Genomic DNA, 277,516 nt, shown 5'->3' on the forward strand with positions numbered 1-277,516 from the left:
TCATCATAAAAGCGTAAAATGAGGCCATTCGCTCCTTGATGCTTATGTCGACTCTTTGAAAGAGTGGTCCAATTAGTCTCAGCAACATCCCCCCCTCCCCCCCCCAACGCCCCCTTCCCCACAACCCATAGTCCCGTAAATTAGATACATGCCCTCTGGCGAACAAGCCTGCTGTCGCTTGAAATGGTTATCTCCTTACCTATTCTTTTAACTCCTGTCATGAATTTAAATACCTCTACTAAACTTCCCCTTAACCTTTCCCTGCGCTAAGGAGAACCAGCAGAGATTGTGGACTGCGGCAGTATGTATGAAATTCCTTATCTTCAAAATATGGCCAAGGATTGGGCTCTCCTTTCCTCTCAGTTGTGTCAGGGGTCAAGCCTGAAGTTGTAAGGCCAGAGGTCAGAGGGCATTTTTTTGTGCGACCATAGCGCTGACATTCCTCAGGGCTGAAAGCAGCAGAGTTTGGAGAGGATGGGAAGGGGGGTGTTTGTGGGCAGAGTCAGGTGCCTGCGTAGTTGGGCCCAGGTGAGGAGCAAAAAACAGTTCAAATAGGAGCGAGAAAGGTTTAGCCTTTTCCACAGGCAAGGAATCACTGGAAGTCAGTTGTCGTTTTGGGAGCATTCCTCTTTATTCATAGGGGCGTGACCTACCAAGGACCAGGCAGTCAACAGTTGACGAAGCAATTCAGGGAATCAGGAATGGTGGATGGAATTTTTGCGAATTCCCATGGCACCCGCCTAACAACTTGTCCGGGCTCCTCAGCTTCCAGACCCGCGATCTCCGTTGTCTAGAAGGACATATTGGACTCACTGCCATCTGCCAGTTCCCCTCTGAGCACCTGCATGGTGGCGCAGTGGTTAGTACTGCTGCCTCTCGGTGCCGAGGACCCTGGTTTGATCCGTGGCCCGGATCACTGTCTGTGTGGAGTTTGTGCATTCTCCCCGTGTCTGCGTGGGCCTCACCCCCATAACCAAAAAGATGTGCAGGGTAGTTGGATTGGCCATGCTAAATTGCCCCTTAATTGGAAAAAAAAAAGAAATGGGTACTCTAAATTTATTTAAAATAAATAAATATATCGGTCGCTCCTTCATTATCGCTGGGTCAAAATCCTGGAAACCCCCCTCCCACACAGCACAGTGGTTGTACCCGCGCTGGATGGGCTGCAGCGGCTCAAGAAGGCGGCTCACCGCCACTACCTTCTCAGGGGTAATTGTGGATGCACTTAAGACCATGTGGCTCTCGGAGTTGGTTTTACTTTTGCTTTGAGTTTGAACTGGTTTTGTTCTGCACAGATTGAACGAATTTTTTTTCTCTATCTGCATTTTAAAAGCTGTTTCCAGACTGCTTGATAACTTCAAAAGAAATAATTGCTTTCTGGAAGAAATTCAAACCTGCTGTTTTGGAAAGGAAACAGGAGCATCCATACCAGGTCTTGAGTGCTATGTGCTGGGCCACCCCTTTGCAAAGGGTTTTCTGATCGCTTCTCGGCCTTCTGGCTAAGATCAAGTGTAGTATCTGCTCTGCCTTTTGGCTCAGATATCTCTCTTGTGGGGACCATGAATTGGATTCATTTTGAATTTGAATTGGTTTTTGGAGCAGGCAAGGAGCTGGATTAGGGGTTTGCCCCTGTCCACACTCTGAGCCCCGGCTTTGTAACTCAGAAAAAGTAATTTAAAAAAAAGAAAAGGCTTTTCTGGTTTATGGGATCTTGTTATTAAATTGGAACAGCTGAAGAGGAATTTATTAAGGGTTATACATAGAGTACTGTAGCTGTGTGGGGTATTTATGTTGGTAATTGATAAAAATGCTGACTGTGTGTGTTCTTAAAAATGATAACTAAATTTGTAGAATAAACTTTGTTTTTGATGAAAAGTGCTCAAGGCCTCTGTTGAATAACACTTGAAAGGCCAGGCCCTCGTGCTCCCCGTAACCAATATCAATAAACAGTTGTAGGTCAGGTGAACTCCATGATATACTTTGGAGTTTTCTAAACCCTGGCCCATAACACCCATGCACACACTGGTGGGATTTCTTCACCCCAAAGGTGACGGCCAGCCTTTCTTACTCAAACTGGGTATAGTTACACTCCACAGCAGCTGAGGTGCGTGAAGAATAGGCTGTCAGTCTCTGCTGTCCTTCATCCATGCAGTGGAATAACACCGCCCCAATTCCATATGGAGGGGCATCACAGGTGACCAAAAGGGGCTTTGAGGGTCCTAATAGGTAAATAACCCTGATGACGACAACCACTGCTTTTTGTTGCCTTCTCCATGCCCATTCTTGAAGTTACTGTGAAAAGCCCCTAGTCGCCACATTCCAGTGCCTGTTCGGGGAGGCTGATATGGGAATCGAACTGTGCTGCTGGACTGCCTTGGTCTGCTTTCAAAACCAGCGATTTAGCCCTGTGCTAAACAGCCCCTGCTCCATGCCCATTCTTGATGTTTCTTCAGTAGTGCATGCAGTGGTACGAGAACAGTCACCAGATTAGGGATAAACTTCCCGTAGTAATTCACAAGGCCTACGAATGACTGAAACTTGGTTGCGTTTCTCTGCTGTGGGGGCTTGTTTGATTACTCACACCTTCTCCTCTACTGGGTGCAGGCAATCTCAATCGGCACGATACCCTAGGTACGTGACCTCTTTGCTGTAGAAAATGCATTTCCTCTCTTGAGGCAGACGCCTGTCTCGGAAAACTGGGGAAGGACTTCCTCCAGGTTGCTCAGGTGTTCCTTTTCTTTGGCTCTGGTGACCACCACAATGTTATCCAAGTAGACCGCCATCTGCGGGAGCTCTTGGAGGATGTTCTCCATGACTCTCTGAAAAATAGCACAAGCCGATGACACTCTGAATGGCAACCTTGTACATTCATAGAGGCTTCTATGGGCGTTAATGGTCACAAAGTTTCTGGAATCTGCTCCTAGCTCCAATTGGAGGTATGCGTGACTCATATCGAGTTTCAAAAAAGAGTTTCCTCCAGTCAACTTTGTGTAGAGATCATCCATTTGCAGCATCAGGTATCTATCTAAATGAGAGGCCTTGTTTACAGTTAGTTTGTAATGCCTGCACAAATGGACGGTTTTGTCTGGTTTCAGTACAGGGCCTACAGGCGCTGCCCAATCAGCAAATTCGGCTGGCCAAATGATTCCTGAGCTTTCCAAGTGGTTGGGTTCATCCTTTACCTTTGTCAGCAGGATGCCGGGAACTGGGCGGGCCCTGAAATACTTTGTTTGGGCCTCAGAGGTGACCACTGCACCTCTGACTTTACCGGGGTCCTCCTGGAAAACTTCCATGTACCTCCCCCAGGGTTTCGTATAATCCCCCGGAACCCATCCAAAAATCCATTGCCAGTCCAAAAGGAGCCTCAGTAGACAATCACGGCACAGCATACCCGAGCCGGGCCCCACACTGCTGTCTGCAGGCAATTGGGGCCATTATTGTACCCATGGTGGCTAGGAGTTCCCCCATCTTACCTCGCCTCGCTGTCCTGCAGCTGATTCCTGTCCTGATCTTTCGAACATCTGGCATCGTATCACTGAGGCAGCGGCTTGTGTGTCCCGCTCCATTGCTAGCGGGTGACCATTCACCTGGACAGTGATTTTAATGGGAGCAACCCACGGTGCGGTGATGCAATTCAATTGCATGCACTCGTCCTCATTGGGCTGCTCTATGTAGAGGGTCCTGAGTCTAGGCGGGTGCCTCCCTTGACCAGGGCAATGCACTTGCTGTCTGACCTGGCAGTTTCCGCAGTTTCTCCGGCCACAGGTGCCACACCTCCTTGAATCATCCTCCATTGATTCTTGGGCAGTGACTCCCCTGGTTGCAGCTGCCCTCGGCTAGCGGGCCCAGTCCCAATGGTATTCGTGCAAGGGCTGTGTCCCAGATGTCTCACCCTTAGGTGGCGCTGCTTGTCTGAAATATGTGTTGGGGGGAGGCGGGCGCTGTCCTACGCTATTCATCTCCATCTTGACATTCCCTGGAACTCCTGGACTCCTTTCTCCACAAACTCCCATGACAGGCAGATCTCAACTGCCTTTTTTAGGTCCAGCAATGTCTGTCAGCAATTTCCGCTGGGTTGCCATGCTGCATACAAGGCGATTTTGAAGCATCTTCGGTAGGAATACCCATAGTCGCAATGTTCCACCAGTTTGCGTAACCATGCTAAAACCTCCGTAATAGACACCCCAGCGTTCTCTCGGCTGTGTTAAATTGGTACTGTTGGGACAATGACTGATGGCCTAGGGTCGTAGCGATTTGTCACGAGCGCCACTAATTCCTCGAACGTCTTGTAGTCTGGGGCCTCAGGGTAGGTTAGATTTTTTATGACATTGAAATTGGGGACACCATAGGCGGTCAAAAGAATCACCTTCTGCCGATCTGCCCCAGTAACTGCTTTTGCCCTGAAGAAATAGTGTACTGAGCCCAGTCTTCCACACTTGTATCAAACATGTTGGGTCGGCCAAAGAGCAGCATTTTTGAAACAGTGCAAACCTTACTCCTTTGCATTGAGTAGCCCTAGCCTGAGTGGCCAGCAGCACCGTCTGTAGTTCTGTTTTACCCTCGTCGCCAATATTACAGTCAATAATGCGTCCAGAAAAGGAGAGTCAAAAATAGTTTATTTCCGAAAGGTAGTCACTATAGTCCCAGATGACCATAGGCTGCTTTCCCACTTGAGGGGGAGAGCTGACTGGTGGCAATTTAACCTGAGGTTTGCCACACCTCAGGCAAGGGGCAAGGTTGAGAAGGCAGGGCCTTCATGGGTAACCCTGTTCTGCGTCCGCTGTCCAGCTCCCAAAACAACCGTGCCCAACATGGGCATGAGAGCATAAGATGCTTAATCTGAAGATCGTGAGCTGTTTATTTCCTACTCACGATAGGAAATACAATAACAAAGTAACAGTCCAAGTCCCAGACGGGACCAGCCTGCGTTGCCGGCTCCTTCCTGGGCCGGCTTTTATCTCAGAGAATTAACGAGCCCACTGCTGGGCCCAGACCCTCAGCGGGGGAGCTCCTCCTCCACCGGCCTATGGAGAGATCAATCAGATTATCCCCGTGAGTCTCATGGGGGTTTTAACAGTCCGGGGTCTCTCACAGTCCGAAGATGTGCAGGTTAGAACAAAGAGTAAAGAAAGGTACAACACAGGAACAGGCCCTTCGGCCCTCCAAGCCTGTGCTGACGATGCTGCCCGTCTAATCCAAAACCTTCTACACTTCTGGGGTCCGTCTCCCTCTATTCACATGCTAGTCACATATTTGTCAAGATGCATCTTAAACGTCACTATCGTCCCTGCTTCCACCACCTCCTCTGGCAGCGAGTTCCAGGCACGCACTACCCTCTGTGTAAAAAACTTCCCTCACACATCTCCTCTAAACTTTGCCACTTGCGCCTGAAACCTATGTCCCCTAGTAATTGACTCTTCGACCCTGGGAAAAAGCATCTGATTATCCTCTCTGTCCATGCCATTCATCATTTTGTAGACTTCTATCAGGTGGATTGACCATGCTAACTTGCCCTTAGTGAACGGATGAGGTTACAGGGTTACGTAGATGGGACGGGGTAGTGGGCCGAGGTGGGGGTGCTATTTCAGGGGGTTAGTGTAGACTCGATGGGCCAAGTGGCCTCCTTCTGCATTGTAGAATTCTATGATTTTATGATTAATCAGTGCAATAAACCACACTGGGTCTGATTAATCAGTCTAATAAATCACACTGCGGCTTGTTAATTAGTCCAGGGAATCACACTGGGTCTGAGTAATCAGTGTAACAGATTACACTGGGTCTGACTAATCAGTCCAATAGATCACACTAAGCCTGATTAATCAGTCCAGTTGATCACATTGGGTCTGATTAATCAGTCTAATAGATCACTAAGCCTGATTAATCAGTCCAGTAAATCACACTGGGTCTGATTAATCAGTCTAATCAATCACATTGAATAGATCACCAGATCTGATTTAAAAGCCAATAGATCACACTGGATCTGATTAAGCAGTCCAAAATATCACACTGGATCTGATTAATCAGTCCAACAGATCACACTAGATCTGATTAATCAGTTCATTAGATCATACTGGGACTGATTCATCAGTCCAACTGATCACACTGGGTCTGATTAATCAGTCCAATAGGTCACACTGGGTCTGATTAATCAGTCCGATAGGTCACACTGGGTTGGATTAATCAATCCAATAGATCACACTGGATCTGATTAATCTGCCCAATAGGTCACACTGGGTCTGATTAATCAGTCCGATAGGTCACACTGGGTTGGATTAATCAATCCAATAGATCACACTGGATCTGATTAATCTGCCCAATAGGTCACACTGGGTCTGATTAATCAGTCCGATAGGTCACACTGGGTTGGATTAATCAATCCAATAGATCACACTGGATCTGATTAATCTGCCCAATAGATCACACTGGATCTGATTAATCTGCCCAATAGATCACACTGGATCTGATTAATCTGCCCAATAGATCACACTGGATTTGATTAACATATCCAATAGATCACACTGGATCTGATTAACCTGTCTAATATATCACTTTGGATTTGTTTAACCAGTCCAGAAGATAAAACTGAATTTGTTAATTCAGTCCAGATCTAACTTGGTCTTGAGTGAGAATTACACTCCTCTTATATATAACGTGGGGCGTTCGCTGTCCCAGATTAGAAACAACTCCCACTCTGCTTCGAAGGAATCCAGTTAACTTTCACCCTTCTTATGAGTCTACAACCTCTTCCCAGGTTCACTATTCCCTTCGGAGTGACGATTCACTCACCATCTAACCTTGCTCTGACTTTTGCGTCACTGGAATTTGGGACCTGAACGCTTCCCCCGCTCCCCACGAGTCCCAGACATCCCTAACTTTTTTAGCAGAAGGAAGAGTTGCGTTTGATACGGTCAAGGGTCTCTCAAACATGCCTACTCTCCTTGAGTGCGTTCGTTGGCTGTCATCTGGGCAGCCATCCCAGACTATTTTAAGTTTGCTAATTCTATTTAAGGCTGATCTATTTTAATATGTACAATCTTTTTCTGTTAACACTGCAACTTCCTGTTGCCGGATGTTTATCAGAAGATCACACAGCACGGCAGGAGGCCATTTTCCCCATAATGCCTCTGATGGCACCTTGAAAGACCCATTCCATGTTCCGCCCCCATTACTATGCCAAGTTTGCCACACCTCAGGCGAGGGGCAAGGTTGAGAAGGCAGGGCCTTCATGGGTATCCCTGTTCTGCATCCAATATCCAGCTGTCCAGCTCCCAAAACAACAGTGCCCAACATGGGCATGAGTTTTAGACAAAGGTTTAGAAATTTAAGGAAAGAACCTGGTCAAAGATACACGGAGTTTGAAAGGATCAACAGAGTAATTTCGATAGGTGGATAAGGGCTTTGAAAATAGACCAAACGTATGAAGCTCTCAGGGAAATTATACTTTTGAAGGAGTTTAAAAATTCAATTTCTGATGAAGTGAAAACTCATGTGGAAGAGCAGAGGGTTAGAACTGCGAGATTAGCAGCAGAAATGGCAGACAATTATGAATTAGTTCATAAATGAAGCTTGGCTTCCAACATCAGTTTCAGCCTGTGAGGGATAGAAACTGTGGACATGAGACATACTCAAGTAGTAAAGGTAAAGATGATCTGATGGGAGATAATAAGGAGAGTGTACCTCAGAATAAAAAGGAAATCCAGGACGGTGAAAAAGAGATGAAAAGTTTCAAATGTTTTCACTGTAATAAACTAGGCCATGTAAAGTCACAGTGTTGGTGGTTGAAGAAAAGCACTGGGAAGGCCGATGTGGCAAAACAGGGCAAGACAGTGGGTTTGTTAAAGTGGGAAGGAGGAGCAAAAGATTGTACAGCCTGATTAAGAGGTGATTGATCAGACGGTGCCAGATGTCTTTAAAGAATTTACTTGTGTGGGTAAATTTTACTCATGTGTATCAGGAGGAGCAGGTAAAGAAGTCACAATTTTAAGAGATATGGGAGCTAGTCAATCTTTAAGGGTAAGAGATAAGGAGTTGTGTACTTTGGGAAGAATGTTGCCAGAAAAGGTGGTAATATATGGAATTCAGGGTGAGAGGAGTAGTGTTCCATTATATAAGGTAAGGTTGGAAAGTCCAGTGAAGAGTGGTGAAGTGGTAGTAGGAGTAATAGAGAAACTATCTTGTCCAGGAATACAGTATATCTTGGGTAATGATACAGCTGGATCGCAGGTGGGAGTGATGCCTACTGTGGTTGATAAGGCAGTGGAAAATCAGATAATTGACGTTTTGAAGGACGAATAACCTGTTATCTTTCCGGATTGTGTAGTAACAAGACCAAAGTCACAAGTTAAGTCAAGAGGAGAAATCAAAGAGTGAACAGATCAAGTTGAAGTTCTATTATTAGAAACGATTTTTGATCAGATTGTTGAAAAAGAACAGGTGAAGGATGAGGCGGATAATTTTAGTTCAGGAAAATTGGCAGAGTTACAACAGAAAGATGTAGAAATGAAACAGATGTATCAGAAAGCATGTACGGAAGAGGAATCTGAGTGTATACCAGAGTGTTATTACAGAGAGTAAAAATGATGTCTTGATGAGAAAATGGAGACCTTTACATATGCAGGCAGATGAAAAGTGGGCAGAAGTTCACCAAGTAGTATTGCTGGTAGGGTATAGAAAGGAGGTGTTGCGAGTTGCACATGAGGTACCAGTGGGAGGTCATTTGGGAGTCGGGAAACCTCAAGCAGCGATAAAACCAGTGCCCTTAATACCCATTCCAGCATTTGAGGAACATTTTACAAGCGTCCTAATTGATTGCGTAGGACCGCTTCCTAAAACGAAAAGTGGAATCAATATCTTTTGACTATAATGGATGTGTCTACTAGGTTTCCAGAGGCCATTCCAGTACGTAATATTACAGCTGAAAGGATTGTGGAGGAGTTACGTAAATTCTTTACTAGATATGGACTACCCACAGAAATACAATCGGATCAAGGATCAAATTTTACCTCAAGGTTATTCAAAGAAGTTATGGATAGCTTTGGAATAAAACAATTTAAACCATCTGCGTACCATCCAGAATCGTAGGGAGCGTGGGTGGCATCAGACATTAAAGACAATGTTGAGGGCTTATTGTCAAGATTATCCAGAGGATTGGGATAAAGGAATTCCATTCATATTGTTTGCAATTAGGGATGCACCTCATGAGTTAACTAAATTTAGTCCTTTTGAATTAATTTTTGTTCGTGACTTAAATTGATTAAGGAAAAATTGGTGAGTGAGAAATCGGAAATTACATAATTGGATTACGTGTCAAATTTTAGGGAACGATTAAATAGAGCAGCTGAATTGGCTGGACAGCATTTAAAAGTTGCACAAAATGTGATGAAACGGGTGGCCGACAAGAAATCCAAAATTAGTAGTTTTGCCAGGGGAGATAAAGTTTTATTATTGTTACCAGTGGTAGGTGAACCTTTAAAAGTGAAGTTTTGTGGCCCTTATCAGATTGAAAGGAAATTAAGTCAGGTGAATTATGTGGTAAGAATGCCAGATAGAAGGAAAACTCACCGAGTGTGTCATGTGAATATGCTTAAAAGGTACTTTGAAAGTGAAGGAGAGAAAAAGGAGGAGGTTTTAATGATTCTAACTCAAAGTAACGAACCAAATCCAGATGACTTGGAATTTGACAATCAGCTTTTATTTCCAAACTGGATTTAATTAAAGGTTACTGGCAGGTACCTTTATCCGAAAGGGTGAAGGAGATTTCAGTTTTTGTGACTCCAGATGGTATATACCAATTCAAAGTCATGTCATTTGGCATGAAAAACACCCCAACCACATTTCAACGGTTAACTAACAAAGTCGTTTCAGGATTACCCAATTGTGCGGTATACATCGACGATCTGGTAATTTTCAGCCAGACATGGATAGAACATTTAAAACATCTGATGGAGTTATTTGATCAATTTCAGGAGGTGGGTTTGGTGGTAAACCTAGCCAAAAGTGAATTTGGAAAAGCCCAAGTCACTTTCCTTCTCTATACAATTGGACAGGGTCGAATGGTCCCATGGGATGTGAAACCAAAAATTATTGGGGAGTTTCCAATACCCTCGGCACATCGGGAAATAATGTGATTTCTTGGCATGAGTGGATTTTATTAAACATTTGTGCAAAATCTTTGTGGCGTGGTTGCTCCACTGATGGACTTGCTGAAGACACGTCGAAAATTTCAGTGGACAGCGGAGTTTCAACAGGCATTTGACTGCCTGAAAGCTGTGATAACCAATGCTCCTGTGTTGGAGAATTACAAGGGACTCTGTGATCAGATTGAACTAAATTATCTGACTTTAAAGAGAAATGCTGTGGTAAAGAGAAATGGATGGATCGTGCACAGACCTCCTTGTTCAAAGAGACTGTCAATCGAGACGGATTCCAGTTGGAGGAAGAAGAACAAAAAAAAGGACTATATTATTATACCTGTTTGCGTGTATTGTTTTAAAAAAAAAAGTATATTTACTGTGTCCATTTCTTAAATGATAGTGAAAAGGTGAAAAATGAAACCATCTTGAAGTTGATGGTTTATTTTTTTTTCTTGGGGGGAGGTGTCATGAGAATGTCACTTGAAGAAGTGCTTCTCTGCTCAAGTTACTGCAGTGATGTCAGAGTGTGGGTGGAGCTGAGCACTGGCCCTGCTTTTTAGTTTCACTTTGAGAAAAGCTTGGGTGTCTGTGTTTTTTGGTTCCATTTCAGTGTTGGAGCTGCAGCCAGCCAAAGAAGGTGTAATGTTGTTCTCTCTGCCACCTGAAGACTTCGGGAGGGATTCTCCCGTAGCCGGCGGGGCGGGCGGTCCCGGCGGGATGGAGTGGCGTGAATTACTCTGGCGTCGGGCCGCCACAAAGGTGCAAATTCCTCCGCACCTTCAGGGGCTAGGCCCGCCCCGGAGTGGTTTGCGCCCTGCCGGCCGACGGGAAAGGGACTTGGCGCCATACCAGCCGGCACCGAAGGGCCTCCCCGGGCCATGTGCAGGAGCGGCAGCGTGTGCTGATATCAACCCTGCACATGCGCAGAGGGCTTCGTTTCCGCACCGGCAACGGCGGACTGCTGCAGCCGTCGGTGCAGAACAATAGAGTACCCCCATGGCACAGGCCCGCCGACGGATCGGTGGGCCCCAATCGCAGGCCAGGCCACTGTGGGGGCACCTCCTGGGGCCAGATCCCCCCGTGCCCCCCCAATAATCCCGGAGGCCGCCCGCGCCGCCAGGTCCCGCAGGTAAGGGACCTACTCCAATTTATGCCGGTGGGTCTGGTAAAAACGGGCGGGACTTTGGCCCATTGCCGGCTGGAGAATTCGGGCAGCCCCGGGGCCCATTGAGTCACGCCAGTCCCCGCCATTCTCCGAGGCAGGCGGCGCGATTCACTCCGGGCCGATTTTTGGGGGACCGGAGAATTCGGAGGACGGCAGTGGCGGGATTCACGCTGACCCCCCGGTGATTCTCCGACCCGGCGGAGGGTTTGAGAATCCCGCCCTATCTCTTGATCATTTGGTGAATTCAGAGTGATAACTGTTCTCAGTAGTGAATCTAAACCTGATGTGCTCCTGTTAAGAGGTTATTTTTAAAATCTCTTATGGATGTTAAAAGGAAAGTTTAAGGATTACTTAGTGTTGTATTCTTTGGGGGTTGTATTTGAATTGATGGTTGCTAAGATGTTCACTGCATGTTTTAAAAAGGTTAACTTGAGTTCATAGAATAAACATTGTTCTGTTTTAAAAAATACTTTTCCATTTCTGCTGTTGCACAACTATAGTGTGGGCCGTGTGCGCCCCACACCACAATCTAGTAAAGGCCGTGGGTCAGATGAACTCCATGATACACTTTGGGGTTCTCTAAACCCCAAACTTTGGCAAGGAAACTATGAACAAGCAAGAAGAAATTGTGTTCAGCAAATCGATTAGAATTTTAAAATTCTTTTGTGGGATGTGAGGCATCAACGGCAGGGCCAGCCTTTGTTGCCCATCCCTGATTGCCCTTGAACTGAGTGGATTCCTTGGGCCATTTGAAAGGACAATTAAGAGTCAACCGCATTGCTGTGGGTCTGGAGTCACAAGTAAGCCAGACCAGATAAAGGCATCAGATTTCCTTTCCATGTGGGTTTTTATAACATTCAGCAATGGCTTGACAGTCACTATTATCATAGAATCCCTTTAGTGCAAAAGGAGGACATTCAGCCCATCGAGTCTGCACCGACCCTCTGTAAGAGCACCTCACTCCACCACCTGATTTCTGTAACTCAATAACCCCACCACCCTTTGAACACTAAATGGCAGTTTAACATGGCCAATCCACTTAACCTCTTTGGACTGTGAATAGTTTTATATTTCAGATATTATGATGTGAATTCATGCTGAAATGGGATTTGAACCCATGTGTCCAGAGTTTTTGAGACTGTTACACATATCAGGAGAGGGAGTGGCGTTATGGACTAGTAATCCAGAGACCCAGGATAATGTTCTGGGGACCAGGTTTCAAAACTCACCACGGTAGCTGGTGAAATCTGAATTCAATTAAAATCTGGAAATTAAAAGTCTATCGGTGGCCATAAAACCGTTGTCGATTGTTGCAAAAAAAACCCCATCTGGTTCTCTAATGTCCTTTCGGGAAGGAAATCTGCCGTCTTTACCCAGTCTGGCCTACATACTACTCCAGATCCACAGCAATGTGGTTGACTCGACTGCGCCTCTCTGAAATGCCCTGAGCATGAGGGACAGGCAGCAAATTCTGGCACAGGTGGCAATGCCCCACACCCCTTGAAAGAATTAAAAACAACAAAAGCAGGGCGGGCAAAGGGGACTAAGTAGATGTATTTAGATTTCTAAAAGGTATTTGATAAGCTACCACACAAAAGGTTATTGCGCAAGCTAAGGGAACGTGCAGTTGGCTGATATATTCACGTGAATAGCGGATTGGCTAATTAACAGGAGACAGAGAGTTGCGATTAATGGCAAACTGTAACTCAGGGCCTAACACAGGGGTCAGCGCATGAAAGGATGGACTGTATTTCAATCAAACTTGCTGGCGATACAAACATAGGTAGTGAAGCAAGTTATGAGGAGGATAAGGAGAGTCTGCAAAGGGGTATAGCTCAGTTAAGCAGATGGAATATAATGTGGGAAAATAAGAAGCTCTCCCTTTTGATGGCATAAAAACAGGATTTTGCTGGCACATTCCAAGGTCCTGGACTACGTGCTGAGGGACACACTCAAGCTTGGGGCAGCTGCCGCCAAGCGCAATGGGGAAAGACCACTGTGTAAGGTCTTACCAGCAAATGTACACCGAGGGCTGGGTAACAGTGCAAAACCCCTCGGTCTGGGTCTTCAACACTCCCATGTATAAAAGAAACATGACGATGTAAATATTTAAGAAATAATTGTAATGTAAAGAGGGATATGTGTGTAATGTCATCCCAATAGAATGGAAGAAAGGCAAGTGAATGTGTAACTTGGATGGGAATGTACAGTCAAGACAATTCGAAATGTTCTGTAATGTTTATTAGAGATTTTATGAATAAAGTATATTTTTTGAAAAAAAAAAGAAAATAGGATTTTGTTTAAGTGGAGAGAGAATGCTGCAGGACAGAGGAATCAGGGTGCCCATGTTCGCAGGTAAGGGCTGATTCAAGCAAAATGGTCTGAAATTGCGCATAGTGAGATGGGGGGCAAAATGTGTGGTGGGGGCGGGATTGTAAAATCTGGTCTGCCGTTCAAAATTTGAATTACTTTGGCTGGATTGGAAATCATGGTGGCGGGAATGGAAAATCCTGCTGGCGGGAGTGGAATGTCCTGCTGGCAGGAATGGAAAACCTACAGGCAGGAGTGGCTGTGCAAATTCTGCTCTACAGGACCGAGGTCTGCAGAGAGAAACTAGAAGGTGGGTCAAACTTCAACACAGACTGAGCAGAAGAAAGCTGACCGTATTTGTCCAATCGAGCCAGCCGAGATGGAATTGGTTTCTCACTTGAAAGGAAGGCAGGGAGGAGGTGGGGGAATTGGTAAATTGCTCCTTTCGAGAGCCGGCACCAACACGACGGGCCAGCCCACTTAAGCGCTGTAACAATTCTGCCATTCTGTGAAACAGTTTATGCTCATTGTCAACTCTAGACGTTGTGGATTTCAGAAACTAGGAAACACACAAAGGCCGCAAGATAGTGGGAGCTCTCTTTCACAAACTGTACTTGATGTTTGACGGATCGTTCATTTTATGAACCTGTGACTGATAAGGTTTTTGTTAACCGCAATGGACAGCACAGTGGCGCAGTGCTTAGTTCGGCTGCCTCATAGAGACAGGGACCCAGACACAATTCTAAACTCGGGTGGCTCTGTGTAGAGTTTGGGCCTTCTCCCCGTTCCTCCAGGTGCTCCGCTCCCCCCTCCCCCCCCACCGACCAAAGGTTAGGTGGATTGGCCGTGCTAAATATCCCCTTAGTCCAAAAGGTTGGGTGGGGTTATGACGTTACGGGAAGAGAGCATGGGTCTAGGTGGGGTGCTCTTTTGGAGGTTTGGTACAGACTCAATGGGCTGAATGACCTTCTTCTGCACTGCAGTGACTTTATGATTCTATGAAGCATTCAGGGTATGGGGCAAAGACTATGGAGTCATGACCAAAGATTGGCTGCCATCTCATTGAATGGTGAATGGGACAGGCTGGAGGGGAAGGCGGGGACACTCGGTGAGTGTTGGGACAGAGAGCAGGAGCATCTGGCCAGAGAGTAGAAGCTATAGGGATGTAGAAGTCAGGTATTTTAAATACACTTAATATAGGTAAAAAAGCTGTTTAAAGCATAAATATTAATTTCCAGTTTTAAAATGAAAGAAACATACAATTTCCAAACTCAGACATGAGTTTGGAAAACACAGAACCACTGATAAAAACATCACATTTTTCCAAGGGCAAGGGCTGAATCCCATGGCAATAAGGTGGAAGCATTAAAGGCTCCATTGTTCTGATTTCAGGCCACTTGTGATAACAGCCTGAACCACATTCCATAACGTATGCAAGCCGAAACATTTTAGACTGTGTTAAGACAGTTTCAATTATATTTTTGGAATTATAGTATGATGAGATGACATAACGTCTCCATTGTTGCAGATAAGCAACAATTGGAAGTAACGTTACATCGTGAAGATGGACGGCTTGTTATCAAATCAAATGTGTTTTGAATATAACTTAAACCAATTAGGATTATATTGGGGTGTGATCGGATCGCTTAAGACAGATATGAAATAGTATATCCATGGATGATTTGGCCACCATTTAAGAAGGGAAGGAAAGAGACAGAGAAAGGGAAGAAAGAGACAGAGAAAGAGACAGAAAGAGACAAAGAGAGAGAGAGAGAGAGACAAGGAGAAGAAAGAGAAAGAGAGAGAAAGTAAAGGAAGAGAATTAGAAAAGAGTTCTGTATTCTTATTTCATTTTCATACTTTGACTTTAGACTTTGACTTTTAAAGTTGTGTTCAGGCTATTGTCTCAGAAGATAATTCCTGTGATTCTTTGAAGAAAATCAAATTGTCTACAAACTACCTTTTAAATGAAATTCAAGTTGTAACCAATGAACTTCAAATAAAACAATTCTTATTTGCACCTCACAAGTTTTTAACTTGAATTTCTACTGAGTTTCAACAATGTCTCAAGAACAACCGGTAACCATAAATTGAATAAACTTCACAAATCCGAAGATCCCCTACAAGGGAGCATCTGATGGAGAGGGGAAACATCATAGAGGCTCTGGAAGGAGAGGATGAGTGTCAAAGGGGGGGGTGTCTGCATTTTTCCTCCTGCTCCTCTATTCCTTAAGCAGTGAATAAATGTAGTTTTAATAAAAATTGATGAAAAGAAAAGAGACTTCTTTTGAAATGGAGTTGCCAGCATTGCTGTTTGATTAACGTAATCGTTTTGACATGGGAAAAGAGGGGGCTATGTTTGATAATTTACTGAGATGTTTGGTGGAATGGGTCGATGACGTGGCGCTGTCAGCTGCTTGCTGCACTCTCAGTCCGAGAAGTTCCCTCCGCACATCCAAAGTTGTTGGCGACTTGCTCCCCTCGCCACACGGGCACAGGAGGCTGTTGTACTCAATGCCATACAGGCTGCTGTTAGTTGCTGAACAGACTGCTCCAGTAACAGCTGGGTCTCCCCAGCCATCGCCAACTGGTCCCGGCCCTTCAAAAATAAAAAAGCGCTGCAACGCTCGAATCTCCCGGCGGCAGCTGTTGCGGATTACAGGCCCAGATGCACAGAGAGAAAGAGATGGAGAGAGAGAGGGGCCTACTTTTCAAACTCTAGGTTTGCCTGTACTGGGATGAGAGACAAACAGCGACCATCCCATCAATTTTAACCTCAGCTGCTGTAACGTTTCTCTCCTCTCCGTTGAAGTCAATAGGTGTGAAAATAGAAAGTGCTGGAAAAACCCAGCAGGCCTGGCAGCATCTGTGGAGTGAGAAAGAGAGTGTTTTTTTTTATTTTAGAGTGCCCAATTCATTTTTTACCCCCCCCCCCCCCCCAATTACTGGGAAATTTAGCATGGCCAATCTACCTAGCCTGCACATCCTTTGGTTTGTGGGGGCGAAACCCACGCAAACACGGGGAGAATGTGCAAACTCCACACGCACAGTGACCCAGAGCCGGGATTGAACCTGGTGTCATAATATCCACTCATGTATATCATGAGATGCAGACAGGCAGTGATTGACACCCAGGATAACCAATGAACACACACGACACAGAGCAACCAATCACCAGACGGGACACCACCACTATAAAGCCCACAGGGTATTAAGGCTCTCTCTCTCTCTCACACAACACGGCTAGGGAGATAGTCACAGTGCACAGGCCAATGAACATCATCACCATGTGGTAGAGAGCTAGTCTGGTCGAGCCAGTAGGAGGTTATCAGTTAGGTTAATAGAGTGTCAACCCACAGCAGATTATGTACAGCAATCAACAGGTTCAATAAAACAGTGTTGGACCATCTCCTGTGTCGGAAGACTGTTCCACGTTTTACTGCATCCAGTTGCAGTCGATGTTAGACAAATACAGATAACATATCACCTGGGACCTCGGCAGGCTGCAGGGCTAACCCACTGTGCCACCGTGCTGCCCTTGAGAAAGAGAGTTAATGTATTGCGTCCGGTATGGGTCTGCTGATGAACTCCGAAACAGGGTAAAGGATCGGGCTGCCAACCCCGCCCCAGGATTGGCCTGGTCACTAGGAATTAAAGATCATTCCCCAATACACTGCCGTGGGCAACCCTTGAAAAAGGTCATCGGGACATTTGAAAAATGTTTTCCATTTTCTCATTTTCTTTCAACTTTCTCTTCAACTTCATAGAATCATAGGATTTACAGTACAGGAGGCCATTCGGTCAATCGAGTCTGCACCTTTCCTTGGGGTGACGCGGTGGCACGCTGGTTAGCACTGCTGCCTCACAGTGCCTGGGACCCTGGTTCAATTCTGGCCTCAGGTGACTGTGTGGAGTTTGCACTTTCTCCCCGTGTCTGCTCCGGTTTCCTCCCGCAGTCCAAAGATGTGCAGGTTAGGTGGATTGTCCGTGCTAAATTGCCTCTCAGTGTCCTCAGGTTAGGTGCGGTTACAGGGACAGAGTGGGGAAGTGGGCCTACTAGGGTGTTCTTTCGGAGGGTCAGTGCAGACTTGGTGGGCTGATTGGCCTCCTCATAGGGGTTCTATGAATCTATGGACTCATCTCTTTCACAGAAATAAAACAATTGAAAATGCAGGGGGCGGGGGAGAAGATTCGGCTGACCATCAGGCACCATCCAGTTAGCCAATGAGCTAATGAGTCTTTTTGCTTTCCAACTGGCGGCCGGAAGGCAATCTGTTACGAGGTTGGGTGTGTCGGATGACTGAGGGTTGGACTGTTTGGTATCGGATGACTGAGGGTTGGACTGTTTGGTATCGGATGACTGAGGGTTGGACTGCTTGGTATCGGATGACTGAGGGTTGGACTGTTTGGTACTGGCAGCCTTGTGGACATGACCACCACAGGTTTTGTAGCGGTAGAGGCGACTCATCATTGGCCGTTGGCTGGGTCTTTCGGTCCCGCCGAATGACCGGTCACATTCTGTGGACATCCATCCCGGCAAGCTGGGCGAAGATTGTTGCCCAGCTCCTCTGGATTTTTGGGATAATGGGATGAACTCTCCCACTGTCGTCCCAATCTCTCGCTACACTGAGGAGTTCTGGCGAGCGGAGCTCCTCGGTGTAGAAAATTGGGCTATGTGAGACCTTGGCCGTGCGTTCTCCACTGAGGCCCCTTATTTAATGCGAGTGGCGTTGTATGCTCATGTGTTTCTTGGCACTGCGAGCGCTGGGAAACACACGGCTAAGCGCGCTCGCTATAGGACTTTGTTCCCATTTAGTTGAATCGCGCCCACTGTGCTATTTTGTTTCTCCATCTTAAGTGGATAACTTTGCATTTACCCCCATTACAATGCATCGTGATGTTGATTGAGGGATAAACATTTAATGACACCAGGGCAAGTAACCACCCCCCCCCCCCCCCCCCCCCACCCTCCCACCCACCCCCCCCGCCCCACCGTCCCCCCAGTCTCCTTTAAAATAATAAAATAATATCAGGGATCCTCTACGCATCTCACCCAGAAGACAGCACCTTTGAAATCAGAACAGTCCCTCAATAGTGCACTGAAGTATCGGTCTAGATTTTCACGTCCGTGTGAGAATTGAACCCCTGAATCCTCAGGGATAAAGATACTTCCAACTGAGCCACAGAAAGTTTCTATAAGCCTTACAACATAACTGGCTACAGCCCAAATCACAGTACAGTCATAGAATGATACAGCCCTGAAAGAGGCCATTCAGCCCACCATACCTCTGCTTTCCATCCCTATTTTCCCTTCCGTAGCTCTGCTAATTTTTCCTTTTTTCAAATAAAATAAATGTTTTGCCCAATTCCCTTTTGATAGTCGTTGTCAAATTTGCTTCCACCGGACAGAAATGGAGGGTTTTACAACATTGAGACGAGGAGTCCCTTTTTGCCTACCGTATTTGTGCCAGCCATCAAGCACCTATCTACTTGAATCGAATTTTCCAGCACTTGGTCTGTAGCCTTGTGTGCTCTGGCATTTCAAACGCTCATCAAAATGTTGTGAAGGTTCCCGCCTCTACCATCCTTGCAAGCAAGTGAGTCCCATATTCCCCCCACCCTCTCAGGTGAAAATGTTTCTCCACAAATCCCCTCTAAATCTCCTGCCCCTTACCTTAAATCCATGTCCCCTTGGTTATGTAAAAGATTCTTCCTGCCTGCCCTATTTCTGTCCCTCATCATTTTTTACGCTGAATCAAAAAATCCCTGCAGGGCAGAAGGAGGACATTCAGCCAATGGAGTCTGCACCAATTCTCCTAACGAGCAACCTACCTAGGCTCACACCCCTCCCTATTCCTGTATCCCCACCAAACCTTTTGGACATAAGTGGCAGGATTCTCCCATACCCGGCGGGGCGGGGGGTCCCGGCGGGACGGAGTGGCGTGAACTACTCTGGCATCTGCCCGCCCCAACGGTGCGGAATCCTCCGGTGGCGGAGTGGTTTGTGCCCCGCCGGCTGGCGTGGAAGGCCTTTGGCGCCACTCCACCTGGGGCCGAAGGGACTTTGCCGGCCGGCGCGAGTCTGCGCATGCGCGGGAGCGTCAGTGGCTGCTGATGTCAACCCCGTGCATGTGCAGGGGTGGGGTTCACCTATCCGTCAGCCATTGCAGAGGCTGACATGGCCGACACGTAGGAAAAGAGTGCCCCCACGGCACAGGCCCACCTGCGGATCGCCCCCCCCCCCCCAGGACCCCAGAGCCCGCCCGCGCCACCAGGTCCTGACGGTAAGGGACCTAATCTAATCTACGCCGGCTGGACTGGCATAGAACCAGCGGGACTTCGGCCCATCGCGGGTCGGAGAATCGCTGGGGGGCTGCTGCGAGCGGCCACCGACCGGCGCGGCATGATTCCCGCCCCCGCCGAATCTCCAGTGCCGGGGAATTCGGCGGACGGCGGGGGCGGGATTCACGCCGCCCCTCCGCCGATTCTCCGACCTGGCAGAGGGTCGGAGAATTCCGCCCAAGGGGCAATTTATCATAGCCAATCCTCCTAATCTGTCCATCTTTGGACTGTGGGAAGAAACCGGAGCACCCGGAGGAAACACACGCAGCCACGGGGAGATCTTGCAAACTCCACCCAGTCACCTGAGTCCTGGAACTGTGAGGCAGCCGTGCTAACCACTGTGCCACAATGCCGCCCGATCAGGTTTCACCTCAGCCTTCTCTGTTCTAAGGAGAGCAACCCCAGCCCGAACCAGCCTCTCTTTCTGGCAGTGCAATTCCGGCTCATTCTCTCCTCCGAGCAAAGCAAAGTCTTTCTATTTCTTAAATTTAAAAAAAATATTAATTTAGAGTACCCAATTCATTTGCTTTCCAATTGAGGGGCAATTTAGCGTGGCCAATCCACCTAACCTGCACTTCTTTGGGATGTGGGGATGAGACCCACACAGACACGGGGCGAATGTGCAAACTCCACGCGGACAGTGACCCGGGGCCGGGATCGAACCCGGGTGTTCAGCGCCTCAGGCAGCAGTGCTAACCACTGTGCCGCCGGCAAAGCAAATTCTTAGGGCTTTTGCTTTGTGTCACAGGACGGGCCTTCAGCATTCAGCGAGTGCCTTCCTGCACGCGCTCTGCAAACCTTCAGCTTGGCAGCAATCTACATCGCAGGCACAAAATGAATAGGTTACAAGACTGATTTCATCCCACAGCATTCAATCAGCTTGTCATATTAAACGCGATATCATTTCTGTTCAATTACTGGTCAATTTAGGCTGTGTGCTTCTGGCCGCCAGCCAAGGTGACCTGGAAAATGTTCTTTTTAGTGACCACAGCTCCTGCCTGCGGAATCATTCTACTACCCTGTTCCGGACGTGACATTACACTATGGCTCCACCTGACCATTCCCCCCACCCCCCTCCCCATGTGAAAGTAAAAGAACTCATCACACTATTTTGAAGGAGAGCAGGGGAGTTCCCCCAATAGTGCCCCGAACAATATTTATCCCTCAATCAACATCACGCGGGGGAAGAAAGCAGATTATCTAGGCACTACGGGATCTTGCTGTGCGCACATCATTTCTGCATCATGGCAACTCAAAAGCCCTACGGGACCACCTGAGGTCTCCAAATGCAAGCCTTTCATCCTCATTTAAATTTGATTTTAGCCAGTCGTGTGGTGCTGTGGGTAGAGACCCTGCCTCCTGAGCTAGCAGTCCAGATTCGAGTGCCATCCCAGGACTTAATGGCTAAAGGAAGGTCAGTTCACAAGGTAGAATAGAACCCCTACAGTGCAGAAGGAGGCCATTTAACCGATCGAGTCTGCACCGACCCTCTGAAAGGGTACCCTACCTCTGCCCACTCCCCCACCCTAGCCCTGTAACCCCTTAACTCCACCTGAAACTGCACATCCTTGGACACTAAGGGGCGACATTTAGCATGGCCAATCCACCTAACCTGCACATCTTTGGACTGTGGGGGGAAACCGGAGCACCCGGACGAAATCCACGCAACACGGGGAGAAATTGCAAACTTCACACAGACAGTCACCCAAGGCTGGAATTGAACCCGTTTTTCTGGCTCTGTGAGGTAGCTGTGCCAGCCACTGTGCCACTGAGTAAACACGTGTCAATGGTAGACAGTAAGAGTGGGAGAGATCCCTGGTCTGCTATGCTTGATGCGGACCATCGACAGAATCTTCCAGTCCTGCTGCTTTACTATGCCTGATCCAGCCCCACCCCGCAACTGCCGCTGGGGAACCCGCTGCAAGGGGTGGACTTCGTGGAGACTGGAAGATGCCACAGGTGGGGCGGAGCTGGAAAACCGCACTCTACGAGCAAATTAGAAATAGCCTGTAGTTAAATTGTTCCTTCCAACTATTTATTGACATCCAGAGCTTCCCTCATGGTAATTATGTTATTCTCTGGTCACAGACCATTCTGTGTCTTGCACCCTTGGTCACCTCCCTCAGTCATCATGCTTACATCATCATTAACATCACGGTTTAATTGATGTTGCCGTTAACCCTTTATGTAGGAATGGTAACAGCCAATTTGCTCACAGCAAACTCTCAACATACAGTGATGTGTTAATGAGTAGAGATAATCCATTTTCTTTTGGTGATGTTGACTGAGGGAGAACGTCACACTGATTTTAGGGTCAGAGAGTCATAGGGCCATAGAGTTTTACAGCACAGAAAGAGGCTCTTTGGCCCATCGAGCCTGCGCCAGCCATCAAGCATCTATCTGTTCTAATCCCATTTTCCAGCAATTGGTTATTAGCCTTGTCTGCTGTGACGTTTCAAGTGTTCATCTAAATTCTTCTTAAATGTTGTGAGGGTTCCCGCCCCTACCACCCTTTCAGGCAGTGAGTTCCAGACTCCCACCACCCTCTGGGTGAAAGGTTCTCCTCAATTCCCCTCTAAATCTCCTGCCTCTCATCTTAAATCTATGCCCCCTGGTATTGACCCCTCTCTGAAGGGGAAATGTTTCTTCCTATTCACCCTATCTATGCTCCTCATTATTTTGTACACATCAATCAGGTCCCCCCTCAGCCGTCTCTGCTCTAAGAAAAACAACCACAGCCTAACCAGCCTCTGTTCATAGCTGAAACACCCCAGCCTAGGCAACATCCTGGTGAATCTCCTCTGCACCCTCTCCAGGGCAATCACATCCTTCCTATAGTGTGGCAACCAGAACGGCACACAGTACTCCAGCTGTGACCTAACCAGAGTTTTATACACTCCATCATAACCTCCCTGCTGTTATACGCTCTGTCTTGGGGCTTTTCACAGTAACCTCATTGCAGTGTTAATGTAAGCCTACTTGTGACAATAAAGATTATTATTATTCCAACTCCCTTATCTACCTGTCCTGCTGCCTTCAGGGATCTATGGACATTCATCCCAAAGTCCCCCTGGTCCTGTGTACTTCCTAATGCCCTATCGGTCATTGTGGATTCCCTTGCCTTATCAGTCCTTCCAAAATACATCACCTCCTACTTTTCAGGCTAAAATTCCATTTGTCACTGTTCTACCTATCTGACCAGCCCAATTTACAGGATAACGCTAGACCTGGATAGAGTGGACGTGGAGAGAATGTTTCCGCTAGTAGGGAAAACTAGAACCCGAGGTCACGGCCTCAGACTGAAGGAACGATCCTTTAATACTGACATGAGGAGGAATTCCTTCAGCCAGAGGGTGGTGAATCTGTGGAACTCTTTGCCGCAGAAGGCTTTGGAGGCCAAATCACTGAGTGTCTTTAAGACAGAGATAGATAGGTTCTTGATTAATAAGGGGATCAGGGGTTATGGGGAGAAGGCAGGAGAATGGGGGTAAAATATTAGCCATGATTGAATGGTGGAGCAGACTCGATGGGCTGAATGGCCTAATTCTGCTCCTATGTCTTATGGTCTTAATCGTCCTGTGATCTAAGGGTTTACTCCTCACTGTTTACCGCATCACCAATTTTTGTTTCTGCAGGATAGTGTTGTGGGATCTCTTGCATCCACCCAAGTAGACTTAAAACCTCGATTTAATGTTTCATTCTGAAAAGTAACACATCCGACAGTGCAGTCCTCCCTCAGTGCAGCTCCTTCTGGGCAGCACGGTAGCATTGTGGATAGCACAATCGCTTCACAGCTCCAGGGTCCCAGGTTCGATTCCGGCTTGGGTCACTGTCTGTGCACTGTTAGCCTCAGAAGCTGGCAGTCCCGCTCGCTCCAGAGTCTGAAGCACAGAATCCCAGGCCGACACTCCAGCACAGTACCGAGGGAGCACTGCACTGTCTGAGATGCCGTCTCTCAGATGACCTTCTTCATCAAGGCGCAACCTTCTGACCCCTCAGATGGACGACGCAAATCTCCCCGCCCCGATTTGAAGACACACAAACATAGTTGCTGAGGTGGGTCATTCAGCCCCTCGAGCCTGCTCTGCCATTTGACTAGATCATGGAAATAGGGGCCGAATAGGGGCACACGGTAGCATTGTGGATAGCACAATTGCTTCACAGCTCCAGGGTCCCAGGTTCGATTCCGGCTTGGGTCACTGTCTGTGCAGAGTCTGCACATCCTCCCCGTGTCTGCGTGGGTTTCCTCCGGGTGCTCCGGTTTCCTCCCACAGTCCAAAGATGTGCAGGTTAAGCGGATTGGCCATGCTAAATTGCCCTTAGTGTCCAAAATTGCCCTTAGTGTTGGGTGGTTACTGGGTTATGGGGATAGGGTGGAGGTGTGGACCTTGGATAGGGTGCTCTTTCCAAGAGCCGGCACAGACTTGATGGGCCGAATGGCCTCCTTCTGCACTGTAAATTCTATGATCTATGAAACATAGAAACTAGGAGCAGGAGTAGACCATTTGGCCCTTCCAGTCTGGTCTGCAATTCAGTACGATCATGGCTGATCCTCCAACTCACTTACTCCACACAGCTCTCCCCAGACCCCTTGACATCTCTAAAGTCTAGCAGTCTGTTTTCTTCTTGAATATATTCAGTGACTTGGCCTCCACAGTGGCTGTTCACCTCCCCCAACTCCCCACCCTCCCCAGCCAGAGGAAACAACATAGGTGATGTAGTGGCGTGTTTGTATTGTTGCTGGACTAGGAATTCAGAGACCCAGGGTCTGGGGACCAGGATTTGAATCCCACACCAGCAGATGGTAAAATTTGAATTCAACAAAACCTTGCAATTAAAAATCTAGTGATGCCCAGGGACCCATTGTCGATTGCCCTAAACCATCTGGTTCACGAATGTCTTTTGGGGAAGAAAATCTGCCCTCTTTACCCGGTCTGGCCGATATGTGACTCCAGACCCACAGCAATGTGGTTGACTCTTAAATGCCCTCAGGGATGGGCAATAAATGCTGACCCAGCCAGTGATGCCTACATGAACGAATAAAGGAAAATACCCTGCTGATCATGGTTGATGTTCTTCCTCAATGCCTGCATCCTCCAGCACTATTCCCGTATCCCTTAATTCCCTTTGAGGGCAGCATTGTGGATAGCACAACTGCTTCACAGCTCCAGGATCCCAGGTTCGATTCCAGCTTGAGTCACTGTCTGTGCGGAGTCTGCAGATCCTCCCCGTATGTGCGTGGGTTTCCTCCGGGTGCTCCGGTTTCCTCCCATAGTCCAAAGATGTGCAGGTTAGGTGAATTGGCCATGATAGTGTCCAAAATTGCCCTTAGTGTTGGGTGGGGTTGCTGGGTTATGGGGATAGGGTGGAGGTGTTGACCTTGGGTAGGATGCTCTTTCTAAGAGCCGGTGCAGACTCAATGGGCCGAATGGCCTCATTCTGCACTGTAAATTCTATGATTCTAATAGGGCGCGATTCTCCGCCCCCCCACGCCGGGTGGGAGAATAGCGGGAGGGTCTCCCGACATTTTTCACACCCTCCCGCTATTCTCCCACCCCCCACGCCCGACCCACGCCACGAATCGCCGCTCGCCGTAAAAAACGGCGAGCGGCGATTCTCCGAGGCTGATGTGCCGAGCCTTCACGCCCGTTTCAACACGGCAGCAAACACACCTGCTCGCTGCCGTCTTGAAACGGGTGCCAGATGCCCGTTTGGGGCATCTAGAGACCCGATTGGCACGGGAGCACCACGACTGTGCTCGAGAGGGGACATGCCCGCGATCGGTGCCCACCGATCGTCGGGCCAGTGTCCAAAACAGACGCACTCTTTCCCCTCCGCCGCCTGGCAAGATCAAGCCGCCACATCTTGCTAGGCGGCTGAGGAGAAAGACACCAACTGCGCATGCGCGGGTTGGCGTTGTCCAACCTGCGCATGCGCGGCTGACGTCATCGGCCGTGTCAGCCGGCGTGATGCTTGACGTGCGGCCTTGACGACCGTCATCAAGGCTGCGCCGCCGTGACGCACGGGGCCGCGTTCCTAGCCCCGCCCAGGGGGAGAATCGGCCCCGGAAGTGGGCGTGAAGGCTGCCGTGGGTCATGGCCTATCCCACGGCAGCCTTTACGATTCTCTGCATTTGCGGAGAATCTCGCCCTATGACTCTATGTCATTGGTGTCCAGAAATCCAGCGACCTCTGCTTCGAACATACATGCAAACATAGAACCATGAGTTGGGAATTCAGGCCCCTCGAGCTGCTCCGCCATTAAATATGATCTTGGCTAATCTCCTCTCGGCCGCAACGCCACCTTCCTGCCCATTCTCTGGTACTGGGTCACCTCATTCTGGACCCTCCCCTCGCCCAGCCACGAGAAACATCCTTCCTGCATCTACCCTACTGAGCTCCGGGAGAGGTTTGTACCCTTCAATGGCACCGCTTTCCATTCTTCTAATCTCTGGAGAATACAGGCCCAGTCGCCCAATCTTTCCTCATACGACAATCCCCGGGGAGTTAGCCCAGAGAACCTTTGTCGCCGTCCCCTCTTTGGCCAGTGCATCCTTCCTCAGTTAAGGAAGAGGAGCGTTATCGCTTTGCAGTTTGTGGCATCTTCCTGTGCACAAATTGACTGCCCTGTTTCCCTAGAGTGGCTTCAGAAAAAAAGTGCTTTGTTGGCTATCAAATGCTCTGGGGCGCTTACAATCATGAAAGATGCCTTTGAAATTAAAATATTCCTTTCTCTCCGAGAATGAATGTGGAACAGGCTTGGAAGCGACACAATGGTTCAGGACCTAGAGGCTTGGTGGCTGGTTAATGGGCAGGTTGAGATTTTGAATTGGGATCCAGCAGGGGTCGTGGGGGGTGTGTTGAATGTAGCTACCGATGGACCCCATGGGTGGTCTGAACTTCTACAGATCACAGAAAGCCCAGGATTGATGTTGGGCGAAATAATCGCAGTCAGAGAATGTTGTGGAATGGGGCTGGAGGGAGGGGGAGAGGAAGGGGCACTGCAATTATTCAGCAGCTCCCGATTGCCATCTGCCACTTGGTATGCAGCCCCATCTGCTTGAATGGCCTCTGGTGTGAAGCTTGCAGACCGGTTCAGAGCAGGGCTCACAAGCACACGACCTCCATCACCGAGAAAATAGCGACGGCAGAGGCACGGCGACAGCAGCTGGTTTGCAGAATCATTACAGCACAGAAGAAGGCCATTCAGCCCATTGTGTCTGAGCCGGCTGTCTTAATGAGCAATAGCACCAATCCCCCGCCCTTTTCTCTTCACACAGTGCTATTGTCGGTAGCCCTCGTGACCCACAGACCCAGTGTAGCGCTCTAGGACCTGGGTTGGTGTGAGTGGCAGGGTGGCACAGTGGTTAGCACTCCTGCCTCCCAGCACCAGGGACCTGGGTTCTATTCCGGCCTTGGGTGACTGTTTGTGTGGAGTTTGCACTTTCTCCCTGTGTCTATTTCCTCCGGGTTTTCTGTGTTTCCTCCCACAGTCCAAAGATGTGCAGCTTAGGTGGATTAGCCACACTAAATTTACCCTTTGTGCCCAAGATATGTAGGTTAGGTGGGGTACGTGGTTACAGGGATAGAGCGGGTGAGTGGGCCTAGATGGGGTTCTCTTTCGGAGGTTTCGGTGCAGATTTAATGGGCACTGCAGGGATTCTATGATTCTATAAAATCCCACCCTAACAGATGGTAGAATGTGAATTAAATTTGGAATTAAAACCCTCATGAAGACCATGAACACATTCAGAGCCTTATCTGGGCTGCTACATGCAAGTCCAGAGGTTGACTCTTAAATGGTCAGGAAGCCACTCAGACGAAGGGCAATTAGGGCTGGGCAATAAAAGGCTGGCACACCCAGCAAGACCCACATCTCTTAAATAAATCTTTTCAGATCCAATTCCCTCTTGAAACCCTTAGTTGAACTTACCACACTCTCAGGCCACACATTCCAGACCCTAATCATTCGCTGTGTGAAAAGGTTTAGAACATAGAACATAGAACGATACAGCGCAGTACAGGCCCTTCGGCCCTCGATGTTGCACCGACATGGAAAAAAAAACTAAAGGCCATCTAACCTACACTATGCCCTTATCATCCATATGCTTATCCAATAAACTTTTAAATGCCCTCAATGTTGGCGAGTTCACTACTGTTGCAGGTAGGGCATTCCACGGCCTCACCACTCTTTGCGTAAAAAACCCACCTCTGTCCTATATCTATTACCCCTCAATTTAAGGCTTCTCCATTGCTTCATTTTTCTTTAGTCGTTTGTGGGATGTGGGCACCATTTGTTACCCATCCCTAATTGCCCTTGAACTGAGTGCCTTGCCAGGGCCATTTCAGAGGGGCATTTATGAGTCGACCACATTGCTGGGGGCTCTGGAGTCACATGTAGGCCAGAGCGGGTGAGGACGGCAGATTTCCTTCCCTAAGAGGTTTCATGGTCATTATTAGACTTTTATTGAATTCAAATTTTACCATCTGCCGTGGTGGGATTCGAACCCGGGACCTCAGAGCACTACCCAGTGTGTCTGGGTCACTAGTCCAGTGACAATGCTACGACTCCAAAGCCTCCCCCATCTAATGGCAATTACCTATGATCTGCACCCTCTCGTTCGCAATCCTCCGACCGGTGGGAACGGTCGTTCCCTAGCGACTCTGTCCTCGTGATTTTGAATAACTATCAAATCCAGCAAACCCACCTGGAAGTTCCTCTCCACATCACTCATCATCCTGACTTGGAAATATATCAGCCGATCCTTCACTGTCTCTGGATCAAAATCCTGGAGTCCCGCTCGAAGAGCACCGTGGGTGCACCTGCATCACAGGGACTGCAGCGGTTCAAGCAGTTGGCTTATCACCCACCATTCGGGTTTGGAAATGCAATCATTGCTACCTCACTGCCCTTTCGGCACGGTAGCACAGTGGTTAGCACTGTTGCTTCACAGCGCCAGGGTCCCAGGTCCAGATTCCCGGCTTGGATCACTGTCTGTGCCGAGTCTGCAAGTTCTCCCCGTCTGCGTGGGTTTCCTCCCGGTGCTCCGGTTTCCTCCCACAAGTCCTGAAAGACGTGCTGTTAGGCGATTTGGACATTCTGAATTCTCCCTATGTGTACCCGAACAGGTGCCGGAATGTGGCGACTAGGGGCATTTCGCAGTAACTTCATTGCAGTGTTAATGGAAGCCTACTTGTGACAATAAAGATTATTATTAGATTATTATTGTCTGGCTTGCCACAGTCATGTGACCTCTGCCATGCGGGTATATCTGGGAGGCAGCCCCCCCCACCCCCTGACCCGGTTCAATAAAGATACCACACAAGGGGCTGGATTCTCTGTTCCCCCAGCTGTGTTTTCCTCGGCAGCACGCTGTTCGCTGGCAATGGGATTCGCTACTCCCGCCGCTTGTCAATGGGATTTCTCCATTGAAGCCACCCCACGGGAAACATGTACGGGCGCGGGTGCATTGCCGGCGGGAAAATTAAATCTCAATGGCCGGAAAATTCTGGCTAAGAGCTCATAAGGACCGTATTTTAAAGGGCAACTCAGGATGAGCAATAAATGCTGGCTTTGCACACGCTTTCAGAATATAGTCAAAGAAAATTTCCAAACGATGTAACATGTGGAAGACGATTGAGAGAGGCAGTGATGGAGGGCGAGGAGCTGAAATGAAGCTTTAATTCAGCCCCCCCCCCCCCCACCTCCACACCCACCCGCAACCCCACACACTTTTAAATCTCAGCCTGTGGGAGAATTAGGAAAGAACAGACTGTGTGTCTCCAACGACAGTCACTCTGCCAAACAGCTGCTGTGCCCTTGCTGCCAGTGTTGCTGCCAAGGTTCAGCAGCTGGCAGGGGTCCAGAGGGGATCATGTTACGCTGACTCTGATGGGGTGAGAGGCAGGGGTATGTGGGGGGGGGGGGGGGGGGGAGAGAACGACAGCGAGGCAGGACTGCCAGGAGCAGCTGTTCCCCCCCTCCCATCGCCACCCCCTGACACATTCCAGTGCTAACAGCTCACACGGCAACGCTCTGCATTTTAAACCATCCAGATTCCTCCTTCAGTCACGGCTGAACCGCTTCTCATGTCAGCTGTGTTCTTGCCCCAGCTCTCTCTCTCTCTCTCCCACCTTACTCTGTGCCGCTCCCTCCTCACCCTTTCCCTCCTGTGTCGTTGCCCCTCCCCTCCTCATCCCTCTGCTCCTTTCCCTGCCCCCCCCCTCGCCTCCTCCACTCTGCTGCACCTCCTCTCCTACCTCCTCCCCCCCACCCACCCCATCCCTCCTCTGCAATTATACGGGCAACAGGAGTGATGGGAAGGGGGTGGGACCACCCATGGCCCAGTTGAGACTCTTAAGTAGGCAGTTAATGCCCAGTGAAGGGTCTCACCGGCACGGTAGCACAGTGGTTAGCACTGTTGCTTCACAGTGCCCGGGTTCCAGGTTCGATTCCCGGCTTGGGTCACCGTCAGTGGTGGAGGGAGTGAATATTTTCAGTTGGTGAGTGGGGTGCCAATCAAGCAGGCTGTTCATCCTGGACGTTGTTGAGTTTCTTGAGTCGTTGGAGCTGCACTCATCCAGGCAAATGGGGAGTATTCCATCACACTCCTGACTTGTGCATTGTTGATGGTGGACAGGCTTTGGGGAGTCAGGTAGTGAGTTACTTCGAACATACAACATAGAACAGTCCAGCACATTACAGGCCCTTTGGCTCACAATGTTGTGCCGACAATTTCTCCTAATCTAAGATCAACCTAACTTACACCCCTTCAATTTACTGCTGTCCGTGTGCCTGTCCAAGAGTCGCTTAAATCCAAATAACTCTGACTCCACCACCTCCATTGGCAGTGCATTCCACGTACCCACCACTCTCTGTGACATCTCCCCCATACCTTCCTCTATTTACCTTAAAATGATGTCCCCTCATGACAGCCATTTCTGCCCTGGGAAAAAGTCTCTGGCTATCCACTCTATCCATTTCTCTCATCACCTTGTACACCTCTGTCAAGTCACCTCTCTTCCTTCTTCGCTCCAGTGAGAAAAGCCCTAGCTCCCTCAACCTTTCTTAATAAGACATGCCCTCCAGTCCAGGCAGCATCCTGGTAAATCTCCTCTGCACCCTCTCCAAAGCATCCGCATCCTTCCTATAATGAGGCGACCAGAACGGGACACAATATTCCAAGTGTGGTCTAACCAGGGTTCATAAAACTGCAGCAAAACCTCGCGGCTCTTAAACTCAATCCCCGTGTTAATGAAAGCCAACACATTATACACCTTTTTAAAAAAAAATTTAGAGTACCCAATTAATTTTTTCAATTAAGGGCCAATTTAGCGCGGCCAATCCACCTAGCCTGCACATCTTTTGGGTTGTGGGGGCGAAACCCACACAAACACGGGGAGAATGTGCAAACTCCAATTATACACCTTCTTAACAATCCTATCAATCTGGGTGGCAACTTTGAGGGATCTATGTACATGGACCCCAAGATCCCTCTGTTCCTCCACACTTCCAAGAATCCTGCCTTTTAACCCTGTATTCAGCATTCAAATTCAACCTTCCAAAAGGAATCATTTCACATTTATCTAGGTTGAACTCCATCTGCCACTTCTAAGTCCAGATCTGCATCCTGTCAATGTCCTGTTGTAACCTGCAACAGCCCTCGACACTATCTACAACTCCACCAACCTTCGTGTCATCGGCAAACTTACTAACCCACCCTTCCACTTCCTCATCCAAGTAATTTATAATAACCACAAAGAGTAGAGGTCCCAGAACAGATCCCTGCGGGACGCCACTGGTCACCGACCTCGGAGGCGGAATATTTTCCATCCACTACCACTCGCTGTCTTCTTTAGGCCAGCCAATTCTGTATCCAGACAGCCAAATTTCCCCGTATCCCATGCCCCCTAACTTTCTGAATGAGCCAACCATGGGGCACCTTATCAAATGCCTTACTGAGGCCATATGAATCCATATACACTACATCCAGTGTCCGACCTTCATTAATGTGTCTCGTCACATCCACAAAGAATTCAATAAGGCTTGTGAGGCATGATCTGCCCCTCACAAAGTCATGCTGACTATCTTTAATCAAATTTTGTTTTTCGAAATAATCATAAATGCTGGGCGAAATTCTCCCATTGGGAGACTAAGTGCCGACGCTGGAGTGAAAACCGGAGTGTTTCACTCCGGCGTCGGAGGCCGCTCCTCGCCCCTACTCTCCCACCCCCAGGGGGCTAGGAGCGGCACCGCGTCAATTACGCACGCCGGGCCTTGGCGGCGCGTGAAAGCGGCGCCGTGTAAATTACGCGGCCGGCACCACTGAAATGACGTCACCCACGCATGCGCAGGTTGGCCGGCGCGAACCCGCGCATGTGCGGTTGCCGTCCTCCCCGCGGGCAAGACATGGAGGATTGATCTTGCGGGGCGGCGGAGAAAAAGAGTGCGTCCTTTAGAGATGCCGGCCCGCCGATCGGTGGGCACCGATCACAGGCCAGACCCCTACTGACCGCCTCCCTGGTGTTCGATCCTCCCTCACCCCCCACAGGCCGCACACGCAACGTTCGCGCGCTGTTCACGCCGGCAGCGACCAGGTGTGGTTGGCGCCAGCGTGAACCCATCGGATTGCGCAGGCCGCTTGGCCCATCCGGGCGGGAGAATCGCCGCTCGCCTGCTTCAAACGGCGAGCGGTGATTCTTCGAGCGGCCTGTCGTGAAACGCGGCACGCCGTTTTGGGGGGGTGGGAGAATCGCCTGCGGGTTCCAGGGCCGCGTGGCGAGAATCGCCCGGCACTCCCGCAATTCTCCCACCCGGGGTGGTGGGCCGGAGAATTGCGCCCCCTATCTCTCAGAATCCTTTCCAGTATTTTGCTCACCACAGACGTAAGACTGACTGACTGGTCAGTAATTCCCAGTTTGCAACAAACTTGAAGGACTTTAACCTGGTGTTGTAAGACTTCTTACTGCGCTTTGCCCACCACACGGCTGCTTCACCACTGGGAAGACCCCTCCCTTCCCCCACCACCCTGACCTTGTGGTCTGTACAGGCCTGGCTCCACTGACAGAGGCTCTCAGCCCTGGGTTACTGACAGGGCTCCAGCTGCTCGCCAGGCGGAGAGGAGGCACAGCTGTTTGCTGGAATGTTCCGATTTCAGACCAATCAGTGCTTTCACGTGTGGTGAGGTTAAAGCAGCTGCACATGTGTGTGTCAGTGTACCTCCAGATAGTATACATCAGTCGCCTTGGATCTTGCATCCGTTTCCCGTAAGGCTGTGCCAGCTCAGCATGCATTACAATCAAAACAGAGATGTCACTTTGAAACTGTTTCTGCGACAATGACAGCTGTGTAGCTCTCTCTCTCTCTCTCTCATGCTTGAGTCAGAAGTTTGTGACTTCGAGTCTTCAAAAATTTAACCCAGATTTGAAGTTTGACAACAGGCGAGTAACAAAAGAGAAAACACCTCTCTCAATCTAGATTCTGGGGAAATGTGAATTGGCCGAAATTTTCAGGCTGTTCCTACCGCCGGTGAGCACCCGTCTCCCCATCCTCCCTCAGCCCGCGCCTGCCGCAGGGTGTGATCACTGGGGAACTCCGGCGGGCAAGATGTCTTAATTTTATCAGATATTTTGATTAGGTGTCATGCTTTTCCCACGAAATATTTCTTATCCCAAAGCGTCCTGCATCTAACACGCGTTGTAGGCGCTGCAATGCCGTAAACGAAACGGAAACGATAGGTCACGTATACCTGGACTTTGACCCAATGTCAAAAATGCTCAAATTAATTTTAATTTGCCGATTTGCCAGAACTCAGAATTGCGTTCCTTCCCACCGCCCCTCCCATCCCATTGATTATGTCCAAGGTAACCTGGTCACATGATCATTTACTGGAAGCCACGTTCTTTACCAGAAATCACGTTCTAGTGAAATCCAGTTGTTAAAGGGACCGTGGCCTTAACACACAACCCCAACACGTCTCCATGACAATGCCCGAACAGAGGAAAACAGGGTGGCAGAGTTTTGGATGACCTCAAGCTGACAGAGGGTAGAATGTGAGAGACCAGCTGGGGTGCAGTGGAATAGTCAACTCGAGATGTAACAAAGGCATGAACGAGTGAAACCTTGCAGCAGCAGCGATGGGGTAAGCATTCTGCCTCACATCTGGACTTGGGTGACTGAGTGGAGTTTGCACATTCTCCTGTGTCTGCTTGGGGTTCCTCCGAGTGCTCTGGTTTCCTCCCACATTCCAAAGATGCATAGGTTAGGTGGATTGGCCATGATAAATTGTCCCTTAGTCTCCAAACATGTGCAGGTTAGGTGGGGTTACAGGGATAGGGTAGGGGAGTGTGCCTGGGTAGGGTGCTCTTTCAGAGGGTTGGAGCAGGCTCGGTGGGCTGAATGGCTGTCTTCTGCACTGTAGGAGTTCTATGGAGGATGTAGTTGGTTGATATTACAGATGTGGAAATCGGCTGCCTTAGTGATGGTAGGAATGTGAAACCGAAGACTCCTCTTGGGGTCAAATGTGACATCAAAGTGGAAAATGCACTGGCTTAATCTCACACTGTTTCCAGGAAGGGGGATAGTCTGTAGCCAGGGAACGGAGTTTGGAGTGGGGGCTTAAATCAGTGGGGTGAATTCTCCGCTGGTGGATTCTCCGTTCCACCAGAAGCCTGGCCCCTCCCCTATCCCCCTGCAACACGATGCAGACCCCTCCGGAGATTTTCTGCCTCCCCTGCCCCAGGCAGAAATCGGCACTGATCCATTTCATGGAATTGATATGGTGCAGAAGGAGGCCATTTGGCCCATCGTGTCTGTACCAGCTCTCCCAATACGTATTATGGCTCAGTCACATTCTCCTGCCTTTCCCTCTGAACCCATGCACGTTGTTTCTATTCAGTAATCATCGAATGCCTCGACTGAACCTGCCTCCATCACACTTCTGGGCCGTGCATTCCAGACCTGACCCACTCTCTGTGCGGAAACATTTTCTCACATCACATTTGCTTCCTTCGTAAATCACTTTAAATCTGTGCCCTCTCGTTGTCGATCCTTTTGTGGAGTGGGAACAGTTTCTCTCCGTCCACTCTGTCCAGTGTCCTCATGATTTTGAATATCTCTATCAAATATCTTTTTCGACTTCACTCCAAGGAGAACAAATCCAACCTCTCCAATCTACTCTCATAAGTGAAGTTTCTCATCCCTGGACAATGCTCGAAAACTGTGACAGGATAGGTGAGGTGACCAAACACACAGCCGCTCAAAACAGTAACTGGCCCCACTGAGGCACAAGTAACCTGGTGCTTTTGTGCGAGGGGAAGGAGTTACCTGAAGATCTCGGCCTTCAAAGGTCCAAGTGGTATGTTGGCACTTTACCTTAATTGGGCAGGAAGAGAAAGGGTTGGAGGTTGTCCCAACAGTTGTGCAAAACTCTGGGTTGATCGCATCCAGAGTACTGAATTCTGTTCCGGGCAGGATATAATGACAGGAGCAACAGCTCAGATTCACGAGAATGATCCCAGGGCTTAATGGGTGAAGTTTGGTTCCTGGGGACAGAGTTGATGGAGCTGATTGAACGGCACCAACAAAGGGCTGGCAAAAGCTCGACGGGCTGAAAGGCTTTTTTTTGTGTCCTTCTCTGATGTTTAGTTGGGAGTATCGCACCGGAGGACTGTCAGTGGGCAGACTAAACAAGTCTTAATAGGGAAGCACTGACATCTGGTGCTTGAAACCATTCATTACATGGGGCAAAGATGAGGGGAGTTTAGGAATCATTGCTGATGATATTAGCGGACTTTGTGCACTTACATTACATTTTCCCAGCCACCATTTTGGTACTTTTGATGCATTAAAATGTCCTCTCGGGCTTCACAGGGGCATTATTAAAATCTGACCCCGTGCCAACGGTAATCGGACAAATAACCAAAAAACAGGCCAAAGATGTTCAGTGGAATTCCCCGTCGACGGGACCCTCCGGTCCATCGGAAGTGCACCCATTCCCACGGGTTTCCTGACGGCATGGGGTGGCCACAATGGGAAATCCCATTGGCCGGCTATGGGAATGGAGACTCCGTCTGCCGGCCGGGATGCGCTGCGCAGAAAAACATGGCTGGCGGACTGGAGAATCCCAAGTCTTAACAAAAGCAAAATACTGCGAATGCTGGAGATCTGAAATGAAAACAAAGTGCTGGAAAAACTCAGCAGGCCTGGCAGTATCTGGGGAGAGAGAGAAAAGCAGAGTTACCGTTTTGGGTCCGATGTAACTCTTCTTCAGAACTCCGAAGTTGGTGATCTTTTCTGTGAGATATTGAGTTCTGATCTTCTCGTGCAATATAAATTGTTGTTCCCTTTACATTCCAGCATTTTCTGTCTTTGTCAACCAAAGGTCAGTTGGGGGAGGGGGGTCCCAGGGGTTGGAGGGGGCACATAGATCATAGAATTTACAGTGCAGAAGGAGGCCATTCGGCCCATCGAGTCTGCACTGGCTCTTGGAAAGAGCACCCTACCCAAGGTCAACACCTCCACCCTACCCCATAACCCAGTAACCCCACCCAACAATAAGGGCAATTTTGGACACTAAGGGCAATTTATCATGGCCAATCCACCTAACCTGCACATCTTTTTGACAGTGGGAGGAAACCGGAGCACCCGGAGGAAACCCACGCACACACGGGGAGGATGTGCAGACTCCGCACAGACAGTGACCCAAGCCGGAATCGAACCTGGGACCCTGGAGCTGTGAAGCGATTGTGCTATCCACAATGCTACCGTGCTGCCACATGCGGCTCATTAGGCTTCTGAGAGCGCCCCACGAGCCATTCTGTTCACCGTTACCCGTGCACCCGGATGCCACATTCTGCTGTTTTCTTTCTGTAGTATTTTTTCCTACAGATTTGACTGAAGTGATTCGCACGTAAAGCGAGGGCGAGCGAAGTGAGGTGTGTGCTAATTGATCACAACATTGACTGTGAGAGCCGTGCGCTTCCTCTGTGTCCAAAGTGTAAAATATTTATTTTGCTTTAACTTTTGAAGTCTATGACAGTTCGATTAATATATGAATGAATAAGCATTTTTTCTAACTTTTTATGAAATATTCAATGTGTATTAAATATAATTAATCTCATTCATGGGGTCACAGGCGGTTAATAAGCTCTACTTCAATCTAGCTGCTCACTGAGATGAAGGAGGGCCACTCATGCTGCCCACTCACCAGCCTAGGATGTCCATCAATACCATAGACTCTTGCATGTCCTGTGTTTGGGGACTTGTGCACTGTTTTTGTCAAAAGTTTGATTCTTGCCTTGATGTTGAGTTTTCTAGAGTTGAGTATAACCTGATTTGATAACTGTCCTGTTTCCTTGTTCCTTTCATATTGAATTATTATTTGTTGTAAGTTATGATACTGATTTTTAAAATTTAATTGACGGGATACGGACATCTCTGACGAGGTCACCATTTAATGATCATCCCTAATTGCTCTTCAGAAAGTGGTGGTGAGCTTTTTTTCTTGAACTGCTGTAGCCCCTGAGGTATGGGCACACCCACCGTGCTATTGGGGAGGGAGTTCCAGGATATTGACCCAGCGAAGGAACAGGCGACACATTTCCAAGTGAGGATGGTGAGTGACTGGAAGGGGAACGTCCAGATGTTGGTTTTCCCAGGTATCTGCTGTCCCAGTCCTTCTAGATGGTAGTGGTTGTGGATTCGTAAGGTACTGCAGAAGGAATCTTGGTGGGTTCCTGCAGTGCATCTTGTAGATGGTACACATGGCTGCTACCATGCGTCATTGGTGGAGTGAGTTAATATTTTCAGTCGGTGAGTGGGTGCCAATCAAGCAGGCTGCTTTGTCCTGGGTAATGTTGAGCTTCTTGAGTATTGTTGGAGCTGCACTCATCCAGGCAAATGGGGAGTATTCCTTCACACTCCTGACTTCTGGCCTTGTCGATTTTGGACAGGCTTTGGGGAGTCAGGTAGTGAGTTACCTCCTGCAGGATCCCTAGCCCCTGACCTACTGTTGAAGCCACAGTATTTATATGGCTGGTCCAGTTATGCTTCTGGTCAGTGGTACCCCCCCAGGATGTTGATAGTGGGGATTCAATGATGGTAATGCCATTGAATGTCAAAGAGAGATGGTTGTATCCTCACTTGTTGGAGATGGTCATTGCCTGGCACTTGGCAGAGGCTGAGATTCCCCGACGCAAGTCTAACCTGCTCCCTCTGCCAGTGATGAGCAGCACGGTAGCATAGTGGTTAGCACTATGGCTTTACAGCGCCCGGTTCGATTCCCGGCTTGGGTCACTGTCTCTGCGGAGTCTGCACGTTCTCCCTGTGTCTGCGTGTGTTTACTCCAGGTACTCCTGTTTCCTCCCACAAGTCCTGAAAGACGTGCTGTTAGGTAATTTGGACATTCTGAATTCTCCCTCTGTGACCCGAACAGGCGCCGGAATGTGGTGACCAGGGGTTTTCACAGTAACCTCATTGCAGTGTTAATGTAAGCCTACTCGTGATATTAAAGATTATTATTAAGAGCAGAGAAACAGGTGTTCAGCCAAATCTCCATTCATTGCAGTGGGATCAGAGAAGCTCACTGGCATGGAAAGGAGAATTCTACACCGAAACAGACCCTTCGGCCCACCATGTCTATGCCGACCATAAGATACCAATCTATACTATTCCAATTTACCAGCACTTGCTCTATAGCCCATCGTGCCTTTGCGATTTTAAGTGCTTGTCCAGATGCTTCTTTTTTTAAAGAATTGGGTTTTACTCATGGTATGTTTACAGATGTGTCCACAAAAGAAACAAAAAAGAAATAACAAGAACATTACAAAAGGGGGCAGCATGGTAGCATGGTGGTTAGCATAAATGCTTCACAACTCCAGGGTCCCAGGTTCGGTTCCCGGCTGGGTCACTGTCTGTGCGGAGTCTGCACGTCCTCCCCGTGTGTGCGTGGGTTTCCTCCGGGTGCTCCGGTTTCCTCCCACAGTCCAAAGATGTGCGGGTTAGGTGGATTGGCCATGCTAAATTGCCCGTAGTGTCCTAAAAAGTAAGGTTAAGGGGGGGGGGGTTGTTGGGTTATGGGTATAGGGTGGATACGTGGGTTTGAGTTGGGTGATCATTGCTCGGCACAACATCGAGGGCCGAAGGGCCTGTTCTGTGCTGTACTGTTCTATTCTAAAACTAAAATCCCAAGGGGTGATAAAATAACAACAGGGGGAGTGTATGCACAGAGAAGCAAAGAGGAGAGAGTTTCATTACACAGGCTATTGGGGGGGGAGAGAGAGAGAGCTTCCTCCCCCCACCTTCCCCCCCGTCTCTTTTCTGTTTTTCTTCGTTAGATACAAGGCAAGCAAAAACAAAATCGGGTGGGGGGGCACTGGGGCTTACTCTCTTTTGCCTTGCTGTGATTGCTGTGGTCGTTGTCGTTTCCTGTGCTGTCCCTCCAGTCCGTGCTCCTTCCTTTTTCCTCCCCTCTGCTGTTCTCCTCTCCTCCTTCCTCCCTCCCAGTACATAGGGCATAGAAGATAGAACAGTACAGCACAGAACAGGCCCTTCGGCCCTCGATGTTGTGCCGAGCATTGTCCGAAACCAAGATCAAGCTATCCCACTCCCTGTCATCCTGGTGTGCTGCATGTGCCTATTTAATAACCGCTTGAAAGTTTCTAGTGTCCGACTCCACTATCACAGCAAGCAGTCCATTCCACACCCTAACCACTCCCTGAATAAAGAACCTACCTCGGACATCCCTCCTATATCTCCCACCCTGAACCTTATAGTTATGCCCCCTTATAACAGCTACATCCACCCAAGGAAATAGTCTCTGAACGTCCACTCTATCTATTCCCCTCATCATCTTATAAACCTCTGTTAAGTCACCTCTCATCCTCCTCCGCTCCAAAGAGAAAAGCCCTAGCTCCCTCTACCTTTCCTCATAAGACTTACCCGCCAAACTAGGCAGCATCCTGGTAAATCTCCTTTGTACCCTTTCCAATGCTTCCACACCTTCCTATAGTGAGGTGAACATAACTGCACACAATACTCGAAATGTGGTCTCACCAGGGTCATGTATAGTTGCAACATAACCCCGCGGCTCTTAAACTCAAGCCCCCTGTTAATAAACGCTAACACACTATAGGCCTTCTTCACAGCTCTATCTACTTGAGTGCCAACCTTCAGAGATCTGTGGACATGAACCCCAAGATCTCTCTGTTCCTCCACATTCCTCAGAACCCTGCCTTTGACCCTGTAATCCGCATTCAATTTTTTTCTACCAAAATGAATCACCTCGCACTTAACAGGGTTAAACTCCATCTGCCATTTTTCGGCCTAGCTCTGCATCCTATCAATGTCTCTTTGCAGCCTACAACAGCCCTCCACCTCATCCACTACTCCGCCAATCTTGGTGTCATCAGCAAATTTACTGACCCACCCTTCAGCCCCCTCCTCCAAGTCGTTGATAAAAATCACATAGCAGGGGACCCAGCACTGATCCCTGTACCCCCCTCCCTCACCCTTCCCCTCCCCTTTCTTTTCAGCTGTGTTTGGCTATACCCTCTTCCACTGCCCCCCCCCCCCCCCCCCCCCCCCCCTCCAGTCCTCCCTTCCTTCCTTCTCTTCCATCATGCCTTGGCTTCTTTCCCCTGGCTCTTGGCTACTTATCTATTTGTTTGTTTGTTGGCCACAAACAAGGCCCGGAACAGTTGGGTGAATGGCTCCCATGTTCTGAGGAAGCCATCTTCCGACCCCTGGACGAAAAATGTTAATTTTCTCCATTTGGGAGAAATTCCGATCGGTCGGACAGCCAGTCTGCAGCTTTAGCTGGTGCTGCTGACCGCCAGCCGAGCAGGATTCTGTGGCAGGCGATCAGGGAGGTAAAGGCAAGGGGTCCGCCTTCCTCCCCAGACCGCCACTTTCGGGCATGGCTCCACCCTCACTTCGGACATTGCCTCAAAGAAGGCTGTCCAGTAGCCAGCAAGTCTGGGGCAAGACCAGAACATGTGGGCGTGGTTGGCTGGGCCTCCCTGGCACCGTTCACATCTGTCCTCCACCTCCAGGAAGAACCTAATCATTCGGGTTCTTGTTAAGTGGGCTCTATGTGCCACCTTTAGTTGCGTTAGGTTGAGTCTTGCACACGTGGAGGTAGAGTTGACCCAATGTAGTGCTTCGCTCCAGAGTCCCCACACAATTTTGATCGCCAAATCTTCCGCCCATTTCCTCCGTCGCGTCCACAGTGTCGGCCCTCTCTTTCAGTTGTTCGTACGTGTCGCTACAGTTTCCTCTACGTAGAATGTTTGTGTCCAGTAGTTCCTCTAGTAGTGTTTGTCGCGGTGGTTGTGGGTACGTCCTTGTCTCCTTCCATAGGCAGTTTTTAAGCTGCAGGTATCTGAGTTTGTTGCCCTTAGCTAGCTGGAATCTCTCCATCAGTTCGTCTAGTGTTGTGACCCTGCTGTCGGTGTATAGGTCCCTCACTGTCAGTGTCCCTTCCCAAATGTCTACACCTTTAAAAGGTGTAGACAGGACGGGGGGGGGGGGGGGGGGGGGGGGGGGGGGGGAGACACTGACAGGGGCTCTGTCGGACATTCCGGTCAGGCCGAATTGCTACCGTAACTGGTTCCACGTCTGGAGGGTGGTTACCACCACTGGGTTGCTGGAGTGTTTTTTTAAATTTAGTGAACCCAATTCATTTTTTTATCCAATTAAGGGGCAATTTAGCGTGTTCAGTCCACCACCCTTTGCACATCTTTGGGTTGTGGGGGCGAAACCCACGCAAACACGGGGAGAATGTGCAAACTCCACATGGACAGTGACCAGAGCCAGGATCGAACCTGGAACCTCGGCGCCGTGAGGCAACAGGGCTAACCCACTGCGCCACCGTGCTGCCCTTGCTGGAGTGTTTTTTGGGTGGGGATGGGAGTCCGCCGTGGCAAGGGTCCGGAGCGAGGTCCTCCTGCATGATTAACTTGTCCAATGAGTTGAAAAAGGTCTTGGGGATATAGATCGGGATGGCTCTAAGTAGGAAGAGGTACCTGGGCAGCACGTTCATTTTGATCGTCTGCACTCTCCCCACGATGGAGAGTGGGAGTGTGTTCCATCTCTGCAGGTCCTTTTTGACTTTCTCTGTCAGACTGGTCAGGTTTCATTTGTGGACCCCAGACCCGTCATGAGAGATTTGGATCCTGAGGTAGCGGAATTTGTGTTGGGCTTATTTAAACGGCAGCCCCACCTGTGCTGCCCCTCGCCCTTGCGGATTCACCGGGAAGATTTCACTTTTGTTCATGTTGAGTTTGTAGCCCGAGAAGGCACTAATCTCTTTCAGGAGAGCGATGATTCCGTCATTCTGCTTTGTGGGTCCGAGATGTAGAGGAGCAGGTCATCCTCATAGAGCGAGACTCTGTGATCTCTGCCTCCTCTGGATCCCCCTCCAATTTTTGCTGTTCTGAGAGCGATCGCCAGTGGTTCGATCGCTAGGGCGAACAGCAGTGGACAACCTTGTGTGGTGCCCCTGTGCAGCTGGAAGTACTGGGAGCTGGTGGTGTTTGTCCGTACGCTCATTGCGTTGTACAGGAGGTTCACCCTGGAGGTGAACCTTGTTCCAAGCCCAAACCGCTCCAGTACATCATGAGGTAATTCCACTCGACTCTGTCGAAGGCCTTTTCTGCATCCAGGTCGACGATCACCTCGGGTGTTCTCTCGCCAGAGGGGGTCATGATCACATCCAGCAGGGGTGCAGCTTTAGTTGGCGGCAAAATCACCCACCCCACATAAGTAGGTGACTGCCTGCGGGGGGGGGGGGGGGGGGGGGGGGGGGGGGGGGGGGGGGCAAGCACACCTTTGGGTGCCGGGGAGAAAATCACAGCGTACGATATTTGGCTGTGCTGTGTGTTGCTGTCGCCCGGCCTTCCCGGACGGGTCTTGCTGCCGTCCCACGCTCTCCCCCGCTTCTGCCACTCCTCCCGTCCTCCATCTCCAGTTTCCTCATTCCCCGCTCCTGGAGATGTCTCTTCCCCCCCGTGGTTCGCCCCTCCCTCCTCAGGTTTAGGCCCCCCCCCCCCCCCCCCCCCCCCCAAGTCCATCTCTCCCCTCCATGTCCCGGCTACCTTCTCCCGACCATTTTCCCCTGATTCTTGGCCACCCGGCTATTCTTCCTCTTGTTCGATGGCCACAAACAGGTCCCAAAACAGTTGCATGAATGGCTCCCACGTTCTGTGGAAGCCGTCGTCTGACCCTCGGATGGCGAATTTGATTTTCTCCATTTGGAGAGATTCCCAGAGGTCGGACAGCCAGTCTGCAGCTCTGGGTGGTGCTGCTGACCGCCAGCCAAACAGGATTCTACGGCGGGCGATCAGGGAGGCAAAGGCAAGGGCGTCCGCCCTCCTCCCCAGGAATAGATCTGGCTGGTCTGAAACCCCGAAGACCGCCACTATCGGGCATGGCTCCACCCTCACCCCCACCACTTTGGACATAGCCTCGAAGAAGGCTGTCCAGTACTCCACAAGTCTGGGGCAAGACCAGAACATGTGGGCGTGGTTGGCCGGGCCTCTTTATAGAACATAGAACAGTACAGCACAGAACAGGCCCTTCGGCCCTCGATGTTGTGCCGAGCAACTATCACCCTACTCAAACCCACGTATCCACCCTCTACCCGTAACCCAACAACCCCCCCCTTAACCTTACTTATTTGGACACTACGGGCAATTTAGCATGGCCAATCCACCTAACCCACACATCTTTGGACTGTGGGAGGAAACCGGAGCACCCGGAGGAAATTCACGCACACACGGGGAGGATGTGCAGACTCCGCACAGACAGTGACCCAGCCAGGAATCGAACCTGGGACCCTGGAGCTGTGAAGCATTTATGCTAACCACCATGCTACCGTGCTGCCCGTTTAGCACTTTGGCACCGTTCTGATTCTGAAATATTGAGGGAATATTCACCAGGGAGATGGATATGACAGATGTTGAGGTCAGGGATAGGTGTGTGAACTCTGTTTTGAATGTCAATATATCAAAGGAAGAAGTATTATGTATCCTAAATTGCATTAATGTAGACAAGTCCCCGGGGCTGGATGGGATCTATCCCAGGTTACTGCAGGAGGCAAGAGGAGAAATTGCTGGCCTTAACGGATCACATCCTCTTTGACCACAGGTGAGGTTCCAGAGGACTGGGGAATAGCCAATGTTGCTCCCTTGTTCAAGAAAGGAAGAAGGACAATCCAGCAAATTAAGGGCTGGTGAGCCTGACATACGTGTTGGGGAAGCTTTTGGAAAAGATACTGAGGGATAGGATGTATGCACATTTGGAGGAAAGTGGACTAGTAAGTGACAGCCAGCATGGTTTTATCTGGGTCTCACCAACTTGATTGAGTTTTTTTGAAGAGGTGCCAAAGAATTTTGATGAGGGAAGGGCTGTGGATGTAGTTTATATGGACTTTAATAAGGCTTTTGACAAGGTCCCACATGGCAGATGGCACAAAAACTAAAATCCCATGGAATTTGGAGGTGAGCTGGCTAGATGGATACAGAACAGGCTTGGTTATAGTAGACAGAGTAGAGGTGGAAGGGCTTTTCTGAATGGAGATTTGTAGCTAGTGGCGTCCCGCAGGGATCAGTGCTGGGACTTCTGTTGTTTGTAGTATATATAAATGATATGGAGGAAAATGTGGGTGCTGATTTGTAAATTTGCAGGTGACATGAAGATTGTTAGAGTTTCTGTTATGCTGAGGATTGTCAGAGCATTCAACAGGATATAGATTGGTTGGAGATGGAGTTTAATCTGGACAAATGTGAGGTGATGCATTTTAGAGGATCAAATCTAGGTATGAATTATACTGTAAATGACAGAACCCTGAGGAATATTACTATACAGAAGAATCTGGGGGTGCAGGTCCACAGCACCCTAAATGTGGAAACACAAGTGGCTAAGGTGATTAAGAAGGCATATGGCAAACTTGCAATCATCAGCCAGGGTATTGAGTACAGGAGTTGGGAAATCATGTTGCAGCTATACAAAACCTTGGTTAGGCTTCATTTGGCGTATCGCGTACAGTTCTGGTCATCACATAATCAGAAGGACGTAGAAGCTTTGGAGAGAGTGCAAAGAAGGTTCACTAGGATGTCTCCTGGTCTCGAGGATGTTGGTTATGAGGATAGGTTGAATAAACTAGGATTGTTTTCACTGAAAAGACAGAGGCTGAGGGGAGACCTGATAGAGGTCTACCAAATTGAAAGGCATAAACTGGGTCGATAGTGGGAGGTTTTTCCCAAGGGTCGAAGTGTCAATTACAAGGTGGCACAGGTTCAAGGTGAGAGGTTTGCAGGAGATGTGAGGGGTAAGTTTTTCACGCAGAGAGTGGTGGGTGCCTGGAACGTGCTGCCAGAGGATGTGGTGGGGGGCAGCACGGTGGCACAGTGGTTATCATTGCTGCCTCATGGTACCGAGGTCCCAGGTTCGATCCCGGTTCTGGGTCACTGTCCGTGTGGAGTTTGCACATTCTCCTCGTGTTTGCGTGGGTTTCACCCCCACAACCCAAAGATGTGCAGAGTAGGTTCATTGGCCACACTAAAGTGCCCCTTAATTGGGAAAAAATGAATTGGGCACTCTAAATTTAAAAAAAAAAAGAGGATGTGGTGGAAGCTGGCACATTAGCAACATTTATTTGGCCCATCGCATCTGCTCTGACCCGACAAAAGAACACCCTATCTAGGCCCAGGCCCCCATCACCTAACGTCACCTAACGCCTGGGTCCCAGGTTCGATTCCCCGCTAGGTTACAGTCTGTGCGGAGTCTGCACATTTTCCCCGTGTCTGCATGGGTTTCCTCCGGGTGCTCCGGTTTCCTCCCACAGTCCAAGACGTCCAGGTTAGGCGGATTGGCCGTGCTAAATTGCCCTTAGTGTCCAATTTGCCAAAGGCGTCCAGGTTAGGTGGATTGGCCGTGCTAAATTGCCCTTAGTGTACATTTAAGAGGCATCTGGATGGATACATGAATAGGGAGAAATAGAGGGATATGGACCGAGTAAGGGCAGAAGGTTTTTGTTTTAGTTAGGGCTGAAGGGCCTGCTCCTGTGCTGTACTTTTCTTTGTTCTACCTGCCTCCACCACCCTCTTAGGCAGCACTTTCCTGGGTGGCATGGTAGCACAATTGGCTAGCACTGTGGCTTCACAGCGCCTGGGTCCCAGGTTCGATTCCCCGCTAGGTTACAGTCTGTGCGGAGTCTGCACATTTTCCCCGTGTCTGCATGGGTTTCCTCCGGGTGCTCCGGTTTCCTCCCACAGTCCAAAGACGTCCAGGTTAGGTGGATTGGCCGTGCTAAATTGCCCTTAGTGTCCAAACGTTAGGTGATGGGGGCCTGGGCCTAGATAGGGTGTTCTTTTGTCGGGTCAGAGCAGATGCGATGGGCCAAATAGCCTCCTTCAGCACTGTAGGGACTCTGTAACTCTGAATTCATGAGGTGTGGGTGCCACTGGCTTTGCCAGCATTTGATGCCCTAATTGACCTTGAACTGTGTAGCTTGCTGGACCATTTCAGAAGGGCAGTTGAGAGTCAACCATATTGCTGTGGGTCTGGAGTCACATGCAGCTCAGATCAGGTAAGGCCTACAGATTTCCTTCCCTGAAGGACATTAGTAATTCAATGGTTTTTTGCAATAATCAATGGTCAACAATACTGAGACTAGATTTCAATTAATTGAATTTAAATTCTGCCTGCGGCCATGGTGGGATTTGAACCTCTGAACGGAGAGCATTAGCCTCTGGATTACCAATCCAGTGAAGTTGCCACTATGCCACCATCTCCCCTTTCACAACGCCTACTTTCCGTTTGAGGTTCTTGATGAGGTGTAGAAATGGACCAGTAAAGAAAGACTTGTATTTATCGAGCACCTTTCGTGACCTCAGCGTGCACACAGCAGACCCACACAGACGTTGATGAGATAAGGTTTCGGGCTGTCGCTGGAGGGATGAATGTTGGCCAGGAGGCCGGGGAGAATTCCCACGCTCGTCTTCAAAATCGCACCATCCCACCCAAGCGAGGTGGTAGACAGGGTTTCAGCTGTAGCTTGGCATCGGAACCACGTCACCTCTGGCAGTGCATGCTCCTGGAGTACTGCACCGGATGTCTTGCCGATTTTGTGCCGATGCAATTTGGTATTTTCACCCACAACCTCCCGACCCCAAGACAAGTGTGTCAGCTGCTACCACTTCGGCCTTAACTGCCACTGTGGCCCCCGAGGGGCAGGGGAGGGCGATGGGGTGGTGGGTCAGCCATAATCTTATTTGTTAAATACGGTCACGATATGAGCTGTGTAGCAAAGGAGTCACTGTGTTTGAAAACAGGGGTTGTTCATTTTAAGACTGAGATGAAGAGACTTTTTTTTCTGTCTGGAGGGCCATGAGCCTTTGGAACTCTCTTCCTCAAAAACCAGGGAAAATAGAGCGTTTGAATATGTTTAAGGCAGAGCTTGTTTGACTCTTGATTCACAAAGTGAAAGGGGGCGGTGGTGAAAGTTTATCGGAGGGTAGGTTGAAGTTACAATCAGATCAGCCATGGTCTTATTGAATGGTGGGGCAGGACCGAGTGGCCTCCTGCCATTCCTAATTCGTCTGTAGATATGTTCGCCTGTCTTCCCTGTCCAACGCGATTCGGCGTGACAACCAGACTAGACTGTCGGGGGCCCATATGTTAGGGTTGGTCCCTGAACCAGTCTTGAGAAATGTCCCACATATTCCAGTACAGTTTGAAACACAGTTGATGTCCTGACACAGTTTCTTACTTCATGTTTCCCTCAGCAAAGGACAACAAGACATCCGCAGAAGAAAGTGTCAAATTAAATCCAGATATTTTCAGGGAATGGCTGAATTGTATCAATGGCGAGCAGAAACTGTACCCGCTTGTGAAAGGGTCGAGGATGTGAGATTTAAAGTGATTTGCAAAGGAATTCAATGCGATGAGAGAAAAAAGGTTTTTCATTCAGCCAGTGGTTGGGGTCGGGAATGCACTGCCCGGTAAGTGTGGTGGAGGTAGGATCAATTGAGAGTTCGAGAGGGCTTTAAATAATTACTTGAATGGACCAGTGTGCATTGGGTCGGGGGGCGGGGGGCGGGGAGTGAATACAAGAAAATGGCACTAAGTCACGATGCATGTTGGGAGAGCCGGTGAGGACGTGATAGGCTGAATGACCTCCTTCTGCGCCACAACAATTCCGTGATTCTGGAGCAACCCAATGCTGGGGTTTTATCAGTTAGGACGGTATAATGGCCCTGGGAATGGACCGTAGATAGATGACCTTGATCATGAATGCCGGAGAAACCTTTGTTTTGTTATGCTCTTGACGTAGCATAAGCTGCTTCCTTGATATGTACTCTGATAAAGGAAGGTTCAGACTTGGAGATGGCTTTAACATATTTATTAAACTGTTAACAATTCTCCCACTTGGATTCGACTCTCCTGTTAATCCTGCTATAGCTACTCAGACTGACGAACTAGTCTGCTACAATCCACGTGGTGGGTGTGATGTGTTCCAAATCAACCCTGTGTACTCAGAGTGTCTCCACTGGAAAGAGGAAGATCATGTGTGCTGCGTCCTTTTATATGGGTTGGTGTAATGCCCCCCTGTGGTAGTGTCACCTCTGTGTGTATCTTGAATGCCCATTGGTCGTGTCCTATCTTACTGGCCTATTGGTTGAATGTCTGTGTGTCATATCTCTGGTGCTCCCTCTAGTGTCTAGCTAGGTGTAGTGTGTTCACATTAACCCCTTGTGTATTTACAGTTATGCATATCACCACAACCTTAGCTGCGAGTGCTGAGAAACACACAGCTAAATATAATAATAATCTTTATTGTCACAAGTAGGCTTACATTAACACTGCAATGAAATTACAGTGAAAAGCCCCTAGTCGCCACACTCCGGCGCCTGTTCGGGTACACAGAGGGAGAATTCAGAATGTCCAATTCCCCGAACAGCACGTCTTTCAGAACTTGTGGGAGGAAACTGGAGCATCCAGAGGAAACCCACCTGGACACAGGGAAAAGGTACAGACTCGACACAGACCGTGACCCAAGCCAGGAATCGAACCTGGCACCCTGGCTCTGTGAAGCAACAGTGCTAACCATGTGCTAAACTCACTCGCTATGCAACTCCGTTTCCATTTAGTTTTTTTTTAAATATAATTTTTATTGGAATTTTTTACAGAAAATATAAAACATAACGACAAACAATGAAATGCAACAAAATAACCCATAATAACCGTACCACCCCCAGACCGTATCGACGCATGTATCCCATCCCCCACCCCCCCAACCCCAATGAACAACAAAAGAACTTCAAAATAAATTTAAATTAAATAAACAAACATAGTCATCGTCCGCCCCCCCCCCCCACCTTTTCCCTCCCCCTTCATCCCCTCCCCCCCCCCCCCCCCGGTTGCTGCTGCTACTGTCCCCGTACCCTATCGTTGAGCCAGAAAGTCGAGAAAAGGTTGCCACCGCCTGAAGAACCCTTGTACCGACCCGCTCAGGGCGAATTTGACCTTCTCTAGTTTAATGAAACCCGCCTCTCCCCCCACTCTTTGTCCCAACTCCGTTTATGGCATGCTTTCAGCTGCCTGGGTCTTAGAAGCTTTGGAATGCTTTTCCAAAACCTCTCCACCTCTTTATCCACCTTTGTGACACTCCCTAAAAGCTATCTCTTTGACCTTTCGCTATTCTTCCCTAATATATTGGGCCTGATCTAACTAAATGGAAACGGGATAAGGACCCCTTGCAGTGTGGATCATACAGGCCTATCTCGCTCCTCAATGTTGACGCTAAGTTGCTGGCGAAGATCCTGGCCACCAGGATAGAGGACTGTGTGCCAGGGGTGATACACGAGGATCGACCGATCAGGTTTAATGCAGGAAGAGAGGCGTAGCCCACTCTGAAAACTGAACTGGCTTGATTATCCCTAGCTCTTCCAATCTCTTGAGCTCTGCTTCAACCTTCTGATGCAATGCATGTGGCACTGGCCTGGACTTAAAAACTTGGGTGTCAAATCTGGATTGACATATATCTTGGCTTTTACACCCTTAATTTGGCCCAATTTTATTTTTTTATAAATTTAAGAGTTCCCAATTCTTTAAAAAAATAAATTTAGAGTATGCAATTTTTTTCCAATTAAGGGGCAATTAAGCTTCGCCAGTCCACCTATCCTGCATATCTTGGGGGTGAGACACTGGGAGGAATGCGCAAACTCCATATGGACAGTGTCCCGGAGCCGGGATCGAACCCGGGTCCTCGGCATTGTGAGGCAGCAATGCTAACCACTGCACGACCATGCCGCCCCTATTCGGCCCAACTCTTCGTGGCAGATGACTTCATATCTCCTCCAGACATCTTGGAGGATGCCATCTGGGCAGCACAGACTATTCATGGTGCCTCACTGCAGAGTTGAACTTATAACATTGCAGGATTAATGAGGGCCTTTGGTTTTAATCTTCTTTAACCCAGTGTTTTTCAAACCTTTTTGCCCAGGGCCAATTTTTACCAACCAGTCATCCTTCGGGACCCATGCCGACCGACCTTCATGACCGTCGCCAGCCGACCTTCACGACCCATGCAGGACAAACTTCGCAAGCCGGCCAACCTACACCGCCCGAACTTCGCGACACGCCAGTTTTGCTTACCTTTAATGTGACAGGTGAGCTTGGTCCTCGAGGATCTCGCTTGCTTTGTCATTTAATATTACATTTCTGCTAAGGACTTCAGATGATGATTTAAGATCTCACTGCATCCTTTGAAAAAAATCAAGACATTTGTCCACAAAATGTTTAGAGTTGAAATACCTTTGATGTTTTGAGGGTTTTAATCTTTCATTTGCCAGTACTTCCCTACATATTTTTAAAAAAAATTACAGTACCCCATTTTTTTTTTCCAATTAAGGGCAATTTAGCGTGTGCCAATCCACCTAACCTGTGCAGACACTGGAGAATGTGCAAACTCCACATGGACGGTGATCCGGGGCCGGGATCGAACCCGGGTCCTCAGCACTGGAAGCTTCCAGTAGTTAACAAGGGGATTTATTGATAAAAAGCAAAGGCAAATAGATAAGGCTCAGAACACCAACAGAACTTTACACTTCATTTCCCAAGTCCACAATGCCCGGGGTCCTGCTCCCTGGGCCCTGTGGAAATTCCCCATTGGCCAGGGTTCACGCGCTCCCCCACGATTGGCCCTGAGCCAGTCACGTGGCTCAAGGAGCCCCCCCCCCCCCCACCCCCTCCCCCCCCATCTTCCCTGAAAGGGGCCATGCTACCACAGGTGGGTTGTCTTATGAGGAAAAGTTGGACAGGCTAGGCTTGTATTCACTGCAGTTTAGAAGTGTAAGAGACGACTTGATTAAAATCTTTAAGATCCTGGGTGGTCTTGACAGGGGAGGCAGTGGTGTTGCCACTGGACGAGTAATCCAGAGACCCAAAGTAATCTGGGACCTGGGTTCAAATCCCCCCCCCCCCCCCCCCCGAGCAGATATTGGAATTTGAATGAGAAAACTGGAATCAGATGTCTAATGATGACCATTAAACTATTGTTGATTGCCATTGAAAAACCATCTGGAATGTCCCTTGAGGGGGAGAATCTACCGCCCTTACCCTGGTCTGGTCTACATGGGACTGCAGACAAACAGCAATGTGGTTGACTCTTAAATGGCCCAGCAAGCCACTCAGTTCACGAGTGATGGGCAACAAATGCTGGCTCAGTCACATCCCAGACAAGAATAAAGAAAAAAAATGTGAAGAAGATGTTTCCTCTTGTGGGAGAATCTAAAACTGGAACACTTTAAAAATAAGGGGTCACCCATTTAATGCAGAGGGGAGAAATTATTTCTCTCATAGGGTCCTGATTCTTTGAAACACTCCTCCTCAAAAGGCAGTGGGTCCTTGAATATTTTTTCGGCAGAGCTGTATACATTTTTGTATAGCAAGGAGGTGAAAGGTTATCGGGGGGTAATTCAAATTACAGTGGAGGTTATGACGGAGCTGTATAAAATGCTCATTAGGCCATTGCTCGAATACTGTGTGCAGTTCTGGTCATCACACTGTAGGAAGGATGTGATTACACTAGAGAGGGTGCAGAGGAGATTCACCAGGATGTTGCTTGGGACAACAAAGAACAAAGAAAATTACAGCACAGGAACAGGCCCTTCGGCCCTCCCAGCCTGCGCCCATCCAGATCCTTTATCTAAATCTGTCTCCTATTTTCCAAGGTCTACTTCCCTCTGTTCCCCGCCCGTTCATATATCTGTCCAGATGCATCTTAAATGATGTTATCGTACCCGCCTCTACCACCTCCACTGGCAAAGCGTTCCAGGCACCCACCACCCTCTGCGTAAAAAAATTTCCACGCACATCTCCCTTAAACTTTCCCCCTCTCACCTTGAAATCGTGACCCCTTGTAATTGACACCCCAACTCTTGAAAAAAGCTTGTTGCTATCCACCCTGTCCATACCTCTCATAATTTTGTAGACCTCAATCAGGTCCCCCCTCAACCTCCATCTTTCCAACGAAAACAATCCTAATCTACTCAACCTTTCTTCATAGCTAGCACCCTCCATACCAGGCAACATCCTGGTGAACCTCCTCTGCACCCTCTCCAAAGCATCCACATCCTTCTGGTAATGTGGCGATCAGAACTGAACACAGTATTCCAAATATGGCCTAACCAAAGTACTATACAACTGTAACATGACCTGCCAACTCTTGTACTCAATACCCCGTCCGATGAAGGTAAGCAGGCTGTATGCCTTCTTGACCACTCTATCAACCTGCGTTGCCACCTTCAGGGTACAATGGACCTGAACTCCCAGATCTCTCTGTACATCAATTTTCCCCAGGAATCTTTCATTGACCATCTAGTCTGCTCTTGGATTAGATCTTCCAAAATACATCACCTCGCATTTGCCTGGATTGAACTCCATCTGCCATTTCTCTGCCCAACTCTCTAATCTATCTATATTTTGCTGTATTCTCTGACAGTCCTCCTCGCTATCTACAACTCCACCAATCTTGGTATCATCTGCAAACTTGCTCATCAGACCACCTATACCTTCGTCCAGATCATTTATGTATATCACAAACAACAGTGGTCCGAGCATTTCAGGCTGGTTAGGCAGTGGTTGTGTTCCTTTACGCAGGGAGGGCCGATGAAGGACATGATCGAGGTTTACAAAATTATGAGTGACAAAGAGTAGATAGGAAGAAATCCTTCCCATTGGATCTCTCCACCATAGAGCATAGATTTATTTTTTTAAATTTAGAGTACCTACCCAATTCATTTTTTCCAATTAAGGAGCAAATAAGCGTGGCCAATCCACCTAGCCTACACATCTTTGGGTTGTGGGGGTGAAACCCACGCAACACAGGGAGAATGTGCAAACTCCACACAGGCAGTGACCCAGAGCCGGGATCGAACCTTGGCGCTGTGAGGCCACAGTGCTAACCCACTGTGCCACCGTGCTGCCCTCATAGGGCATAGATTTAAGGTGAGGGGCAGGAGATTTAGAGGGAATTTGCGGAGAACCCTTTTCACCCAGAGGGTGGTGGGAGTCTGGAACTCACTCCCTGAAAAGGGTGTTCGAGGTGGGAACCCTCACAACATTTAAGAAGCGTTTAGATGAGCTCTTGAAACTCACTAACATATTAGGCCATGGACCAAATGCTGGAAAGGATTAGAATAGATGTGTGCTTGATGGCTGGCACAGACACGATGGGCTGAAGGGCCTCTTTCTCGGCTTGTAAAAGTCTAGGACGCCATGACAGTCAAATCAGCCATGATCTTATTGAATGGCAAAGCAGGGTCGAGTAGCCTACTCCTAATTAATATGCTTTTACATTTGAATGCAGTGAGTATGGTAAGTAAAAGATCCCGAAGATGGAAATACCCTCCATTTAACTTTTTAAATTTTAACTTCTTAAAAAAAACCCACTGCAGCTGGGTGACCGCTAGAAAAACAACAGTTGCAGCTGAAGCCAGTCAGGCAGGGAGAGCCTCAGAACCTGCCCGAAGTATTGGCACTGCCCCATATCTGCCAAAAGTGCATTGCACCCAACTCTCACACCTGGACTGTTCAGTGCTGAATGACTTTTTTAAAAATTCATTTATGGGATGTGGGTGGTGCTGGCTGGGCCCAGCATTTATTGCCCGTCTCAAATTTCCCCTTGATAAGGTGGTGGTGAGCCACCTTTAGAATTAGAATTAGAACAGTACAGCACAGAACAGGCCCTTCGGCCCTCGATGTTGTGCCGAGCAATGATCACCCTACTCAAACTCACGTATCCACCCTATACCCGCAACCCAACAACTCCCCCTTAGCCTTACTTTTTAGAACACTACGGGCAATTTAGCATGGCCAATCCACCTAACCCGCACATCTTTGGACTGTGGGAGGAAACCGGAGCACCCGGAGGAAACCCACGCACACACGGGGAGGACGTGCAGACTCCGCACAGACAGTGACCCAGCCGGGAACCGAACCTGGGACCCTGGAGCTGTGAAGCATTGATGCTAACCACTATGCTACCGTGCTGCCCCTTAACCTTCTTGAACCTTTGCTGTCTCTGTGGTGTAGGTGCACCCACATTGTTGTCAGTGAGGGAGTTCGGGATTCTGACCCAGTGACGGTGAAGGAACGGCCGATATATTTCCACGTCAGTGTGGTGAGTGACTTGGAGGGGAACGTCCAGGTGGTGGGGTTCCCATGGATCTGCTGCCCTTGTCCTAGATGGTAGTGGTGGTGTGTTTAGAAGGTGCTGCCTCAGGAGCCTTGGTTAGTTCCTGCAGTGCATCTTGTAGAGGGTACACTAAAATATGTGGACAAAAAGTTTGCTTCTCCCTCTCTCTCTCTTTCTGAAATACTTGCAAGTTTTGGATGGGCAACAAATGTTGGCCTAGCCAGCGACACCCATAGCACATAAATGAATGAAACAAAAGTTTCTTCCTATCCTTCCTGTTTCGCAGCTGGCTGCTCTTGGAGCCCGGACACTATCAAGAGGGAATTGTAACTTATTGGGTGCAGAGTGTTCTGTTCTTGTCTTTGTATACGTGTGGGCTGTGAGTAACACAATGTGCCTGGACATTGTTGACACAGTGTTTTTTTCAAAATTGCAAGGCAGCCCTGAGCTGGCTGTTATGTCAAAATATTTTTTGCGGCTTGTTTACTGCTTGTTCTTCCTCCCATGTAGGGACGGAGTAGCAGGTTCCCCCTGGAAGGGGGCCGAGTCTCGCTCCATCCTCACCAAGCCGGGTTCGGAGATCCCCTCTGAGCGAGTTGGGGGTTGGGTTGGAGGGGGTGCGGCACAGGTGATCGCAAAAATAGAGGTGGTCTGGCCCCGTGAAGGGGGTTCCTGATCTACCTCTGGCTGCAGGAGTGTCGTTTCGCCGCCTGCTGACATCCACCGCCGCTTCATCACTGCTGACCCCGTGGATTCTGATCAACGCTTATTGAGACGTCCCGCTGTCAGTTCGGGAGAGCTTCTTAGTGAATATTTAATTCCCAGCCTCTGAAACAACTAAATGCTGAATTGAAGATACCTCCTCAAAGGCGAGTCTTTAAAAAGTATAATGTCACGTTCAGTCATGATTATTCATACCTGTACATCGATTGAGTGTACTTTGGTTGTAAATAAGCTAGGGGTTTTTTTAGTCTTCAGTTTGAAGGGAACTAGTTAGCTCACTTGGCTCGGTGACCAGCTTGTGGAGGATTGTATGAACAGCTAGCATTCAATTTCCACTGTCGCTGAGGTTGACTTGGGGACCTGCTTCGTTATAAGCTGCATCTTTGATGTGGAGCGATGCAGCTGACGCCACCTGACCAATTGTCTCTCCGCAGTAGAGAGAGAGATGTCTGCAGACCCTCGTAGGCCCATTACCTGCCTGAGGGTTTGTTCTGGGTAATAAAAGCAAAATGCTGTAAATCTGAAACGGAAACTGAAAATGCAGGGAAAAACCCAGCAGGTCTGGTGGCATCTGCAGAGAGAGAGAGGGAGAGGAAAATACCTGTTAATGTTACCAGTCTGCTTCAAAGCTTTGACTGCACTGGTGAGACCACATCTGGAGTAATGTGAACAATTTTGTTCCCCTTATTTGAGGAAGGGTTTTGTTACACTGGAAGCGGTTCAGAGAAGGTTCACTGGGATGAGCTTGGTATGGAGGGAATGTCTTGTGGGCATAGGTTAAACAGGTCGGGACTTATTGGAATTTAGAAGAATGAGAGGTGATTTCTTTGAACCATACAGGATTCTCAAGGTGTTTGACAGGGTAAATATTGAGAGGCTGTTTCCCCTCATGGGGGAGTCTAGGACCAGAGGGCATAGTCTCAGAATAAACGGGTACCAATTTGAGACTGAGGTGAGGGGGAATTTCTTCTCTCAGGGGTTGACTCTTTGGAACTCCTTGCCACAGAGAGCTGTGGGGCCGAGCCCTTATGTGTATTTAAGGCTGAGATAGATAGAGTCGTTATCATTTAGGGAATCAAAGGTTATGGGGAAAGGGCAGGAAGGTGGACGCGAGGAATGTCAGATCAGCCATGATACAAATGAATGTGGAGCAGGCGACGAGGGGCCGAACGGCCGACTCCTGTTCTTATTTCCTTATGGTCTGAGGAAGAGTCACATGGACTTGAAACGTTAAGTTTGCTTGAACAGGCCGTATCAGGTCAACCACTGGCATCTGGTAACCCATTCGATTGAACATGAGAACTAGGGGCAGTAATAGGCAATTCAGCCCCTCGAGCCCATTCTGCCATTCAACACGATCATGGCCGATCTCACCTCAGCCTCATCCCCACCATCCCCCCCACTCCCATAGCCCTTCATTCCCCTAAGAATTAAAAACGCATCTATCTCTTCCTGAAATTTGTTTAGTGTTCCGGCATCCACTGCACTGAAAATTCCACAGATTCATGACTTTGAATGAAGTAATTCCTTCTCATTTCTGTTTTAAATCTGCCCCCCCCCCCCCCCTCCCAGCCTAAAACTATGGCCTCTTATTTTAGAAAATGTCCAGCAGGGGAAATATCTGCTCTACGTCTACCCTGTCAATCCCATTTAGCACCTTATGTACCTTAATTAGATCTCCTCTCATTCTTCTAAACTCCAGCGAGTATGGACCTACGCTACTCAATCTCTTCAGAAGACAAGTCCTTCATCCCTAGAATCAATCCAGTGGTTCTTCTCTGAAACGTCTCTGATGCATTTACGTATTTCCTTAAATAAGGGGACCAAAACTGTGCTCGGTACTCTGGATGCAGTCACACCAACTCCCTACGTAGTTGCAACAGCACTTCCCTACTCTATTTCATCAGCAATGATAGTCAATATCCCACTTCCAATTCGAGTCAATTTCTACCCTGTGAAGAAAGCTGAAAGAGATGAATAATACAGTTCTTGCAGATGGAATAAAACACAATCCCAGCAATATTCCTGGAGTTAATCCATTCAATCCGAAGATGCAATAGCCACAGCAGCGAAGGGTGAGAGGCCCCAAAGTGTTTAGGCTGTCCAGGAAGCCGATAGAAAAAAATTGAATTCCTTGATTTTGTTTTTTCTTTTCCAATTACTGGCCCTTAGCAATCTCAGACAGAAGTGGGATGGGCTGGTGACTAGGGAACAGCTCGGGGATTCACTGTGGCACAACGTTTAGCACTGCTGCCTCACTGCGCCAGTGACCCGGGTTGATTCTGGCCTCGGGTGACTGTGTGGAGTTCGCACGTTCTCCCCCTGTCTGTGTGGGTTTCCTCCGGGTGCTCTGGTTCCCTCCAACAATCCAAAGATGTTCAGGTTAGGTGAATTGGACATGATAAATCGCCCCCTTCCGTGTTCAAGGATTTGTAGATTAGATGGGGTTATGGGAATAGGGTGGGCTAGGTAGCTGTGCTCTTGCAGAGGATCGGTGCAGACATGACAGGCTGATTGGCCTCTTTCTGCACTGTAGGTTTTCTACGGTTCTATGGTGTTATAGTGGAGACTGAAACTAATGGCATTGATTTTTTTCCAGCATTTCATCGCAGGATATTTCTACTCATCCAATACCGAATGTCAGGCGTGCAACCCGATATCGCTCGAAAACATTTACGTTTTCATCCATTGTTCAGACACTGGCAGCTATTCTGTTTTGGGTTTCCTATGGGGTGTGGGTGGGCAGGGGAAGTGGTAACATTGTGAATGGAATAGTAATCCAGAAGGCCCAGGCTAACCCTCCAGGGTACACGGGTTCAAATCCCACCACGGTTGGTGGAGGGGGTCAATGAGCATTTTCGAATCGCGCAGATGTGATGGGCCGAAGGGCCTTTTCTGTGCTGTGTGACTCTATAACTTATGATGTGGAGATGCCGGCATTGGGGTGAGCACAGTAAGAAGTCTTACAAAACCAGGTTAAAGTCCGACAGGTTTGTTTCAAACACTAGCTTTCGGAGCACTGCTCCTTCCTCAGGCGGAAGGAGGAAGTGGAAGGAAGGAGCTGTGCACCGAAAGCTACTGTTTGAAACAAACCTGTCGGACTTTAACCTGGTGCCTATAACTTTTGACAGCTGGTGGAATTTAAATCCCATGAATAAATCTGGAATTGGGAAGGCAGTCTCCGTGATGGTGAGCATGAAACTATCATCCAATTGTCGTGAAAGAAACCCCGTATTTGGTTCACGAGTGCCCTCTGAGGGAAGAATATCTGTCGTCCTTACCTACACGTGACTCCAGACGCACAGCAATGTGGTTGAATGCCCTGCAAAATAGTTAAGCGAGCAGCTCAGTTCAAGGGCAATTAGGAATGGGTAGAAAATGCTGGCCTTGGCAGCAACTCCCACATTACATGGAAGAATAAATAAATTATGTTAAAGTGACTCATTTCAGATTGTTCCTTGGGTATGTTCCAGACTGATCTTTTTCTCATTCGTTCCTGGGATGCAAGTATTACTGGCAAGGCCAGCGTTTGTTGCCCATTGCTAATTGTCCTTGTAGATGTTGTAATTATTAACTTAGCCCAACACTTTGCTTCTGCTAGTAAGGGATGTTGCCTTGGGACAGTCCCCTCGGATATCTGCAATTGTCTCATTTTGTTTTTCAGTTGCTGTTGTACGCCTCTGAATATCTGGGATATTAATAGCCGGTGAAAGCATGTACAGAGTGTTGATGTTCCTCCTCCTCATCCTGGCTCAAGGTGAGTTCGCTCGCTAGTTTACCGTCTGCCTTTCGGTAAACCCTGGAAAGACTAAAGACATGGGTAAAATGGCGATGCGGAATTGAACTCTGCTACAGTCTCAGCCGGGGTCCGAGTTTTCATTCCCACATCGGGAGCTCGGAATCGGGACAAATCCTGGCTCCGCAAACTCGACCTTGGAGAAAGTGACCAGGAAGTTGGGATTTTCGCTCAAATGGGGGGGGGGAGGGGGGAGGGGGCGGGCGGTAAATTATTTGTCATTCCACTTCGAGGTGTCAATAACCACCCGGGGATGTCAATCAAACTGTGAAATGGCAGGCACTCCACTGTGAACATGGAAGGTTGTGAAACAGTCATGCATTCTTAATCCAATAATGGGGATGGATTCTCTGTTTGGGAGGCGAAGGGCTGGATTCCCTGTAGCCTGATGGTGGCAAAGGGAATTGCGATCGGGCGGTGAAAAGTGGGCGAAACAAAAATCGGAATTTTTGCCCAGCGCCGGATCTGACGCGATGCCCTGGTCCTCCACTGCCACCGTTAGTAAGGTTTGCGTCGGCGGGCCCATATAAATCTATTATTTTCATGTCATTAGTGGGTTGGACACCACATGCTCAACCCTTCCGCTATGCTCACATGGGTGCGAATTGTTGCAAGCATTTACAAGTGGGGCCTGTTGACGGGGAGTGAGAGGGTAAGGAAAGTCTCTAGATTTGTTGGGCTTGCTGGGGGGTGGGGGGGGGGGGGTGGATGTCAGGGTCACAGGGAGTAGCGGGGGAAGACTCCCCTCTGGAAACCCACAGATTCCAGCAGCATTATCAACGGGATGGGCGTGGCTATGTTCAATCACCGGCCCACCAGGTGTTGGCACGCTTCAGTTACCCAATTGATGAAATGCTCCCCCTGTTGAACCGGTCCTCGGAAGGGGACATGGTTTGCATTGATCATTTCTTGGACCTGGGGATTGCCAATGATGGTGATGAATCCTGCTGCTTGGCCATCCTGGTGGGTCTGGTCCAGATTGAAGGTAATATAGTCCGATGCCCGAGAGCAAAGGGCATCCGTAACAGCGCAGATGCATCTGTGCGCGGATATTTCTGAGATCACACACAGGTCGCCACTAGAGCCTTGGAAGTATCCAGAGGTTAAAGCTTAGGGCGACCATCACCTTGACAGTCACCGTAGTAGGTGCCCTCCTCTATACCCCTGCGGTGCCAAGTGCACCTGGCACAGGTGACACACAATGTTTCTGGTTAATCAAAGTTGCCGTCGCACAGGCGGTCCGGCAACTCTTCAAAGGACAGGCACCAATAGTATATATGTGCGCTGATGTGGCACCTCCTTTGCATCACCTTCTTAGCCTCTTGAATGGCCGGCACCTGAGCTCATCTTCTGGGGCAGACTCCTCTTGTGCAGGGTCCTCCCTGATCCCCCAGCATCCATGCATCCGCTGCGCCGCCAGTGGCCAGGTAGATAGTGAATTTAGCTGGCTGGACTCCAAAAATCCATTCTCTGCAGAGGGGGGAAATGAGGCAGACAATGTTAGCAAGATGAGTATTCTCTTGATCATCCAAAGCCACCAGATTACATGGTCACTCTGAGTTGTACTGCTCCGCCACCCTCAACACGTCCCCACACCCCAGCCCTCATCCAGCCCCCCATCAAAATATAGAACATAGAACATACAGTGCAGAAGGAGGCCATTCGGCCTATCGAGTCTGCACCGGCCCCCTTAAACCCTCACCTCCACCCTATGACCCGTAACCCAATAACCCGTAACCCAATAACCCCTCCTAATCTTTTTGGACACTAAGGGCAATTTATCACGGCCAATCTACCTAACCTGAGCATCTTTGGACTGTGGGAGGAAACCGGAGCACCCGGAGGAACCCACGCAGACACGGGGAGAACGTGCAGACTCTGCACAGATAGTGACCCAGCGGGGAATCGAACCTGGGATCCTGACGCTGTGAAGCCACAGTGCTATCCACTTGTGCTACCGTGCCGTCTGCACTGCACCCCCGTCCCCATGAGTGATTGGCACTTTTCCTGTGATTTCGGGAGCCTCAACCCTCACTACCAGTCCCTGTCAACAGGGGTAACAATGACTGCCGCACCCCGTGTTAGTGATAGGTTCTATGGCTCCTGTTCTGTTTCCCAGTGGGTCCACTATGGGTCTCCTCGCCGCGTGGGCGGCAACTGGTTATGTGGTGGAGATGGTCAATGTGTCCTCCGTCCCCTCCATACTTAGAGGCTTGTGTGCAGGCAGGTCCTACAGATGGGGATGAGTGAGAGAAGTGTGCGTTTGCTGTGACCTTAGCTGTGCTGTGATGTGGGGGCTGGGTGTGACACACGGGTTGTGACAGAGAGCTGGTCAGGTTTCCTGGCCGGGGGCAGGGCGGATGTGTTATTGGTGATGCACTGAGAGGGGCTGTCTGTCAGGTAGGTTGCCAAAGGCCACAGTGCAAGTGTCCTTTGTTTGGGGTGATTTCTGCTATTCCCCTGCTTCCTCTGCTGTGTGGTTGTGCTTCTGAAATTGCACTGAGGAATACCAACGCCTGGTGGGCCAATGATTGAGTATGGCCACGCCCAGGACAGGAGATACGCGGAGGCACCGGAGGAGGGGTTGCTGGGGGAACGGCGTAGTTTGCAGGCCAAATTTGACTTGTTGACCACCAGAAAGGCGGAGACACAGTGGAGGAGGTCGCAGGGCACGGTATATGAGTATGGGGAGAAGGCGAGCAGGATGTTGGCGCATCAGCTCCGCAGGCAAGATGCGGCTAGGGAAATTGGTGGAGTGACGGATAGGGGTGGGAATGTAGTGCAGAAGGGGACAGAAGTAAATGGGGTCTTTAGGGACTTCTACGAGGAACTGTACCGGTCAGAACCTCCGATGGGGAGAGGGGGGATGGAGAGCTTCATGAACAGGCTACGGTTCCCAAGGGTTCAAGAGGAGCTGGTAGAGGGGCTGGGGGCGCCAATAGAGTTGGAGGAGCTAGTCAGGGGGATTGGACAAATGCAGTCAGGTAAGTCGCCGGGGCCGGACGGGTTCCCGGTGGAATTTTATAAAAAGTATGTGGATCTGGTGGGCCCCATGTTGGTGCGAGCCTTCAATGAGGCATGGGAGGGGGGGGCTTTGCCCCCGACGATGTCGCGGGCACTGATCTCTCTGATCCTAAAGCGGGATAAGGACCCCTTGCAGTGTGGATAATGCAGGCCTATCTCGCTCCTCAATGTTGACGCTAAGTTGCTGGCGAAGATCCTGGCCACCAGGATAGAGGACTGTGTGCCAGGGGTGATACACGAGGATCAGACAGGATTTGTCAAGGGACGGCAGCTCAACACGAATGTGCGGAGACTGCTAATGTTATTATGATGCCGGCAGTGGAGGGGGAGGCGGAGATAGTGGTGGCGCTGGATGCGGAGAAAGCGTTTGATAGAGTTGAGTGGGGGTACCTGTGGGAGGTGCTGGAGCGGTTCGGATTCGGGGAGGGATTCATCAAATGGGTGAGGCTGCTCTACGCTGCTCCGATGGCAAGTGTAGTTACCAATCGAAGGAGATCGGAGTACTTTAGGCTCTACCGTGGGACCAGGCAGGGGTGCCCCCTGTCCCCCTTGCTCTTTGCACTGGCGATTGAACCTTTGGCTATGGCGTTGAGGGAGTCAGGGAGATGGAGGGGTCTGGTGCGGGGTGGGGAGGAACATCGTGTATCGCTGTATGCGGACGACCTGCTGTTGTATGTGGCGGATCCAGAAGGGGGAATGCCGGGGGTGATGGAGCTGTTAGCGGAATTTGGGGGCTTCTCGGGCTATAAGTTAAATTTAGGCAAGAGTGAGGTATTTGTAGTACACCCGGGTGATCAGGAGGAGGGAATTGGGAGACTCCCATTTAAGAGGGCAGTGAAGAGTTTCAGATACCTGGGGGTGCAGGTGGCCAGGAGTTGGGGGACTGTCCATAAGCTTAATTTTACCAGGCTGGTGGAGCAGATGGAAGAGGAATTTAAAAGGTGGGACATGGTGCCGCTATCGTTGGCGGGTAGAGTGCAGTCCGTCAAAATGACGGTTCTCCCGAGGTTCTTGTTCCTTTTTCAGTGTTTGCCCATCTTTATCCCTAGGGCCTTTTTTAGAAGGGTTACGAGCAGCATCATGAGCTTTGTTTGGGCGCATGGGACCCCGAGGGTGAAGAGGGTCTTCTTGGAGCGGGGTAGAGATGGGGGGGGGGGCTGGCGTTACCCAATCTCTCGGGGTATTATTGGGCGGCCAATGTGTCGATGGTGCGCAAGTGGGTAATGGAGGGGGAGGGGGCAGCATGGAAACGGATGGAGAGGGCGTCCTGTGGAGATACAAGCCTGGGGGCCCTGATAACGGCGCCGTGGCCACTCCCTCCTACGAGGTATACCACGAGTCCGGTGGTGGCGGCTACCCTCAAGATTTGGGGGCAGTGGAGGCGACATAGGGGAGAAGTGGGGGGCTCGATGGAGGCTCCGTTGAGGGGGAACCATAGGTTCGTCCCCGGGAACATTGATGGGGGATTTCAGGGTTGGTACAGAGCGGGCATCAGACAGCTGAGGGACCTGTTTATTGATGGGAGGTTTGCGAGCCTGGGGGAGTTGGAGGAGAAATTTGGGCTCCCCCCGGGGAACATGTTCAGGTATCTGCAGGTAAAGGCATTTGCTAGGCGGCAGGTGGAGGGATTCCGCTTCCCGCGAGGGGGGTGAGCGACAGGGTGCTTTCGGGGGTCTGGGTCGGAGAGGGGAAGATATCTGATATCTACAAGGTTATGCAGGAGGCGGAGGAGGCGTCAGTCGAGGAGCTGAAAGCTAAGTGGGAGGGGAACTGGGGGAACAGATCGAAGACGGGACATGGGCTGATGCCCTGGAGAGGGTTAATTCTTCCTCCTCGTGTGCGCGGCTTAGCCTCATCCAATTCAAGGTGCTGCACCGGGCCCACATGACTGGGACAAGGATGAGTAGGTTCTTTGGGGGTGAAGACAGGTGTGTCAGGTGCTCGGGGAGTCCAGCGAACCATGCCCATATGTTCTGGGCATGCCCGGCGCTGGAGGAGTTCTGGAAGGGGGGTGGCGAGGCACAGTGTCGAGGGTGGTGGGATCCAGGGTTCAAGCCAGGATGGGACTCGCGATTTTTGTGGTTGGGGTGGAGGCGGGGAGTGCAGGAGGCGAAAGAGGCCGGTGTGTGGCCTTTGCATCCCTAGTAGCCCGGCGAAGGATCTTGCTACAATGGAAGGATGCGAGGCGCCCAAGCGTGGAGACCTGGATCAATGACATGGGCGGGTTTCACTTAAGCTAGAGAAGGTCAAATTCGCCCTGAGAGGGTCGGTACAAGGGTCTTTTAGGCGGGTGGCAACCTTTTCTCGACTTTCTGGCTCAACGATAGGGTACGGGGACAGTAGCAGCAGCACCCGGGGGGGGGGGGGGGGGGAGGGAAAAGGTGGGGGAAGGGGGATGAAAAGGTGGGGGGAAGGGGAGGGAAAAGGTGGGGGGAAGGGGGAGGGAAAAGGTGGGGGGAAGGGGGAGGGAAAAGTTGGGGGGGGCGGACGATGACTATGTTTGTTTATTTAATTTAAATTTACTTTGAAGTTCTTTTGTTGTTCATTGGGGTTGGAGGGGTGGGGATGGGATACATGCGTCGATACGGTCTGGGGGTGGTACGGTTATTATGGGTTATTTTGTTGCATTTCATTGTTTGTCGTTATGTTTTATATTTTCTGTAAAAAATTCCAATAAAAATTATATTTAAAAAAAAATTATGGCTACGCCCATCCCGTTAATGATATCACTGGGATATGAGGATTTCAAGAGGGGAGTCTGGGTGCGGTGCGTTCGCCCAGGACCAGAGACTCTCTGGCCATTTACAGGATGCAGTGTAAAGTCAGCAGTGTGAGCATCCAGGAACCAGTAAGTTACACCAAAGGGGTGTGGTTAAATAACACACTGCATAATTGGCGGTCTGCGTCAGTCCAAGGGGGGGGCACCCTGAGTGCATGGACTTGGCACAAAGTCATTCACCACTACTCCCTGCGGCCCAAGTTGCTACCCCCCCAGCAAGCACGGCAAGTTAAGAGTTTTCTTAATCTTCTCGTTCCCCCTTCAACAGCCACGCTGCCCAGGCTCGGCTTGTAAATACTTGATGGACTCTGCCTGAGAGGGGCGGAGCATAACTGAGGGGTGGAGCATGCGGTGTCCAACACACTAATGACATTCAAATCCATCCAAATGGCTGATTTGCATGGGGCCGTCGGTGCGGGGCGCAATCCTCACTAACACAGCCAGCCGGGGCCGGAGCATCGCGGCGGACTCAACACTGGGCGCAAATTCTGAATTTTGCTTCACCCAGTATTCTCCGTCTGATCGTGATTCTCACTGCGAGCGTATGATCTCCCTCGGACGTATGTCAACCGACAGAGTGCAATAACAAGAAACGTATTTTTTCTAACGTTCCACACCGTTTTTTCAAAGATTTCAAGGGCGTGGTTGTGAATGCCTGGACAGTTTGGCAGTTGTTTTCTGCTGCTGCTTTTGACTATTCCTTTTGGCAGTTGCTTTTGACGGCTCTCTTGACAGTTTCAATGAGTTTGTGCACTTGCTATGCACATTCATGTCCACTTTTAACAATTCCTCAAGTTAATTGACATGGCCAGCTGCTTTCATGAGATGAGTATGTGCGAAACGTGGCCTGCCCCCATTGCCGCCCCCAAAGAAATGGTAGGTTTGTGCTCGGGGTGGGGGGGTGGGGGTGGTGGTGGGGGTGAGGAGGGGGGGGGTGGTGGGGGGGTGAGGGCGGGGGGGGGAGATGACGACTTTGGATTTCAGCCTTCCGTGCTCTTTCCGCAATGGCGGTGAGACTCTCGCTCATCGGGGAAAATCCAGGCCGAGGTTCCTGGAGGTTTCCGACAGAAAATAGATGGGTGGGGGTGGGGGGGGGGGGGGGGGGGGGGGGAGTCTCCAAACCTGTGGAGACAAGTGGTTTTGAAGATTAGGGAGGAAAGGCTTTGGAGAAAGAATGTGAAAAACGCATAGCGAGAGGAAAATTAGTTATACAATGTGCTTTATTCTACATTGAAAGAGAAGGAGGCCATTCAGCCCCTTGAGTCTGTTCTGCTATTCAGCTAGAACATGGCTGATCGCAATCTTCTATCTGCTTTGGTTCCACATTCACCTTATCTAACAAAGCTCAAGGCAATCTCATTTGGCCCCCAGTATCCGTAGCCTTTTGAGGAGAGGGTTCAATATTTCCATTCCTATTTGTGTGAAGATGTGCTTCCTGTCATCATTCCTGAATGGCCCAGCTCTAATGTTAACGTCAAGTCCCTCTCCATCACCATATACTCCCACCACCTCGACCCTGACAAACCCTTACAGATTTCTTCTCATCGCTGATTCTAATTTTAGGATTTGGCCCATGTTTCAAGGTCAGCTGCAAAGCAAAGGTGCCCACTGTTGCTACCGAAGAAAGCTGCCCACAAAGATTCAGTCATCTTCATGGCATGGATTTCTCCTTTCCCCCACATCAAATTGAATCTGATCACAAATCCAGGACGTTGCCAAGCCTCTGGCGGCACTCATGTCACCAAGCAGCCAATCACATCACAGTATCTTCACAGACAGCAAACCAGGAAGTCAAATGCACTGAGTTTTTTTTTACTTCTAATTAAATTATTTTACAAATTATTTTACCGAGAGTGAAATAAATGACTGGGACTTGCATGTGGGATTCAGGTGGAAGCTGAAAGATAGTTAAATTACTAAACAATCTTTTAAAAAATGTGATTTTTAGAAATCCCAGTGAAGGAAATTGATATTGAACAGATTAATTTTTCAGGAACAATGAGTTTGTCCAGCAATAATTATGAAGTTAGTAAATTTTAAAAGTACAGTTGTGTCTCCTTCAACTAGGTGGAACTTTACCATTTTAGCATAAAAATAAGCTTTCATCTGTTCAGTGGTTTCTACTTGATTGTAGTTGTGGGGGAAGGTGGGTACTTCAACAGCGCTAAGTGTCGGGAAATGCGGGATCATTGACAGCAGCTTCTGGATTGCCACTGTTATGATATGGCAGGTGGCAAGTGCCAGTCTGTCCAAATCTGTTTATGATCTCCCACTTGTATATGTTCCTTCAGAAATACAACAATTAACTTGAAACCACTTCCCTTATCTGCCTAATGTGAATTCTGATCCATGCTGCCCCCCTGGCACTCCACCTTAACTCTGTTCATTTCCACTTCAACTACTTGTCCTCACACCTACACCTTATTGATCATATGATCCTTGCAGTTTAACTGGTTTCAGTTTAACCAAAGCAGCCACACCCATACTCACGTGCTCAAGCCTGTTTCACAGTATGTGACAGTGATATTGAAAAAATATGGAGAAATCTCGGGCTGGATTCTTTGCATCCCGACGCTCGAATTGTGGCTGCTGCCAGGCGGGCGGGGCGGGGGGGGGGGGGGGGGGGGGTGCTGCGGAGAATCCAGTTTCCCGCATGGAATCGGGGCTGGCAGCGGTTCACTGTTTCTCCGGGTCCTGCGTTAATCTAACATGGTCCTGCCGGACGGAATACTAGCATGGCGGCTGACTCAGTCCGTGGTCGCCATGGTAGGGGCAAGCTGATCGGAGGGCAGGGGGTTCTTACACGGCAACGGGGTAATTTTGGGCGGGTGGTCCGTCGGGGGCGCTTTTTGGAGGGTCCAACTCCGCGGTCTGAGTCCGACACGGAGCACGGTGGGGCCGCTGGAGGCCGCTGCCGTCTGCATGCACGGCCTCTGACCCGGAAGTGCGGTGGCCCATATCTGCAGCAAAAGCTGCGAGATTCTCGATGGTTCACTGCTAGCCCACTGCAGGACTGTGAATCTGTCTAGCCTGGAAGGCCAAGTTTTTACGATGGCCTGGGGACATAGTCCCAAAAACAGAGAATCCAGCCCCAGATTCTTGCTCACACCATGTTTAACTGCATGTGCGGGCTCCAAAGTTTGCTGTCAATTTCGGGGGAGGAAATGATGGCAAACTCCAGCAATTTCATCATACCTTCCAAGGCAAATACCAAGCCAATTCCCTCAAGGGTAGAAGTTCAACCAATTGCATTTGTTAAATCTTCTTTCCAGGTCAGTCGGAGTCCACACTCTCGGAGAGAGAATATTACTTGATCCAAGAGATGAGAAACTGGACCGAAGCTCGCGACTATTGCCAGAGTCAATACTTTGATCTCGTCAGCGTACTGAGTCCAGAGGAGACAGCGGTCATCGCTAACCTGTCAGCACAAGGGGACAGAGCATGGATCGGACTTTATAATGACGACCAATCCTCCAATGGGTGGAAGTGGACGACGGGGGAGACGTTCAATTATACCAACTGGACACCTTCGTACCCACGGGAATTCAACACCACCTCTCCCGCCTGTGTTTATACAAACAAGGATCAATGGTTGGACACGCAGTGCGGAATCCTACTGCCCTTCATTTGTTACACAGGTATGGTGATTTTTCGAGTTAATGCCAGGAAGTGTTATTTTTCAACTGTTGGGAAAAATCATGATAACTTTATATCATTTCCATCAAGAATGCCAATGCGTTTGATGAGGATGTCCTGCTCTTGGATCCCATTCTGTATGTGTGCAATTATACAGAGTCATAGAGACCTTGGTCAGAGTTTCGGGGCTGGCAAGGCATTGAAATCTCTGTTCACATCAGCGTGGCCAGAAGAGCCCATCGGTGTGAAGGGCTGGAAAAGCCCAGCAAAGAAAGGCCATTTGGCTCATCATTCCTGTGCTGGGTCTTTGAAAGATGCATCGTGCTTATATCCAGGCACCCACCCATGTCCACAACCTTGATTTCCTCAACTTCTGGTACCCTGTCTATATCCCTGGGTAAAAGTGTTTGATAGGAATCGGACTTAAATATTGCCAAAAAGAGTTGCAAGTTGCCGAGCTTTATATCTTCCATTGATCAGGGAAAGAATGCCCAGTTTCAAACAATCATAACAATTTATACAACAAGAGAAAAGGGTGTTGAAAGGTTGGCAAGTTGACTTTGTTTGGGCATGGTCAGTTGCCAAGGAGAAAGTACCAGGCTCGTCAAAGCTTGAACATTTGTATTTTGTTTGTAGAAAACGAGTTCCTGTGCATGTACTTTTGTCACTGATTAGCCGACTGTTTGGTTGTTAGTGTTGGCGTGAGTACACTCCAGGATGTTCAGTAAGGGTTGCCCGATCACTGTATCACATCCAAAAGTAGGTTCTGGGTTTTGCAAGCGTGGGCTGATTGGGTATGGTCCGTACTGTATCTACTACAGACAATTGAAGGAACTTGTTGTTCATTCGATCAACAAGTGGGCAGGACATACAGCCTACATATCTGATGTTGCACAGTCACTGAATTCATTCACGACAATTGCTTAATTGTGTAGTAGACAGAATGTCATTTTGGACTGATTACAGAATCTTGTTTGTGGAAAATACAACTCACATTGTCAGTGTATAATAACGGCCTGAAATAGAAACGGGTAGCAGGGGCAGCCTGTTTAGCCCTTCAAGCCTGCTCCACCATTTAATGAGACCATGGTTCATCTGATCATAATCTTAAAATCTGCATCTCATCTACCACTCTATAACCTATCACCCCCCCCCAGTTAGTAAAAGGCAGCCCGCGAAGATATAATTCCCATTTTTTCCCTATCCTTTGAGGAGATTATTTTTAAATCGTCACATACCAGGGGAAGGAACACTATTTTAACACTTTTTATGAGAGCATACGACCTGGAAAGAGACCAAACTCTGCAGCTGTGAAGACGTGCCGGAGAAGGACTGAGTGGGAAAGAAAAGCTGAGACCAGAGACGACTGCGTAGTGTGTTTGCATGGGACTATACTGCCTCGTTTTGAGCAAAGATTCGGAATACAGAGAGAAGGAAGCTGGGACAGGGAAAGCAGGTCAGGGGGGCAGTGAAGGGAACGTAGGCAGTCAGATAGCACAGATCTAGGCAGAAGCAGCCCTGGTAGGGGAGCCACCGTAGTAGCAGGGAAGTTAGCCCGAGAAGGCAGGTAGGAATGGGGAAGGGGGGGGGGGGGGGTGCCGTGGCGCACCTCTCGGGGAATAGGGAGTGTCTGGCCAAGCGGGGGTGGGGGGGGCACAGCATAAGGGAGGGGGAACACTGGGAGGGGCAGCGAGGGGCGGGGAGGGACGGTGTGGGGGGCTACACAGGGCAGTCAAGGGACAAAATAGGGGAGAAGGGTTGGCAGCAAGACCAGTATGGCTTTGACAGGCAGGGAACAGGCCGAGGAATCAAGATGGCGCCACGAGCAGCCACTTTGGAGGGTCCCGAAACAAAGAGAAACCCCGAAGCGCAGGGGCACACCCACGTGGCGTACACACAGTTGGCGGCCATGTTGGGTGTCCCTAGAAAGGGAAACCCTGGAGCGGAGGGGCCTGACCTCATGGCGAGGATGGCAACCGTGGCCATTTTGGACTGCCCCCTAAGAAAGGGAAGCCCCGGAGTGCAGGGGCACGTTCAACAGGTAAGTATGGTTAATCCTGCAGGCACAAGGTGGTCAGAAACTCCCCACCAGGATAGTCAACTGGAACGTAAGGGGACTTAATGGGCCGGTGAAAAGATGCAGTCTTCACCCACTTGAGAAGCCTGAAGGTTGATATAATCTACTTACAGGTGACACACCTGAGGGAGAAGGACAGTCTGCTGGTAAGGAAGGGCTGGGTGGGACAGATGTACCATTCATGCGACGGGAAGCAGGCTAGGGGAGTAGCCATACTGATCAGCAAAAGTACGGGATTTATGGAGACTAGGATTGTTACGGACCCAGGGGACGGGACATCATGGTCAGCGGTGTCCTAGACAGGGCACCAGTAGTTCTGGTAAATGTGTACGCGCCCAACTGGGACGACATAGACCTCATAAAAAGGATCATGGTGGAAATCCCCGACATCGACACACAGGCACTGCTAAAAGGGGCCACAATTATCTGTGCAGGACCCGTTGACCGACCGATCAAACCCCAGAATGGGAAAAAAGGCAGGCATGGCCTGGGAACTGAGGACATTAGAGTTGTATATTTTTACAGCATGGAAACAGGCCCTTTGGCCTAGCTTGTCCATTCCACCCAGTTTCTGTCACTAAGCTAGTCCCACTTGCTCATATTTAGCCCATATCCCTCTATACCCACCCTCCCCATGTAACTGTCTAACTGTTTTTTTAAATGAAAAAATCATACCAGCCTCTACCACTGCCTCTGGCAGCTCGCTCCAGATACTCACCACCCTCTGTGTGAAAAGATTTCCCCTCTGGTATCTTTTGTATCTCTCCCCTCTTGCCTTAAACCTATGCCCTCTATTCTAGACTCCTCTACCTTTGGGAAAAGGTGTTGACTATCTACCTTATCTATGCTCCTCATTATTTTATAGATCTCTATAAGATTACCCCTCAGCCTTCTATGCACCAGGGAAAAAAGTCCCAGCTTCTCCTTATAACCCAGACCCTCAAGTTCAGGTAGCATTCTCATAAATCTCTTCTGCACTCTTTCTAGTTTAACAATATCCTTCCAGTGACCAGAACTGAACACGGTATTCCATGTGTGGTCTTACCAATGTCTTGCACAACTTCAACAAGACGGCCCAATTCCTGTATTCAATATTCTGACCAATAAAACCTACCATGCTGAATGCCTTCTTCACCACCCTGCCCACCTGCGACTCCGCCTTCTCGGAGCTATGAACTAGATCTCTTTGTTCTGTAACTCTCCCTAACTCCCTACCATTAACTGAGTAGGTCCTGTCTTGATTTGATCTACCAAAATACATCACCTCGCATTTATCCAAATTAAACTCCATCTGCCATTCATCGGCCCACTGGCCCAATTGGTCAAGATCCTGTTGCAATCTTATATAACCTTCTTCACTATCCACTCTGCCACCAATCTTGGTGTCATCTGCAAACTTACTAACCATGCCTCCTGCATTCTCATCCAAATCATTAATATATATAACAAATAACAGTGGACCCAGTACCGATCCCTGAGGCACACCACTGGCCACAGGCCTCCAGTTTGGAAAACAACCCTCCACAACCACCCTTTGGCTTCGGTAGCCAAGCCAATTGTGTATCTAATTGGTTACCTCATCCTGGATTGCAACAACCTACCGTGTGGTGCCTTGTCGAAGGCCTTGTTGACGTCCATGTGGACAATGTCGACTGCACTGCCCTCATCTACTTTTTTGGTTTTCCCTTCAAAAAACCTCAATCAAATTTGTGAGACATGACTTTCCCGTTACAAAACCATGCTGACTTTCCCTAATTAGACCGTGCCTGTCCAAATGCCTGTAGATCCTGTTTCTCAGAATATCTTCTAACAACATATCCGCTACAGAAGTAAGGATCACCGGCCTGTACTTCCCAGGCTTATCCCTACACCTTCTTAAAGAAGGGCACAGCATTCGCTACCCTCAGGCACCTCTCCTGTGACTGTCAATGATTCGAATATCTCAGCTAGGGGGCCGGCAATTTCCTCCCCAGCCTCCCACAACGTCCTAGGATACATTTAATCAGGTCCCGGGGATTTATCTTTCTTGATGCGCTTTAATACCACCAGCACCTCTTTCTCTGTAATATGTACACTCCTCAAGACATCACTTTTATTTCCACAATTTCCCTAACATTTGTGCCTTTTCCCTAACATTTACGGAACCGATGGGGGTGGTGGAGTCATGGAGGTTCCTGCACCCGGGAGAAAAGGAATACTCGTTCTTTTCGCCGGTACATGTATACACCCAAATCGATTTCATTGCAGTGGGGAAATTGGTGCTTCCAGGAATTGTAGGAACGGAATACTCCGTGATTGTCATCTCTGACCACGCTCCGCACTGCGTGGATGTGCGGTTGGAGACGGGCCATGCCCAGCGTCCCACGTGGAGGTTGGACATGAGCCTTCTGGCCGACTAGGCCTTCTGCCAGAAAACATCACAGGCCATAAGCGACTGCATGACTAACAACCGGAATGGGGAAGTCTCACCTTTCATGTTCTGGGAGGCACTAAAGGCTGTGATCAGAGGGGAAATTATAGCGTATAAGGCGCGCAGAGACAGGGAAGAGAGGGCGGCCAGGTAACAGCTGATCGACTCCATCTTGAAAGTCGACAGAAAATACTCCGAGGTTCCAACCGTAGAGCTGCTGGCGGAGAGGAAAACGTTACAAATGGACTTTAACTTGGTATCCATGAGGAAAGCAGTGCACCAACTCTGCCAGACACAGGGGACTTTCTACGAATACGGAGAAAAAGCTAGTGCCTCCTGGCTCACCAGCCGAGGGAGCAGGCAGCAATGAGGGACATAGCACGGGTAAAGAATAGCAGAAGCAGATTGGTAGCGGAATCGAAAGAGGTTAATCGAGCATTTGAGACCTTTTACCGAGGCTGTACACCTCTGAGCCTCGCCCGACGGGGATGTGGAGATTAAACAATTCCTCGATGGATTGGAGATGCCAGTGTTGGGGGAGGACAGGTAGGGGGAACTGGAAGCACCAATAGATCTGTGAGAAATCATGGAGCATGAGCTCCATGCAGGCGGGGAAGGCGCCTGGACCGGACAGTTTCCTGGCGGACTTCTATAAAAAGTTTGCGCCGAACCTGGCCCCACATCTAAGGGACATGTTCGCAGACTCGCTAGTGAGGGACACCCTGCCTCCTACACTAGCACAGGCCATGATCTCATTGATACCCAAGAAAGACAAATACCCGATGGAATTTGGCTCGTATAGACCTATTTCACTGCTAAATCTAGACACTCGCAAAGATACTCATGAAGGTCCTGGCCAAAAGGTTGGGGAACTGCGTACCAGAGGTGGTTGCAGAAGACCTGACAGGCTTTGTCAAGGGTAGGCAACTCACTGCGAAGATCAGACGGCAATTGAATAATGACCTACCCTACCCCCAGGGAGAGAAAACCAGAGGTGATCTTCACCCTGGATGCAGAAAAGGCCTCTGACAGAGTCACGTGGAAGGACCTCCTTGAGGTACTGGAGCGGTTTGGGCTAGGAGCAGGATTTATTGTCTGGGTGAAACTCCTGTACAATGCCCCCAAGGCGAGCATTAGAACCAACACCACCAGCCCTGAATGCTGCCAGCTGCACAGAGGAACAAGGCAGGGATGCCCACTGTCCCTGCTCCGGTTTGCCCTAGCAATTGAACCTTGGGCGATCGCCCTGCGGGACGCGAAAAGCTAGAAGGCATCCAAAGGGGAGACAGAGAGCACAGACTATGCGGATGATCTGCTCCTATACGTCTCAAAACCACAGGAAGGACTGAGAGCAATCATGCAGATCCTGAAAGAGTTTGGAAGCTTCTCTGGTTACAAACGGAACCCTGGGCAAGAGCGCGGCATTCCCGGTGAACCGAAATGGGGGAGGGTCAGAGCTGGATGGGCTCCCATTCAAACTAGCCCAAAACAGATTCCGCTACCTGGGGATCCAAATAGTCAGAAACTGGACACAGATCCACAAGTGGAATCTGACGAGCCTGGTGGAGGAAGTCAAAAAGGACCTGTGAAGGTGGGACACACTCATACATAGGAAAAAGACGAGCGACACAAAACAAATTGATCGAGGAATGGGAACTACTGACACGATAGGAACTTAGGCACCTACAAATAAAACACTTCCTCCGCAATGAGACAGTTGGATACCCCTGGGCCCCGCAGACCACACCATCAGAGGACCTGATAAATATGGACAGTAAGGAAGGGAGAAATTGTGAGAAAATGTACGGACAGCTGCTGGACAGGGCCTGAAACCAGACTGAAATAGGGAGACAAACTGGGGACAGAGGTAGGTTGGGGACTCTGGAGCGAAGCACTGAGCAGGGCCAACTCTACCTCCACCTACGCAAGGCTAAGCCTAATGCAGCTCAAAGTGGTGCACAGAGCACATCTGACCAGAACCCGAATGAACAGTTTCTTCCTGGAGGTGGAAGAAAAGTGGGGCCCGGCCAACCACACCCACATGTTCTAGGCCTGCCCAAACTTGCGGGGTTCTGGACAGCCTTCTCCGAGGCAGTGTCCAAGGTTGTGGGGGCGAGGGTGAAGCCATACTCAAATGTGGCAATCTTTGGGATATCAGAGCAGCCAGAGTTACACATGGGGAAGGGGGCTGATGCCCCTGCTTTCGCTTTCTTAATCGCAATCCGGAGAATCCTGCTTGGCTGGCGATCGGCACCACCCACAGCTACAGACTGGCTCGCTGACAAAGAACAAAGAAGAACAAAGAAAATTACAGCACAGGAACAGGCCCTTCGGCCCTCCCAGCCTGCGCCGATCCAGATCCTTTATCTAAACCTGTCTCCTATTTTCCAAGGTCTACTTCCCTCTGTTCCCACCCATTCACATACCTGTCTAGATGCATCTTAAATGATGCTATCGTGCCCGCCTCTACCACCTCCGCTGGTAAAGCGTTCCAGGCACCCACCACCCTCTGTGTAAAAAACTTTCCATGCACGTCTCCCTTAAACTTTCCCCCTCTCACCTTGAAATCGTGACCCCTTGTAACTGACACCCCCATTCTTGGGAAAAGCTTGTTGCTATCCACCCTGTCCATACCTCTCATAATTTTGTAGACCTCAATCAGGTCCCCCCTCAACCTCCGTCTTTCCAATGAAAACAATCCTAATCTACTCAACCTTTCTTCATAGCTAGCACCCTCCATACCAGGCAACATCCTGGTGAACCTCCTCTGCACCCTCTCGGAATTTCTCCAAATGGAGAAGATCACCATCAGAGGGTCAGAAGAAGGCTTCCTCAAAGCATGGGGTCACTTTGTCGGCAGCTTCCAAGCCTGTTTGAAACCAAAAACAACTAGACTGAGGAAAAGACTGACAAGAATACACAACCCTGGGAGAGGGCGGTGGGGGGGGGGGGGGGGGGTGGATGTGGAGGGTGGATGTGGAGGGTGGAGAAAGAGGAGGGAACCTGAGGGAAATGAAGGGAGCACCACAGAGGGAAGGGGAGGGGCCAGAAGACCCACACACATTGCAGACACAGCAGAAAACAAAGGAAAGAAGGGGGTGAAGGGAGAGAGTAGAAGCAAACAGGGAGGATATTAAGGGGTGGACTGTCTCCACCAAATGAAATCAATCCCCTCTCCCTGAGCATGAGAAATCTCTCCTGATTTGTTTCATTGCTGGTCTACACCAGTTGATGAAAGTGGAGCGGAATGTGGAGCAAGCAATTAGTAGGGCAAATAGAACCATAGAATCTCACCAGTGCAGAAGGAGGCCATTTGGTCCATCTCATCGACCCTCTGAAAGAGCACTCTGCCAAAGCCCACTTCCCTGCCCCATCCCAGTAACCCCTTAACCTAACCTACACATCTTTGGACACAAAGGGGCAGTTTAGCATGGCCAATCCACCTAACCTGCACATCTTTGGACTGGGAGGAAATTGGGAGCATCCGGAAGAAACCCACGCAGACACGAAGAGACAGTGCAAATTCCACAGGCCGGGTCCCTGGCACTGTGAGGCAGCAGGACTAACCACTGTGCCTCCGTGTCTTCATTGCAAGAGGACTTGAGTACAGGAGCAAGGATGTTTTACTGCAGTTATACAGAGCCTTGGTGAGACTGCACCTGGAGTATTGTGTGCAGTTTTGGACTCCCTACCCAAGAAAGGACATAGTTGCCTTTGAGGGATTGCAGCAAACATTCGCTAGGCTGATGCTGGAGTTCACGGGACTCCCCTGTGAGGAGAGATTGGTTCGACTGGGCTTGTATTCATTCGCATTTAGAAGGATGAGAGGAGATCTGATTGAAACGGATAAAATTCTAACCGGGCCGGACAGATCAGATGTAGTGAGGACGCTTTCCCTGCTGGGGGTGTCTAGAACCAGGGAAACAGTTTCAAGAATACCGGGTAAGCCATTTAGGACTGATGAGGAAACAATTCTTCTCTGTGGAATTCCTACCAAGAACACTGTGGAGGCCAAGTCACTAAATGTATTCAAGAAAGACATAGATTTTTTTTTAAGGTTTTAATGGCACCAAGGGGTATGTTGGGAGTGTGGTGTTGAGATAAAGGATCGGCCGTGATCCTATAACATGGTGGAGAAGGCTGGAAGAACCGAATGGTGACTCCTGTTCCTATTTCTGTGCTTACAGGTCAAATCTTAAGTCGTTGTTCTTTGGATGGAACGTTAACTGATTTCTCTTTTTTTTTTGTAAAGTGATCTTTCAAACTTGGCTGGATATCGGACCCTCGGAGAAAGAATATCACTTGATCCAAGAGATGAGAAACTGGACAAAAGCTCGGGACTATTGCCAGAGTCAGTACACCGATCTCGTCAGCGTACTGAGTCCAGAGGAGACAGTGGTCATCGCTAACCTGTCAGCAGAAGGGGACAGGACATGGATCGGACTTTATAATGACGAACAATCCTCCAATGGATGGAAGTGGACGACGGGGGAGACGTTCAATTATACCAACTGGACACCTTCGTACCCACGGGAATTCAACACCACCTCTCCCGCCTGTGTTTATACAAACAAGGATCAATGGTTGGACACGCAGTGCGGAATCCTACTGCCCTTCGTTTGTTACACAGGTATGCTGATTTTATTATTCATTCATTCACGGGGGCGAGCATCTCTACTTGAGAAGCTGGTGGTGAGCGCCTTTCCTGAAACATTGAAGTTCATGTTGCAGGTCCACCCATGACTCCACAGTTCCATAGAACCATAGAATTCCTACAGTGCAGAAGAAGGCAATTCAGCCCATCGAGTCTGCGCCGGCCCTCCGAAAGAACACTCTACCCAGGCCCACTCCCCCCCCGCCCTATCCCCTGTAACCTGTTAAGTCATTATAGTTCCAGATGACCATCGACTGCTTTCCCCTTTGAGGGGGAGAGCTTGCTGACTGGTGGTGATTTAACCTGAGGATCACCAAACCACAGGCGAGGGGCAAGGCTTGGAAGTCGAGCATTCATGAATAACCTCAGCCTGGTACGGGAAATGAACCCCCGCTGCTGACCTTGCTCTGCACCGTGAACCAGCTGTCTCGCCAAATGAGCTAAACTGACCCCCTACCCTGTACCTCTTCCTAACCTCTGCATCCCAGGACACTAAGGGGTAATTCAGCTTGGCCAGTCCACCTAACCTGCACATCTTCGGACTGTAGGAGGGAACCGGAGGAAACCCACGCAGATATGGGGAGAAAGTGCAAAACCCTGTCATTGAAGGCCAGAATTGAACCCGATTCCCTGGCGCTGTGAAGCAGCAGTGCTCACGACTGTACCACCATGTACTGCACTGTTTGAAGTGCGGTGAGTTCTCGGACTTTGACCCAGTGACCGTGTAGCGCGGTAACGACGATATATTTCCAAGTCAGGAACTTGTAGATGGTGGAGTTCTCACGCATCTGCTACTCTTGTCCTTCTAGATCAGGGGTGGGCAAACTTTTCCGTGCAAGGGCCACATTCAGAAATTCACAATTTTAAAGGGCCGCATAGTATATTAATTAATAGTCCCGGTTGTAACCAATTAGCGTGCGGCATATACCTCAGCGCTTCCCCCGGCGGCATCCTGCCTTTAGCCCTCTTTTTCTCTACTTTTCAAAAATGGCACTTCACCCGGTTATGATTCTGGGCGCCTCATATAGAAAATAGAACAGTACAGCACAGAACAGGCCCTTCAGCCCTCGATGTTGTGGCGAGCAATGATCACCCTACTCAAGTCAACGTATCCACCCTATACCAGTAACCCAACAGCCCCCCCCCCCCCATTAACCTTATAAAAAAAAAAAAAATTTTTTTTAAATTTAAAATGGGCAGACTGGCAGAAGGCAGAGAGTGGGGATAAAGGGGTCTTTTTCAGGATGGCAGCCGGTGCCTAGTGGTGTGCCTCAGGGGTCTGTGCTGGGACCATAACTTTTCACAATATACATTAATGATCTGGAAGAAGGAATTGAAGGCACTGTTGCTAAGTTTGCAGATGATACAAAGTTCTGTGGAGGGACAGGTAGTATTGAGGAAGCAGGGGGGCTGCAGAAGGACTTGGATAGGCCAGGGGAATGGGCAAAGAAGTGGCAGATGGAATACAATGTGGAAAAGTGTGAGGTTATGCACTTTGGAAGGAGGAATGAAGGCATAGACTATTTTTCTAAATGCGGAAGTGCTTAGGAAATCAAAAGCACAAAGTGATTTTGGAGTCCTTGTTCATAATTCTCTTCAGGTTAACGTGCAGGTTCAGTTGGCCTTTAGGAAGGCAAATGCAATGTTAGCATTTATGTCGAGAGGGCTAGAATACAAGACCAGGGAGGTACTTCTGAGGCTGTATAAGGCTCTGGTCAAACCCCATTTGGAGTATTGTGAGCAGTTTTGGGCCCCATATCTAAGGAAAGATGTGCTGGCCTTGGAAAGGGTTCAGAGGAGGTTCACAAGAGTGATTCCTGGAATGAAGAGCTTGTCGTATGAGGAAATGTTGAGGACTCAGGGTCTGTACTCCTTGGAGTTTAGAAGGATGAGGGGGGATCTTATTGAAACTTGCAGGATACTGAGAGGCCTGGATATAGTGGACAGGGAGAGAATGTTTCCACTTGTAGAAAAAAACTAGAAGCAGAGGACAGAATCTCAGACTAAAGTGGACTCGGTGAGTGTGCTTGTGTGGGGTGTAAACAGCAGTAAGGACCAATTGGGCCAAATGGCCTGTTTCTTTGTCGTACCTTCCGAGTAGTGGGGAGATTGCAGCAGAGTGGCAATGTCGCCAAACTAATAATGAAGATATCACCCCCCGATCTCTCCTCCCCTACACCAAAAGCTCTGGCGGCATGGGTTCAACTCCTACCGTGGAAGACAATGGGACAGAAAGAAAGACAAGGACAAATGTTCTCAGTTTCAGGCCATGAGAGTATTGTGAGCAGTTTTGGGCCCCGTATCGAAGGAAAGATGTACTGGCCTTGGAGACGGTCCAGAGGAGGTTCACAAGAATGATCGCTGGAATGAAGAACTTGTCATATGAGGACCCTGGGTCTGTCCTTGTTGGAGTTTAGAAGGATGAAGGTGAATATTATCAAAACAGAGGATACTGCGAGGCCTGGATAGAGTGGATGTTGAGAGGATGTTTCCAGTTGTAGCAAAAACTAGAATATGAGGGCACAACTTCAGACTACAGGAATGAATCTTTAAAACGGAGACAAGGAGAATTTTCTTCAGTGAGAGGGTGGTGAACTGCTCCTCTGTCTTATGGTCTAGACACTTAGAAAATATCAACGAAGGGCGGCACGGTGGCACGTGGTGAGCCCTGCTGCCTCAATGCGCCGAGGACCCGTGTTCGATCCCGGCCCTGGGTCACTGTCCGTGTGGAGTTGCACATTCTCCCCTTGTCTGCATGGGTCTCACCCTGACAACCCAAAGATGTGCAGGCTAGGTAGATTGGCCACTCTAAATTTCCCCTTAATTCGAAAAGATCGAAAAAATCGATGGCGCATGCCCTTGGTGACGGTTCCCAATCTTGGATACCTTGGATACCTCGATTCAATTTATGTGAAGTTTTGATATCAATTAAGAAGAAATGATGTTGGTGTGTAGGAGGGTCCGGGCAAGTATTGAGCGGTACCTCGAGGTGAATGATACGGGGGAGGTCCAGGTGGGGATGGTCTGGAGAGCCCTGAAGGCAGTGATTCGTGGGGAGCTGATATCCATCCGGGCACACAGGGAGAGGAGCGAGAGGAGTGAGAGGGATAGACTGGTGGGGAAGATGCTGGAGGTAGATAGGAGGTATGCAGAGGCACCAGAGGAGGGACTGTTGGGGGAGAGGCGCAGCCTGCAGGCTAAATTTGATTTGCTGACCACTAGAAAGGCGGAGGCACAGTGGAGGAAGGCACAAGGGGCAGTGTATGAACATGGTGAAAAGGCGAGTAGGATGCTGGCTCATCAGCTCCGCAAGCGGGATGCGGCTAGGGAAATTGCTGGAGTGAGAGACAAGAGTGGGAATGTGGTGCGGAAGGGGGTAGAGGTGAATGAGGTCTTCAAGGACTTTTATGGGGAACTGTACCGGTCGGAGCCAACAGTGGAGAGGAGGGGAATGGAGAGGTTTCTCGACGGGCTATCTTTCCCGAAGGTGCAGGAGGAGCAGGTGGAGGGGTTGGGTGCGCCGATTGAGCTGGAGGAGCTGGTTAAGGGGATCGGGCAGATTCAGTCAGGGAAGGAGCTGGGGCCCGGTGGAGTTTTATAAAATGTTTGTGGACCTAGTGGGCCCCTTGCTGGTGCGGACACATAATGAGGCGTGGGAAGGGGGGACTTTGCCCCCGACGATGTCGCGGGCGCTGATTTCTTTAATCTTAAAGAGGGACAAGGACCCCCAGCAGTGTGGTTCATACAGGACCATATCTCTCCTTAATGTGGATGCCAAGGTGCTGGCAAAAATCCTGGCCACCAGGATAGAGGACTGTGTGCCAGGGGTTGTACACGAGGACCGGACAGGTTTTGTTAAGGGAAGGCAGCTGAACACGAATGTGCGGAGGTTGTTGAATGTCATCATGATGCCGGCGATTGAGGGGGAAGCTGAGATAGTGGTGGCGCTGGATGCGGAGAAGGCCTTCGATAGAGTGGAGTGGGGGTACTTATGGGAGGTGTTGGGGAGGTTTGGATTTGGTGAAGGGTTTATTAGATGGGTGAGGCTGCTATATGAGGCCCCGATGGCGCGTGTGGCCACGAATGGGAGGAGGTCGGAGTACTTCCGGCTTTACCAAGGGACCAGGCAGGGTTGCCCCCTGTCCCCCTTGTTGTTTGCATTGGCAATCGAGCCGTTGGCGATGGCGTTGAGGGATTCAGGGAGGTGGAGGGTTTGGTGCGGGATGGGGAGGAACATAGGGTGTCGTTGTATGCCGATGACCTGTATGTGGCGGACCCGGTGGGAGGGATGCCGGGGGTGATGGAGCTGCTAGCTGAGTTTGGGACCTTTTCCGGCTATAAACTAAATCTAGGCAAGAGTGAGGTGTTTGTGATGCACCCTGGGGACCAGGAGGAAGGAATTGGTAGGCTCCCGCTTAGGAGGGCAGGGGAGAGTTTTAGGTACCTGGGGGTGCAGGTGGCCAGGGACTGGGGGACTCTTCACTAGCATAATTTCACCAGGCTTGTAGATCAAATGGAGGAGGAGTTCAAGAGGTGGGACATGCTACCATTGTCGTTGGCGGGGAGGGTGCAGCCGTCAAAATGACGGTGCTTCCGAAGTTCTTGTTCCTCTTTCAGTGCCTGCCCACCTTCATCCCCAGGGCCTTCTTTAGGAGGGTGACTAGCAGTATTTTGAGCTTTGTGTGGGCGCATGGGACTCAGAGTGAAGAGGGTTTTCCTGGAGCGAGGGAGCGATAGAGGCGGGCTGGCGCTGCCCAACCTTTTGGGGTACTATTGGGCGGCCAATGTGTCAATGGTGCGTAAATGGGTGATGGAGGGGTGGGGGGTCAACGTGGAAAAGAATGGAGATGGCGTCTTGCAGAGGTACGAGCCTGGGTGCCTTGGTAATGGCGCCGTTGCCGCTTTCACCTAAGAGGTATACCACGAGCCCGGTGGTGGCAGCAACCCTAAGAATCTGGGGACAGTGGAGACGGCATGGGGGGAAACAGGGGGCTCGATGGAGGCTCCATTAGGTGGAAATCATCGGTTCATCCCGGGGAACACTGATGGGGGATTTAGGGGGTGGCATAGGGCGGGCATCAGTAAACTGAGGGACCTGTTTATTGGCGGGAGGTTTGCGGGCCTGGGGGAACTGGAAGATAAATTTGGGCTCCCTCAAGGGAACATGTTCAGGTACTTGCAGGTAAAGGGGTTTGCTAGGCGACAGGTAGAGGAGTTCCCTTTGCTGCCCTCGCGGGGGGCGATGGACAGAGCGCTTTCGGGGGTGTGGGTCGGAGAGGGGAAGGTGTCTGACATTTATAAGGTAATGCAGGAGGTGGAGGAGCCGTCAGTGGAGGAGCTGAAGGCGAAATGGGAGGGGGAACTTGGGGAGCAGATAGAGGACGGGACTTGGGCGGATGCCTTGGAGAGAGTCAACTCCTCCTCTTCATGTGCGAGGCTTAGTCTCATCCAATTCAAGGTGCTGCACCGGGCCCACATGTCCGGGACTAGGATGAGTAGGATCTTTGGGGGTGAGGACAGGTGCACCAGGTGTTCGGGGAGTCCAGCGAATCATGCCCATATGTTCTGGGCATGCCCGGCACTGGAAGAATTCTGGAAGGGGGTGGCGGGGACGGTGTTGAGGGTGGTTGGATCCAGGGTGAAACCAGGATGGGGACTCGCGATTTTTGGAGTTGCGGCGGAGCCGGGAGTGCAGGAGGCGAAAGAGGCCGGTGTCCTGGCCTTTGCGTCCCTAGTAGCCCGGCGGAGGATCTTGATGCAGTGGAAAGATGCGAGGTCTCCGAGTGTGGAGACCTGGATCAGTGACATGGTGGGATTTATAAAATTGGAGAGGGTCAAAAGGTGGCAGCCTTTTCTGGACTTCCTGGCTCAAAGATAGGTATCTTGGTCAATAGCAGCAACCAAGGGGGGGGGGGGAGAGAAGGGGGGGGGGGGAGAGAAGGGGGGGGGGGGGGGAGAGAAAGGGGAGGGAGAGAAAGGGGAGGGAGAGAAAGGGGAGGGAGAGAAGGGGGGGAGAAGGAGGGGGGGAGAAGGAGGGGGGGAGAGAGGAGGGGGGGGAGGAGGGGGGGGAGGAGGAGGGGGGGGAGGAGGAGGGGGGGAGGAGGAGGGGGGGGAGGAGGAGGGGGGGGAGACGAGGGGGGAGAGAGGAGGAGGGGAGGATGAGGAGGGGGGAGGGGAGGAGGGCGGGAGAGGGGGAGGAGGGGAGGAGAGGGAGAGGGGGAGGAGGGGGGGAGAGGGAGAGGGGGGGGAGAGGAGGGGGGGAGAGAGGAGGGGGGGAGAGAGGAGGGGGGGAGAGAGGAGGGGGAGAGAGAGGAGGGGGAGAGAGGAGGAGGGGGGAGAGAGGAGGAGGGGGAGAGGGGAGAGGGGGAGGTGGAGAGGGGGAGAGGAGAGGGGGGAGGAGAGAGGAGGGGGGAGAGGGAGGAGAGGGGGAGGAGGGAGGGGGAGGGGGGAGAAGAGAGGGGGAGGAGGGGGGAGAGGGGAGGAGGGGGGAGAGGGGAGAGGGGAGGAGGAGGGGGAGAGGAGGAGGGGGAGAGGAGGAGGGGAGAGGGGGGAGAGGAGGGGGGAGAGGAGGGGGGAGGTGGGGGGGAGAGGTGGGGGGAGAGGGCGAGGGGATGGGGGGGGAGAGGTGGGGGGGAGAGGGCGAGGGGGGGAGGCGGGGAGGGGAGGGGAGAGGAGGGGGAGGGTCGAGGGGAGGAGGGGGGGAGGGGGGGAGAGGAGAGGAGGGGGAGGGGAGAGGAGGGGGCGAGGAGGGGGGAGAGGAGGAGGGGGAGAGGAGGGGGGAGATGGGGAGGAGGGAGGGGGGAGAGGAGGGGGAGGGGGGAGGAGAGGGGGAGGAGGGGAGGAGGAGGGGGAGGGGGAGAGAGGAGGGAGGGAGAGGAGGGGTGGGGAGAAGGGAGGGGGGAGAAAGAAGGAGGGGGAGGGGGAGAGGGGGAGAAGGGAGGGGGGAGAGGGGGGGAGGGGGAGTAGGAGGGGGAGGAGGGAGAGGGGAGGGAGGGAGAAGGGAGGGGGAGAGGGGGGAGAAGGAGGGGAGGGGGAGAAGGAAGGAGGGGGAGGGGGGTTAAGGAGAGGGGGGAGAAGGAGGGGGGAAGGAGGGGGGAGAAGGGAGGGGGAGGGGGGGAGAAGGAAGGAGGGGGAGGGGAGAAGGAAGGAGGGGGAGGGGGGAAAAGGAAGGAGGGGAGGGGGGGAGAAGGAAGGAGGGGAGGGGGGAGAAGGAAGGAGGGGGAGGGGGGGAGAAGGAAGGAGGGGGAGGGGGGAGAAGGAAGGAGGGGGAGGGGGGAGAAGGAAGGAGGGGGAGTAGGAAGGAGGGGGGAGAAGGAAGGGGGAGAAGGAAGGGGGAGGGGGGGAGAAGGAAGGGAGGGGGAAGGGAGGGGGAGAAGGGAGGGGGAAGGGAGGGGGAGAAGGGAGGGGGGAGAAGGGAGGGGGGAGAAAGGAGGGGGGAGAAGGAAGGGGGGAGGGGGAGAAGGAAGGGGGAGAAGGAAGGGGGGGAGAAGGAGGGGGAGGGGGGAGAAGGAGAAGGGGGGCGAAGAGGGGGGGGGGGAAGGGAGGGGGGAGAAGGGTGGGCGAAGGAGGAGGGGGAAGAGAGGAGGGGGGAAGAGAGATGGGGGGTGTTCCTTATTATTGTTTCTATTTTTTCTATGGTTATGTAACTTAACATTGTGTTAATTTAAGTTGTTAATATGTTTTGTTCATTGAGGATGGGCGAATGTTTATGATTGCTATCATTATTGTTATTGTTGGTATTTTATTGCGGTTCGTTGTTGTTATATAAATTCAAAATTTTTCAATAAAAATTATTTTAAAAAATAAGAAGAAATGATGTTTGAATCATCTTGACCTGCAATGCTTGTACTTTGATAGACATGCAATACTTTACCGACACTGTTCCTGTGGAAACCAACAGGCCCGTTTACCAAGCAAGCAGTCAGCTGGGTGCAAGCCCTTTTGATACCATATCGAGAAGGAACCTCAGTCCAAGTAAGCAGTGCTTCAAATCAGTACTGAAATGTATGCTTCGCTTTGGATCACTTGTATGTTTCTTTCTTGTTTTCTTTTGAATTCATAAAGTCATACAGTCAGAGATATTTACAGCATGGAAATAGGCCTTTCGGCCCAGCTTGTCCATGCCACCCAGTTTCTATCAATAAGCTAGTCCCACTTGCCTGTATTTGGCCCATATCCCTCTATACCCACCCAGCCCATGTAACTGTCTAACTGCTTTTTAAAGGACAAAATTGGCCCAGCGCACTGTAATCTCACTTGAATGGGGACTGGTCCTTTCCCTGAGATTCTGGTCCAGTTTCCAACCAGCAGATTCAAAACTGCTTCAAGAAAGCAACTCTACCTTTAAGCTTACCAAGGCAGATCGCCACATCCAATGCTTTCAGCGCACTGGAACAGCTTTTAAAAGAAAACCGGGAAACGTCCTGCAGTCCAAACGAACAAACCAAAAATGTAACCAAAAAACTAAGCCATCTCTCACCTGACAGCCACTGCCCATCTTCACCCACAAATAACATCACTGAAGCCGTGCTACAAGCCATGTGGTAAAACAAAACCTTTTCTAAAGGGGGACTCACATGATACCTCCCCCCCAAGAAAAAAAACCCCATCAACTTCAAAGAATTTCACTTATCAAACCTTATCACTGCCACATTACTTGTTTAAAAAATGTTTTTCTCATTTTTAACCGCTAGGTATAAAAAAAACAGTGAACAACACACACCCAACCAACAACCAAACCCAGCTAACCTGGCTTACATACACATTTCCCCAATACCAAATTCCCCACTAAGCCACCTCACCCAACCCCCATGCCTCTCCCTATACTCCCCCCACTGCTGACAGCTTAATTTTTCCCAAAGTAGTCGACAAATGACTGCCACCTCTGGGCTAACCCTAGCATCGAACCCCACAGGGCAAAATTAATCTGCTGAAGCCTGAGAAACCCAGTCATGTCGCTGACCTATACACCAGATATCGGGGGTTCCAAGTCCCTGCACGCCAACAAGATTCATCTCCGGGCTACCAGGGAGTCAAAGGCCAAAACATCGGCCTCTCTCACCCCCTGGACTCCTGGGTCTCCCGACACATCAAAATCGCCACCTTTGGACTTGGGACCACCCTTGCCTTCAGTCCCTCTGACATGATGTCAGCAAACCCTTGCCAGAATCCCCTAAGCCTTCGACATGCCCAAAACATATGGACATGATTCGTAGGCCCTCCTGCACACTGCCCACACCTATCCTCCAACCCTTCAAAAAACCTGCTCATCCGGGCCACAGTCATGTGCACCCTGTGAACCACCTTAAATTGTATCATCCAAGTCTGGCACACGACGAGGATGCATTAACTCGCCTCGGGGCATCTTCCCACAGCCCAGCCTCGAACCCCCTACCCAGCTGTTCCTCTCCCTTTCACTTCACTCCCACTCCATGAGCTCTTCATAAATTTGTGATACCTTCCCCTCCCCCAATTCTGTTTTCGACACCACCTTATGCTGTAACCCTTGGGGTGGTAAGTACAGAAAGGTCGAAACCTGCCTCCGCACAAAGTCCCTCGCCTGCAAGTAGCGGAACCTATTCCCACCAGGCAGCTCGAACTCCTCCTCCAATAACTCCAAACACGAAAAGCCCCATCTGTAAACAAATCCCTGAACCGCTCGATTCCAACCCAACCCCAAAGCAAAACCGGTGGTTTCCACAAATTAGTGCTCACACCGGCGAACCCCCCAAACCCATGTGCTTCTGCCACTGTCGCCACACCCTCGGGGCAGCCACTGCTACCGGGCTTGTGGAGTACCGAGCTGGCGAGAATGGCAGAGGCACCAGATTGGCAGTGCCCCTCAACTTGTGCCCCTGCATGTGGCCGCCTCCACCTACTCCCACACCGACTCCTCCCCCCACTACCCACTTCCCGACCATCACCATGTTCGCTTCCCCATAATAATTTATAATGTTCGGAAGAGCCAGCCGAATTCCTCTAGGATCCCCATAATCCCTTCAATCCCTCCCAGTGGGTCCAAAATGTACAGAAGCAGGTCGTTCGCATAAAGCGAGACCCCGTGCTCCATCCACCCCGTACTATCCCTGCCAGTCTTCTGATGTTCTCAGCTCCATCGGCAACGGTTCTATAGCCAGAGCAAAAAACAGTGGGGAGAGTGGACATCCCTGCCTCGTCCCCCGGTGCAGCCTAAAATAGTCCAAACTCATCTGGTTTGTCTGCACACTTGCCACTGGTGCCTGATACAGCAACTGGACCCAATCCACTCATATAACCTGCTGTAGAAATCTCTAAACACCCCATTCACCCCCACAGGGACCGTGTTTTCCCCCCCCTTGTCCTTCACTTTCCCGATCTCCCTCGCTGCCTCCTGCTTCCTCAACTGGTACGCCAGCATCCTGCTCGCCTTCTCACCATTTGGTGCACTGCCCCTTTCGCCCTTCTCTGCTGTCCCACCATCTTCCCCGTGGATAGCAACCCAAACTCCATCTGCAGCTTCTGCCGCTCCTTCAACAGCCCCACCTCTGTGGCTTCCGACTTCCTCCTGCAGGATCTCCTCCACTAGCCTTTCCACCTCCGCCCGCTCTTCCTTCTCCCTGTGTGCCAGTATCGGTATGAACTCCCCTCTCACCTCAAAGCCTCCCATACCGTAGCCGCCGAAACCTCTCCCATGTCATTTATCTCCACATACCTTCAAATGGCCTTCCTCACCCGCTCACACACTTCTTCCTCCTCCAGCAGCCCCACATCTAACCTCCATTACGGGCGCTGACCTCCCCCCGCCATTACTCACCGAATCCACCAATGCGGGGCGTGGATGACACCACTATCGCTGAGTATTCCACGTCCACCACTCCTGCCAGCAATGTCTTATCCATAATAAAAAAGTCAATTTGGTCGTACATCTTGTGCACATGGGAAAAGAATGGAAATTACTTCACCTTCGGCCTCCCAAACCTCCACCACACCCCCCGCCCAAGTGCTCCATGAGCCCCCTTAGCTCCTTCGCTGCTGCCGATACCCTCCCTGACTTGGAGCTGGACCGATCCAACCTTGGATCTAGAACCGTATTAAAATCCCCAACCCATCACCAGCCGGTGCGAGTCCACATCGAGGATCTTCCCCAACACCTGCATCATAAACTCTATATCGTCCCAGTTCGGGGCATAAATATTCTCCAATACCACCTCATCCCCTCCAATTTCCCATTCACCAGAACATATCTCCCCCCCCCCGAGTCTGCCACTATAGTTCCCACTTCGAACGCCACCAGCTTATTAATCAAAATTTTCATCCCCTCATTTTGGTATCTAACCCCAAATGAAAAACATGGCTTACCCACCCCTTCCTCAGCCTAGTCTGGCCTACCACCCTCAGGTGTGTCTCCTGTATCATTGCCACGTCCGCCTTCAAGCTTTTCCAATGCGTGACACATAGGCCCTCTTGACTTGCCCATTCAACCCTCTCACGTTCCATGTGATCAGCCTGGTCGGGGTGGGGGGGGGGGGGGGGGGGGCGCCCTTTCTGCCGATCAATCATAGCCTGTCCTGGGCCAGCCTCCAGCCCGCATCCAGGACCTCCTCAGGCATGCTCTCGGACGCCAACCGTCATCGACCCTCCCCGTACCACCTTTTAGAAACCTTTTCCCTATCAGCAGTTCACCCTCCCCTTCCCCCATCACAAAACAACAACCGCATCCACACACTAACTACCTGCTCACCCCCACTGCGCTTCTGTGAACTAGCCTGCCCAGCTAGCCATGCAGACCCTGCCCATTGCACCTAGTATCCTACCCCCCACTGATTCCACTCTTTCCCCTCCTCCCCCCCCCCACTCCCCACAGATATCACTCTTTCCCCCCCCTCCCCCCACCGCTCCCTCTATCCTCCTAGTGCAAACTGAACAATCCCCACCAAACACAAAGAAAAGAGCAACCCACCATCTCCCATTCCCATCCAAAAGAAACAAACCCAAACAGAAAACAAAACGATGGCCCCAAACACAGTGCAAAACAAACCCCACAGGGCTGGAGCAGGAAACTCTCCTCCAAAGATCAATGTCCTCCTCCCATCAGTTCATTGTCTCGGACGAGCTCCACCACCTCCTCCGGCATCCCAAAGTAGAGTTCCCGACCTTTATATGTACCCACAGGCACGCCGGGTACAACATTCCAAACTTCAGTCCCAATAACTTTTGTTTTCATCCCGTAGGATCATTTGTCCATATCCAATTGTATGGTCAAGGAATGTGACTTGAGCTTTGCTAAACTCACTTTTGGCTAGGTTTACCACCAAACCCACACCCTGAAGTCGGTTGAATAACTCCATGAGATGCTTCAAATGTTCTTTCCATGTCTGACTAAAAATCACCAGATCGTTTATGTATACCGAACAATTGGGTAATCCTGAAATGACTTTGTTAGTTAACCGTTGAAATGTGGCTGGGACGTTTTTCATGCCAAATTGAATTGGTATATACCATCTGGAGTCACAAAAGCTGAAATCTCCTTCACCCTTTTGGATAAAGATACCTGCCAGTAACCTTTAAGTAAACCCAGTTTGGAGATAAAAGTTGATTGTCCCACCTTTTCAATACAGACCTCCAGCCGTGGAATACGATAAGAGTCTGTTTTTGTAACTGCATTATCTTTTCTATAGTCCACACACAATCAGTGGATACCGTCCAGTTTTGGTATCATCACTACAGTTGAGCTTCACTTGCTACAACCCACAAGCATACTTTAAATTTCCTTTTGAACCTGTGCCAATTTTAAAGGGTTAAGTCCATATGGATGCTGTTTAATTGGAACAGCATTTCCGACATCTACATCATGTATAACCATTTTAGTACTTTCCAACTTATTTCCACAAACTTGCCCATGTGATAGTAATAACCCTTTCAAGTCAGTTTGTTTTTCCTCTGGAAGGTAACTCCATAATTTATCCAAATTTTATGAACATCCTCGTTATCCAATTTATTTTGTGGAATGCTAAATTCAGAGTCATCTGGATTCGGTTCTTCACTTCATAATCACTAAAACCTCTTCCTTTTGCCCTCCTTTCCTTTCAAAATACCTTTTAAGCATATTCACATGACACACTTGGTGAGTTTTCCTTCTATTTGGCATTCTTCCCAAATAATTCACCTCACTCAATTCACCTTGCTGTTAAACGTTCACCTACCACTGGTAACAATACTAAAACGTTATCTCCACTAGCAAAACTATGAACTTTTGATTTCTTGTCCGCTTCTTTCATCACATGCTGTGCAACTTTTAAATGTTGTCTAGCCAATTCCCTTTAACCATTCCCTAAAATTTGACACTGAATCCAATAATGTAGTTTCAGACTGCTCACTCACCAATTTCTCCTTAATCAATTTAAATGGTCCTCTCATCTCAATGACCAAAATCAGTTCAAAGGGACTGAATTTGGTTGACTCATTAGTTGCATCCCTGTTTCCTTTAAATTTAGAGTACCCAATTATTTATTTTTCCAATTAAAGGGCAATTTAGTGTGGCCAATCCACCTAACCTGCACATCTGGTTGGGGCTGGTTTAGCACACTGGGCTAAATCGCTGGCTTTTCAAGCAGGCCAGCAGCATGGTTTGATTCCCGTACCAGCCTCCCCGGACAGGCGCTGGAATGTGGCGACTAGGGGCTTTTCACAGTAACTTCATTGAAGCCTACTCTGACAATAAGTGATTTTAATTTCATCTTTGGGTTTTGGGGGTGAAACCCACATAGGCATGGGGAGAAGTGAAAACTCCATATGGACAGTGACCTAGGGCCGGGATTCGAACCCGGGTCCTCAGCGCCATAGTCCCAGTGCTATCCATTTGCGCCACAGGCCACCCTGAGTGCATCCCAAAGTACAAACAGTACGAATGGAATTCCTTTATCCCAATCCTCTGGATGATATTGACAACAAGCCCTTAACATTGTCTTTAACGTTTGATACCACTGTTCTAACACTCCCTGCGATTCTGGAAGATACGCAGTGATTTAAATTGTTTTACTCCTATGCTATCCATAACCTCCTTGATTAACTCTGATCCAATTGTATTTGTGTGGATAGCCCAAATCTAGTAAAAAATTTAGGTAACTCCTCCACAATCTTTTTAGCTATAATATTGCATAATGGAATCATAGAATTTACAGTGCAGGAGGCCATTCAGCCCATCGAGTCTGCACCGGCTCTTGGAAAGAGCACCCTACACAAGGTCAACACCTCCACCCTATCCCCATAACCCAGTAACCCCACTCAACACTAAGGGCAATTTTGGCCTCTGGAAAGCTAGTAGACGCATCCATTATAGTCAAAAGATATTGATTCCCACTTTTTATTTTAGGAAGCGGTCCTACACAATCAATTAAGACTCTTGTCAACGGTTCCTCAAATGCTGGAATGGGTATTAACAGCGCTGGTTTTATCACCGTTTGAGGTTTCCCTATCACTTAACATGTGTGACATGATCGACAAAATTTAACTGCACCTTTATGTAGTGCAGGCCAATAAAAGAGTCTTTGTATTTTAGTGTGAGTTTTCCTTATTCCCAAATGACCTCTTACTGGTACCTCATGTGCTACTCTCAACAACTCCTTTCTATACCCTATCGGCAATACTACTTGAAGAATGTCTGTCCACTTTCCTCTGCCTCCATATGTAAAGGTCTCCATTTTCTCATCAAGACATAATTTTTAAGGTAATAACAGTCTGGTATACACTCAGATTCCTCTTCTACGTATGCGTTCTGATATGTCCGTTTTCTTTCTCTATCTTTCTGTTGCAACTCTGGCAACTTTCTGAACTAAAAATATCACCTCATCCTCCACCTGTTCTTGTTCTTTTCCAACTATCTGATCAAAAATCGTTTCTGATAATTGAACTTCAACTTTAGCTTCACTCTTTGATTTCTCCTCTTGCGACCGTGTTACTACACAATCAGAAAATCCCAGGATATTTGTCCTTCAACAATTCAGTTGTTTGATTTTCTACTGGCTTATCCACCACAGTAGGCATCACTCCCACCTACGATCCAGCTATAACATTACCCAAGATAAACTGTATTCCTGGACAAGATAATTTCTCCATTACTCCTACTACCACTTCATCACTCTTCACTGGACTCCAACCTCACCTTGTATATCCAAACATTACTCTTCCCACCCAGAATTCTACATATTACCACCTTTTCTGGTAAAACTAAATAACTCCGTATCTCTTACCATCAAAGATTGACTTGCTCCCATATCTCTTTAAAATTTTGACTTCTTTACCCACTCCTCCTGGTGCATATGAGTAAATTTTACCCACACAAGTAAATTCTTGATCTGGCACCTTCTTGTCAATCATCCCTTGATCAGGCTGTACATTCTTTTGCACTTCCTTCACTTTATTTGGGCTTTCTTTTGCCATTTTCACAAACCCTACTGGATCAATCTGTTTTACCACATTAGCCTTTGCAGTGCTTTTCTTAAACCCCGAACATAAGAACATAAGAACATAAGAACTAGGAGCAGGAGTAGGCCATCTGGCCCCTCGCGCCTGCTCCGCCATTCAATGAGATCATGGCTGATCTTTTGTGGACTCAGCTCCACTTTCCTGCCCGAACACCATAACCCTTAATCCCTTTATTCTTCAACACTGTGACTTTACATGGCTCAGTGTATTACAGTAAAAACATCTGAAACTTTTCATTTCTCTACCACCTCCTGGATTTATTTTTTAATCTGAGATACACGATCCTTATTATCCCTCATTAGATCCCCTTTGCCTTTACCACCCGAGTATTTCTCTTTTTCCCCAGTTTCTATCCCTCACAGGCTGAAACTAATGTTGGAAAGTAAACTTTGACTTATGAACTAATTTATAATCATCTGCCATTTCTGCTGCTAATCCTGCAGTTTTAACCCTCTTCTCTTCCACATGAGTTCTCACTAAATCAGGAATTGAATTTTTAAACTCCTCCAAAATTATAATTTCTCTAAGAGCTTCATACGTTTGGTCTATTTTCAAAGCCCTCATCCACCTATCAAAATTACTCTGTTTGATCTTTTCAAACTCCATATATGTTTGACCAAGTTCATGCCTTAAAATTTTAAACCTTTGTCTGTAGGCTTCAGGCACCAGTTCATATGTACCTAAGATGGATTTTTTTCACCTCCTCACACTTCCCAGATCCCTCCTCTGATAGTGATGCAATCGCTTCATGAGCTCCACCTACCAACTTTGTTGAATCAGTAATACCCACATGTCTTGTGGCCATTTCATTTGTTTAGCCTTCTCAAATGAAATGAAAAAGGCTTCTACATCCTTCTCATAAAACCTTGGCAATGCTTGGACATATTTAAATAGATCCCCACCAAGCTGACTATGAAGCTCTTACACTTTCTCACTATCTTCATCACTATCCTTGGACTATATTTTTCTGTTTACCTCCACCAATTTTAATTGATGTTCACTTTAAAAAAAAAAAAATCTTTATTGTCACAAGTAGGCTTACATTAACACTGCATTGAAGTTACTGTGAAGTTACTCTGGTCGCCACGCTCTGGCCCCTGTTCGGGTACACTGAGGAAGAATTCAGAATGCCCAAATTACCAAACAGCATGTCTTTCGGGACTTGTGGAAGGAAACCGTGGAAGGAAACCAGACCATCCAGAGGAAATCTCTGCAGGCACTGGGAGAATGTGCAATCTCCGCATGGACAGTGACCCAAGCCGGGATTTGAACTTGGGACACTGGCACTGTTGAGCAACAGTGCTAACCACTCTGCTACCCTTTCACGGCCAATTTCCGAAGTTCAAAGTTTCTTTCTTTTTCCTTTTCCTCTCTCTCCTTTTCTTTTTCCTTGATCTGTAATTCAAGCAGCTTTAATTCTTTTTCATGTTCAAGCTGTTTCATATTTAATTGAATTCTTGACATTTCCAATAATTTGGATGATGTCTCAGGCAATTGTAAATGCTCAACTACCGCTGCAATTAGTCTCCTTTTTGTACTCAGTCAGGCAATGTTAACTGTAATGTTTTTGCCAATTCTAAAAGCTTTGTTCAAATGTCTCAGCTAGGGGCATCACAACAGTACAGAGAGAGGAATTATCCAAGGGTTCGCCCACTGAGTCTATATGGGTAGAACTGAAAAATAAGGGTGAGATCACTTTGGTAGGACTGTACTAGAGGTCCCCAATTAGTCTCCCACAAGTCCAGGAATACATTTCATCAGGTCCCGGGGATTTATCTGTCTTGATGCGCTTTAATACCTCCAGCACCTCCTTCTCTGTAATATGTACACCCCTCAAGACATCACTTTTTATTTCTCCAAATTCCCTAACATTCGTGCCTTTGTCAACAGTATATACTGATGAGAAATATTCATTTAGGGCCTCTCCCATCCCTTGTGGATCTGCACATAGATGACCTTGTAGAGGCCCTACCCTCTCCCTAGTCACCCTTTTACGCTTTATGTTTCTGTAAAGGCTCTTTGGATTTTCCTATGCCTTATCTGCCAAGAGAGTCTCATGTCCCCTTTTTTCCTCCTGGTTTCTCTTTTTTTTTTTTTTAGAACAGTACAGCACAGAACAGGCCCTTTGGCCCTCGATGTTGTGCCAAGCAATGATCACCCTACTTAAACCCACGTAACCCGTATACCCGTAACCCAACAATCCCCCCATTAACCTTACACTACGGGCAATTTAGCATGGCCAATCCACCTAACCCGCACATCTTTGGACTGTGGGAGGAAACCGGAGCACCCGGAGGAAACCCACGCACACACGGGGAGGACGTGCAGACTCCACACAGACAGTGACCCAGCCGGGAATCGAACCTGGGACCCTGGAGCTGTGAAGCATTGATGCTAACCACCATGCTACCGTGAGGCCCCACTCTACTCCGACAAACCTATACTCTTCAAGGGATCCACTTGATCCCAGCTGCCTATGTATTTCATTAGCCTCCTTCCTTTTGACCATTGCCTCAATATCCCAAGTCATCCAGGGTTCCCTACTTCCACCAGCCTTGTCCTTCACTCTATTCGGAATGTGCTCACCCTGAACCCCAGTTGACACCTTTTGGAAAGACTCCGACTTCCCAGCTGTCCCCTTACCTGTAAACAGGCTCCCCCAATCAACTTTTGAAAGTTACCACCTAATAACCTCGAAATTACCTTACTTGAGAAAGGACGTACTGGCGCTGGAGGGTGTGCAGAGGAGATTCACTAGGTTAATCCCAGAGCTGAAGGGGTTGGATTATGAGGAGAGGTTGAGTAGACTGGGACTGTACTCGTTGGAATTTAGAAGGATGAGGGGGGATCTTATAGAAATATTTAAAATTATGAAGGGAATAGATAGGATAGATGCGGGCAGGTTGTTTCCACTGGCGGGTGACAGCAGAACTAGGGGGCATAGCCTCAAATAAGGGGAAGTAGATTTAGGACTGAGTTTAGGAGGAACTTCTTCACCCAAAGGGTTGTGAATCTATGGAATTCCTTGCCCAGTGAAGCAGTTGAGGCTCCTTCATTACATGTTTTTAAGGTAAAGATAGATAGTTTTTTGAAGAATAAAGGGATTAAGGGTTATGGTGTTCGGGCCGGAAAGTGGAGCTGAGTCCACAAAAGATCAGCCATGATCTAATTGAATGGCGGAGCAGGCTCGAGGGGCCAGATGGCCTACTCCTGGTCCTAGTTCTTATGTTCTTATGTAAATTGGCCTTGACCCAATTTAGAATATTAACTTTTGGGCCAGGACTATCATTCTCCATAGCTATCTTAAAACTAATGGAATTATGGTCACTGGTCCCAAAGTGATACCTCACTAACACGTCCATCACCTGTCCTTCCTTGGGCGCGATTCTCCGCTGCCCAGGCCGGGTGGGAGAATCGCAGGAGGGCTGCTCTGGCACCCCCCGCGATTCTCTCTTTTCCCCCCCCCCCTCCAAAAATGGCGTGTCGCATTTTGCGACAGGCAGCTCGGAGAATTGCGGGTCGCCGTTTTTCACGGCGACCCGCGATTCTCCGGCCCAGATGGGCCGAGCGGCCTGCCGTTCCCGACCTGTTCACGCCGGCGGCAACCACACCTGGTTGCTGCTGGCGTGAACAGGGCGCCAAAGGTGAGTTTGTTGCTTGTGGGGGTGGAGAGGGGAGTGAGCACCACGGCCGTGCTCGGGAGGGGACTGGCCCGCGATTGGTGCCCACCGATCGTCGGGCCGGCGTCTCCAAAAGACGCACTCTTTCCCCTCCGCCGCCCCGCAAGACCAAGCCGTCACATCTTGCGGGGCAGCGGAGGGGAAGACGGCAACCGCGCATGGCACCGGCCAACCTACGCATGCACGGGTTGGCACCGGCCAACCTATGCATGCGCGATTGATGTCATTGGGCGCCGCCGGCCGCGTCATTCACGGCGCGCCGGGCCTTGACGCCAGCGACAAGGCTCGGTGGCCGAGGTTTACAGAACGCCGCTCCTAGCCCCCCGGGGGGAAGAATAGGGGGTGAGGAGCGGCCTCCGACGCCGTCGTGAAACACTCCGGGTTTCACGACGGCGTTGGGCGTCGCGGAGAATTCCGGCCCTTATTCCCCAAGAGGATGTCAAGTTGTGCCCCCTCTCTAGTCGGGCCATCCACATATTGAATGAGGAATTCTTCCTGAATACACTCCACAAATTTCTCTCCATCCAAACCCCTCGTGCTACGGCTGTCCCAGTTAATGTTGGGAAAGTTAAAATCCCCTACTATTACCACCCTATTTTTCCGGCAGCTATCTGTAACCTCCTTACATATCTGCTTCTCGATTTCCCACTGACTATTTGGGGGCCTATAGTACAGTCCTATCAAAATGATCTCACTATTCTTATTTTTCAATTCTACCCATGTAGACTTAGTGGGCGAACCCTTGGATAAATCCTCTCTCTGTACTGTTGTGACGTCCCTAATCAAAAACCCAACTCCCCCACCTCTCCTCTCTCCTGTTCTATCTTTCCTTTAGCATCTGTTCCCCGGAACATTGAGCTGCCAGTCCTGCCCTTCCTTTAGCCATGTTTCAGTAATAGCTTTAATATCCCAGTCCCATGTACCTATCCATGCCCTGAGTTCATCTGCCTTGCGAGTTAGGCCTCTTGCATTGAAATAAATGCAGTTCAATCTGTTTCTCTGCCTTCCACTTTTCTCCTTCCTGACTTTTTACTACCCTCTGAATTCCTGCATTGGTTCCCATCCCCCTGCCACATTAGTTTAAACTGTCCCCAACAGCGCTAGCAAACAACCCCCCCAAGATCATTGGTTCCAGTCCTGCCCACATGTAGACCGTCTGATTTGTAAAGTTCCCACCTCTTCCAGAACCGGTTTCATTGTTCAAAAATCTGAATCCCTCCCTCCTGCACCATTTGTGAAGCCACACATTTGTCCTGTCTATCCTGACATTCCTACTCTGCCTAGCACGTAGCACTGGTAGCAATCCCGAGATTACTACATTTTGAGGTCCTACTTTTTAGTTTAGCTCCTAACTCCCTAAATTCAGCATGTAGGAACTCTTCCTGTTTTTTTACCTACATCGTTGCTGCCTATACGCACCACAACAGCTGGCTGTTCACTCTTCCCCTTTAGAATGACCTGCAGCCGCTCTGAGATATCCAGGACCCTTGCACCCAGGAGGCAACATACCTTTCTGGAGTCTTGTTTGCGTCCGCAGAAACACCTGTCTACTCCCCTTACAATTGAATCCCCTATCACTATAACTCTACCACTGATTTTCCTGCCCTCCTGCTTTGGGCAGGTATACCTGTTTTGGAGGGGGGGGGGGGGGGGTGACCGCAGAGGTCCCTGTACTGCCTTCCTACATTCCCCACTCAGTACACTTTATCTGCGGTGTGACCAACTCGCTAAACGTACTATCCAAGACTTCCTCAGCATTGTGGATACTCCAAAGTGAGTCCATCCACAGCTCCAGAGCCACCAAGCGGTTTCACTCCTTGCACGTGAAGGAGCCAGGGTCAGTGGACGAGTCCCTGAACTCCCACATCGCACAAGAGGAGCATGACACGGGTCTGGGATCTCCTTCCATGTCTTAACCCTGAGGTTAACTTATACAACTTACAATACAAAAAGAAAAGATAAATGAAAAGAAAAGAAAAACTGCTTACCAGATAGATTCAAATTTAGCAGGTCTCCTCTTGTCTGATCAAATCAAGCCCTCCTGTGACGTCACTCTTCAGTTTCTCCCCAGTCTAAACCTCAGATCCACCGTTTACCCGCTTCCGTTCCCAAAATGCCGTCGGTCCAACCGCTCACCTCATCTCAGCTCCGCTCCTGAAAATTGCTGATCAGGAAAGCTAGAAAGGCTTCAGAGAGGGTGCAGGGGATGTTGACAAGGAATTTACCAGGGAGGAGGGACTTCGCTGGCACAAAAGAACACGAGCATTAGGGACAGGAGTCGGCCATTCGGCCCCTTGGGACCATTCTGCCGTTGGACAAGATGGGATGGTCTGATTGTGGCATCATCTGCTTTCCTGTCAGCCCCTCCACCACCTTCTCTCCAATAACCCTTCCCCTTAATTGGAAAAAATTAATTGGGTACTCTAAATTTTTTTAAAAACCAGAAAAAATAAAATCATTGGACTTCTGAAGTCAAATTTCACCAACGGCTGTGGTGGTATTTGAACCAGTGCTCCCCCTTTGAATTACTAGTCCAATGACAGGACCATTATGCCACTGCCTCTTGTCTTGGTGAGTAGTTCAAAATTAGAGTTTCAAAGACTAAAAATCATTGCCAAATGACCTGAAGCGGAAACGAGGAGAACCTTTTTTGAATAGTTAGGAGCTGAGACGCTCAACCTGAAAAGGTGGTGAACGCTAATACCATGAATAGTCATTGAAGAGAGTTGGGCAGGTGACTACTTTTTCAACAAGCCAGCACAAGGTTTGATCGGCCAAAATGGCTTCCACCATCGTGCCATGATTCAATGACAGTATTAAATGACAGCACAGCACAGAGTGTGAGATTTATGGTTTCAATTTGCACAAATTATTGCAACTGGACTGCAGAGTCAGAGGGGAGATGAGTATTTTTTTCATGCTTGAACGTTCTGCCCATAAAGGCTGCTTGAAGGAGATTCAATAATAGTTTTCAAAAAGGTGTTTGGTGTATACTGGAATATGAAAGAAAGTGTCAGACTACGTGGAAAGAACAGAGGTTGGATGGTTGGGGAGGGCGCTGTAGAACCGCGGAACCAGTTTATTGGCTGTAACCTGTATTGATACATGTTTGTAATAAAATACATTAAAAAAAAAGAACCTTAGCACCAAAAGGCAGTTACGATGCAGAAAGAGGCCATTCAGCCCATCGTGTCTGCGCCGGCCAAAAGAAAAAGGAAAAAAAAGAAACAAGTCACCACTTTATCCCACTTTGCAGCCTTGCACGGTACAGCGCTTCAGGTGCACGTTTTGGGTACCTTTGGACTGAGTTGAGCATTTAAACCACAGCCATCTATTCAGGCAGGGATTCTTTGGTGCCCATCACCCTCTGGGTGGAAAAAAAACCTTTCCCTATGTTCTCTCTAATCTTTCTGCTAATCACCGTAACTCCACTCACCCCATCTCTCTGGTAATTGACCCCTCAGCCAAGGGAAACATGCCTTTCCTGTCTACCATGTCTAGGCCCCTTCCAATTTTGTACAGGAATGGGATTAGGTTGGATTAGTCGGATGATCCTTTGAAAGAGCCGGCAGAGGCGCAATGAGCCGAATGGCCTCGGTCGGGTTTCTGAGGCCCTCCGAACCCGACTGGACCCGAGGCAAAGCTGTCAAAATCTTTCTTTCAGATCAGCCCCAGTCCGTTAAGAGGGGAGACAGGGCTTATTTCCTGATAGTGAATAAAAAGTCTTGGATTAAAGCCTGGAACCACTGTCGCAACCAGTACACCAACCTGGCCAGCATGAGGAACATGGAGGAGGCCAAGATTATCTCCTCTCTGCTGCACGAGCCCTGCTGGATCGGGCTGTACAACGACGGGCTGTCCGGATGGATGTGGACCAACGGAGACAAATTCACCTACGCCAAGTGGGCCCTTTGGCACCCGTACAGCTTCAGTGGCTCCCTGCCTATGTGCGGGGCCATACTTGAGAGTGAGTGGCACGAAGCAGACTGCGATTTCCCATTTGCCTTCGTTTGCTACAAAGGTAATCGCCTACGTTGAATGAAATGTCCAACTGGTGCCCGCTAGTGTTTATGCTCCACACGGGCCTCCTCCCACCCTATGTCACCTCACCCCGTCAGCATATCCGTCTATTCCTTTCTCCCTCATGCACCTCTCTGGCTTAGTCTTAAGTGCATCGCTACTATTCCTCTCAACTATTCCTTATGGGAGCAAGCTCCACACTCTGACTGCTCTCTGGGTAAAGTAGTTTAGTTTTTTTCCTGAATTCTGCATTGGATTTGTTACTCACTGTTATATTGAGCATCGATGGAAAAAAAAGAGGCTTTTTTCTCATCGAAACATTTCATCTGGAAAGCATCAGGATAATTCAGAAGAATAAAAGTAAAGTTGCCATAGTCCCAGCTGACCACAGACGGCTTTTCCCTTGTGAGGGAGGAGAGCTGAATGGTGGTGATTTATCCTGAGGATCACTACGCCTCAGGCAAGGGCCAAGGTTGAGAAGGTCGGGGCCGACATGCAAGTATACCAATGTCAGGGAAATCATAACAATTTGTACTGCATGGGAAGAGAGTGCTGGTTTATTGACAAGTGGACTCTTTTTTTAAAAAAAATATGAATTTAGAATACCCAATTACTTTTTTCCACTTAAAGGGCAATTTAACGTGACCAAGGGCAGCACGGTAGCATGGTGGTTAGCATAAATGCTTCACAGCTCCAGGGTCCCAGGTTCGATTCCCGGCTGGGTCACTGTCTGTGCGGAGTCTGCACGTCCTCCCCGTGTGTGCGTGGGTTTCCTCCGGGTGCTCTGGTTTCCTCCCACAGTCCAAAGATGTGCGGGTTAGGTGGATTGGCCATGCTAAATTGCCCGTAGTGTCCTAAAAAGTAAGGTTAAGGGGTGGGGGGTTGTTGGGTTACGGGTATAGGGTGGATACGTGGGTTTGAGTAGGGTGATCATGGCTCAGCACAACATCGAGGGCCGAAGGGCCTGTTCTGTGCTGTACTGTTCTATGTTCTAATTCACCTACCCTGCACATCTTTGGGTTGTGGGGGTGAGACCCACGCAGACATGGGCAGAATGTGCAAACTCCACACGGAATAGTAACCCGGGACCTGGATCGAACCCGGGTCCGCAGCGCCACCGTGTCGCCCCCATTGACAAGTGGATTCTAATTGGCCGAGGCAATGCATTGGTAGAGATGGAAATAAGTTCACTTGCCCATCAATCAGCACTTGCTACTCGTACAGATAAGTTTTATGATTTCCCTGACATTGGCATTCTTGAAAATTGTCCTGATGAGTGCCAAGTGAAAAGCTTCGACAAAAAAATGTCTCCTCCTTCAGTCGCACTCCGGTTCTGTACTACCGAACTGCTATTTATTTTATATTTGTGGTGCCTGGTTTTAGACTCCCCATCAGTGGAAACATCTGCAAGTCACATCCTATTAAACCCTTTAATTTTATAGACCTAAAGTTTCCTAGCCTTTCTTTTGTTGGGCATCACTGGCTATGCCAGATTTTATTGCCCAACCATAAATTGCCACTCGAGAAGGTGGTGGTGAGCTGCCTTCTTGAACCGCTGAAGCTGTGAAGTGTAGTTACACCCACAGTACCATTAGGGTGGGAGTTCCAGGATTTTGACCTAGTGACAGTGAAGGAATGGACGATATGTTTCCAAGTCAGGGTGGTGAGTGACTTGGAAGGGAACTTCCAGGTGGTGGGGGTTCCCATGTCTCTGCTGCCCTTGTCCTTCTAGATAGTGGTAGTCCTGGGTTTGGGAGGTGCTGCCTAAGGAGCCTTGCTGAGTTCCTGCAGTACTTGGATAGTTCCTAGCCACCTTGAAGTTATGATGTGGAGATGCCGGCGTTGGACTGGGGTGAGCACAGTAAGAAGTCTTACAACACCAGGTTAAAGTCCAACAGGTTTGTTTCAAACACGAGCTTTCGGAGCACGGCTCCTTCTTCAGGTGAATGGAAAGGCTTGTTCCAGAAATGTTTATATAGACACAGTCAGAGATGCCCCGGAATGCGAGCACCTGCAGGCAATCAAATCATCAAAGATGCAGAGAGAGAGGTAACTCCAGGTTAAAGAGGTGTGAATTGTCCCAAGCCAGTTCAGTCGGTAGGCCTCTGCAAGTCCAGGCTTGTTGGTGGGGGCCGAATGTAATGCGACATGAATCCCAGATCCCGGTTGAGTCCGCATTCATGCGTGCGGAACTTAGCTATAAGTTTTTGCTCAGCAATTTTGCGTTGTCGCGTCTCCTGAAGGCCTCCTTGTAGAATGCTGACCCGGAGATCAGAGGCTGAATGTCCTTGACTGCTGAAGTGTTCCCCAACTGGAAGGGAACAGTCCTGCCTGTTGATAGTCGGACGATGCCCGTTTATTCGTTGTCGCAGTGTCTGCATGGTCTCGCCAATGTACCACGCTTCGGGACATCCTTTCCTGCAGCGTATGAGGTAGACTACATTGGTCGAGTCGCACGAGTATGCGCCGCGTACCTGGTGGGTGGTGTTTCCACGTGTAATGGTGGTGTCCATGTCGATGATCTGGCATGTCTTGCAGAGATTACCCTGGCAGGGTTTTGTGGTGTTGTGGTTGCTGTTCTGAAGGCTGGGTAATTTGCTGCAAACAATGGTTTGTTTGAGGTTGCGCGGTTGTTTGAAGGCCAGTAGTGGGGGTGTGGGGATGACCTTGGCAAGATGTCCATCCTCGCTGATGATGTGTTGGAGGCTGCGAAGAAGATGTCGTAGTTTCTCCGCCCCAGGAAAGTACTGGACGACGAAGGGTACTCTGTCAGTGGTGTCCCGTGTTTGTCTTCTGAGGAGGTCGGTGCGGTTTTTTGCTGTGGCGCGGTGGAACTGTCGATCAATGAGTCGAGCGCCATATCCCGTTCGTACGAGGGCATCTTTCAGCATCTGTAGGTGTCTGTTGCGCTCCTCCTTGTCTGAGCAGATCCTGTGTATACGGAGGGCTTGTCCATAGGGGATGGCTTCTTTAATGTGTTTCGGGTGAAAGCTGGAGAAGTGGAGCATCGTGAGATTATCTGTGGGCTTGCGGTAAAGCGAGGTGCTGAGGTGACCGTCCTTGATGGAGACGAGTGTGTCCAAGAATGGAACTGAATTTGGAGAATAGTCCATGGTGAGTTTGATGGTGGGATGGAACTTATTGATGTCATCGTGTAGTCGTTTCAGTGATGTCTCGCCGTGGGTCCAAAGGAAACAAATGTCATCGATGTATCTGGTGTATAGCATCAGTTGAAAGTCCTGTGTGGTGAGGAAGTCCTGTTCAAACTTGTGCATGAAGATGTTGGCATATTGAGGTGCAAATTTGGTCCCCATGGCTGTTCCGTGCGTCTGGATGAAGAATTTGTTGTCGAAGGTGAAGACGTTGTGGTCTAGAATGAAACGGATGAGTTGCAGAATTGCGTCTGGAGATTGGCAGTTGTCGGTGTTGAGGACTGAGGCTGTTGCAGCAATGCCGTCGTCATGGGGGATGCTGGTCATCCCCACACCCCCACTACTGGCCTTCAAACAACCGCGCAACCTCAAACAAACCATTGTTTGCAGCAAATTACCCAGCCTTCAGAACAGCAACCACAACACCACAAAACCCTGCCAGGGTAATCTCTGCAAGACATGCCAGATCATCGACATGGACACCACCATTACACGTGGAAACACCACCCACCAGGTACGCGGCGCATACTCGTGCGACTCGACCAATGTAGTCTACCTCATACGCTGCAGGAAAGGATGTCCCGAAGCGTGGTACATTGGCGAGACCATGCAGACACTGCGACAACGAATAAACGGGCATCGTGCGACTATCAACAGGCAGGACTGTTCCCTTCCAGTTGGGGAACACTTCAGCAGTCAAGGACATTCAGCCTCTGATCTCCGGGTCAGCATTCTACAAGGAGGCCTTCAGGAGACGCGACAACGCAAAATTGCTGAGCAAAAACTTATAGCTAAGTTCCGCACGCATGAATGCGGACTCAACCGGGATCTGGGATTCATGTCGCATTACATTCGGCCCCCACCAACAAGCCTGGACTTGCAGAGGCCTACCGACTGAACTGGCTTGGGACAATTCACACCTCTTTAACCTGGAGTTACCTCTCTCTCTGCATCTTTGATGATTTGATTGCCTGCAGGTGCTCGCATTCCGGGGCATCTCTGACTGTGTCTATATAAACATTTCTGGAACAAGCCTTTCCATTCACCTGAAGAAGGAGCCGTGCTCCGAAAGCTCGTGTTTGAAACAAACCTGTTGGACTTTAACCTGGTGTTGTAAGACTTCTTACAGTGCTCACCTTGAAGTTAGCCACTGTGTGTTGGTGGTGGAGGGAGTGAGTGTTTGTGGAAGGAGGAGCAATCAAGTGCGCTGCTTTGTCCTGCATGGTGTTGAGCTTCATGAGTGTTTGGAGCTCTCTCATTCAGGCAACTGGGGAGTGTTCCATCACACACCTGACATTTGCCTTGTAAGTGGGGGACAGGATTTGGAGAGTCAGGCAGTGAATTACTCATTGCAGGATTCCCTCGTCCAGTTCAGTTTCTGGTCATTAGTAACCTCTCGAGTGTTGATTCAGTGAAGGTAATGGCATTGAATGTCAAGGGGCGATGGTTAGATTCTTTCTTGTTGGAAGTGGTCATTGCTTATTACTTGTGTGGTGCAAATGTTACTTGCCACTTATCAGGCCAAGCCTAGATATTCTCCAGGACTTGCTGCATTTGGATTTGGGCTGTTTCAGTATCTGAAGAGTCACAAATTGTGCTGAACATTGTGCAGTCATCAGCGAACATCCCCACACCTGACCAGACAAATGAAGCAGCTGAAGGTGGCTGGATCAAAGAAACTCTCCTGATGAATTCCTGCAGGATGTCCTGGAACCTCTAAAACCACACCATCTTCCTTTTGTGGTTCCTTGATGCCAGAATCTGTCAAATGCTGCCTCGCTAGCAAGGGCAGTCATTCTCACCTCACTTCTGGAGTTCAGCTCTCTTGACAATATTTAAGCCAAGGTTGTAATGAGGTCAGGGGTTGAGTGACATCGGTGGAACCCAAACTGAGTGTCTATGGGCATGATATTGCTAAGCAATTGCCATTTGATTGCACTGTTAATGACCCCTCCCATCACTTTGCCAGCGAGCCCTGGCCTGTTTAATCCTTCCTGATAGATATAATCTTGCTAGTTTGTGCGTTTTATTTGACTGGGTATTCAAGAGAAGGAGAACTGAATTTTGAGCCTGACCTACAAAATGTGAAAACGGACATGGGCTCGGGCGAAACAGATGATACCACGTCAGTTGCCCGATATATACGCAACTTCATATTCAGTTCTGCTCACTTCAAAAGCACCAAATTTTGAGCAATGCACAACGGACGGTTATAAATTATTCCACAAGGCGACATGGTGGTGCAGTGGTTAGCACTGCTGCCTCACCGCGCCGAGGTCCCAGGTTCGATCCCGGCCCTGGGTCACTGTCCGTGTGGAGTTTGCACATTCTCCCCGTGTCTGCATGGGTCTCGCCCTACAACCCAAAGATGTGCAGGGTAGGTGGATTGGCCACGCTAAATTGCCCCTTAATTGGAAATAAAAAAAATTGAGTACTCTAAATTTATTTTTACAAAAGTGATTCCACAGTCCATGCCCAATCCCATCCCTAAGCATCTCTCACATTAGCGTTTCTTGTGTTAGAATATACAGAATATAGGGATAGAAAAAGGCCATGCCAGTTCTGGGTATTGAGACCATTGAAACTTCCGCTGACATCGGGAGGGAATTTCTGGTCTCACGGCGTCCTTGAATCGAAAGCCCTGCCCATAGTCACCAATAAATCCCAAAGGGAATTTAAGAGAAGGCCAGGGGTGAGAACGTGGGACTCGCTACCAGGAGGAGCATTGAGGTGATTGGCACAGATATATTTAGAAGCCAGATTAGTCTATAGTATGGAATGGATATGATGTTGATAGGGTGGGGTAAAGGGGGATGGGGGAGGACGTCTGCTCCTCCTGCCACCACAGCACAGTGGCAGAAGTCAGCCCGCCAAGGCTCCTTCGCCAGCATCAACCTCTACCACTGAGCAACAGATACATGGGACCACCAGCACCTGCACGTCTCCCCCCTGAGCTACACTCACCTTACTGGAACTATATCGGCCCTTGACTATCGCTGGGTCAAAATCCTGAAACACCCTGCCTAACAGTACTATGGGTGTACCTACACCCTGTGGGCAGCAGCTCAAGAAGGCAGCTCACCACCGCGTTCTCAAGGAGGCAATTAAGGATGGGAAAGACATGCGGCCTAGTCGGGGTCGCTCACATGCCGCAAACGGATTGTTGAGAACATAAACTGCCGTTGAGCTGATGTGCGGTTTCCCCGCTACCGGTTTCACGTGATCCTCTGTGAGGCACATGCACCAGGATGAGGTGAAACGAGCTTTTGGAGTTTTAACTGTGCAGGAAATTTGATATCAGGTTTGTTTAAAAGAGCACTGGAACAGTGTGTAACATTACTGACTCCGCAGAACTGAAGACAAAGTCAGAACCCAAGATTACAAAATCAAAACAACTGCCAAAAGTTGAACATTATTTCCCTTCCAAAAAAGTTGAAGAGGACCTCACCAAACGGAGTGCAGGTAGGAGCTGCACAGAATTTCGGGACTGCCTGTGCGTGGGGAAAATTGTGGTGGCGGCCGTTAAATAGGAAATAGGAACTGAGTGATGGACGAAGGCCACTTGGGCTCATCATGGCGGATCAGCGCCCTAACTCTCCTTTTCCGCATGTACCTCAATACCAAGATGGGTTTCCCACCGCAGGTTTTGCACTGTCGTTAAAGACCTCCTATTTCCACATAGAGCCATAGATAGATGTTTACAGCATGGAAACAGGCGCTTCAGCCCAGCTTGTCCATGCCGCTCAGTTTCTATCACTAAACCAGTCCCACTTGCCCACATTTGGCCCATATCCCTTTGTACCCACCCTGCCCATGTAACTGCCTAACTTTTTTTAAAGGAAAAAATTGTGTCTGCCCCTGGCAGCCCGTTCCAGATGCTCACCATGTTCTGTGAGAAGAAATTTCCCCTTGGTCTTTTTGTATCTCTCCCCTCTCACCTCAAGTCTATGCCCTCGAGTTCTAGATTCGTAGCTTTGGGAAAAGGTGTTGACTATCTACCTTATCTATGCTCTTCATTATTTTATAGACCTCTATAAGATCACCCCTCAGCCTTCTACGCTCCAGGGAAAAAAGAGAGCCTATCCAGCCTCTCCATCCTCGTAAATCTCTTCTGCACTTTTTCTAGTTTAACAATATCCTTCCTAGAATATGGGGACCAGAACTGAACACAGTTTTCCATGTGTGGTCTTACCAATGTCTTGCACAACTTCAACAAGACGTCCCAACTCCTGTATTCAATATTCTGACCAATAAAACCTACCATGCTGAATGCCTTCTTCACCACCCTGCCCACCTGTGACACCACCTTTAAGGAACTATGAACCTGTACCCCTAGATCCGTTTGTTCCGTAACTCTCCCCAATTACCTACCATTAACTGAGTAGGTCCTGCCCTGATCTGATCTACCAAAATGCATCACCTCGCATTTATCCTTTTTTAAAAAAAATTTAGAGTACTCAATTATTTTTTCCAATTAAGGGGCAATTTAGCATGGCCAATCCACCTATCCTGCACATCTTTGGGTTGTGGGGGTGAAACCCACGCAAACACGGGGAGAATGTGCAAACTCCACAGACAGTGACCCAGGGCCGGGATTCGAACCCGGGTCCTCAGCGCCGTAGGCAGCAATGCTAACCACTGTGCCACCGTGCTGCCCTCCTCGCATTTATCCTAATTAAACTCCATCTGCCATTCATCGGCCCACTGGCCCAATTGGTGAAGATCCTGTTGCAATCTTATATAACCTTCTTCACTATCCACTCTGCCATCAATCTCGGTGCCATCTTAAAACTTACTAACCATGCTTCCTGCATTCTCATCCAAATCATTAATATAAAACAAATAACAGTGAACCCAGCACCGATCCCTGAGGCTCACCGCTGGTCACAAGTCTCCATTTTGAAAAACAACCCTCCACAACCACCCTTTGGCTTTGGTTGGCAAGCCAATTTTGTATCCAATTAACTATTCGCCCTGGATTCCATCGATTTAACCTTTTGCAACAACCTACCATGTGGTACATTGTCAAAGGCCTTGCTAAAGTCCATGGGAGACAACGTCGACTGCACGGCCTTCATCTACCTTCTTGGTTCCTCCTTCAAAAACCTCAATCTAATTGGTGAGACATGACTTTCCCCTTACAAAGCCATGCAGACTTTCCCTAATTAGCCCTTGCCTGTCGAATGCCTGTAGATCCTGTCGCTCAGAATACCTTCCAACAATTTACCCACTATAGGAGTAAGGCTCACCGATCTGTCTTTCCCAGGCTTATCCCTACAGCCCTTCTTAAACAAGGGCCCAACATTCGCTACCCTCCAATCTTCAGGCACCTCTCCTGTGGCTGTCGATGTTTCAAATATCTCAGCCCGCGGGCCGGCAATATCCTCCCGAGCCTCCCACAACTTCCTGGGATACGTTTAATCAGGTCCCGGAGATTAAAAAAAATTTTTTTTTTGTAAAATATTTCATTTGTGATTTTATAACAGTAACAGTAAACTATATACAAACAATTATAAACATAGTGCAAAGGCCATCTACCTCCCTCACAGGTCCCAACTTCCTAAAACAGTAATCTAGACTAACCCCCGCCGCCACCCCCACCCCCCTCCTTCCCCCTTCCCTCTGCTGACAGTTAATTTTCTCTAACAAAGTCGCCAAACGGCTGCCACCTCCAGACGAACCCTAGCATTGACCCTCTCAGGGCGAACTTGATTTTCTCAAGACTGAGAAACCCAGGCATGTCACTGACCCAGGTCTCTGATTTTGGGGGCTTTGGGTCCCTCCATGCTAACAGTATCTGTTTCCGGGCTACCAAGGAGGCAAAGGCCAAGACGTCGGCCTCTCTCGCTCCATGGACTCCCGGGTCCTCCGACACTCCGAAAATTGCCACCTCTGAACTCGGTGCCACCCTTGTTTTTAACACGGTGGACATGACATCTGCAAACCCCTGCCAGAATCCCCTAAGCTTCAAACATGCCCAAACCACGTGGGTATGGTTCGCTGGCTCTCCCGCGCACCTTGCACGCCTGTCTTCTATCCCAAAAAACTTGCTCAACCGGGCCGCCATCTTGTGTGCCTTGTGAGCGACCTTAAATTGTATCAGGCTGAGCCTGGCGCATGATGTGAACGTGTTGACCCTACTTGACGCATCCTCTGTATGCGTTTCCTCTGACTCTGAGTTCTCTATAGATCTCTGAGACCTTCCCCTCTCCCACCCATACTCTAGAAATGACCATAGCTTGTATCCCCCGTGGTGGTAGGAGCGGAAAGGTTGGAACCTGCCTTCGCAAGAAGTCCCGAATCACCTTCTCCACTCGCGGGGTTTTACCCGCCCAAACAAAACCGAAGATTGCTTTATTTACCTGCTTGAAAAAGGCCTTTGGGGTAAAGATGGGGAGGCACTGAAAAGCAAACATGAATCTCAGGAGGACGGTCATTTTCACTGTCTATACCCTCCCCGCTAGTGATAACGGGAGCATATCCCACCTTCGGAAGTCCTCTTTCATTTGTTCCACTAACCGGGTCAAGTTTAGTTTATGGAACAGCCCCCAGTCTCTTGCCACCTGGGTCCCTAATAACGGAAGCTACCTCCCACCACTCTGAACGGCAGCTCTCCCAGTCTCCTCTCCTCCCCCCTTGCCTGGATCGCAAACATCTCTCTTTTCCCCATGTTAAATTTGTACCCTGAAAAATGGCCAAATTCCCCTAAAATCCTCATGATCTTTCCCATCCCCTCTAACGGGTTGGAAACATACAGGAGCAGGTCGTCGGCATATAGCGAGACCCTGTATTCCACCCCACCCCGGACCAGCCCCTGGAGGCTCTTAACGCCACAGCCAGTGGGTCAATGGCCAGAGCGAACAGCAACGGAGAGAGGGGGCATCGCTGCCTAGTCTCCCGGTGCAATCTAAAATAGCTCGACGTCAGCCGGTTCGTTTGAACATTCACCTCTGGTGCCTGGTACAGCAGCCTGACCCAGTCGATGAAACCCCGACCAAACCCGAACCATCCCAACACCTCCCACAGATAGTTCCATTCCACCCAGTCAAAGGCCTTCTCTGCGTCCATTGCGACCACTACCTCCACCTCCTTTCCCTCTGGGGGCATCATGATACATTCAAGAGCCTTCTAACGTTAGCTGTTAGCTGTCTACCCTTAACCAACCCTGTCTGGTCTTCCCATTCCTCCAGGACGCAGTCTTCGATCCTTGAGGACAAGATTTTAGCTAACGGTTTGGCATCAACATTCAACATGGAGATCGGCCTGTAAGACCCGCATAACTCAGGGTCCTTCTCCCGCTTCAGGATCAGTGAGATTGAGACCTGTGACACTGTCGTGGGAAGAACACCGTGCTCCCTTGCCTCATTAAACGCCCTCACCAACAGTGGGCCCAGCATCTTGGAGAACATTTTATAAAATTTCACTGGGTAACCATCTCGTCCTGGTGCTTTGCCTGACTGTATGGCTTCCAGTCCATCTGCTATTTCTTCAATCTCTACCGGGGCTCCCAGCCCTTTTACCAACCCTTCGTCCACCTTCGGGAACTCTAGCCCTCCAGAAATTGCCTCATTCCTTCCACTCCAGCTGCGGGTTCCAACTCGTATAGCCTTCTGTAAAACTCCTTAAATACCCCGTTGACCCCTGCTGAGTCCAAGATTGTGTTCCCTCCTCTGTCCTTCACTCTCCCTATTTTCCTGAGCTGGTGCGCAAGCATTCTACTGGCCTTCTCTCCATGCTTATATATCACCCCCCTCACCTTCCTCAACTTCTCCACCGCCTTCCCTGTAGATAACAAGCCAAATTCCACCTGTCTCCTCCGTTGTTTCTTCAGTAATCCTGCCTCCCGGGGCCTCCGCATAACTCCTGTCCATCTGAGCTATTTTCCCGACCAACCTATCCGCCTCTGCCCTCTCTTCCTTCTCTCTATGGGCCTGAATTGTAATCAGCACCCCTCTGACTACTGCCTTCAGTGCGTCCCAAACCATTGCTGCTGAGACCTCTCCCGTATCGTTAATCTCCAGGTTGTTCTGGATGGATTCCCTTACCCACCCGCACACCCCTCTTCCACTAACAATCCTACATCCAATCTTCATTGCGGGTGCTGACCACCCTCCTCGCTCACCTGTAGGTCCACCCAATGTGGGGCATGGTCCGATACAGCAATCGCCGAATACTCGGTGTCGGTCACACCCACCAGTAAAGCCCTGTTCAAAATAAAAAAAGTCGATCTGGGAGTATGCTTTATGTACATGTGAGAAGAAGGAGAACTCCTTCGCTCTTGGCCGTCCAAACCTCCATGGGTCTGCCCCACCCATCTTCTCCATGAACCCCTTTAGTTCCTTCGCCATTGCCGGCTAACCTGCCTGTCCTTGAACTCGACCGGCCCAGCCTTGGGTCAATTACCATATTGAAGTCCCCCCCCCATGATCAGCTTGTGTGAATCCAGATCCGGGATCTTCCCGAACATCCATCTTACAAACTCCACAGCATCCCAGTTTGGTGCGTAGATATTCACAAGCACCACCGGCAACCCTTCCAGCTTCCCGCTAACCATGATATACCTACCCCCTACATCCGCAACTATTCTCCCCACCTCAAATGACACTCGCTTATTAATCAGGATCGTGACCCCTCTAGTCTCAGAATCCAGCCCCGAGTTAAATACCTGACTGACCCATCCCTTCCTCAGACTGGTCTGATCAATTGCCCTCAGGTGTGTCTCCTGTAGCATTATCACGTCTGCCTTCAATTCTCTCAAATGTGCGACCGCGCGAGCCCTCTAAACCGGACTGGCCCATTCAGCCCTGTGACGTTCCACGTGATCAGCCTGGTCAGGAGGCTTCTCACCCCCCCCCCCCCCCCCCCCCCCTCCCCTTCTCTCTCTCTCTCTCTCCTGACCATCAGCCATCCCCCTTCTAAGGCCAGCCTCCAGTTTGTGCCCACGCTCCCTCCGGCCCGCCCTCAGGTAGTCTCCGTCCCCGACCACCCATTTATCTCCAAGCAACAATCCCTCCCCTGTCAGCAGAGCAATTTCTCTCCCCCGGTAACATCACAATAAATGCAACCCCCTTCAATAAACAAAACACCTGCTCATCCCTCCCCCACTGCGCTTCCATGTGCCAACCCCCTTCAACAAACAAAACACCTGCTCATCCCTTCCCCACTGCGCTTCCATGTGCCAACCCGTCCAGTTGGTGACTCCTCCCCCCATGCCGTCAGACATCTTACTTTGTATTTTTTCCTTCCCTTCTCCCCGCTCGGGCACCTATTCGAAAGGCACATATCCACCCAAACAGACCCAAAGGAAAAAAAAATCAAAGATTCACCCACCCTCCCCCCACCAGTATAAATTTAACTCACAAAACATCGCAACAGCCCAAACAAATGATACAAAAGGCCTTTCTCATGCAGTGCAAGAGTAAGAACCATTTTAGCAGAGTCCCTACAGTAAAGATCAGTCACCTCAGTCTCTATCTAGACCTTTGCTTTTCACAAAGTCCATTGCTTCATCCGGCAACTCGAAGTAAAATTGCCGCTCTTCAGAGGTGACCCATAAAGCTGGATAAAGTAGACCAAACATCACCTTCCTTCTGAAAAGGATCGATTTCACTTGGTTGAATCCCGCTCTTCTCTTGACCAGGTCCGCACCCAGATCTTGGTAGATGCACAGATTGTTATTCTCCCACTTACAGCTCCATGTCTGCTTGGCCCAACGCAAAATCTGTTCCTTATCCAGGAATCTGCATTCGTACCACCATCGCCCTCGGTGGCTCATTCGCCCGTGGTGACTTCGCAAGTGTTCTGTGCGCTCTGTCCACTTCCAGGGGTCTAGAAAACGACCCCTCTCTAATTAACGTCTCAAGCATATTCGCCACATAAGTCCCTTCCGTCCATTCCCTCACGTCCCTCAGGGAGGCCAACGATCCTCAAGTTCTGCCGGTGGGACCTATTCTCTAGGTCCTCCACCTTGTCTTACAGCCTTTTCTGTTGCTCTTTCAGCAGCCCCACCTGTGCCTCCAGCACAGTTAGGTGTTCCTCATGCTCAGCCACTGTTTCCTCCACCTTCTGGACTGCCCGATCTTGGGTTTCCAGTCTGTGCTCCACCCAAGTGATCGACTCCTTGATCGGGTCCAGGCATTCCATTTTTTGCTTGGCAAAGTCTCCCGAATAAACTCCACCAGCTGGTTCGGTGTCCACTGGGCCGCCGAGCCAGTACCCTGCAGATCTGCCATGCTTTCATTTACTGTAGAATCTACACATGTCTGCTCGATTCGGTTCTTCCATCCCTACGTCCACTTCTGTACCGTGTGTCCATATATTGGGTGGGATTCCTCGTCACAGTCTCATCCACCACCGACCCCTCAAACAAATTCCGAAAAAAATCAAGGGAAATCAGGTCCACAAAGTCCGTCACGAGAGGGAGCCACCAAATGTGCGACCTACTCCCTCACGGCTGCCACTGGAAGTCGGGATTTATCTATCTTAATGCCCATTAATACCTCCAGCACCTCCTCCTCTGTAATATGTACACTCCACAAGACATCACTTTTTATTTCCCCAATTTCCCTAACATTCGTGCCTTTCTCAACAATAAATACTGACGAGAAATATTAATTTAGGACCTCTCCCATCCCTTGTGGATCTGCACATAGATTACCTTATTTATCCTTAAGAGGCCCTACCCTCTCCCTAATCACTCCCTTTATGCATCTGTAAAGGCTCTTTGGATTTTCCTTTGCCTTATCTGCCAAGACAATCTCATGTCCCTTTTTTGTCCTGCTGATTTCTCTCTTACCTCTACTCCGACAAGCCCTATACTCTTGATCCCAGTTGCCTATGTATTTCAGATGTCTCCTGCTTAATTTTGACCATGGCCTTGATATCCTGAGTCATCCAGGGTTCCCTACTTCTACCAGCCTTACCCTTCACTCGAAGAGGAATGTGCTCACCCTGAAACCTAATTAGCACCCATTTGAGATTCCCACTTCCCAGCTGTCCCCTTGCCTGTAAACAGGCACTCCCAATCAAATTTTGAAAGTTCCCGCCAAATAACATCGAAATTGGCCTTGCCCTGATTTAGAATTTGGGCAGAACTATCATTCTCCAAGCAACCTTAAAACTAATGGAATTATGGTCACTGGTCCTAAAGTGAACACTCATTAACACTTCCGTCACCTGCTCTTCCTTATTCCCCAAGAGGAGATCAAGTTGTGCCCCCTCCCTAGTCGGGCCATCCAAATTCATATTGAATGAGGAATTCTTCCTGAATACACTCGACAAATTTCTCTCCATCCAAACCCCAAGTACTATGTAGCAGTTAATGTTGGGAAAGTTAAAATCCCCTACTATTACCACACTTTTTCAAGCAGAATCATAGAATGTACAGCGCAGAAGGGGGCTATTCAGCCCATCGAGTCTGCACCGGCCCTTGGAAAGAGCACCCTACCCAAGCCTACACCTCCACCCTCTCCCCATAACCCAGTAACCCCACCCAACACTAAGAGCAATTTTGGACACTAATGGCAATTTTGCGTGGCCAATCCACCTAACCTGCACATCTTTGGACTGTGGGAGGAAACCGGAGCACCCGGCGGAAACCCACACGCACACATGGGGAGGACGTGCAGACTCCACACAGACAGTGACCCAAGCCGGGAATCGAACCTGGGACCCTGGAGCTGTGAAGCAATTGTGCTAACCACTATGCTACCGTGCTATCTGTAATCTCCTTACATAAGAACTAGGAGCAGGAGAGGGATGGAGTTTAGGGAGACTAGGGAGGTTATGCTGCAATTGTATAGGTGTTAGTGAGGCCACATCTGGAGTATTGTGTTCAGTTTTGAACATAAGAACATAAGAACTAGGAGCAGGAGTAGGCCATCTGGCCCCTCGAGCCTGCTCCGCCATTCAATTAGATCATGGCTGATCTTTTGTGGACTCAGCTCCACTTTCCGGCCCGAACACCATAACCCTTAATCCCTTTATTCTTCAAAAAACTATCGATCTCTATCTTAAAAACATTTAATGAAGGAGCCTCAACTGCTTCACTGGGCAAGGAATTCCATAGATTTACAACCCTTTGGGTGAAGAAGTTCCTCCTAAACTCAGTCCAAAATCTACTTCCCCTTATTTTGAGGCTATGCCCCCTGGTTTTGCTTTCACCCGCCAGTGGAAGCAACCTGTCCGCATATATCCTATCTATTCCCTTCATAATTTTATATGTTTCTCTAAGATCCCCCCCCTCCCCCCGCATCCTTCTCAATTCCAACGAGTGCAGTCCCAGTCTACTCAACCTCTCCTCGTAATCCAATCCCCTCAACTCTGGGATTAACCTAGTGAATCTCCTCCGCACGCCCTCTAGCACCAGTACGTCCTTTTCTCAGGTAAGGAGACCAAAACTGAACACAATACTCCAGGTGTGGCCTCACTAACACCTTACATATTTGCTTCTCGATTTCCCGCTGACTATTTGGGGGCCGATAGTGCAGTCCAATCAAATTGATCTCACCCCTCTTATTTTTCAGTTCGACCCATATAAACTCAGTGGGAGAACCCTCGGATATATGCTCTCTATGTGCTGCCATGGTGTTGTCCCTAATCAAAAACGCAACTCCCCCTCTCCTCCTGTCTCCTGATCTATCTTTCTGACAGCATCTGTACCCTGGAACATTGATCTGCCAGTACTGCCCCTCTTTCAGCCATGTTTCAGTATTCGTTATAATATCCCACTCCCATGTACCTATCCATGCCCTGAGTTTATCTGCTATCTTGCCCGTTAGGCCTCTTGCATTGAAATAAATGCAGTTCAATCTGTTTCTCTGCCTTCCACTTTTCTCCTTCCTGACTTTTTACTACCCTCTGATCTCCTGCATTGGTTCCCACCCCCAGGCCAAATTAGTTTAAACCCTCCCCAACAGCGCTAGCAAACAACCCCCTAGGACATTGGTTCAAGTCCTGCCCACATGTAGACCGTCTGATTTGTAATGGTCCCACCTTTCCCAGAACCGGTTCCAATGTCCGAAAAATCTGAATCCCCCCCATCCCTCCGTACCATCTCTCAAGCCACGCATTCATCTTGTCTAAGCTGTCATTCCTTTTTTTAAAAACGTATTGTATTACAAATATGCATCAAAACAGGTTACAGCTCATAAACACCTTGGGAAACATGATTCAATCAACTATACAGTCTGTACAGATTTTTCCCCTTTTCACCCCCCGCCCCCTACGAACAGCAGCTCCTCAAACATGGTCACAAACATTCCCCACCTTTTCTCAAACCCCACTGAAGAAACCCTTAACTCATACTTTATCTTCCCCAACCACAGGAAGTTGTACAGATCACCCAACCATGCTGCTAACCCCGGTGCCTATGCAGCTGGTGCATCAGCATGCGGCTCACCTTCTCCCCTTACTCGTATTGCACCGCTATGCAGTTGTTCAACTGCCCACCCCGTTGTCAGCCTGTCAAACTGCCTCCGCAACATTTTCCTCCTTGCCAATCCTTCCACGGTGGGCACCCTCGAATATTCCCTGTCCAGCTCCACTATCTTGCTCACTAGATGGTCATGTTCCTCTATCCTGTTGTGTCTACTCTGTCTAGCACGTCTGTATGCACCACGACAGCTGCCTGTTCATCCTTCCCCTTTAGAATGTCCTGCTGCCGCTCTGAGACATCCAGGACCCTTGCACCTAACAATTTAATAATAATAATCGCTTATTGTCACAAGTAGGCTTCAATGAAGTTACTGAGAAAAGCCCCTAGTCGCCACATTCCAGCGCCTGTTCGGGGAGGCTGGTGCGGGAATTGAACCCCGCTGCTGGTATTGTTCTGTATTACAAGCCAGCGATTTAGCCCACTGTGCTAAACCATCTGGGAGGCAACACTCCTGGAGCTCATTTGTGTTCGCAGAAACGCCTGTCTGCTCCCTTCACAATCAGATCCCCTATCTCTATACCTCTACCATTCTTTTTCATGCCCTTCTGCGCAGCAGAGCCAGCCACAGTGCCATGAACGTGGCTACAGTATCCAAAGAGGTATACCTGTTTTGGAGGGGGATGACCACAGGGGACCCCTGCACTACCTTCCTACTCTTCCTCTGCCTTTTGGTCACCCATTCCCTATCTCCCTCAGTATTCCTTATCTGTGGTGTGACCAACTCGGTAAACGTGCTATCCACAACTTCCTCAGCATTGTGGATGCTCCAAAGTGAGTCCGTTCGCAGCTCCAGAGCCATCAAGCGGTCTAACAGGAGCTGCAGTTGGCACACTTTGTGCATGTGAAGGAGCCAGGGACATTGGATGTGTGTCTAAACTCCCACATTGCACAAGACAAGCATGACGCGGGTCTGGGATCTTCTGCAATGTCTTTTTTTTTAATTTAGAGTACTGAATTAGTTTTTAGTTCCAATTAAAGGACAAATTAGCGTGGCTAATCCACCTAACCTCCACATCTTTGGGTTGTGGGGGTGAAGCCCACGCAGACATGGGGAGAATGGGCAAAGTCCACATTGACAGTGACCCAGGGGTGGGATTCAAACACGGGTCCTCAGCGCTGCAGTCCAATTGCTAACCATTGTACCACATGCCGCCCTCTCCTGCCATATATTAACCCTTAGGTTAACTTATACAAGTGCAATGCCAAAAAACAAAAACTATACAAATGAAAATAAAATAAAAAATACTTACCAGTCACAACTACTTACCAGATAGATACAAATTTAGCAGGTCCCCTCTTTGGCCAATCTAATGAAATGAAATGAAAATGAAAATTGCTTATTGTCACGAGTAGGCTTCAATGAAGTTACTGTGAAAAGCCCCTAGTCACCACATTCCGGCGCCTGTCCGGGGAGGCTGGTACGGGAATCGAACAGTGCTGCTGGCCTGCCTTGGTCTGCTTTAAAAGCCAGCGATTTAGCCCAGTGAGCTAAACCAGCCCCGCCTGTAACGTCACTCTTCAGTTTCTCCCCAGTCTAAATCTAAGATTCACCGCCTTCCCGCTTCCCTTCCCAAGATCCCGTCGGTCCAACCGCTTGTCTCCGCTCCGCTCCTGAAAAGCCAGAAGAAAGAGAACAAAACACAAGGGAAAAAGCACCTCCTTCCACTCTGCACCGAATTACCACCCAGCTCCAAATAACCGAGTTTCAATTCTCATTCAGGCTCTCTCACTCACTCAGGCTGTCTCTACTTCACGTGCGCAAAGCTTACTGAATGTGCGCTTTATGCCTCTCTCTTTTATGTAGATCCCAGCTAAACTGAGATGACTCGCACTGGTTAAGCTTCAAACAGAAGAATGCGACATTGCCCCACTCCCCGCCCCCATCTCATCTCATCTGCTACTGAAGTCCCCTCATCCATGCCTTCATTAACTGTAGGCCCGGCTACTTGAACACCCACCTGGCTGATCTGCCTTCTGTAAACTTGAGGTCCACGGCCCATGTTTTATCACCGCTGCCCCCCAAATCCAGTACACCTCTTGCCTTTCTGCTCATTGTCCTATATCGTCCCCCCATCAAAAATGGCATCTTGATTTGAAAACTCTCATTTTGGTTTTCAAATTCCACCCTGGTCTCACCCACACCACCCCCTTCTCCTCCAACCCCTACCTCTGTGATCACCTTCAGCCCCACAACCATCCCCTGATCCTGGCCTCCTGAGCAGCTCTGATTTTAGTTCAATAGAAGAATCATAGAACCACCAGCATGCAGAAGGAGGCCATTTGGCCCATCGTATCTGTACTGACCCTCCAAAAAAAGCACTCTATCTGTTGTGTTCCGTGATCTTGTCTGGCAATAAATCTACAAAACTGCTGGTGACTTAGCCAGAATGAGGATTTATTAATGCACACATGGTAAGGTAATGCTCAAATACAGACCGTTATCAGAGAGTTACATTAGACTGTCCTGGAACCACCCTTATGCACGACTGTCCTCATGTATGCCTTACACCTTTTGTTGGTGGCCGGATGTCACCTGATTTATATCTGTCTCCACCTGCTGGTGGGAGGTCATACTGCTGAGTACATGCAGTATTATCTACAGGCAAATCACCACATCCTTAAGAGATATTGAGGTTTTGTACAATCATGATTACTATCTTTACTTTATACATTTTAAAAATGCATAACAATATAAACCGATTTAATTGTGGTGTCCATGGATATGATATGCCTGGTCAGTGTCTGTTCCTTTCGCACAGCTCATTGTGCCTCCCTCATGGGATCGCCCCTGGGATCACTTGGGCTGTTGCCAGCCTTTTCGAAGACTGGTTAGTGTGACGGTCTCTTGCTTTGTACCCTTTGAACACTGTGCCTTTTGAAAGCATGTCTCCTTAACGGCCATACGTGCGTCACCAGCTTCTTCTTTTTCCATTTCTTCCCACGACGTTGTTTGTTCCTTCGCTGTATGTTCTATTTCTTCTTGTCAATCGCAACATCAACATCTTCTCTTTTGTTTTTGTTAGTGGGATGCGCTAGCTCTGCCACTCTTCTCCTCTTTATCTTTTTCATTTTAACAATCATCTGACGAGTTCTTTTCCTTTTTATGTTTGGGTTTGGCAACCCGCGGTTCAGTGCTGGTCTGCACCCTGTGCATAGAAGTGTGCAGATCCACTGTTGGGACCAGTGGCGCCGGCGTGTTTCCGAGGGATTGTGTTACCATGCCCAATTCTGCACCCTCATCTGAAAGTTGGAAAGCCTTGCTCTCTGGTGGCTGGGTGGTAGTAACATCTATAACATCAGATGTTGTCCCTTCTTCGCTTGTTGGAACACCAAGTAATGGCTCCCCATCACTAGAAATGATGATACAAATGCTCTTTGGCCCTGACAATCCAGGCGATGGATCATCCTGATCTTGCCCGAGTATATATTTGTGATCCGGTGACCTACATAGCAATATAGTCATCAGCTCTTCCAACTCATTTTCCAGTGGAGTAGCTTCGAGGATCAGGGAGTTGACTACCGGAACCAGTTCACAGGCCTGAAACGATTCATCAAGTGCCTCTGGAGCAAGCTTCTTGAAGATTGGAACGATGTCTTCTGTGACTAGTTTGTTTGAGTCTGGATCATCTTCTATGTCTTTACTTTCTGCATCATCTTCATATTCTTCGTACATGTCCTCATCATCAGAGTTTGCACCCTTATACTCATCATCTCTATTTTCCTGCTCATCATCAATGTCACCGTACTCATCATCAATATCCCCGTATTCATCACCATCATCATCTTCGTACTCATCATCAATATCCTCGTACTCATCATCATCATCTTCCGTCAGGTATAACACTGCTCGTGGAAGTATGTTCTCCTGCAGAAATTGACCATTTTTATATCTGTAACGAGTCTTGCTGCAGAGCTTCCATCTGACACTCCATGCTTCAGAACCTCAGGAGGAGTGAAGAAATTGATAAAGAGTTATTTAGCACAGTTTTCGTTATACTTGACGAACAGCCCGAGCCTCATGCGACTGTTTGAGTCTCATGATTTTCATTGTGACATTTTTTCGGTTCTGCTAGTCAATGTGGCAGCGTTTGCACCCCGTAATTGTAAACGTGAAGAAGCCTGCCCCACCAGGCCTTGACTCCATTGCTATGTTTTTATGAGCAAATCATTCGCGAACTACACATTCGATTCAAACTTGAATTCCAGAGTGAAATTCATTGGCTGAAAGTTTATTGCAACATGCTGTAGATGCTTTAAAATTGGGCTCATCATGCTTCTGTATCATACGGCTGAGCCTGTCCTCATTTTTGAAGACCGATAACCAGAACTCTGCAGTGTCTTTTGGAATTTTGCTTTCAGTCCCTGGCTGATATTCCTCCACTATGGCTCGTATCTGATCGGATAATTTTGCCACTGTGTCTGGTTGCAAACCGGTGTAACCTTTCGTCAGCTCGCTGACTGGAATGCACAGCCGCTCTACCCGGTTCAGGGTCTTCCACACATCCAGTCCTCGGATGGATTCATGTTTCATGTCCACAATGAAGAACGACACGATATGCCTTCTATGCACGGTGGCACAGTGGTTAACACTGCTGCCTATGGCGCTGAGGACCCGGGTTGGATCCAGGCCCTGGGTCACTGTCCGTGTGGTGTTTGCACATTCTCCCCGTGTTTGCGTGGGTTTTACCCCCACAACCCAAAGATGTGCAGGGTAGGTGGATTGGCCACGCTAAATTGCCCCTTAATTGGAAATAATAATTGGGTACTCTAAATTTATTAAAGAAACGAAAACGTCGTCTATTGTGTACCCAAGTTTCTAGGACACATTCCCCCAATGTCTCAAACTGATTTCTACTGTAGTCGACCAACATTCTTGGCAGGGATACGACTTTCGGCTGCACTCGCAGGCTGTGCAGATCACCCAAATTGAGGAGGTTTGCATTCATTCCCGTGTCAAGTTTGTACTTTATCAGCGTGTCATTTATCATCACTGGAATGGTCCATCTGCTTTCAACGATATCAGCTTGGTCATTAATTGGTTACTAAGATTTCTTCCTCTTTTGATTTTGGATTCATCGTGTCCTTGGTTGAGATCAGATCCACGAAAAATAATGCAACAAGGGTCATCTCAATAACTGCATTGATCGATTCCATCTGGCCCACTGTTTTGCAAAATGGCCAACACGGCCACACCTGGAACAGACTTTTCCAAAGGCCGGACATGTCAATTGCCACATTTCTGGCACAAAATGCGGCTTCTGTCGGCTGCTTAAAATGGCCACCCGCAGTGCGACCATGTTTCTTTACGATATACGTCACAGCGCTAATGGCGCTGGCATCTTCCTCTATATTGGTGCCAAAATGCTTCAAGCTGAGTGTGCTGATTTGCTGTGCAGCTAACTCACTCCCATGGCAAATTTTTTGTTCCAATACCCAAATCTTCCCGCAGCAATCTCTCATGTAGCTTACCATTCGATATACCAAACACAATTTGGTTGAGAATCATAAAATATTTCAGGCTACTAAAATTGAAGAATTGGGTCTTCAGCCTCAAGTCAGTGACAAAACTGTCAAAAGATTAGCCAAATTTCTTGGTACGCATACGGATCATGTAACATATTTCAATTGCTTGTGCACCCGCCACAGTGAGCAGCAACGCAATTCACCTTTCGCAGTCTGTGTCTGCAGGCCAAGGGCCGATACATAAGAGCTTAAACTGCTGTTTGAAGACACACCAATATTCATAGACGTTCCCCGATACTTGAAGCTGGTGGGGTGCCTTTAAATCGTTCATTTCAAACTTCAGTGACTTGTACTGCGTTGAGTCACCAATGGTTGCAGTTCACCAGGTCGGTTCTTCAGCCGAATTTAACTTCGCCTTTTCCAATGTTACCCTCAAACCTTCAGCACGTCTGGTGCCATATTGTGTTCCGTGATCTTGTCTAACAATGAATCTGCAAAACTGCTGAGGACGTGGCGAGAACTAGGATTTATTATTGTACATGTGGTAAGGTAACGCTCAGATTCAGACCAAGTTATCAGAGAGTTACATTAGACTTTCCTGGAACTATCATTATGCACGACTTTCCTTGTGTACGCCTTACACCGTCTGTTGGTAGCCGGATGTTACCTCACTTATATCTTATGGGAGGTCACGCTGCTGAGTACATGGCCACCAGCTGGTGGCAGGTCACACTGCTCAGTACATGTAATATTATCTACAGGCATATCACCACATTACCTAGACCTCCACAACTACCCTATCCCCGTAGCCCAGTAACCCCACCTGACCTTTTGGGCACGAAGGGGTAATTTAGCATGCCCAATCCACCTAACCTGTCACCTTTTTGCCATCTCTGGTGGCCGTGCCTTCAGCTCCTGGACCCCAAGTTCTGGAATCTCCTCCCTAAACCTTTGTACTTCCCTACCTCACTTTACAAACATTCCTTAAAACCAGCCTCTTTGATCTAGATTTCAGTTGTCTCCTATAATATTGCCTTATGCCAAATCCTGCCCTACAACACTCCCGTGAAGCTTTGTGGGTCATTTTACTAAAGGCACGATCTAAAAGCAGATAGTCGTCATTGATTAAAATTTGGAAGCCTCAAATTTAAAATGAGAAACTTACCCAACATCAGTTTCATTTTTACGATATTCGTTCATTGGAGTGTGGGGATCACCAGCAAGGTCAGCATTTCTTACCCATCCCTAGTTGCCCTTAAGTCGCTTGCTTGATCATTTCGGAGGGCAGTTAAGAGTCAACCACATTGCTGTGGGGTCTGGAGTCACATGGAGGTCAGAAACGATAAGGGTGGCAGATTTCCTTCCCTAACAGGCCATTAATGAATCAGATGTTTTTTTTTTACGAGAAACGGTGAAAGGTTCATTATTAAATACCCTGCCAATCTTTGTGCCATCCGCAAACTTACTTTTCGTCCCCCCCACCCCCCCCATATTGTTTATATACAATCACGGTGACAAGTAGAACTAGGGGATACAGTTTAAAAATGTGGTTTTTCAAGCCTGAGATGAGGAGAATTAATTTCTCCCAGATGATGATCTTGTTAAAAAGAGGGCAGCATGGTGGCACAGTGGTGCGCACTGCTGCTTCACAGCAACAGGGACCCGGGTTTAATTATGGCCTTCGGTGACTTGTGTGGAGTTTGCACATTCTCCTTGTGTCTGCTTGGGTTTTCCTCCGGGTGCTCCGATTTCCAGCCGGTTTCCTGCCACAGTCCAAAGATGCGCAGGTCATGTGGATTAGCCATGTGGAATTTCCCCTTAGTGTCCAGTGCTGTGCAGGTTAGGTGGGGTTACAGGATAGGACGGAAGGGTGGGCGTTTCGGGGATAGGGCAGGGGAGTGGGAGTTTACGGAAATAGGGCGGGGGAGTGGGGTTACGGAGATGGGTGGGGGAGTGGGTTTACGGGATTGGGCGGGGAATGGGGTTCCGGTGGGGTTTACAGAGACAGGGCGGGGTAGTGGGGGTTTGCGGGGATAGGGAGGGGGTGTGGGGTTACGGAGATAGGGCAGGGGAGTGGGGTTACGGAGATAGGGCGGGGGATTGGGTTTACGTGGATAGGGTGGGAGAGTGGGGTTACGGGGATAGGGTGGGGGAGTTGGTACAGGTAGAGTGCTCTTTCAGAGGGTCGGTTCAGACTTCATGGGCCGAATTGCCTCTTTCTGCACTGTAGGAATTCTAATTCTATAAACAATAAGTGATCTTGCACTGATTCCTGTGGACATTGGACACCAGTGTGATTGGACACTGGCTTACAGTCACACAAATAGCGTTCTACCTCTTGTCTCCAACCATAGAGCCAGTTTTGGATCCAATGACAAGTTATCCTGGATCCCTTGTACTTTTACCTTTTTTACCAGACTACCATATGGAACCTTCCCAAACGTTCTGCTGAAATCTGTATAAACTACATCAACTGCACAACCCTCATGTAAACGCCCGATCACCTCCTCAAGAACACAAATCAGATTTGTTTGGCATGACCGCCCTCTGACAAAGGCATTCTGACTACCCCAATCAAACTGTCTCTCCCAAGTGGAAATTAATTTTCTCCTTCAAAGTTTTCTCCAATACTTTCCCTAGCACTGATGCAAGACTCACTGGTCTGTAATTTCCTGGTTTATCTCTGCTGTGCTTCTTGAAAAGTGGAACCACATTGGCCATCCTCCAGTCCTCTGGCATCTTTCCTGTGGCCAGTGAGGAAACAAGATTGGGTCTGAGCCCCTGTAATTTCCTCCCTTGCCTCCCTGGGATATAACTCATCTGGGCCTGGGGATTTGTCCACTTTTAAGTCCTCAAAGCCTCCATAATCCCCTCACACCCTATGCCAAACTGTTCAATCCCTCTCCCGAATTATGTACCCACATCCTCCTCCTCCCAATTCAAGTACTTATTTAACACCCGCCCAATGTTCTTCAACTCCTCACACATAGATTGGTCCCTAATGGGACCCTACTCTTAACGTGGTTATCCTCTTCCCCTTAATATACATGTGGAATATGTTGGGATTCTCCCTGATCTTACGAGCCACTCTTTTTTCATGCCCCTCTTTGCTCCCCTAATTGCTTTCTTAAGTTGCCCCCTCACTTTCCATACACCGCTAAGGCCTCTGTTGATTTGCTCCCTATGTAGCTGCTAAAAACTCCTATTTTCTTTCTTACCCTATCCTGAACATTCCTAAACCAGGAATCTCTGGGCTTGTTGCTCCTGCATTTTACCCTGAAAGGGAACATATTGGGCCTGTACTCTTCCCATGTCCTTTTTGACCACCCCCCCCCCCCTCCCACCCCTCCACTGCTCTGCTGTGGATTTTTCCACAAGCTTCTCCCAGTCTCCTTTGACTAGAGCCTGCCTTTTTTGTAATAAAACCTGCCTTCCCTCAATCAAAAAACGTTTTTTGTAGATCATCTTTTTCCTTTTCCATAACAAACTTAAGTTGTACCGTGTTCTGGTCGCTATCGCCAAAATGCTCCCCCAGTGCTACCTTGAACACCCGTCTGGCTTCATTGCTCAGAATTAGATCCATCTGCACCATCCCTTGTTGGGCCTTCTACATATTGACATGAAAAGCTCTCCTGAGAACTTTTCAAGAAATCCACCCCACTAGATCTTTACACTATGACTATCCCAATTAATGTTGGGGAAGTTGAAAGCCCCAAATATAATTTGCCTATTATTATTATTTTAACATACCTCAGTGAATTGTTTACATAGCTGCTCCTCCAATACCTGTTGACTGTTTGGGGGTTTACCCAGCAATGTGACTGCTCCCTTTTTATTCCTAAAGTCTACCTATAAAGCTTCATTTGAAGACCCTTCAAAGATATTGTCCCTCCTTACCAGGGGCTGGTTTAGCACACTGGGCTAAGTCGCTGGCTTTGAAAGCAGACCAAGGCAGGCCAGCAGCACGGTTCAATTCCCGTACCAGCCTCCCCAAACAGGCGCTGAAATGTGGCGACTAGGGGCTTTTCACAGTAACTTCATTGAAGCCTACTCGTGACAATAAGCAATTTTCATTTCATTTCATTAACTAATAATGCAACATCTCCTCCTCTTTTACCCCCTCCCCTGTCTGACCTGAAGATCCTATACCCCAGAATGTTGAGTTGCCAGTCCTGCCCCTCCCTCAACCACGTCTCTGTGATGGCAACAATATCACAATTCCATGTGCCAATCCATGCCCTTAACTCAACAGTCTTGCCTATACTACTGAATATTAAAGTAGAGTCCATCCAGCCTCGCCTTACTCCCTTTGCACTCAAAATGGCTGAACTCCCTCTACCTTGGTCCCTTTACGATATTAAAGGGCGGCATGATAGCATGGTGGTTAGCAATATAATTTCCCAGCTCCAGGGTCCCAGTTCGATTACCGGCTTGGGTCACTGTCTGTGCGAAGAGTTCACTTTTTCCCCGTGCCTGCGTGGGTTTTCTCCAGGTGCTCCGGTTTCCTCCCACAGTCTGAAGATGCGCAGGTTAGGTGAATTGGCCATGCAAAATTGCCCTTGGTGTCCAAAAAGGTTAGTTGGGGTTACTAGGTGACAGGGATAGGGAGGCTTGGGCTTAAGTAGGGTGCTCTTTCCAAGGGCCGGTGCAGACTCAATGGGCTAAACGGCCTCCTTCTGCATGGTAAATTCTATGATTCTATGGGTATATTGCGTCCCTATTGTACTCGCGCTCTGTGTCTCCCCCCCGCCGTACTTGATTAAACTCCTCCCAACAGCACCAGCAATCCCACCCGGAAGGCCTTTGCCCTCATTCTTCTAAACTCTAATGCGTATAAGCCCAACTTTCTCAACCTTTCCTCATTAGCCAAGTCCCTCAGTGAAGGAATCAAGTTTCGTGAAACGTCTCTGAACTGCTTCCAGTGCAGTTATTTCCCTTCGTAAGTATGATGACAAAGCAGTACATAGTACTCTGGGTGCAGTCTTACCAATTCCCACTACCGATATAGCAAGACTTGCCTGCTTTCCCTGGCATTAAAGGCCAACACCCTATTTGCGTTCCCAATGGCTTGCTGTACACACATGCCGACATTTTGTCATTAATGCATAATGTCCCTGTGAGGAAAGATTAAACAGGTTGGGTCCGTACGCCTTGGAGTTCAGAAGAATTAGAGGTGATATGATTGAAACAGATCAGGTTCTTAGGGAGTTAGACAGGGTAAATGTGGGAGGTTCTGTCCACTCAAAGGGAGAGCGTAGGACCAGAGGACATAGTTGCAGAATAATGCGATGATAATTCCATACAAATTTGAGGAAGAATTTCTTCTCTCAAAGAGCGGTGAACCTTTGGAATTTTTTACTCTAGGAAGGCTGAATCCTTGGATATTTTTAAGGCTGAGATGGATAGGTTTTAAATCAGTGGGGGAATTAAGGGTGATGGGTGGAAGGCAGGAAAGTGGACTTGGTGCGTATTAGATCAGCCACAATCTTATTAAATGCCAGAACAGCCTCGAGGGGACAGAATCATGGAATCCCTACAATGCAGTAGGAGGCTATTCGGCCCATCGAGTCTGCACCCACCCTCCGAAAGAGCACCCCACCTAAGCCTACTCTCCTGCTTTATCCCTGTAACCCGTCTAACCTTTGGACATTAAGGGCCAATTTTAGCATGGCCAATCTACCTAACCCGCACATCTTTGGCCTGAGAGGGGAAACTGGGCCACCCGAAGGAAACCCACGCAGGCACTGGGAGAATGTGTAAACTTCACACAGACAGTCACCTGAGGTCGGAATCAGACCTGGGTCCCTGCCGTTGTGAGATAGCAGTGCTAACCACTGAGCCACCATGCGGCCTGGGATGAATGGCCTATTCCTGTTCCTATTTCTTATGGTCGGGCATTAACCTTGCCTTTTTGTTTTGCAACTTGATGAGTTGCAGTCTTTTCCCTTTGGGTGGGTGGGTGTAGTGGGATGTTACGGGATGCGAGGGTTGGTAGAATGTGTAGTTGGTCGGTGGGGGGGGCGGGGGGGGGGGGGGGGGGGGGGGGGTGGGTGGAGGATGCATGGAAAAAGGAATTTAAAGACAAATATAAACCGAAGTTTGTGTAACTTGCCTCTCCAAGGTCGCAGCTCCTCAAGAACATACCATAAGGTCATTGTGGAGAAGACCTGGTTGGAAGCCCGTGATTACTGCCAGGTCCACCACACCGATCTGCTGAGCATCCGGAACAAGCAGGAGAATGTGCAAACCAGCAAAATCTTTGACCAGATCACGCTGGGATGGTGCGGTCTGTACAATGACCAACAGTCAGTCACAGGCTGGAAGTGGGTGAACGGTGACCGTGTTAGCTATACCAACTGGAAGCCAGGCAACCCCTACCGCTACAAGATGATGACTCCAGTCTGCGTTTACATCCAGAATGGCAAATGGAGTGACGCCCCCTGCCGCTTCTTGTTTCCCTTTGTTTGCTACACGGGTAAGGTAATCTATGCATGGAACAGAAATCATAGGCTCGGATGGCACAGTGGCACAATGGTGAGCCTTGCTGCCTCACAGCGCCAGAGACCTGGCCTAATTTCGACCTTGGGTGACTGTTTGTCTGCAGTTTGCATGTTTTCCCCTATGTGCGTGGGTTTCCTCCGGGTGCTCCTTCGTAAGAAGTTCACGTTAGGTGGATTGGCCATGCTAAATTGTCTGTTAGTGTCCAAAGATGCAGACTCAATGGGCCGATTGGCCTCCTTCTGCATTGTGGGGATCCCATGGTGCTTTGCCAATTTTCAGGCTCTTTTATCCTCCTTCCCCTTCCTGCCTTTTCACTCTTTCCCCTCGCCTCTTCCCAGGAACATTGTCACAGTTGCCGGGAGGGGGCAGACTCCTTATGTAGGTTTGGCAAAATGCCTCTGTTTATAAAGACCATTGAAAGTGCAGGTTTCAATGTGGTACACTTTTCAACTGTGGCTTTTGTTACTCGCAATTTGAATTTTCATATTGTGCGGCCAACCCTGTTTCTTTGAACCTGCCTCGATGCAATATCCGGGCAGCAACATTGAAAAAACTTGAACCTCACAAGCACCGCAAACAACAGTCCTGTGGACAAATGAGAATATCTGGAATCAGCAGTGACACATGCACCAGGTTTTGCTTCTCATATTGCCCACAATAATGTATTATTTCTATCCAGACAAGTGGGTTTTGTTCACAGAAAAATTACATGTTGCATTGAGTGAGCAACAGTTTCCCATTTCAAATTGAAACAAATCACACTTGCAAATGCCTAACGTGGAGCGGAAAATACAGATGCTGGAAATCTGAAATTTGCACAGGAAAGGCTGGAAGCACTCAGTAGGCCAGGCAGCATTTGTGGAGAGAGCAACAAGAGTCAATGCTTCAGCTCTATAATCTACACCTGATCTGACGAAGGGTCACTGACCTCCGTTTCTCCCTGCACAGATACCACCAACAAGAACGACCAGGAAAAAAACCCATTTATTCAATATAAAGGCTGGAATTCTCTGGCCGTTTGCTGGCGGCGGGATTGTCCAATTCCACCAGCAGTTCACCCCACCTATGGGTTTCCTCAATGGGAAAATCCATTGACAGCAACGGAAACAAAGAATCCCGCCCCCAGCAAAAGCCGTGCTGCCGGGAAGCGGATGCACCCTGCTGGAAGGCTGGAGAATCCTGCCCATAAAATTTGATTATGATGCAATACTCCTTTATTCCCCCCACCCTTAGCTTCACAAATGTAAACAGCTTTCATAAATATCACCCCACTCTGAAACCAAATGGCCAATGCCACTCAATCGATCTTCCATGGAATTCCCTCACGATCCCCCCGCGGCAGATGATTGTCATAGGAGGGTTTCCCAAATTCTACTCCCAAAAAAGACTCGCTTTTAAGTATACCTTTCACGCAATGCTGTCCATCAGCTGTTTGCACTAAGAATCCACTTCAGGTTTTCCAACTACCTTTTTAAACCAAGTTTCTGCTCTACTTTTTCACAAGGAATCCAGCACCAGACTTTCCACCTCCTTTTAGGCTTTCTTTATCTTGAATTGCAACATGCAAGCAAAATTCAACAAACGCAGGTACTCTGTTCCCAACACAATACTATTGCTTCAAAAACTGGACATAAGGCCACAAACCTTACAGTTGTTTCAGATATGTGGCTTGTCTGCAGCCAATGCTATGAGCTCTTTCTTCACAATTCTGACTTTAACTTCCGTGAACAGTATCCTGTTCTAAAGGCATTTCCTCCTTGCTCCTTTAACTTCAGACTCCTTGGACACTTCACTACTCTAGTTTCCTTAACTAATTGTTCATTAAGTTGTGTGCACTTCTTTTCTTAACCATTACTCAATGGTATGGCTTTTCTTCCAGCAAAGCTGAGAGACGTTTCCCTCCTCGGCTTCCTAAAACCAACTGTTATATTTCAGCTAAAACTACACTCAAAAAGTCTTCCTACCCTAAAGGAGATACTGGTTGCCAAGCAATGACTTTTACTTCTCCCAGCTTGTTTACTTTTCACGCCATAACACAATAGAAGCACAGTTTGAGCTGGATCCAAACGCCCCCTCCCCCCCCCCCCCGCCAAATGCAAACACCTTTGTCTAACATGAATCTAACTATAGGTTTACCTCACTTAGGCAGAAATGCTCAAATAAACCCCCATAAAAATCTGTTATTTCTAATATTTAACAATACAATGTAGCTCATTGAAAACTACCTTGGTTTTTCTGACGATTCATTATGAAAGGGTTTTAACATTTTAACATTATGAAAAGGTTTATTACAGGCCTGACGACCCTTTTAGCTGCGAGGGGACTGGGGGTGGGGCCATATTTATATCACTTGGGGGCTAATTTCAGAAAGATAAGCTTTGGCACAAAAATAGACTGAATCTCAAAACAAAAGCTGAGGTTTTAAGTGAATAAGTAATTGCTGAGCAAAAGTACAGCAATATCATGCCAACAAATTTGAAGTAAAATAGCCACAGCGTGAGAGGGTCAGTGTATGTGAGTGAGTGTGAGTGGCTGTGTGCGTATGCATTGGTGTGTGGCGCTAAGAGTGTGTGTGAAACCTGAGACTGGGCGTAAGTCAATCTCTTGCACTCACCCCTTCACTCACTCACTCACTTAGCCTCTCGTCACCATCCTTGCTCCCTAACTACCAGCCACACACTTGCTCCCATACACACACAGACACGCTCAAACTCATCCTCCCCGGGCTCCGGGTCAGATGTATCTGGTTGCCCGAGCTACAGCCTCACCATTGCTTCGCTTCCCTCATTCCGGCAGTCCATCTGGGCACTCACTCACCAATGCTGTGTTTGCTTCTCCTCCAATCAAGGACTGTTTCACTTCTTCATTTGCTGCTGATAGGCACACCCAAGGTGGGCCTATGTGGAGTCTGTGTGGAGTCTGCACGTTCTACCTGTATCTGCGTGGGTTTCCTCCCACAAGTCCTGGAAGACATGCTGTTAGGAAATTTGGGTATTCTGAATTCTCCCTCTGCGTACCCGAATAGGCACTTCATTGCAGTGTTAATGTAAGCTTATTTGTGACAATGATAAAGATTATTATTATTACTTTTTAAAAAATATTTTAATTCTCCTTTTTCACATTTTCTCCCAAATTTACACCCAACAATAAACGATAATCAGTAACTAATGTAATGTCAATCCACATATTGATACAACGATTCCATCCTCCCACCAAACACCAGACATTATCCCGCATGTTAACATAAACAAATGACAAAAAGGAATCAGGAATCACCCATAATCACCAGTGACATATACAGTCCCCCTCCCCACAATTCTCCCAGCCCCCAACCCCCTCCCTAATGTTTGATGTGATCCAATTCTCAAAAGTGCGTAATGAATAACGCCCATGAATTGTAGAACCTCTCCATCCTTCCCCTCAGTTCAAATTTGACCTTTTCAAGTGTTAGGAATTCCAGCAGGTCCCTCCACCACGCCAGGGCACAGGGTGGAGAGGTTGATCTCCACCCTAACAGGATCCGTCTTCGGGCGATCAACGAGGCGAAGGCGACATCATCTGCCTCTGCGCCTGTTTCCAACTACGGCTGGTCCAACACCCCGAATATGGCCCCCCGAGGGCCCGGGTCCGGTTTCACGTGCACCCATTCAGAGATTACCGTAAATATCTCCTTCCAGTTATCCTCCAGCTTTGGGCAGGACCAAAACATACGAACGTGGTTTGCGGAATCTCCCCCGCAACATTCACACACATCTTCTACCCCCTCAAAGAGCCGGTTCACCCTCGCCCTTGTAAGGTGCAGTCTATACACCACCTTCAGCTGTATCAGCCCCAACCTTGCGCACGAGCTGGAGGCGTTCACTCTCTGCAGCACCTCACACCAGAACCCCTCCCCCATATCCTCTCCAAACTCTTCCTCCCACTTTGCCTTGATCCCTCCTAGCGGCGCCTTCTCCTCCTCCAAAATAGCCCCATAAAACGCCGATACTACCCCTTTCTCCAGTCCCCCTGCCGTCAGCACCTCTTCCAGCAATGTGGAAGCCGGCTCTACTGGGAAGCTCTGTATCTCCTTTCTGGCAAAGTCCCGAACCTGCATGTATCTAAATATTTCCCCCTGCTCCAATTCACTCCCTGCACCTTAAATCCTGCAAAATGACCCCCAAGAAATAAATCTTTGTGTTCGAATTCCTTTCTCCTCCAAACATCCCACATCCCTGGATCAAATCTATGGTTCCTCCGAATCGGCATTTCCCTTGACCCTGCCCCCAACCCGAATTGCTGTCGAAACTACCTCAAATTCTCAACAAAGCTATTACTACTGGACTCCCCAAGTATCTCCCCGGGACCGTCGGGAGCAGCGTTGTCACTAGCACCTTCAATCTTGACCCCCTACCCAAACCCTCCTCCATTCTGACGCACGGTAGCATGGTGGTTAGCATAAATGCTTCACAGCTCCAGGGTCCCAGGTTCAGTTCCCGGCTGGGTCACTGTCTGTGCGGAGTCTGCACGTCCTCTCCGTGTGTGCGTGGGTTTCCTCCGGGTGCTCCGGTTTCCTCCCACAGTCCAAAGATGTGCGGGTTAGGTGGATTGGCCATGCTAAATTGCCCTTAGTGTCCTAAAAATAATAAGGTTAATGGGGGGGGGGGCTGTTGGGTTACTTACTAGTATAGGGTGGATACGTTGGCTTCAGTAGGGTGATCATTGCTCGGCACAACATCGAGGGCCGAAGGGCCTGTTCTGTGCTGTACTGTTCTAAATTCTAAACCTCTGACCCAGCTCCGTACCTTCTCCACATTCGCTGCCCAGTAATAATACAACAGGTTCGGAAGACCCAAACCCCCTGCCTGTTTTCCTCTCTGTAGTAGCACCTTTTTAATTCTGGCCTCCTTCCCTCCCCATATGAACGAGGTAATCATCCCTTCAATCTCTCTAAAAAATGCCTTTGGCTAGAAAATTGGCAGGCATTCAAAAATAAACAGGAATCGCGACAGCACATTCATTTTAACCGCCCGTACCCAACCTGCCACTGACAGAGGGAGACCATCCCACCTTGCCACATCAGCTAAGATAATGATGATTATCAGAAACAAAAGCCAGTGAGAAATGACCGGTGATTGGAAGAGTCGCTCCAAATGTAGCCTTCCATTGAAAATCATGTGATTGACCGTGGTTTTGAAAGCTGGTGCCGTGGGCTAAATAGAGGGGACCCCATTCCGATGCCTTTCCGCCGATATGCGGCTACCGTTTGGGAGGGGTGGGAGGGAGGGGGAAAGGTGGCCGTTTGTTGGCTTTGCAGCTGGTGGTTTGTTTGCAGGAACTGTTTTGGGTTGAAGTGTTCCTCCACTTGGGAGGGAAGGGTGTGTTTTCTCTTTTTCACACACAGTGCCCTGCCCTAAAGGCAGGTGTGCCCGTTTCCGGTAGTCTGTGCTGCTCATTTGGGGCGCCTTTCCGGGTTTGGGGCAGGGTTTTGGGGGGGGGGGGGGGGGAGCTGTTGGTGGTGGTGGTGGTTATGTGCTGGCTTCAGAGCTAGTGATTTTGTATTCTTTTTGGTGTCTGTAAATGCTTTTCGCAAATTACTGATTTTCGTGACTTTTTAGCATGTTGCTGATTCTTTTGTATTCCCCAGTGGTCAATAAACTTAAAATATCTGCATAGAGGGGACCCACGGACCAGGATGAGCCTGGTTTATTATTAACAAATATGTTGAAATATAAGAGAGATGAACAGTAGAGGTTCTGTTTCTAAAATCTCTTCTATTTTCACAGACCTGTTGAGAACCCCCAAAAAGTCAGTTCCAAAGTTAGGATCCGATGCAGCGCCTGCGATTGATTCTGTGCTGAAACCACATAAGCTCCCTGAAAAGAATTTACTTTCCGGTAAGAATTAATGTTGGTTCAGTGCAAGTCTTCCCGGTCTTGTGGGCAGGAACCAGACCAAAGTCCTCAAGGGGGTATTTGCTTTGTGTCTTGTTGCGCAAGCATTCATAATAAAGTAGATGAATAAACAGCGTAGATAGATATAAATGGTTATGCTATAGTTGTAATCGCAGAGACATGGCTGAAGGATTACCAAGGATGGGAATTTAACACCTCGGGGTATTCATTATTTAGGAAGGTGAAGTAGCATTGTTAGTAACAGGAAATAAATGCAATAATGAGGAAGCATATTGTCTCGGAAAATCATAATGTGGAACAATATATGGATGGAGATAGGAACAACAAGGGGCAGAAAACGTGGCTGGGGGTTGTCTATAACTCCCCAAAATGGTAGTAGAGATGTGAGGGAAGAAGTAAGGGAAGAGTGGTGAATGGGTGGAATTCATGACCACAGAAAGCCAAAACATTGTGTAATTTCAAGAAGGAATTAGGTGTAATTCTTGGGACTAAAGGGATCAAGGGATGTGGGGGAGAAGGCAGGATAAGGGTATTGAACATGATGATCTGTCACGACCACAATGAATGGTGGAGCAGGCTCGAAGGCCGAATGGCCTCCTCCTGCTTCTATTTTCTATGTATGTTTCTATGTATTAAACAAGAAATCAGAAATGTATGCATAAGGGTACAACTGTAATTGTGGGTGACTTTAATTTATATGTAGATTGGACAAACCAGACTATCAATGGTATAACGGAAGAGTTCCTATAGTGTGTATATGATAGTTTTTAGACCAATACCTTGAGGAACCAACCAGTGAACAGGCTATTCTAGATTGGGTACAGTGCAATGAGAAAGGATTAATCAACAATCTTATTGTACAAGATCCCTTTGGGAAGAGCGACCATAATATGATAGAATTCTTCATTAAAATGGAGATTAAATTGTTGAATCCAAACTAGGGTGCAGAAAAGAAAAAAGGGAACTAAGAGGGTGTAAGGCGCAAATTGACAATGATAGGTTGGGGAACCTTTCTGAAGGGGTTGGCGGTGGATAGGTGATGACTCATATTTAAAGAACGTGTGCATGAATTACAACAATTATTCATTCCTGTCTGGTACAAAAATAAAAGAGAAAAGGTGGTTCAGCCATGGCTTACAAAATAAATTAGGGATAATATTAAATCCAAAGAGGAGACATAAAAAATTGCCAGAAATGGCAATAAGCCTGAGGACTGGGCAGGTGCCACGGTTGGCACAGTGGTTACCACTGCTGCCTCGCAGTGCCAGGGACCCACGTTTCATTCTGGCCAATGGTTATTGTCTGTGTGGAGTTTGCACGTTCTCCCGTGTCTGCCTGGTTTCCCTTCTGGTTCTCTTGTTTCCTCCCACAGTCCAAAGGTGCAGGTTAGGTGGATTGGACATGCTAACTTTCCCCTTAGTGTGCAAAGATGTGCAGGTCATCTGGGGTTACAAGGATGGGGCGGGAGAATGGGATAGGTGGGGTGATCTTTTGGAGGGTCGGTGCAGATGCGGTGGTCTGAATGGCCTCCTTCTGCACGGTAGGGGTTCTGTGGTTCTACTTTAGAATTCTGCCAAAAAGGTTAAAAAAAATTGACCAAGAGGGGTATGAGAGTAGAATTGAAGGCAACATAGAAACTGACCATAAATTATTCTGTAAAGACGTGAATAGAAAAAGACCAATAAAGACAAATGTAGGTCCTTACAGTCAGATGCCATGGAAATTAGAATAGGGCTTAAAGAAATGTCAGAAGAACTGAACATGTGCTTTGGTTCTCTTTCACAAATAATCTGTTTGGGAACCAAGGATCTGTGGTGAGAATTAAAGGAAATCAGTGTTAGTAAGAAAATAGTGCTGGGGAAATTAACGGGGTTAAAGGCTGACAAATTACCAGACCTGATCATGCATACCTCGGAGTATTAAAGGGATATTTTAATACTGTGGAAAGTTTGGAAGTATTGGTAGTCATCGTTCAAAGATATAAAGACTTGGAAGCAGTTGCTACAGATTGGAGAGTGGCAAATGTAGCCCCCCTTTTTAAATGGGAGGGCGGGAGTGTAACAGACCAGTTGGACTGACATTAGTAGTGCGGAAGTTGCTCGAGCCTATTATAAAAAAAGATGTGATAACAGAACATTTGGAAAGCACGGATAAGATTGGACAAAGCCAGCATGGGTTTATGAAACAGAAATCAGGCGTAGCAAATTTACCAGAGTTTTTTGAGTATGTTACTAGTAGAATAGATAAGGGAGAAGCAGTGGCTGTGGTGTACTTGGACTTTCAGAAGGCTTTTGATAAGGTCCCTCATCAGAGGTTAGTTGGCAAACTAATGCACCCCGGATATATAGTGATATGGATCGAGAAATGACTGGCAGACAGGAAACAGAGAGTGGGAATAAATGGGTCTTTTCTGATTGGCAATCAGTGACTAATGGGGACCTACAGAGATCAGTGCTTAAGCCCCATCTATTCATTACATAAATTCCCTGGATGATGGAACTAAATGTAACATTTCGAAGATGACACAACACTGGATGGAATTGTGAGTGGTGAGGAGAATGCAGGGAGGCTTCAAGGTGATTGAGACATGTTGAGTGAGTGGGCAAACACATGGCAGATTCAGTGCAACGTTGCTAATTGTGAAGTTATCCACTTGGGTGTGAAAAACAGAAAGGTAGAGTTTTATTTAAATGCTGACTTATTGGGAAGTGTCGATGTACAAAGGGATCTGGGTGCCCCTGTACACCAGTCAATAAGTGGAGAGGCAGGTGCAGCAAGCAATTAGGAAGAAAACAGATATGTTGACTTTCACAAGAGGATTTGAGTTCAGAAGTAGAGATGTGTTACTATGGTTATACAGGACCCTGGTGAGACCACACCTGCAGTATTGTGTCCAGTATTTGTCTCCCTACCTGAGAAAGGATATCCTTGCCACAGAGGGAGTGCGGCTGAGGTTCACGGCTGACATTGAGGTTGGCAGGACTGTCCTATGAGGAGAGATTGGTTCAACTGGGCCTGAATTCACTGGAGTTTAGAAGGATGAGAGGAGATCTGATTGAAATGTATAAAATTCTAACAGGGCTTGACAGAATAGATGCAGGGAGCATGTTTTCCCTGGCTGGGGGCTCCAGAACCAGGAGACACAGTCTCAGGATAAGGGGTGGACCATTGAGGACTGAGGAAAGATTTGTTCACTCAAAGAGTAATTAACCTGTGGAATTCTTTATCACAGAAGGTCCTGGAGACCAAGCTGTTGAATATATTTAAGATAGAGATAGATTTTTTGAAGATTTTAATGGCATCAAGGGATAAAGGGGTAATATGACACTGATATACAGGATCAGCTGTGATCATATTGAATGACGGAGCAGACTCGAAGGGACAAATGGACTGCTCCTGCTCCTTGTTTCTATGTTTTCATCTCTTTGGCCAATGAAGACAAATTTAAAATACTCAGTGTGCTCCCCTTCCTAGATGAGCTCCTGATCCCAAAAAGTTCCAGCCGGGAGTACTTCCTCGTCACGAAAGAGGAGACCTGGAGTGATGCCCAAGATCGGTGCAGGGCACAGTACACCGACCTGCTCATTGTGCAGAGCAAGGAAGAGAACAACATGGCCTCAAAGCTACTCAAGCTGGATGAACCGACCTGGATCGGACTCTTCAATGAGCACCAAGCTGATTACAGCTGGATGTGGACCACAGGAGAGGCAGCCTCATTTTTCAACTGGGACACTTACTACCCAATGGATTTCGCCACAATGTCTGTTTGTGTCATTATGGTGAATGGGAAATGGAAGGACGTGCCTTGTGACTTCAAGTTCTCCTTCATTTGTTACAAAGGTAAGCAGTGATTACACAGCTATTCGAGCACGTGGCTTATATTGTCTTAGTGCTGGGTTCATGGTGTCGGTTTTCTCTTTGCCGATCATCACTAACAAGTTCGACTCACTCAGTGTCTTCAGTCATAGTCACACTAGGAAATGAGCATTATTACCCACGGTGACTCTGGATAGAAAGGTAAACTTCAGCAATCTTTTATAGGACTCCAATCACGCAATCTAACCCTTGTAATCTTAATGATTCCAATCGGAATCGCAATAGGAACTATTTATCAATTGTCTTTTTTTGCTGATTCTCTAATCATCTCTTGACTCCTATCTTGCCTGTTTTATAAGCTATCTAGTTGCAAGACAGCTAATCATTATACAACATTCCTTCCGAACAAGGCATGCTCTCCTTGCTTGAGAGAGTTTTTTCTTGCTTAAATGTCAGCCATGACCTGCCTGATGAATTCTGGGAGGAAGAACATAGACCATTACACTATTTCGAGAAACTCTGTAAGCTATGCATTAGGGGAAAAAAAGGGGGAAAAACCTGATCATCCTATGTGATCAAACCAAATTCTCTGTGCACATGTTTGCATACCCAGGGTATCTTACAGATGGTTGAAGGAAAAAGATCTAGAAATGTTCCATTTTTCTAAACCCCATTTATAAGCTAGACTCAAGGTTGGGCGGAGGGGTGCAAATTCCTCCTCAGTCCCCGATGATTGTGTACTCGTGTTTTAGTGTCTGCCCTATCATGCCCCTTCAGCATTTTGTATAATCAAATTAGATCACGTCTAATTCTTCGAATCTCCAGAGTGTATATTTACTCAGCCTCTCATCACAGGACAACTCCTTCATCCCAGGAATGAATTTAGTGGACTTTCATTGTGCCACCTCCAATGCAAGTATATCCTTACTTAAATATGGAGACCAAAGCTGTATTCCAGATTGCGGTCTCCCCAAAACACTCTATAATTATATCCAGGAGGCAGTGGCGTAGTAGTATTGCCACTGGACTCGTAATCCAGAGACGTACATTAATATTCTGGGAACCCGGGTTGATTGTTGTGAAAACCCATCTTGTTCACTAATGACTTGGGGAAGTAAATCTGTCATCCTTACCTGGTCCGGCCTCCAAGTGACTCCAGACAACAATGTAGTTGACTCATAAATGCCGTCAGGGGTGGGCCATAAATGCTGACCCAGCCAGTGATGCTCACCTCCCATGAGCAAATAAAGAAACAATAATCTACCTGCAATAAAAGCCACTATGTTGTTTGTTTTGCTAATTGCTTGCTCCATCTGTCATTAACTTTGTGTACCAGTACACATCCTTTCCTTTGGACATCAACATTTACAAGTTTTGCACCTTTAGAAAAAATTCTGCTTTACTATTCTTCCCACCAAAGTGAGTAACCTCATGCTTCCCTGAGTTATACTCATCGGCCACCTTGTTTCCCGCTCTCTTAACTTGCTCAAATCTCTTTGCAGCTCCTTTGTGTCCTTCTCATAGCTTACACTGCTACGTGTATCGTCAAGCAAACTTAGGCATATTTCTCTTGGCACCCTCGCCCAAGTCATTAATATAGATTGTAACTAGCTAAGGCCCAAGCATTGTTCTTTGTAGCACTCCACTTCAGGTTACAGCCTGTCAACCTGAAAATATCCCTTTCATCCTTACCATGCGTTTACTCTCCGTTAATCAATCCTCTACTCATGCTAACATATAACGGCCAACTCCATGAGTCTTTATCCAGAGAATCCCTACAGTGCGGAAGGAGGCCATTCGGCCTATTGAGTGCGCCGACTCTTCAAAAGCGGATTCAACCTAGGCCTATTCCGCTACCCTATCCCCGTAGCCCCATAACCTAACCTGCACACCTTTGGACTGTGGGAAGAAACCAAAGCACCCCGAGGAAACCCACGTGAAGCACGCACAAACTCCACACAATCATCCCAGGCTGGAATCAAACTCTGGTTCCCTTGTGCTATAAGGCTGCAGTGCTAACCTCTGTTCCACCATGCCTACCTTGATCTTGTTAAATGTCTTTTGGAAATCTCAGAACACCGCATCGACTGGTTCATCTGTAATTATCCTATGAGTTACAAGATCAAAAAAAACTGGAATATACTTGACAACAATAGCTTCCTTTTTGAATAAAGCATTTTAGCTTTTTCTGGTCATCACATGATTTTCTAAGTCCATTGCTAAGACTTCCAGCACTTTCCCAATGACTGATATTAGGATAACTGACCTGCCATTCGCTGATTTCTGTCTCCCTCCTTTCATGCATTTCATGATGTGACATTTATCAACTTTCAGTTCATTGGGACCATTCGAGAATTGAGAGAATTTTGAAGAGCATTAGCTCAGAGCTTAGAGCATTCACAATCTATGAAACTGCGTGGATTTTCACGCCATTCACGATGGCAGTATCTTGTCCTGCTGATGGCACACCCAGGCAAGGGGTGTGTTCAATGTGTTATGGGCCAGGGTTTAGAAACTTCAATGTATATCATGAAGCTCACCTGACCTATAACTTTTATGTTGAATATGGCTAGGGTGAGCACAAGAGCTTTCACGTCAGGTGTGATTCTTCAGACTTCCTCGGCACTTTTGTCAAAACAAAGTTATTATAAGAATGTAATTAACATATATAAAACAAGAATTTGTATCAGTTAAAAACATGAAGGAAACACAACAGCTATACTACTCGATGTGTAAACTCTTAATGTATCCCGCTCAGTAGCTGTTCCAATTCAATACAAAATCCAATAAACCAAAACCCTGTTCAAGGGTGTGGCCCAGCACACTGTAATCTCACTTGAATGGGACGGGTCCTTTCCCTGAGATTCTGATCCAGTTTCAACCAGCAGATTCAAAACTCCTTCCAGAAAGCAACTCTATCTTTAAAGTTACCAAGACAGTTTGCCGCACCCAATGTGCTTTCAGTTCCCTGGAACAGCTTTAAAATGAAAACAGGGAAACACTGCTTCTCTTCTGCAGTCCCAAAGCAACAAACCAAAACTGAAACCCAAGCACTGAACCCCCTCTCACCTGACAGCCACAGCCCAGCTCCACCCACAAATGACATCACTGAAGCCGTGCCACAAGTCATGTGGCAAGACCAACCCTTTCTTAAAGAGTCACTCGCTTGACACCTCCCTCCCCAAATAGAACAAACCATCAACTTTGAAGATGGTTTCATTTTCCAAACCTTTTCACTTGCCCATTACAAACATGTGACAATAAACGTACATACAGTTTAAAAAATCAAAACAGGTAACATTGACAGTAACATAGTCCATTTCGCGGCAGCACGGTGGCCTAGTGGTTAGCACAATCGCCTCACGGCGCTGAGGTCCCAGGTTCGATCCCGGCTCTGGGTCACTGTCCGTGTGGAGTTTGCACATTCTCCCCGTGTCTGCGTGGGTTTCGCCCCCACAACCCAAAAATGTGCAGAGTAGGTGGATTGGCCACGTTAAATTGCCCCTTAATTGGAAAAAATAATTGGCTAATCTAAATTTATTTTAAAAAAACATAGTCCATTTCACTTCTTTGTCTTCCACCATCAAACTTTCTTCTCTTTATCACATTCGTTGCAAAGCATCAGCTATCAAATTAAATGGCTGTAATAACAGACTCCATTAAAACAGTCTGGCATTTTTATTTTTGAATTTCTCCAAAAATGTCAACGGATTATTGTCAGTATGTATAATTGTTCAGACAAATTGATGGTAACATCAATGTGAAAATGTTGCAAAGCCAGCACCAAGCTCAAAGTCTCCTTTTCAATTGTCGAATACTTCCTCTGGTGATCATTTAATTTTTTGGAAAAATATCCAATTGTCCACTCTATTCCTTCTTCTTCTTCTTGCAAGAACACAGCACCTCCGCCCACATCACTCGCATCGATACTCGCATTCAACCACCTTGAATGGTTTCATGTAATTAGGGGTGGCCAACACAGAAGCAGTGGTTAACACAGCTTTCAGTCCCCGTGTCTGCGTGGGTTTCGCCCCCACAACCCAAAAATGTGCAGAGTAGGTGGATTGGCCACACTAAATTGCCCCTTAATTGGAAAAAATAATTGGGTAATCTAAATTTAAAAAAAAAAAAACACAGCTTTCAGGCCATCAAATGACTGTTGACACTCCGCCGTCCACTGAAGTTTGCTACATTTCTTCCGGAAATCCGTCAGTGTAGCAACCACACTGACAAAACTTGGCACAAATTTACGGTAAAAACCACAGGCCAATAAATCTCATTATTTCCGTTGTGTCAAAGGTATTGGGAACTCCCAATAACTGTTATTTTCTTATCCCATGGGACCATTTATCCATGTCCAATAGTATGACCAAGGAATGTGACTTGGGATTTTCCAAACTCACTTTTGGCTAGGTTTGCCACCTAACCCGCCTCCTGAAATCGATTGGAAAAACTTCCATCAGATGCTTCAAATATTCTTTCCATGTCTGACTAAAAAAAAAAAAAAAAATCACCAGATCATCTATGTACACTGCACAATTGGGTAATCCTGAACTGACTTTGTTAGTTAATCGGTGAAATGTGGCTGCGGTGTTTTTCATGCCAAATGACAACTTTGAATTGGTATAAACCATTTGGAATGACAAAAGCTGAAATCTCCTTCGCCTTTCGGACAAAGGCACCTGCCAGTAACCGGTGAGTAAATCCAGTCTGGAGATAAAAGTTGATTGTCCCACCTTCTCAATGCAGTCCTCCAGCCGTGGGATAGGATAAGAGCCTGTTTTTGTAACTGCATTAACTTTTCTGCAGTCTACACTCAATCGTTGGGTACCGCCCGGTTTCGGTACCATCACTATGGGTGAGCTCCACTCGCTGCAACCCACTTCAATTATGCCATTTTCAAGTATACTTTCAATTTCCTTTTGAAACTGTGCCAATTTTAACAGGTTAAGTCTGTATGGATGTTGTTTAATTGGTACAGCATTTCCCACATCTACATCATGTATAACCATTTTAGTACTTCTAACTTATTTCCACAAACTTGCCCATGTGATGTTAATAACTCTTTCAGGTCAGTTCATTTTCCCTCTGGAAGATAACTCAATAATTTATCCCAATTTTTAAGAACATCCTCATTATCCAATTTAATTTCAGGAATTTTAAATTCAGAGTCATCTGGATTTGGTTCTTCACTTTGAGTCATAATTACTTATAACCTTCTCCTTTTGCTCTCCTTCCCTTTCAACATACCTTTTAAGCATATTCACAAGACACACTTGGTGAGTTTTCCTTCTATCCGGCATTCTTACCAAATAATGCACCTCACTCAATTTCTTTTTAATCTGATAAGGTCCACAATACCTTGCTTTTAAAGGTTCGCCTACCACTGGTAACAATACTAAAACTTAATCTCCACCAGCAAAACTACGCACTTTTGCTTTTTTGTCCGCTTTCTGTTTCATCACATGCGCTATGCACCTTTTAAATGTTGTCTAGCCAATTCACCTGTTCTCTTTAACCATTCCCTAAAATTTGACACTGAATCCAATAATGCAGTTTCAGACTGCTCACTCACCAATTTCTCCTTAATCAATTTGAGCAGTCCTCTCACCTCATGACCAAAAATCTGTTCAAAAGGACTGAATTTGGTTGACTCATTAGGTGCATCCCTAATTGCAAACAGTACGAATGGAATTATTTTATCCCAATCCTCTGAATAATCTTGACAATGAGCCCTCAACATTGTCTTTAACGTTTGATGCCATCGTTATAATGCGCCCGGCGATTCTAGATGGTACGCAGTTGAATTTGAATTGTTTTACTCCTAGCTATCCGTAACTTCCTTGTATAACTTCAAGGTAAAATTTGAACCTTGATCCAGTTGTATTTCTGTGGGTAGTCCATATCGAGTAAAAAAAATTTAAGTAACTCCTCCACAATCTTTTTAGCTGTAATATTACATAATGGAATAGCCTCTGGAAACCTAGTGGACACATCCATTACAGTCATAAGATATTGGTTCCCACTTTTCGTTTTATGAAGCGGTCCTACGTAATCAATTAAGAGCCTTGTTAAAAAGTTCCTCAAATGCTGGAATGAGTATTAAGGGCACTGGTTTTATCATCGCTTGAGGTTTCCTGACATGTATGACATAATTGACAAAATTTAACCACGTCTTTATGTCATCCAGGCCAATAAAAATGTTTTTGTATTTTAGCCCGAGTGTTCTTTCCTCCCAAATGGCCACCTACTGGTACATCATGTACTACTTGAAACACCTCTTTTCTATACCCTATTAGCAATACCGCTTGATGAATTTCTCCCCATTTTGTATCTGCCTGCATATGTAAAGGTCTTCATTTTTAAGACCTCATTTTTAAGGTAATAACATTCTGGTATACACTCCGATTCCTGTTCCATGTATGCTTTCTGATACATCCGTTTTATTTCTATATCTTTCTGTTGTAACTCTGGCAACTTTCCTGAACTAAAAATATCCACCTCATCATCCACCTGTTCTTGTTCTTTTCCAATAACCTGATCAAAAATCGTTTCTGATAATTGAACTTCAACTTTAGCTTGGGCAGCACTGTAGCATTGTGGTTAGCACAATTGCTTCACAGCTCCAGTTTCCCTGGTTCGATTCAGGCTTGGGTCACTGTCTGTGCGGAGTCTGCACGTTCTCCGTGTGTGTGCGTGGGTTTCCTCCGGGTGCTCCGGTTTCCTCCCACAGTCCAAAGATGTGGATTGGCCATGCTAAATTGCCATTAGTGTCCAAAATTGCCCTTAGTGTTGGCTGGGGTTACTGGGTTATGGGGGTAGGGTGGAGGTGTGGGCTTGGGTAGGGTGCTCTTTCCAAGAGCCGGTGCAGACTCGATGGGCCGAATGGCCTCGTGCACTGTAAATTCTATGAAATTCACTCTTTGATTTCTCCTCTTGGCTTAACCTGTGACTTTGTGACCTTGTTACTACACAATCAGGAAATATCCAGGATATTTTTCCTTGAAATTCAGTTTTTGATTTTCTATTGGCTTATCACCCACTTACCAAAGTACATAAGTCCTCATCTCTTACCACCAAAGATTGACTCGCTCCCAATCTCTTAAAATTTTGTCTTCTTTATGAGTAAATTTTACCCACACAAATAAATTCTTTAAAGAGATCTGGCACCTTCTTGTCAATCGCCTCTTGACCAGGCTGTACATTCTTTTGTACCTCCTTCGCTTCAATAGGGCTTTCCTTTACCACTTAGGGGCTGGTTTAGCTCACTCGGCTAAATCGCTGGCTGTGAAAGCAGACCAAGCAGGCCAGCAGCACGGTTCGATTCCCATACCAGCCTCCCCGGGCAGGCAACGGAACATGGTGACTAGGGGCTTTTCACAGTAACTTCAATGAAGCCTACTCGTGACAATAAGCGATTTTAATTTCATTTCATTTTCATTTAACAAACCCTACTGGCTTATCCTGTTTTACTACATCAGCCTTCCCAGTGCTTTTCTTCAACCCCCAACACTCACTTTACATTGCCTAATTTATTACAGTAAAATCATCTGAAACTTTTCATTTCTCTTCGACCCTCCTGGATTTCTTTTTGAATCTGAGGTACACTATCCTTATTACCTCCCATTAGATCTCCTTTACCATTACCACCTGAGTATTTCTCTTTTCCCCAGTTTCTATCCCTCACAGGCTGAAACTGATGTTGAAACCAAACTTTGATTTATGAACTAATTCATAAGCATCTGCTATTTTTGCTGCTAATATCACAGTCTTAACCCTCTGTTCTTCCACATGAGTTCTCACTGCATCAGGAATTGAATTTTTAAACTCCTCGAAAATTATCATTTCTCTGTACGTTTGGTCTATTTTCAAAGCCCTTAACCACAATCAAAATTATACTGATCTTTTCAAACTCTAATAATAATAATCTTTATTGTCACAAGTAGGCTTGCATTTACACTCCAGTGACGTTATGTGAAAAGCCCCTAGCTGCCACATTCCGGCACCTGTTCGGGTACACAGAGGGAGAATTCAGAATATCTATTTCACCTAACAGCACGTTTTTCGTGACTTGTGGGAGGAAACTGGAGCACCTGGAGGAAACCCATGCAGACACAGGGAGAACATTCAGACTCCGCACCGACAGTGACCCAAGCCGGGAATCGAACCTGGGACCGTGGCGCTGTGAAGCAAAATGTATGTTTGACCAGGTTCTTTCCTTAAATTTCTAAACCTATGTCTGTTGGCTTCAGGCATCAGTTCATATGCACCGAAGATGGATATTTTCACCTCCTCATACCTCCCAGATACCTCCTCTGATAGTCATGCAAACATTTCACTAGCTCCACCTACCAGCTTTGTTTGAATTAGTAATACCCACATGTCCTGTGGCCATTTCATTTGCTTAGCCACCTTCTCAAAAGAAATTAAAAAGGCTTCTACATCCTTCTCATCAAACCTTGGAAATGGTTGGACATATTTAAATAGGACCCCACCAAGCCTTCGACTACAAAGCTCTTGCTCTTTCTCACTATCGTCATCACTATCCTCAGACTGTATTTTTCTGTTCACCTCCAACCATCTTTTTAAAAACTAGTTTTTAGTGGACCCAATTCATTTTTTTTTACAATTAAGGGACAATTTAGCATGGCCAATCCACCTAGCCTGCCCATCTTTTTTGGGTTGTGGGGGCGAAACCAACGCAAACATGGGGAGAATGTGCAAACTCCACACAGACAGTGACCCAGAGCCGGGATCAAACCTGGGACCTTGATGCTGTGAGGCAGCAGTGCTAACCACTGTGCCGCCATGCTGCCTTACCTCCGACCGTCTTAACTGACGTTCACTTTTCATGGCCAGTTTCTGAAGTTCAAAGTCTCTCTGTTTTTCCCTTTCCTCTCTCTCCTTTTCTTTTTCCCTTTCATCTCTCCTTTTCCTTTCCCCTTTACTCTTTTTCTCACGCTTTGTGTTCTGCTAGGGCTATTCTTTCTTTTTCTTTCATTTCAAATTCAAGCTGCTTTAATTCTTTTCCATGCTCAAGCTGTTTCATCTGTAATTGGATTCTTGTCATTTCCAATAATTCTGACTGTGTCTCAGGAAATTTTAAATGCTCAGCTACTGCTGCAATTACTTCTCCTTTCCGTACTTTGTCAGGCAATGTTAACTATAACATTTTTGCCAATTCAAAAAGCCTTTTTTTAGTCACCGTTTGTAAGGTACTGCGCGTGACCATTACCACCCACAAAACTGAGCCTCTGAATGAGTCATTGCCCACAACAAACTCCCTATTCAAACTTGAATACCTAAAAAGTGAACACATGTGCTCACGCCTCAGTCTTTGAGTTCACAAAGCCAACCCAGTCATGAAATATGGACTTTTATCCGATGAGCCCCCAATTTGTTCTGGTCCAGGGCTGAGAAACTCCAAAGTGTATCATGAAGCTCACCTGATCTATAAAGTTCATGTTGAATTTGGCTCGGATGAGCACATGAGCCTTCATTTCACATGTGATTTGTCAGACTCCCTAGGCGCTTTTATCAAAACAAAGTTCATTATAATCTTTTATTGTTACAAGTATGAAGTTACTGTGAAAAGCCCCTAGTTGCCACATTCCGGTGCCTGTTCGGGTAAGCTGGTATGTGAATTGAACCCGTGCTGCTTGTCTTGTTCTGCATGACAAGCCAGCTGTCTTAGCCCACTGAGCTAAACCAGCCCATGAAGTTACTGTGAAAAGCCTCTCGTCGCCACATTCCAGCGCCTGTTCGGGTAGACTGGTCCGGGAATTGAACCCGTGCTGCTGGCCTTGCCCTGTATTACAAACCAGCTGTCTAGCCCACTGTGCTAAACCAAGAATGCAGTTAACATATATAAAAAACAAGAATGTGTTATCAATTACAAACATGAAGAAAACGCAACAGCTACAGTAATCGGTGTATAACTTTTAATGAATCCCGTTCAGTAGCTGTTCCAATTCAATACAAAATCCAATAAACCAAAACCCCATTCAAGGGTGTGGCCCAGCGCACTGTAATCTCATTTAAATGGGACTGGTCCTTTCCCTGAGATTCTGATCCAATTCCAACCAGCAGATTCAAAACTCCTTCTGGAAAGCAACTCTATCTTTAAAGTTACCAAAGCAGTTTGCCACACCCAATGTGTTTTCAGTTCCTGAGAACAGTGTTAAGAAGAAAAAAGGGAAACACTGCTTATCTTCTGCAGTCCAAAAGCAACAAACTGAAACCAAAACATGAAAAGCTCCTCTCACCTGATAGCTACAGCCTAGCTCCACCCACAAATGACATCACTGAAGCAGTGTGTCAAGTCATGTGGTAAGACGTTCTTACCTTTCTTAAAGGGACACTCACATGACAAATGGGAAACCCCATTGACAACGTTTGGACCAGAAGATCCCGCCGCTGGAGAGCCGTCTGTTGCCGCTGAAGAACACGCTGTGGAGGGGGATGAAAATTCTGCCCTCTGTCTTTTAGAATCCTCGGATGAAAGCCTGGAGCTTTGTCAACCATTAGTGGCTTGGGTTTCTCCAATATCTTTTCTCTGCTCCATTAATGACTCAACTCTTGCTTCCCTACGATTGGTTACCTTCTCGATTGCAGCTGCTATTGTGACAAGGGACACAAAACATTTGTTCAATGCCGTTGCCATTTATTCATACCACATGATAATTTTTCCTGTCTCTGCATCTAAGGGACCACCAATTGCTTTAGCTACTCCCCTCCTTTTTCATATTGTTAACAGCCTGTCCAGTCTTTCATAAAGGATACAACCTCTCAGTTCTGATATGATCCTTTTAAATGATTTCTTCCACTCCCATCTCCAGAGATTGTTATGTCTGCTTGATAATTTGCAATATAGAAAGTAATTTAGGTATATAGATAGCTGGCAAGATGAAATGTGGAAGTCTGTCTGTAGTTGCACAGGAAAGCTGAGAGTGGTCCAACAGAGGCCCTTTGAGCCACACCAACTCAGTGTGAAGACATAGTTAATGGGTACATAGTTAGTTTCCAATACAAGCATTGTCGCAGGAATTAATGATATGCAGAAAATTAGCCAGTAGAGTGGTGCAGTTGTTTCAAAGATGGTGAAGAACGGTACCCTTCACGGGTAACTTTTTCACGCAACCCGCTGCATGCTTTGTGGCCGCGAAGGCGGCCTACGATGCTTGCCATTGTCAAAGGGCTTTCCCATTGAGAGCACCCCTCGCCGCCGGGAAACCCGAGTCAGAAGGTGCGCAATCAATAGGACCGGAAGATGCAGCTGGTGTGAATGGCTGGCTGGGAAATTCCAGTCATTGTCACCGTTCTGAGATAAGACTGGATAACAACATTTTACATCGACTCGTTATCTGATTTGCCCCATGACTTTCAGCGATATTGATTTTTGTTGGTGTTAAGATGTGAGATGCTAGTGTAGGGACAGAGCACATTTCTGTTCAAGTGCTCAACCTCAGCTTTGAAAAATCATAGTCCCGGGATCTGGATCGCTGGCTGGCAAGGTCACCAATCATTGACCATCCGTTGTCACCCATTGAAGAGCTGGTGATGGGCCATCTTTAAATCCCTGCAGTTCACGTGGTAAGGGTGCACCCGCAGTATAGAAAACTGTAGGATGCTGCAGGATTATACCTCCATAATGGCCAAGGAGTGGGTAATGTGTGTCAAAGCTGGATAGCGCATGACTCAACAGGGGAGCATTAGGTGGTGGTGTTTCCATGTGTCTGTTGCCCTTGTGGGTGGGTGACAGGCAGGGGCAGGCAGTGAGGAAGGGGAACTAACTCTGGGGGTGCTTGGCAATTGGGGAAACTGTAACTAGGGTTGTGCAGTCCCAGGATAAGGGATTGTCTATCTAGGACTGAGATAAGGAAACATGTCTTCACCCGGAGGATTGTAAATCATTGAAATCCTCTCTAAGTAACTGACGTGTAGATGTTCTGCCATTGGGTCATGGCTCAGACCAATTGATTTTCGGGCAACTTTAGGAATCCAGGGGGGTGGATATCGGGTAGGAAGGTGGGGGTCAAGATTGAAGATCAGCCATGATCTTGTGGAAATGGTGGAGCAGGCTTGAGAGGTCCTCCTGGCCTTCTCCGGCTCCTATATTGCCGTCCCTTCATTGTTGCTGGGTCAAACACCTGGAAACTCTCTCCCTGGCAGTGCTGTGCGTGGACCTACACCGACACGGGCTGCAGCAGTTCAAAATGGCGGCTCACCACCACCTGAATTTGGGGGGGGGGGGGGGAATAGACAATAAATGCTGGCCATGCCAGCGACTAACACATCCTGTGAAAGATCTGAAAAATTAACATGCTCTCCAAACAGAAATGTCTTGCGCTGTTCCACCTGATATCTTTCTGATGTAGCCTAAGTGCTGTTTACGCTTTCACAAACCAGTCCACCCGTTTGCCCGGTGCGCGCATGTTTTACGAGCGATGTTTGTGACGGCCGTGCTTCTAAATGAATCTTCCGCCCCGATTTCAGAGTAACGGAGAAGAGCTTGGCCCCCCTGCTCAAGAGGGGAATAAGCAGATGGCAGATGACGTGGGTTGCTCGGAACTTCCCTCCAAGCCCTGAGAAGGAGTCTTGACGAATGATCCCTGTCCTCGGAAAACCGTATCAATTCTCTGATTGCTGTTGCCTTGCCTCGGCGCCTCCCTGTTCTGCCTCCGTGATTGCGGGATTGCCACAAGCTCCACCCAGAAACTGGCCACCTCGTGACAAAGTGACATTTTTCCTCGCGCCTCTCGATGGCCTTTGGAGAGACTTGTACGTTTATGCTCGTGATCGAATGCAGCCGGTTGAGTGAACAGTGTTGGATTCTTTTGCGGCCATGTTACTGTGTCGAATGAAGGACTTGGGTAGTTAATCTGAGCTCCAAAAATGTAATTTTTTCAATTGAATAACATGAGTGCGGTCAAAGAGTGGGAGTTAGGCCGTTCAGCATCTTCAGCCTGCCCCGCCACTGAATAATACAACCGCTGCCCTGTTGTTCCCCTCAAATCTGCATCTCGCCTACTCCCGATAACCTATCACTCCTGTTGCTTACCAAGAATCTATCCACATTGGCCTTAAAATAATTCAAGTACTCTGCTTCCCACCGCCTTGTCAGGAAGAGTGATCCAAACAATTCTGGAAACATGAACATTTATCCTTGTCTTTCTTTCTGTCCCATGTCTTCTATGCTCGGGGTTGAACCCGTGCGGCAAAGACACAGGCCATTTGGCCCAATTGGTCTGTGTTGCTGTTTACACCCCACGCGAGTCCACTCACTGAGTCCACTCCATAAAAGAGCTCCAGTAAATTTGTCAGACTTGATTTCTCCTTCATGGAAAAACTGGTGACTCTGCTTGATCAGATTCTGACTTTCCAAATGCACTGCTATTCTCTCTTTAACGATTGATTCTAGTTTTTTCCAATAACTGAAGTTAGTCCAACGGGCCTGTAGTTTCCCACATCATGCCTCCTTTCCTTTTAAAACAAAGGTACCTTGTAGCTTGGAACTTGGCAGTTTTCCAATTCTTTGGCACAGTTCCAGAATCCAAGGATTTTTGGAAAACAACTAGCAATGAAACGACAATCTCTGTAGCTACCTCGTTTAAGATCTCGGGGTGCAAACCATCAGGCCCAGGTAACCTGTCAGCCTTTAACCCCAGTAGTTTACCTAAAACTAATTATCTGGTCGAGGACTTTATTTAATTCCCCCCCCCCCCCCCCCACCCCCCCCCCCTATTTTTTACACATTCTGGGTTGCGTGTCGTAGGTGAAAAATATCCATTGAACTCTTCTGCCATTTCTTTGCTCCCCATTATTACTTCCCCAGGTACATTCTCTAAGGGGCCAATGTTTTCTTTCCCCTCTCTCTTCCTTTAAATGTACATTAAAATGCTCTTCTTGTCTGTGTTTATGTTTCTCGCTCGCTTGTCCTCCAAAGTTCATTTTTTCCTTCCTGATCTTTTTAAATCCATCTTCGATACACTCTGAATCTATCCCACTCTTCCAGCCTACCACTAATCTTTGCCGCCTTGTATGTTTTTGCTTTCAGCTTAATGCCCTCCTTAACTTCCTTTGTTTTTTTTTTAATATAATTTTTATTGGAATTTTTTACAGAAAATATAAAACATAACGACAAACAATGAAATGCAACAAAATAACCCATAATAACTGTAAAACCCCCAGACCGTATCGACGCATGTATCGCATCCCCCCACCCCCCCAACCTCAATGAACAACAAAAGAACTTAAAAATAAATTAAAATTAAATAAACAAACATAGTCATCGTCCGCCCCCCCCCCCCACCCACCTTTTCCCTCCCCCCCCCGGGTTGCTGCTGCTACTGTCCCCGTACCCTATCGTTGAGCCAGAAAGTCGAGAAAAGGTTGCCACCGCCTAAAGAACCCTTGTACCGACCCTCTCAGGGCGAATTTGACCTTCTCTAGCTTAATGAAGCCCGCCATGTCATTGATCCAGGTCTCCACGCTTGGGGGCCTCGCGTCCTTCCATTGTAGCAAGATCCTTCGCCAGGCTACTAGGGACGCAAAGGCCAGCACACCGGCCTCTTTCGCCTCCTGCACTCCCGGCTCCACCCCAACCCCAAAAATCACGAGTCCCCATCCTGGCTTGACCCTGGATCCCACCACCCTCGACACCGTCCTCGCCACCCCCTTCCAGAACTCCTCCAGTGCCGGGCATGCCCAGAACATATGGGCATGGTTCGCTGGACTCCCCGAGCACCTGACACACCTGTCTTCACCCCCAAAGAACCTACTCATCCTCGTCCCAGTCATGTGGGCCCGGTGCAGCACCTTGAATTGGATGAGGCTAAGCTGCGCACACGAGGAGGAAGAATTAACCCTCTCCAGGGCATCAACCCGTGTCCCGTCTTCGATCTGTTCCCCCAGTTAGCTTTCAGCTCCTCTACTGATGCCTCCTGCATAACCTTGTAGATATCAGATATCTTCCCCTCTCCGACCCAGACCCCCGAAAGCACCCTGTCGCTCACCCCCCTGGCGGAAAGCGAAGGGAATCCCTCCACCTGCCGCCTAGCAAATGCCTTTACCTGCAGATACCTGAACATGTTCCCCGGGGGAGCCCAAATTTCTCCTCCAACTCCCCCAGGCTCGCAAACCTCCCATCAATAAACAGGTCCCTCAGCTGTCTGATGACCGCTCTGTGCCAACCCTGAAATCCCCCATCAATGTTCCTCGGGACGAACCTATGGTGCCCCCTTAACGGAGCCTCAATCGAGCCCCCCACTTCTCCCCTATGTCGTCTCCACTGCCCCCAAATCTTGAGGGTAGCCGCCACCACCGGACTCGTAGTATACCTCGTAGGAGGGAGCGGCCATGGCGCCGTTACCAGGGCCCTCAGGCTTGTATCTCCACAGGACGCCCTCTCCATCCGTTTCCATGCTGCCCCCTCCCCCTTCATTACCCACTTGCGCACCATCGACACATTGGCCGCCCAATAATACCCCGAGAGATTGGGTAACGCCAGCCCCCCCCCCCATCTCTACCCCGCTCCAAGAAGACCCTCTTCACCCTCGGGGTCCCATGCGCCCAAACGAACAAGAACCTCGGGAGAACCGTCATTTTGACGGACTGCACTCCACCCGCCAACAATAGCGGCACCATGTCCCACCTTTTAAATTCCTCCTCCATCTGCTCCACCAGCCTGGTAAAATTAAGCTTATGGAGAGTCCCCCAACTCCTGGCCACCTGCACCCCCAGGTATCTGAAACTCTTCACTGCTCTCTTAAATGGGAGTCTCCCAATTCCCTCCTCCTGATCACCCGGGTGTACTACAAATACCTCACTCTTGCCTAAATTGAACTTATAGCCCGAGAAGCCCCCAAATTCCGCTAACAGCTCCATCACCCCCGGCATTCCCCCTTCTGGAACCGCCACATACAACAGCAGGTCGCCCGCATACAGCGATACACGATGTTCCTCCCCACCCCGCACCAGACCCCTCCATCTCCCTGACTCCCTCAACGCCATAGCCAAAGGTTCAATCGCCAGTGCAAAGAGCAAGGGGGACAGGGGGCACCCCTGCCTGGTCCCACGGTAGAGCCTAAAGTACTCCGATCTCCTTCCATTGGTAACTACACTTGCCATCGGAGCCGCGTAGAGCAGCCTCACCCATTTGATGAATCCCTCCCTGAATCCGAACCGCTCCAGCACCTCCCACAGGTACCCCCACTCAACTCTATCAAACGCTTTCTCCGCATCCAGCGCCACCACTATCTCCGCCTCCCCTCCACTGCCGGCATCATAATAACATTTAGCAGTCTCCGTACATTCGTGTTGAGCTGCCGTCCCTTGACAAATCCTGTCTGATCCTCGTGTATCACCCCTGGCACACAGTCCTCTATCCTGGAGGCCAGGATCTTCGCCAGCAACTTAGCGTCAACATTGAGGAGCGAGATAGGCCTGTATGATCCACACTGCAAGGGGTCCTTATCCCGCTTCAGGATCAGAGAGATCAGTGCCCGCGACATCAGTGCCGGCGCCTTACCTGACTGCATTTGTCCAATCCCCCTGACTAGCTCCTCCAACTCTATCGGCGCCCCCAGCCCCTCTACCAGCTCCTCTTGAACCCTTGGGAAACATAGCCTGTTCATGAAGCTCTCCATCCCCCCTCTCCCCATCGGAGGTTCTGACCGGTACAGTTCCTCGTAGAAGTCCCCAAAGACCCCATTTACTTCTGTCCCCTTCTGCACTACTTTCCCACCCCTATCCGTCACTCCACCAATTTCCCTAGCCACATCTCGCCTGCGGAGCTGACGCGCCAACATCCTGCTCGCCTTCTCTCCATACTCATATACCGCGCCCTGCGACCTCCTCCACTGTGTCTCCGCCTTTCTGGTGGTCAACAAGTCAAATTTGGCCTGCAAACTACGCCGTTCCCCCAGCAACCCCTCCTCCGGTGCCTCCGCGTATCTCCTGTCCACATCCAGGAGCTCCCCCACCAGTCTCTCCCCCTCTTTCCTCTCCCTCCTTTCCCTATGGGCCCGGATGGAGATCAGCTCCCCCCGGATCACTGCTTTCAGAGCCTCCCAGACCATCCCCACCCGGACCTCCCCCGTGTTGTTGGTATCAAGTTACCCCTCAATACTTCCCCGGATCCTCCTACACACCATCTCATCAGCCAGCATCCCCACATCCAGGCGCCAGAGCGGGCGCTGGTCCCGCGCCTCCTTCATCTCCAGATCAACACAGTGCGGGGCATGGTCTGAAATCGCTATGGCCGAATACTCGGCATCCTGCACCTTCGGGATCAATCCCCTGCTTAGGACGAAAAAATCTATTCGGGAATAGACCCTATGGACATGGGAGAAAAAGGAATACTCCCGTGCTCTCGGCCTCCCAAACCTCCAGGGATCCACCCCTCCCATCTGGTCCATAAACTCCCTCAGCACTTTGGCCGCCGCCGGTCTCCTACCCGTCCTTGAACTGGACCGGTCCAGTGGGAGATCCAGCACTGTGTTAAAGTCTCCCCCCATGATCAGGCCCCCTGCCTCCAGGTCCGGAATGCGGCCCAACAAGCGCCTCATGAAGCCGGCATCATCCCAATTCGGGGCATATACGTTAACCAGCACCACCTTCTCTCCCTGCAGCCTACCCTTCACCATAATATATCTGCCCTCCTTGTCCGACACCACCTCAGCCGCCTCGAACGCCACCCTCTTCCCCACCAGGATCGCCACCCCCCGGTTCTTCACGTCCAATCCTGAGTGAAAAACCTGCCCCACCCACCCCTTCCTCAGACGAACCTGATCCGCCACCTTCAAGTGGGTCTCGTGGAGCATAGCCACATCCGCCTTCAACCCCTTCAGATGAGAAAATACCCTAGTTCTCTTAACCGGCACATTCAGCCTCCTCACGTTCCAGGTAATCAGCCGGATCAGAGGGCAACCCACCCCTCTCACCCGCCGGCTAGCCATAGCTTATCGACTGCTCACCCCAGGCCAGCGCGCCCCGTCCGACCCGTTCCCCATGGCGATAACGCCTCTCCTCTACCCCCCCCCCCTCCCCCCGGCCCACACCAGCTCCTTCCTGGCCATTCCAGCAGCAACCCGGTATCCCCCCCCCCCCCCCCTCCCCCCACCCCCCCAGGCTAGGACCCCTCCTAGCCGCGACGCACCCTCCATGGTACTTCCGTGAGTCAGCTGACTTCTGCTGACCCGGCTGCTCCTGCCAAAACCCATCTCCTCCCGACATGGGGTCATCCCCCTCTTGCCACACCTCCTTGGCACCGCTTCAGCGCGGGAAAGAAAACCAGTAGAGGCCACGCCCCCACCTTCAGCTCCGCCCCCCTCTGCCCCGCAGCGCGGATAACCAGAGGAAAGCCCGCGTTTTCACACTGCCACACCCCACCCTTCTGACGCAGCTCCTCAAAATCCAGTTTCACCCCAACCCCCAGCCCCATACAGAAGAGACAATATAAAGCACATACCCCCAACGTTCCCCACATACCCCACACCCATACCCAACAGACAAACCCACCCGGAAACAGAGCAGAAAGAAAACCAGCATAAAAAACACGTGCCAAAATTGAAGAACAGCAACAGCGAAAACAGCAATAGCCATAGTGTGTCCCCAGACCCTAGTTCGAGTCCAGCTTCTCCGCCTGTACAAAGGCCCACGCCTCCTCCGGGGACTCGAAGTAGTGGTGCGGGTCCTTATATGTCACCCACAGACGCGCAGGCTGCAGCATTCCAATCTGACCTGCTTGGCATGCAGCACCGCCTTTGTCCGGTTGAACCCGGCCCGCCGCTTTGCCACCTCCGCACTCCAGTCCTGGTAGATTCGCACTACCGAATTCTCCCACTTGCTGCTCCTCTCTTTCTTGGCCCAGCGCAGCACACACTCCCGGTCACTGAATCGGTGGAACCGCACCAGCACCGCCCGCGGGGGTTCATTTGCCTTAGGCCTCCTGGCCAGCACTCTGTGAGCTCCCTCAAGCTCCAGGGGCAAATGGAAGGACCCCGCCCCCATCAACGAGCTCAACATCGTGGTCACGTACGCCGGGAGATCCGACACCTCCAGCCCCTCCGCCAGGCCCAGGATCCTCAAATTATTTCGCCTCGTGCGAACGTCCAGCTCCTCCAAGCGGTCTTGCCACTTTTTGTGAAGTGCCTCGTGCAACTCCACCTTCCCCACGAGGACCACGGTCTCCTCCTCCCGCTCAGCGGCCTGCTGCTGCAACTCCCGAATGGACGCCTCCTGGGCCGCCTAGGCCCCAAGCAGCTTGTTGGTAGTCGCATTCAGGGAGTCCAGCAACTCAGCCTTCAGCTCCGCAAAACAGCGCAGAAGAGAGGCTTGCTGCTCCTGCGCCCACTTCCACCAGCCCTCGGGTGTTCCGCCGGCCGCCATTTTGTCCTTCTTCCCCCGCTTTTCTTGAGGAGCTGCTGCAGCTTTTTCCTTTGCCCCACTCCGGGTGAGCACCATAAATTATGGGGAATGCTCCTCTAGACACCTTCCCCCACCGGGATTCGTCGAGACAGCGCCGTTTGGGGCCCTCAAATCGGCCCAAAAGTCCTTAAGTAGCGGGAGCTGCGGTGCGGCTTAGCTCCGCATAGCCGCAACTGGAAGTCTCCAAAGCCGATTTTCTGACCGCTCCACTCCTAGTCCAGGCCATCCACCGGTGGAGAATCTGAGAAGTAGTGTTCCCACACGGGGAAAAGTCCAAACAGCACCACTACGATCCCTTAAAAGAGCCCCAAAGTCCGAAAATAGTGGGAGCCACTGAACGTGCGGCTTAGCTCCGCATCACCGCTACCGGAAGTCCGTCCCCGCTTCTTCAATGGCCTTGGTGAGATATTTTCACAGTTCTTCCCTCTGCTGCTAGAATTCAGCTTTAATAAAGGCCCTCAAGTCAGCTTGAGGCCTTTGAGCTGGCCCTTCCCCCGCCTGCATGCTTGCAGAGGCTTTTGTCTGCTGCTGCTTCAGACAAATCTTGCACTGTTTCTGAGGGTCTGATAACCAAGAAACATCCTATTCCTGGGGGAAAGTACTCATCGAACATTCAGCTACGCCTTTTCATCGAAATTCCAACCCGTGTTTCTTAAAAAAGAGCTCTTTTTTGTAACCTTAGGCAGGAGCTGCCTCTGTGTGATCACTCACTCCATGATGCACACCGGAAGTCCTGCCTTAACTTCCTTTGTTAACAATGGTATGTTTTTCCTCCCCTTTGAGTCTTTCCTCCTCATTGGGAGCTATGTTTTCTGGAGATCATGAATTATCTCCCTAAATGCCTACCACTGCTCACCGTCTTACTGACTAATCTAAATGGCCAATCCACTTTAACCAATTCCTTCCTCATACCTTTGTAATTCTTCTTTAAGTTCATCATTGATATTTCAATCCCAATTTTCTCACACTCAAGCTGGGGCTGGTTAGCACAGTGGGCTAAACAGCTGACTTGTAATGCAGAACAAGGCCAGCAAGTGTGGGTTCAATTCCCGTACTGGCCTCCCCAAACAGGCGCCAGAATGTGGCGACTGGGGGCTTTTCACAGTAACTTCATTGAAGCCGACTTGTAACAATAAACGATTATTATGAATGCTAAATTCTATCATATTGTGATCACTGATTCGCAAGGGATCCTGAACCTTGAGACCATTTAATACACCCTCCTCATTCCCAGATACAAAACAGTCTGATTCTTAGTTGGCTCCATAACATATTGCTCCAAGAAACCATCCCAAATACACTATGACTTCATCATCTTGATTGCCATTTCCAAGTTGGTTAGCCCAAATTATATGAAAATTAAAGTCGTCCATGATTGCTCTTTTTACATACATTTGTTATTTCCTGATTTAAACTCTTTAGTACAGTGTGGCTACTTTTCGGGGGCCCACACAATACTCTTCCTTCTTTTGGTATTCGTCACTTGCAACCAAATCGAATCCACATCTGAGCCGAGATCATCTCTCGGAACAGTACTAATTTCCTCTCGCATGAGCAAAGCTACCCACTGCCTTTTCCTTCCTACCTGTCCTTCCTAAAAGTCAAATAAGCCTGAATGTTGATTTCCCAAATTTAGTCTCCTTGCAGCCATGTCTTATCACACTATTTGTGTTGTCAGTTCATTTGTATTGTTTTTATGCTGTGTGCATAAATATACAGAATTTCTAATTTTGCTTTTCTAACACTTTTACTGACACTAATTTAATCTCTAGGGACAGTATTGCCATTCTTTGATTTGTTTCCCTTTTATTCCCATGCCATTCTCTGTTACATTCACTTTTTTTGCCTTTTGTTTCAAATCCAGTTTTCATCTCCTCTAACTCCCTGGTCAGGAACTCTGCCAGACAAGTCTAAAGCCTACCCAATGGCACTCGCGAACGCACCTGAAAATATATCGGTCCTGATCCTGGTCCAATGGTTTAACCCATCCAGTTTGTACAGGTTCCAATGCCTCAGGAATCTGAAACACATTGTCCTACACTACCCACCAGCTCCGATCCATGGATTTCCAGTAAATGTAGCCCCGATTCATGGATTTCCAGTAATTGTAGCTGGAGACGTTTCTTGCATGCATATGTATCCTGGACACTGAAAGTCTCCCTGATTTCCCACATAACACAGGAGGAGCATACCACATGGCCAAACTGTCCTGCCATGACTTGCCCTTAGATCACTCCCCTTGCTATTTCCAAGTTTGAGAATATTAATAACACTAAGGACCATATTCTACTCCAGATGCTGATTCTGTAACAGCAGACCTTGCCTGTATTCTTAAACAGTAGACTAAATATACCTTCTAGTGTTGCTGCAGTTAATTTCAATCACTCCTCTTGTTAGCCAGTTCCTCTATCCTCTTTCTGGGTAAAGGAGTTCCACTTGAATTTCACATTAATTTATTTGTGACGATTTTGATTCATAGCCCCTAGTTCAATTTCCTCTTCCCTGTGCCTACCCTATTAAGCCCCTGCAGAATGTTTTGGCTTTCTGTTGGGCTACTCATCATTACACTCTTTCCTAGGGAGAGGAAACACATCTATTCTTTGTCTGTCCCTTTTGTTCCTTCTCCAGCACTTTAACATAATTTTTGTAATGTGGAGACTAGGACTGGGCACAGTATACCAAGATCCTCCATGTTCCTTGGTTCAGCTCGTAGATATTCTTGCTGGGAAATTGGGGTACCCATCCAGAGATGTGTAAGATAATGGACGTCATCAAAATGTTCATCCAAGCCGTATCCGGTGTTCCTCTTGGTAAGCCTGTCCTTATAAAATTAACTGCATTGCGCTTCTTAGAAACTGACCTTTGCTTTATGCTTTGCTTCACGTTGAGGACGGCCACTGTTAAAGTCGCAGCAGCAACTCGAATGGCAACTTACCCTAACAGAATGCTGCCTGCAGCACCACTGAGTAATGTGCTATATGAATTTCAGTGCTGATGTGATGCCAGGCATGTAGGCCCAAAGACTGGCGGATCGTATCAAACAGCATGCCACTATGGCTGGTTGCAGGAGGCACCATATTCAACCAACCAGTGCTCAGAACATAATGTTAAATGTGTCTCCACAATTGGGCAGCACTTGCCAAACAATCCCGAGTGTGCTTAGAATAACACAATGGGGCTCACTAATACTTGCTAGAAGCAACTTACATTCACATGTAGGGACCTGTCACCCGCAAGCAAAAAGGAACATGTACATGCCTTCTTATAATTAAACAGGTAGCAATAGGCCCTTGGTGAATTCTCCATGACAATGACTCAACCAATCAAGAGTTGACTCACCCAACCAATCAGCACCCTTTCCTCATCCAGGAAAAATTGGTGTATTGAAAACTTTTACGTTTGTTGTGATTTTTTTTTCCCTAAAGTTGAACCCAGCTTGTACTGGCTCTTGTGATCTTGAAATGTATTAATCACTGACTCGATATGCTAAGTGGCAATACACTCCCATGGAAATGCATTACTCCAACCAGTCTCAGTCTCATGAATTTGGTTCAATATAGTTACCAGGTGGAGGGCAAGCTGTGTTAATTCCTTTCACTCCTTCCAGCACCTTGAAATGCAATTAGGTGGTGGGATGGGGTGGTGGAATTTAATGTCACCAGGGGTCTAAGTTCGGGTGGTGACAGATCGGTTACCCCATCATACACATGGACCAATTTTCATCAATGCAAAGAATACTGTTGAAGGGCATGTAACAGGTGGTCCAGCAAGGTTGAACCCACATTCAAATGATTGATTTGCACTCGTGCTAAGTGTCAAACTCTTAAAATAGTGAGCTTGGGGAGTCCATAATTCCCCATTGCTTTCTCCACAGAAACATCCCAGCAAACAAAGTTGACTTGCCCGCCAATGAGCACCCCTTTATCCTTTAGTATAAATTGTCATGGTCATTTGAAATTTGGCATTCTTGTGCTTGTCCAGATGAGTGCACGATAAAAAGATTGGGTAACACGTTCCTCTCTGCAGCAATATGCAACTTATACGCCATGGAAAACACAGTTCCACCTCAATCAAACCACTCAGGTGGAAAATGCTACTGTCGCCTAGAGTTGCAACCAGAAGGGACAGAACTGAAAATTGTTATGAATGGATTGGGGGGGCCTTTTAACATAAATAGACGGGGCTTGGTGTAATACTCGTTAAAATGCTCCTTGTTAATGGGCGGCATGGCGGTACAGTGGTTAGCACTGCTGCCTCACCGGCAGGGATCAGAGTACGATTCCGGCCTTGGGTGACTGTCGGTGTGGAGTTTTCACTTTCTCCCTGTGTCTGCGTGGGTTTCCTCCAGGTGCTCCAGCTTCTTCCATCAGTCTAAAGATGTGCAGGTTAGGTGGATTGACCGTGGTGAAATTGCCCCTTGGTGTCCAAAGATGTGCAAGTTAGGTGGAGATAGGTTGGGGAAATAGGCCTAGGTAGAGTACTTTTTCAGAGGGTCGGTGCAGACTTGATGGGCCAAATGGTCTCCTGCACTAAAGGGATTCTATGGTTCTATTCTATGGTTCTAATGCAACAGAGAGTAATATCAGGGCAGGGCCTAAAACTGGGACTGCACCCAAGTTCCACTTGTCCCAGGGTTCGAGCTGGGAGGGGTAGTGAATGATTGAAAGTCTGACTGATGAAAGAGATTCCAAATGAAGAGATTACAGTCAGGTGCTGGAGTGCAATGCCTCGGCGATGCAGAGGCACAAAATTGGGCAGAAAATGTTTACATTTTGGTCCTCGGGCCGGCACCAATGCCTCCTTTCATTTATGTGGCACTTCCAACGTAGCAAAACATTTGCAGGCATTTCATCGGAGTAATTGTCAAACGAGGTTCAAATCGGAGGCACATCTGGAGCGGAGTTGCAAGAATAACGTCACAGGAAAGTGGTAAGCTGGTTGGTGAGTAACTCATTAGGGACTGTGTCTAAATAGTTGAAACGGTTATTTTTTTAAAAGTATTATTTGCTGGGAAAAGTATTACTTCTGGAATTGTTTCAGTCTCGGGTGTAAATTTTTACTTTTAAGATTCATCAGGTGCGGACAGTTGTGTGGCCTGTCATATGTGGCAAGACTTGGACCCTACCAGTGTCCCAGATGACCACATATGTGGGTTGCGCTCCCAGCTACAGAAACTGGCGTTCCACTTTCGGAGCTTGAGCAGCGGCTGGAGACACTGTGGCGCATCCGTGAGGCTCTGTTGTGTGAGAAGCACGTTTGGAGAGATGGTCAGATCACAGCTCAAGGGCCAAGAGGGAAAAAGGAAATGGGTGACCACCAGGCAGTCCAGGAAGAACAGGCAGGCAGTGCAGGAGTCCCTCCTGGTCCCTCTCACAAATCGGTATTCCATTTTGGAAGCTGTCACAGGTGGCGCGCTGGTACCTCGAGAGTAGTCAGAGTCAAGCTTCTGGCACCACAAGCAGCTGGTCTGTACAGGGGTAGGCGGGCGGGTAGGGCTGAAGAAGAAAGGAAGAGCAATAGTAATAGGGTCAGGGATGTCACTGAACGGCTGCCGGGCATCCTAAAGGGGAAGGGAGAAAAGTCACAGGTCATGGTTGGTACCAACGATATAGGTAGAATGAAGGAGGCGGTCTTGAATCAAGAATTCAGGGGGCTAGATGGTAGATTAAAAAGCAGGATCTCTAAAGTTTTAATCTCTGGATTACTCCCGATGCCACGTGTTAGCGAGTATGGAAATAGGAAAACAGATTAGATGAATGTGTGGTTTGAGAGTTGGTGCAGGAGGGTTTTAGATTCTTGAATCACAGGGGCCGTTTCTGTGGAAGGTGGAACATGGGGCCTCACGGTAGCATGGTGGTTAGCATCAATGCTTCACAGCTCCAGGGTCCCAGGTTCGATTCCCGGCTGGGTCACTGTCTGTGTGGAGTCTGCACGTCCTCCCCGTGTGTGCGTGGGTTTCCTCCGGGTGCTCCGGTTTCCTCCCACAGTCCAAAGATGTGCGGGTTAGTTGAATTGGCCATGCTAAATTGCCCGTAGTGTCATAAAAAGTAAGGTTAAGGGGGGGGGGGTTGTTGGGTTACGGGTATAGGGTGGATACGTGGGTTTAAGTAGGGTGATCATTGCTCGGCACAACATCGAGGGCCGAAGGGCCTGTTCTATGTTCTATGTACAAAAGGGATGGTCTGTACCTGACCTACATTGGGACCAACAGCCTTGCAAGTAGGTTTGCTAGTGCTGTTGGGAGGAATTTAAAGTAGTTTGGCATCGGGCGGAAACACAGAGTAAAATAGAGTCACATCATGCTATAATAAAGGAAGCAAGCCCGAATGAGATCAGCTATGTTGAATATCAAGAGAGTAAGACGAGGCTGGATGGTCTTTACTTTAATGCCAGGAGTGCAAAAGTTAAGACTGATAAGTTGAGGGCATGGATTGACACATGTAACTGTGAAATTGTTACCATTACAGAGACATAGTTAAGGGAAGGGCAGGACTGGCAACTTAACATTCCGGGATATAGGGGGCGGAATTCTCCGACATCCGCACCAAAATCGTGCTCGGCGCGTGGGCAGAGAATGACCCCAAATAGGCATCCACGCTGGCACATGATTCTCTGGCGACCGGAGAATCATCGGCAGTCACGCGGTCGCGCGATCAGCCCGCTGCCGGTCGGGGCCTTTAAAAGCGGCCCCCATGGCGATTCTCCGCGCTCGACAGGCCGAGTGCCCGCTGAGTCCCGCCGGCGTTGTTCGCGTATGGTCCCACCCGGCGGGCCCTCGGTGTTGCGGCTGCGGGAGCCGTTCTGGTGGGGGGGACGGGGGGATCCGACTCTAGAAGGGGCCTCCACGGTGGCCAGGCATGTGATCGGGGGCTGCCGATTGGCGAGCGCGCTTATTCCGGGGGGGGGCCTATGTTCCTCCGCTCCACCATATTGCGTGGGCGCTGGCACAAATACGGCCGACGCATGCATGCGCGGACCTGCGGCCAGCAGCTGCGGGGAGCACGCCGGGGCCCTGCCAGCTTCCTTAATGGCGCAGAATCACTCCGGACATTTCGAAAAAAGCCAGGAGTGACTCGTGCCCGTTATCCGGCGGGCGTGGGGACATAGCCCCATTTTCGGAGAATCCTGCCCAGGACCTTTGGGCAAGACAGGATGGTGTAAAAAGGGAGGTGGTGTCGAACTATTAATTAAGGAATCAATTACTGCAATGAGAGATGGTATCTTGGAAGGGTCTTCAAAGGAGGCTTCATGGGTAGTACGTTGGAATATAAAGGGTGCAGCCACATATAGACCCCCAAAGAGTCAGTGAGAAATAGAGGGGCAGATATGTAGACAATTTACTGAAGTGTGTCAGAATAATAATCGGGTAATTATCCCAGAGGATTTCAACTTCCCCAATATAAATTGGGATTGTCATAGTGTAAAGTGTTTGGAGGGAGCAGATTTCTTAAAATGTATTCAGGGGAGTTTTTTGTAGCAATTTGTTGAAGACCCAGCAAGAGATGGAGCAGTGCCTAATCTACTTCTGGCTGGCCAAGTGTTTAATGTGGCAGTGGGGGAGCATTTTAGTGACAGCAACCACAACACGGTATGGTTCAAGTTTGTTATGGATAAGGAAAAAGATGACCCCTGCAAAAGAGGTGAAGGCTGGTGAGGAACGTTCCAGCTTTGTAATAATTCAGTAAAGCAAATGGGTGTTAAACAGTAAAACACAACCAAGAAAGGCAACACCAAACCTAACTACAATAATGGCTGCACACAATATAATTAAATTGACCTTTACAAGACCCTGTATTTTCCTAAACTTAGTTAAACATCCCCAAACAATATCCCATTGGTTTTAACATGATAAGCAAAATCTGGCAATAATGACCACATTCGTTACTTTTACCTCTTTTGTGCATTTCTTCTGGTTTAGAGTAGCTGCAGGAGTCCACAGCCAGTGGCTTGCTTGGGAGTAAACGCAGCTTTGTGCTGTATAACTCCATGGGTGCAATTCTCTGCTCCCCACGCCGGGTGGGAGAATCGCGGGAGGGCTGGGCGAATCACGACACGCCGCCCTGGCACCCCCCGCAATTCTCCCCCCCCCCCCCCCAAAATGGCGTGTCGCGGGGGAATAGGGGGCGAGGAGCGGCCTCCGACGCCGGAGTGAAACGCCGGAGCGACAGAGCTTCAGGAACCCGGTTAATCAAAGAGAAAAAAAGTACCTGATTGTGCTCGTAATGAGTAATACAAGACAATTAGTTAGCCCGATTGATTTATTAATTCGCTTTATTGATTGATTTGATTTAATGTCACGTGTACCAAGGTACAGAGAAATGTATTGTCCTGTGTACAGTCTTGATGGATTGTTCTATAAAAGAAAAACATAGGACATACCATAAATATACAAAGTAAATATGTAGAGACAGGAATCGGGTGAAACATGCAGAGTGTAGTACTACTCAGTGGAGATGTGTCAAGAGATCAGTTCAGTCCACAGGAGGGTCATTCAGGAATCTGGTATCAGTGGGGAAGAAGCTGTTTTTGAACCTGATGGTGCGTACTCTCAGATGTTTGTATCTCCTGCCCAATGGAAGAGAGAATAACCCAGGTGGGAGTGTTTTTTGATTATCCTGCCCGCTTTCCCAAAGCAGCGGGAGGTATAGACAGAGTCAATGGATGGGAGGCAATTTCGCGTGATATACTGGGCTGTTCACAACTCACTATAGTTTCTTGCAGTATTGGGACGATCAATTGCCATTCCAAGCTGAGACTTAGCCAGATAGGGTGCTTTCTGTGGTGCATCTGCAAAAAGGGAGGAACTATAGGTGCTGTGGTGCTTTCTTGGCTGTAGCGTCGACATGGATGGACCAGGTCAGATTGTTGGTGAAGTGCACACCTCGGAATTTGAAGCTGTCAACCATCTCCACCTCGGCACCATTGATGCAGACAGGGGTGTGTACGATACTTTGCTATCTGAAGTCAATAACCAGCTCCTTAGTTTTCCTGATGTTAAGGGAGAAATTGTTGTTGTTGTTACATCATGCCACTAGGTTCTGTATCTCCCTCCTGTACTCTGACTCATTGTTGTTCGAGATCTGAACCACTACGTTTGTGTCGCCAGCAAATTTACAGATGGAGTTGGAGCCAAGTTTTGCCACTCAGTCGTGTGTCTTTGGGAGTATAGTAGGGGGCAAAGTGCGCATCCTTGCAGGGCCCCGCTATTGAGGACTGTCATGGAAGAGGTGTTCACATGAGACACGTTCGGCTCGATGTGTCTCATGACCAACTCTCAAAGCACTTCATAATGATAGATGATGGATGTCAAGGCCACCGTTCGGTAATCGTTGAGGCACGTTGCCTGATGCTTCTTTGGCACCGGTATGATGGTGGTCTTCTTGAAACAGGTGTGAACCTTGGAACGGTGTAGGGAGAGGTTGAAGATGTCTATGAACACACCCTCCAGTTGGTCCGTGCAGGATTTGAGTGCATAATGAGGGACTCCATCAGGACCCGTTGCTTTCTGAGGGTTCACTTTCAAGAAGGCCCATCTGACCTCGGAAGCTGTGACGGTAGGTATGGGTGTATCCGAAGCTGCCGGGGCAGTTGATAATGTTTGATGGTTTCCCGCTCGAAGCGAGCATAGAATACATCGAGTTCATCAGGGAGGGGTGTGCTGCTGCCGGATATTCTATTTGATTTTGCTTTGTAGCCCGTTCTGTTGTTTAAGCCTCGCCATAACCCAATTAAAGTCTGTGTCATTTGTCTGTGACTTTAGATTAGTCTGGTATTGTCTTTTGCCTTCCCTAATGGCTTTGCACAGGTCATACCTGGATTTCTTAGGGCAGCACGGTGGCGCAGTGGTTAGTGCTGCTGCCTCACGGCGCCAAGGTCCCAGGTTCAGTCCTGGCTCTGGGTCACTGTCCCCGTGTTTGCGAGGGTTTCGCCCCCACAACACAAAGATGTGCAGGCTAGGCGGATTGGCCATGCTAAATTGCCCCTTCATTGGAAAAAATGAATTGGGTACTCTAAATTCATAAAACAAAAACCTGGATTTCTTGGATAGATCAGGGTTGCCTGTTTTGAACGCTAGAGAACTGGCGTTCAGTCGGGAGTGAATCTTCAAATTAAATCTCCCCCTCGGACTGTCTGTTACCTGTAAGAACACCATTCACAATGCCCTGTGCTGCTCTTGCTCATGTATTTGCTTTGTTTGGCCCCTTGTTCCGTGTGGTGATCTACCACTGTATATATGTGTGTGCTTGCATTAGGGGATGTATGACAGTACCTGTATTACAGGTTTTCCGGTAAGCCCCTGCCAGCTAGCTCCGCCCACAGGGAGCAGTATAAATATTCATAAGTTTCCCTGAGATGCCATTCCACAGCTGCAGCCGAAGGAATAGCATCCTGTAATGTGCAATCCTAACCTGCCAGCCGCGCGGCCCACCCATCCTCCCCCTCGTGGACCCTGCAACCGACCCCCCCCCCGGACTGGGGCCGCTCCCGCGCAGTATGCCTACGCTGCTCGCCGGACCGCGCACCCTGGAAGTCCCCGCTGCTACGACTGCGGTCAGCAGAAGCACCCCCGCCAGCGCTGCCTGGCCCGCACACCGCGACCAAGAAAGGCCACTTTGCAGCTGTGTGTCAGTCCCGCGCAGTTGCCGCTATCGCGCCTGAACTCCCCCCACCCCCTCCCCCACCTCAGCTGATCGCGCAATGGGCCCTGCCGTCCGCTGCCCCCGGGGCCACATGCAATCAGTGGGCGCCGCCATCTTCCTTCCCTAACTCCACGTGCGATCAGTGGGCGCCATCTTTCGCCGCCCCCGCCATGTGCGCACCATGGGCGCCGCCATCTTCATCCTCCGACTCCATGTGCGTTCCATGGTCGCTGTCACCTTGCCCCGTCACCGCAATGTGCACTGCATAGGCGCCGCCATCTACTTCCCCGCAGGTACTCCAGATGCCACCATTTTGTCATCTCCTTGGAACGGGACCACGGGACCCGGGTCGCTGCCACTACTCGTCGGACTCGTCGGACTCTTCGGTCGATCGCCCGCTGGCGCCTCCATGACGCTCGACCAATCCCGTCCTCGCAACCTGGCCACCGCTTCTACGATGGTGCTTGTCAACGGCCACGCGACCTCCTGCCTCATCGACACGGACAGTTTCTTCCAGGGTGCGCGGTCCATCCCGCCAACCAGCAGATCTCCCTGGCCTCCGGATCCCACTCTGTCCCGATCCGGGGCTTCTGTCTGGTTAAATTCACCGTACAGGGTGTTGAATTCAACCGTTTCTGCCTGTACGTTCTCCCCAACCTCTGTGCGACACTTTTACTGGGCCTGGACTTCCAATGTAACCTCCAGAGCCTCACCCTCAAATTTGGCGACCCACGTTTCCGTAATTAGACAATGTCACCATCTGCGGCCAAGACCAGCAGGACCATGACGTCAACCTTGCTAAATTTCTCCAGACCGCATCTCTCCTCAACCTCACTTATAACAAGGAGGTGCGTGTTCAGCACAGACCGCTTAGCCATCCTCGGCTACGTAGTACAAATCAAACACCTGGGGCCGGATCCCGACCGCATGCGTCCCCTCATGGAGCTTCCCCTCCCCCACTGCTCCAAGGCTCTCAAACGATGCCTAGGGTTCTTTTCTTACTACACCCAGTGGGTCCCACAATACGCAGACAAGGCCCGCCCACTGATCCAGTCCACACAATTTCCCCTCACAGCCGAGGCATAACAGGCCTTCGCTTGTATTCGCTCAGACATCGCCAAGGCCAGGATACACGCAGTAGACGGGACACTGCCCTTCCAAGTAGAGAGTGACGCTTCAGATGTCACCCTTGCCGCCACTCTAAACCAGGCAGGCAGACCCGTGGCATTATTTTCCTCCATGCCTCCGAAATCCGACATTCCTCTGTTGAGAAGGAGGCCCAGGCAATCGTTCAAGCGGTGCGGCACTGGAGGCATTACCTGGCCGGCAGGAGATTCACTCTCCTCACTGACCAACGGTCGGTAGCCTTCATGTTTAATAACACGCAGCGGGGCAAGATCAAAAACGACAAATCTTGCGGTGGAGAATCAAGCTCTCCACCTCTAATTATGAGATCTTGTATCGCCCCGGCAAGCTCAACGAGCCCCCCAGACGCCCTCTCCCAAGGTACATGTGCTAGCGCACAAGTAGACCAGCTCCGTGCCTTGCACGATAGCCTTTGCCATCCGGGGTCACTCGGTTGTACCATCTAATCAAAGCCCGCAATCTGCCCTACTCCGTCGAGGAAGTACGGACAGTCACCAGAGACTGCCAGGTCTGTGCGGAGTGCAAGCCGCACTTCTACCGGCCAGACCGCACGCGAGCCTGGTGAAAGCCTCCCGCCCCTTTGAACGCCTCAGTGTGGATTTCAAAGGGCCCCTCCCCTCCACCGCCCGCAACACTTACATCCTTAGTGTGGTTGATGAATTCTCTAGGTTCCCCTTCGCCATCCCATGCCCGGATATGACGTCTGCCACCGTCATCAAGGCCCTTGATTCCATATTCGCTCTGTTCGGTTTCCCCGATTATATCCACAGTGACAGGGGATCCTCGTTCTTGAGCGATGAGCTGCATCATTTCCTGCTCAGCAGCGGTATCGCCTCCAGCAGGACGACCAGCTACAACCCCCGGGGAAACGGGCAGGTAGAGAGGGAGAACGGGACGGTATGGAGGGCCGTCCAGCTGGCCCTACGGTCCAGGAACCCCTCAGTCACTCGCTGGCAGCAGGTCCTCCCTGACGCGCTCCATTCCATTCGGTCACTGCTGTGCACCGCAACTAACAGTACACCCCATGAACGTGTTTTTACCTTCCCTAATAAGTCTACATCCGGGGTGTCGCTCCCGACCTGGCTCGCAGCTCCAGGGCCAGTCCTTCTTCGCAGACATGTCAGGCTTCACAAGGCAGACCCTCTGGTGGACAAGGTACGCCTGCTCCACGCGAACCCCCAGTATGCCTATGTGGAGTTCCCCGATGGCCGCCAGGATAGAGTCTCGCTCAGGGACCTGGCTCCCTCGGGTACCGATCACATGCCCAAACCCCTCCCTACCCACGCGCCACCCTCCTTTTCCCCGGCGCCCCCGACTTCAGCCCCATCAGGTCCATCCCTCGTTCCCCTGCCCACACTAGAGGACATGGAAGATTTTGGCTCGCTCCCGGAGTCTTCCAGCCACTGGCCAGCACCAACACCGCCAGCACCTACGCTGTCGACGCCGATACCGCCTGTGCAGACGTCGCCACCACTGCTGCGTCGCTCGCAACGGAACGTTCGACCGCCGGTCCGACTCAACCTGTGACGGGCACCGGGTTGCCCGATGGATACTTGGTTCCTTATTCCCCCCCTCTGTAAATAGATCACGTTTATGTATTATAGTTTCACGTCATCCCCGCCGGACTAATTTTTTACAAGGGGTGAATGTGGTGATCTACCACTGTATATATGTGTGTGCTTGCATTAGGGGATGTATGACAGTACCTGTATTACAGGTTTTCCGGTAAGCCCCTGCCGGCCAGCTCCGCCCACAGGGAGCAGTATAAATATTCATAAATTTCCCTGAGATGCCATTCTACAGCTGCAGCCGAAGGAATAGCATCTCACTGTAATAAAGCCTCTCTTGTACCGAATCGAGTCTTTGTGTGCAATTGTTAGCACCACATTCCGCACTGTAGCCAATCACTATTTGTCGATGTACCATTTGTCAATGTTCTCTGCTGATTATTCTTTTGTCTACTATGTACGTACTGTGTACATTCTTCAGCCGCAGAAAAATACGTTTCACTGTACTTCGGTACATGTGACAATAAATCAAATCAAATCAATCAATAAACCATGGTTCCCAGTTGGGAAACGTACATACCACCTTCTTTGGCACACAATCTTCTAGACACTTGCTGATGAAGTCTGTGATAGTGGTGGCATACTCATCTAGGTTGGTTGCTGAGTTCCTGAATATAGACTAGTCAGTCCACTGTCTCCAAGAAGTCGTGTAGGAGCTCTTCTGTTGCCTCAGACCAGCATTGCATGACTTTCTTAACCCGATTCTCCCGCTTACGTTTCTGCTTGTCTGTCAGGAGAAGAGCACTGTCTTTTGGTCTGATTTTCTAAAGTGCAGTCGGGGATCGGATCGATAGGCCCTTGATGTTTATGTCGCAGTGGTCAAGGATGTTGGCGCCCCTGGTGGGAGATGCGTTGGTGGAATTTTGGCACTACAGTCTTGAGGTTGGCCTGGTTGAAGTCCCTGGCCATGATGAACAAGGCCTTGTGGTATTCTGTTTCACAGTTATTTATAGTGGTGTACAATTCATCAAGTGCCTTCTTCACTTCCGCCTGGGGTGGGATGCAGACGCTGTGATAATGGCAGAAGTGAACTCCTGTGGGAGGTAGTATGGGTGGCACTTCACGGTCAGGTATTCCAGGTCCAGGGAGCAGTAGTTCGCCAGGGCCACCATGTCCAAGCACCAGGGAGAGTTTTTTTTTGGAAAAATATTTTATTGAGGCATTTATGTTATAAATTTTAACACAATAAACAACCATGCACCAAGAAAAAAACAAGTCAACATGGCTTACATAAACCTTAAACAACACCCCAACAATAATTCCCCACCCCTGCTGATGGCTTAGTCCTTTCCAAAGAAGTCTATAAACGGCTGCCACCTCCGGGCAAACCTGAGCATCGATCCCCTCATAGAATCATAGAATGTACAGTACAGAAGGAGGCCATTCGGCTCATCGAGTCTGCACTGGCCCTTGGAAAGAGCACCCTACCCAAGACCACTCCTCCAATCTATCCCCATAATCTAGTAACCCCACCCCACCTTTTTGGACACAAAGGGCAATTTATCATGGCCAATCCACCTAACCTGCACACCTTTGGATGTGGGAGGAAACTGGCGCACCCAGAGGAAACCCATGCAGACACGGGAAAAACATGCAGACTCTGCACCGACAGTGACCCAAGCTGGGAATCGAACCTGGGACTCTGGAACTGGGAAGCAACTGTGCTAACCACTGTGCTGCATACTGCCTTAATTTTCTCAAGCCTGAGAAACCCAGCCATGACACTAACCCACACGCCCCGGGTTAGGGGTTTCCAGATCCTTCCATGCTAGCAAGATCCATCTCCGGGTTACCAGGGAGACAAAGGCCAAGACATCGGCCTCTCTCGCACCTGGACTCCCGGGTCTACTGACACACCAAAAATCTCCGCCTCTGGACTCGGGACCATCCTTACTTTCAGAACCTCCAACATAATGTCAGCAAACCTCCGCCAGAATCCCCCAAGCTTCGGCCATGCCCAAAACATATGGATATGATTCGCAGGCCCACTGGCACACCGCCCACATCTATCCTCCACCCCTTCAAAGAAGCTTCTCATCCGGGCCCTGTAGACTACCTTAAATTACATAAGGCTAAGCCTGGCACACGACAAGGATGCATTGACGCTCCTCGGGATGTCCTCCCCTAGCCCAGCCTCCAAACCCCTACCCAATTCCTCCCACTACCCTTCACCTCCCCTATCGGGGATCCCTCCCATTCCATCAGCCAGCAGCACCTTATATATTTCCGATACCTTCCCCTCCCCCACTCCCGTTTTCAACACTATCCTGTAGCCCCTGGGCGGGCAGGTTCGGAAAGGTCAAAACCTGCCTCCGCACAAAGTCCCTCACCCTCAAGTAACGGAACCCATTTCCACCGGGCAACTCAAACTCCTTCTCCTAGCACGGAAAGCCTCCATCTATAAAAAGGTCCCCAAACTGCTCAATCCCCACCTGCTGCCCCCTCCCCCCCCCTCCTCCAGAGCAAATCCGTGGTTGCCACATATTGGTGCCCATACCGACGTCCCCTCCAGCCCCAAGTGCTGTCACGACTGTCCCCACACCCTCAGGGCCGCCACTACTATCGGACTTGTGGATTATCTGGTTGGCAAAAATGGCAGAGGCACGGTTAACAGTGCCCCCAAACTCATGTCCTTACATGAAGCCATCTCCATCTGCTCCCATACCGACCCCTCTCCCACTACCCATTTCCTGGCCATTGCTATATTCACCGCCCAGTAGTAATTTATGAAGTTTAGGAGAGCTAGCCCTCTAAAATAGTCTGCGCGCATCCGGTTCATCCGCACACTCACCATCGGTGCCTGGTACAGCAACCGAAACCAATCCACAAAACTCTGCCCAAACCGACAAGCACCCCAAAACCTCCCACAGATATTCCCACTCCACCCGATCGAAGGCCTTTTCTATGTCCATGGCGACCACCAACTCCACATCCCATCCCTCGGGGGGCATCATTATCACATTTAATAACCTCCTAATATTAGCCACCAGATGACTCCCCTTCACGAACCCCGTATGGTCCTCCCCTATTACTCGTGGCACACAGTCGTCAATTCTCGAGGCCAAGATCTTGGCCAATAGCTTGCCGTCCACATTTAACAGTGAGATCACTTTGTACAACATGCACTGCTCCGGATCTTTATCTCTCTTCAAAATCAAGGAAATCGAGGCCTGTGATTGCATAGCGGGGAGCACCCCCCCCCCCCCCCTCCCCCGCCTCGTCTCGTTAAGCGCCCTCACCAACAAGGGCCCCAGGATCCCCGAAAACCTTTTATAGAACTCCACTGGGTATCCGTCCGGGCCCTGGGCCTTGCCTGGCTGCATCGTCTCCAGCCCCTCCACTACTTCTACCAGCCCGATGGGGGCACCCAGCCCCTCTACCAGATCCTCGTTCATCCTCTGGAACTCCAACCCCTCCAAAGACCACCTCATCCCTTTCACTCCGACCGGGGGTTCCGACTCACACAGCCTACTGTAAAAATCCCTAAACACCCCATTCACCCCCACCGGGTCCAAAACCGTGCCCCCCCCCCCCAATCGTCCTTCACTTTCCCGATTTCCTCTGCTGCCTCCTGCTTCCTCAACTGGTGTGCCAACATCCTATTTGCCTTCTCTCTCCATGTTCATACACCATCCCTCTCTCCCTCCTCAGCTGCCCAACCGCTTTCCCCGTGGATAACAACCCAAACTCCATCTGCAGCTTCTGCCGCTCCTTCAACAGCCCCGTGTCCAGGGCTTCCGAATACCTTCTGTCCACCTGTAAGATCTGTTCCACTAATCTTTCCATCTCCACCCACTCCGCCTTCTCCGTGTGCCTGTGTCGAGATAAACTCCCCCCTCACCACTGGCTTCAATGCTTCCCACAACGTGGCCGCCCAGACCTCCCCTGTGTCGTTTAGCTCCACATAGCCCCGAATGTCCGCCCTCACCCATTCACAAACCTCCTTGGCTGACAAATGTCCCACATTTAGCCTCCACTGCGGGCGCTGGCCCCCTCCCTTATTCACATGCAAGTCCACCCAATGCAGTGCATGATCCGACATGACAATCGCTGAATACTCCACGTGAACCACCCCCGCCAACTGTGTCCTATCCAGGACAAAAACATCAATTTGGAAGTACACCTGTGTACATGGGAAAAGAACGAAAATTCCTTCCCATTCGACCTCCCAAGCCTCCACGGATCCACCCCCTTCATGTGCTCCATAAACCCCCTCAGCTCCTTTGCTCCCGCCGGCAGCCTCCCCGACCTCGAACTCGACCGATCCAACTGTGGATCCAGAACTGTATTAAAATCCGCCCTCCCATTATCAACCGATATCAGTCCAGATCAGGGATCTTTCCCAACACCTGCTTCATGAATTCCACATCGTCCCAGTTCAGAGCATAAATATTGACCAGCACCACCGGCATCCCCTCCAATTTCCAACTCGTCATCCCCCAGAGTCGGCCACCATACTCCCCACTTCGAACGCCATCCGTTAATCAAAATTTCCCCCCCCCCCCCTCGTTTTAGAATCCAATCCTGAATGGAATACCTGCCCTACCCACCCTTTCCTCAGCCTAGTCTGATCCACAACCTTCTGGTGTGTTTCCTGTAACAGAGCTATGACCGCCTTGAAACACTTCCCACATTCCGTGATCAACCTGGTCGGGAGGCATCCCCACCCTCAATGCTGATCAACCATAACCCCCCCCTGGGCCTGGCCAGCCTCCAGCCCGCGTCCCACACCTCCTTGAGCGCCCACCCTCATCGACTTTCCCCATACCAAGCTCCAGAAAGCCCTCCGCTGTCAGCAGTTTGCCCCTCCCCCCACCACAAAATAACAACCCTAACCCCCATCAACACACTAAACTCCAGCAGCTCCACCATCCTCAAATTTTGCCTGAGAGACCGATTCTCCAGCTCCTCCACTTTCTCCTGCAGCCGACTCTGTTAATCCCGCATCACCCCCATCTCGGTGCCATCGAGGCAAACTGCTCCTCGTGCTCCCCCACCAACTCCTCCACCTGGATCGCCTGACTCTGGGCCTTCGGCCTGGCTTCCAGGCGGTCAATCCCCGCTTTTATTGGGTCCACCACCCTAGCCAGGTCCTCAGAATTCTCCTTCCTCTGCTGGGTGAACTTCTCGTGAAGGAAGCCCACCAGCTGCTCCGTTGACCATTGAGAGGGCAGGGCCGATCCCTGACCCTCCAACATCTTCTCCTGTGTCGCAGGCACAACTCCAACTATCTCCAACTGTTCCTTTCTTTTTTGGCCACTTCTGGTCCACAAATCCACCCACCAGTGGGACAGTGGGATCCTCCGCCCCCGCCCCCCTGTACCTTTTTTGATCAACACATCCCGCCGTTACCTGGGGAAAAGGTCCAAAAGTTCCACCACGAGCGGGAGCCACCAAATGTGCGACCACTCACACCACGGCCGCCACCATAAGTTGCATCAGGGGGAGTTGACGAGGAGGCAAACCCCTCTTCCTTTTGCTTTGCCCGATGATGCCGTCTGGTCAATCCGGTGAATTGAGAAACCATCAGGTTGTATGGCACGGTCCGGTGGGGCAGAGGTGAGCCATGTCTCCGTGAATCAGACCACACAGCAGTCTCTCACTTCCCTCCGGAGAGGTAGGTCTGGTGTTAAGCTCGCCCAGCTTGTTTTCGATCGCAAGGTGTATGCTGGGGAGAGGAGCCATGATACCACAAAATGTGGTTAGTTTGCACTTGCTAGAAGTGCCATACATTCATACACAGGCACCAATTCTCTGCAAACAAAAGGAATATGTCCAAGCCTTGAAATTGTTTCAAATTACCCGGGATTTGGGTAGCCTATTGTTTTTTCCATGGCAGCGCCTCAGCCAATCAGATTGGACTTGCCAACTAAACAGCAGTGTTTTGTCTTATGGCATAAATAGTTGTGATGGTTTGATAGATAGAGTCATAGATATTTACAGAATGGAAACAGGCCCATTGGCCCAGCTTGTCCATCCCGCCCAGTTTTGATCACTCAGCTAGTCCCACTTGCCTGTATTTGGCCCAGATCCCTCTATACCCACTCTGCCCATGCAATTGTCTAACTGCTTTTTAAAGGACAAAATTATGGTTGTGATAGCTTGATGGTACTGGCAAACCCCTCTTCCAGCTGCAGATCCCTTACCTTAACTAACCCCACTTCTCTCCACAACCTACACATACCATCTATCTCTCCCGTGGTTTTCGCACAGCGCCGCCAGCACAGACATCCCTTCTATCCTGAAATGCTTCCTCAGGTGGTTCCAGACCTTTACTGTGGACTGGACCACCGGGCTGTCTACGTACTTCCTTGGCACCATTTGCAATGCCACCATCACCATTGCCCTCGAGCTGGACCCCCTCCAGAATTCTTCCTCCATCCTAACCCATCCACCCCCTCGCCTTCCCACCACCGCCTCACCTTTTCCACGTTCGTCACCCAGTAATAGTGCAGCAGGTTTGGCAATGCCAACCCTCCCTTCTGCCTCCGTCTCTGTAACAGAATCCTCTCAACCCTTGGCACCTTCCCTGTCCATACAAAGTCTGAGATAATCATATCCAGTGTTCGAAAGAAGGCCTTCGGTACAAAGTGTCTGGAATATGAACAGGAACCTCGGCAGAACGTTCATCTTCCCAACTTGGACCCTCCCTGCCAGAGTCAGGTGCAATGTGTCCCACCTCTTCAGATCCTCCCTAACTTCCTCCACCAGCTTTGTTAGATTCCACTTATGGAGCATCACCCATTCCCTCACCACATGAATCCCAGATATCTAAAACTGGCCACCTTGAGTGGCAACGCTCCTTGATTGCCTCCCCGACCTAATTTATATCCTGAGAACGCTCCAAACTTCCCCAACAGGCCCATGATCCTCTCCATTTTCTCCAGCGGATCCAAAACATACAATAATAGATCGTCCACGTATAGCGAAACCAGTACTCTCTTTGTCCCCTTGTAATCCCTCACCACTCTATCGACCCCCTAAGAGCTATTGCCAGAGGCTGTATCGAGCGCAAAACAACAGCGGCGACAGAGGGCATCCCTGCCTTGTTCCCCGGTGCAGTTCAAAGTTTTGTGAGCCCATGACATTGGTCCACACACTCGCCTTCGCTGCCACATATAACATGCCACAAACATCGGTCCAAACCTGAACTTTTCCGGGACCTCAAACAGGTGCCGGCACTCCACCCCATCAAATTCCTTCTCCGTGTGACACCACTACGTCAGGTACCTGAGTTCTCGACGGGATCATGACCACACTTAACAATTAATATTACTAAAAAGCTGCCTGCCCTTTACGGAACTTGTCTAGTCTTCCACAACCACGCCCGGGACATATTCTTCCCACGACCAGCGTAGCCAGCACTTTCACATCCCTATTTAACAGTGATATGGGCTGATACGTGATATGGGCTGTTTAGCACACTGAGCTAAATCGCTGGCTTTGAAAGCAGACCAAGGCAGGCCAGCAGCACGGTTCGATTCCCGTAACAGCCTCCCTGAACAGGTGCTGGAATGTGGCGACTAGGGGCTTTTCACAGTAACTGAATTGAAGCCTACTCGTGACAATAAGCAATTTTCATTTTTTTCATTTCATTCCAAAGGGACTTTCCCCTTCTTTGGTATTAATGTGATCGTTAACTGCGTCATTGTCTCCGGTAGCACTTCCTTCTCCAACGCTTCATTTAACGCTCCCAAGAGATGTGGCACCAGGTCCGTTGCAAACTCCTTATAGAATTCCGCCGGGTAACTATCGGGCCCCGGGGCCTTCCCCACCTTCATACCCCTTATAATGTCCAATGCCTCCCTCAACCCAAAGGGCTCCTCAAGCACCTGCCTCTTTTTTTCCTCCATATGTGGAAACTCAAGTTTGTCGAAAAACTGTCCCATGTCCCCCCTCTTTACCCCCCGGTCTATCCTGCACAACTCCTTATAATAATCCCGTGGAGCGTCTTTTATCTCCCCCAGCTCCGACACCACATTCCTTGCCTCAGTCCGTGTCCGTATCTTTAATATTTCTCTGACCTGCCTTCTTGGTTGATGCGCTAATGTTTGACTTGCCTTCTCCCCATATTCGTACTGCATCCCCTTCCCCCTTGTAAACCTATCAAATTGCCCCAGGCAATTTTATTTCCTCCTCGCCAAATGCTCTGTGGTGAGCACCCTTGAGTACTCCCTATCTACCTCAATTATCTTCTCATCAGCTCCCTTCTTTCCCTACAGCATGTGCCTTGAATGAGATAATCTCCCTCGGACCACCGCTTTTAGCGCTTCCCAAAATGTGGCCGCTGACACCTCCCCAGTTTGGTTCAATTCTACATAATCTTTAATCACAGCCCGCACTTTATCGCAAAACCCTCTAGCTGTCAACAACCCCAAATCGATCCTCCACCCTGGCCTCTGCTCCCATCCCGATCTAAGATGAATCTCTAGGCAATGGGGCGCATGGTCCAAGATTACTATCCCCGTGCACTCTGCCCCCTCCACCCCAACCAAACCCTCCTGGCTCACCACTAAAAAGTTGATTCTTGAATACAACCTGTAAACATGTGAGAAAAAGGAATACTCTCTTCCCCTGGATTCTTGAAGCATTGCGGGTCCACCATACCCATCTTTTCCATAAACCCGCCCAGCTCTTTTGCCATTCGTATCGTACCCATTGATCTGGGGCTCAATCTATCTACCATGGGCTCTAGGACTCAATTAAAATCTCCCACAACAAACTGCTGCGTGGCCAAGTCCAGGATCGCTGCCAACAACTCCTCATAAAACCTACATCATTTTAATTCGGTGCATGCACGTTCACCAGTACCACTGGTGTGCTCTCCAATACCCCACTCACCATCACATATCTCCCACCTGGGTCCCTCACTTCCTTCACGCTCACAAATCCGCTTTTATTGCTCATCAAAATGACCGCGCCGAGGTTTTGAATCAAACCCCGAGTGGAAAATCTGCCCGACCCACCCCTTCCATAGCCTAACCTGGTCCTTCATGTGGAGGTGGGTATCCTCCTCTTTTAAACTCCTGAGGTGCGCAAAGGCCCAAGACCTTTCCACCGGTCCATTGAGCCCTCGCACGTTCCATGTTATCAGCCGTACCCCGGGGCTTCCGCCTTCATTCTCCTCTACCTGGGTGTCCATGTACATAGATCCCTGAAAGTTGCCACCCAGGTTGAGAGGGCTGTTAAGAAGGCGTACGGTGTGTTAGCTTTTATTGGTAGAGGGATTGAGTTTCGGAGCCATGAGGTCATGTTGCAAATGTACAAAACTCTGGTGCGGCCGTATTTGGAGTATCGTATGCAATTCTGGTCGCCGCATTATGGGAAGGATGTGGAAGCATTGGAAAGGATGCAGAGGAGATTTACCAGAATGTTGCCTGGTATGGAGGGAAGATCTTATGAGGAAAGGCTGAGGGACTTGAGGCTGTTTTTGTTGGAGAGAAGAAGGTTAAGAGGTGACTTTATTGAGGCATACAAGATGATCAGAGGATTAGATAGGGTGGACAGTGAGAGCCTTTTTCCTCAGATGGTGATGTCTAGCATGAAGGGACAGCTTTAAATTGAGGGGAGATAGATATAGGACAGATGTCAGAGGTAGGTTCTTTACTCAGAGAGTAGTAAGGGCGTGGAATGCCCTGCCTGCAACAGTAGTGGACTCGCCGACACTAAGAGCATTCAAATGGTCATTGGATAGACATATGGACGATAAGGGAATAGTGTAGATGGGCTTTAGAGCAGTTTCACAGGTCGGCGCAACATCGAGGGCCGAAGGGCCTGTACTGCGCTGTAATGTTCTATGTTCGACCACCTTTTGGCTCTACCCCCGTTAATTTAACCTTGTACCTGGCCCATCCAAGATAGCTGCTTTCTCCGCCCTGACCATGTTTCTTCTCCAACCTCGCCGCATCCCATCTGCCCTTTGGGATATTAGGGGCTGGTTTAGCTCACTCGGCTAAATCGCTGGCTTTTAAAGCAGACCAAGCAGGCCAGCAGCACGGTTCGATTCCCGTACCAGCCTCCCCGGACAGACGCCGGAATGTGGCGACTAGGGGCTTTTCACAGTAACTTCATTGAAGCCTACTCATGACAATAAAGCGATTTTCATTTCATTCAACCCCTTCGCTTTAGAGGCCTTGGGAGAGTGCCATTTGTTTCTGACCCCACAAATGTGGACCAGATGGGAAGGCACTTGTGGGGGTCTCCCAGGGGATCGGAGGCCCCAGCTGCATGCCCTTTGGGCAGGGAGGTGTCCTGGCACTGCTGGTGCCAACTGGGTAGCCTAGCAGTGTCAACCTGGCACCCTGGCAGTGCCATCTGGCAATTCAAAGCTGGCACCCAGGTGGTACAGCCTGGGTATCAGGCTGGCACTGCCAAGGTACGAAGCTGGCGGTTTGTTGCGTGCGCAATTGGGTCAGGATTGCCCAGCATGGGTGTTAGGGGGGTCGGTGGGGTAGGGAAAACAAAAACAAACAGGACACGCCAACAGCTCGTTATCACATTGCTGCTTGTGGGATTTTCCTGTGCGCAGATTGGCTGCCGCATCCGTGACATTACCACCTTGGCTGCACTTCAAAGGTGCCCCAGAGCATCCTGGGCTTTTCGACGGAGCTGCCACCGGTCATTGGCAAGGATGGGGGTGGGTGTGGGGCGGTTTTGTTACGTGAAACATCCCAAGAGGTGAAATCATGCATGGACAGCAAAAGCATTCTATGTGGGAAAGATGAAAGTTTAACAGGATCTTAAATCGCTGATGAGTGAAGTTTTGGGGTCATAACCATGACTTGGTGTAAACACACATTTACATAGGTAAACAAATTCACGGCAGAGGGAGCCTTAATTCACGAGGATTGACCATATTTCTTTCCTTTCCAATGTGCCGAATGGGTTTATTACAAGCCTGTCCATCCTTTTCACTCAGGGAGTGGGGGGCACATTTGCCTATTTTTATCACTCAAAAGGCCAATGAGCAAATTTCAGAAAGGTAAGATTTGGCACAACAATATTTCAAAACAAAAGTTGAGGTTTCAAGAAAAGAAAAAATTGTTGAGCAGAAGCACAGCAAAGTCATAGTAATAAATTGATAAGTTTAAAAAAAAGTAATAAAAAATGACCAGTGTGAGAGGGCCAGTTTATGTGGGTGAGTGGGTAAGTGGGTGTGCGTGAATGCAGCGCATTGCTTCGCTTCCTTCAACCCGGTATCCCTCAGCAATGCCAGTGTTCGCTGGTCCTCCAATCGGAGACTTTCACTCCCTCTTTTGCTGACTAGTTCCGCTGAGCAAAGCCAATGAGAAATAGCCTGTGATTGAAGGAGCTGTTCCAAGAGTGAACTTCCATTGAAACTCACCAGATTGACCGGCATTTTGAAAGCTGGCACCCTTGGTACATAGAAGGGCTTCACGAGCCACATCTGACTGCCCCGGCCCCCACACTCGCCACCCCAGGCTGTACTTTGTGTCATGGGAATGTCACTTGAAGAAAAAGAAGCCGGTTCGGTGGAGGAAGAAGAACTAAAATGGACTATGCTATTATACCTGTTTGCGTGTATTGTTTTTTTAAAACAAAAAAGTGTATTTGCTGTCTGCATTTATTAAAGGATAGTGAAAAGGTGAAAAATGAAACCATCTTGAAGTTGATGCTTTATTTTGTTTTCTTGGGGAGAGGTGTCATGGGAATGTCACTTTAAGAAAGGTTTGTCTGTTCAAGTGGCTTCAGTGATGTCAGAGTGTGGGTGGAGCTGAGCTCTGGCTCTGCTTTTTAGTTTTGCTTTGAGGAAAAGCTTGGGTGTGTGTGTTTTTTAGTTTTGTTTTAGTGTTGAAATGAAATGAAAATCGCTTATTGTCACGAGTAGGCTTCAATGAAGTTACTGTGAAAAGCCCCCAGTCGCCACATTCCGGCGCCTGTCCGGGGAGGCTGGTACGGTAATCGAACCGTGCTGCTGGCCTGCTTTAAAAGCCAGCGATTTAGCCGAGTGAGCTAAACCAGCCCCAATGTTGGAGCTGCAGCCAGCCAAAGAAGGTGTAATTTTGATCTCTCTGCCATCTAAAGACTATCTCTAGGTCATTTGGTGTATTCAGAGTGATGACTGCTCTCAGGAGAGAATTTAAACCTGATGTGTTTCTGTAAAGTGGGTTATTTTTGTCTTCTGGATGTTGCAAGGAAAGATTAAGAGTTACTTAGAGAATATTGTATTCTTTGGGGAATTTATTGGTGTTGATAGTTGTTAAGATGTTTACTGTGGGTTTATAACGTGTTAACTGGTTTCATAAATAAACATTGTTTTAATTTAAAAGTGCTGTAGATTTCTGGTGCATCACACCTGTAATGTAGGCCCGTGTGTTTCCCCATAACCACAATCTATTCAAAGTTGTGGGTCAAGTGAACTCCATGATACACTTTGGGGATCTCTAAACCCTGGCCCATAATAAATTGGAGGTTCATCCGGGATAAAAGTCTATCTTTGGGTTGGCTTTTTGAACTTAAAGACAGTGAGGAGTGAGCATATTGTGTTTGCTTTTCAGGTGTGGTTTTTCAGTATAAGTAGGGAGTGTGTTGTGGACAATGGCTCTTTCAGAGGCTCTGAAGTTTTGGGAGGTGGAGACGGTCACACGCAATACATTACGGACAGAGACTAAAAACAGGCTTTTCGAGTTGGCAAAAACATTGCAGTTAACCTTACCTGACAAAATGTGAAAAGATGAGGGAATTATGGTGGTGGCTAAGCATTTAAAATTGCCTGAGATATAGTCTGACTGATTAGAAATGGCAAAAATTTAGTAACAAATTAAACAAATGGAACATGAGAAAGAATTAAAACAGCTTGAATAGGAAAGAGATTGAGAGGAAAAAGAGAGAGACGAAAGGAAAACAGAAATAGCCCTAGCAGAACAAAAAGAAAGAGAAAGGGAGATACAGATCAGGGAAAAAGGTAAAGAGAGAGAGTTTGAACTTAAGAAAATGGCCATGAAACATGACAGTCAGTTAAAGTTGGCGGAGGTAAAGGGAAACGTACAGATGATAGTGATGAGGTTAGTGAGAAAGAGCGTCATAGTCAAAGGCTTGGTGGGGATCTATTTAAATATGTCCAAGCATTGCCAAGGTTTGATGAGAGGAGGTAGAAGCCTTTTTCATTTCATTTGAGAAGGTAGATAAACAAATGAAATGGCCACAGGACATGTGGGTATTTCTGATTCAAACAAAGCTGGTGGTAGGGCTAGTGAAGTGTTTGCATCACTACCGGAGAAGGTATCTGGGTCATGTGAGGAGGTGAGAAAATCCATCTTAGGTGCATATGAACTAGTGCCTGAAGCCTACAGATATAGAAATTTAAGGAAAGAATTTGGTCAAACATACATGGAATTTGAAAGGATCAAACAGAGTAATTTTGATAGGTGGATAAGGGCTTTGAAAATAGACCAACCTATGAAGTTCTCAGAGAAATTATAATTTTGGAAGAGTTTAAAAATTCAATTCCTGATGTAGCGAGAACTCACGTGGAAGAGCAGAGGGTTAAAACTGTGAGGTTAGCAGCAGAAATGGCAGATGATTATGAATTAGTTCATAAGTCGAAACTTGATTTATGACCTCAGTTTCAGCCTGTGAGGGATAGAAACTGGGGACATGAGAAATATTCAAGTGGTAAAGGTAAAGGAGATCTGATGGGAGATAATAAGGAGAGTGTACCTCAGACTAAAAAGGAAATCCAGGAGGGTGGAAGAGACATGAAAAGTTTCAAATGTAATAAACTGGGACATGTAAAGTCACAGTGTTGGTGGTTGAAGATAAGCACTGGGCAGGCTGATATGGTAAAACAGGATAAAAAAGTGGGGTTTGTTAAAGTGGTAAAGGAAATCCCAAGTGAAGCGAAGGAGGTGCAAAAAATTGTACAGCCTGATCAAGAGATGATTGATAAGAAGTTGCCAGATGTCTTTAAAGAATTTACTTGTGTGGGTAAAGTTTTCTCATGTGTACCAGAAGGAGCAGGTAAAGAAGTCACAATTTGAAGAGATACGGGAGTGAGTCGATCTTTAATGGTAAGATATGAGGAGTTATGTAGTTTGGGAAGAATGTTGCCAGAAAAGGTGGTAATATGTGGAATTCAGGGTGGGAAGAGTAGTGTTCCATTATATAAGGTAAGGTTGGAAAGTCCAGTGAAGCGTGATGAAGTGGTAGTAGGAGTAACAGAGAAACTATCTTGTCCAGGAATACAGTTTATCTTGGATAATGATATAGCTGGATCGCAGGTGGGAGTGATGCCTACTGTGGTTGATAAGCCAGTGGAAAATCAGACAACTGAAGTGTTGAAGGTCAGATATCCTGGGATTTTTCCAGATTGTTGTAGTAACAAGGTCGCAAAGTCACAGGTTAAGACAAGAGGAGAAATCAGAGAGTGAAGATAAAGGTGAAGTGCCATTATCTGAAACAATTTTTGATCAGGTGGTTGGAAAAGAACAGGTGGAGGATGAGGCGGATATTTTTAGTTCAGGAAAATTGGCGGAGTTGCAATAGAAAGATGTAGAAATAAACCGGATGTATCGGAAAGCATACATAGAAGAGGAATCTGAGTGTCTACCGGAGTGTTATTACTGTAAAAGTGATTAGGAAATGGAGACCTGTACATATGCAGGCGGATGAGCAGAAGTTCATCAAGCTTGCGCTTGTCAAGGAGACACAGCCGGAGTGAGGCACATCAAGAGTGGGAATTGCAACTTGGTAATTTGGTGCAGTGAGGTAATCAGGGAAGGTAAGTGATAATCTAATTCTGCTGTTTTTCAGTTAAAAGTGCAGTGTGTAGCTTAGTGTCTGATTGGCTGAAGCTGCCCCCACCCTAATTGCTGAGAGGCAGCTATCTGTCAGTCACCTGAGGCCTGTTTAGGGGCACAAAGGGCACATTGTATTCTTCTCTTTGACGTTTAGTTAGTTTGAGTCATTAGTTAGCTGAGGTCTGCATAAAAGACAGACAGAAAGCGCACTCAGTAAGCTTGCGCTTGTCAAGGAGACACAGCCGGAGTGAGGCACATCCAGTGGGAATTGCAACGTGGTAATTTGGTGCAGTGAGGTAATTCAGTGCAGAGTGAGAGAAGGTGCTTTCTCGGAGGTGCTTTTTAACCCTGGTAAGTGACTGGTAAGTAGTTTTTCTTTTCATTGTCTAATTTATTTATTTTATTTTGAAATTGTAGTTGTATAAGTTTACCTAAGGTTTAAGACATGGCAGGAGATCCCAGGCCCATGTCATGCTCCTCGTGTGCGATGTGGGAGCTCAGGGACACGTCCACTGTCCCTGGCACTTTCACGTGCAAGAAGTGTGTTCAGTTGCAGCTCCTGTTAGACGGCTTGACGGCTCTGGAGCTGCGGATGGACTCACTTTGGAGCATCCGCGATGCTGAGGAGGTCGTGGATAGCACGTTTAGCGAGTTGGTCACACCGCAGGTGAAAGTTACTGAGGGAGATAGCAAATGGGTGACCAAAAGACAGAGCAAGAGTAGGAAGGCAGTGCAGGTGTCCCCTGCGGTCATCTCCCTGCAAAACAGATATACTGCTTTGGATACTGTGGGGGAGATAGCTCACCAGGGGAAGGCAGCAGCAAGGTTCATGGCACAGTGGCTGGCTCTGCTGCACAGCAGGGCAGGAAGAAAAATGGCAGGGAATAGACAGGCGGTTCTGTGTACGCAATCGAGACTCCAGGATGGTATGTTGCCTCCCTGGTGCAAGGGTCAAGGATGTCTCGGAGCTGCTGCAGGACATTCTGGGGGAGGGGGGGGGGGGGTGGTGAACAGCTAGCTGTCGTGGTGCACATAGGCACCAACGATGTAGGTAAAAAACGGGATGAGGTCCTACAAGTGGAATTCAGGGAGTTAGGAGTTAAACTGAAAAGTAGGACCTCAAAGGTAGTAATCTCAGGATTGCTACCAGTACCACGAACTAGTCAGAGTAAGAATGTCAGGATAGATAGGATGAATGCGTGGCTCGAGAGATGGTGCAAGAGGGAGGGATTCAAATTCCTGGGGCATTGGGAGCGGTTCTGGGGGAGGTGGGACCAGTACAAACCGGACAGTCTGCACCTGGGCAGGACTGGAACCGATGTCCTGGGGGGGTGGGGGGGTGGGCGGGGGTGGGGGGGGGGGGGGGGGGGGTGGGTGTTTGCTACAGCTGTTGGGGAGGGTTTAAACTAATGTGGCAGGGGGATGGGAACCGATGCAGGAAGTTGGAAGGTAGTAAAACAGGGACAGAAGCAAAAGGAAGGGGAAAAGTGCAAGGCAGAGAAGACATAGTCAAAAACCAAAAAGGGCGACAGTACAAGGTACAGTGACTGAGGGGAGCTCAGTGAATAGGCCCAGTAATACTAAAAGGAATAAAAATGGAGATGTTAAGATTCAAAACAGAGGTTAAAAAAAACCCAACATAAGTGTACTTTACCTGAATGCTCGTAGTATTCCGAATAAAGTAAATGAGTTGATGGCACAAATCATCGTAAATGACTATGATTTAGTGGCCATTACTGAAACATGGTTAAAGGATGGTCATGACTGGGAGTTAAATATCCGAGGGTATCAAATTATTCGGAAGGACAGAGTGGATGGTAAGGGAGGTGGTGTTGCTCTGTTATTTAAGGGTGACATCCGGGCAATAATAAGGGATGACACCGGTGCTATGGAGGATAAGGTTGAATCCATTTGGGTGGAAATCAGGAATAGTAAGGCGAAAAAGTCACTGATAGGAGTAGTCTATCGGCTACCAAATAGTAACGTTATAGTGGGGCAGGCAATAAACAAAGAAATAACTGATGCATGTAGAAATGGTACAGCAGTTATCATGGGGGATTTTAATCTACATGTCGATTGGTTTAACCAGGTCGGTCAAGGCAACCTTGAGAAGGAGTTCATAGAATGTATCCACGATAGTTTCCTAGAACAGTATGTAATGGAACCTACGAGGGAACAAGCGGTCCTAGATCTTGTCCTGTGTAATGAGACAAGATTGATTCATGATCTCATAGTTAGGGATCCTCTCGGAAGGAGCAATCACAATATGGTGGAATTTAAAATACAGATGGAGGGTGAGAAAGTAAAATCAAATACTAGTGTTTTGTGTTTAAACAAAGGACATTACAATGGGATGAGAGAAGAACTAGCTAAGGAAGACTGGGAGCAAAGACTTTATGGTGGAACAGTTGAGGAACAGTGGAGAACCTTCCAAGCAATTTTTCACAGTGCTCAGCAAAGGTTTATACCAACAAAAAGAAAGGATGGTAGAAAGAGGGAAAATTTACCGTGGATATCTAAGGAAATAAGGGAGAGTATCAAATTGGAGGAAAAAGCATACAAAGTGGCAAAGATTGGTGGGAGACTAGAGGACTGGGAAATCTTTAGGGGGCAACAGAAAGCTACTAAAAAGCTATAAAGAAGAGTAAGATAGAGTATGAGAGTAAACTTGCTCAGAATATAAAAACAGACAGTAAAAGTTTTTACAAATATATAAAACAAAAAAAGAGTGGCTAAGGTAAATATTGGTCCTTTAGAGGATGAGAAGGGAGTTTTAATAATGGGAGATGAGGAAATGGCTGAGGAACTGAACAGGTTTTTTGGGTCGGTCTTCACGGTGGAAGACACAAATAACATAGAACATAGAACAGTACAGCACAGAACAGGCCCTTCGGCCCTCGATGTTGTGCCGAGCAATGATCACCCCACTTAAACCCACGTAACCCGTATCCCAACAATCCCCCCATTAACCTTACACTACGGGCAATTTAGCATGGCCAATCCACCTAACCCGCACATCTTTGGACTGTGGGAGGAAACCGGAGCACCCGGAGGAAACCCACGCACACAGGGGGAGGACGTGCAGACTCCACACAGACAGTGACCCAGCCGGGAATCGAACCTGGGACCCTGGAGCTGTGAAGCATTGATGCTAACCACCATGCTACCGTGAGGCCCCTTGCTACCGTGAGGCCCCTATCTCCCCCAAATAACATGCCAGCGGCTGATAGAAATGAGGCTATGACAGGTGAGGACCTTGAGAGGATTGTTATCATTAAGGAGGTAGTGATGGGCAAGCTAATGAGGCGAAAGGTAGACAAGTCTCCTGGCCCTAATGGAATGCATCCCAGAGTGCTAAAAGAGATGGCTAGGGAAATTGCAGATGCACTAATGATGATTTACAAAAATTCACTAGACTCTGGGATGGTCCCGGTGGATTGGAAATGAGCAAACATGACACCACTGTTTAAAAAAGGAGGTAGGCAGAGAGTAGGAAATTATAGGCCAGTGAGCTTAACTTTGGTAGGAGGGAAGATGCTGGAATCTATCATCAAGGAAGAAATAGCGAGGCATCTGGATAGAAATTGTCCCATTGGGCAGACGCAGCATGGGTTCATAAAGAGCAGGTCATACCTAACTACTTTAGTTGAATTTTTTGAGGACATTACCAGTGCAGTAGATAACGGGGAGCCAATGGATGTGGTATATCTGTATTTCCAGAAAGCCTTTGACAAGGTGCCACACAAAAGGTTGCTGCATAAGATGAAGATGCATGGCATTAAGGGTAAAGTAGTAGCATGAATAGAGGATTGGTTAATTAATAGAAAGCAAAGAGTGGGGATTAATGGGTATTTCTCTGGTTGGTAATCAGTAGTTAGTGGTGTCCCTCAGGGATCCGTGTTGGGCCCACAATTGTTCACAATTTACATAGATGATTTGGAGTTGGGGACCAAGGGCAATGTGTTCAAGTTTGCAGATGACACTAAGATGAGTGGTAAAGCGAAAAGTGCAGAGGATACCGGAAGTCTGCACAGAGATTTGGATAGGTTAAGTAAATGGGCTAGGGTCTGGCAGATGGAATACAATGTTGACAAATGTGAGGTTATCCATTTTGGTAGGAATAACAGCAAACGGGATTATTATTTAAACGATAAAATATTAAAGCATGCCGCTGTGCAGAGAGGCCTGGGTGTGCTCGTGCATGAGTCACAGAAGGTTGGTTTACAGGTGCAACAGTTGATTAAGAAGGCAAATGGAATTTTGTCCTTCATTGCTAGAGGGATGGAGTTAAGACTAGGGAGGTTATGTTGCAATTGTATAAGGTGTTAGTGAGGCCACACCTGGAGTATTGTGTTCAGTGTTGGTCTCCTTACTTGAGAAAGGACGTACTGGCGCTGGAGGGTGTGCAGAGATTCATTAGGTTAATCCCAGATCTGAAGGGGTTGGATTATGAGGAGAGGTTGAGTAGACTGGGACTGTACTCGTTGGAATTTAGAAGGATGAGGGGGGGATCTTATATAGAAACATTAAAAATTATGAAGGGAATAGATAGGATATATGCGGGCAGGTTGTTTCCACTGGCGGGTGAAAGCAGAACTAGGAGACATAGCCTCAAAATAAGGGGAAGCAGATTTAGGACAGAGTTTAGGAGGAACTTCTTCACCTTGTGAATCTATGGAATTCCTTGCCCAGTGAAGCAGTTGAGGCCTCTTCATTAAATGTTTTTAAGGTAAAGATAGATAGTTTTTTGAAGAATAAAGGGATTAAGGGTTATGGTGTTCGGGCCGGAAAGTGGAGCTGAGTCCACAAAAGATCAGCCATGATCTCATTGAATGGCGGAGCAGGCTCAAGGGGCCAGATGGCCTACTCCTGCTCCTAGTTCTTATGTTCTTAAGTGGTATTGCCGGTAGGGTATAGAAAGGAGGTGTTGCGAGTTGCACATGAAGTACCAGTGGGAGGTCATTTGGGAGTAAGGAAAAGTCAAGCTAATATCCAGAAACATTTTTATTGGCCTTGACTACATGAAGATGTAGTTACATTTTGTCAAACATGTCACACATGTCAAGTGTAGGGAAACCTCAAGCAGTGATAAAAGCAGCGGCCTTAATGCCCATTCCACCATTTGAGGAACCTTTTACAAGGCTCTTTATTGATTGCTTCGGACCGCTTTCCAAAACCAAAAGTGGGAATCAATAGCTTTTGACTATAATGGATGTGTCTACTAGGTTTCCAGAGGCCATTCCAGTACGTAATATTACAGATAAAAAAATTGTGGAGGAATAAAACAATTTATATCAACTGCGTACCATCCAGAGTCACAGGGAGCATTTGAAAGGTGGCATCAGACATTAAAGACAATGTTGAGGGCTTATTGTCAAGATTATCCAGAGGATTGGGATAAAGGAATTCCATTCGTACTGTTTGTAATTAGGGATGCACCTAATGAGTCAACCAAATTCAGTCCTTCTGAACTTATTTATGTTCATGAGGCAAGAGGACCACTTAAATTGATTAAGGAAAAATTGGTGAGTGAGAAATCGGAACTTACATAATTGGATTCCGTATCAAATTTTAGGGAACGATTAAATAGAGCAGATGAATTGGCTAGACAACATTTAAAAGTTGCACAAAATGAGATGAAACCGGTAGTGGACAAGAAATCCAAAGTTTGTAGTTTTGCCAGTGGAGATAAAGTTTTAGTGTTGTTACAGTGGTAGGTGAACCTTTAAAAGCAAGGTTTTGTGGGCCTTATCAGATTGAAAGGACATTGAGTGAGGTGAATTATGTGGTAAGAATGCCGGATAGAAGGAAACTCACTGCGTGTGTCGTGTGAATATGCTTAAAAGGTACTTTGAAAGGGAAGGAGAGCAAAAGGAGGAAGTTTTAGTGATTCTAACTCAAAGTGACGAACCAAATCCAGATGATTTTGAATTTGACATACCTCAAATTAAATTGGATAATGAGGATGTTCTTAAAAATTGGGATAAATTGTTGAGTTACCTTCCAGAGGAAAAACGGCTAACCTGAAAGAGTTATGGGTAAGTTTGTGGAACTACGTTGGGAAGCACTAAAATGGCTATTCATGATGTAGATGTGAGAAATGCTGTTCCAATCAAACAACATCCATATATAGACTTAACCCTTTAAAATTGGCACAGGTTAACAAAGAAATTGAGAGTATGCTTAAAAATGGCATAATTGAGGTGGGTTACAGCCAATGGAGCTCACCTATAGTGATGGTACCAAAACCAAACAGTACCCAACGGTTGTGTGTGGACTATAGAAAGGTTACTGCAGTTACAAGAATGGACTCTTATCCTATCCCATGTTTGGAGGATTGCATTGAAAAAGTGGGACAATCAACTTTTATTTCCAAACTGGATTTACTTAAAGGTTACTGGCAGGTATCTTTATCCGAAAGGGCGAAGGAGATCTCCGCTTTTGTGACTCCAGATGGCATACACCAATTCAGTTATGCCATTGGGCATGAAAAACGCCCCAGTCACATTTCAAAGTCGCTTCAGGGTTTCCCAATTGTGTGGTATACATCGACGATCTGGTAATTTTCAGCCAGACATGGAAAGAACATTTGGAGCATCTGATGGAGTTAATCGATCGACTTCAGGAGGCGGGTTTGGTGATAAACCTAGCCAAAAGTGAATTTGGAAAAGCCCAAGTCACTTTCTTTGGCCATACAATTGGACAGCATCAAATGGTCCCATGGGATGTGAAAACAAAAGTTATTGGGGAGTTTCCGATACCCTCGACACGACGGGAAATAATACTATTTCTTGGTATGAGTAGCTTTTACTGGAAATTTGTACCGAATTTTAGCAGTGTGGCGCTCCACTGACGGACTTGCTCAAGAAGCGTAACAAATTCCAGTGGACAGCGGAGTGTCAACAGGCATTTGACTGCCTGAAGGCTGTGTTAACCACTGCTCCTGTGTTCGTCATCCCAAATTACACAAAGCCATTCAAAGTGGCTGTTGTCGCGAGTGATGTGGGTGTAGGTGCGGTGCTTCTACATGACGACAACAAAGGGCTCGAACGGCCTATTGGGTATTTTTCAAAGAAATTGAATTCTCACCAGAAGAATTATTCTACGATTGAGAAGGAGACTTTGAGCTTGGCGCTGGCTTTGCAACATTTTCAAATTTACGTGACCAGCAATCCATCTGACACAATTATCCACAATGATCATAATCCATTGACATTTTTGGCGCAATTCCGGAATAACAATGCCAGACTGTTTTGATGGAGTTGATTGTTACAGCCATTTGATTTAAAAATAACACGTGGCAGGACGAGGAAACGTGATCACCGATAATTTATTTCGAATGTGATGAAGAGAAGCCGGTTTGATGGAGGAAGAAGAACTAAAATGGACTATGCTATTATTCCTGTTTGCATGTGTTGTTTTTTGAAACGAGAAAGTATATTTACTGTCTGCATTTCTTAAAGGATAGTGAAAAGGTGAAAAATGAAACCGTCTTGAAGTTGATGGTTTACTTTGTTTTCTTGGGGAGCGGTGTCATGGGAATGTCACTTTAAGAAAGGTTTGTCTGCTCAAGTGGCTGCAGTGATGTCAGAGTGTGGGTGGAGCTGAGCTCTGGCTCTGCTTTTTAGTTTTGCTTTGAGGAAAAGCTTGGGTGTGTCTGTGTTTTTTAGGTTCGTTTTAGTGTTGGAGCTGCAGCCAGCCAAAGTGTAATTTTGATCTCTCTGCCATCTAAAGTCTATCTCTAGATCATTTGGTAAATTCAGAGTGATAACTGCTCTCAGTAGAGAATTTAAACCTGATGTGTTTCAGTAAAGAGGGTTCTTTTTGTCTTCTGGATGTTACAAGGAACGATTAAGAGTTACTTAGAGAGTACTGTATTCTTTAGTGGATTTATTGGTGTTGATAGTTAAGATGTTTACTGTGGGTTTATAAAGTGTTAACTGGTTTCATAAATACACATTGTTTTAATTTAAAAGTACTGTAGGTTTCTGATGCATACCAAAATAAATAAATAAAAAATAAATAAAATAAAAGGTAGGGTATTATGCACCAGCTCAACAGAAGCAGCTCTGTACAATTAGCAATATTATTGAAAACACATGAGTATGCATCTGTTTGTTTGTGTGTGTGTGTGTGGGGGGGGGGGGGGGGTAGGAGGAGGAGAGGACTGGGAGGTAGCTATACATTTGGGTGCCGGAGAAACAATTACAGAGGGCAATACGCAAATGGGTCTTGTGTTGGTGTTGTCACTTGCTTAACCTAGTTTATCATAGAATTTACAGTGCAGAATCTTAATAATCTTTCATCTTAATAAATATGTTGGCAAGAGAGATGGACGGCAGAGGTTTTGTTTGTAAAATCTCTTCTATTTTTCAGACTTGGTAAACCTCAAAAAGGCAGACCTAGACATGTTAGTTGACTCTGCATTGCCTGCAATTGATGCTGAGGAGCAATCACAACAGAACTCTGAAAACAGGTCACTTTCTGGTAAGAATCAATGTTGGTCCATTGTCGGCCTTCCATCCCTTTTGGACGATGTAACCCAATTTAAAACACTCGATGTGCTCCCCTTCCTAGATGGAATCTTGATCTCCAGCCGGGATTACTTCCTCATCACGAAAGAGGGGACTTGGAGTGACGCTCAAGATCAGTGCAGGAAACAGCACACTGACCTGCTCACTATGCAGAGTAAGGAAGAGAACAACATGGCCTCAAAGCTACTCAAGCTGGATGAACCGGCCTGGATCGGACTCTTCAATGAGCACCAAGCTGATTACAGCTGGATGTGGACCAATGGGGAGGCAGCCTCATTTTTCAACTGGGACACTTACTACCCAATGGATTTCGCTACAATGTCCGTTTGTGTCATTATGGTGAATGGGAAATGGAAGGACGTGCCTTGTGACTTTAAGTTCTCCTTCATTTGTTACAAAGGTAAGCAGTGAGTATACAGCTATTCGAGCACGTGGCTGGTATTTTCTTAGTGCTGGGTTCATGGTGTCGGTTTTCTCTTAGCCAATCATCACTAACAAGTTCGACTCACTCAGTGTCTTCAGTCATAGTCACACGGAAATGAGCATTATTACCCACGGTGACTCTGGATAGAAAGGTAAACTTCAGCAATCTTTTATAGGACTCCAGTCACGCAATCTAACCCTTGTAATCTTAATGATTCCAATCAGAATCGCAATCGGAACTGTTTATCAGTTAAGTCTTTTTTTGCTGTTTCTCTAATCATGTTGACTCCTATCTCACCTGTTTTATGATATAAGCTATCTAGTTCAAAGACGACAAACCCTTTATTAAACATTCCTTCCGAACAAGGCACCCTCTCCTTGCTTGAGAGAGCTTTTTCTTGCTCAAATGTCAGCTGTTGTTCGTTATGCTTTCCCTTAATTTGCTCTGTTTTAATTACCTTTGCTCAAGAGTCGCCAGGTATCTTTATGATACCACCACAGGGTTCAAAGCCGAATACTGATCAATGACTCGATACACCAGAAATCAATGCACATTTATTTACACACACAGTCAATTATTACTCATGCAAAAATTCTACTCACTAAACTACAACTACTACTAAAAGCCTATACTTAGCTTCGAGTGGCCCACTCAGTCAGAGGAACAATGGCCATTGTCTGGTTCTGATACTGCTGGCTTCGAACTGGTATAGAATAGTAGCTAGGAGCGCCAATCTCATAGCGTGCGTTGACCTTAGACTTACTTGGCTGGTGCTTGGCGGCCTCTCGTCGCTGAGAGCCAAATGCCAAGGTGAAGGTGACAAAGAGGAGTAAGAGAGAGCGAACTGACCTTGGGGACTCTGTTTTATAGCCCCCAAGGTTTTCGCGCCCTTCTGGGCAGACCCTGGACTTGGTCCCAATTAATTGGACCATGTCCCAATCGTTCGTATCGATTTTCTCCAATAATGGGGTTGTTCCCCGATCGTTGGGCGGGCTCTAGGTAACCGTTGGCCTGCCTTTGTTTTAGCTTCCACTGGTGCCGGGGAGTCTGTCCTGGTACCGATTGTTTCAATGTTTCTTTTTGTCCCCGGAGATAGCTCATTACTATGCTAATGGCTAGTAGTTTCAGTTCTGTCTGGGTTCTGCAGGTTCCAATCCACAGGAAACCTTGCACCTGCTTGTTTTCCTAGTGCTGTCTATTTTCCCCTGCACTCTTTGCGAGTATCCATTTTGAAATCGAGACGTGGCCACCCCAGGTGGCTACACTCCCTCCTTGTGATCCTCAACGCGAAGTGTGAAGGATCACACTACTGCGATGTCTTTGTTCCCTGACCAAGCAGGCACTCATGACTAGGCTCTACTCTGACCCTAACTATGCAACATATTTTTAACTAAACAATTTTACATGCACAGTTCAACAAAACTCTATGGGGGCGCTATGTCATTAAGGACATGCATTAGAAAATGAAAAAAACAGGAACCTCCAACTATTCTCACTAAACTATCCTCATTCAAACAATTCAAAAACATACTAACATCTTAACGGTACAAAAATAGCAGCATTCAAATTTATCTGGTTTGGCAGTCAAACACAGAGTTCACATTTCTTTATTCAACAAACGAACACACACAAACAAAAACAAATGTACTCTAATCCATGTCAAGGGGTTCGGGGGCCTGGTGGAAACCGAAAATAGGGGATCTAATTCTGTATACCGGGGTGCGAGAGCGGTAGGCTCTTCTTCGCCATTTCTTCATTCGAATGGTCTGCACGATACTGCAAAGTATCGCCAGTGCTAAAAGTGCTTCAACGACATACGAGAGGGAATACCAAGTGATAAACGTATCACACCAGGTCGGGGTACTGTTGACTGTTACTGGGCTGTGTGTACTGTGAGGGAGTGAATCATTGACGGCCTGTGGGGTGGGAGTGAGGGGGTTAGGGTTAGCGTTCGCGCACAACCAAAGGGATCCTGCTAGTGTCCATATAACAAAGATGGACGTCATCTTCATCTTTCCTTCTCTTCTCTTCTTTCTTTTTCTTGTCCTCTTCTGGAATCCTGTGAACACAAGCATAATATCTGTCATTATCTTGCTTAAGATCTCGTGTGTTTGTCTGTCTGTCCTTTGTTGCCAATTACCCTTTATAATTGGTCACCATCTGTGACTCCCACATTCTTGAAAAATACTGACACAGTGTGAGTCGTCTCGCAGCCTGTGCGATTTACCATCCCAATGTTTGAGGATGTAAATAGCATGAGGAAAGGAACCGAAGGGTCACTATAAAGCAAAACAAAAACTTTTGAAATGAAAGAGCCAAAATGAGGTGCGTACGGGCCGTGGTGGGTAAGAATTGGATGGAATCCCCGGGTAGGACGGGATGTGCTGACCAGAGGGGGGTCCTCAGCCAGGGCGGGGATAAGTGCTGTTTCTCCACTGCCTGAGTAACCGGCAAGAACGGGCAAGAATGTAGTCGTCGTGGGGGTTGCAGTAATGCCTCTCCTAACCTCAAATTAGAAGAGCAGTTACGGACTGTTGTCCGGGCAAATTCTCATAGGTTTCAGCCGATAAAGTAGGTGGCAAATTCTCAAAGGTTTCTGCAGACAAACTAGTCGGTAGCCCGTGGACAAACTTGTTCCATTAACTGCCAGGGGGCGTTAAAGGAGTGGTGGCGTGGGGCTGTGAAAAGCTGTTTAAATTCCAAACACTAAACATTTAACAAACACATACAAACAACCATGCAACGAATATCGTGCAGGTTCCATCAGAAAGGACACCGTATCTCTAGCGGTTCCTTCTATACATCATCTGGACACCTCAGTTTTCAGTTGCGAACAGGGTCGCAAAGGGATTCGGGTGGTGGGAGTCAGACTCAATGTCATCATCTTCTCCCGGCTGCCATACTCTTGACTGTATAAGTCGTGCCAAAGCTGCGTGGGGTGAATTGGGGTCCATCTCATCGTTCCTGATGAGCCTGAATGAATTGTCCCGGTGCCAGAATCGTGTGTCTAGTTTTGAATTGCAGGGGTTTAATTCATAATCGTCGGGTGGTGGGTCTGGGGCTTTAATGTACGTGATCTCGAAGGGATCACTTGAATTGTACTCGGAGTCGCTGGCAGTGGGGCCTGGTGCAGGGGGATAGTAACGTGGTGTGCTGTGGCTGTCATCGGTGCTTTCGCAGTCACTGTCGCTGATGTCTGGGGTTACTTTGTTTAGTTCACGGTAATCAATGGTCAGTCGCCATGATCCATCGGGTTTCAGGCCTCTGAGGGGTAAGTCTGGCGTTAAGCTTGTCCAGCTTGTTTTCGATCGCAAGAAGTATGCTGGAGAAAGGACACTTGATACCACGAAATGTAGTTAGTTTGCACTTGCTAAAAGTGACATATATTCATACGCTGGCACCAATTCTCGGCAAACTGTACCGGCGTTAGGCCTAAACCAGAGGCTTAGACCAGCATGAAGATCCACCAATAGCAGCAGAGCTCTAAACGTTTCCTCGTTGATGCCTTCAATCCCTCCGTGTTCTCCAATCCACGATCGACATCGAAATCCTCAGCTTCCCTCGATCAAGTGGACACTTGATCTGAGCCAAAAGGCCATACTGAGGTTCTACCTGTCCCCGGTGTTACGAAGAATGGGCCTGGCCTCATTGCCGCGGAATGCTTCAAGTAGTTAGACCGTGCCGTACCACCTGTCCCTCGTGGAAATTTTTTGAAGAAAAACACCTTTGACCACAAGGCAATGAAGCAGTGGTCAGCACGTAATGTCCTCGAAGCCCTCAGGGAAAAGGAGACTGTGGAGGATGTTGGATGGTTCGCTGAGCAGACTGTCAGAGTCATCTGGCAGAATGCCTCATCACCAGAACTTTCAAACAAGCACCAAGACGTAGCTTGGCTGGTGGTGAGAAGGGCCCTCCCCGCCAGATTCTTCATGTACACCCGAAGGCTCAGCACCGTTGCATGCTGCCCTCGGAGTGGCTGTGGGGGAAATGAGACAGTCACACACCTCCTTGTGGAATGACTCTTTGCAAAGGAGGTCTGGAGAAAGATGCAGTGGTATTTGGCAAGGTTCAACCCGAGCAGCTCTGTGACACAGGACTCTGCTCTATGGACTGTTTCCAGGGACACACACCGAGGCAAATATCAACTGCTGCTGGAAGGTCATCAACTTGGTGAAAGACGCTCTTTGGTCTGCCTGAAACTTGCTGATCTTCCAGTGCAAAGCATTGTCCTCGACCGAGTGTCGCAGGCTGGCACATTCCAAGGTCCAGGACTACGAGCTGAGGGACGCACTCAAGCTTGGGGCAGCTGCCGCCAAGGCGCAATGGGGAAAAACCACTGTGTAAGGTCTCACCAGCAAATGTACACTGAGGGGTTGGTAACAGTGTAAAACCCCTCGGCCCGGGTCTTCAATACTCCAATGTGTAAAAGAAACAAAGCAATGTAAATATTTAAGAAAGAATTGTAACGTAAAGAAGGATATGTGTGTAATGTCATCCCAATTGAATGGAAGAATGTCAAGGGAATGTGTAACTTTGATGGAAATGTACAGTCAAGACAATTTGAAATGTTCTGTAATGTTTATATTAGATTTTATGAATAAAGTATATTTTTTGGGGGAAAATAACTGGTCCCTACAAATGGGGACCAGACGGAATGGCACTTGTGGGGGTCTCCCAGAGGGTTGGAGGCTCCCAGCTGCATGCCCTTTGGATAACCTGGCACCCTGTCAGTGCCCATGCAGTTGTCAGTTCCACCTGGGCACCTTGGCAGTTCTAAGCTGGCACCCAGGTGGCACTGTCAGGGTATCAGGCTAGCACTTCCTAGGTGGTAAACTGGCATTTTTTGCATGCCCGATTGGGCTGGGTTGACCAGCATGGGTTGGGGGGCTGGTGGGGCAGAGACACTCCCATAGAGCATTTGGGCTGAGGGGGAGGTCGGAAATTGTTTTCGGGGCCTTGGAGATTGGGACACCATTTAAAAATGGCGTCCCGATCTTTCGCTACAATGGGGAGTTCCGGTGAGCGAAACTCCCAACTGTATAAAACGGGGCTATGTGTGTCCTCGGCCGCGTGTTCCCCATTCAGGCCCCTTACTCAACGTGAGTCGCGTTGAATAGCATAGCCATGTGCCGAGATACATGCGGCTAAACGCGCTCACTTAGGGACTTTGTTCCCTTTGGGAGAATCGCGCCCAATATATTTTTTCCCACAGACCATCTGCAGTACTCTCGCGGACTAGGATCACAGATTGTGAACCACTGCTCCAGTACAAACCTAACCTCTCTTTATAATAATAATCTTTATTGACACAAGTAGGCTTACATTAACACTGCAATTAAATTACTGTAAAAATCCCCTAGTCACCACATTCTGGCGCCTGTTCGGGTCACAGAGGGAGAATTCTGAATGTCCAGCAGCCTTGTGGGAGGAAACTGGAGCATCCGGAATAAACCCACGCAGACACAGGGAGAACGTGCAGACTCCGCACAGACAGTGACCCAAGCCGGGAATCGAACTTGGGACCCTGGCGCTGCGAAGGAACAATGCTAACTACTCTCTGATCTTTCCTCATAAGGCAACCACCCTTTCCAGGTATTAGTTGAGTAAATGTTCTCCACGCTGTTCCTTACACCTTAAATAAACTTTTCCTGTAAATGTTAAGAACGTACCGAGCAATTTTCCAACGGCTTAATTTCAGCATACTGGCCTCGGAGATATGTCGTGGGTTCAAGCCTCGATGAAAAATCTTGTGCGCAGAATCTAGGCCGACACAATCCACCCAGCCCTCGCACTGGAGTACTGAGAGAGTCCTGCTCCGCAATGTCAGACATGTTGTCTTAGGGGGTGAGACATTATACCCAGAGCCCTGTTGGAGGTGAAACCTGGCAAGAGGTGAAATCATGCATGGAGACGGTACTTGCACAGCACTCGCATTCTATGTGGGAAAGATGAGAATTAAATAGCCTAACGTAAGGATCTTACATCGCTGATGAGTCAAGTTTGGGTCATGAACTGCGATTTGGTGTAAACACACATTCACGCGAGTAAACAAATTGACGGCAATTCATGAGGGTTGACCATATTTATTTCCTTTCTAACATGCCGAATGATTTATTACAGGCCTGTCCATCTTTTTCACTCTGTGGGGGGGGGGGTGAGCAAATTTCAGAAAGGTAAGATTTGGCACAAATATCGACACTGAATTTCCAAACACAAGTTGACGTTTTAAGTAAAGAAACAATTGCTGAGCAGAAGCACAGCAAAGTCATAGCAATAAATTGATAAGTTAAAAAAGCACATAGCAATAAATTGATAAGTTAAAATATGTAATAAAAAAATACCCAGTGTGAGAGGGTGAGTTTATGTGGATGAGTGGGTAAGTGGGTGCGCGCATATGCAGTACGGTGATTCGCGTCCCTCAACCCGGCAACCCTCAGCACACTCATCAATGCCAGTGTTCGCTGGTCCTCCAATCGGAGACTTTCACTCCCTCTTTTACTGACTAGTTCCGTCGAGCAAAGCCAATGAGAAATAGCCTGTGATTGAAGGAGCCGCTCCAAGAGTGAACTTCCATTGAAACTCACCAGATTGACCGGTATTTTGAAAGCTGGCGTACATAGAGGGGCATCACGAGCCACATCTGACTTCCCCCCCCCCCCTCCCCCCGCCCCAACCCGCCACCCCAGGCTGCACTTTGGATAACCCTGGTTTAATCTTAATAAATATGTTGCCATGAGAGATGAACGGTAGAGGTTCTGTTTGTAAAATCTCTTCTATTTCCGCAGATATCCCCCCAAAGTCAATTCCAGACATGTTAGTTGACTCTTCATTGAGAACCAATGCTAAGGAGCAAAAACAGCAGCGCTCTGAAAAGAGTTCACTTTCTGGTAAGAATCAATGTCGGTTCAACGTCGGCCTTCCATCCCTTTGGCGATATAGCTAAAACACTCTATGTGCTCCCCTTCCTAGATGGGACCCTGAGCTCAAAACGCTCCAGCCGGCAGTACTTCCTCATCACGAAAGAGGGGACATGGAGTGACGCTCAAGATCGGTGCAGGAAACAGCACACTGACCTGCTCACTATGCAGAGTAAGGAAGAGAACAACATGGCCTCAAAGCTACTCAAGCTGGATGAACCGGCCTGGATCGGACTCTTCAATGAGCACCAAGCTGATTACAGCTGGATGTGGACCAATGGCGAGGCAGCCTCATTTTTCAACTGGGACACTTACTACCCAATGGATTTCGCTACAATGTCTGTTTGTGTCATTGTGGTGAATGGGAAATGGAAGGACGTGCCTTGTGATTTCAAGTTCTCCTTCATTTGTTACAAAGGTAAGCAGTGATTACACAGCTATTCGAGAAAACGGCTGGTTAGTGCTGGGTTCATGGTGTCAGTCTTCTGTTTGGTGCCATTGCCGATCATCACTAACAGGTTCGACTCACTCAGTGTCTTCAGTCATAGTCACACTAGGAAATGAGAATGGTTACTCTGAACACAGTGACTCTGGATAGAGAGGTAAACTTCAGCAATCCTTTATCGGACTCCAGTCACGCAATCTAACCCTCTCTTTTTTTTAATAAGTTTAGATTACCCAATTATATTTTCCAATTAAGGGGAAATTTAGCATGGCCAATCCACCTACTCTGCACATTTTTGGGTTGTGGGGGCGAAACCACAGGGAGACACGGGGAGAATGTGCAAACTCCACACGGACAGTGACCCAGAGCCGGGATCGAACCTGGGACCTCAGCGCCGTGAGGCAGCTGTGCTACCCACTAGGCCACCGTGCTGCCCAATCTAACCCTCTCTCAATGATTCCAATCGGAATTGAATAGGAACTAATTAAGTCTCTTTTTTTTTTGCTGTTTCTCTAATTATCTGTTGACTCCTATCTTGCCTGTTTTATGATATAAACTATCTTGATGAAAAACGACTAATCCTTTATTCAACATTCCTTTAGAAGAAGACACCCTCTCCTTGCTTGAGAGAGCTTTTTCTTGCTTAAATGTCAGCCATGCCCTGAAGAATTCTGGGAGGGAGAACGTGAACCATTGTATTATTTTGACCTACTCTTCAAGCTGTGCGCTCGGGAAAAAAGGGGGAAAAACCGGGTCATCACAAATTCTCTGTGCACATGTCTGCAAAATCTTACGGATGGGTGAAGGAAAAAGATCTCGAAATGTTCCATTTTTATGAAGCCCCGTTAATAAGCTAGATTTAGGGTTGGGCGGAGGGGTGCAAATTCCTCCTGGATTCTTTAAATTCTTGGAGGGAACTGCATCATTTTGTCACCCCTTTGTGTTGGAGGAGAGTCTCCATCACTTCCATTTCCCCAACGTTAATGGCAGCTGTATTTTTCAATATAGCATTGATCGGGTGTCGCGTAGCATTATGTATGCAGTCAGGTAAATGACTGAATTGATGTAGGTGGGACCATCGGATCGAGGTGCATCGGTTCCCCCAGGTAAAATTGTACACACTGTCCTCTCAATTATTTTATTTCTCTATAGGCTCCTGTAACACAGGAATGTGCCATTTGGTTCAAAAGGCCTATTCTGGCCTTTACAATTCAAATGGACCTACTCCCATTCGTCTTCACCTCAACCTATCAGCAAGACCAGCCTCCCCTTAAGGTGCACCTACACTGTCAACCTGACTACTCTGTGTGGTAGCGAGTTCCACATTCTCATCACTCAGTCCATCAAGTCTGTTCCGCCATTCGATCATGGCTGATATTTTTCTCATCTACATTCTCCTGCCTTCTCCCCGTAACTCCTGAGCCCCTTATTAATCAAGAGCCTATCTATCTCTGTCTTAAAGACACTCAATGATTTGGCCTCCATAGCTTCTGCGGCAAAGAGTTACATAGATTCATCACCCTCTGCCTGAATAAATTCCTCCTTATCTCTGTTGAATCGTCCCTTTAGTTTGAGATTGAGTCCACCGGTTCTAGTTCTTCATAAAAGTGGAAACATCCTCTCCACGTCCAGTCTATCCAGTCCTTGCAGTCTATCCAGTCCTTGCAGTATCCTGTAAGTTTCAATAAGATCCCTCCTCATCCGTTTAAACTCGAGTACAGACCCAGAGTCCTCAACCGTTCCTCACATGACAAGCTCTTCATTCCAGGGATCATTCTTGTGAGACTCCTCTGGACCCTTTCCAAGGCCAGCACACCGTTCCTTAGATACGGGGCCCAAAACTGCTCACAAGTCTCCAAATGGGGTCTCACCAGAGCCTTATACAGTCTCAGAAGTACATCCTTGGTCTTGTAATCTAGCTCTCTCAACATGAATGCTAACCTTGCATTTGCCTTCCTAACTGCCGACTGAACCTGCACGTTAACCTTAAGAGAAATTTGAACAAGGGCGCTAAATCGCTTTGTGCTTCTCCTAAATTCTGTCTTGCGTTTATTCATGACCACCTTATACTTATGGTCTCTACTTTGTTCTCCGTCACAAGTGGAAAAATCTTCTCTACCTCCATCCCTTTCTCTACCTAAAAAGTTAATCTTTGCAAGCCACCATCAGCTTACCTGCAACCACCTCCCCCCGCCTCCCCCATCTCTCTTTTTCTGAAGCGGACAGAAAAAATAGGATCAGTCGGCTTTATGGTCCCCCTCAAGCCTGCTCTGCTGGCCAACTCCACGTTCCCACCCGTATCGGCCCCTTAGCCTGAGATTTTGTCCTTGTGTTTTAGAGTGTCAATCTCTCATCCCCCTTCAACATTTTGTATGATTCAATTAGTATCATTACAAATGCAATTTACTCAACCTCTCACCATAGGTCAAGCCCCGCAACCCAGGGATAACTTTGTGAACCTTCACTGTGCCACTTCTAATGCAAGTATAGCTTCCTTAAATATGGAGACTAAAACTGCACACAGTATTCCAGATTGTGGGCTCACAATGCCTGTCAACCTGATAACTTCCCTTTTATCCCTACCCTCTGCTTTCTCTCCATTAACCAATTCTTTCCCCATGCTAATATATTGGCCCGCCCCAACTGATTCCATGAGCCTTGACATTCTGTGGCACCTTGTTAAATGTCTTTTGGAAATCTGGTTCCTCTTTACTTACCCTTGATAAATTTGCCAAGCATGATTCCTTTTTGAACAAGCACTTTGGCTTCTGTTGGTCAAAGTGCAATTTTCAAAGCCCACTGTGAAGACTTCCTTGATAGTCGATTCCAGTACTTTCACAATGACTGACATTCCCTGATTTCTGCTTCCCTCCTTTCATGCATGGCGATGTGACACTTATCAACTTTCAATTCCCTGGGACCATTCTAGAATCGAGAGATATTTGCAAAAATCATAGCCAGAGCATCCACTGCACTTTCACAAAACGAGTCCACATTTGCGCGCATGTTTTACGAGCGATGTTTGTGACAGCCGTGCTTCTAAATTAATCTTCCGTCCCGATTTCAGAGTAACGGACAAGAATTTGGCCCCCCTGCTCAAGAGGGGAATAAGCAGATGGAGGATGACGTGGGTTACTCAGAACTTCCCTCCAAGCCTGGAGAAGAAATCATGACAAACGCTCCCTGTCCTCGGAAAACAGCATCCCAATTCTCTGACTGTTGTGCACTTTACCGTAGCCTGCTCGGTCTGCCTCCATGATTGCGGGATTGTCACAAGCTCCGCTCAGAAACTGACCACCGGTTGTGCAAACGGTGTCGGGTTCAGTTGACTTTTGCAGCCGAGTTAGTATGCCGATGAAGGAATGTGATTGTTGTAGAATTACGAGCATACAAACAAGGAGCAGGAGTTAGGCCATTAATGTCAGGTGTATCCATGACTGGACAGCACTTGCTGAACAATCCTGAATGTGCTCTAAATAACATCATGTGGCTCATTTAACGCTTGCCAGAAGCTACTTATATTCATGTGCTGGGACCTGTCATCTACAACCAAAAGGAACATGTCCAGGCATTGCGCCTTCTTAGAATGAATCAATCGTGCGGGGCACAATAGTTCCTTGGTGAATCCCCGTGGCAATGACTCAACCAATCAGAGTCGACTCAGCAATCAGCACCCTTCAATAAAAGTTGTTGTTCCTTTTGAAAACTCTTAAGTTTATTGCGATTTTATTTCTAAAGTTGAACCCACCTTGTACTACGCTCTTGAAATGTATTCATCGTGGATTCGATATGCTAAGTGGCTATTCACCCCCATGGTAATGCATCACTCCAACCAGTCTCAGTCTCATTCATCCAGTTCAATAAAGTTGTCAGCAGGACGAGCTGTGTCAATTCCTTTTGTCTCCCTCCAGCAACTTGAAACGTAATTGGGTGCTGGGGTTGGGTGGTGTCATTTAATATCACCAGGGGTGCAAGATTGGGCAGTGACAGATCGGGCACCCCATTATTGTACTCATGGACCAATTTTCAACAATGCAAAGAGTAATGCTGAAGGACATGTAACATTTTCACACGAGTGTTTCGGGTCTGGAATGCACTGCCTGCAAGTGTGGCGGAAGCAGATTCAATCAAGGCTTTCCAGAGGGCATTAGATGTTTAGTGAATAAAAGCAATGTGCATGGAGAAGGGGAGAGGGGGCAGGGCAGGGAATGGCACTAAGTCATGATGCTCGTTTGGTGAGACGGTGCAGAGATGATGGGCCACATGGTTTCCTTCTGCGCCGTAACAATTCTGCCACTCTGAGTTGGGAGGAGGAGAGGGTGCTGTGATTCCTCAGTAGTCGAATATGCTGGTACCACCATGATAAACTATGGTCGCTAACAATCATTGGTCTGGGACAGCACGGTTGCGCAGTGGTTATCACCTTATGGCGCCAAGATCCCGGGTTCGATCCCGACTATGGGTCACTGTCCGTGTGGAGTTTGCACATACTCCCGATGTTTGCATGGGTTTTGCCCCCACAACCCAAAGATGTGCAGGCTAGGTGGATTGGCCACGCTAAAATTGCCCCTTAATTTGAAAAAATGAATTGAATACTCTAAATTTATATTTAAAAAAATACCGTTGGTCATTTGGGCGGAGGCGCCAGAATTCAACAGGGTGTCCGTTGGGATAAATATAATGAAAGAACATAATAACTAGGAGCAGGAGTAGGCAATTCAGCCCCTCAAACCTGCTCTGCCATTCAATACGATGATGACTGATCCCTTGGCCTCAACTCCATTTTCCTGCCCGTTCTCCCTCACTGGGCTAAATCGCTGGCTTTTAAAGCAGCCCAAGCAGGCCAGCAGCACGGTTCGATTTCCGTACCAGCCTCCCCGAACAGGCGCTGGAATGTGGCGACTAGGGGCTTTTCACAGTAACTTCATTGAAGCCTACTCATGACAATAGCGGTTTCATTTTGTTTCATTTCATTAAAAATCTATCTCTGCAAATTTACTCAATGCCCCGGCATGCACCACGCTCTGAGATATGGGGCGCGATTCTACGCTGCCCACGACGGGTCGGAGAATAGCGGGAGGGCGTCCCCGACATTTTTCACACCCTCCCGCTATTCTCCCCCCCCCCCCACCCCACAACACGAATCGCTGCTCGCCGTTTTTTACGGCGAACAGCGATTCTCACCAGGCCGATGGGCCGAATGCCCAGGCCTTTACGACCATCTTTGCGGCAGCAAACACACCTGCTTGCTGCCGTCATAAAAACGGCCGCAACATGCCCGTTCTGGGCATCCAGGGCCCCGATTGGCACGGCAGTACCACGGCCGTGCTAAGGGGGGCATGGGCCTGCGATCGGTGTCCACCGATCGCGGTCAGTGCGTCCGTAACGGACGCACTTTTTCTCCCTCCGCCACCCCACAGGATCGGACCCGCGCACGCGCGGCTGATGTCATCGTGCGCGTCAGCAGGTGTGACGCTTGGCGCGCGGACTTAGCGACAGCCACTAAGTCCACGATGCCGTGCTTCACGGGGCCCCGCTGCTAGCCCCGCCCTGGGGGGAGAATCGGGTCCCGGGAGGGGGCGCGGAGGCTGCCGTGAAACATGGCCAGTTTCACGGCAGCCTTTATGATGTGCCGCATTTGCGGAGAATCACGCCCATGGACTTCCATAAATTCACTTTGAGAGAAATTATTTCTCCTCCTGTTTTGAATCTCCCACCGCCCCCCCATCCTAAAACTATGACCTCTCGTTCTAGATTGCCCCACAGGAAGAAATATCCGCTCCAGTTTGTCGATACATTTTACCATCTTATGTACCTCAAATAGATCTCTCATTCTGCTAAACTGGAGAGTGTATAGGCCAAAACTATTCAACCGCTCTTCATCCTTCATCCATGGAATCAATCCAGTGAATCTCCTCTGAACTGCCTCCAGTTCATTGGCGATGATATGGAGATGCCGGCGTTGGTCTGCGGTGAGCACAGTAAGAAGTCTTACAACACCAGGTTAAAGTCCAACAGGTTTGTTTCAAACACCAGCTTTCGGAGCGCAGCTCCTTCCTCAGGTGAATCTTTGAATCGTTTTTTGGCGATAGAGGGATTGAAAAACGATCCAATAAGAACGCGCAGAAGCAACCAATCAGATTCGTTCCTTGAACAAAAGGGATGAAGCAATCGAATGCCGCCTGGTGCACCAATCAGGTGCAGTTTCTAGCTGGCCAATCAGTGAGGGCTTTGGCACCTGCCAGCTGCGGTCAGCGCTCTATAAAAGGAGCAGCGCCGGCAGTTTCATTCACAGTTCGTGCTGAGGGTGTGAAGAGCAAATGGCGAGAACGAAGCAGACAGCGAGGAAATCCACCGGTGGCAAAGCGCCCCGCAAGCAGCTGGCTACTAAAGCTGCCCGCAAGAGCGCCCCGGCCACAGGTGGCGTGAAGAAGCCGCACCGCTACCGGCCCGGCACCGTGGCACTGCGGGAGATACGCCGCTACCAGAAGTCTACCGAGTTGCTGATTCGCAAGCTGCCCTTCCAGCGATTTGTGCGGGAGATCGCCCAGGACTTCAAGACCGATCTGCGCTTCCAGAGTTCGGCCGTCATGGCCCTCCAGGAGGCCAGCGAGGCGTACCTGGTGGGGCTTTTCGAAGATACTAACCTGTGCGCCATCCATGCCAAGAGGGTTACCATCATGCCCAAGGACATCCACTTGGCCCGGCGCATCCGGGGGGAACGGGCCTGAGCGGGTCTGTTCTTCCAAACCTAAAAACCATTCGCAACGGCTCTTTTCAGAGCCACCACATTAACAAGAGGGCAGATACATTGGTAGTTCAATTACAGGTCTGACCCGGTTGCAGCTATTCATAGAGCTAGATAAGTTTCTGGTTCATTGTAAACTTGCCCGCAATGTTTTATGTGCTGAAATTCAGCAAGCGATGGTTGCCTTCGGTGGAAAAGGTAATTGTTAGGCACTTGTGTTACATGAAATTTGCCGTGTTTGCCCAAGACTGGATGGTTCAGGTTTTGATGCACTTGAGCATTGACTGAAGTATCTGAGGTGGGAATTCTGCGATTACCAGTATTGCTGAGCTGATGGAAGGAAGGTCATTGAAGCAGTCATTGATAGTTCTCTAGGGCACTCCCTGAAGACCACCTGGGACAGATTAGCCTTCAGCCACAACCGTTACTTTGTGCTAGGTATGACTCCCAAGCGCTTCGGTTGTGACAAGGTTGTGTATGTATCTACACAACCTTGCTGGTGGCTGCTTAGAAGTGGTAGTTTGTATCATTGTCACTGGGGAGAATAAATGTTTACTGGTGGACGAGGTTGATGTAGCCGGGTTCTGACGCCCAGCTTGGTTGAGCTATATGACGAAGGAGCAGAAGCTGGCTGTTCGGCCCATCGAGTCTGCTGTCTTGAAACCATGACACGTGATATCCTCAACTCCACTTTCCATGTATCCCCTTGATTCTCTTGATTAAAAATCTTGTCTATTCTTAGCCTTGAACATACTTAATGACCTAGCCCTCTGTAATAAAGGATTTCTGGTTCACGGCCCTCATAAAGTTCCTTGAATGTGTTAAATGGGCTGCCCTTTACTCTGAATACCTCGATTAAATTTAAAGGAAAGGACTCCTTACTGAGATTATACCAACCTAGATTCTCCCACGGGGGAAACAACCAGTCAAATTCCCTGGGAATCCTATATACCTCCATGTACAGGTTCCACTTAATCAATCTCCTTGACACTCCTCTATACCCAGCACCAACCTAGTGAACCTTCTCTGGACTACCTCTGCCAGTATATAATTTCTTTGATATGGGAACCAAAATTTCACAGTATTCCAGGTGTCTAACTAGTGCCTTGTACTATTTTAGCAAGACTTGTTTATTTTTATACTCCATTCCCTTAGATTAGTGGTCAAGATTCCATTTGCTGTCCCAATTTTCATTTTCAATTACCTAATGAATTTGCATGCTAGCTTTTTTATCATTTCTGCATGAGGACCCCCAGACCCTCTGAGTAAAGTAGCCATGGTCCCAGATGACCATAGGCTGATGTTCCTATTGAGGGCAGAAATGACTGGTGATTTAACCTGGAAATCACCACTCGGGCAAGGGGCAAGGTTGAGAAGGCAAGGACTTCATGAATAACCTGAGCATCACAAACCAGCTGTTCTTCCAACTGAGAAAAACCCCAGTGTGGTATAATCAGTCACTTGATGTGTGGTGATCCTCAGGTTACATCGCCACCAGTCAGCTCTATTTACCCCCCCCCCCCCCCCAAAAAAAAAACCGAAACCAGCTGATGGTCATGTGGGATTATAGCCACTTCTACTTTGATCCCTCAATAAACTGTAATCCTCACCACTTTTCTTCCCATCTATTTTTGACATCCCCAAACTTGGCAATGATGCATTCATTTCCCTCGTCCAAGTCATTGTTGGGACTCCTATTTTTCTCTAAGAATCGGTAGTCCGGTTGGTGGGAGGTGTCAAAAATAAACTTTATTGCTCGTTACTCACTAGTATACACTTTAATAAGAACTGAATAAAACTTGGAAAGAAAATATCAAACAAAACATAAGCCAAGCACGTGGCAATAAGCACAAAATAAATCACTATACACAACAAACATAGATGATTCCGGAACAAAGGACCTCGTTCATGAGGTCTTTTAAGGGAATTCTTATCTCTGGTTTAAACCCTCACTTGCATTCATTGACTTCTAATTCTCATCTGAGGCCTCTCCTGGCTTGTTCGAATGAATGTCTGTTACTTCGAGAATGATTTGTTAATCAAACATTGGATCATTACTTAAGATTGACTGGTGCCTATCAAAACTAGCTTAGCATCTGCTTGTGCAGTCTTAGGAAAAATACTGGATAGATTTTCTCACACATGCCATATTTCACAGTTTGGCAGAGTCCTAACAAAAATGTATCAGTTGATTACACGGAGAAAAATCCGTTCTCCGTACTGAATATGATGGAATACAATGGTTAATTCATATGAGAAAATGCGACTTCCGGTGGCGGCAATGGGGAGCTAAGCCGCACGTTCGGCAGCTCCCGCTTTCGTAGGACTTGTGGGATCTTTTAAGGGCCCCAAACGGCGCTGATTCAACGATTCCTGGTGTGTGAAGGGGTCCAGAGTAATACCCCCCTGGGATTTATGGTGTGGTCCTGGAGTGGGGCGAGGAAAAAAAATGGCAGCAGCTCCCCTGGAAAAGCGGGGAAGGTGGACAAAATGGTGGCTGGTGGAGCCCCCGAGGAGTGGAGGAAGTGGGCGCAGGAGCAGCAGGCGGCCCTTCTGCGCTACTTTACGGAGCTGAAAGTGGAGTTGCTGCACTCTTTGAAAGTTAGCTTACTCAAGTAAGCTGCTGGAGACCCAGACAACCCCAGGGTGCAGCAATCCTTGAGTTGCAGCAGCAGGCTTCTGAGCGTGAGGATGAGGTCTCGGCCCTCGTTGGGAAGGTGGAGATGCACGAGGCGCTCCACAAAAAGTGGCAAGATCGTTTTGAGGAGATGGAGTTTCGGTCAAGGAGGAAGAACTTGCGGATCCTGGGCCTCGCGGAGGGGTCGGACCTGCCGGCTTATGTGGCCGTGATGCTGAACTCGCTGGTGGGGGCAGGATCCTTCCATCTGCCCCTGGAGCTGGAGGGGGCCCACAGAGTACTGGCCAGGAGGCCCAAGACGAATGAACCCCCGCGGGCGGTGCTGGTGTGGTTCCATCATTTCAGTGACCGGGAGTGTGTGCTGCGATGGGCCAAGAAGGTGAGGAGCAGAAACTGGGAGAATTTGGTAGTGCGCATCTACCAGGACTGGAGTGCGGAGGTGGCTAAGCGGAGTGCCGGGTTCAACCGGACGAAGGCGGTGCTCCATGGAAAGCAGGTGAAGTTCGGCATGCTGCCGCCTGCGCGCTTGTGGGTCACCTACAAGGACCAGCATCACTATTTTGAGTCCCCGGAGGAGGCGTGGGCCTTTGTGCAGGCTGAAAAGTTGGACTCGAACTAGGGATTGGGGACTGTGGGGGTTTTTGTATCACTGCTTACGTTGTTGCTGGCTGTTCTGGTTTCTTTTCTGCTTTCGGATGGTGTTGGTTATGGTTTTGTGTTTTAAGGGGGTGTCGGGGGTCTGTTTTTTGTACAGGGTTGGTGGATGGGTTGGGACTGCTATTTGGGAGCTACGTTGAGGGGGCGGGGTGGGGTAGTGTGAAAGCGCGGGTTTTCCTCTGGGGGGAGCTGGAAGCAAGGGGCGCGGATATCGGTTCCGTTTTCCTGCGCTGGAGCGGTGCCAAGGAGCTGCTGCAGGGGGGGAGGGGTCGTAGTTAGGGCGGGAGCTGCCGGGGTCAGCAGAAGTCAGCTGGCTCACGGGAGTACTATGGAGGGAGTGTCGCGGCTAGGAGGGGGTCCTAGCCTGGGGGGGGGGGGGGGGGGGGGTGGTATACCGGGTTGCTGCTGGATTGGCCAGGGAGGGGTGGGGGGGGGGGGGGGGGGTCGGGGTGAGGTTCTATCGCCATGGGAAACGGGCAGAGTGGGGGGTGCTAGCAGAGGCGAGCAGTCGATGGGCTATGGCTAGTCGGCGGGGGGGGGGGGTGGGGTGCCCCCTGATCCGGCTGATCACGTGGAACGTGAGAGGGTTGAATGGGCCGGTTAAGCGGGCCCGGGTGTTTTCACATCTGAAGGCGGCCATGCTTCAGGAGACTCACCTGAAGGTGGTGGACCAGGTTCGTCTGAGGAAGGGGTGGGTGGGGCAAGTTTTCCATTCAGGGCTCGACGCGAAGAACCGGGGGGTGGCGATCCTGGTAGGGAAGAGGGTGGCGTCTGAGGCGTCTGAGGTGGTGGCTGATAGTGGCGGCAGATATGTGATGGTGAGCGGTAAGCTGCAGGGGGAGAGGGTGGTGTTGGTAAATGTATATGCCCCAAATTGGGATGATGCTGGTTTCATGAGGCGTACGTTGGGCCGCATTCCTGACCTGGAGGTGGGGGGCCTGATCATGGGGGCGGGGGGGGGGGGGGGGGGGGGGGGGAACTTCAATACGGTGCTGGATCCCCCACTGGATCGTTCTAGTTCTAGGACGGGCAGGAGGCCGGCGGTGGCCAAGGTGTTGAGGAGGTTTATGGACCAGATGGGAGGGGTGGATCCCAGGAGGTTTGGGAGGCTGAGGGCTCGGGAGTGCTCTTTTTTTCTCCCACATGCACAGGGTTTATTCCCGTATTGATTTTTTTTGTCCTGAGTAGGGGGCTGGTCCCGAGGGTGGAGGATGCCGAATATTCGGCTATAGCGATTTCGGACAATGGTCCGCATTGGGTGGATCTGGAGATGGGGGAGGTGCGGGACCAGCGCCCGCTTTGGCATCAGGACGTGGGGTTGTTGGCTGATGAGGAGGTGTGTAGGAGGGTTCGGGGATGTATTGAGAGGTACCTCAAAGCCAATGATACTGCGGAGGTCCGGGTGGGGATGGTGTGGGAGGCTCTGAAGGCAGTGATTAGGGAGGAGCTGATTTCCATCCGAGCCCATAGGGAGAGGGGGGAGAAGAGGGAGAGACTGGTGGGGGAGCTGCTGTGTAGATAGGAGGTATGCGGAGGCCCCGGAGGAGGGATTGTTGGGGGAGCGGCGTAGCCTGCAGACTAAGTTTGATTTACTGACCACCAGAAAGGCGCAGACACAGTGGAGGAAGGCGCAGGGAGCGGTCTATGAATACGGAGAGAAGGCGAGCAGGATGCTGGCGCATCAGCTCCGCAAGCGGGACGCGGCTAGGGAGATTGGTGGAGTGAAGGATAGGGGTGGGAATGTGGTGCGGAGGGGGGTAGAGGTCAATGGGGTCTTCAGGGACTTCTACAGCGAGATGAGGACCCCCTGCAGTGTGGATCATATAGGCCAATTTCACTGTTGAACGTGGACGCCAAGTTGCTGGCGATGATCTTGGCCACTAGAATAGAGGACTGTGTGCCGGGGGTGATACATGAAGATCAGACGGGTTTTGTGAAGGGGACGCAGCTGAACACTAACGTGCGAAGGCTGCTAAATGTGATAATGATGCTGGCGGCAGAAGGAGAGGCGGAGATTGTGGTGGCATTAGATGCGGAGAAGGCCTTTGATAGGGTTGAGTGGGAGTACTTGTGGGAGGTGTTAGAGAAGTTCAGGTTTGGGGAGGGGTTTATTAAATGGGTGAGGTTGCTGTACGAGGCCCCGATGGCGAGTGTAGCGAAAAATGGGAGGCGGTCCGAGTACTTCAGGCTCTACCGTGGGACGAGGCAGGGGTGCCCCCTGTCCCCCTTGCTTTTTGCGTTGGCAACTGAGCCTCTGGCCATGGCGCTAAGGGAGTCGGGGAGGTGGAGGGGTCTGGTGCGGAATGGGGAGGAGCACCGAGTGTCGCTGTATGCAGATGACTTGTTGCTGTATGTAGCAGACCCGGTGGGGGGAATGCCGGAGGTGATGGAGATTCTTGCTGAGTTTGGGAGTTTCTCGGGCTATAAGTTGAACCTGGGCAAGATCGAGCTGTTTGTTGTACACCCGGGTGATCAGGAGGAGGGGATTGGTAGGCTCCCACTAAAAAGGGCAGTGAGGAGTTTTGGGTACCTGGGGGTTCAGGTGGCTAGGAGTTGGGGGGCTTTGCATTCGCTTAATTTTACTAGGTTGGTGGAGCAGATGGAGGAGGAGTTTAAAAGGTGGGACATGCTGCCGCTGTCGTTGGCGGGTAGAGTACAGTCCGTTAAAATGACGGTGCTCCTGAGATTTTTGTTTTTGTTCCAGTGCCTCCCCATTCTTATTCTGAGGGCCTTTTTTAGGAGGGTGAACAGCAGCATTCTGGGATTTGTTTGGGCGCACGGGACTCCGAGGGTGAGGAGGGTCTTTTTGAAGCGGGGCAGGGATAGAGGGGGCTGGCGCTGCCCAACCTCTCTGGGTACTATTGGGCGGCTAATGTCTCGATGGTACGCAAGTGGGTAATGGATGGGGCAGCATGGAAATGGATGGAGATGGCGTCCTGTGGAGGCACGAGCCTGAAGGCACTGGTAACGGCGCCGTTGCCGCTCCCTCCAACGAGGTACACTACGAGCCCGGTGGTGGTGGCTACCCTCAAGATTTGGGGGCAGTGGAGGCGACACGGGGGAAGTCGGGGGCTCGGTGGAGGCCCCGCTGTGGGGGAACCACCGATTTGTCCCAGGGAACATTGATGGCGGGTTCCTGGGGTGGCACCGGGTGGGCATATGGAAGTTGGGGGACCTGTTCATTGACGGGAGGTTTGCGAGCCCGGGTGAACTGGAGGAAAAGTTTGAGCTCCCCCGGAATATGTTCAGGTACCTTCAGGTCAAGGCGTTTGCTAGGCGGCAGGTGGAGGGGTTCCCTTTGCTGCCCCCGCGGGGGGTAAGGGATAGGGTGCTTTCGGGGGTGTGGGTCGGGGATGGGAAGGTGTCTGACATCTACCAGGTGATGCAGGAGGTGGAGGAGGCGTCGGTAGAGGAGCTGAAGGCTAAGTGGGAAGTGGAGCTGGGGGAGCAGATTGAGGAGGGGACATGGGCGAACGCCCTGGAGAGGGTGAACTCCTCCTCTTCATGTGCGAGGCTTAGCCTCATCCAGTTCAAGGTACTGCACAGGGCTCATATGTCCGGGACGAGGATGAGCAGCTTTTTTGGGGGTGAGGACAGGTGCATTAGGTGTTCGGGGAGCCCAGCGAACCATGCTCATATGTTTTGGGCATGCCCGGCACTGGGGGAATTCTGGCAGGGGGTGGCGAGGACGGTGTCGAGGGTGGTAGGGTCCAGGGTCAAGCCAGGCTGGGGACTCGCGATATTTGGGGTTGGGGTGGAGCTGGGAGTGCAGGAGGCGAAAGAGGCTGGTGTTTTGGCCTTTGCGTCCCTAGTAGCCTGGCGGAGGATCTTGTTGCAATGGAAAGATGCGAGACCCCCAAGCGTGGATACCTGGATCAATGACATGGCGGGATTCATTAAGCTGGAGAAGGTCAAATTCGCCTGAGGGGGTCGGTACAAGGGTTCTTTAGGCGGTGGCAGCCTTTCCTCGACTTTCTGGCTCTAGGGAACTAGGTCAGCAGCAGCGGCAACCCGGGGGCGAGGGGGGGGGGTTCAGGGGGTATTGTTTATGTTAAATTTAATTTCTTTTAAAATTATTTTGTTGTTCACCAGGGCAGCACGGTAGCATGGTGGTTAGCATAAATGCTTCACAGCTCCAGGGTCCCAGGTTCGATTCCCGGCTGGGTCACTGTCTGCGCGGAGTCTGCATGTCCTCCCCGTGTGTGCGTGGGTTTCCTCCGGGTGCTCCGGTTTCCTCCCACAGTCCAAAGATGTGCGGGTTAGGTGGATTGGCCATGCTAAATTGCTCGTAGTGTCCTAAAAAGTAAGGTTAAGGGGGGGGGGGGGGGTTTGTTGGGGGTATAGGGTGGATACCTGGGTTTGAGTAGGGTGATCATGGCTCGGCACAACATTGAGGGCCGAAGGGCCTGTTCTGTGCTGTACTGTTCTATGTTCATTGGGTTTGGGGGGGGGGCTTGTTATATGTGTTGGTACGGGTCTGGGGGGTGTTTATTATTGTGTTTTGTTGTTATACATTTTTCAAAAATTTTAATAAAAATTATTTTTAAAAAAAAATTCATATGAGAAAATGACTGGGTTCCCACAGTCAAGCCACTTAATATTTTGCTTGTTAGAACATAGAACATAGAACACTACAGCGCAGTACGGGCCCTTCGGCCCTCGATGTTGCGCCGACCTGTGAAACCACCTGAAGCCTATCTGACCTACACTATTCCATTTTCATCCATATGTCTATCCAGTGACCACTTAAATGCCCTTAAAGTTGGCGAGTCTACTACTGTTGCAGGCAGGGCGTTCCACACCCCTACTACTCTCTGAGTAAAGAAACTGCCTCTGACATCTGTCCTATATCTCTCACCCCTCAATTTAAAGCTATGTCCCCTCGTGTTGGTCATCACCATCCGAGGAAAAAGACTCTCACTGTCCACCCTATCTAACCCTCTGACTATCTTATATGTCTCTATTAAGTCACCTCTCAGCCTTCTCCTCTCTAACGAAAACAACCTCAATTCCCTGAGCCTTTCCTCGTAAGACCTTCCCTCCATACCAGGCAACATCCTAGTAAATCTCCTCTGAACCCTTTCCAAAGCTTCCACATCCTTCCTATAATGTGGTGACCAGAACTGCACGCAGTACTCCAGGTGTGGCCGCACCAGAGTTATGTACAGCTGCAGCATGACCCTGTGGTTCCGAAACTCAATCCCCCTGCTTATAAAGGCTAGCACACCATATGCCTTCTTAACAGCCCTATTAACCTGGGTGGCAACTTTCAAGGATTTATGTACCTGGATGCCGAGATCTCTCTGTTCATCTACACTACCAAGAATCTTGCCATTAGCCCAGTACTCTGCATTCCTGTTACTCCTTCCAAAGTGAACCACCTCACACTTTTCCGCATTAAACTCCATCTGCCACCTCTCAGCCCAGCTCTGCAGCTTATCTATGTCCCTCTGTATCCTATAACATCCTTCAGCACTATCCACAACTCCACCGACCTTCGTGTCATCTGCAAATTTACTAACCCATCCTTCTACACCCTCTTCCAGGTCATTTATAAAAATGACAAACAGCAGTGGCCCCAAACAGATCCTTGCGGTACACCACTAGTAACTGAACTCCAGGATGAACATTTGCCGTCAACCACCACCCTCTGTCTTCTTTCAGCTAGCCAATTACTGATCCAAACCGCTAAATCACCTTCAATTCCATACTTCCTTATTTTCTGCAATAGCCTACCGTGGGGAACCTTATCAACGCCTTACTGAAATCCATATACACCACATCAACAGCTTTACCCTGATCCACCTGTTTGGTCACCTTCTCAAAAAACTCAATAAGGTTTGTGAGACATGACCTACCCTTCACAAAACCGTGTTGAGTATCGCTAATCAACTTGTTCTTTTCAAGATGATTATAAACCCTATCTCTTATAACCTTTTCCAACATTTTACCCACAACCGAAGTAAGGCTCACAGGTCTATAATTACCAGGGTTGTCTCTACTCCCCTTCTTGAACAAGGGGACAACATTTGCTATCCTCCAGTCTTCCGGCACTATTCCTGTCGACAAAGACGACATAAATATCAAGGACAAAGGCTCTGCAATCTCCTCCCTGGCTTCCCAGAGAATCCTAGGATAAATCCCATCTGGCCCAGGGGACTTATCTATTTTGACATTTTCTAAAATTGCTAACACCTCCTCCTTTTGAACCTCAATTCCCTCTAGCCTGGTCGACTGAACCTGAGTGTTCTCCTCGACAACATTGTCTTTCTCCAGTGTAAACACTGACGAAAAATATCCATTTAATGCTTCCCCTATCTCCTCTGATTCCACACACAACTTTCCACTACTATCCTTGATTGGCCCTAATCTTACTCGAGTCATTCTTTTGTTCCTGATATACCTATAGAAAGCCTTAGGGTTTTCCTTGATCCTATCCGCCAACGACTTTTCGTGTCCTCTCCTCGCTCTTCTTAACTCTCCCTTTAGGTCCTTCCTGGCTAACTTGTAACTCTCAAGTGCCCTAACTGAGCCTTCATGTCTCATCCTAACATAAGCCTTCTTCTTCCTCTTGACAAGTGCTTCAACTTCCTTAGTAAACCACGGCTCCCTTGCTCGACAACTTCCTCCCTGCCTGACAGGTACATACTTATCAAGGACACGCAGTAGCTGTTCCTTGAAAAAGCTCCACATTTCGATTGTACCCATCCCCTGCAGTTTCCTTCCCCATCCTATACCTCCTAAATCTTGCCGAATAGCATCATAATTGCCTTTCCCCCAGCTATAATTCTTGCCTTGCGGTATATACCTATCCCTGCCCATTGCTAAAGTAAACATAACCGAGTTGTGATCACTATCACCAAAGTGCTCACCTACATCTAAATCTAACACCTGGCCGGGTTCATTACCCAGTACCAAATCCAATGTGGCCTCGCCCCTTGTTGTCTGTCTACATACTGTGTCAGAAAACCCTCCTGCACACACTGCACAAAAACTGACCCATCTATAGTACTCGAACTATAGTATTTCCAGTCAATATTTGGAAAGTTAAAGTCCCCCATAACAACTACCCTGTTACTCTCGCTCCTGTCAAGAATCATCTTTGCAATCCTTTCCTCGACATCTCTGGGACTATTCGGAGGTCTATAGACAACTCCCAACAGGGTGACCTCTCCTCTACTGTTCCTAACCTCGGCCCATACTGCCTCAGTAGACGAGTCCTCAATGTTAGTTATATGCGTTCAACTAGCCCCTAGATGAATAAAATTAGACTCTTAGCAGTCATTAATATTGTATATTGTAAATAATTGTGGCCCCCAGCCCCCTGTGGCACTCCACTAGTTACAGGTTGCCATCCTGACAATCCCTCTCATCCCAACTCTCTGCCTTCAGTCAATCAGCCAAGTCTCTATCCATGCTAATATACAACCCCCAACACCACAGGCTCTTATCTTATTAAGTAGCCTTTTGTGTGGTAACTTATTGGAAATCCAAATATATTGCATATACTGGTTCCTTTTTATCTATCCTGTTCGTTTCCACCTCAATGAATTCTAATAAATTTATCAGGTATAATTTCGCCTTCATGAAGCCATGCTGACTCTGCTGCCATTATATGGTGGAATTCTAAATGCTCTGCTGCCACATACTGCAGTTATCCAGACATGGAGATTATTCATCACGCTCCTGACTTGTGTCTTGTAGGTGATGGACGGGCTTTGGAGAGTAATGAGGTGAGTGCCTCGCCACAGAATTCCCAGTCTCTGACCGGCTCTTGAATCCACAGTATTTATATGGCTAGTTCAGTTTTTGACCAATGGTAACCACAGGATGTGGATAGTGGGGGATTTATTGATGGTAATCTCAAGGGGAAAGGCAAATTGGGTCTACATCATAGTTACTGCTGCAGGAGAAATGCCCTAAGAATTGCTCTCAATGTGATCTTGCAGTGAAATCTGTCAGACTGAGTGTTGACAAAACAAAATGGCTAAATTGTAGAAACATCATACGCCAGGGATTTGACAGGGTAGATACCAGGAGGAGGCTTCCACTCATGAGAGACTAGAAATGGGAGGGGGTGGGGTATGTTTGTTAGAGGCTCGGCATATTGAACATACTCTGAACAAGAGTTAGACAGATTTTTGAGAGACAAGAGAGTTCAAGGTTCTTGGGGTGGGCAAACAGCAAAGTGTAGATGAGACCACAGCCAGGTCAGCCATGATCTCATTTAATGGTGGTGTATCAGGCTCGAATGGCCTACGCCTGCTCTGAAGCCCTTGAAGAATTAGAGGAATTAAATCTCCAACTTGGGAGCCAAGTAACTGGGTGCTTCGGAAAGCCAAGGATATCGGTACAAGCGGGTGACGAAGACAGGATCTTCTCGTGTGTCATTCAGACTGTCCGCTTGAATTGAAGTGGTTTCCTTGAGACCATGTTAAAACAACAATTTAGGCCATCTTTCAGCTCTCTTGTGGTTACGTTCATCTCAGCAGAAAGTTGCATTTACATCACGCTTCTAACGTAACAAAACATTCCCAGGTGCTTCACCGCATTCAGAAGCAAACACGTTGACAGCGAGCTGCAGAAGGAGATGTCAGGACAGATGATCAAAAGTTTGGTCAAAGGGTTAGTTTTTGAGGAGCATCTTAAAGGAGCGAGTTCCTATTTCTTGTTTCTCTGTAAAATGGTGCCTATATTGTTTTTTTTTAATTGCATCTATGACCGGCAGAGGAGTGCCTGCCAAAAAATCGTACTGATCTACAATTTAAACTAATTAAAGTCTTTGCTGTATTTGGCGGGACTGCTTTCCACACTTTCGATCTTCTTTGTGAGGAAATGATGATCCAAACCTCTCTCTCCAGAATAGTTCTGCTCTGATTTTGAGGATGCGTCTCCTTGTTGTGAGCACTGCCATTAAGCAAAAGAGAGAACCAAGCAAATGTTTGCATAAGGTAAAAGCAAATTACCGTGGGTGCCGGAACCTGAAACAAAAAACAGAAAATGCTGGAAAATCTCAGCACGTCTGGCAGCATTTGTGCAGAGAGAACAGAGCTAACATTTTGAGTCTGGATAACTCTTCACCCGAGCACAAGATTACTTGATACTGACCGCGAGCTTGGGCTACAACACCTCGTTTCTCAGGTAAGCGTTTGTAGCCTTCTGCTCAATATCGCAACATCTTCTTGCACAGCAAAGGCTGATAAAGATTTTGCTTTTACCATTCACACCTCTTCTAGACCAGTCCTTTGTGTTATGGGCCAGGGTTTAGAGAACCCCAAAGTGTATCATGGAGTTCACCTGACCCACAACTTTTAATAGATTGTGGTATGGGGAGCACACGGCCTACTCTACAGGTGTGGTACAGCAGAAATGGAAAAGTATTTTTTAAAGCAAAACAATGTTTATTCTATGAACTCAAGTAAACTTTTGTAAAAAATTACAGTGAACATCTTAGCAACCATTAATTCAAATACAACCCCCAAAGAATACAACAATAAGTAATCCTTTAAGCTTTCCTTTTAACATCCATAAGAATTAAAACACTTTTACCAGAAGCACATCAGGTTAATGTCACTACTGTTATTAGTTTTAAATCACTAGGATCGATTTACAGTCTTTAGATTACAAAGAGAGATTCATACACCTTCTGGCTGTGACTGCAGCTATCCAGCACTGAAAACGAAACTAATTCACCTTGCAGCAAACAGCCAAAAACAAAAGGAAAAAGCTGACAGACAGCCCAGCTCCATCCACTCTGACATCACTGCAGTAATAAACCCATTTATTAAAGGTGCAGCTCCAACAACACTCTAGGAGCTCAACACTACCCAGGACAAAGCAGCTTATTCAACTGGCACCCCTTCCACAAACATTCACTCCCTCAACCACTGACGAACAGTGGCAGCCGTGTGTACCATCTACAAGATGCACTGCAGTAACTCACCAAGGCTCCTTGGGCAGCTCCTTTCAAATCCACGATTAGAAGGACAAGAGCAGCAGAAACCTGGGAACATCGCCACCTGGAGACTCCCCTCCAAGTCACTCACCCCCCCCCCCCTCCCCTCCCCCGACTTGTAAATATATCGCTGTTCCTTTACTGTTGCTGGGGCAAAATTCTGAAACTCCCTCCCTAACAGCACTGTGGGTATACCTACACCACATGGGCTGCAGCGGTTCAAGAAGGTACCACCAACACTTTCTCAAGACTTAACTTGGGATGGGCAACAAATGCTGGGCCCAGCCAGCGATGCCCATATCCTGTGAGCAAATAAAAGAAAATCTCTCCTGTCGTTTTTGGAACCTTCACCACCACCCCCACGCCCCCCTCCGCCTCAACTCCTGTTCAAGCACAGACATGATGGGCCTCTTCCTGTGCTGTAAAGCATTGACTCAATACCCTGTAACCGTTCCCAATTTGAATCACGATTGGTAGCCCCGTCTTCGATTACCTGAGCTCCAGAATTGCCTCCCTCCTCCTAAATCGCTGGCTTTTAAAGCAGACCAAGCAGGCCAGCAGCACGGTTCGATTCCTGTACCAGCCTCCCCGGACAGGCGCCGGAATGTGGTGACTAGGGGCTTTCCACAGTAACTTCATTGAAGCCTACTCGTGACAATAAGCGGTTTTAATTTCATTTTCCTTACCTCACTTTGCTCCTCATTTAAGACGCTGCTTAAAATTCTTTCACCAAGCTGTTGGTCATCTGACCTAAGACCCCCTTACGTGGCACAATGTCAAACGTTGTTTTACTATGCTCCTGTGGGGCACCTCCATTACTGTAAAGGCACTATATAAGTATTATAAAACCTCGGGGAGGCCACACCTGGAGTATTCTTTGCAGTTTTGGTGTCCTTGTCTGAGGAAGGATGTTCTTGCTATGGAGGGAGTATAGCGAAGCCTTACTAGGCTGATTCCTGGGATGGCGTGGTGGGGGACTCCAGAACAGGGGTTGTAGTTTGAGTGCAAGGGGTAAACCTTTTAGAACTGATGTGAGGAGAAATTCCTTCACCCAGAGTGTTGGATCTGTGTAATCCACTGCCACAAGTAGTTGAGGCCAAAATATGTAATTTCAAGAAAGAATTGGATATGAAGCAAAAGTCATAAAAAGTATTGAATTCTATGATCAGCCATGATCATGAATAGCGAAGGAGGCTGAATGTCATGTTTCTATGTTTCTCGTGTGATCTATTGATCGATTTGGATTTCCAGAAGTTCTTAGACAAAGTGCCGTACAGGCTGCTAAATAAGATATCAGCCATGATTTAATGGCGGAGCATACTCGATGGGCCGAATGGCCTACTGCTCTGATAGTAATTGTAGAAATACTCAGCAGATCTGGCAGCATCTGCAGGGGGCGGGGGCGGAGCGAAACAGAGCCAGTGTTACAGTCCTGATGGGAGATGATCAACGTGAGATGATTTTTTTTTCTCTCTCCCTCTCCACAGAAGCTGCCAGACCTGCTGACTGTTTCCAGGATTTCCCGAGATTTTAAAATCTAATTAATTTCGTTCCTTTGAAAATAAATAATGGCAATCATTGTTCAATTTAACTAATCCCTTCAATTCCTCTCCCTGACAGGGAACCTACCTAGCGATGGACGAGGAGTTGCACTTGCATCTAATAACTCTCCATGTGTATCAATGTGTAATTGAGGGAGGGGCTGGATACCCCTCACCATGTACGTCACGAAGACCAGCCACCAACCGCCTGGTGGCCAGGCCACCGGCCAATCGGAGCAGAGGTGCGCCTCCTGATCCCTCATTTGCATAGTGGAGTCTACATAAAGCAGCGCGGCAGGTCCGAGCGAACATTAGTCCGGCGGCCGACCGGAAGACGGCGGTGGGAAGGGCGGCGAGCGCAGCGATGCCGGAGACCGGAACCAAGGTGATCGCTAAGAAAGGGGCCAAGAAGGCTGTCTCCAAGGCCCACCACAAGGGCGACCGCAAGCGCAAGCGGGCCCGCCGGGAGAGCTACGGCATCTACGTGTACAAGGTGCTGAAGCAGGTGCATCCGGACACGGGCATCTCCTCCAAGGCCATGAGCATCATGAACTCCTTCGTGAACGACGTCTTCGACCGTATCGCCTGCGAGGCTTCCCGCCTGGCCCACTACAGCCGGCGCCACACCATGTCCTCCCGGGAGATCCAGACCGCCGTGCGCCTGCTGGTGCCCGGCGAGCTGGCCAAGCACGCCGTCTCCGAGGGCACTAAGGCGGTCACCAAGTACACCAGCTCCAAGTGAATTGGAGCCATTCGCCGCCCAGCCGATCATAAACAACGGCTCTTTTCAGAGCCAACATCACCCACTCTGCACCCGGGAGAGCTCTTGCCTGCAGCTTGTGAGCTGAACGCTAGTTTCCAGCAGTGAAAACCAGCGCAAATTTATGCTCGTGTTCCTTTTTTTATGGCAGCCAATGTCCGCCATCCAAGATCTTGCCCAGGGCGGGGAGACCGTGAGTTAAGTATCTTGTTGATCTTGGTTCCAGGTCTGTCGGTGCTACACCAAGTTTCACAATGATAATCCTGGAATCTAAGCTCTTGGCAATGCCCTGCAGCACTCCTTGACGGCGCAGCACTCAGTACTTTATACCCTGATACTGACCCCCTGGGCGGCAGCATTTCCTCGGTCCTGACCGGACAGCTTTGAGTTATCCAGACCAAAATCCATTCATTACACGGATGCTGTCATTTGCAATTGTCCAGTATTCTTTTCCCCTCCGTGCTGACTGGACGTTCCCTTGGTCCCCGACAGACTGCATCACTCAGTACTGACCCTCTCACCAGCCGTAACAGCCTCCCCGAACAGGCGCTGGAATGTGGTGACTAGGGGATTTTCACTAACTTAATTTGAGGCCTACTGGTGACAGGCGATTTTCGTTTTTTCACATTGCAGTACTGACCCACTGACAGTGCAGCACTGCCTCAGTACTGACCCACTGACAGTGCAGCACTCCCTCAGTACTGACCCTCTGACAGTGCAGCACTCCCTCAGTAATGACCCTCTGACAGTTCAGCACTCCCTCAGTACTGACCCTCTGACAGTGCAGCACTCCCTCAGTACTGACACTGACAATGCAGGACTCACTCAGTACTGACCCTCTGACAGGGCAGCACTCCCTCAGTAATGACCCTCTGACAGTGCAGCACTTCCTCAGTACTGACCCTCTGACAGTGCAGCACTTCCTCAGTACTGACCCTCTGACAGTGCAGCACTCACTCAGTACTGACCCTCTGACAGTAGCACTCCCTCAGTACTGACCCTCTGACAGTGCAGCACTCACTCAGTAATGACCCTCTGACAGTGCAGCACTCCCTCAGTACTGACCCTCTGACTGCAGCATTCACTCAGTACTGACCCTCTGACTGCAGCACTCCCTCAGTAATGACCCTGACCGTGCAGCACTCCTGACAGCATTAACACTGCAATGAAATTACCGTGAAAATATCCCAGTCACCACATTCCGGCACCTGTTCGGGTTCCGGGGACGATTCCGAATGTCCAAATTACCTAACCGCCATCATTCGGGACTTGTGGGAGGAACCCGGAGCACCTGGAGAAACCCACGCAGACACGGGAGAACGTGCAGACTCCACAGTGACCCAAGCCAGGAATCGAACCTGGGACCCTGGTGCGATGGGGTAACAGTGCTAACCACCATACCACTGAATGTATGTCACTTCCGGCAAACTAACCTAACATTACGGGCTATCTTAAATTGATTCTGGCTGATCAGCCAATTAAGTAACCTGTTCTCACCTCCCCCCACCCCTCAAGAACCCCTCCCACCAGTGAGCCCCACCATCACCACTCAAGAGGTCCCATGCCACTCGAGCCCCCCCACCACTGGACACCAGTATTCAAGACCCCCCCACCAGTGCTCATATCCCCCTACTCAAGACCCCCCCAACCCACCACTCGAGACACCCCGCCCAAACCCACCTTTCGAGACACCCACACCTCGAGACCCACCACTCAAGACCCCCAAACCCACACCTCGAGACACCCCAAACCCACCATTCAAGACACCCCACCCAAACCCACCACTTGAGACCCCCCAAACCTACCACTCAAGCCACACACCCCCAAACCCACCGCTCGAGACCCCCCAAACCCACCGCTCGAGACCCCCCCAAACCCACCGCTCGAGACACCCCAAAACCCACCGCTCGAGACCCCCCCAAAACCCACCGCTCGAGACCCCCCCAAAACCCACCGCTTGAGAACCCCCCCAAAACCCACCGCTCGAGACCCCCCAAAACCCACCACTTGAGAACCCCCCCAAAACCCACCGCTCAAGACACCCCACCCAAACCCACCACTCGAGACCCCCCAAACCTACCACTCAAGACACACACCCCCAAACCCACCGCTCAAGACCCCCCCAAACCCACCGCTCAAGACCCCCCCAAACCCACCGCTCAAGACCCCCCCCCAAACCCACCGCTCAAGACCCCCCCCAAACCCACCGCTCAAGACCCCCTCCAAACCCACCGCTCAAGACCCCCCCAAACCCACCGCTCAAGACCCCCCCAAACCCACCGCTCAAGACCCCAACACCAGAGCCCAGAAGGACAGAGTGGCACAGTGGTTAGCACAAGTCCCAAAAGGTAAGCTGGTGCTTGGGTAACTTGGGCATTCTGAACTCTCCCTAGGTACTCGAAGAGGCACCTGAATGTGGTTACTAGGGGCTTTCACAGTAACCATTGCAGTGTTATTGTAAACCCACTTGTGACAATAAAGATTATTATAAAGACCCTACCACTCGAGCCCCCCACCAATCCACCCAACATAAGGACAATTAAAAAGATGCAAGATCTGGAATGTCACCAAATCGTTTAATCTGAATCAAAGCTAACTTGTTCCGTCTTTAAGGTGGTGTGGACTTGACATGTATGGCCGTGATGAAGCGTGTATAACAGCGCCTAGCTGAAGCCATTGCTGGGACTTCTTCACGGTCGGGCACTCTTGTTTAGCCGCTTTGAAGGACAGGTGAACGCAGGGAAAACTATCTGTTCTTCCCGCTGGCTCTCCATTTATAGAGCCGCCGAAAGACGCCAGGACCTCACTGATTGGCCAGTTAGAGGCGGCGCCTCATTGGCGCAGCAAGCACCCCCTTCCCAACTGATTGGTTAAGTCTTACCGTTCAACGGTTGAATCTGATTGGTTGGTTCTGCACGTTCCGATTGGACCGTTTTCAATCCCGACAATTAAATTCCCCAGCCCGGGAAATTCAAAACTCCTTCCCTCAGTCTTTTTATTCGCCTCCACATTCACCTATCCGTCGTTATTTTTATCCCAATGGTCATCTTGCTGAATTCCGATGCTTCAGTACAACTGACCAACCACTCTCAGGAGTTACACTTGATCATGGTGGCACCAGCATATTCGACTGCTTGGGGCGTCACAGTGCCAACCCTCCCCCCCTCTCCAAAACATATGCATGCACTCAAGGAGACAGACACACTCCAGGAGATAGGTGTGCACACTCCATACAACTCGGGCGGCGGCACGGTAACACAGTGGTTAGCACTGTACCAGGGACCCAAGTTTGATTCCCAGCTTGGCTCACTGTCTGTGCCGAGTCTGCATGTTCTCCCCGTGTCTGCGTGGGTTTCCACCGGGTGCTCCGGTTTCCTCCCACATTCCAAAGATGTACCGGTTAGGTGGATTGGCCTTGTTAAATAGCCCTGTAGTGTCCAAACGTTAGGGGGGTTACGGGGTGAAGGTATGGGCTTAGATAGGCTGCTCTTTCAGGAGGTGGTGTAAACCCGATGGGCCGAATGGCCTCAGTCTGCACTGTAAATTCTATGATCCTATAACTCATAGGGGCTGGTTTAGCTCACTGGGCTAAATCGCTGGCTTTTAAAGCAGGCTAGCAGCACGGTTTGATTCCCATACCAGCCTCCCCAGACAAGCACCAGAATGTGGCGACTAGGGGCTTTTCACAGTAACTTCATTGAAGCCTACTCGTGACAATAAGAGATTTTCATTTCATTTTCATAGGTGCACACTCAGATACTCACACAAATAGATACATTCCAGTGATATTTAGATCAGTTCTGACAGGGAAATCAACTTCACACTTTCAGGTCTTCTGTTGTGATGCAGTGAAGGTCACCAGAATGCGAGAGCTTGCCATGGAGAAGCAGCTAAACAGGCTAGCTTTGGTGGAGTTGGGCCAGCAAGCGTTTTCTGTTGAAACAGTTCAAAACACAGAGAATTTGTAAAGAGGAAACAAGCAAGGCTTTGCACGAGTTCCTGTAACAGTTTTCTGTTTGTCGGATTCAAACAAATTCAAGATTTTGCTATGGTCCAGGGTTTAGAGAACCCCCAAAGTGTATCATGGAGTTCACCGGACCCACAACTTTTAATAGATTGTGGTATCGGGAGCACACAGCCCACTCTACAGGTGTGGTACAGCAGAAATGGATAAGTATTTTTTAAAGCAAAACAATGTTTATTCTATGACCTCAAGTTAACCTTTTTAAAACATACAGTGAACATCTTAGCAACCCCAAAGAATACAACACAAAGTAATTCTTAATAACTTCCCAAACAACATCCAGAAGACAAAATAAACACCTTTTAATAGAAGCACATCAAGTTTACATTCACTACTGAAAACATTTATAATTCTGAATTCACCAAATGATCAAGATATAGTCTTTTCATGGCAGAGAGAACAGCAGTACACCTGCTTTGTCTGGCTTCAGCTCCAACACTGAAAACAAAACTAAAACACACCCTGCAGCGGGCAGCATGATCAAAGACCCCTCCCACCCGGCTTACTCACTCTTCCAACTTCTTCCATCGGGCAGGAGATACAGAAGTCTGCACGACCAGACTCAAAAGCAGATTCTTCCCCGCTGTTACCAGACTCCTGAATGACCCTCTTGTGGACTGACATCATTAATACTACACCCCTGTATGCTTCATCCGATGCCGGTACTTATGTAGTTACATTGTATACCTTGTGTTGCCCTATTATGTATTTTCTTTCATTCCATTTTCTTCCCATGTACTTGATCTGTTGAGCTGCTCGCAGAAAAATACTTGTTACTGTATCTTGGTACTCATGACAATAAACAAATCCAATCCAAGCAAACAGCCCAAAACGAAAGTAAAAAGCTGACAGACAGCCCAACTCCACTCACACTCTGACATCACTGATAAACACCCATTTCTTAAAGGTACTCTCACATGTCTGTGTGTTCATAACGTCGCTACACGGATTTATTATCAACTTGTGAATGCTTCTCAATATGCCTGTGACAGGCACTGAGTGGAAGAGTCTTCTGCTCAGCCATAATTAATGAGGTGCCCTTCAAGCCTCTGGCAACAAGCTATTGACCTGTTCCAGGGCTAGATACAGAAGGATGTACTACTCGGTGTGCCTCACGAGTCGCTAGGTGATGGAGGGACAAGAAAAAGATCCTTAAAAATGCTGAGTGTGTTGCGAACGTAAAACCTAAAAATAAATTTTAAAACTCCCATGTCAAGCTTTGCTAATGGATCAGTTTGTGGTAAAAATGTTGACAGTTTCCTCGCTTTCATTCGTAAGTCTCAGGCAAGAGAGATGGAGAACCTGCACTGAATTTCACTTACTGCCTGTCCACAAGCAGAAGGTGTTTTGAATTATGTTTTATGGGATTAGGCGGTGATGTGTTATCCCAATCCCTCGGATTTTGTGATCCAATGTTTCTTTGACTACACAGAAACTGAGGTTTGGATTAACTCAGAATTAACAAGCCTTTAAAACAGAGATGAGGAATTTCTTCAGCCAAAGGGTGAAGAGCTCATTACAGCAGAAGTCTTTAAGCCAAATAGATAAGGGGATCAGAGGTTATGGGGAGAAGGCAGGAGAATGGGGATGAGAAATATATCAAGCATGATTGAATGGCGGAACAGCCTCAATGCGCCAAATGGCCTAATTCTGCTCCTATGTTTTATGGTCTTGTAGAATGTTAGCATATTTTTCACATTGAAAACCCTGAAAAGGAGTGTTGGCAACTTCACATACCACGCATGTACATAATGCATTCACTAGTCCAACCATAGAGTCCACTGTTTCCTTCATGGTGGGTTTCTGGTTAGTTAAATGCTGCAAAGATCCTTAAACGAATGATGTCGCAGCTCGCTGGGCTTATCTGAGTTCAGACCATTGGCAGGCATCGATCAGAAAGAGCATTTTCAAATCGACCATGCTTCGTGGAGTTGAGAGGAAGTAACTGACTGTTTAACCAGCCGAGCAGCTGGAATTCTGTCCCCAGTTAGTGTTGAAACAGCGGTTTGACAGTGAGGCTCAAAGATATGTCAAAACTGCACAAAAGGCCAGGGACAGGGTCATGTTAGATGGCCTATTAAGAGTTTCTGAGCTGCTGGCCAGAATTTCATTGTTCTTCCTTAGCAAGAGAGAGAGAGAGAGACAGCTTTCATTATAACAAGTCCCTTTTGCAACAGTTCAGGATTGGGGCGCCAGTTCTCCAGCACTTACTCTGTTTTTATTGATTACAATGGATTTGTGCAAATTAGAGCGAAACTCCAGAAGCTCAAAACTGTTGGGGATAGCTCCCAGACAGAGGGCTAATCCTGTGATCAGGTGACTTACAGCAGCCATATTAATTTTCTTTGCTCAGCAGATAACGTCCAGCCTTTGAAAAGGAAATAGCAACCCACAGTGAACATAGAGTGTTGGGCCTCTTTCCGGGCCATAGGAACCCAACATAAGCCTTGGTTCAATCGTTGTCCTTTCACCTGGGAGTCCAAGCTCATGGGGTCAAGCATTACCCCTAAAACCTGAGCACTACATCTTGTGCTAACACTACGGCACAGCACTGAAGGAGAGCTGCACTAACCTTTGCATGAGATGTCAAACCAAGGTCCTTTCTGCCCTCCTCCATGAGCATAATTGACCCCATGGCTCTGTGGCCCGACTGATATTAATCTCTCAACCAGCATTGGTCAAGCAGGTTATCTGGGAACCACCCTCACTTCTGACTGTGGGATCCTGAAGTGTACAATTTGAAAATTGCATTTCCATATGATAATTCAAATAAAATGCTTCATTTGCTATAAAGATCATTGGGATGAACTAAGTTCAGGACAAAGCAGCCTGCTTGATTGGCACACCACCCACAAACATTCACTCCATCCACCACCGATGCACAGTGGCAGCCGTGTGTACCATCTACAAGATGCACTGCAGGAACTCAACAAGGCTCCTTAGACAACAACTTCTAAACCCACGGCAGCCACCATCTCGAACAGGGTTTTTCAAAGTGCGGGTCACGGGTGCATATCAGATACACACCTAAATATTTCTTCAATGTTATCAGGGTCTCTGCCTCCACCACCCTTTCAGGCAGCGAGTTCCAGACTCCCACCGTTCTCTGGGTGAAAAGGTTGTTCCTCACATCCCCTCTGAACCTCCTGCCCCTTACCTTAAATCTATGTCCCCTGGTCATTGATCCCTCCACAAATGGAAATGTTTCTCTCTGTGTCCCTCATACTTTTATACATCTCAGTCATGTCCCCCCTCAGTCTCCTCTGCTCCAAGGAAAATAATCCACATCTATCCAATCTCTCTTCATAGCTAAAACTCCAAGCCCAGGCAACATCCTGGTAAATCTCCTCAGCACCCTTTCCAGTGCTATCACATCCCTCCTATAATGTGGATTCCAGAACTGCACATATTACTCTAAATGTGGCCTAACCAACGTTTTATACAGTTTCCTAACCTCCCTACTCTTAAACTCTGTCTCGGCTAAATAAGGCAAGTATACCATATCCCACTGTATCCACCTTTTTTGCTATCTTAAGGGACCGGTGCACATGCACATGAAGGTCCCTCTGAACCTCGGTGCTTCCCAGGGTCCTGTCGTTAATCATGTATTCTCTTGTCCTGTTTGTCCTGTCCAAGTGCATCACCTCACATTATCCAGATTTAATTCCATTTGCCATTGATCAGACCATCAGACCAGCCCATCTATATACCCCTGTAATCAAAGGCTTCTCACTATTTATCACCCCACCAATTTTTGTATCATCCAGAAACTTACTGATTAACCCCCCTACATTCATACCTAAACCATTTATATAAACTACAAACAGCAAAGGCCCAACACTAATCCCTGTGGGGCACCTGTGGGGTACGAGGCAAGTTTTTTTACACAGAGGGTAGTGGGTGCCTGGAACTCGCTGCCGGAGGAGGTGGAAGCAGGGACAATAGTGACATTTAAGGGCCATCTTGACAAATACATGAATAGGATGGGACTATCCCACCTTATTTGCTTTCCGGTTGGTGCAGGTGGGTGCAACTCCAACATGGACATATAAGTGTTCGAGATTGTGAGAGTGAGAGAACCTTACCCCTTGCGAGAGAGCTGAATATTCAGGCTCTTGCAGGAGCCTACAGCGAGGTCTGGAGATCGAATCAACAGGATGACAATGGGCAATGATAAAGGAAACAATTGAATATTGGAAGTTTAAAGAAAATTGAGTGGTTGTGGTCTACAGTAGAGTGAGTGGACAGACACCCTTCTCTGCAGCTGCGAATATGAATCCAGAAAGCGGTGTCGCCTGCAATCTGCCATGTTGCAGGATTTGTCGGCCTAGTCAGATTTGTCGGATACGGACCCAGGAAGTGTAGAAGATTTTAGTTTAGACGGGTGGCATTGTCGGCACAGGCTTGGAGGGCCGAAGGTTCTGTTCCTGTGCTGTACTTTTCTTTGTTCATATAATTAACATTTTTTTATTCACGGGATGAAGAGGCCAGCGTTTATTACCCATCCCTTGGAATTGAATGACTTGCTGGGCTATTTCAGAGTCACCCACATTACTGTGAAAATGGGGTCACTTGTAGGATCTGGAGTCACGTATAGGCTGGACCAGGTAAGGATGGCAGCTATCCTCCTGTGAAAGGTATTAATGAAGACGATGTGTTTTGACGACAATAGTTTCATGGTCATCATTAGGCTTTTAATTGGATTCAAATTCCACCATCGTGTAGCTATTGGCACACTCAGGATTGTTCAGCGAGAATTCAAGCGCTGCCCAATCAAGAAATCACATGTAACAGTAGATGTTTTTGTTTGCTGTGGAAGTGACTGATATTCAGACAAGAAGAATATGTTGAAGGCCTGCACCTTTACTTTGAATCACTCAGGAGCTTGGTGAATCTATGCTTCCCCCTTGCTTTCTCCATGGCGATGCTTCGGCCCATCAGAATCGACTTGCCAACCAATCAGCACCCTTATCTCCTGTCAAATAAATTGGTGTGATCCTTTGAAATTTGGCATTCTTGCCTTTTTCCCGATGAGCGCGAGGCAAAAAGCTTCTTTTCCGTACGACTGAGCAACTGTCAGCCCACATCCCTTAAACAGCCTGCTTAAGGTGCAGCACGGTGGCGCAGTGGGTTAGCACTGTGGCCTCATGCCGCTGAGGTCCCAGGTTCGATCCCTGCTCTGGGTCACTGTCCGTGTGGAGTTTGCACGTTCTCCCCGTGTTTGCGTGGGTTTCACCCCCACAATCCAAAAACGTGCAAGCTAGGTGGATTGGCCACGCTAAATTGCCCCTCAATTGGAAAAATGATTGGGTACACTAAATTTATTTTAAAAAAACAACAAAAAAAAACAGCCTGCTTATGGGCAGTTTCCCTCCAGAGACGCACAACACCTGGGGTTCAAACCAATTTCTCATTCGAAGGATTTCAGGAGTGAGAGATGCTCGTAATTACGATGATCCCAGATTTTCCCAATCCGTCCACCTGCCCAAACGCCCAAATGTGAGGGCTTCCTACAATTATATTTGCTTGGAGACGCTCACCAGGCATCCTGGCCATGGTCAGAAGCTGAATTCTAGCTTCTCCTGCCATTTTGTTGAAATCACTTGAGCATTTGTTCAATTTGGGGGCGGCAAGGTGGCACAATGGTTGGCATTGCTGCCCCACAGCGCCAGGGACCCAGGTTTGATTCCGGCCACTGGGTGACTGTCTGCATGGAGTTTGCACTTTCCCCCCGTGTCTGCGTGGGTTTCCTCCGGGCGCTCTGGTTTCCTTCCACAGTCCAAAGATATGCAGGTTAGGTGGATTGGCCGTGATAAATTGCCCCTTCGTGTCAAGGGTTGTGCGGGCTAGGTGGAGTTCCGGGGTTGCAGGGATAGGGCGGGTCCTGGTTAAAGTGCTCTTTCAGAGGGTCGGTACAGGCACGATGAACCAAATGGACTCCTTCTGCACTGTAGGGATTCTATGATATTTTAAATTAATCTCCACTGAGTCGGTCAGTGGTTGTTCTTTTAATGCATATTTCATGAACTCAAATTAAGTCATGCCACTTGAAAAGCGTGTCCCAATTCCAGACTGAAGGGCTGGTAATAGTGCGGTGATGTGCTTGGATTAGGAACCCGGATGCCTGGAGGGAATGGACAGGTGGCATGAGATCAAACTTCCCTGCGGCAGAGGGAAGAATTTATGTTCATTTGAATAATTGTGGGATTTTGAATGGGTCCTCTCAGGAGTGAAGACCATGAACATCGTCACAAAGCCATCTAGCTCACGAAGGCTTCCTTCGGTGGAAGGAAATCTGCCACACTTGCCTGGTCTGGCCTACATGTGACTCCAGACCCAAGGCAAATGAGTTGGCGCGGAACTGACCTAACAAGCCACTGAGTTGTATCAAACCGCAACAGTGAAAGACAAATAAGAATCAGTCAGGTGGGACCAGCCTGTCAATGACCTATGCCAGTGGTTTTAAACCGGTGTGCACGCTGGTGTGCCGTGAGAACTGTCCAAGAGGGCCGTGGAATTTTGTATAAGGGTGATGAAAATCAATATAAAACAAACGCTTTGTTTCATCTTAAACAATTTTCAGTCTAACCAAAATTACAATTCATAAAACCCGTAAAAAGTGAGGTATCGTTTGGTCCGATTCTAAAATGTAAACATTCTAAACGCAGGTGGCCAAAGGGTGAAATTGAGACGACGTGATCATTTCTAATGATCACGATAGAGCAGGGGTGGGCAAACTTTTCCGTGCAAGGGCCACATTCAGAAATTCACAATTTTAAAGGGCCGCATAGTATATTAAGTAAAATAATTACTTCACCCGGTTATGATTCTGGGCGCCTCATATAGAACATAGAACAGTACAGCACAGAACAGGCCCTTCGGCCCTCGACGTTGTGCCGAGCAATGATCACCCTACTCAAGTCAACGCATCCACCCTATTCCAGTAAGTAACCCAACAGCCTCCCCCATTAACCTTAATTTTTTTTTAATGACTTGGTGGGCCGCATAAAGACCTTTGGCGGGCCGCATGCGGCCCGCGGGCCGTAGTTTGCCCACCCCTGCCATAGAGATTGACCAACGCCATTCACGTGCTTTTTTATTGATAGTAAAACAAGCTGGCAGACGCAGCAAAATTGACCTGATCCACATTTCTTTGCCAGATTTGTTTTCTATCCCCAATCTAAGAAGAAGTGGATAAGTTTGGTTCCTCCGCTTATTCAATCCTCGATGAAACGTCTGCTGTGCAATTCTCCGTCGGCGGCATCTCCGGTCCGTCGGCAGCCTTCCCGCCCCCGAGGGTTTCCCAACGGCGTAGGGTGGCCACAATGGGAAACCCCATTGGCCGGATGCGGGAGCAGAGAATCCGGCTGACGGACCGGAGAATCTCACCCCTGAACCCCAAGAAAAGAAATCAAGAAATGTTCAGAAACGATGTCATGAGGGCTCTCTGGCCTTTGGATTCCCAGGGACAGGAGATGCCGCTTGCTCCTTGCCTGAATGTCTCATCTGCAGAGGGGAGTTTGACAAACAGTTCCAAGACTAGTTAGAATAGTAGAGTTGAGCCAATTTTGAAAATGTGTCTGTGCTCGCTGCCGAAGACGGTGATTTCTGTGGCGTATTTGAAACATTAATGCATTTGATCCTTATTTAGCTTGTTGTAAGCAACATGTTGCAAATCTCTTTAGTAAGATCATAACCATAGTAAATGTAAGGAAATGTGATGTTTATGAGCAATCGATTCAGCTGAAATAAATTTGTTTCTTTAAAGTGTGCCGTGTTACTGGAAAGGTTAGGAACCACTGGCCTATGCACACACTGCCTAGCTGACCCTGCAAAGTCCTCTTTACACAAAGATCTGGGGTGCCTGTGCCAACGTTAGGAGAGCTGCTGCAGCCTGATATTGTCAAGCTTGCCGACTGACAATGTGCCAGATTTCACCGTCAGCACCCCTGGGGGTCCCACCACCAGGACAGAGCTACTCAAGGTGGGAGCACAGTTCTATCAGGTCAGTCGGTAGTTGCCCTGGGAGTCCTGAACATTGACTCTTGTCCTCATAATATCCCATGGCATCAGATCAGGGGCTGGTTTAGCTCACCAAGCTAAATCGCTGGCTTTTAAAGCAGACCAAGCAGGCCAGCAGCAGGGTTCGATTCCCGTACCAGCCTCCCCGGACAGGCGCCGGAATGTGGTGACTAGGGGCTTTTCACAGTAACTTCATTGAAGCCTACTCGTGACAATAAGCGATTTTCATTTCATTTCATTCAAGTATCAGCAAGGGACATTGGAACAGGAGGAGGCCTTTCAGCCCCTCGAGCCTGCTCCACCATTCAACAAGATCATAGCTGATCTGTGCCCTAACTTCATGGACCTGACTTTGGCCCATATATCCTTTTATCTTTGCTTAACAAAAATGTATCCATCTCAGATTTAAGATTGCACAGCTGATCTAGCATTGATTGCCATTCGTGGAAGAGAGTTCCTGACCTTTATCAGCCTTTGGAAACCCCCTACAAGTTACAATCAGTGCCCCCCCCCCCCCCCCACCCACCCCCCACTCCGCCCCCCCTTCAGCTGATGAATCAGTACTCCCCCCATGTTGAGCACCACTGACGGTGGCTAGTATGGTGTAATGATGGGAGGCCGGTTCGCTCAGTTGACGGGACAGCGAGCTGTGGGCCCGATTAGTGATGGCAGTGCAAGCTTTGATCCCTGATCTGGCAGAAGATCAGTCAGGGGGCTGACCTGCAGTACAAATGGTGTCATTTTGCTGTGGTTGGGCGAATAACCGGCAAGGAGTTGTCTTCAGGCAGAGAACTGACAAGGTAGGAAGACAGGTTGATGTGTAAGTTGACTGACAGTCAAATATAACACATAGCAACTTATAAAGTTTCTTCGGAACAGCCACACCAACACTAACGAAGGTTATAAACATCTTAAGTACACAAAGTAAATATTACTCGAGATCTAGTGGTTTTGGGTAAGACACGGGGGGATTTTGAGATAATTTCACATTTTCACTCTGTGGGGTGCAGATAAAATATCTCTATAAGCACTAAATGAGCACTGTCTCCTGCTGGGAAACAGTATCACTGTCTCCTGCTGGGAAACAGTATCACTGTCTCCTGCTGCGGTACAGTATCACTGTCTCCTGCTGGGGTACAGTATCACTGTCTCCTGCTGGGGTACAGTATCACTGTCTCCTGCTGGGAAACAGTATCACTGTCTCCTGCTGGGGTACAGTATCACTGTCTCCTGCTGGGAAACAGTATCACTGTCTCCTGCTGGGAAACAGTATCTGTCTCCAGCTGGGGTACAGTATCATTGGTCCTGCTGGGGTACAGTATCACTGTCGCCTGCTGGGGTACAGTATCACTGTCTGCTGCTGGGGTACAGTATCACTGGTCCTGCTGGGGTACAGTATCATTGTCTCCTGCTGGGTACAGTATCACTGTGTCCTGCTGGGGTACAGTATCACTGTGTCCTGCTGGGGTACAGTATCGCTGTCTGCTACTGGGGTACAGTATCGCTGTCTCCTGCTGGGGTACAGTGTTACTGTCTCCTGATGGGGTACAGTGTCACTGTCTCCTGCTGGGGTACAGTATCACTGTCTCCTGCTGGGGTACAGTATCACGGTCTCCTGCTGGGGTACAGTATCACTGTCTCCTGCTGTGGTACAGTATCACTGTCACCTGCTGGGGTACAGTATCACTGTCTCCTGCTGGGGTACAGTATAACGGTCTCCTGCTGGGGTACAGTATCACTGTCTCCTGCTGGGGTACAGTAGCACTGTCTCCAGCTGGGGTACAGTAGCACTGTCTCCAGCTGGGGTACAGTATCACTGTCTCCTGCTGGGGTACAGTATCAATGCCTTCAGCTGGGGTACAGTATCACTGTCTCCTGCTGGGGTACAGTATCACTGTCTCCTGCTGGGGTACAGTATCACTGTCTCCTGCTGGGGTACAGTATCACTGTCTCCTGCTGGGGTACAGTATCACTGTCTCCTGCTGGGGTACAGTATCACTGTCTCCTGCTGGGGTACAGTATCACTGTCTCCTGCTGGGGTACAGTATCACTGTCTCCTGCTGGGGTACAGTATCATTGTCTCCAGCTGGGGTACAGTATCACTGGTCCTGCTGGAGTACAGTATCACTGTCTCCTGCTGGAGTACAGTATCACTGTCTCCTGCTGGGGTACAGTATCACTGTCTCCAGCTGGGGTACAGTATCACTGTCTCCAGCTGGGGTACAGTATCACTGTCTCCAGCTGGGGTACAGTATCACTGTCTCCAGCTGGGGTCCAGTATCACTGTCTCCTGCTGGGGTCCAGTATCACTGTCTCCTGCTGGGGTACAGTATCACTGTCTCCTGCTGGGGTACAGTATCACTGTCTCCTGCTGGGGTACAGTATCACTGTCTCCTGTTGGGGTACAGTATCACTGTCTCCTGCTGGGGTACAGTATCACTGTCTCCTGCTGGGGTACAGTATCACTGTCTCCTGCTGGGGTACAGTATCACTGTCTCCTGCTGGGGAACAGTATCACTGTCTCCTGCTGGGGTACAGTATCACTGTCTCCTGCTGGCTTACAGTATCACTGTCTCCTGCTGGGGTACAGTATCACTGTCTCCTGCTGGGGTACAGTATCACGGTCTCCTGCTGGGGTACAGTATCACGGTCTCCTGCTGGGGTACAGTATCACGGTCTCCTGCTGGGGTACAGTATCACGGTCTCCTGCTGGGGTACAGTATCACGGTCTCCTGCTGGGGTACAGTATCACGGTCTCCTGCTGGGGTACAGTATCACGCTCTCCTGCTGGGGTACAGTATCACTGTCTCCTGCTGGGGTACAGTATCACGGTCTCCTCATGCTGGGTACAGTATCACTGTCCTCCAGCTGGTGTACAGTATCACTGTCGTCCTGCTGGGGTAACAGTATCAGCTGTCTCACTGCTGGGGCGTACAGTAATCAGCTGTCTCCTGCTGGGGTAACAGTAATCACTGTTCTCCTGCTGGGGTACAGTATGACGGTCGTCCTGCTGGGTAGCAGTATGACTAGTCGTCCTGCTGGGGTACAGTAGGCACGGTCGTCCTGCTGGGGTACAGTATCACGGTGTCCTGCTGGGGTACAGTATCAACGGTCTCCTGCTGAGGGGACAGTATCACGGTCCTCCTGATGAGGTTACGAGTATCACGGTCTCCTGCTGGGGCTAAGTATCACGGTCTCCTGCTGGGGTACGTACCTATCATTGTCCTCGTGCGGGGGTACAGTATCATGGTCTCCTGCTGGGGTACAGTAATCTGGTCCGCCATGCTGGGGTAACAGTATCACAGTTCCTGCTTGGTGTACAGTATCACGGTCTCCTGCTGGGGTACAGTATCACGGTCTCCTGCTGGGGTACAGTATCACGGTCTCCTGCTGGGGTACAGTATCACGGTCTCCTGCTGGGGTACAGTATCACGTCTCCTGCTGGGGTACAGTATCACGGTCTCCTGCTGGGGTACAGTATCACGGTCTCCTGCTGGGGTACAGTATCACGGTCTCCTGCTGGGGTACAGTATCACTGTGTCCTGCTGGGGTACAGTATCACTGTGTCCTGCTGGGGTACAGTATCACTGTGTCCTGCTGGGGTACAGTATCTCTGTGTCCTGCTGGGGTACAGTATCACTGTGTCCTGCTGGGGTACAGTATCACTGTGTCCTGCTGGGGTACAGTATCACTGTGTCCTGCTGGGGTACAGTATCATTGTGTCCTGCTGGGGTACAGTATCACTGTGTCCTGCTGGGGTACAGTATCACTGTCTCCTGCTGGGGTACAGTATCACTGTCTCTTGCTGGGGTACAGTATCACGGTGTCCTGCTGGGGTACAGTATCACGTCCTCCTGCTGGGGTACAGTATCACTGTGTCCTGCTGGGGTACAGTATCACTGTGTCCTGCTGGGGTACAGTATCACTGTGTCCTGCTGGGGTACAGTATCACTGTGTCCTGCTGGGGTACAGTATCACGTCCTCCTGCTGGGGTACAGTATCACTGTGTCCTGCTGGGGTACAGTATCACTGTGTCCTGCTGGGGTACAGTATCACTGTGTCCTGCTGGGTACAGTATCACTGTGTCCTGCTGGGGTACAGTATCACTGTGTCCTGCTGGGGTACAGTATCACTGTGTCCTGCTGGGGTACAGTATCACTGTGTCCTGCTGGGGTACAGTATCACTGTGTCCTGCTGGGGTACAGTATCACTGTGTTCTGCTGGGGTACAGTATCACTGTGTCCTGCTGGGGTACAGTATCACTTTGTCCTGCTGGGGTACAGTATCACTGTGTCCTGCTGGGGTACACTATCACTGGATCAAATCCCAGCTAACAGGCAGGGTTCCCTTGCTGCCTCCCCCCTCCCCCTGCCGCCTCCCCCTCCCCCTCTCCCTCCCCTACCCCCTCCTCCCCTACCCCCCCTCCCCCACCCCCCTCCTCCCCTACCCCCCCCTCCCCCACCCCCCCTCCTCCCTACCCCCCTCCCCCACCTCCCCTCCCCCCCTCCCCTACCCCCCCCTCCTCCCCTACCCCCCTCCCCCACCTCCCCTCCCCCCCTCCCCTACCCCCCCTCCTCCCCTACCCCCCCTCCCTCCCCCCTCCCCCCCTCCTCTCCCGCTCCCCTCCCCGCCTCCCCCTCCCCCCCTCCTCTCCGCGCCTCCCCCTCCCCCCTCCTCTCCCTCCCCCCTCCTCTCCCGCTCCCCTCCCGCCTCCCCCTCCCCCCCTCTCCTCCTCCCGACCTCCCCCTCCCCCCCTCCTCTCCCGCCTCCCCCTCTCCTCTCCCGCCTCCCCCCCTTCTTCTTCCCTCCCGCCTCCCCCTCCTCCCCTCCCTCCCCCTGTTGCCTCCTCCCTCCCCTCCCTCCCCCTGTTGCCTCCTCCCTCCCTCCCTCCCCCTGTTGCCTCCTCCCTCCTCCCTCCCCCTGTTGCCTCCTCCCTCCCCCTGCTGCCTCCTCCCTCCCTCCCTCCCCCTGTTGCCTCCTCCCTCCCCCTGCTGCCTCCTCCCTCCCTCCCTCCCCCTGTTGCCTCCTCCCTCCCCCTGTTGCCTCCTCCCTCCCTCCCCCTGTTGCCTCCTCCCTCCCCCTGTTGCCTCCTCCCTCCCTCCCTCCCCCTGTTGCCTCCTCCCTCCCCCTGTTGCCTCCTCCCTCCCTCCCTCCCCCTGTTGCCTCCTCCCTCCCTCCCTCCCCCTTTGCCCTCCCTCCCTCCCCCTGTTGCCTCTCCCTCCCCCTGTTGCCTCCCTCCCTCCCCCTGTTGCCTCCCTCCCTCCCTCTCCCCCCCCCTGTTGCCTCCCTCCCTCCCTCCTCCCTCCCCCCCCCCCTGTTGCCTCCCTCCCTCTCCCCCCCCCCCGTTGCCCCTCCTCCCTCTCCCCCCCCTGTTGCCTCCCTCCCTCTCCCCCCCCCCTGTTGCCTCCCTCCCTCTCCTCCCCCTGTTGCCTCCCTCCCTCCCTCCCCTCCCCCCCCCCCCTGTTGCCTCCCTCCCTCTCTCCCCCCCCCTGTTGCCTCCTCCCTCCCCCCCCCCCCCCTGTTGCCTCCCTCCCTCTCCCCCCCCTCCTCCCTCCCCCCCCCCCCCTGTTGCCTCCCTCCCTCTCCCCCCCCCCCTGTTGCCCCCTCCTCCCCCCCCCCTCTCCTCCCTCCCTCCCCCCCCCCCTGTTGCCTCCCTCCCCCTCCCCCCCCCCCGTTGCCTCCCTCCCTCTCCCCCCCCCCTGTTGCCTCCCTCCCTCTCCCCCCCCCCCCTGTTGCCTCCCTCCCTCCCTCCCCCCCCTGTTGCCTCCTCCCTCCCCCCCCCCCCTGTTGCCTCCCTCCCTCCCTCTCCCCCCCCCCCTGTTGCCTCCCTCCCTCCCCCCCCCCCCCTGTTGCCTCCCTCCCTCTCCCCCCCCCCCCCTGTTGCCTCCCTCCCTCTCCTCCCCCTGTTGCCTCCCTCCCTCTCCCCCCCCCCCCCTGTTGCCTCCCTCCCTCTCCCCCCCCCCCCCTGTTGCCCCCCTCCTCCCCCCCCCCCCCCTGTTGCCTCCCTCCCTCCCCCCCCTGTTGCCTCCCTCCCTCTCCCCCCCCCCCCTCTCCCCCCCCCCCCTCTCCCCCCCCCCCCTCTCCCCCCCCCCCTCTCCCCCCCCCCCTCTCCCCCCCCCCCTCTCCCCCCCCCCCTCCTCCCCCCCCCCCCCTCTCCCCCCCCCCTCTCCCCCCCCCCCTCTCCCCCCCCCCTCTCCCCCCCCCCCTCTCCCCCCCCCCCCTGTTGCCTCCCTCCCTCTCCCCCCCCCCCCGTTGCCTCCCTCCCTCTCCCCCCCCCCCCCCGTTGCCTCCCTCCCTCTCCCCCCCCCCCCCCCGTTGCCTCCCTCCCATCTCTCCCCATACCGGCCTTCCCACCTCATGTTGCTGAGAGTCACAGCATTTACCCATCGCCTTAAACAAACAAGGAAGTTGCAGCGAAGCAGGCCAGCCCGAGCAGGGGAAGGAGGTTGACGCCGCCTCGGGCCGGGATGGGGACGGATCGGAGGCAGCGGGCAGACACCTGGAGAGAGGAACTGGTTTGTGGCGTTTGCCTGGAGTTGTTCGAGGACCCGGTGACCCTGGAATGCGGCCACAACTATTGCCGCTCCTGCATCGTCGGCTGCTGGGAAATGCAGGAGTCGAACTATTGCCCCGAGTGTCTGGAGGTGTTCCCAGAAATACACCTCCAGTCCAATGCAGCTCTCTCCAACCTTGCCGAGAAAGCCCGGGGTCCAGACCGCCGCCGCCGGAGGAGGAAGGGGAGGACATTCTACTGTGACTTGCACCAGGAAGAACTGAAACTCTTCTGTGAAACTGATAAGAAACTCATCTGTGGCATTTGCCGAGACGGCAGAGAACACAAATACCACAACTTCATTCCCTTAACGAGGCTGTTGAGATTTACAAGGTGAATTTAATAACAGGGGCACAGAGTGGAATAGCAAGGGGCTTGTGTTAATCTTCTGCAGAGCGCTGGTTTGACCTCAACTGGGGAGTATTGTGCCCACTCTGGGCTCCACACATTCGGAAGGATGTGAAAGCATTAGAGAGAGGCAGAGTGAGAGAGAGGCAGAGAGAGAGAGGCAGAGTGAGAGACATTCAGAAATGATGTGGAGAGGCCACCCCGATTTTTGACTGGGGTGAGCACAGTAAGAAGTCTTACAACACCAGGTTAAAGTCCAACAGGTTTGTTTCAAACACCAGCTTTCGGAGCACTGCTCCTTCCTCAGGTGAATGAAGAGGTATGTTCCAGAAACATTTATATAGACAAAGTCAGCGATACAAGACAATGCTTTGAATGCGAGCATTTGCAGGTAATTAAGTCTTTACAGATGCAGAGATAGGGGTAACCCCAGGTTAAAGAGGTGTGAATTGTCTCAAGCCAGGACAGTTGGTAGGATTTTGCAAGTCCAGGCCAGATGGTGGGGGATGAATGTAATGCGACATGAATCCAAGGTCCCGGTTGAAGCCGCACTCGTGTGCGGAACTTGGCTATTAAGTTTCTGCTCAGTGATTTTGCATTACATAGATACATAGAACATACAATGCAGAAGGAGGCCATTCAGCCCATCGATCTGCACCGACCCACTTAAGCCCTCACATTCCACCCTATCCCCATAACCCAATAACCCCTCATAACCTTGTTTTTTGATACTAAGGGCAATTTAGCATGGCCAGTCCACCTAACCTGCACATGTTTGGACTGTGGGAGGAAACCAGAGGAAACCCACGCAGACACGGGGATAACGTGCAGACTCCACATAGACAGTGACGTGTTGTCGCGCGTCCTGAAGGCCGCCTTGGAGAACGCTCACCCAGAGATCAGAGGCCGAATGCTCCTGACTCCTGAAGTGTTCCCCGACTGGAAGGGAACGTTCCTGCCTGGTGATTGTCGCGCGATGTCCGTTCGTCCGTTGTCTGCATAGTCTCAATGCGTCCAACAATGAGTGGACAATGAGAAAGACAGAGAGAGAGGGACACAGAGTGATACAGAAAGAGATTGTGAGAGGGACAGAGAGTACGACAATGAGAAAGACAGTGAGAGAGTCAGGCGGTGAGAGGCAGAGACAATGGTAAAAATAATGGGCACTATTTAATGGAAAAGATTTGAAGGGTGGTGGGGAGTGGGAAATGCCGCAAGCTTTCCGCCACTCGGCCCGGCGAGACCGTCACTGGTATAAAACATTAATTGGCCCATTTAAGGAGGATTCACCCCGCAAATCATGCCGGCTGATTGGCCTGGGACCACGCTTGCCAGTCCCCCCACTAACAAGTGACAGCAACACTTAAACCGCTCCTGCACAGCCATCCCCACTCCGATCACAGTCATGCTGCCACAGAGGCTAGCCCCATTCTATTTGGCGACGCCGATCTGGGATGACTGTTGGATGCAGTGGAGGCCAGGCGGCCTGCCCTGTTCCCTCAAGGATCCAGCAGGGTCAGCCACAGGTTAGCCACCACTGCCTGGGAGGAAGTGGCAGCGGCCACCAGCAGGGGGGAGTATGACCAGGATTCAAGAAGGTCAACGACCTCCACCGGGCCTCACCTCTGACCCCTCACGCATAGTCTCCTCACCCCCCTCCCCCCCAATCTTTCCAACCCCCCATATGGCAGATCCCCCTGCAAGCGCCCTCCCACAACCCCCACCCCTGCGAGTAACCAAGCGTGTGGCTAACGGTGCCCCCTCTGTGTCCCCACAGGAGAAGTGGGCCCACAACCGACGGCATAGGGCCCAGGCGGGCAGCGGTGTGCCGGACATCAGGAACAGGCCCTGGAGGTCGTAGGGATGGCCAAGGTTAGATCGGTCACCAACTTAGAGGTTGGCGCATGGCGCAGAGGTGAGGACTCACCAGCCCTCACCCAGATGAACTGTCAAACGTGAGTTGTTATTGCCAGACAGATGGTCCCACTGACCAAATGTCCATTCTCCCACATGACCTCCAGCCAACACCGCCGGCCCATCCGGGATGTGTCTCCCCACTCCCCCCACCCCCACTGCCTCCCCTGAGAGCTCCGAGGATACAACCATAATAGTCACAGCTGTCATCCTCCCCCGCCACCAGCGCAGAGACACGCACACACCTCGGTTGGGGCACGTTAGTGGTCCGGCTTCTGGGGCACAATCTGGTCAGCACCACACAGTTGCAGATACACATCAGGTGGAGGCAGGAACTCCCAGAGGAAACAGCAGTCAGAGGTCTGCTGGATCCCAGGGCCCAGCTGGATCTCAGCCGGATGCTGAGTCCCTTGACCAGGTTTACCCGGAGCTGCTACACACGATAGGATGCGGCTGTGATATTCAGAGGGGGTATTTCAGTGACACTCCAGCAGGTACACAGCCGATTGGAGGAGTCCCAGAGGGTACAGGCTGAGGCAATACATGACACCGAGGCCAACACTGCTCGGGTGGCGACCGCAGTGGAGAGACTGGTGCATGGCGTCAGCTGCAGGAGTGGGGGTGTCCAAGGCGTGGCTTAGTCAGTGAAGGCCATGGCTGAGGGCCTTGTTAGACTGTCCGACTCACTGGGGAACGTGACCCAGTACCAAGCAGACTTTGATAAGGTCCTGCGGGACATGTTCCAATCTCAAATTGGAATAGCTGAGTCACTGTCGAGCTTGTCCCAGTCACAGGTGGGAATTGCCGCCCATTGCAGAGCATGGCCCAGCCACTGAGGAGCATGGCCGAGGGCGTTGGCACCATGGTGCAGACATTGGGGAGCCGCCAGGGCTGGCCGAGCCAGATGGCAAAGTGGCAGCCGGGGTTCGAACCGCCCCTCTGGCCCGAGGTGAACCCCAGGGCCCTTTGGGCACCGGCTGAGAGGGGGTGTTGGATGCCAAGCTGGACCCGTCCCACGGAGTGGCGACGGTGGCCACCAGCTCCCCCGAGTTCCACCCCTCTGACAACGTGGCATCTCGCAGTCAGCACCCGGTATAGTGCAGCACGGCGGGGCAGGTATTGCCGGCTAGTGCGCCGGGACACGGTAAGCAGCTGGCAATCTCCATCTCTGATGGGGAACAGCAGTAGAGCACAGAAGGCTTAGCAGGTCGAGGATCACTGAGAGGGCACAGGGGGTAGGGGCAGGAAGGGAATAAGGTGGGGGGGGGGGAATAGGGGAAGTTATGTGGGGTGGGGAAGGGGCCGGCACCATCAGGAGAGTGGGGTGGAAGTGGACACTCTGAAACCCAGTAAAATATCAGCATCTCGACTGGTCTGACTCTGTCACTTTCTTCCGCAGTGAGTGTCGAGCACCAATCCTATGCCACACCTCCCCGGACATGGGGTCCTGGGCTCATGCTGCGCACCCTCCCTTGGGTACACCACATGCAGGTAATGGGTGTGAGCGAGCACTCAGCAGACAGGCAGGGGTCAGACGATGGAATAGATTGAGGAGCACCAGCGCTCAGCTCTCTGTGGGTTATCATTCCCCACCCTGCCCTCGACAGTGACCCGCTGACAGAACCATCACACTGGAGTGATGTTACACAGACCCTGGGAGGGTGGGAAATGGTCGGCGGAGGATAATGAAGGCGGGGGGAGGGGGGGGGGGAGCAGAAGGATGGGGGGGTGGGAGAAGGGGAATGACGGACGAGGCCACGTCCTCTGTGAAGGCGTGGATGGGGCCTCGTTTGCCCTCAGGTCTCGCCACTGCAGCCTGCCCTCCAGCTGGTCCTGCGAGACCCCCCCCCCCCCCCCCCCCCGGGCCCGTCCTCCAGCGCCCCTCCTGGTCTGGCCCCTCCTTGTCCTCTTCCTCCTCAAAGGTGCCCACATTTCCTCCACCTCCAGCATGTTGCCCTGCTGCTGTGCAAGGTTGTGGAGGGCACAGCAGACTACCACAAAGCTGGCAACTCTCTGGAGGGTGTACTGCAGTTCACCACCAGAGCGGTCCAGGTTTAAGCGCTGCATTTTGAGCAGTCCGATGCACCACTCAATGACAGACTGGGCGGCCTCATCAGCTTCATTGTATTGGGTCTTTGCATCGGTCACCAGCTTCTGCACAGGCGTCATTAGCCAGGTCCTCAGCAGGTATCCCTTATCCCAAAAGAACCAACCGACCATGGTCCTCGAAGAGTCTGTGGATGTCCGACTGACCCAGGGTGCAGCTGCCTTGCACACTATCCGGGAAACGTGGACACACGTGCATGATCTGGTGGCCGCACGAGTTGCATGTTCAGGAACCCCTTCCTGTTTATGTAGGGCACTCCTAGACGGCCCGGTGAGCATAAGGCGACATGCGTGCTACCTATTACCCCTCTGGATCTTGGTGATGGCAGAGAATCCTGCTGCCCGGGCATCTTGTTGGGCCCGATCCATGTCAAAGTTTAAATTTTCGTTGCCCAAGTAAACGGGGCACCTGCGACTTCACGGATGGACTTGTGAAATTCCACACAGGTCCCCACTCGAGCCCTGGAATGATGCTGGGGCGTGAAGGTTCAGGGCTGCGGTGACCTTGACAGCCACCTGGAGCAGGCAACCCCTCCTCCATGTGATGGCAAGTCCATGAGGACATGGCACAGGTGCTGCACTGTCCCCTTGTTGAGGCAGAGCCTCTTGTGGCATACGCTGTCTATCACCTGTTCAAAAGACCAGCAGCGCTTGTACACTTTGGGCCATCTTAGGCCTCCACTCCCTGGGTCCCTTCCTGGCCTGAAGGGTCGCCGGGTCCTCCAGGATGTGGGACAGGGTCCAGCACATGGGCTGCCGCTTCGAGTCTATGTCGACGCTGCTGCCACCGCCTTCTCTGGTGTCTGGCCGCCCGTCCTCCCAGCAGCACCACTGCGGCAAGTTCCGCGGGGTCCAACATATCCTCGATCCCGTGTAATATCTGTAAGGAATTGGAGGAGGGTGTGAGACTGACAACCAGTGGTGTCTTCCACCCCAGGCACCCCTGGCCAAGCGGGGGCCCCTGCTCACCGGACCCACGCCCTGTGCCTCAAACATCTGTATGTAATGTTACTTGGACTGGGCGCAGATTACCTCCCCAGTGCACTCATCCCCCCCTCCGGCCACAGTAAGGCCCCCCCCCCCGGTGCAGGGGCCCAGCCCCTGGCTGCTCCGATGTTGGCCACTGCATCCATGGTGCTGCTTCTTGCAATGTCCAGGCCTCACTGTCTGATTGAGAGGCTAGGCAATGACACGCACATGCTACATACACGTCTACACACAGCAATCCACTTGGGAAATGTAAGGTGTTTGCTTAACCACGATTGCCAATTCCCTATTAGCAATAGTCTTCAGCTGTGCAGCCAGAGGCCCCCGCGGTCAGTGGGAGTTATGGGTGGTCAGTGCGACAGACGGCAGGAGCTAGGCTTGCCCCCGAAGCAGGTACACAGGTTCCCGGGGCTGGCATGGCGCAACCGTGGGTGGTTCGACCGCACACCCCTCCGCCCAGCCACCCTCCTGCTTCGCACCCCCCCAGCCCCCATGGAGGCCTACTCCAACCAAGGCTGCCCCCCCGGTTGCTCTGCCACCTCCTCTGAGTACCAGGGCAACAGCCCCAGCGCCCCCGGGCTCCTTGCCTGGGAGCAAAGATGCTACTCAGCTCCTCAGCTCCCCGCAGCAGGTCCTCCGCCACTTTCACATTTCAAAAAAGTTGAACGACTCGGTGTCAGCGTGACTACTTGCTGCGTAGGCTGTTCGATCACAGGAGGCCGTTAGATAGGAGGTCGCTCCCATTAATTGTATGGAGATTGGTCTTAAATGATGATTTGTGGTTTCTCACCGTGCTACGGCAGGATCCTGATTTCGCCAATGGGTGCGGGCCGGTTAGATAGGAAACAGATCGGAGACCGACCCAGTTCTCGGTTTTGGTCTCTCCCGCGACTTAACGGCCTCATCGCGCTCTCACTTAAGCGCAATGCGGCCATTAAATCGTGCCCGATGAGAGAGACAGAGAGGGAGACCGTGAGAGAGAGTGAGGGGGCAAGAGAGAAAGTGAAAGAGGAGAAGCGAGACTGAGAGATAGAGAGGGAGAGAGACAGTGAGAGATAGAGACATGGGGAAGAAGAGTGGGAAAGTGAGACAGGGAGGGGGAGAGTGCAAGAGAGATAGAGATAGACAGAGGTAGAGATGGAAAGGTAGAGATAAAAAGCGAAAGACAGTGAGAAAGAGAGAGAGAGGGAGACAGAGATTAACTGGGGGGAGAGAAAGAGGAAGAGAGAGACATGGGGAAGGAGAGAGGGAGGAGGAGGAAGCGAGAGAGTGCAGCAAAGATTCATAAGAGTGGTTCAAGGTATGAGGAACTGCAGTTGCACAAATAGATTGGAGTTTGGAAATGTTTTCCTTGGAAAAGAGAAGGTTGAGAGGCCATTTAATGGAGGTGGTCAAAATCATGAATGGGTCTCGGTAGAGTGAGCAGGGTGAGACTGTTCCCATTGGTGGAAGGATCGAGATCAAGAGGACACAGATTTGAAGAAATTGGCAAAAGAAGCCATAGAGACAGGTGGGAAAACTGTAATACCGGCGACATTATCCCAGCCTTGCCCTCCCCGCCTCCCATCCCTCTTGAACCTCCAGCTTTTTGCAATGTTAAAAGCCTTCCTCTGTTCACTTCTGCTTCACAGGATAATTTGAAGTCAACCTTGGACGCGGTTGCTAAGAGGAAGGCCACTGTGCTCAAGGCTAAATTTAACCAGAAACAGAAGATTTCCCAAGTCAGGGTAAGGCGCCGTTTTTTTCTCTCCAAAGCTCAGGTTAGATTTGTGACTTCCATCGAGTTCACGATTTTAAAGCTTCATTGACGGGTGTGGGCATCGCTGGCTCGGCCCAGCATTTATTGCCCATCTCTAATTGCCCGTTGAGAAGGTGGCGGTGGGCTGTTTGCTTGAACCCCTGCGGTCTGTGCGGTGCAGGTTAAGGAAGGAGTCCCTGGAATTCTAACCTGGTGACAGTGAAGGAACGGCTGATACATAGAACATTACAGCGCAGTACAGATCCTTCGGCCCTCGATGTTGCGCCGACCTGTGAAACCGCTCTAAAGCCCATCTACACTATTCCCTTATCGTCCATATGCCTATCCAATGACCATTTGAATGCTCTTAGTGTCGGCGAGTCCACTACTGTTGCAGGCAGGGCATTCCACGCCCTTACTACTCTCTGAGTAAAGAATCTACCTCTGACATCTGTCCTATATCTATCTCCCCTCAATTTAAAGCTATGTCCCCTCGTGCTGGACATCACCATCCGAGGAAAAAGGCTCTCATTGTGCACCCTATCTAACCCTCTGATCATCTTGTATGCCTCAATTAAGTCACCTGTTAACCTTCTTCTCTCTGACGAAAACAGCCTCAAGTCCCTCAGCCTTTCCTCATAAGATCTTCCCTCCATACCAGACAACATCCTGGTAAATCTCCTCTGTACCCTTTCCAATGCTTCCACGTCCTTCCTATAATGCGGCGACCAGAACTGCACGCAATACACCAAATGCGGCCGCACCAGAGTTATGTACAGCTGCAACATGACCTCATGGCTCCGAAACTCCGAAACATTTCTAAGTTGGGATGGTGGGGTGGTTGGAAGGGGAACTTGCAGGCAGTGATGAACCTGTTGATGATGCTGTTCCACATTCTCGCTGTGCAGGAGCAGTCGCGCAACCTGCAGATCCACATCAGGTACGAGTTTGCTAAAATGCATCGAACTCTGAATGAAAAGGAGCAGAGTTTAAGTAGAGATCTCCGGGATCAGGAGGACAGGATCTTAGAAGATATGCGAGACAATCTGCGGGGGATTCAGGAAGTACTGGATTCTATTGAGCGGGTGCTGGTCGAGTTTCAGGCAAAGCTGGATCAACCGGACATATTAAACATTCTCAAGGTAAAGCGAATTAACTCATCACAAAGCCATCTCGAGGGGGATAGTAAATCCTGCTCTGTGTATCTGTTGGGGGAAGATACGTTTGGGCAGCACGGTAGCACAAGTGGATAGCACTGTGGCTTTACAGCGCCAGGGTCCCAGGTTCGATTCCCTGCTGGGTCACTGTCTGTGCGGAGTCTGCGCGTTCTCCCCGTGTCTGCGTAGGTTTCCTCCAGGCGCCTCCCACAATACAAAGACTGTGCAGGTTAGGTGGATTGGCCGTGCTAAATTGCCCTGAGTGTCCAAAAAGGTTAGGAGGGGTGGGTTATGGGGATAGGGTGGAAGTGAGGGCTTAATGTGGGTCGATGCAGACTCGATGGGCCGAATGGCCTCCTTCTGCACTGTATGTTCTGTCTATGATAGCCAGTATTCCTGATTAATCTATTATGAAGGCACATTTCCAGTTCCCCTGTTGTCCCCTCTGAAGTTGAATAGGCAGCTAATATCTAACAGTCAGATTCCAAATTGTTCCAGGATGGCTTGTGGGGTCAATGCCAAACTCACTGGATTAACTTCTCATTTTGAGCATCCTGTCGTGTGCCACCCACCTTATTTAAGTCATTAACAATTAGGTGGTTCAATGGTATCATTTCTCCGTATGTGGCATGGTGAGTAGACTCTCCACCTCTGTCAGAACGCGTTGGCCGCGGAAGAAGTGTTCATGAGAAAGTGAGGAATCTGAGTCTGTATTCTCCAGAGTTTTGAAGAATGAGGTGATCCCGTTGAAACTCCTACAAGGCATGACAGGGTAGACGTAGATAGGATATACCCTTGGCTGGTGGAGGTGAGTGAAGGGTCTAATAACAATAATAATCTTTATTATCACAAGTAGGCTTACATTAACACTGAAGTGAAGTGACTGTGAAAATCCCCTCGTCGCCACATTCCGGTGCCTGTTTGGGTCACAGAGGGAGAATTCAGAATGTCCAAATTACCTAACAGCACGTCTTTTGGGACTTGTGGGAGGAAACCGGAGCAAACCCACACAGACACGGGGAGAACGTGCAGACTCTGCACAGACAGTGACCTAAGCCGGAATTCGAACCTGGGACCCTGGCACAGTGAAGCAACAGTGCTACCCACTGTGCTACTGTGCCGCCCAGGACAGTGTCTCAGAATAAGGGGTAGACCAGTTGGGCCTGAGATGAGGAGGAATTTCTTTACTCAGAGGATGGTGAATCTTCGGAATTCTCTACCCCCCAGAAGGTTGGGAAAGCGCAGTCACTCAGCATGTTCAAGTCAGAAATCAATAGGCTTCTGGGTGGTAATGGCATCAAGGGCCATAGCGCAGGCAAGTGGCATTGAGGTAGATAAGGGGAGGCAGTGGTGTAGTGGTACTGTCGCTGGACTAGTAATCCAGAGGTGCAGGGTAATGCTCTGGAGATCTGGGTTTGAACCCAATATGGAGATGGTGAAATTTGAATTCAATAAAAACTCTGGGATTAAAAAGTCTAACAATACCCATGAAACCATTGTAGATTATCATAAGAACCCATCTGGCCCTTTGGAGAAGGAATTTTGCCACCCTTACCTGGTCCGGCCTACAAGTGGCTCGTTCTTAAATGCTCCTCTGAAATGGCCAAGCAAGGTACTCAGTTCAAGAGAACGCAGTTCAAGAGCAATTAGGGGTGGGCAAGGAATGCTGACCCAGCCAACAAAGCATACATCCCATGAAGGACTAAAGAAAAAATGATCAGCCATAACCTAATGGAATGGCAGAGCAGGACCGATGGGCTGAATGTTCCTATGTTTGTGATGCAGTTCAATATTCTCTACCCACATGGGGCAGCACAGTGGCACAAGTGGATAGCACTGTGGCTTCACAGCACCAGGGTCCCAGGTTTGATTCCCCGCTGGGGGGTCTCCACATGGACAGTGACTCAGGGCCGGGTTTCGAACCCGGGTCCTCGGTGCCACAGTCCCACTGCTAACCACTGCGCCACATGCCGCCCCATCTGCCACTTATCTTGACCCTTTGTCCCCTGCTTCTAGAATTCTCCATTAGGGGGCCAATCAGTAAGAGCACCAACTCATCTTCATAGAGTATCACACACACTCTATTCCCATTCGGAAATCGTGGGGAAGAATGCACAGGTTGAATAGAACATAAAACATACAGTGAAGAAGGAGGCCATTCAGCCCATCGAGTCTGCACCGACCTACTTAAGCCCTCACTTGCACCCTAACCCTGTAACCCAAAACCGCTCAAACCTTTTTAGTCACTAAGGACAATTTATCATGGCCAATCCACCTAACCTGCACGTCTTTGGACTGTGGGAGGAAACCGGAGCACCCGGAGGAAACCCATGCAGACACGGCGAGAGCGTGCAGACTCGGCACAGACAGTGCGGGGAACTGTCCTTGGAACAAAGAAGGCTGAGGGGTGACTTACTTGAGGTGTACAAAATTGAGGGGAAGAGACAGAATGGACAGACAGGATAAAATTGTTTCCCCAATGGAGAATTCTTGAAGCCGGAGACAAAGGGTCAAGATAAGGGGCGGCATGTGGCGCAGTGGTTAGCACTGGGACTGTGGCGCTGAGGCCCTGGGTAACTGTCCATGTGAAGTTTGCCTATGTCTGGGTGAGTTTCACCCCACAACCCAAAGTTGTGCAGGTTAGGTGGATTGGCCACGCTAAACTTCCCCTTAATTGAAAAAAAAATAATTGGGTACTCTAAATTTATTTTTTAAAAAGCCAAGTGGCAAAAGGTGTAGAGGGCACATGAGGAAAATCTTTTTTTACGCAGAGGGTAGTGGGAATCTGGAATTCACTGCTTGAATTGGTGGTGGAGGCAGAGACCCTAAACACTTTTAAAGACCTACACTGAGTGACTCTGGATGCGGTGACCTCTTGCCAGTGTGTCTTTTCCTAATCCCCGTACCACTACCCCTCGCCCCACACCCACATTTTCCTTATTTGTTGCATTTAGGTGATCTAGTAGTCTCTTGTCCTTGTGGGTTTTAAAGGCACTATCGAAAGAGCCTTGCCAAGTTCCTGCAATGCACATTGCAGATGGTACACGTTCCTGCAACTGTGTGTTGGTGGTGGATATTGTCCAGGTTTCGCTGCATTTGGATATCGACATGGAGGGAGAAACTAAGTTAACATTTGACTGGGAACAATGTCCTCGCAGTCAGCATCACTGAGAAGCAGTCATGATTTTTGAGAGTGTTTTGTTTTGGAAGAAGGGATTAATTGTGAAACAGCACAAGTGAAAGTCAGGATCATTATAACAAAGCAGGGTAAGGGAAGTAAAGTTAGCATCAGGGAGATATTCTTATATAGGCAGTCTTTTGTTAAAAGGGGGAGTAAATAAGGGGCTTGAAGGTAGTCAAGGCAGGGGAGCTTGCACCCGTAATATGCTTCTCCTGTGCTATGTGGCAAATCATGGAAGCTTCAGTTGTCGTGGTGACCACATGTGCAGGAAATGTGTCCAACTGCAGAGACTGGATAGTATTTCGGAGCTGGAGGTGAGGGTGGCTTCACTGTGGAGCATCCGCAATGCTGAGCAAGTCGTGGATAGCACATTATACGGTAGTCCCCCACAGGAGAATATTGACCAGACAGAAATGGCATGGATGACTAACAGGCAGAGTGGAGGAGGGCAGGTAGTGCAGGCATCCTCGGTGTCCATCTGACTTTATAACAGGTATACTGTTTTGGATAATGGTTGGGGAGATGACTGTGTAGGGGAAAGCAATAGCAGCCAACTCATGGCATCACAGGCAGGTCTGCAGCACACAATGGCAGGGCTGTAGAGGTAGGGAATTTGATTTTAAGGGGAACAGACGGGTATTTCTGCAGCCACAAAAGAGACCCCAAGATGGTATGTTGCCTCCCTGGTGCCAGGGTCAGGGTTGTCACTTAATGGCTGAAGAGCATTCTGAAGGGGGGGGGGGGGGGCAAACTAACAGATACCATGATACGCATTGGTACCAATGACAGAGGCGGAAAAAGGGATGAGGTCCTGCAAGCAGAATTTAGGGAGCTAGGAAGTAGATTAGGACCCAGGAGCTAGTAATTTCCAGATTACTTCCGAGCCACCTGCCAGTGATATAGAAATAGGAGGTTAGTCCAGATGAATGCGTCGCTAGAGAAATGGTGCAGAAGGATGGGCTTTAGATTTCTGGGGAATTGGTAAGGGTTTTGGGGGATGGTGGGACCTGTACAAGGCGGATGGTTTACACTTGAACCAAAATGGGACTACTGTCTATGCAGGGAGGTTTGCTCGTGCTGTTTGGGAGGATTTAAACTAACTTGGCAGGGGGATGGGATCCTGAGAAAACATTCAACAGGGGGAGTGCACCGTCAAAAGTTCTAGACCAGTTAAGTCACAAGGGAATTTGGCAAGATTGGATGGTATTTATAATAATAATCGCTTATTGTCACAAGTAGGCTTCAGTGAAGTTACTGTGAAAAGCCCCGTGTCGCCACATTCCAGCGCCTGTTCGGGGAGGCTGGTACGGGAATTTATTTTAATGCAAGGAGACTGACGAACAAGCCAGATGAGTTGAGGGCACAAATTAAAACATGGGGTGTGATATCATTGCTGTCACTGAGACATGGTTGAGAGAGGGACAGGATTGGCAACTCAATATTTCAGGATAGAGGATCTTCAGACAAGAAAGGGAGGTGAGAGAAGAGGAAGGGATGTTGCAATTTTGATCAGGGAATCAATTACAGCAAGAAGAAGGGACGACATCTTGGAAGGTTCTTCAAATTCATAGATTATCATAGAATTTACAGTGCAGAAGGAGGCCATTCAGCCCAGCGAGTCTGCACCGGCTCTTGGAAAGAGCACCCTACCCAAGGTCAACACCTCCATCCTACCCCATAACCCAATAACCCCACCCAACAATAAGGGCAATTTTGGACACTAAGGGCAATTTATCCAGGGCCAATCCACCTAACCCACGCATCTTTGGACTGTGGGAGGAAACCGGAGCACCCGGAAGAAACCCACGCACACACTGGGAGGATGTGCAGACTCCGCACAGACAGTGACCCAAGCCGGAATCGAACCTGGGACCCTGGAGCTGTGAAGCAATTGTGCTATCCACAATGCTACCGTGCTGCCCCTTAAGGCATATGGGTCGAGATTAAAAACAAAAAAGGAGCAATCACATTTCTGGGAGTGTTCTATAGGCCCCCTAATAATCTGAGAGAAATAGAAGAGCAGATGTGTAGGCAAATTTCAGAGAAGTGTAAAAGTAACAGTGCAGTGAAATTAGGGTATTTCAACTTACCCAAAATTAACTGGGTAGTCATAGTGGGAAGGGTGTAGAAGGAGCGGAATTCTTAAATGCATCTTGGAGATCTTTTTAAGCCAGTACGTAGAAGATCCTACAAGAGAGTGGACTTAATTTTAGGTAATGAAGTCGGGCAGGTGATTGAAGTATCAGTAGGGGGCATTTTGCAGACTGCGGTCATAACTGTTAGATTCAAGATTGTTCTGCCTCATGGCGCCGAGGACCCGGGTTCGATCCCGGCCCCGTGACCATGGGGAGTTTGCACATTCTCCCCGTGCACAACCCAAAGATGTGCTGGGTAGGCGGATTGGCCATGCTAAATTGCCCCTTAATGGTAAAAATAAAAAATATTTTAAAAAAAGATTGAAGATTGTTATGGAAAAGGACACGGATAGGCCTGAGTTCAAAGTTCTAAACTGAGGGAAGGCCAATTTTAATAAGATCAGATATGATTTGGCCAGAGTGGACGGGAGCAGACGCTTTTAGGTAAATCTGTGACACAACAGTAGGACGCAATCAAGAAGGAAATAGAGAGAGTGCAGGACCAACATGTTCCAATCAAGAAAAAGGGTGGGACCAACAAATCCAGTGAACCCTAGATATAGAGCATTGAATAAGGAGAAAAAGGGAGGTTTATGGTAGATACCGAGGGCTGAAAACAGCAGAAGCCTTAGATGCGCTTAGAATGTGCAAGAGGGAACTTAACAAGGAAATTAGAAGAGCAAAAATGGGACATGAAAGGATATAGGCAGGTCAAATAAAGGAAAATCCTAAATTGTTCTATAAGTACATTAAGGATAAAATGATAACTAAGGAAATAGTAGGGCCCATTGGGGACCACAGTGGTAATTTGAGTGTGGAGCCGGAGGGCATAGGTAGGATTCTAAATGAATACTCTGTGCCGCAGTTCACTCGTGAGATAGAGGGTGTGCGTATAGAAATCATGGAGAAGGACTGTGATAAAATTAAAGAAATTAGCATAGACAGAGAGGAGGTTCTGAGTGGCCTTGCAAGCGTAAAAGCCAATAAATCTCCAGGTTCAGATGAAGTGTATCCCAGGCTATTGAGTGAGGCCAGGGAGGAAATAGCAGAAGTGCTGGCAATAATTTTCAATTCCTCTCTGGTCACAGGAGAGGTGTCGGAGGACTGGAGGGTAGCCAATGTGGTATCATTCTTCAAGAATAGAGAAAGGGGTAAACCATGAACCTACAGGGAACCTATAAGGAAAGGGAATACATGATAAATGGCAGGACCCTGGGCAGCACCAAGGATCAGAGGGACCTTGATGTGCAGGTAAACTGGTCCCTTAAAGTAGCAGGGCAGGTGGATACAGTGCGGTTAAGAAGGCATATGGTATACTTGTCTTTATTAGCCGAGGCATGGAGTTTAAGAGCAGGGAGGTTATGCTGGAATTGTATAAAATATTGTTTGGCCCCAGGCAGAGTATTGTGTGCAGTTCTGGAATCCACATTACAGGAGGGATGTGATAGCACTTGAAAGGGTGCAGAGGAGATTTTCCAGGCTGTTGCCTGGGCTAGAGCATTTTAGCTGTGAAGAGAGGTTGGATCGACTTGGATTGTTTTCCTGGAGCAGAGGAGACTGAGGGGTGACATGATTGAAATGTATAAAATTATGTGGGGCGTAGATAGACAGGAAGAAACTTTTCCCTTTGGTGGGGGAATCAATGACCAGGGGGCATGGATTTAAGGTAAGGAAGCAGGAGGTGTAGAGGGGATGTGAGGAACAACCTTTTCACCCAGAGTGTGATGGGAGTGTGGAAATCGCGGCATGAATAGGTGGTGGAGGCAGAGACCCTTTTAACATTTAAGAAGTATTTAGATGTGCACTTGCGATTCCATACAAGGTCATGGGTCAAGTGCTGGAGAATGGGATTAGAATAGGTACGTGGTTGTTTTTAACCAGTGCAGACGCGATGGGCCGAAGGGCCTTTTCTGTGCTGTAGACCTCTATGACTCTATAATGTGACTCTTCTTTGGGACTGTTTCAAGGACTGTTTTAAATTGGTGAAATTCTGGTTGCAGTTCTGCGTGGTATTTTCTGTTTTTATTTCGTCCTGAACTGACTGACAAATGTGGATCTGTATTTGTGTTTGTTTCAGGAGGAAGGTTGCTGGAACATGAGGTACAATTTTCCATTTTCAAATAATGAAAAACAACCAGACTTTGAAAGCAAAAACAAAAGTTAACTCTTTCTGCAATGTTCAAAATTTCCATTTGCAGGTTTCGTGAAAAACATGATTCTATGGCATTGGTAGACACAGAGGTCTCCCAGGGGATATTCAGAGGTCCCTTGCAGTATATAGCGTGGAGAGAAATGATGGACTCTATCAGCCCTGGTAAAGAGATTTAAATGTTCTCAATTGTTTACTTAAAGGGAGATGGTTATGTAATGATAATGTCATTGAAGCTTAGGCTAATGCCCTGGGCGCATAGGCTCAAACCCCGCTAAAGCAGCTAAATTCAATGAACTGAAGGAGGGAACTGGTGCAAATGTATTTTAATGTGGCAAATGAGTGTTTTGGGGTCTAAAAAGAATAAAACAGGGGTACTTTCAAAATCGTGACAAGGTTGGAGGTTCAAAGACATGCGGGGGGGGAGGGTTAATGGGTTTCTATTTTGTGCCACATTAATTAACCAATTAAAATCAATCAAATAAACTGAGACAATTAAAGGGGTAGACCCTTAAGGGATACAGCCTTAGGGTGGTGCAGTGGTTAGCACTGCTGCCTCACGGCGCCGAGGGCCCAGGTTCGATCCCAGCCCCAGGTCACTGTCCGTTTGGAGTTTGCATATTCTCCCCTTGCTGGTTTAGCTCACCAGGCTAAATCGCTGGCTTTTAAAGCAGACCAGCAGCACGGTTCGATTCCCGTACCAGCCTCCCCGGACAGGCGCCGGATGTGGCGACTAGGGGCTTTTCACAGTAACTTCATTGAAGCCTACTCGTGACAATAAGCGATTTTCATTTTTCATTTTCATTTGTCTAGTAGGTTTCACCCCACAACCCAAAGATGCGCAGGGTAGGTGGATTGGCCAAGCCAAATTGCCCTTTAATTCATCAAAAAAAGAATTGGGTACTTTAAATTTAAAAAAAGGATACAACCCGACCAAAAAAGGAAATCGCAAATGATTAAGGGTGTCGATAAGACTCTTGTGGTGCCTACTGGGTACGGAATCCCTCAACGGTATCAGGGGACACCGCACACTCCTGCCCCCCCCCCCCCCCTCCCCCCCAAACTAGGACACCCAGCTATGAATGTAGTCCCGGCAGAGGGGCGGACAGTTGAATCGGGGACGACCCACAGTCAGCTGCTGCCTGGACCTGTTGACCTTGAATTTTCCAGGCCCAGGAGCAGGTTCTCCTCCTTCCCATCCTTCTCTGCACCAGGTGTCAGGAGCCTGCAAACAAAACTCTAATAAAAGGTTTTTCTAAGGACCAAAAGGGCCCGCAGTCTACATCAACCTATGATGCACATGGTCCACATGCTCCACAAGGGCGTAAAAAACAGGCTTCTTGGAAGTACATGAACCGGTGCAATCTACAGTTGCATATGACTCCTGCATGCAAACACCCTCCACCCCATGTCACTGAGTGAGGGTGGGGGGGGGGGGGGGGGGGGTGGAGAACGGTTCCAGTTACATTGATCATTAGCACAGCAACATAAAGGGGCACCATGGTGGTGCAGTGGTTAGCAGTGTTGCCTCATGGCATTGAGGACCCGGGTTCGATCCCAGCTCTGGGTCACTGTCTGTGTGGAGTTTGCACAATCTCCCCGTGTTTGTGTGGGTTTCACCCCCACAACCCAAAAATGTTCAGGTTAGGTGTATTGGCCACGCTAAATTGCCCTTTAGAATACAGAACAATACAGGTCCTTCAACCCACGAAGTTGTGCCGACCATTTATCCTAATCTAAGGTCAACCTAATCAACACCCCTTCAATTTACTGCTGTCCATGTGTCTAAGAGTTGCTTAAATGTCCCTAATGACTCTGACTCCACCACCTCTGCTGGCAGTGCATTCCACACATCCACCACTCTGTGTAAAGAACCTACCTCTGACATCTCCCCTATACCTTCCTCCAACCACCTTAAAATTATGTCGACTCGTGACAGCCACTTTCACCCTGGGGAAAGGTCTCTGGCTATCCACTCTATCCATGCCTCTCATCACCTTGTACACCTCTATCAAGTCACCTCTCTGCCTTCTTCGCTCCAGTGAGAAAAACCTTGGCTCCCTCAACCTTTCTTCATAAGACATGTCCTCCAGTCCAGATAGCATCCTGGTAAATCTCCTCTGTACCCTCTCCAAAGCATCTACATCCTTCCTATAATGAGACGACCAGAACTCAGCACAATATTCCAAGTGTGGTCTAAGTAGAGTTTTATAAAGCTGCAGCAAAACCTCGCGGCTCTTAAACTCAATCCCCCCTGTTAATGAAAGCCAACACATCATACGCCTTCTTAACAACCCTATCAACCTGGGTGATAACTTTGAGGGATCTATGTACGTGGGCCCCAAGATCCCTCTGTTCCTCCACACTTCCAAGAATCCTGCCTTCAACTCTGTATTCAGCATTAAAATTAGACCTTCCAAAATGAATCACTTCACATTTATCAAGGTTGAACTCCATCTGCCACTTCTCAGCCCAGCTCTGCATCCTGTCAATGTCCTGTTGTAACCTGCAACAGCCCTCAACACTATCTACAACTGTCCCAACTTCCGTGTCATCGGCAAACTTACCAACCCACCCTTTCACTTCCTCATCCAAGTCATTTAATTGGCAAAAATGAATTGGGTACACTAAATTTATTTTAAAAAATAAATACAAACCAAAAAGAACAGCTACAGAAAATAATTTATAAGGTTCTGGAAAGCTGGTCTTTATACCCAGAGGGCCGAAAGGCAAGAGTGGTGACCTGTGGTGTACTGGGTAGTGTCCCTGCCTCCAATCCCAAAGCTTGGAGTTGGTAGTCTCACTCCAAGACTTGATGGCCATGGAAGGTGCATTTGCAATGCGGCCGAACAGATTGATTCTCAACCTGTAAATACTGCTGACAAGCCTAGCAGGTGACTTACCTGGTTGGCCATGATTGATGTGGAGTGGCACCTCTCAAGTTATAGCCTCTAGCGACGGGCTAGCAACCTGTTAAAACAAAACCAAAAGAAATACCTACAGAAACATCCTGCTTTATACAACTCCAGGGCCGGGATTCTCCCGCAATTGGCGGGACGGCCCGACGCCGGCTCCAAGAGCGACGCGAACCACTCCGGCGTCGGCCCACCTGGAAGTTGAGGAATCCTCTGTATTTCACTGGGCTAGGCCGGCGGTGGTGGGGTTGGCACCGAAAGGCCGCCGTGGGCCGGCGCGAGTTGGCACATGCGCAGAATCGCCAACGTGTTCTGGCGCATATGGAATTTGGACGGTCAATTGATGATTCAGTTGAAGCTTCCAAGGTAGCATGGGCAACGAATATAATCTGTCTGCCTCATTCCCGTTAGTTGAGGTGTCTAGAACTAGAAGTTTTAATCTAAAAACTACTTCCGGGAGTGAAGAGCGGGCATATTTCTGCTGTCAAAAGGTGCCAGAAGTTTCTATCTCTCTTCCGCAAATGACAGCTGATGCCAGATCAATTCTTCATTTTAAGAATTGTCTCTGTCACAGAGAGTGACAGATCTCTGGCAACCGAAGGTGTTAAGGGATAGGAGGCCTCAGGCAGGCCAGTGGAGTTACGTCACAGATTAACCACGAGCCTCACGGAATAGTGGAACAGGCATCGGGGGGCTGAATGGTCCACTCCCATTCCGACAAGGAGATATGGAATTCCCTCCCATAGCTCGGCTGTAGACGCTTAAGGAAAATTAAATTTCCAAGATTGAGATTGATATATTTTTTATTTGGTCAGGGCACCAAGGGATATGGAGCAAAGCCACAGGTTAACATGGTTGAGTTCAGTGGCGGACTAGTCCAGTGTTGATGAGGATGGTGTAGTGGGGATGTTACTGGACTTCCAGCCCAGGCCTATATTCTGGTGATCTATAGGTTCAAATTTTCAATGTAAAGCTAGATTCAATAATGATGACCAGAACAATGATTGTCATTTTAAAAGCACCATCTGGTTCACTAATGTCCCCTTTAGGAAAAGGAATCTGCCATCCTTACCCACTCTAGCCTACATCTCAATCCAGAAACCCACAGCAATGTGGTTGACTCTTAACTGCCCCTCTGAAATGGCCTATTCTAGGGCAATTAGGGATGGGCAAGAAATGCTGGCTCAGTCAGCGACGTCTCGCATCCCATGAAAGATTGAAAATACAAGCTGTCACAGGGCTGGATGGTCTATTTCTGTTTTGATGGTGGTCTTGGGTCCATCTCCGGAGGGAGCTTACTACATGAGTTCACAGTTGCATTATCACAGAATTGTTGCAGTGCCAAAGGAGGCCATTTGGCCCATCATGTCTGCACCGACTCTCCAAATGAGCCTCATGACTTAGTGCCATCCCCCCCCCCCCCCCCCCCCCCACCCCACCAACTCCTGCACCTTGTTTCTTTTTCTTGAATTTAGAGTACCCAATACTTTTTTTTTCCAATTAAGGGGCAATTTAGCGTGGCTAATCCACCTACCCTGCACATCTTTAGGTTGTGGGGGTGGGGTGAGACCCACGCAGACACTGGGAGAATGTGCAAACTCAACACAGATAGTGACCCGGGGCTGGAATCGAACCATGGTCCATGGCGCGGTCAGGCAGCAGTGCTAACCACTACCCTGCAACTTGTTTCGATTTAAATAATCATCTAAGCCCTCTTGAATGCTTTGATTGTTGATTGAACCTGTCTCCACCACACTTCCAAACAGTGCAATCCAGACCCCAACTACTCACTGTGTGGAAAAAGGAAATCTCTCTCATCACTTTTGCTTCTTTTGCAACTCACTTTAAATCTGTGCCCCCTTGTCCTTGATCTTTTGACGAGCAGGAACAATTTTTCCCTGTCTACTCTGTCCAACCCCCCCCCCCCTCCTCATTATTTTGAACATCTCCATCAAATATGCTCTTGGTCGTCTTCTCTCCCAGGAGAACAATCCCAACCTCTCCAATCCATCCGACATCAAAGTTTTTCATCCCTGGACTGTTGTTGTGAACCTCTTCCGCACTTCCTCCAATATTGTTGTGGAGATGCCGGTGTTGGACTGGGGTGAGCATAGCAAGAAGTCTGACAACATCAGGTTAAAGTCCAACAGGTTTGTTTCAAATCACTAGCTTTCGGAGCACTGCTCCTTCCTCAGGTGACCTTCACCTGAGGACCTGTTGGACTTTAACCTGGTGTTGTAAGACTTCTTACTGTCCAATATTGTTCACATCCTACCTGTAGTGTGGCGTCCAGAACTGTACACAATACTCCAGCTGAGGTCCAAAAACCGTTTTAGTAGATGATGGTGCATAAACAAATTCTTTAGATTTTATAAACATGTTTTCTTCCCCCCCCTTCCAGTGCCAGCCTCTCTGACGTTGAATCCAAAAACGGCAAATCCCTGGCTCATCCTGTCCTCGGACCTGACCAGTGTGAAAATGGGGGAACAACGGCAAGTGCTTCAGGACAGGCCCGAGAGGTTTGACCGCTGCGCATGTGTCCTGGGGGCAGAGGGATTCAAATCAGGGAGGCACTATTGGGAGGTGGAGGTGGGGGACAAGACTGAGTGGGACCTCGGGGTAGCTAAAAAGTCCTGCGACAGGAAAGGGAGGATCAAACGGATGCCCGAGGATGGCTACTGGAGACTGAGCCTGCGGAGTGGAGGGGAATACAAGGCTTTTACTGCACCTCCGACCTACCTGAGCCTCAGTGCGGACCCTAGAAAGATCGGGGTGTACCTGGACTACGAGGGCGGGCAAGTTTCGTTTTACAACGCGGACGACATGTCCCACCTCCACACTTTCACTGACGCTTTTGTCGAAAAGCTCTACCCGTATTTCTGTCCCTGTTTGAATGACGGAGGGAAGAATGCAGGACTAATGAAAATCCGCTGGTTCAACCAGGATGAACTGCAGGAACTCAGCCAGGCTCCTTCTACAACATCTTCCAAACTCGGAAGCTCTACCGGCTAGAAGGGCAAGGGCAGCAGATGCACATGAACCCTGCCACCGGCAAGTTCCCCTCCATGCCACACGCCATAGTGACATGGAATTATATCGGCGTCCGTTCACCGTCGCTGGGTCAAAATCCTGGATGCTCCCTCCCTAACAGCACTGTGGATGTACCTACACCACTTGGACTTCAGCGGTTCAAGAATGCGGCTCATCAACTGTTCAAGGGCAGTTAGGGATGGGCAATAGTTGCTAGGTCTAGCCAGCGACGCCCACATCCCAGGAGCGAATAAAAAGAAAAATTGCCTGCAGTGACACATAAAGTACGTTTGGAAGATATGCCTTTCGCTGGCAAGGTCCCATTTATCACACATCCCTGAGAAGGTGGCTCGTTGTCTTTCTTCTTTATCAGCTAGGTGGGTTTGTGGCGTTTGGACTCTCCCAGTGAGGTTCTCCCAGTGAGGTTATGTTAGGTGTGGGAACTCTGGGGGCTTGACACTGTAGTGATATTCAGATATCAGTATACATGATCTATGTTTGTAAATGTAGTACAATCATTTCAACACTAGATGGCTCACAGTCAGATACAGTACTATAAGAACTGATTTCCCGCCTTTTCTAAGTCAGATGATGTGATTCAGAACAGTGAACAGGCAAGACATAGAATAGTTAGAGTGAGAGAAGTTAGAACTAGTTTGTTATAATAGTGTATAGTTATATAGTGTCTGTATTGTACTTTAATTCTTTATTGTTGGTTTCGTATTGAGTAAAAGGACTCACAGTTTATTATTTTATTACTCATTAAATAGTCATCTTTCAACAAGGTCATTTTATCATCCTGGTGGATTCAAGAGTAATGTATATATTATAGATAAGTCATTATTTAAAATATAACAGGTACAATGACAATGGAGGAGTAGTGACTCATGTAAGTGTGGTGATGAAGTGGTGTTGGAGGTGGTGTAGTGGTAATGTCACTGGACTAGTAATCCAGAGGGGCCCCAGGCTAATGTTTTGGGGCTGTGGGTTCCAATCTCGCCAAGGCGGTTAGTGGAATTTAAATTCAGTTGATAAATCTGGAATGTAAACCTCATCTCTCAGTAATGGAGACCATGACAGCCATCACTGATTGTTGCAATAATCCACCTGGCTCACTAGTACCTTTCAGGGAGGGCAACTTGACATCTTCACCTGGTCTGGCTGACATGTGACTCAGGATTCACAACAACACGGTAGCTTCCGAACTGCCCTCTGAAATGGCCGAGCCAAGCCACTCAGTTCAAGGGCAGTTAGGGATGGGCAATCAATGCTGCCCTTGCCAGCGTCGTCCACATCCCGTGAAAAGAATTTAAAAAAATAAATACAGGGCGGGTTTCTCCGTCCCCGCCGCACCCGATGTCTGGTGCGGCACGCCGTCGGGATTCTCCGGCTGGCCAAAGGGTTTCCCATTGTGGGGCAGCCCCACACCGTCGGGAAACCCTCGGGATGCCGGCAAAACGGAGAACCCTGACAGCGGAGAATTCAGCCCATAACCTATCCACTCTTTGTTCTCGTGGAAGGGGTCACGGGAGAGCGAGCAGTTAGCCAGAAACTTGCAGCTGGTGGGATTTTCTGGCTCCCCCCCCTTACATCGTGCATAGAATATGAGAATAATTAACCAACACACCAGAGGTCCATGTGCTTCATTTAACTGTCCAATCAATACAGTGGCATGTGTATATCTGTCTCCTAATATTTACCACCAACATCCCATTATCGAGAACGTGGGTATCAATCACTTGCCCAGTCTAAGGATAAAGTTGTTTCCCAAATAAATGGTCTGCTGTAATAAGAATTCTGGATAGACATGGCACCCTCGCCCCTCCCCTCCCCGACAGGCTGGCACCGGCAAAAAGATCTCACATTGTTCTCCTATCATACTTGTTCAACAATATCTGGCTAATCTTTCTTGGGCCTGATCACCAGTAAGGTGAGTCCTTGGATATGCATCCTGTGGGTGAGAACTTTAGTAAAACAGCCCATGTGTGCAATATAATCTTTATTATTGTCACAAGTAGGCTCACATTAACACTGTATGATGTTAATGTGACGATCCCCGAGTTGCCACACCACGGCGCCTGTTCGGGTACACTGAGGGGGAATTCAGAATGTCCAATTCACCTAACAAGCACGTCTTTCGGGACTTGTGGGAGGAAACCAGAGCACCCGGAGGAAACCCACGCAGACACGGGGAGAAAGTGCCGACACCGCCAGACAGTGACCCAAGCGGGAAACAAACCCAGGACCTTGGCGCTGTGAAGCAACAGTGCTAACCACTGTGCTACCATGCCACCCATATAGATTGATACAGAAGAGCTTTAACCCCTTCAGCACTTATTAGGATAACTAAAGTCTTTTAAAATTAATTTCAATAAAAGGTGGGAAAACGACACCCTTTCAGAGGGTTATATGGTGAATCACCGCTAGTGTTTGGCCCACTCCCCAGGACAGCATCAGTGTTTTAGCCACAGAAACCCGGCACTCCCTCCCGCTCTCCTTGGCTACATTAATGTCACCGGCCGCCTCTTATTTGACTGACCTGCAGCGTTTTCTGTTTTTGTTTTGGATTATCGTCAACTGTGCTTTCACCCGTTCGTGCCAAGTTCTTCTTGAACCAGGTTTTACGATTGAAATGCGGAGCTGATGTTATGATGCCATGGTATTCATTAATAAAAAATATTTAATGTGAAAACTGTTGATTTCCTTTCCTTTGGTCCATTATTTCCCTAACCTATTACATAGTCTTCTTCCTGGGACCAGCTGTGAGCCTATGTCGGAGTGGAGGAAAATAAATGTAGGTGTTTGTGTTTTGTAATAACTTCAAGAATTGGCTCTACCAGTTAGCTTATAAGAAACAATGATCTATTACAACTATAATCAACAATTTACAGAACCCTTAGAACGGTCTTTCCATACTCGGGTCTGACTGCTGGGAAAAGTCCCAACAGGTCCCAGTAAATTCCCAACACTGTCCCTGATTGGACTAGTGGGCCACATGACTCCCTCCCTCAGAGACCATCCCTGAAAAGGCCGAGCGACTACAGGGAGCAAAGGTCTATTGAGCTGCGGCTTGATGGGGGGGGGGGGGGGGGGAGGGGTGGGTGAAATTGGTCTTTGCAATCTAGATAATGGGATGGTTATCGTCGCTCGCCCTGCCCAGCGCACCATCACTAATTTTCATCTTGAAAATTGGTACCTTGGAGGCACATCTCATGGCTGTTCCTCGAAGGAAAGATATACTGGCATTGGAGGCTGTCCAAAGAAGGTCTCGAGGTTGATCCCGGGCATGGAGGGATTTTCTGATATGGAAAGGTGGAGTAGGTTGGGCCTGTGCTCGTTGGAGTTTAGAAGAATGAGAGGCGACCTATTGAGACATATAAGGTTCAATTTTGTGGTCACGTTACGCTCGTGCGAATGCGGAACGCGGTCGGTAGATTCCGGGGACTCCTCTCGTGGCTTCCATGCAGCTTTCACGCCCCGAAAGGAAAATTGGCGGAGTTACAACAGAAAGATATAGTAATAAAACGGATGTATCAGAAAGCATATACGGAAGAGGAATCCGGGTGTATACCAGAACATTATTACTGTAAAAATGATGCCTTAATGAGAGAATGGAGACCTTTACATATGCAATGGATTAAAAATGGGCAGAAGTGAAATGAAAATCGCTTATTGTCACAAGTTAGCTTCAAATGAAGTTACTGTGAAAAGCCCCTAGTCGCCACATTCCGGCGCCTGTTCGGGGAGGCTGGTACGTGAATTGAACCGTGCTGCTGGCCTGCCTTTGTCTGCTTTAAATGCCAGCTATTTAGCCCTGTGCTAAACCAGCCCCTTTCATCAAGTGGTATTGCCAGTAGGGTACAGAAAGGAGGTGGTGTGAGCAGCATATGAGGTACCAGTAGGTCATTTGGGAATAAGGAAAACTGAAGCTAAAATACAAAAATATTTTTATTTTCCTGGCCTGCATAAAGATGTAGTTAAATTTTGTCCATCATGTCACACATGTCAAGTGATAGGGAAACCTCAAGCAGTGATAAAAACCAGTGCCCTTAATACCCATTCCAGCATTTGAGGAACATTTTACGTAGGACCACTTCTCAAAACAAACAGTGGGAATCAATATCTTTTGACTATAATGGATGTGTCTACTAGGTTCCAAAGGCCATTCCAGTATGTAATATTACAGCTAAAAAGATTGTGGAGGAGTTACTGAAATTCTTTACTAGACTTGGACTACCCACAGAAATACAATCTGATCATTGATCAAATTTCACCACCAGGTTATTCAAGGACGTTCTGGAAAGCTTAGGAATAAAACCATTTAAATCAATTGCGTACCATCCAGAATCGCAGGGAACATAGAACGGTGGCACCAAACGTTAAATACAACATTGAGGGCTTATTGTCAAGATTATCCAGAGGATTGGGATAAAGGAATTCCATTCGTACTATTTGCAGTTAGGGATGCACCTAATGAGTCAACCAAATTTAGTTCTTTTGAACTAATTTTTGGTCATGAGGCAAGAGGACCACTTAAATTGATTTCAGGAAAAATTGGTGAGTAAGCAATCGGAAATTACATTATTTGATTACATGTCAAATTTTAGGGAACAATTAAATAGAGCAGGTGAATTGGCTAGACAACATTTCAAAGTTGCACGGCATGTGATGAAATGGGTAGGGGGCAAGAAATAAAAAAAGTTTGTCGTTTTGCCAGTGGAGATAAAGTTTTAGTATTGTTACCAGTGGTAGGTAAACCTTTGAAAGCAACGTTTTGTGGGCCTTATCAGATTGAAAGGACATTAAGTGAGGTGAATTATGTGATAAGAACACCAGATAGAAGGAAAACTCACCGAATGTGTAATTTGAATATGCTTAAAAGGTACTTTGAAAGGGAAGGAGAGCAAAAGGAGGAGGTTTTAGTGATTCTAACTCAAAGTAAAGAACCAAATCCAGATGACTCTGAAATTGATATTCCTCAAATTAAGTTGGATAACGAGGATGTTCTTAAAAATTGGGATAAATTGATAAATTGTAAATCCAGAGGTAAAAACAAACTGACCTGAAAGAGGTATTAATTGTTTGTGGAGATAAGTTGGGAAGTACTAAAATGGCTTATACATGATGTAGATGTGGGAAATGCTGTTCCAATTAAACAACATCCATACAGACTTAACCCCTTAAAATTTGCACAGGTTCAAAAAGAAATTGAAAGTATGCTTAAAAATTGCATAATTGAAGTGGGTTAGACCCAATGGAGCTCACCCATAGTGATGGTACCCAAACCGGACGGTACCCAACGGTTGTGTGTGGATGATAGAAAGGTTAATGCAATTACAAGGATAGACTCTTATCCTATCCCACACTTGGAGGATTGCAATGAGAAGGTGGGACAATCAGCTTTTATTTTCACACTGGATTTATTTAAAGGTTACTGGCAGGTACCTTTATCTGAAAGGGTGAAGGAGATTTCAGCTTTTATGACTCCAGATGGTATATACCAATTCAAAGTTATGTCATTTGGCATGAAAAACTCATCATCCACATTTCAAAGGTGAATTAACAAAGTCCTTTCAGGATTACCCAAATGTGCGGTATACATAGACGATCTGGTGATTTTTAGTCAGACATAGAAAGAGCATTTGAAGCATCTGTTGGAGTTATTCGATTGACTTCAGGAGGCAGGTTTGGTGGTAAACCTAGCCAAAAGTGAATTTGGAAAAGCCCAAATCACGTTCCTTGGCCATACAATTGGACAGGGACAAATGGTTCCATGGGATGTGAACACAAAAGTTATTAGGGTGTTTACAATCCCCTCGACATGAAGGGAAATAATGTGGTTTCTTGGCATGAGTGGATTTTACTGAAAATTTGTGCCAAATTTTAGCAGCGTGGTTGCTTCACTGACGGACTTGCTGACGAAGCGTAGCAAATTTCAGTGGACGGCGGAATGTTAACAGGCATTTGAAGGCTGTGTTAACCACTGCTCCTCTGTTGGCCACCCCAAATTACATGAAACCATTCAAGTGGCTGTCAATTTGAGTGATGTGGGCGTAGTTGCTATGCTCTTGCAAGAAGACAACGAAAGATTTGAGAGACAAATTTCCTGTCTTAGCCGGAGAATTTTTTTTTTAGAACATACATTGCAGGAGGAGGTCATTTGGCCCATCGAGTCTGCACCGACCCACTTAAGCCTTCACTTCCACCCTATCCCCGTAACCCAATAACCCCTCCAAACCTTTGAGGTCACTAAGGGCAATTTATCACGGCCAATCCAGCTAATCTGCACGTCTTTGGACTGTGGGAGGAAACCGGAGAATTTGGAGGAAATCCACGCAGACACGGAGAACGTGCAGACTTCGCACAGATGGTGACCCAGCGGGGAATGAAACCTGGGACCCTGGTGCTGTGAAGCCACAGTGCTATCCACTGTGCTACCATGCTGCCCTACACTTTTGCCACTTGAGATAAAGCCACTCGTAACAGTGGCTATCTGGATATATATATATATACTTGAGAGTCTTGACACATTAGAAATAAACAAAAGTAGAAATGTCTTTAACAGTTCCCTGTCTGACCATATATCTTTTTTTTAAAATGTTTTGTTGTGTTTTTGATATACAAAACAAATATAAATATGAACAAGAACAAACAGTGTGAATAACGCAAGAGTATACAAGGAGTAATACTAGAATTATTTACAGCAAGATCAGTTTCAACTATTTACATAGATACATCACAGTTTACCCTTCCTTTTCTTTTATCTCTTCCTTGCAGTGTTTGACTTAGTAGTTGTGGTCCCCTGCGTTTTGTTCCCCACTGGTTTTCCTTCAGCTTTTCTCTCCCCTGATTCCAGTTATAATAACACCCCCCCCCCCCCCCCCCCCCCGTCTTGTGTCTCCTGGTTCCTCCGTTGGGCTTGGTTGAGTCCCTTGTTTCCTTGAAGCCCCCCTCCTTTCTGTCTCTTGGCTACCCTCTCCTGATAATTGGTTTTCTAGTTGTTGGCTGCCAACAGGTCTTGGAATGGCTCCCACGTATTCTGGAAGCCTTCTTCCAATCCTCGGATGGCGAATTTCATTTTCTCCATTTGCAGATCAAAGTCCATCTGTAGCTTTTTCCTCTCCGCTAGGAGCTTTACAATCGGAGCCTCAGAGTATCACATGGTCCACCTCCAGTATGGAGTCAACCAGCTGTTGTCTAGCTGCGCTCTCTTCCCTGTCCCTTCGTGCTTTTCTCCCCTGATAGCAGCCTTCTGCGCTCCCAGAACGTGGAGGGTGAGACCGCCCCATTCTCAGTATTAGTAATATACTCATCTCTGGCTTGTGATATTTTCACGCAAAGCCTGTGGGGTCATGTCCAACCTCCATGGGGGGCATTGGCATGGCCTGTCTACAACCTCACATAATCGGAGATTATGATCGCGGAGTACTCCGCCCTGGCAGCACAGATTTTCCCACTACAAAGAAGTCAATCCGAGAATAGATGTACTTGTGAGAAGGAGAACTCCTTCTCCCCCAGGTGGGTGAATTGCCGTGGGCCCACCGCCCTCATCTGCTCCATAAATAGACTGAGATCTTTTGCCATGTTGAAGGGCCTTCCTGTTTTGTGGTTCAACCTGTCCGTCTGTGGGTCCTGTATGCAGATAATGTCCCCCCCCCCCCCCCCCCCCACAATGATCAGTCGGTGCATAGCTATGTCGGGGATTTCCGTCATGATCTTCTTTATAAACTCTGTATCGTCCCAGTTGGGAGCGTACACATTCACCAGGATTACTGGTGGCCTGTCTAGGGCACCGCTGACATGACGTACTGTCCCCCTCGGTCTATAACTGTATTGTCGCCGTGAACTTTGTTCTCTGATTTAGCAAAATGGCTACCCCCCCCCCCCCCAGCCATCGTCCCATAGCAGGAGTGGTAGATCTGTCCCGCCCAGCCCTTCCTTACCCGCAGTCGGTCCTTCTCCCTCAGGTGCGTCTCTTGGAGGAAGATTATGTCGGCTTTTATGTTTCTCAGGTGGCTGAAGACTCTGAATCTTTTCACTGGGCCGTTACGTCCCCTAATGTTCCAGGTGACTATACTGGTGGGGTGCTTTTGTTGCCCCACTTCAGTGGGATCAACCATAATTACCCGGTGGACTTACCCCTACCCTCCGGGGTTTCCCTTTGTTAGGGGAGCCATCCAAAATGGCCACGGTCACTGTTCTCTCATGAAGTCGGGCTGCTGCACTCCAGGATTTCCGTTTGTCCAAGGTACATCCAATATGGCCACCAACTGTACGTGCGCCTCGTGGGTAAGCCCCTGGACTCTGGGGTTTCCTTTGCCCAGGGACCCACAAATGGTTGTTTGCAGCACCATTTTGTTCCAAGTCAGCCCGTGTGGCCTTCTGTAGCCAGTCTAATGTTCTCCACCTTTCCTCACCAATTTCTCCCTTACGGTACCCCTTCCTTCCCCCCTGTTGTGCTTCCCTCCCCTCCCATAGCCCGGCCCCCCTCTCCCCTGTATCTTTCCCAGCTTAACTCTTTCCCCCCCCCCCCCCCCCGTTTATGTTATCTGCCCCAGCCTCTGCCAGGCATCTTCCCTCTTGTTAGGGACGCATCGCGGATTCTTTCCTACTCATGAATCCCGGTGCTCGCTACCTCCTCTCCCGGGAGTTGTTATATATCCTCTCGTCGCCCATTTGATGGGCTCCCTACCCTTTCCCCCATCTTACCCGATGTTTATCTATACTCAGCTCCTCCTTCCCTATTTCACTGTTTTCGTCTTCCAAAACGAGGCCACACTCTCCCGCGTATAACGGCTGCTCTGGCAGTGGTTTGCCGTTGGCTGTACAAGCTATAGAGGGGAGAAAGCTCTTTTTTCCTTCCCTCCTTACGTTAAAACCTTGTGTTGTTAGAGTCACGTTCTGCAGGCATCCCATCACTGCCCCTGCTGCCCTTTTCCAGGCCATGCTCTGCGATGAAACTTCCCACATCTGCAGGGACGGTGAACAAGTGCTCTCTGTTTTGGTATGTGACCCAGAGTTTGTCTGGGTACAGCATGCTGAACCTTGAGCCGTTCTTGTACAGCGCGGCTTTCTCTTTGTTGAATGCGGCCTGGCGCTTGACCAGGTCAGCCTCAATGTCCCTGTATATCCGGATCCTGTGACGTTCCCAGCTGGGACTGCCTGGTCCAGTGCAGGATTCTTTCAGGTCTGGGTACCGGTACATTTTCAAAATTATCGCCCTTGACTGGTCCCCAGCTTTGGGATTTAGTCGGAGTGATCAATGAGCTCTGTCGATTTCAGGTGGGTTAGGGAAGCTGTCACTTCCCACCAGATTACCCAGCATTGGGGCCACGTATTTTGTGGGGTCCCTACCTTTGAGTCCCTCCGGTAGGCCCAGGATTCGCAAGTTCTGCCGCCTCAACCGATTCTCAGTCTTCAACTGTTCCTCTCAGGTTGCCTTGTGTCGCAGCCAGCCTCACCACCTCCGTTTCCAGGGCGACGCTCCAGTTGCTCTGGTCCATTTTTCCAGGTCTTTGCTCATCGCCTCCTGGGCCTCCAGTCGCTTTTCAGCTCCGTCAAGGGCCAACCGCATGTGCGGTAGAGCTTCGGCCACCACATCTTTCACCGCAGCCTGGATGTCCGACGTTGTCTCGTCTGTGTTCACTCAACGCTCTTGAGAGGAACGTTTTTCTACCATCCCACGGTGAGGCTGGTCAGACCCTCTCGCTCCAGCGAAGTCCGCATTTCGCCATCTCGTGCGCCGGTCGGCTCGCCCGTCTGCAGCTTGTCCAGGCTCTTCCCACTCCTGGACTCTGCTCGACACCTGGGCTGGCTATTGTTTGGCATCCTTCTCTCTTCCATTGTTCTGCTAATGCTGGAGGGATGGTTTGCTCAGTTTACAGGCGTTTTTCAGGTAGAAAGTGTTTGTTTTTCAAGTTCCCGGGAGGAGAGCCACCTGATGTGCGAGTTTCCAGCACATCCCCGTCACCGGGCGCCCCTCTCAGAGGGAGGTTGATGGACTTGGTCTTCCTGGTCTAGCTGGCTGCCTGGACCTGAGCTCCACACTGGCCTGGCTTGGGCCCCACCTGAATATATTGGCGCCTCTGCTCCTTTGTCACAATCCTTGTGTCCCAGAATTCACAGCCGGCTTTCCCACTGTGGACCTCTGATCTTTTTTTACCTCCTCATGTCCGAAAGAGAAAAAAAAATCCCGAGGGAAAAAAAAAGCAAAGAAAAGGGGAAAAAACCAGGAGAAAAGAGAAAAAAACCCGAAAAAAAACCCACCAAAAAGAGAAAAAAAAGCCAGAGTTCTCCTTCGATCTGGCTGATCAGCCTGAAGTGTCGGCAAGTACGCGGCCACCACCAGAGGTGTGGCCATTACTAACCCTAACCCCTGAAAGAGAAAGAAAAAAGTAAAGAAATCCGGAAAAAACCCTGAGAAAAAGAAAAAAACTGAAAATCAGAAAAAAAGAACCCTAGGAGGAAAAATAAGAGAAAAAAAACCCGACCTTCTCCTTTTATTGGGCTGATAAGCGCCTCAGACACCCTCTCTTACATTCCGATTCTTTCACCCAATACTTTGAGGGACAGTTATGTTCTCCGGCCAGTAGGTGGAACCAGTCACACATGGAGCCAGTTATATACATCGGCTGATTGACAAGACACTGGCACTTGGCAGCAGGATGGACAACAGGACAGTCGCATCTCACCTTAGCTCTACAGTAACATAGATATAATTATCTATACATAGGTTTGTTGGTTACCTGCCCAGGTATTAAAAATAAATACTTGTTATTACCAAACACGGAGTGGTTAGCACTGCTGCCTACGGCGCTGAGGACCCAGGTTTGATCCCGGCCCTGGGTCAATGTTCCTGTGGAGTTTGCACATTCTCCCCCTGTTTGTATGGTTTCACTCCCACAACCCAAAGATCTGCATTGTAGGTGGATTGGCCCGCCCTCACCGGGGCAGTGTCCAGCACCGCCATACTTCACCGGCAGCCATGCCCGGGGGGGGGGGGGGGGGGGGGGTGGTTATGCCAGGGCTGGGGAGAGTACTGGGGTTGGCCAGGAGGTAGCTGTGGGGTCGGGGTGGACGGGGACGCAACACCATTACCGCAGTCGGCAAGGCAGCCATGCAGCTGTGCATGCCGCTGACAGCCCGCTTTAAAACTGGTGTCCTGGGTCATATAGCTCAAAAGTCCCTTTTGCCTCTTAATTTTCTCCTATTCTTGTAATGTCTACTGTGACTTCTGTAACGAAGCCACAACTTACTTGTTCACAGCCTCTGTCATTCCCTTGTTTTTAAAAGTTTCTTCTTTGTTACCTCTCAGGCTCCCATCTTAATCCTCTTCTTTTTCTCAGTCAATCTTTGCTGTCTCTTGAAATTTTCCCAATCTTCTGAGCTACCGCTAAACTCGACAGCTTTTTATGCCTTTCCTTGTAATTTCATACCATCCTTAACTTTCTTAGTTAGCCATGGACCGCAAGGGATTGTGGGATATCAAAGGGAGGCAGGTGGATTGAGTCACGGTCGAGATCAGCCATGATGGAGTGGGACAAACTCAAGGAGCTGAATGGTCTCCTCGGATAGATGTCCTCTGGCCATTTAGCACGAGCATCAACCGTGACTAAAAACATGTGTCCTTCAGAAGGCTCTGCAGAATCCACAAGCACGCGTTGCCAAGCCTCTTCAGGCCACTCCCGGGGATGTAGAGGCGCTAAAGGTGGCAGTTTTCACACGGGGGAAGAACATGTTCCCGCTTTCTCTTCGATTTCCGTGTCCAGTCACGGCCACCAGAAATAACTTTCGCTATTTCCTTCATGCGTACGTCTCCACAGTGGCCCTCATGTAGCTTCTCTAACACCCGTTTCCACAATGGTGGCGGAATAACCACTCTGAGGTCCCATAGAAGATACCTTGACTGAACTGACAGCTCCATCCT

At 48.9% G+C, this 277,516-nt stretch overlaps 4 protein-coding genes and 1 non-coding gene across 9 annotated transcripts; all 5 read left to right on the forward strand.

The window, feature by feature from the left end:
• Positions 1-1,479: 1,479 nt before the first annotated feature.
• Positions 1,480-1,672, forward strand: LOC119976871. The gene has a single exon (XR_005463034.1). It is a non-coding gene; the product is annotated as a U2 spliceosomal RNA (small nuclear RNA).
• Positions 1,673-50,507: 48,835 nt separating this feature from the next.
• On the forward strand, positions 50,508-206,910 carry LOC119976346 (macrophage mannose receptor 1-like). 5 transcript variants are annotated; one of them, XM_038816815.1, is made up of 15 exons: positions 50,508-50,621; positions 59,037-59,129; positions 68,244-68,609; positions 77,347-77,724; positions 85,606-85,722; positions 100,555-100,911; positions 107,414-107,524; positions 129,082-129,435; positions 135,227-135,337; positions 138,830-139,195; positions 195,089-195,199; positions 195,290-195,646; positions 202,456-202,557; positions 202,640-203,005; positions 206,100-206,910. In XM_038816815.1, the coding sequence occupies exons 2-15, from the start codon at positions 59,087-59,089 to the stop codon at positions 206,102-206,104; spliced, it is 3,144 nt and encodes a 1,047-aa protein (XP_038672743.1). In that variant the 5' UTR covers positions 50,508-50,621; positions 59,037-59,086; the 3' UTR covers positions 206,105-206,910. The 5 variants fall into 5 exon arrangements, with proteins under 5 accessions (XP_038672743.1, XP_038672742.1, XP_038672745.1 ...); XM_038816814.1 differs by lacking the exon at positions 50,508-50,621 and adding an exon at positions 55,134-55,518; XM_038816817.1 differs by lacking the exons at positions 50,508-50,621; positions 129,082-129,435 and adding an exon at positions 55,134-55,518.
• Positions 206,911-209,343: 2,433 nt separating this feature from the next.
• Positions 209,344-211,299, forward strand: LOC119976348 (histone H3-like). Its single transcript, XM_038816825.1, has one exon. The coding sequence runs from the start codon at positions 209,353-209,355 to the stop codon at positions 209,761-209,763; it is 411 nt and encodes a 136-aa protein (XP_038672753.1). The 5' UTR covers positions 209,344-209,352; the 3' UTR covers positions 209,764-211,299.
• Positions 211,300-224,899: 13,600 nt separating this feature from the next.
• On the forward strand, positions 224,900-226,063 carry LOC119976233 (histone H2B 7-like). Its single transcript, XM_038816577.1, has one exon. The coding sequence runs from the start codon at positions 224,936-224,938 to the stop codon at positions 225,311-225,313; it is 378 nt and encodes a 125-aa protein (XP_038672505.1). The 5' UTR covers positions 224,900-224,935; the 3' UTR covers positions 225,314-226,063.
• Positions 226,064-243,736: 17,673 nt separating this feature from the next.
• Positions 243,737-266,248, forward strand: LOC119975533 (zinc-binding protein A33-like). Its single transcript, XM_038815324.1, has 8 exons — positions 243,737-244,263; positions 244,325-244,331; positions 246,085-246,150; positions 250,917-251,012; positions 251,932-252,165; positions 259,574-259,596; positions 259,695-259,810; positions 264,962-266,248. The coding sequence occupies exons 1-8, from the start codon at positions 243,845-243,847 to the stop codon at positions 265,570-265,572; spliced, it is 1,572 nt and encodes a 523-aa protein (XP_038671252.1). The 5' UTR covers positions 243,737-243,844; the 3' UTR covers positions 265,573-266,248.
• Positions 266,249-277,516: the final 11,268 nt, after the last annotated feature.

This window comes from Scyliorhinus canicula, chromosome 13 (genome assembly GCF_902713615.1).
Source record: "Scyliorhinus canicula chromosome 13, sScyCan1.1, whole genome shotgun sequence".
NCBI lineage: Eukaryota > Metazoa > Chordata > Chondrichthyes > Carcharhiniformes > Scyliorhinidae > Scyliorhinus > Scyliorhinus canicula.

What these genes read in the sequence shown, in the direction of transcription:
- LOC119976346 (XM_038816815.1), top strand. Translation starts at nt 59,087, where the DNA reads ATGTACAGAGTGTTGATGTTCCTCCTCCTCATCCTGGCTCAAG. An exon ending in CTCCTTCATTTGTTACAAAG is followed by an intron (nt 139,196 to 195,088) that starts GTAAGCAGTGAT and finishes TCTATTTTTCAG; the next exon opens with ACTTGGTAAACCTCAAAAAG. An exon ending in TGAAAACAGGTCACTTTCTG is followed by an intron (nt 195,200 to 195,289) that starts GTAAGAATCAAT and finishes TCCCCTTCCTAG; the next exon opens with ATGGAATCTTGATCTCCAGC.
- LOC119976348 (XM_038816825.1), top strand. Translation starts at nt 209,353, where the DNA reads ATGGCGAGAACGAAGCAGACAGCGAGGAAATCCACCGGTGGCAAAGCG.
- LOC119976233 (XM_038816577.1), top strand. Translation starts at nt 224,936, where the DNA reads ATGCCGGAGACCGGAACCAAGGTGATCGCTAAGAAAGGGGCCAAGAAG.
- LOC119975533 (XM_038815324.1), top strand. Translation starts at nt 243,845, where the DNA reads ATGGGGACGGATCGGAGGCAGCGGGCAGACACCTGGAGAGAGGAACTG. An exon ending in AGAAGATTTCCCAAGTCAGG is followed by an intron (nt 251,013 to 251,931) that starts GTAAGGCGCCGT and finishes CTCGCTGTGCAG; the next exon opens with GAGCAGTCGCGCAACCTGCA. An exon ending in ACATATTAAACATTCTCAAG is followed by an intron (nt 252,166 to 259,573) that starts GTAAAGCGAATT and finishes TGTTTGTTTCAG; the next exon opens with GAGGAAGGTTGCTGGAACAT.